Source organism: Nyctereutes procyonoides, unplaced genomic scaffold (genome assembly GCF_905146905.1).
Source record: "Nyctereutes procyonoides isolate TBG_1078 unplaced genomic scaffold, NYPRO_anot_genome, whole genome shotgun sequence".
NCBI classification, from domain to species: Eukaryota; Metazoa; Chordata; class Mammalia; order Carnivora; family Canidae; genus Nyctereutes; species Nyctereutes procyonoides.
Genome location: NW_026575042.1, coordinates 12,201,883 through 12,490,240, shown reverse-complemented (window position 1 = coordinate 12,490,240; position 288,358 = coordinate 12,201,883). Strand labels below are relative to the sequence as shown.

General features: G+C 43.8%; 7 protein-coding genes and 3 pseudogenes across 28 annotated transcripts; 4 read left to right on the top strand and 6 right to left on the bottom strand.

Moving 5' to 3' along the window:
• Positions 1-3,665: 3,665 nt before the first annotated feature.
• On the bottom strand, positions 3,666-3,820 carry LOC129506899 (60S ribosomal protein L39-like; annotated as a pseudogene).
• Positions 3,821-42,264: 38,444 nt separating this feature from the next.
• On the top strand, positions 42,265-66,986 carry POMGNT2 (protein O-linked mannose N-acetylglucosaminyltransferase 2 (beta 1,4-)). Of its 4 annotated transcripts, none has more exons than XM_055321509.1 (4): positions 42,265-42,518; positions 45,729-45,830; positions 46,412-46,560; positions 64,671-66,986. In XM_055321509.1, exon 4 carries the CDS (start codon positions 64,772-64,774, stop codon positions 66,512-66,514), a length of 1,743 nt encoding a protein of 580 aa, XP_055177484.1. In that variant the 5' UTR covers positions 42,265-42,518; positions 45,729-45,830; positions 46,412-46,560; positions 64,671-64,771; the 3' UTR covers positions 66,515-66,986. The 4 variants fall into 4 exon arrangements, with proteins under 4 accessions (XP_055177484.1, XP_055177483.1, XP_055177485.1 ...); XM_055321508.1 differs by having other exon boundaries at positions 45,729-45,855; XM_055321510.1 differs by lacking the exon at positions 45,729-45,830.
• Positions 66,987-75,995: 9,009 nt separating this feature from the next.
• Positions 75,996-157,361, bottom strand: GASK1A (golgi associated kinase 1A). 4 transcript variants are annotated; one of them, XM_055321444.1, is made up of 7 exons: positions 157,242-157,361; positions 154,593-154,673; positions 153,525-153,641; positions 94,971-96,266; positions 78,999-79,121; positions 77,115-77,218; positions 75,996-76,503 (listed from the first exon to the last, which is right to left on the bottom strand). In XM_055321444.1, exons 4-7 carry the CDS (start codon positions 96,219-96,221, stop codon positions 76,293-76,295), a joined length of 1,689 nt encoding a protein of 562 aa, XP_055177419.1. In that variant the 5' UTR covers positions 96,222-96,266; positions 153,525-153,641; positions 154,593-154,673; positions 157,242-157,361; the 3' UTR covers positions 75,996-76,292. The 4 variants fall into 4 exon arrangements, with proteins under 4 accessions (XP_055177419.1, XP_055177420.1, XP_055177418.1 ...); XM_055321445.1 differs by lacking the exon at positions 157,242-157,361 and adding an exon at positions 156,914-157,181; XM_055321443.1 differs by lacking the exons at positions 153,525-153,641; positions 154,593-154,673; positions 157,242-157,361 and adding an exon at positions 128,621-128,937.
• A 3,425-nt stretch (positions 157,362-160,786) lies between these two features.
• ZNF662 (zinc finger protein 662) lies at positions 160,787-183,101 on the bottom strand. Of its 11 annotated transcripts, XM_055321108.1 has the most exons (6): positions 182,766-183,038; positions 182,486-182,589; positions 181,424-181,550; positions 180,657-180,773; positions 178,521-178,622; positions 160,787-177,509 (listed from the first exon to the last, which is right to left on the bottom strand). In XM_055321108.1, exons 3-6 carry the CDS (start codon positions 181,455-181,457, stop codon positions 176,479-176,481), a joined length of 1,284 nt encoding a protein of 427 aa, XP_055177083.1. In that variant the 5' UTR covers positions 181,458-181,550; positions 182,486-182,589; positions 182,766-183,038; the 3' UTR covers positions 160,787-176,478. The 11 variants fall into 11 exon arrangements, with proteins under 11 accessions (XP_055177083.1, XP_055177084.1, XP_055177078.1 ...); XM_055321109.1 differs by lacking the exons at positions 182,486-182,589; positions 182,766-183,038 and adding an exon at positions 183,076-183,101; XM_055321103.1 differs by having other exon boundaries at positions 181,424-182,589; positions 182,766-183,040.
• Positions 183,102-193,461: 10,360 nt separating this feature from the next.
• Positions 193,462-196,759, top strand: LOC129507154 (5-beta-cholestane-3-alpha,7-alpha-diol 12-alpha-hydroxylase). The gene has a single exon (XM_055321406.1). The coding sequence runs from the start codon at positions 193,598-193,600 to the stop codon at positions 195,101-195,103; it is 1,506 nt and encodes a 501-aa protein (XP_055177381.1). The 5' UTR covers positions 193,462-193,597; the 3' UTR covers positions 195,104-196,759.
• Positions 195,617-237,232, bottom strand: ACKR2 (atypical chemokine receptor 2). Of its 6 annotated transcripts, XM_055321407.1 has the most exons (5): positions 237,055-237,232; positions 215,496-215,553; positions 211,173-211,315; positions 205,883-205,966; positions 195,617-201,474 (listed from the first exon to the last, which is right to left on the bottom strand). In XM_055321407.1, the coding sequence occupies exon 5, from the start codon at positions 201,443-201,445 to the stop codon at positions 200,291-200,293; it is 1,155 nt and encodes a 384-aa protein (XP_055177382.1). In that variant the 5' UTR covers positions 201,446-201,474; positions 205,883-205,966; positions 211,173-211,315; positions 215,496-215,553; positions 237,055-237,232; the 3' UTR covers positions 195,617-200,290. The 6 variants fall into 6 exon arrangements, with proteins under 6 accessions (XP_055177382.1, XP_055177384.1, XP_055177386.1 ...); XM_055321409.1 differs by lacking the exon at positions 205,883-205,966; XM_055321411.1 differs by lacking the exons at positions 211,173-211,315; positions 237,055-237,232 and having other exon boundaries at positions 215,496-215,521.
• On the bottom strand, positions 213,423-213,863 carry LOC129507314 (putative uncharacterized protein C6orf52; annotated as a pseudogene).
• Positions 237,233-241,662: 4,430 nt separating the features above from the next.
• LOC129507313 (60S ribosomal protein L31-like) lies at positions 241,663-242,277 on the top strand. Its single transcript, XM_055321653.1, has 2 exons — positions 241,663-241,995; positions 242,254-242,277. The coding sequence occupies exons 1-2, from the start codon at positions 241,663-241,665 to the stop codon at positions 242,275-242,277; spliced, it is 357 nt and encodes a 118-aa protein (XP_055177628.1).
• Positions 242,278-259,480: 17,203 nt separating this feature from the next.
• Positions 259,481-268,278, top strand: HIGD1A (HIG1 hypoxia inducible domain family member 1A). Its single transcript, XM_055321642.1, has 4 exons — positions 259,481-259,606; positions 265,515-265,629; positions 266,246-266,380; positions 267,268-268,278. The coding sequence occupies exons 2-4, from the start codon at positions 265,533-265,535 to the stop codon at positions 267,315-267,317; spliced, it is 282 nt and encodes a 93-aa protein (XP_055177617.1). The 5' UTR covers positions 259,481-259,606; positions 265,515-265,532; the 3' UTR covers positions 267,318-268,278.
• A 13,727-nt stretch (positions 268,279-282,005) lies between these two features.
• Positions 282,006-282,797, bottom strand: LOC129507176 (proteasome subunit alpha type-1-like; annotated as a pseudogene).
• Positions 282,798-288,358: the final 5,561 nt, after the last annotated feature.

Genomic DNA, 288,358 nt, shown 5'->3' with positions numbered 1-288,358 from the left:
TGCAGCAGGTGGTATTTACTACTGCACAAAGGCCTCCTTGTTCAGCCAGTTAGATCATCAGGGGCTGTGCAATTACTCAAAATTACTGTAGCCAGTAGCCAAGTGGCCATTGTTGGGCTGCTGGTGCTTTGGCTGTGGAGTCAGCTAGCTCTGCTAATGTTGGGGAGAGATTTTGGATCTTGCATTTGTTGGCATTGACTCCAATCTATGGGAGAAAGTCTCTTCCTAGGGAGGAAAACTCAGAGTCCTATGTGTCTCCTGGAAGCTCCATTTAAGACAGCCATTGAGGCTCAGTGGAGTGGACCAGTGGGGGGCTTCTGATTTGTTATGCCCATTAAGACGGACAGTGAAATATTTCAGTAAACATTGACCTCCGTTTGGCCAGCTGTGGGCATTTATGTGCCCCTAGGAAATGCTGTCCACCACAAACATAAATGAAACTGGGTGGACCCTAGAGGACTCCAGCTAAGATCTGGTTATTGACAGATTCATTAGCTGAATGTCTTGATCAACCCTTTCAAATTATGGATCAGAGGAGTTGAGGCGACATTCTATGTGAGATTATCCCCTCCTAAAGGGGCCTTTTCTGAAAACTTCACAAAGAAGTACAGACCTGTTTGTCTTTCCCGTGGGTCCAGGGATCCAGATTGTATTCAGGTAAGGAAAAGGAGATGTGGGAGTGAGGGAAGTAGGGTTGACAGAAGTGGAGGCGTTCAGCTGAGCTGGTACGGTTATGACTGGGGAAAGATTGAAACAAGCATGGGAACATCTGGTCATAACAACCTAACTCTATAGGTAACCTCCAAATGCTTGCAGGTAAATCAGCACAGGGGCACGGGCAACTAAAGAGAAAACAGTTATAGGTAAGGCCAGGGGCCTTCCAACATCATAAACAGATTAGAGTTTCAACAGATCCAACATTCAGAGAGGTTTCTGCCTTTTGCACCAGACAGAGAGATGTAGAGAAGAGAAGTGCACTGTGTTTTCAAGAGTGGGTGGTGGGGTAACAAAGTCAGAAGCAGCAGAACCTGGCCGGGCCATGTTGGGAACGCTGTCTCCTTCAATTGTCATTGGTTTCAATTCCTGGACGTCTTTCCTTTCAGGTCACTAGTTTGTGTGAGTCCAGTTGGGGTTTGGTACTTCCTTTACACAGGACAAGTTGAATCCAAGTGTCTAGTCCTTGAAGTGTGGTGGCACCAGTGTTGGTTAACAGTAGCTGATATGGGTCTTTCCAATGGAGTGGAAGAGAGTCTTTCTGGAGATGTCTTTGCCGGTAAATGAAGTCCCCAGATTGCAAGATGGGATGTTTAAAAGGGCTTCATCTCCTGGGAGCAGCTGTGAACTGTGTGACCAAAGCACAATTATTTTAACAGAAGCACTTAGGCCTTTACAATATTGAGGTGTATCTCCTTTTATCAACTGTGGGTCAAAGAAGCAGGGATGAGGTGCAATGGGAGTTCTGTTACAAGAACAGATTCTCATTGAACTGATCCAGATACCTACATTGTCATGAAAAATGAGAATAGTAGAGAAGAGTATCAGAGTTCCAGAGGGATCAGGTGGGGAGAAAAGGATAAATGTTTCAATCTTTGTTGTAAAAGTCCACTTTACCAGATTACCTGAAGAAGTTGCAGATAGCTTCAAGAAGAGGAGAATAGAGGTCCTTTAACTCTGGGAAACAGAATATGAAGGCAGTCAGTTTTCCATTATAGTTTCAGAAATTCTAATGAGTACAGTGTTGTGATCTTCAGTTGATCAAAACCTGTGTTCTAGAGTACTTGTCAAAGTCTTCCTCGTGAATCTCTTTGATGATAGCACTTCAAACAACTCTCTGTGGCTGACAAAATACTTGCAAATAGCGATGTTTAGAGATCTGAGGGGAGTTCATTGTGTCATTGATAAATAAATTCGGTTATTTCTGTGACAAACATCTCAAGATAACTAGAATTATGACTGATAACAATATACGAGGACATTAGAGATTTTGGAATTTGATATAATTTCTAAAACACTTTTAAAAAAAGATTTTATTTATTCATAAGAGACACACAGAGAGAGGCGGAGACATAGGCAGAGGGAGAAGCAGGCTCCGTGCGGGGACCCCAATGTGGGACTTGATCCCAGGACTCTGGGATCAGGACCTGAGCCCAAGGCAGATGCTCAACCACTGAGCCACCCAGGCATCCCTCTAGAACACTTATAATATATGCATATATAAAACCATATAAAGAAGGCTTAGTATTCTTTAAAGATTGATTTACTTATTTTAGAGAGAGAGACAGAGACAGAGTGCTCACACTAGTGGAGGGAGAGACAGAAGGAGAGAATATTCAAGCAGACTGCCTGCTAAACACAGAGCCCAACAGACACGGCCCAGATCCCATGACCCATGAGATCATGACTGGAGCCAAAACCAAGAGTTAGACACTCAACAGACTGAGCCGCCCAGGTGCTCCTTTTCTTTTAATTTTATTTTTTTAAAAAAGATTTATGTATTATTTGAGAGAGAGAGAGAGAGAAGAAGGCTTAGTATTCTTATTTAACAATGCTGCCCATGTAATATAACATATCAAATAATGCTAATTAGTGTAACATCTCCCCTTTTATATTTTCCAAGTTACTTTCAGGTCAAAAAGACTTCATTTTAGAATTTGATTTTGGGAATTTTATCAAAAATATCAAAAGGTTTTGACCAAAAGCTTGACCAAATAGGATCACAGGCCATTTTGAAACAATATTTACTTGTCTATTTGATCAATGTGACAATAAAAGATTTAAGGCAAATATAGTAGGTTGTTACATCATTGTGGGTAAACTTTGCTTTTTTAATATCCAGAAGACTTAGTTTACTTGAGTAATCAAAGACCTGATGATAAAGGTTAACATGAAGAAATTATTTTGATAAAACACAAAATCTTTGCTTTTTAATTAGATTACCTTTCACAATATTTTATCAAAAGCAGACCAATAGTCCTAGAAAACTTTGTCCTTTTAATAGATAAAGGAGAATTTTTAGCTTTCCAAAAGTACCTTATTGGTAGTAAGGCTTAATTTTAAAACCCTTATAATAACAATTTAATTTTTAGCCAACTTGGCCATATAGAAAATTCCTTTCTCAAGATTCTTTTTCCATAGAACTTCTACAGTCTTCTGTGTCTATTTAGGTTTGTCCTATTTTTCTAACAATGAATAGATTTTTTTTTTAAAGATTTTATTTGAGAGAAAGCACATGAGCAGGGGAGGAGCAGAGAGAGGGAGACATGCTGACTCCCCGTCAAGACCTGAGCCAAAGGCAGACGCTTAGCAGACAGAGCCACACAGGCATCCCCTAGCCACACTTTAAATAGTTCGTTGTTAAGGGCCTTTTCTATCACTGCAGAAAGTTCTACCAGATAGTGTTATGTGAGATCTGACAGGAGGGGGAATTCAGTACTTCACAGATCAGGACACAACAGCAGCTCAGCTGAAAGGTCTCACATTTTTTACTGAACCAACCTACTGGTATAGAGGCATAGTAACAGAGAAAATCATTCCCTTGATAAGACATGTCTATTGGCCAGGTAGGAAGGATGTTTCCATATTGATAGGATAGGAACATGTGATCTCCATGCGGCTTTAATATGTGTGCCAATTATGTTTGCTATTTCATGATGTGCGATGCTTTCTCATAGACCCAGCTTGGTTCTTCTCCAGTGTCTCCTCTTGGGGTTGTACCTGATTTTATTACAGTTTTCATCCGAATCCACTGGGGAATAAGACGATTCTGCTTTTGTTTCTTGGCCAGGAATCGCTTGATTCTGAAAGTCTTGTGAGAAGACATGGTGATCACAGTCAACCACACGCAACCAGGATGGCAGTGGAAATGAGAGAGCCAATGAATAATAGATTTTATGACAAAATTACTTTTTTTTTCTTCTTCTCCCTCCCAAACACACACACACACACACACACACACACACACACACACAGAGTGATGTCCTTCATACCATGCCTCATCCTATTTTCTTTACTTTTCATATATGGTCATTTTTTTATCCTTATTATTTCTAGTAGTTCTTTTTAATATTTTATTTATTTATTTGATAGGAAGATAGTTCATGCACACCAGCAGGGGGAGGGGCAGAGAGGGAGGGAGACACAGACTTCCCGCTGAGCAGGAACCCAACAAGGGAGGGCTCTATCCCAGGACTAGGAGATCTTGAGCTGTGCTGAAGGCAGACATGTAACCAACTAAGCTACCCAGGTGCCTCCCTGGTTGCTTGTTAAAACTTTTTTTTGCTGATTATTTCAACTTTATTAGTTTAAATGTTATTTTCTAAATTGCAAAAACTTAGCTTATCTAGAAATGATGTACAGTAGTTGTTACAGGATAATTACACATTTACTTTTAGAGAATAGCTTAATTGTTTATACAATACCTTAGGTTAATAGAAACTTTTATATAGTTAAAAAACAACAGCGCCGGTTTTTTAAAAAAATGACAGTTATAAGATTCACTGGTGTCTGTGGTTTCATCTGACAGTGGCAGTGCTCTGATAGAGAGGGAATGATAGAACAGGCAAGGGCAACAGGATCCTCATATTACTGCTGAAAGGGCTTCTCTAAGTTACGTAGGCAGAGTAAAGATTTAAAAAATGGGACAACTTCTAAACTGGTGGCAGAGCTATAAATAGTGAGGAAGCTGCCAACAGAGCTTCCAACTTTCTAAGTTGTTATCAGAAATGGGGGAAGTTCCTTTAAACAAAGATTGCTGACTGGCTGCAAATCTGAAAAGACAAGGCAACAAAGAAAAAAAAAACAGGCCTCTCACAGAGTAATTACAGCTTGGCCTTGAGGAGTTGCTGCTGTGTGTGTATAGGACAGAACGGGTGGTGGTTTCTGTACTGGCCTTTTGAGCTCGCCACACAGACCCTTTTGTTGTTCAACTTACTGGGATATAAGAGCAGGGGCTTTCAAATATGTTGGGTTATTCCATAATAAGAAATCAGTCTATTTTATGGTTTTAGCACATACCTCTCTATAGAAAACCATCTAAATAACTGAAATAGGGGTGCCTAGGTGGTTCAGTTAATTGGGCATCTGACTCTTGGTTTTGGCTCAGGTCATGATCTCAGGGTCATGGGGCTCTGCACTCAGCATGGAGTCCACTTGAGAGTCTCTCTGTCCCTTTCCCCCTGCTGACCCCCCTGCACTCACTCACTCTCTCTCTAAAATAAATAAATGTTTAAATACCTGAACTAAAAGTTTAATAAACTGAAATGTATTCCCTATATTCAGTATATGCCAGTGAATATATGCCCATATTCTGTATATACTCTGTGCTGTACTATATAGAATTACATATAATCAATAATATTTATAAACTATAGATAAAGCTGAAAATATTTTATCCATTTATCTATATAGATATACATAATAATATGTATATTTTCTATGTTTTGGGGTTTTTTTTTTAAAGATTTTATTTGTTTATTCATGAGAGACAGAGAGAGAGAGGCAGAGACACAGGCAGAGGGAGAAACAGGCTCCCTGCAGGGAGCCCAACTTGGGACTCAATCCTAGGACTCCAGGATCACACCCTGAGCCGAAGGCAGATGCTCAACTGCTGAGCCACCCAGGTGTCCCTAAAGTTTTCTTGTTGTTGTTGTTTTTTTAAACATTTTATTTATTTTTTTGGGGTGGGAGAGGGGCAAAGGGGGATAGAGAAAGAATCTGAAGCAGACTCTACACTAAGCCCCATGAGGGCTCAATCCCACAACCCAGAGATCATGACTTGAGGAGAAACCAAGAGTCAGAAGCTTAACCATCTGAGCCACCCAGGCATCCCTCCAGACTCCATTTAAAATGAGATTTCCTTACTCATTTTCACAGGACGAAATTTTTGCATACTCAAAAGCACTAACCTACCCAGCAAACAAATTCCCTCTAAACAAAGAGCTTGAAGTTACAGGGCTTCATCTAATAAGAAACCCCTGGTAACTCAGTTGGCTAGAGAAGCCCTAGAACTCCTCAGGCAGCAAGTCCAGATGGGGAATGGCTGTCCCCAGCTTGCAGGTGCCACCTCAGGGTGATGTTCAGGGGTTGGCCCCTCTACACTATACCTATACAGTTATTTAGGGCCAGCCCCCAGCTAAGCAGCCTAGTGGTCCTAGGTTCCCTCAGGCTGACTGAAGTGTTCTGAGCTGGGCATGTGCTGGCAGCACAGTTTAGGGTAGCCAGGAAATGGAATGAACACAAGTTTGGAGAGGCCATGGCTCAGGAACAGCGTGATGGGAGTCCATAGCATTTGCCTAAGTCCAAGACTTAACCTACACACATGGGTTTATTCCTTCTGAAGGCAAAGCTGGAGGAATTTGCACTTTGTTGCCTGGGACTGGACTGGGCCAGGCAGATGAACCAGGGAATGTTACAATCAGAGACACCTGAGAGGTTTAATTACTGGTAAGTCTGGGATTCTATTAGCTTGTCTAAATGGGGACTGATTGTGGCCAGTCTAAAGCTGACACCCCAGTAAGCATTTCAGGGTAGGCTTTCTACCTCCCTGAAGGTATTAAGGGTAGTTTGGAATGGCCTGAGTTCCACAGGCCTGCAGGGTGCCGGCAGCCAAGGGCGGCTGACCAAGTAGTCTGCATGTGTGTGAATCTGCAGACTAGGGTAGCTGGAGACCTGGAATAGGCAAATGTCAGGACAGGCTGGGTTATGGGTAGGACTACTGTAGGCCCTAAGGTATCTGCCTAAGTCCAAGCCCTACACTATACAAATGAACATAGGGGCCAATGGCAGGGGATTGCAAATGGGCCACACTGGCAAATTGTTTTGAATTAAAGTTACTTCAACAACAGCCTGTGTAAGACAACTCTCTCACCTCCCTTTGTCTCCAGAAGGCAGGAATAAATCTCCCATGTGGAAGGCACCCTACTTGTACCAGAAGGAGTCATCCTTATCACCAGAGACAGGGAATTCAGAGCTAAGAAAGCTATATAGACCAGTCTTGTTACTTTTACTAGTTTACTTCCCTAGTCCAAATTCTGTTAGATTTCCTGGCTAATTGAAGCTCCCAAACATAAGTTTTGTCCTGTCAATTCCTCACAGATTGTTTCTTTGTCTAAAAGGTTAAAAAGCAGGGCTCCTGGGTGGCTCAGTGGTTGAGTGTCTGCCTTTGGCTCAGGTCGTGATCCCGGGGTCCTGGGATCAAGTCCCACATCAGGCTGCCCATGAGGAGCCTGCTTCCCCCTCAACCTATGTCTCTGCCTCTTTCTCTGTGTCTTTCATGAATACAAAAGTAAAATCTTAAAATAAATAAAATAAAAAGGGGAAAAGCTGCTTGCCTTTTGTTCGCAAATTTAACATTGGGCCTCTATTTGCACATAACTAAATTTTGTGTTTTGTCTTTTGTTAATCTGTTTCATATCACTTTAATTCTCAGGTCAGCTAGAGGAATCTTGACAGAGTCAAAATTTTCCTCCCCAGCAGTTTGAATAGGCAGCAGGATAAACTTTACTGGCTGGACACTGCTGCATTTGAGAAATCCTGTGATATCTGACAAAAGCTGACAGAAAGTAAGAATCTTCACCCCGTTTATACCCCTTTTACCCCCAGCTCACTGCCTGCAGGTATAATAGAAGCAAGAATGGTGAGAGGTGTTTTGGCTCTAAATTTATACCAGTAAGAGGGACACCTGGGTGGCTCAGCAGTTGGATGTCTACCTTTGGCCCAGGGCCTGATCCTAGAGACCTAGGATCGAGTCCCACATTCGGCTCTCTGCATGGAGCCTGCTTCTCCCTCTGTCTGTGTCTCTGCCTCTCTCTCGTATGTCTCTCATAAATAAATTAAAAATCATAAATAAATTAATTAATTCAAAATAAACAAATAAATTTATACCAGTAAGAGAAAATGATTTGTGGATCTGGTTCCTTCAGCTTAGTGACTCTGGTAAAGTACTATTGGCTTGACCAAGCCTGTTCTACCCAGATACATTTTCTTTGTCATTGTCTTCTGTGTCATTCGTTGTAAAAAGGAATTACCATATGGGAAGAACACAGGCATAGGCTGTATTGGCCTGTTGCTGGAGCTAGTGTCACAGACTGGTAAATTAACAGTTCTCATCAGACTGGACACTGTATAGCATTTGCCATGTGTCCCTTATGTGAAAACCAAGTGAGGTTTTTCCTTTTATCTTCTATGTCCTGTGAGCTTGGCTTTGTGAATAATAAAATATTCTCTCTGGTCTCCACCATCTGCAGGATGCACTTGCTGGGTGCACCTTGGTGGCCTATAAAGTAGACTAAAAGGATGAGAGTTCAAATACATGCAGCTGCAGGCAAAATGCTCTGTGTCAAAAAAAAAAAAAATGCTCTGTGTTCAGCCAGGCCAGGTCTCAGGAGTTTGTTATAAGAGGTCCCAGGCCAAAAGGAAAATAATCTCTTAACTTTGATTGCTTATTAGCCCTGGAAAAGTCTTATTTCATTAGCCCGTGTTGTGGGAGTCACAAATTAAAACTGGAGACATCTCATACTTTCTTGGGAGAACACAGAAACTATTTTCTCTAAACCAACCTTACCACATGTCCAATGGAGGCTGTTGCTTTTCCGTCTATTTTCGGGAATAATTTTGGAAAATGAGGGCTACAAAAAAATTCCTCCCAGATGGCATCTTCTGATCATTTCCTAGGCCAAAAAATTGCTAGGGTGGCAGCTTGAAGTCGGCCATGGGCACGCCCCACTTGCCTAGGCTGTCTGACCTGGTCTCACACTGACCAGTTGACCAGGGTCTCAGCTGTTGTCTCTTACTGTTTATGCAGCCACCCAGGCTGGTCTTGGCAAGGCAGTCCACACCCCTCCACCTCTATTAACCTGTTGGGGGAGAGGGGTATGTGTTCCTCAGCTCTTGGAGTGGGCAGGTGTCTTTTACCACCCACAGGCAGATCCCACCACAGGGCTTCTCCACACACCTGCCACATTCAGGTCCTGGGCCCCGTGAATCTGCCTGGCTGGCGAATGTCTCCAGGCACCATGGCAGCCCCCCTTCTGACACCAGGCCCTCCATGACCTGGGACCCCGGGCAGCTCCCAAAGCACCTGCATAGTCTCTTGCCAGACAAAAGCCACCGCCAAAGTTCCTTCTGCAGCCACAGCTATAAGCCAGTCCCAGTCAGCTAGTTCCATGAGAACTGGCTCCCCAATAGGGTCCCTGGCAAGGCAGTCCTCCTAGAGCAGCCAAGGTCCCCAGGTGTCTCCTGTGGCAGGAAGCCCAGGCCACTTGCCCAGGCCCCGCCCTGGCAAGGCAGTCCTCTTTCCTCCAGCCTGGCCTTCAAGGGGCAATATACATGCACCGGTGTCAAACAGGGTTTGAAACTGGGCAGCTGCCAGCTCCCTGAGGAGGCCTGGCTCCTGGCATCCTGCCTCCCCCTTACAGCTGCCCTGTTCCAGGTCCCAGGCTCCCTGCTGGGCAGTGCCAGGGCCCTGTCCACACCTGGTTCCTCAGGCCTTGTCGGCAGGGGGCGCGAGAGTCCTGGCCAGGAGCAACGGCCAGGTGGTGGGGAGGCAGGGCCCCCACCAGCTTGCTTGGACTCAGGGCACAGGGAGCCCGGCTTTGTGAGGCTCAGGCGGCACAGTGAAATGACAACAGGAAGCTTCCCCTTGGCTTGGTGACTCCTGGGGGTCCCAGCTTCTCTCTCCAGCCATCGGGGCCCCCAGGCGTGTGCTATTCCAGGGGCCTTTCTGCCCCAGCCCCAGCCCCCAGCCACAAGCCCACTGGCCTCACCCTGTCAAGGGTGTCCAGACTCTCCCAGCTGGGGCCTCAGGGAGGACATGTGCCCTGCTCAACTGTAGCACTGGGACTGGGGCACGTGACTTGTACACCAACAGCCCTCCCCTTGACCAGACCTTACAGCATACTTGCCCCATGCCAGGGACATGACAGCCCAACTTCCCCCCAAATCCTGCTGGGATGGCAGCCTGAAGTCGGCCATGGGCACACCCCACCTGTTTAGACTGTCAGACTCTCTGACTGGGTCCCACACTGACCAGTCGCCCAGAGTCCCACGTGGTGTCTCGTGCTGGGGGTGAGCCCCAGCAGCCACCCAGGCTGGTCTTGGCAAGGCAGTCCACCCTCCTCCATCTCTTTGTAGCTGTGGGGGAAAGGGTGTGTGTGTGGTTATAATTTAGTCAGTTGTTTATTTTCCCCAGTTGTCTTCTTCTGGTGGACTGTCCTTTGCAGACTTTGTTAGTTTTTCTCATGGCTTCATGTCCACATATTTTCTGCTTATTCCTGGCAGTATTGGTTGTCATTTAGGGTCTCTGGTTCTCGGTTAACTTGTGATGTTAGTGGAAAAGGCATATATGAGTAACATGTGAAGTTCTTAATTGGCAATATACCTCTTGCTTGACATTTTTTTAGTTGTTTTCTTTTATATACAGCCATCATAGTGTGAGGAAGCCCAAGGCCAAGTACCAGTCCTTTCTGACAGCCCTGGCTCAGTGCCCATTTACTGTCTGGCATCAATCATCAGATATAAAGTACTTAGTCTTCAATTGTTTTTAAAAACCCAGCTATCTTGTTATCCTCAGTTTTCAGGTCATCCCAGCTCAGGTACTAGATATTTTGGAGAGGAGAGAAGCTGTTTTTGGTGTGTTTCTGCTTTTCTGATGCATTGAATCCATTGTTATAGGAAAATAAGTATTGTTTTATGTCACTATGTTTGATGTGGTTTGCAATGAAACAGTAGCAATTGGAAAGATTACTGACTGGTTGATTTGCTTATTTGATGCTATTTGACCCTATCTTGCACAGACTGTTTTTGTGGCCTGCTCCCTCTTCAGATAGTTATTCTGACAGCTGTATGAGTAGGACTTTCCCCCAGGGGAGACATATCTGTTTATTTTCCCTTACACTCCCATTCCCCCTGCTTCTAGCTGTTGACAAAGTGTATTCTATTTTGGATTTTTGAGTCTATGATTCTTCTACTTTAGATTAATAATCCATTCCTCTGGTTGAAGAATGACCAAAGTACACAGAAAACAGGAGTGGCAATGAAAGAAAAGGTAGCAACATGGTATTTACATTAAGTCTTACAAACAAACTGCCTCCTGGAAATCTTCCCTGACATTTGTATATATCTCAGGGCTGATACCCAGAGTGGTTATGCCCCCACTTCACTCAGTCTCAACATGTCAGAGGATCTGTGTCACGTTGGGCTCTCCTGAAAGCAGACCCTGAAACTACGATTTGGGTGCAAATAGTTTATTTGGAAAGTGATTCCAAAAAAGCATCATGAGGGAATTCAAGAAAGGAGGAAACCCTATAGAGAATATGATGATGATCAGATTTGCCATGGGTCCTGGTGCTGTGTGTAAGTGGGGTCAATCCTGCTAGGGACCCTCTAAGTAACTATGCAGAGCCCACCTCAGAAGTGTCCCACCAAGAGGCTGGGAAGTGGAGATATTTATGCAGCCCCTTTTTTCCTTACTAGTTGGCGTTTGCCTGTGGTCAGTGACTCCCTGGAACTTCCTGCCCCTACCCCCTCCACAGACCATACAGTCTTGCAACAAGAGAATGCCAGGCAACATGGTGGGACTCACAGCATGCCCGTGAACTGCCCACTGTCCTCTCCGATTAGGTAAGGAGACACAGGCAGGGCACAATCCCACACACCCTTGCCTCTACTTAAGTAGATTCTCCTGTCTTTTTTATAAAGGGTCCATTGACATATCCTTTTTTCATCTTTGGTAGCAGCCAGCATTCTACACTATTCTCCAGTATCCCTCAGAGATTTACGAAGTATTCTTCTGAATTGATGATCATCACAGCCTCCTGCCATCATGACCATACCCAATTTGGCAGGGGAAATAGAACAACAAACACTGGGGTCCTACCAGGCTTAGACAGGCATGGTCACTGGATCATCCATCCTTTATTCCTGCTTTCTAAATCTGCCATAACAAAGTACCACAAACAGGGTGGCTTAAAACAACAGAAATTTATTTCAAGTTATGGATGATAGAATTCCAAAATCAAGGTATTAGTAGGACTTAAATTCTTCTAAAGACACTCTATGCCTCTCTCCTAGTTTCTGGAATAGCTGGTAATCCTTGATGTTCCCCAGGCTTATAGATGTAGCACTCTAAACTCTGTGACTTTCTTCATCTGGCCTTCTTCTCTGTGTGTCTGTGTCTCTGTATCCAAATCTCTTTCTTCATTCCCTTATAAAGATACTAGTCATTGGATTTAGGGCTTACCCTAATCCTTTATGATTTCATCTTAACTGCATTGGCATGATTTCCAAATAATGTTGCATTCACTAGCACTGGTGTTAAGACTTCAATATATGTTTTGGGGAGACACAATTAAACCCACTATAGTCTCTTAGAGGAGTACATGTCGGCTGTGTTGAGTTCCTGAGGGTCAAATCTGCCCACTCCCTTCTTTTTCTAACTTGGCTTTAGGAAGACCTTGTGGACCAACCTGTCCATACTAGTCAGAGCCCAGTTAGGGAAGCAGCAACTACTCAAGCATTAAAGATATGAGATTCATTGTAGGGAATTTGTTGATCAGAAAAAGGAAGAAGCGAGAAACCAAATGGATTGGTTATGTAATCCAGAGTTTATCAATAGTAGGAAGCTATCCACCCCAGAGTGGAAGCATATTAGAGCCCAAAGGCTGGGTGGATCAAGGGAAGCTCATCTGGCAGAAGCTAGAGCCATGAAGAATGTCAGTCACTGCTGGAAAGGCCACTTGAGACAGAGAGGGTGAAGGAAGTATTTTCTCTTCCTGCCTCCTTGTCTTCTACCCACTGAGACTGGTTTGAAGCCTGAGAGTAAGAGTGTCTGGAAAATGCAGCCTGAAGGGTGGATCCACCACTCTGGTGATATGTAGAGAGAGTAAAGGAAGGGGAAAGAGGAAGGGCAAACAGACCAAGGATTGGCACAACCACTAGCCAGCATAGCAATCTCCTCCTGCCTTTCTTTTTTTTTTAAGATTTTTATTTATTTATTCATAGACAGAGAGAGAGAGAGAGAGAGAGAGAGAGAGAGGCAGAGACACAGGCAGAGGGAGAAGCAGGCACCATGCAGAGAGCTTAACATGTGACTGGATCCAAGGTCTCCAGGATCACATCGTGGGCTGCAGGCGGCGCTAAACCGCTGCGCCACTGGGGCTGTCCTCCTGCCTTTCTTTTAATCAAACTTTTTATTTTGAGATAATAGATTTGTTTGCAGTTGTAAGAAGTAGTACAGAGGGATCCCATGTACCCTTCACCCAGTTTCTCCCAATGAAACTATCGTACAAGATCATGATCAGGGTATTGACATTGTTACAATCCGGCAATCTTATTCAGATTTCCCCAGTTTTACTTGTACCTGTGTGTGTGTGTGTGTGTGTGTGTGTGTGTGTATGTGTTTATTTGGTTCTTTTTTTTTTTAAATTTATTTTTTATTGGTGTTCAATTTGCCAACATACAGAATAACACCCAGTGCTCATCCCGTCAAGTGTGTTTATTTGGTTCTATGCAATTTTAGGCCATATGTAGATTTATGTATCCACCACCTGTCAAGAAGTTCTAACATCACAAGGATCCCTGGTGTTGGCTTCTATAACCACACCACCACTGTCTTGCCAACGTCCAACACTCTAACTCTATCCTGAACCCCTAGCAATCATCAGTGTTTCTACTTCACTAATCTGTCATTGAGAAATATTCTCCCTTTATATAAGGGAATCACACAGCCTGCCACCTATTGGGATTGGCTTTTTGTCCTCAACATTATGTTGCTGAGATTCTTCCAGCTTGTCACATGTATCAGTAGATTGTTCCTTTGGGCTGTGGACCAGTAAGGCTGCAACACAGTTTGACCACTCACCTGCTGAAGGACAGCTCTTTTCATTTATTTTTCAGTCTATTTTCTTTCTGTTCCTCAGATTGGGGAAATTCTATTGATCTGTTCTGAAGTTCATCTGTCATCTCTTTATTTCTGTATTTTTCAGTTCTATCATTTCTATTTTATTTTTTTTAATTTTTATTTATTTATGATAGTCACACACAGAGAGAGAGAGAGAGAGGCAGAGACATAGGCAGAGGGAGAAGCAGGCTCCATGCACCGGGAGCCCGACATGGGATTCGATCCCGGGTCTCCAGGATCGCGCCCTGGGCCAAAGGCAGGCGCTAAACCGCTGCGCCACCCAGGGATCCCTCTATTTGATTTTTTTATAACTTCTATTTCTTTGTGGAGATGTATTATTTTTTTGTTTCAGAAAAATTTTTAATTATTATTAAAACATTTTTATGGCTGATTTTACATCCTTGCCAGATAATCTCAACATCTGATTCATTTTGTTGTTGGTGTCAATTAATTATCTTTTCTCATTAAAGTTGGGTCTCTCTGATTTTTGATATGATGGGTGATCTTCTATTGCATCTTTGATACTTTAGTTAACTCAGAAGACTCTGGTTCCTATGTAGTTCTTTTGTGATCGCAGGCAGTCATTCTATTTAGTTTTAGCACATAAGTTGTGGCCTACTTTTGTGGGCTGTGGTTCCAATGACTGTTTAATATTTAGAGCCTCTTTGATGCAACTTGGTATGCTTGATGTTTCTGGTCCTGCTGGGGCTCCCACTGAGGACTGCTGACACTGCCTAAAGGGTGGAAAGAGCTTCTATTATCTCAACCTTTAGTAAGTGAAAGGGTGTCCTGCCCATGGGGACAAAGATTGCTTTCTGGCCCATATTGTCTGATTGTTTCACTTTCAGTAATGCTATGATCAGTCAGTGGATTCAAGTGTTATCAACCTGATTTATCCCTTATAAAGTATCTCATCAACATTTCACCCAATGGTTCCAGCATCCACAGCTGATTGTTACCTAGTTACTCTAAAAGACTTACTAATTGTATCCTTCCATCTGCATTCATTAGCTGGAATTCTTTACAATGAACTTTTTTTCTTCTGCTGTTGGTTTTTTGTTTGTTTTGCTGGGTTTTTTTCATTTATTTTATTTTATTTTTACTTTAATTCCAGTATAGTTAACATAGTGTTATATTAGTTTCAGGTGTACAATATAGTGACTCAGTATTTCCATACATACAAGTGTGCTCCTTAATCCCCATCACCTATTTCACCCATTCCCCATTCATCTTCCCTCTGGTAACCATCAGTTTGTTCCCTATATTTAAGAGTCTGTTACTTGGTTTGTCTCTCTGCCTCTCTTTTTGCTTTGCTCATTTGTTTTGTTTCTTGAATACTACATATGAGTGAAATCACATGGTATTTGTCCTTCTCCGACTGATTTCACTTAACATTATACTCTCTAGCTCCATCCATGTCATTGAAAATGGCCAAAATTTCATTCCTTTTTATGGCTGAAAAGTATTCCATTGTGTATATATACCACTTCTTTTTTATCTATTCATCTGTCAATGGATACTCAGGTTGCTTCCATAATTTGGCTATTGTAAATAATGCTGTTATTAACATTGGTGTACTTATATCCCTTTGAATTCATGTTTTTGTATTTTTGGGGTAAATAACCAGTAATGGAATAACTGAATCATAAGGTATTTCCGTTTTTAACTTTTTCAGGAACCTCCACACTGTTTTCCACAGTGGTTGCACCAGTTTTTATATTCTGACCAACAGTGCAAGAGAGTTTTCTTTTTCTCCACATCCTCACCAACAGTTGTTTCCTGTGTATTTGATTTTGGCTATTTTGACAGGTATGAGGTGATATCCTATTGTAGTTTAATATGCATTTCCCTGGTGATGAGTGATAGTAATACTGAGGATCTTTTCACGTGGATCTGTTGGTCATCTGTATGTCTTCTTTGGAGAAGTGTCTGTTTCTTCTGCCCATTTTTTAACTGGATTATTTATTTCTCACATGCTGAGTTGTCTAAGTTCTTTTTTTTTTAAGATTTTATTTATTTATTCATGAGAGACACACAGAGAGAGGCAGAGACACAGGCAGAGGGAGATGCAGGCTCCTTGCAGGGAGCCTGACTTGGGACTCCATCCTGGGACTCCAGGATCACACCCTCTGCCAAAGGCAGGCGCTAAACCACTGAGCCACCCAGGGATCCCTCCGTCTAAGTTCTTTATATATTTTGGATACTAATCCTTTATCAGCTAAGTCATTTGTAAATATCTTCTCTCAGTCAGTAGGTTGCCTTTTAGTTTTGTTCATTGTTTCCCTCACTGTGCAGATGCTTTTTCTTTTGATGAAGTCCCAAAAGTTTAAGTTTATTTTTGCTTTTATCTCCCTTGCCTCAGAAAATATTTCTAGAAAAATGTTATTATGGCCAATATCAGAGACATTTCTGCCTTCTACAATGAACTTTCATCAACTATTTAATTCCCCTGGAATTCAGATCATGCAAGAGAGACAGGACAAATGCTTGATTCTTTTCCTTTCTTTGTTGGGATCCCTAGCAATATCCAAAGACTGGATAAAAACTTAAGACTAAAATTTTCTTAAGTGTCATTATAAACCTAGATCTTTACTTTCAATTCTCTCAATTTCAGTTATAGTCTATTGCATTACTACCTTACGTCCAGTTCCAGTTTTAGCCAGTGGGAGGCCCTCAAATGGACTCTCGGGTGCCTTTGAAAAGATTCCATTAATATTTGACAGCTTCCTCCTTTTCTAGCACAGCCATGTATCTCAGGGACAGCTGGTACCTTTTCTGCCTCAGGTGTGGAATCAGCCATTTCTCAAGGAGCCCTGATTCCTTTGAGTGGGAAATGGTACTTAGACACTAAAATCCATTGCTACTTGACCTTTGCTGCAAACAACTGAGAAAAACTTCTTCAAAAGAAATAATGAGTTATTAATATTTCCTATTTAAATGTAAGATTACAGGGTTTTCCCATTATTTCTGTGATTGTATCTCTTTCTTCTCAGCCCTCCTAAGCTTTTTTCTACCCCCCTCCCCTCAATTTTGGTTATATACACTCAAGACCTAAACCCTTAGTAGGTTCAGATCTATGCCTTAACCTCCTTCACCTTTCCCATTTGAGCACCTTCCAGCTCTGAAATGAGGAGTCTAATTTCCCTCATCAGAACTAACATAGTGGAAATAAGATGGACTTGTGGGGACATGGTGAAAATCTTCCCACCTAGGCCCAGGTCAAGGTCATGTGAACCACTGGATTCCTTAACACCAACCATTTGCAAGCAAACACTCCCCAGCCTTCCCAGGAGGTTACTCCTGACAGAAACACCTCCCCAGGGAAATCACAAGCAAAGTAATTAAATGAGTATGGTAGTTAAGAGCATATCACCAGAGATTCCATCTCTGATAGTCTCTTAAGACAAAGCTGAGTGTTTTTCCATTCCTTCTTTAAAAAAAAAAAAATCTGATCCAGATTAAATTATGTTGCTTGGCAACTTGTGTCAATGGAGTTGCCATAGTTACAGGTGAACCTGAAAGTGAGCTGTGACAGCCTGGGCTCTGAGTTCCCTGAGCTGCATGTCTTAAAGATGCATCCATTTGTCTTCTTGTTCTGGCTACAAATATAATGAGAATTAATGGAATTTCCCAGCAAGGTCTATGGACAAATGCAGGTCAAGGAAAAGTGGAGCTACCGATCTCTTCAAATAAATGTTTCCCTCCATCAGCCAGACTAGTGTCTCAGGACACATCACACTATCTCGGCATGCCTTCATCTGCCTATGCATGAGGAACCAGGGAGAATCACCATGTGCTTACAACTCTCCAAATGAAGAAACCATGAGCCACCCCCAGGAATTCTCCTTAGATGAAAGGTAGGAATAATATCTTCCTTGATTGTAAGGAGAAATTGTCCCCTTTAAAATGCCCTGTGCTACTCTGTGGAGAGGAGACTGGAGGAAAGAAGTCAGGGAAAGGCCAAAAACGTCAGGTAAGAGCTTCTGGACCAGCAATTGCTCTCTGCATCATCCGTCTGTCCCTTGTGGTACCAGCTGAAAGTTACCCCAGAGAAACCAGAGTGGAAACCCAGCAGAGGCCATCCAACCCCCTTTCAACTACCTACACTACTGGTCTCCCCCAGCAGCACATTAGAAGTACCTGGGAACTTTGGCAGGGAAAACAGCTGAATCGATGTTTGGGGGTAGGGCCCAGACATGTGTATTTTAAAATGTCCAACTCCAGAAATTGAGAACCACTGTGCTGGACCACTGGGCTGCTTAAAAAAACCCAGATTGTTGTTTACCACAGCTATAGTAACTCTGGGGTGGCCCCCAAGTTCTCAAGTGGTGCTGATGCTGTTGGTCAGGGACAATTCACTGAGAACTACTGCTTCAGAAAGATACTTCCAACATCTGGCACTTGTTCTCCTGGCTTTGCCTTGTTCCTCATGTTCTACTGTTTCTTGTGGTATAAGCTCCTGATCACTGGCTTATCCCTGGATCCGACAGTCACCTGACCTCTCCAGTTTCCCCCTTACTGCACCCTCCTGGATGTAGTTTTATAGTCCCCCTCCTTCACCCCCTTCCTGGAGTCTTAACCTCACCTCACCCCCACCCACCCACTCTACCCCCAGCCTCTAGGATTCTAATCTGTCATCAGCCCCCATGACCAGAGTTTCCACTGGAGTTGTATGGCTTTCTGCAAAGGGAAGAAGGTTACATCTGGGGTGGCCTTTATTTATTTATTTATTTTTTTTTTAAAGGAATCCAACTTGGTTTCCTTTTTTGGGGTGGCCTTTAATTGGATGTTCACATCAGGGGTCCTTATCTTGTCACAGTGTTACCTCAGATCTTTCTGATTATACTATTCCCACAAGATGAAAGCATTTGAAAAATGTGCAAACCATTTCTGGAGTCTTAAAATGTGTCATTTTCCAGCTTTATGAACCAAATCCAGTTCCATCTATCTTGAACCTCAATTTTCTGACCCATAAAATAAGAGGATTAGACTAAATCAATTGCTAAAGTTTCTTGAGCCTCTATAAAATAAATAATTTCTCTATGATCTGAGAGAGTGAACAGTTAGCTCCCATTACTGGCATAATGAGATTCACCCCAAAGGATTCCAATACCTTAAGTAAAACATGTACCCATGGAAACAAAGAAAATCATAGGCTTGTTAAAAATAGAACATTTTAATTTAAAAATGTTTGTATTCATCTTTAAGACACTTAAAAGAAAATGATTTGGCTAAGGCAAATGAGTCAGCAACTACCATGATTGCTGTGAGAACTGGTGTCATTTCCCAAAGACTCTTCTTACCAAGACACACTCATGACCTACTGGCAAGTGAAAAAGGCAGGTTACAAAACAGTGTGTACAGTATGACTTCATTTTGCATATTGATGTACTCACACAGAGAAAACAGTTTGGAAAGTGATACAACAAAAGGCTAACTCTGGTGCTCTCTGGCTAGTGAAATTAAGCGTAATTAAAATTGCATCGTCTCAGCTTAGAGTGGTTTTTAGTTTTGCTTGCAATGAACACATTATTGCTTCAATAAAGGAAATACAAACACTTTTCAAAAAAACCTATTTCCACACTTGCACATCTAGAGTAGTATAAGCCTTGTGGAAAGGAGACTGTGTCACAGATGCCAGTTTACAGCAGAGACCTGTGTCCAAACTATTCTTGCCTGTCCAACCCTCCACCAACTGCATCTAAAGTCATCAATTTGAAATTTCTTTTTAAAAATCTAGGCCTTTCATGCTATAAATTTCCTCCTAAGAATTAGGTTGTTAGTGGCATCTCACAAATTTAGTATGTTGGGTTTTTGTTTTCATTCCGTTAATATTTTCTGACTTCCTTTTTGATTCATGAGTTATTTAGAAGTATCTTATTTAGTTTCAAAAATTTGGGGGACTTTCTAGGTATGTTTCCATCATTGACTTCTGATTTAATTACACTGTAGTCAAAGAACTTACTTTTAACTTCAATCTTTTTAAATTTATTGAATCTTATTTTATATACCAGAATATTATTTGTTTTGGTAAATGTTCCATGCTCACTTGAAAGAAATTAATCTACTATCGTTGGGCCGGGTATTTGATAAATATGTTAGGTCAGGTTGGTAGGTTATTCAAGTCATCTGTATCTTTACTGATTTTCTGTCCATTTGTCTTATTAATCAGAGTTTGTGATCTCCCAGCCCTCTGTAAGCCTGGGCACTCTCCCCTCTAATCCTTTCACATGGTTCTTTCTTTGGCCTCTGAGTTTCCTCATACACTGATTAATACTCAACTGAGGGCAGCCTGGATGGTTCAGTGGTTTAGCACCACCTTCGGCCCAGGGTGTGATCCTGGAGACCTGGGATCAAGTACCACATCGGGTTCCCTGCATGGAGCCTACTTCTCCCTCTGCCTGTGTCTCTGCCTCTTTCTCTGTGTGTGACTCTCATGAGTAAATAAAATAAAATCTTCAAAAAAAAAAAAAAACTCAACTGGAAATTCCAGGGGGACACTATGCAGTGCTCTAGAACTCTCCCCAACCCTCTGTTTGAGATCCCTCTTTTCTAGTATTCTGTCCTTTGAACTCTAGCTGCTCTGGCTTCCCAAGACTTCCAGCCTTGTCTTCTCAACTCAACTATCTGCCTGGTTTCCTTCTCCTTGCACTGCAGCCTATAAACTATCTATGCAGTAAGCTAGGGTAACTGTAAACTCTGTAGCATTTGTTTACTCTCTCTCAGGGATCACTGTGCTTTACTGACTGATGGCCAATGTCTTAAAAACCTTGATTTCATGTGCTTTGTCATATCACAGGCTGGAGAATAATTCAGGTTCCTGTTCCTCTATTTTGGCTGAAGCAGAAATGCCATCATCAACTCTTCCTCCACTCTTTCCTGTCTGAACCATTCTCTGCCCAACAGCGATATTTTCTTCTTAAAAAATCTATCTTTAAAAAATTTTAATTATATCACTTCCTAGCTTAACAATGGCTTCTATTGCTATTAGAAACCAAGACCCGAGCACAGCTTACATAGCACTGCACACTCTACTTCATGCTTATCTCTTTATCCTCATTTAGCCCCAAATCTCCCTTTTGCTCTCTGATCTCCAATTCCATGACTGTGGTCCCTGGTACCCCAGGGCCTTTGCACATACTATTTGGTCTTCCTGAAATGCTCTTCCCATACCCCTACTACCCCTAACATCCACATCTTCCTCAGAGAAGCCCTCCATAATTCCTTAGAGTATGTTTTCCTATCATCATCTCTCGGAGCTCTTAGTTATTTTCACCTCACCTATTCACTGATTTTATTATATACTGGCATACTTATTTAATTAACATTGGATTTCTCTGTTAGATTTTAGGCTCCAGAGGATCACAGATCGTAAATCTGTGTTGCTCTCCATTGCAGCTACAGTATCTGGCACAGGGCTTCATACAGTGTGATGACTGTGGATAAAGTAGGGAAAGTAGAGCATGTGCTGACCCACATCCCCCCTAGCCTTTCCTAATTCCTTTGTACAATGAAGGCTTCCTAAGGAACATACCTGGGATTCTCCATCTGAGGGCTTTCTCCACAGGTGAAGAAGGTGAAGATGAGACTCTTAGAAATAGCTCCTGCTGGAGTACCTGGGTGGATCAGTCAGTTAATCATCCAACTCCTGATTTTGGCTCAGGTTGTGTCTGCAGGGTTGTGGGATCAAACCCAGCATCAGCCTCTGTGCTCAGCACCGAGTCTGCTTATCCCTCTCTTTCTGCTCCTCCTCTGGCTCTCTCTCTAATAAACAAATAAAAATCATAAAAAAAATAGCTCCTGCCAAAATGGATGAGTTGGAGGATAAAATCCTCCATTCCTCTCCAATTTGGGGAAGATAACTTAGAGGAGTGTTCTATGCAGTCCCCAGAGTTCCCCACAGGGACTGAACCACCATTTCCGAATTTATCCTATATTGGCTTCTGCCCCTTCCATGTCTTACTTCTCCATTTCCTGGCAGTAGCTTCCTAGGACCACCTCTGAAATAAACTGCTTGCCTTCAAATTCTTGTTTTGGGGAAACCCAATTTAAGAGAGTGGTACAGTAAGTGGAAGTCATACACAGGTGACAGATCCTTGTAGGTGTGGATTAACTGAACAGTGTTTATGCAGCATCTAGAGTGTTAATTAATCAGGCTTTGAAGACCTGGAATTGGGGGAGGAATATGGAGGAAGCTCTATGTACAAAGCTTCAAAGGGCAGGTGCGGAAAATCAATAGCCTGTACTGGACTCCCTTCCCTGCCCTGGGGAAGGAATAACTTTTCTGTTCTAACAAGCTATTTTTGGTTTAAGAATTTCCTCCCTTGGGATCCCTGGGTGGCACAGCGGTTTAGCGCCTGCCTTTGGCCCAGGGCGTGATCCTGGAGACCCAGGATTGAATCCCACATCAGGCTCCCGGTGCATGGAGCCAGCTTCTCCCTCTGCCTATGTCTCTGCCTCTCTCTCTCTCTCTCTCTCTCTCTCTCTCTGTGACTATCATAAATAAATAAAAATTAAAAAAATTAAAAAAAAAAGAATTTCCTCCCTAGAAAGGAGAGAAAATGAGAAATATCAGTGAGGGTGACAGAACATGAGAGACACTTAACTCTGGGAAATGAACAAGGGGTAGTAGAAGGGGAGGTGGACAGGGAGTTGGGGTGACTGGGTGATGGGCACTGAGGGCAGCATTTGACAGGATGAGCTCTGGGTGATATGCTATATGTTGGCAAATTGAACTCCAATTAAAAAAATAACTAAAAAAAAAAAAAAGAATTTCCTCCCTCATCTTCAGGAATAATCTTCCTCTTCTGAACTGGTGAATCTTAACGTACCAGTGAGATTATTTGCTCTTTAGGTTACATCACCCAAGTCAGCCTTATTACTATTTTTGCTCTTACAAAATGTCTCTTTCACAAGCCAGGATCAAAGAACAAAATATGGGATACAGCACGTTCAAGAACATGGCCTCCTCCTACACTCCTCAAAGTCAGGCCAAGGACTGGCAATTTTTCCTATAAATCAGGGAAGGAATGATGACAGTCTGATGAGAGTAGGACAAACAAGGGATGTCTTTTTCCTCTAGAATCATCTAAAATGTCTGTCAGATGATTGCCTCCATCCAGCTTGGCTGTGAATCAGCTAGATTCAATCAGACGAGAAGAGTTTTCCCAAAATAAAGGAAGCAAAGCCAGTAAGCCTTTAGTCTGGTCTTTGATGATGTAATTTGGCCCAAATGCCTTCTCTGAGGTTATGTAGCCTGAAAATATACATTGAAGATCCCCCAAAATACTGATAAATATCCAAAATAATATACTGCACAGTGTTTGCTGAATGAAGGAAGCCGTTGAAGAACAGTGTTTCTTTCCCATGTGAAGCAGAAGCTCAGGGCTTCCTCTCGACTTCAGTGGGAGATTTCTAACAGTGGGCACTGCTGTTCCATATAGCATCTGGGGGAAAGTCAACTGGCCTGCAACTAGGCCTCCACAAACTAATGCGCTGATCAGCCTATGTTCTGTTGCTAGACTTTGTATGTGGCACAAGCAGATTGTTTAGGCTGTTTGTAAAAAGTCTCATTGGGCGACTAGATAACTAAGCCTCCATTATTATCTTCCAAGCTCATCCAGGGCATCGTGCAAAGCAGAGACATCATTCATCCTGCTCTCAGAGGTTTCACCTGGATGTAATGCCTTCTCCAGTCATGTCGCCTCTGAATAAGAGACTAAAAACTGGTGAAGGCTGATGGAAATACAGAGCAAAAACCAAGTCAGGGACGACAGACAACTCTGGAGTCTTGTGAAGGGCTGGTTTGTTCAGAGGTTTCAACAGAGTTGATGCTAAGTGAAGTTTGTTGTTATAACAGAATGAAAAGACACTCTGGGAGAAGTGGAATGGACCACAGGGAGAAAAAATTTTAAAGATGGCCACTTTCATTCATGGATCTTCCCCCCATCCCAACCTTTTTGCCTGCTCTCCTTAAGCACCTTGAGTTGCAACTCCTCCCCAACCTTGAGGGGCCAACTGGAAAGGTGCCTCCATACTGGTTAATAGTTGACATGTATTGAACACTTACTACATACAGATATTGTGCGAATTGCTTCACAGCTTTATTCTATTCATTTTCACATTGCCATGTAATAAAACAGAGAAAAGGCTCTTAAAAATCTGGCAGTAGAATTCCTTTTATGAAAGGGATTATCTTTTGAAAAGCAACTACATGAGGCACCTGGTGAGGGTAGCAGACCACAAACCAAAGACCACACTTACCAACATCTCATTCAGCATCATCTCAACCTCCTTCTCCTATGCTGTCCACACTGGCAATGGAGAATTACACACTCCATCTCCCACATTCTTTGGAGCTAGGGATCCATGTGGGACACAGGCTCCATCAAGCAAATACACACTATAAAACTTGGAATAAGAAAGGGAAGTCCTTGGGGTAGTACTCTTGCATGGGGGAATGGTGGCAGAGGAGCCTGGTTCTCTATGGTAAGCAGGGGAAGTGGTAGTTTCTGCCTCAAGGCAGGGCAGCATGATCCCGGAGGTGGAGAGGCAGCAATTCCCTTGGCAGCTCAGTTCTCAGACACTGTTGCTGTGGGCATTGCTCCTAGAAGCCCAGTTCAGAATCTGCCCCTCCATCATCCCAGTGAAATCTGTGAGTCACCTAATATCCTTTAACAAATCCCATTCTGCCTAAGCCAACCAGAGTGGATTTCATAGTCTGCAACTATAAACCTTTTTTCTTTAAAGTTTTTATTCTAATCTCAGTTAATACACAGTGTGGTTCAGGTTACAATCAAGTGATTCAACACTTCAATACATCGCCCAGTGCTCATCACAGGTGCACTTCTTCATCCCCCTCACCTGTTTCACCTTCCCACTCTGCCCCCCCCCCCCAATTATCAGTTTGTTCTCTATAATTAAGAGTCTGTTACTAAAAACCCTTCTGATACAGGACAGAAGTTGAGGCCTCCAGGCCCTGGGTGCTAACTAGTGCTGAGATTTCAGAGAGGAACAGTGGCTCCCCTGAATAAAACAAAGAGAAGATATTACTGCATAGGAGAAGTCTAAGGCAATGGGAGAGGAAGAGAGGAAAAGGGGGAGGGGAGGGTGAGAAGGGGAAGAGAAGTGGGCTGGCTGACTGCACACTGGGCAAGGGAAGAAAAGCCAAGAGAGGCTTCCTGGTGGTTACAGATGAAGAGCGTCTACTTTGGATATTGTTTGCCATGCGGTGTATGGCACATCCTCCTTTTTTTTTAAGATTTATTTATTCAAGGGAGAAAGAGAGAGCATGAGCAAATGTGGGGAGGGGCAGAGAGAGAAGGAGAGAGCATGGGGCTCTATCTCAGGACCCTAAGATCATGACCTGAGCCAAACTCTAGAGTCAGACATTCAACTATACCACCCAGGTACCCTGGCATGTCCTAACTGAGGTTTCTTCTTTAATAAAGTCTATTCCTCTGTTATGCTTACAAATGCTTTATGTGAGGTTTTATGAGGAAAACTAGTGAAGGGGCAAATTTCCTAGTTTGGACTGATTCATGAGGATGCAAGTCCCTCGGTCACATAACAAGTCAGCGTTCATGGTCCAATCTGACCTCAAAGCCTAAACTCCAAATATTGCCTTCCAACAACTCTACTCATAATGAGCTGTCCACCAAGCCAAGTTAAAGTACCAGGAAAGAGCACATGGTAAACACAAACCAGCAAGTAATGCATGAAAAGAGGGAAAGCCCCTGTGCTGTGCAGTCCCAAGAGAAGGCTCCCTTAACCTCCCCGTGGGCATTGCAGAGTTGAAGATTTTCTCTGAGCTAGTTTCCCCTGGCCTTTGTGCACACTCTGATGTGACTCTCTGCTCTCCCATCTCCTTTCTTCTTGTTCTTCAGGTGTGGGGTCCGTCTTTTACAATCTACCAGCAACATTGTAGGAGAACAACGACTATGTTGCCCCAGTCACATCCTTAGCTGGTGTTCTTTACTCCCTAGAGCCCTCTGAAGGCAGCTTCTTAATCTCTTGTGAATTTAAAGGATGGGAAAAGGGAGACAGTACTTTTCTGTCCCTTTCCAATACCTTACCTTTATAGATTGACTCATTTCTAACCATGATGGAAGTTTTACCCTAACTGGATCAAGAAAAAAGAAAAAAAAAAAAAGGAGAGGAGGAATTGATTAGTTGTTTCTGAAAAGCTCAGGACTTTTAGCTTCAAGTCTGGCTGGATCCAGGGGCTTGGGTGGTCCTTCACTCTCTTTCTTTCTACTCTTTTTTTCTCCAGTAGGGTCTCACCAAGGTACCTCTTGGCATTTCCAAGCTTACACCTTAATGACCCCAGAGGAAAGAGGCCATTTCTCTTTCCCAGGAGATACAATACCAGTCCTAGAAATGAGGCTTAATGCCCACTTCTGAACTGAATACCATGGTCAAAGAGTAGATTGCTATGATTGGTTCATATCCCACCCTTGGCACTGAGGACAAGGCCAGACTGGAACCACTGAACTGAGGTACCAGAAGGGTATTTTTCCATAAGAACTCTAAGGAGAAGATTCACAGAAAGAGTAGATGCTAGGTGGGCAAAAACAAGAAATGCTCACGGTTCTCCCTTTACAGCCTTCTCCACATCCAGTCTTCTCTTCTTCATCACATTTTCTCTTCAAAGCCTTGCTTCTGTGTTCTGTTGCAGTCTTTCTAAATGCTCACAGCCTTTCTCAGCAGAATTTTCCAGGCCATGGCTCCTCTGGGGACAAGCCAGGGTTTGCTGGCTAGACCTACCCAGTCCTGCCTCATTTTTTTATTCCCGGTGTTCAGCACAGTTGCCTGGCACAGATACAGCATTTGGACAGTGCCTGTGGTAGGCAAGTGGAGAGGGCAGCAAGCTCTTTTGCATAGACGGAGTGGACCCAGAACAACCTCACAGTGTTATCCCGAGACTGCCAGGGGAAAGCCCCCAGATTCATCTGACAGAACCATCTGTGTTGGAATTTCACTTGGCTCTGCTTCTTTCAAGTTGCTGAAATTCCTCACCATAACACATGCCAAAAGATTTCCAAACCATCCCTGCTTCCTCATAAAATGTATCCCTCAGCTGAAAAAGACTCCAGAGTGGAGTGTTTGAGTCAGGTAGAAAGGAAAGGTGAAAAGAAGTCCCAGGTGATTATGCTCTGCCCCTACCTGCTGAGGCCTTTGAGGTTTCCATGGGGAAAGAGGAGGGTGAGGGAGGCACCAGTTATTTTCAGCATATGTGTTCCCTATCATTATGCATAACATAGTATCAATTAATAATACTTCCCAGGAAGACTCTCAATGAAAATGCCCATCTCACAGTGGCTATTTGAACAGTCAGGGCTATAAAAATGACAATTCCTGTCCTCCTGTCCTTCTTCCCACTGTATCTATAATATAACACTTTGATCCCCTCTCCCAAATGCCTCATTAATTTGGAGAAAATACAAAACTGTAGTTAGATGATAACTCAAGCCTTATTCCTCCTTATAGATGGAGCTATTCCCATACACATTTCCAACAATTCTTTCCAAGGGTCTTTTCAGGTTTTCACTTAGAAGGAACCTTTGGTGAATGGAGCCAACAGGGAAGCCCTTTGCTCTGAGCTATTAGTGCTGTGTCTTTACAATCAGGCAGGGGCCCTTCAAGACTCAGCCCAAGTTTCTGGAGGACTCAGCAGCCCCCTTCATGAAATGCCAATTTAGTGCCACTGGCTGCACCTCTGAGTATGGAGCATGACACTAAGGGATGACTGTTCTCAGTAGAGTAACCATGATGAGCTCAAAATGTCTGAGAATCTATCATAAAGCAAGCAGTCTCCAACAAGCAGACCCAGAAGACTTCCATCACCACTGCTTCTACACCTCTCAATCTCCGCTTCCTCCACTGAAGATGAAGAGTTGACTCGATCGTCTTCAAGAGTCTTAAGTGTTAAAAAAAAAAAAAGAGTCTTAAGTGTTAACAGCTTCCCCTGCTTCTTCTACCCAGAAGAGTACAAAAGTAAGACAGCTATTTACAGACCTAAGTAACCCTCTTTAATCTCAGAGATGATTTGCCTATCCTCTCACTCCCTGTTAAGTGGCTATTTTGGGGTGCAGCAGGGAAACATCTGTGCTCCTCTCCCTACTTTTGTTCTTTGGCTTTAGAGACCCCACCCTCACTTCTGCTTCCTGTTGCTACCCACCTCCTCCTTGGGAATGTGATGGGTCAGAGCTTGACATTTACTGAGACACTGCACCTAGTGAAATGCATTTCCATGAGTCCTTTCCTGCTGCAAGTAACACCTTGTTAAGGGGTAAGCACATGCACACATATGAGAACACATCTCCAGGATAAATTCCTAGCTGGGGCAATTTCTGAGTCAAGAGGTAAACAGCATATAAATTTTAAAATTTTTTAAAAAAGATTTTATTTATTTATTCATGAGAGACACACACACACACAGAGAGAGAGGCAGAGGGAGAAGCAAGCTCCATGCAGGGAGCCCGACGTGGGACTCGATCCTAGGTCTCCAGGATCACGCCCTGGACTGAAGGCGGTGCTAAACCACTGAGCCACCAGGGCTGCCCTAAATTTTTAAATTTTGATAGCTGTTTCGGCGTTGTCCTCCAAAAAAGCTGAACTTCATAGCAGAAGGTGCTAGTAATTTATCCAATATTCATTATTCCCTTACTCTCTTAATAATAAAAAAAGGCTTCACTTCTACAACTCTCTTGAAGATAGAGGCGGCCAATAAGATGTAAGCAGAAGTTTTGAGTGAGACTTCTAGGAAATTTCCTTTTGCTTCCAAGTTCTTCCTCCACTTCCTACATGGGTCTCTATTGTATGGCAAGAGCTATAGCAGCCTTCTTGTGACCTGGATGATGAAAGCCATGCACTAAGGATAGAGGAGCAGAAAGACCAGGTAAGTCTGGGTCCTTGATAGCCAGCCCACTTAGAGATTTCAAACAGCTCTGGGCTATTTCTCAGATGTGAACAAAGTCTTAATTGATTTAAGCTACCTTAAGTAGTCAGTCCTCTGGTGCAAACAGCCCAAAACAGTCCTTGATTCACATCGATTCACATTCTCACTTACAGTGTATGATAGCACCTTTCCCTTCATATTCTCACTGGCATTAGGTATTACGATGTATCTGATGTTTTTCAGCATTTATTTTTTTATTGAGGTATAATTGATATAAAGCATTCATGTGTACATGATTCAACATTTATATATATTGTGAAATGATCACCACAATAAGTCTAGTTATTATCCATCACTATGCAAAGCTACAGAATGTTTTTCTTGTGATGAGAACTTTTAAAGTCTGTTCTCTCAACAACTTTCAGTATGTAATATGGTATTATTAACTACAGTCACCATGCTGTACATTACATCCCTGTATTTTATAACTGGAAGTTTGTGCCTTTTGACTCCCTTCACCCATTTTGCCCATTCCCCACTTCCAGTCTCTGGCAACCACCAATCTGTCCGCTGTATCTGTGATTCTTTTCTTTTTTTAGATTCTACATATATGTGAGATCACACAGTATTTGTCTTTTTCTGTTTGATTATTTCACTTGGCCGATGTACTCTATTTTTGACCATTTAAGTGTCCAGTGAAATTATTCTCCAAGAAATTCAAGATGTGAGGCTGGAGAAAGTGAAGTAAATTACTGAGTTGGAGATTTCAGAAGCGGCTGTATTCAGGGGGTGGCTGCAACTGTTTGAGCAAGAGAACCACCAGAGACAAGCAAGTGACCCAGGACAATCCTGTAGAGTGAGGGGAGGCCAGTTCATGGCGTTCTCAGTCATGTAATTTCCCAGGTATGTGTACTAAATGTACCATTTTTTCAATGTATTTGAGCATTTGCCACTCAAGGATGTATCTTACTTTTCTGTCAAATTTAGAATAAAGTCTTCCACAAACCTGCATAGGCTGGACAAGTCAAGTAACAGTCACTGGCAGGAGCAAAAGGTAAAGGGCAGTGTTGGTGATGAGAAAATAAGGAATGAGGTGATTCTGAATTATGCAAATTTTACATTCTTCCCCCAAAACTTAAAGTTTCTTTCTTTCTTTTTTTTTTTTTTAAACTTAAAGTTTCTAAAGGCAATGCAATCACTTAAGCTTCAATTTCAGGAAATAAATGTGTCTTAATTATCCTTTTCCCTAGGTAGCATTTAATTATCAATAGGAGCCAATGCACAGTGGGGGAGCCTTAAGAAAGCCCTGATTACACCTCCTGCTCAAGCTAGCTGTAAATGCTCATTGTGGGAGGCAAAACGGAGTATCTCCATGACAAATACACTCAGTAAACTCAAATGCTAGCAAAACTGCCTATGGTGCCAACACTGAGATGGGCAAATAAAATAAAAAAGTCTTACAGAAATGAAATTTTCTTAAAAATAATTATTAAATTTTAGGAAGCATTTTTAAAGCCCTTCGAAACCTCATTCTGTGGCCATATCTGGAGAAAGCAGCCCTGGATTAATGGCTGGCTAAAAGGGCTCTCCTTGTCTGCCTCGTCTCTCAATTCAGCTCTTCTGGGCCTTCCCTCATGTTTTGGTCTGGGCACAGATGCCACTGAGATGCTCTGGCTTCTGGTTTCTTCATTTGCTTTGAGTCTGAGGATTCCTTTTAAAGGTGCTAATAAATGCATAGGCTTCAAGTTACAACAGGTTTCTGGAGGGCCACGCTGAATGAGGACAGTAAAAGCAAGGTTACAAGATGGGGGTAAGGCGGGATAAACACTGCAGGAATTTACACAACTTCTGGAGGAAAGACAGGGAGTAGAAGGGATGAAAGTGGAGTGGGAGAGAAAAGAGAGGCTGGTAGGGAGCCACCTCAGGTTACGTTCCATCTCCCTTCCTCCATTTGCTAGTTACATGGCATTGGGCAAGATATTTAGTGACTATTAGCCCTCAATTTTCTCATCTATAAACTAGGGACAAATATAATCTGCTATATAAAGGTGGTAGTGAGGATTAAATGGAATCATTTCCATCTAAAGTCAAGTACATAATAGGTACTGAATAGATGGTATATCTAATTATTGTGGTAGCCAGCCTCCAAGAAGGTCTTTAAAGAGCCATGTCTCTTGGTATTCACACCCTTTCATGGTCCTCTCCCACACTAATTGCTAATTGTGACTTTGTGTGATTTCTGAAGCTAGGTCACAAAAGGTGTTCTTCTGCCTTGGTCTTTCAGATCACTAGTTCAGGGGGGCGAGGGAGTAAACCACTTTGCCATGAAGACACTCAAGAGCTGCACAGAGAAGCCCACATGGAGAAAGACTAACCTTCCAGCCCAGTTAGCTAACCCCCTTGGAAGCAGATCCTCCTGTCTCAGTCAGCTTTCAGCAACTTTATGAGACCCTGAGGCAGAACCAATCAGCTAAGTCACTTCCAATTCTAGACCTCAAGAAACTGTGAGATCCAATAAATGATTACAGTTGTTTTAAACCACTCAGTTTGGGGGTGACTTGTTATGCAGCAGTAGATAACTATTACAAGAAGTTATTAATTATGTAATGCTACGATATAACCACATTCTAAACTTAGTGGTTTGAAAATAACAAAAATCACTTATTACTTATTGTGGTTTCTGTAGGTCAAAAATTTAAACAAGACACATCAGGAACAACTTATTTCTGCTCTATGATGTCTAGGGCATCAATTGAGGTGTGGCTTAAAGGCTGGAGGCTGGAATCACCTTGAGATCATTCATTTACATCTGGCAACTGCTACTGGTTGTCAGCTGAAGGCCTAGATGGGGCTGTTGGCTGGTACACCCACTGTTATGGAATGAACTATGTTCTCCCCAAATTCATATTTTGAAGTCTTAACCTCCAGTACCTCAGAATGTGACTATATTAGAAGACAGGGCCTTTAAGAGGTAATTAACTTAAAGTGAGGTCATTAGGGTGGGTCCTAATGCAATCTAACCTGTCTTATAGCAGAAATACCAGTAATACACGTGCACAGAGAAAAGGCCATGTGAGGACACAGTGAGAAGGCAGTCATGTGCAAGCAAAGAAGAGAGGCCTCAGAGAGATCCTGGACTTCCAGGCTCTATAACTGTAAGAAAATTAATTTCTGTTGTTTAAGCCACTCAGTCTGTGGTATTTTATTTGGAGGCTCTAATAAACTAATATGCCCATGTATGTCCTTTCCTTGTGGCCTGGGCTTCCTCATAACACAGTGGCTATGTTCCAAAGTAGACTATACACACACACACCCACTCACACCCACATACACACACACACACACACACATAAAGAGAGGGAGAGAAGTGTACAAGCTGTATCTTTATGACCTAGTTTCAGAAGTCATATAACATTACTTCTGACATAGTCTATTTATTAGAAGTGAGTCATTAAGTTATGCCACTAAGTAAGTCACTAAGTTTTCAAGGGAAGGGAAATCCGACTCCAGCTTTTGAAAGGACAATAAAATAATTTTCAGATATATTTATAACCATTACCATCATTATGATATTCATCACAGAGATTTTAAAATGCTGTCAGACCAGCCAGGTGGAGCTATGCCCCAAGCAACTTGATCACGAATGTGAATCTGGAACTCAGGACTAGAGATATGGATCTGGGAGTCATCCACATAGAACCAATGAAAGGGACTACGACCCCGGAAAAAGGGAGAGGTTTCAGCCTTGAGGCCCAACCCAGCTTGGTGCTGCATAAATGCTTGATTTATTTTTTATTTATTTTTTTAAAGGACTTTTTAACTTTTTTTAAAAAGATTTTTATTTAGGGATCCCTGGGTAGCGCAGCGGTTTGGCGCCTGCCTTTGGCCCAGGGCGCGATCCTGGAGACCCGGGATCGAATCCCACGTCGGGCTCCCGGTGCATGGAGCCTGCTTCTCCCTCTGCCTGTGTCTCTGCCTCTCTCTCTCTCTCTATCATAAATAAATAAAAATTTAAAAAAATTTAAAAAAGGATTTTTATTTATTTATTCATGAAAGATACAGAGAGAGAGAGAGAGAGAGAGAGAGAGAGAGAGAGAAGCAGAGACATAGGCAGAGGCAGAAGCAGGCTCTATGAAGGGAGCCCGATGTGGGACTTGATCCCGGGACTCCAGGATCACACCCTGAGCCGAAGGCAGGCGCTAAACCGCTGAGCCACCCAGAGATCCCAATGCTTGATTTATTTAAAGTATTGGGCAAGACCTTAAAAAACCAGCTACCCAGCTCACCTTGAGTGTCTATTACAAAGGAAAGTACTTCTTTCTCAGCCTGTTAAAGCTTCCTAGCAACAAATAAAACACTACCTAATGCCCTGCAGCCAGAATAGTTTTTAAAACCATGATGGGCTCATAAAAATGAGACATCACTGTTTGAAAACTGGGTCCTAAGGGACCCATAAACCGTGTCCTTTGGGATCCTAACCAGAAGACTCCACTTTGACCAGAACCCAAACCCTCTCCCCCTCTCTAGTAACGGGCTGCGCTCCAGGGCTGCTTGGTGCCTCCTTCCATTAGCTGACCATCACTGGCTCTTGGAGAGAACCATAAACTCCACAAAGGAACTTTTAAAAACTAAAAACAACTTAAAGTTAAACTTATAAAAGAATCCATGTTGGGGCAGCCCGCGTGGCTCAGCGGTTTAGCGCCGCCTTCAGCCCAGGGCATGATCCTGGGGTCCCGGGATCGAGTCCCACGTCGGGCTCCCTGCATGGAGCCTGCTTCTCCCTCTGCCTGTGTCTCTGCCTCTCTCTCTCTCTCTCTCTCTGTGTGTGTGTGTGTGTCTGTCATGAATAAACAAATAAAATCTTAAGAAAAACAGAATCCATGTTCGCTGCAGGAAATAAGTATATACAGGAGACTGGAGGCGGCAGAGAGGCCTGGCGCCCACATGCCCTCGGGGGCAGGCCGGCGGGCCGTGGCCGCAGGGAACCAGGTGAGGTGGACGGGTACCTTTGGCCTTGGGGGATGACACTCCTGCTGTGCACACCGGCAGGGCCCCAGTGCACCGCAGGTCCGGCAGTCGGGAAGTGGGCAGCGCGCCGTCCTCAGTGGGGCAGAGCCTGCTTCAGACCGGATGAGGAGCGCTTCTGAGACCCAGCGTTGGTTCGGGGCACGCGGCGAGGTACATTCTCTCAGTTGGGGCCTTCCCTGTTTAAGGAGTTGGCCCTGAGGAAACAGGCCATCTACCTCCTCAGGGACAGGCCCGGAAGCCAGTCGCTGGCGGACAAGCAGCGCACCGAGCGCGCATGCGCCCTCCTCCGGAGTCGGCCTGAGCGGAAGGTCGGGGAATGTGACTTCCGTGACTTCCTCGGAGCCGGGGGCAGCCCCGGGCTGGGTTCCCTCTCCGTGTTCTCCCGCCGCTTCTGGTGCAGCCCATCGTAGACGTGCTGCAACGCGGCCAGAAGGATCTGGATGCAGCTGCGGAAGCCACGCAAAGGGAGAACCTGTTGCTGAGAAGCAGGTGTGAGGCGTTCCACAAAAAAACCTGGAGATGGAGAAGATCATGGCCAGGTTTGAGGGGCTCTCTTATCAGGGGATGGAAGAGGCTCAGAAACGGAAGGAACTTGCCAAAGCCGAGGTCCAGAAGGTTCTGAAAGAAAAGGGCCAACAGACTGCAAACCTGAACACCACATCTCAAGCTGTTTGAGAAATAGAAGGAAGTGATCAAAGATTATCGCCCAAATGAAGAATTGCTAAAGGAGTGTGTTGAGAATTACATGGTAAGAATTGAAAAAGAAGGCCTCAGGTACCAAACATTGAAGGCTCATGCAGAAGAGAATCTCACAATTGAACTCCAATAAGAAATAATTAATTAATTAATTAACTAATTAATAATAAAAAAAGGAAAATGGACACACACACACACAAAAAAAGAAACTCAAGCTGACAAATGAAATTGCTCAGCGCTGGAGCAGAGCCCCAGCAGAGGCCTTGGCCTTCCAGAGGAGCCTCTGAAAGGAACAGTGTGCATCTACTCGCTGGAGAAACTGTTGAGCAAAGGACTAAGAGAAATGATGAAGTGACCTGAATCTGTGACAACCTCGTTTTCAAGATAGAGAAGATGTGACTCTGAGGGCCCTGCCAAAGCCCATTCTGTCTCCTGTCTGTGTCTGTGGAAGCTCTCTCTTAACCTCAACTTGTTTTTAAACTAGATTGATTTAAAAAGAAGACTAAATAAAGTTTGCCTTAAGTTAAAAAAAAAAAAGATAAAAGAGGAAAATAGCAGAATAGCTGGATCCTGAGCTCACCTTGTCCCATAAACACACTCATGTAGTAGCCACATCAGTGCAACTAACCCAGAAAACAACCAGAGGAATAGACTTCCCACATTTAATCATAGAGAGGAGGTCACATCAAAAAGAGAAGGAGGGGCAAAGGTGCAATTGAAAACCAAACCCCCAGAAGACTAACCACAATGTGGAGGGAGGGACACCACAAGCACAGAGAAACAAGAGGATTAGACCCCATACTGGGCATTCCAGGCACGGAGTAGGGAGTTGGAGATGCATTGAGAAATGAGTACCCATAACCTTGGGCTTTGAAAAGCAGTGGAGCGTAACTTCAGGAGTTTTTAAAATCAAAAGGACTTAATTATGGGTACTTTAAACATCAGTGGGTTTTTAACTCTCGGAAAGCTCAGGACCATAGGAAACAGTCTCTGCCTTTAAGGAGTCACCATAATAAAAGACCTAAATGTGAGCTCTGTAACCATAAAATTCCTAAAAGAAAACAGAGGCAGTATTCTTTCAGACAACTCCTTTTGCAAGGTATTTAGGGATAGGTCTCCTCAGACAAGGGAAACAAAAGCAAAAATAAACTATTGGGACTACAACAAAATGAAAAGCTTTTTTACAGCAAAGGAGACAAAAAGTCAAACCTTTGACTAGAAGAAGATATTTGCAAATGATATATTTGCTAAGGGATTAATATCCAAAGTATATAAAGAATTTATACAACTCAATAACAAAAAAATCAATAAAAAAGGGGAGAGGACAAAAAAAATGAAATCTTGTCATTTGCAACATAGCTGGATCCAGAGATCATAATGTTAATCGAAGTAAGTCAGAGAATGACAAATACTATATGATTTCGCTCATGTGGAATTTAACATAGCAAAGAATAAAGGAAAAAAAGCAGATAAGAGAGACAAACCAGGAGACAGACTCTTTAGAGAACAAACTAATGGTTACCAGAAGGCAGGTGGATGGCGGGATGGGTGAAATATGTGATGGGGATTAAAGAGTACATTTACCATGGTGAGCTCTGAGTACCTATAGAATTGACATTGTTATATTGTACACCTGAAACTAATATAATGCTGTATGTTAACTATACTGGAATTAAAATTTCTTAAAATGGCAGAGGACCTCAATAGACATTTTTCTGAAGAAGACATGCAGGTGGCCAACAGACACATGAAAAAATCTCAAAATCACTAATCATCAGAGAAATGCAAATCAAAATCACAATGAGATATCACCTAACACCAGTCTGAATGGCTAGTATTGATAAGACAAGAAACAAAGAGTTGGTGAGGATATGGAGAAAAGGGAACACTGTGCACTCTTGACAGAAATGTAAATTGATGTAACCACTGTGGAAAACGGTATGAAGTTTCCTCGAAAAAATTAAAAATAGAAATATTATATGATTCAGTAACTCTACTACTACATAGTTACCCAAGAAAATGAAAACACGAATTCAAAAAGATATGTGTACCCCTATGTTTACTGCAGCATTACAATAGCCAAGATATGGAAGCAACTCAAGCATGCATCCGTGGATGAATGGATAAAGATGTGTCTGGTTTGTATGTATATATACATATATGTTTATCTATTTGCATATATGTATATATGTACATATATCTACATACATTTATACATATATATGTAGTATGCAACCTATATATCTACTTTATGTATATATATAGATATAACCATATATAATATATACATATATGTATATATGTACATATATCTACATACATTTATACATATTTAGTATTATGCAACCTATATATATATATATAGGTTTTATATATATATAAAGAGAGAGAGAGAAAGAGAAAGAATTATATATATTTCCTCTATCTATATATATAGATAGAGAGAGAATATTACTCAGCCATAAAAAAGAATGAGAGCTTGCCATTTGTGACAACATGGATGGATCTAGAGGGTACTATGCTGGGTGAAATAAGACAGAGAAAGACAAATACCATAAGATTTCACTTACATGTGGAATCTAAAAAACAAAACAAATGAACAAACAACAGACTCTTAAATACAGAGATCAAACTGGTGGTTGCCAGAAGGGAGGTGAGGGAGGGTGTGATGGGCAAAATAGATAAAGGGGATTAAGAGGTACAAACTCTAGTTATAAAGTAAGTCATGGAGATGAAAAGTACAGCATAGGGAATATAGTCAAAAATATTGTAATAACATTGTACGGTGACAGATGGTGATTATACTTATTGTGAAAATAAATGTCAACCATAATCTTACCACACAGGGTCTGTGCTGATATCTTTTCTATGCACAACACATTCTCTTTAAAAAGGGATTATATTGAATGTTTTGTTTTTTTTTTCATTAAATGATATAGTGTGAAATATCTTTCACAGCAAGAATTAAGTATTATTTTGCAACATCCTTTTAGTGATTTTTAAAAGATGGTCCATGGCTTTATTTAATCAATCCTGTATGGCTAACGAAGTAAGCAATTTCCCTGTTTTTGTTTGTTTCTTCTTTTGAACATTTTAATTTCGAAATAATTATAGATTCACAAGAAGTTGCAAATGTAGTACATAGAGGTTCCACGGAACCTCTTCATTCGGTTCCCCTGATGGTATACATCTTACATAATTATAATACAATATCAAAACCAGGTATTTTACATTGGTATGAAGTTTTACATAGTTCTATGCCATCTTAACACATGTAGGTTCATGTAACCACCACCACAAAAAAAAAAAAAAGAAAATACAAAACTATTGCATACCCTCAAAGATCTTCAGCTTGCTACCCCTGTATAGTCACATGCCGCTGTCCCCTCTACCCAATCCTGAACTCCTGATAATCACTAATCTAATCTCCATCTCCATAGTTTTGTCATTTAAAGAATGTTATGTGAATGGAATTATAACATGTAATTGTGACTGGCTTTTTTTTTCACTTCTCATAATGCCTTTGATACCCATCAAAGTTGTTGAATGTATCATTCCTTTCACTGATGAATAATATTCTATGGTATGGATATGCTATTCATCCATTCATCTTGTTAACTATCTATTGAGGGATATTTTTTCTTTCAAGTTTTGGGGTATTACAAATAAAACATCTATGAACAATTGATACAAGTTTTTGTGTGGACAGGAGATTTCATTTCTTGGGATAATGCCCAGGAGTGCAATTGTTGAGTCATATGGCAAGTGCATGTTTAGTTTTTAAGAAATTATCAAACTATTTCCACCAGGAATGTATGAGATCCAGTTCTTTGTATGCTAACTATGGTATTGTTGTTATTTTTAAAAAGATTTTATTTATTGATTTATGAGACACACACACACACAGAGAGAGAGAGAGAGAGAGAGAGAGAGAGAGAGGCAGAGACACAGGCAGAGACACAGGCAGAGGGAGAAGCAGGCTCCATGCAGGGAGCCCAATGTGGGACTTGATCCCGGGTCTCCAGGATCAGGCCCTGGGCCAAAGGCAGGTGCTCAACCGCTGAGCCACCCAGGGATCCCTTGTTGTTATTTTTTTAATTAATCTATTCTCATAGGGGTGTAGTGATATCTCATTTAGTTTGCATTTCCCTAATGGCTAGTGGTGTCAAACATCTTTTCAGGTGTTTATTTGTTATAAGTATATGCTTTTCAGTAAAATATCTGTTCACATGTTTTGCCAAATTTGAAAATTTATGGCCCAGGATACAGTTAATTTGTATATATATATGTGTGTGTGTGTATATATATATATACCCACTGTGGCTGCTTAAAAAGATTGTGTGTTCTGTTGTTGTTTAGTGGAGTGTTCTGTAAATGTCAATTAGTTCATGTTGGTTTTGGTGTTGTTGAGCCTTTTTGTTTCAAGATTTAATATTTGTTTTAAGGGGTGGATGGGGTAGAAGAAGAGGGAAAGAGAAACTTTAGCAGACTCCACACTGAACATGGAGCTCTATGTGGGGCTCAATCTCAAGACTCTGAGCTGAACCTAAGAGCCAGGCATTTAACCAACTGTGCCACCCAGGCACCACTTGTTGAGTTTTTCTATATTCTTGCTGAATTTCTGTCTAGTTTTTCTGTCAGTTGTTGAGAGAGGGACGTTGAAGTCCCCTCCTATCATTCAGATTTGTCTATTTCTACTTTTAGTTCTATCAGTATTTGATTCATTTACTTTAAGGCTCTGGTATTAGGTACATTCACAATTATGATTATTGTGTCTTGTTGGTTAATTGATCCTTTTGTCATTACATAATATCCCCCCTTTTTTATCCCTAGTAATTTTACTTGTTCTTGATTATAATTTATTTGAAATTAATATGGCTACTCTAGTCTTTTATTATGATTACAAACAACACTGTTTAGCCTTTGCACTCATCCACAAATATAAGAATTTCTTGGTTAAAAGTCTGCATGTTTTTTAAAAATTATTTTTTTATTTGAAAGAAAGAGCACGCATGACAGCAAGTGGCAGGGAAAGGGGGAGAACCAGAAGGAAAGATAGAGAGAGGAGGAAAGGACCTCAAGCTAAGTGTGGAGCCTCACACAGTGCTTGTCTTAAGACCCTGAGATATGACCTGAGCCAAAACTAAGAGTCTTACACTTAACTGAGTCACCCAGTCCCCCCACCCAGTCTGCATGTTTTAAAGGCTTTTGACTGTATTGTCAAATGGCCCTGCATAAATTTACTAAGTTTTAGTGCCTCAACACTGGGGCCTTATCATTTAAAATAATTAAAAATAAAAAGCAAAGTTTAACCAGTTTGATAGAAATATCTCATAAACTATAAAACACTGATGAAAGAAATTGAAGATGACACAAAGAAATGGAAAAACATTCCATGTTTGTAGATTAGAAGAACGAACATTGTTAAAATGTCTGTGCTATGCAAGCAGTCTACTCATTTAATGTAATTCCTATCAAAATACCACCAGCATTTTTCACGGAGCTAGAACAAGCAACCCTAAAATTTATATGGAACCAAAAAGGACCTCGAATAACCAAAGTAATGTTGAAAAAGAAAACCAAAGCTGAAGGGATCACAATTCTGGACTTGAAACTCTATTACAAAGCTGTAATCCTTAAGACAGTATAGTACTGGCACAAAAACAGACACATAGATCAATGGAGCAGAATAGAAGACCCAGAAATTAGTCCACAACTATATGACCAACTAATATTCAACAAAGCAGGGAAGAATAACCAGTGGGAAAAAGGCAGCTTCTTTAACAAATGGTGTTGGGAAGACTGGATAGCCAACATGCAAAAGAATGAAACTGGACCGCTTTCTTACACCACACATAAAAATAAATTCAAAATGGATGAAAGACCTAAATGTGAGGCAGGAAACCATCAAAATCCTGAGTAGAACACAAGCAGTAAACTCTTTGACATTGACTGTAGCAAATTCTTACTAGGCAGGGGAAACCAAGCAAAAATAAACTGTTGGAACTTCATCAAAATGGAAAGCTTCTCCACAGCAAAGGAAAACAACCAAGAAAACTAAGAGGAAACTCATGGAATGGGAGAGGGAGAAGTTATTTGTAAATGACATATCTGATAAAGGGTCAGTATCCAAAATATGTAAAGAAATTATTGAACTCAACATCAAAAACAAATAATCCAGTTAAAAAATGGACAGAAGACATGAATAGAGAGTGTTTGAAAGAAGACATACAGATGGCTAAAAAAACACATGAAAAGATGTTCAACATCAGTCATCACCAGGGAACACAAATCAAAACTACAATGAGATATCACCTAAAACCAATCAGAATGGCTAAAACAGCACAGGAAACAACAGGTGTTGGTAAGGATGTAGAGAAAGGGGAACCCTCTAACACTGTTGGTGGGAATGCAAACTGGTACAGCTACTTTGGAAAATAGTGTGGATGTTTCCCAAAAAGTTAAAAATAAAACTACCCTAGGATCCAGCAATTGCACTACTAGGTATTTACCTACAGGATAAAAAATACTGATCCAAAGGGATACATACACTCTGATGTTTATTTATAGCAATATTATCAATAATAGCTAAATTATGGAAAGAGCCCAAATGCCCATCGACTGATGAATGGATAAAGAAGATGTGGTATATGTATACAATGAAATGTTTCTCAGCCATAACAAAGAATGATATCTTGCCATTTATGATGACATGGATGGAACTAGAAAGTATTATACTAAGCAAAATTGGTCAGTGAGAGAAAGACAAATAGCATATGGTTTTACTCATATGTGGAGTTTAAGAAACAAAACAGGTGAACATGGAGGGAAAGAAGAGAGGCAAACCAAGAAACAGACTCTTAACTATAAAGAATAAACTGAGGGGGTACTGGAGGGGAGGTCGGTGGGGAGGTGGCTTAAATAGGTGATGGGTATCAAGGAGTACACTTGTGATAAGCACTGGGTGCTGTAGGTAAGTGATGAATCACTAAATTCAACACGTGAAACTAATATTTTTTATTTTTAATTTAATTTAATTTATTTTTTAAATAGTAAATTTATTTTTTATTGGTGTTCAATTTGCCAACATACAGAATAACACCCAGTGCTCATCCCGTCAAGTGCACCCCTAAAACTAATATTATTCTATATGTTAACTAAATGGATTTTAAATAAGAATTTGGAGAAAGAAAAAAAAAGAAATGTCTCATAACTCAATGAGGGTGCAGGTAATCATGGCGCACATATTTAAATGAGTTGAATTTTCATCTATCCTAGTAAAAAGCCAAGGGGTTTAGAATTCATAAATCAAGAAATAGGAGCATATGTATATTTTGAGAGTGGACAGTAAATGCCAGATGCAGCAACCATAAGAGTTGGGAATGTTTTCCCTTTAGGAGGGTCCAGATGGGATGGGAAGGGATGGGGTGGGGGTGGGTGAGGGGAACTGGATAGTGCTTTTGAATTTACTTGTATTTGTGGCAATAGATATTTTTAGAACGAGATATATTAATCACTTTTATTTTATAAATGACATCTGATTGTCGGCTTAACTTGTATTTACATTTATCATCAGGAATCCCATAATCGTATAAATCTAACAGCAAGTAAAGCTGCGCCTGTCGCGGGAAGAAACTACAACTTCCAGGATTCCGTGGGCTGAAGGGATGGGCTGTTCTCCAGGAAAACTGCAATTCCCAGAATCCCGCTAGCCGAGGGGTGGTTCTGGCCGGGGTTGGGGCCGCGGAGCCCCCGAGCGTGCGCACGCACGTGCCAGGGCGGCCGCGCCGGGCTCGCCAGCCAGGCAGGCGCACGGCGGGCACCCGCGAGCCCCGCGGCGGCGAGCGGGACGGCGCCCCGGGACCTGCCCTCCATGCCCGGGCCTCCCGGTCTCGTAGCGGGCGCAGGAGGCGGCAGCGGCGGCTGTTGGGGCCAAGGCCGGCCTCGCGGAGGGCCCGCCGGGACGTTCAGCCCCGCGGAGCCCGGCCTGCGGGGCTGCAGGTGAGACGCGCGCGCTCGGGGCTGGGCTTGGAGTGAGGGACCGGCCCCGGACCCCCCCGGGAGGAACCAGCGGCAGCGCTGGCCCTCGGGTGAAGGAGAGCCCGGGAAGTTTGCAGAACCAAGAAGTGACGCGTGATGCAGATCGGAGGAGGCGCGGGATGGGGGCGGGGTGAGGGGAGATGGACCCTCGGGGTCCCGCTGCCCCCTGGCGCGCCCTTGGTTCCCTTAGCCCCCGGCTGGCACTGGCAGCGAGCCTCACTCCCTTTTGCTCGGGAGACGATTAGTGCGGTTGGCAGGGAGCCAGCGAGGTGGTGGAGGGGGCCTGGGCCTCCCGAACTCCTGTGGAAGGCAGTACCTGGGCAGGCCTGCAGCTGATCCCTGGGCTCTTTGGGGCTCCATAGGATATTTACTGTGTGCCCCGTGATAAGAGCCTGCCACGGCCTGCTTGACAGTGTCAGGGTAGAGGGACCCACCGGACACCTGATCCCTTCCATGTGTAGACTCTGTCTCCTGGTCACTGATGAGGATCCTCTGCTAAGATCTAGGGTGCTCGGGCCAGGGCCCTGCACCTGTTGGTGGCCCGGCTAGGGTCTGCTTACTTTATAACAGCCAACTGTCAGAGCATACTCTTGGGGAGAGCAAGGTCCAGCACCAGAAAGGTTATGGGGTGAGCTTGGTTATGGGCTTAGTGGCTAGGAGCACAGACAAAACAGGGTTCATTCACCAAATGTTTACTGTTACATGTGCTGGGCTTTCAAATCCTGACGCTCATTTACTAGGTGTATGCCCTGGAGCAAGTCCCTTACCCTCCCTGAGTCTCTGTTTCTTCTCCTGGAAAATGGGAATAAAAGTACCTTCATCACAGTCTTGCTGTGAAGATCGAATGAGATAATGCTGTGCAAGTTCTCAGTCCAGTATTGGTACACAGTGGATGCGCAGCAGATATTAGCACTTGTGGTTGCTAAGATAGTGTTACAAGTGAGATTGGAATCCAGGACCCTCTTTGTACTGCACCTAGCTGCTCTCTCTGGCTCTTATGGATCTTGGAGATCTTCCATTTCATTCTTTCACACATTACAGATGAGGCATCTGAGTCCCAGTTAGTGACAGAGCCAGAAAAGAGCACGGGTCCTGTTCTCCCCAGTGATGGCCAGCGCATCAGTGCCTGAGCCTTGGGCCCCAGGAGTGCGAAGAGAAGCAGAGAGTGGAGATCCTCAGCAAAGAGGAGGATGGGGTGCTGGTGACTGAGTTCCCCCACACCACATTGTGGCCACATGAGCATCCTGGGGGCCTTAATATGTCAGTGACAGAGAAGCTAGAGCAGTTTTCAAACTGTCCTTCAGGTTGGCAAGTTCGTGCTCTGAGCCAGGGTTTAGAAAATATTGAGCAGTAAACAAGGCTTCTAGTGAATATGGAGCTAACTGGAAAATTAAATTACCAAATGCTCCATTCCCAAAGGGTCTGTGGCACTCTCAGTTTGGTTGTCAGTGGATACGCTCCCCCTAGGACCTGCCTAACACTGGTAGGTTTTTTTAAATTGGATAAAATAAAGAACATGAAAGGCATAGCCCACAGATGTTAGCAGAGGCTTAGGAGTAGACCTGGTTCAAATCCCAGCCCCACCACTTCGTAGCTGTGTGACATTGGGCAATTCACTGAACAACTCTGAGCACGGTTCCTCAAATGTGGGATGAAATTGATAGCACCTATTTTAGATTTGTAGGTGAGAATAAATGAGATTGTTCATCTAAAGCACTTAGCACTGTTTCTGGCATAGAAGAAGAGCCACTGAATGGGTGGTAGAGCATCATTATGATAATAACAATACTGTAAAAATAATCGTCAGGCATTGTGTTTTGCCTGTGAAGTAGGTATAATCATGTTGGTTTTTCAGATCAGGAAATGGAGGTTTGTAGGGGTTAAGAATTAGCTCATGCAGCCACAGAAGGACAAATACTACATGATACCACTTATCAGTTTGATCTAGTTAGACTCCTAGAAGCAGAGAGTGGAATGGAGGTTGCCAGGGTTTGGGATGAGGAGGAATGGGGAGGCATTAGTCAAAGGATATAAGGTTGCAGGTATACAAGGTGACTAAGTCCTAGACATCTACTGTAAGCTTCGTGCCTACAATTAACATTAGTGTACTATATACTTTAAAATGTGCTAAGAAAGTAGGTTTTATGTTAAGTGTTTTTAACACAAAAAATAATAAAGAAGAGGGCAGGAGGAAACTTACAGAGGTGATGGATTGGTTTATGGCATATATTATTGGTGATGGTTTCAGAGGTGTATACCTATCTCTAAACATCAAGTTATACACACTAATTATTTACAATTTTTTGCCTGTCAAAAAAAAGAAGAAGAAGAAATCGAATTGGCTTAGGGTTATGCAGTTGCGGCTTAGGGTTATGCAGCTGCTAAGTGACAGAATAGGAGCTCACTTCTGGTATCTCAGCTCCAGAACCAGTGCCATTGACTTCTCCTTTGCCACCTGTGGTCCTCATGGTTCTCGAGACTCAGCTGTGACCAAGGGGCAGCCTCCAGTGTTTTGGCAGGGGGTCTTCTCCCACCACTTGGAGAGGAGGCGGGACTCTATGGCCTAGTTGCTTGTGCTTCCTCTCCATGCCTGAGATTGGATGAGGCCGAGTGAGACTTGGGGAGGAGGTGTTAGGAAGAGGCACCCCTGTGGCCCCTGTGGCTCTCATCACTGGGCCATAGGGCTGGGGAAGTGAGAAGTGGTATTTAGGGGGCTGGGTGGCATTCTAGAGCTGTACTTCTCTGGGCCTGATTTCTGCCTTTGGGAAGAGGGCCACCCCTGGGCCATGGGTGTGAGGAGGAGCTCTGGACTGAGAGCTCCCTCTGTTTTAATCTTGGCTACCCATGAGAGCTCACACCATGCCTCTCGACCTCTTTTATAAAGAGTTGGAACAAATCATTTCTAAGGGTACTTTTAGCTCTAAAAATAGGTGGTTTTATAATTTTAAATTGGCGGATTAGCCCTCTCAGCACAGCACCAGGGAGAGTTGGAATAATGATCACCCCCATGTACTACCAGACTTTCCTTGGGGCAGGAGAGTGGCTACAGCTCCCTTGAGCTGCCTGCCACCACTGGGCATCTCTGCCTGGCTGGGTGGGCAGTAATTACACAAGGGAAGCCTTGGGTTACTAAGTTACAGTCAAGAGCCTATGGGTCTCTTATTTCCACAGCCATCCACACCTGCTCTGCCCTTGAATGATAAAAACTCATTGCTCTGACGTCTGCCCTGCTTCTCTGTCACTGACTACTGAGTCTGAAGCACTTGTGGATAAGTAAGACCCCTGGAGTCAGACATGGGTTTGTATCCTGGGGCCCCCACTTGAGCTGTAAGACCCCAAGTAAGCTTCTTAACTTCACTAAACTTTGGGGTTTTTCATTTTAAAAGATATTGGAGATGACCCTAGTATCTGCATTGGAGGGCTTTTGTGAGGCTTATGGGAAAAGGGAAAGGGGCTTAGGATGGTGCCTGGCATATGGTAGGTGCTCAATAAGCTGGTGGTAGCATTAACCTCCATCCCCTGCCCAGAAGCCAGCATCCTCTTTTCCTGAGCCAGTCAGGATAGTGATTGATTGATCACTTCCATTTTTGTCTGGTGTCCCATGTCCTCTCTGCTGCATATGTAGGGCCTGGCATCTGTCAGAGCTTTCACTCTGCCATTGGTAGACTACTGTCAGTACATTCTTAATGCTAAGAGTTGTTTCATTTCTCCATTTTGAAAGCGTAACAGAGGGCCCTTCCCTGGCTGGGCACTGGGTACTCAGCCACGAGCCAAGTATCAGGGAGAGGCTGAAGACTCTGGTCTGGTCTGCTGAATTGCCACTATTAAAACTTTTCTTTTTTTTTTTTTTAAAGATTGTATTCACTTATTCACGAGATACAGGCAGAGACTTAGACAGAGGGAGAAGCAGGCTCCATGCAGGGAGCCCGATGCGGGGCTCAATCTCTGGACCTGGGATAACACCCTGACCTGAAGGCAGACGCTCAACTGCTGAGCCACTCAGGTATCCTATTACCACTATTATTACTATTAACAGGAAGGCCTTGTGTCAGGTTGTTTTCAAAAGAAAGGGAAATAAGAGATTAAAAAAAAAAAAAGCCTAAAAAAAGCCCTTTAGAAATGAGGCAGATAGAAGAGTGCTGCCAGCTTGCTCCCCAAAACTGCTTCACTCAGCTCCTAGAGCAACTAAATATTATTAGAATCCTGTGGACTCCATGCATCCACCTTTCTAGGATCCCCTCTGTTTGAAGAAGTGCTGGAGGAAGGTGTCGATGGTGCTGCCACACCTGCAGACACAGAGCTAGGCAGCTGGACAAGAGGCTGCCTGCCATGGAGGTTCACCTTCTGTGGCTGGTCACCCAGGGCTGGGTGCAGGTTCCACTTCTGGGGGCCCTGGCCAGCTCCAGACATAGGCACAGAAAAGCCATGCATAAGGGCCTCATGGTCTAATAAGAAGTAAAAGCTCCAGGAATTCTAGGCCTAGGGTGGGAGGCCCAAACTCACATGCTCACTGAAGCCAAGAGCCAGTGGGGAGAGTGAAGCCAGGGGTGGGCCCTGTAACCTGGCGGCCAGATGCCCAGGTTACCTCTTTTTTTTTTTTTAATTTTTATTTATTTATGATAGTCACAGAGAGAGAGAGAGAGAGAGAGAGGCAGAGACACAGGCAGAGGGAGAAGCAGGCTCCATGCACCGGGAGCCCGACGTGGGATTCGATCCCAGGTCTCCAGGATCGCGCCACCCAGGGCCAAAGGCAGGCGCCAAACCACTGCGCCACCCAGGGATCCCTAGATGCCCAGGTTAAAGCTCACGCTGATGGAGTCCTGGCAGGAAAGCAGTCTGGTGGTACCTGGCTGGTACCTGGTATCAGCTTGGGCTGCCATAACAAAGTGCCACTGCTTGGATGACAAACATCAGAAATTTATTTCTCACAGTTCTGGAGGATAGAAACCCAAGATCGAGGTGTTGGCAGGTTTGGATTCTCTTGAGGCCCCTCTCCTTGGCTGGCAGATGGTTGCTTTCTCACTATGTTCTATCACGCTTTTCCTGGCTGAGTCACTGTGGAGCTTTGTGCCTCACACCAGTTGGATCCTAAAATCTGGTGCCCAGAGGAAAAAAATGTGATAATCGCAACCCTTGAATTTCTGTGCCCTGGAAGTCCGAGAAGATGAAGGCCAAATGGTGCCTGAGTTGTTAGCATGGGTAGTGTTGACATGCTCCGTGTTCAAATCCTGACTTCATTCCATGCAAGCTGAGGCCCTTGGGAATCATTTACTTCCCTCCTTCTAGCCTCTGCATCTGTGGATGGGGATAGTACTACGGTACTATGCTAGCCTCTTCATGTGGGTTTGAGGATTAAACGAGGAAATGTAGAATAGTTTCTAGTACTCCATCAACATTTAAGATTGGAGGTGGTGGTTGTTGAAGTTATTAATTTCATGCTGGGCACTGCCTGCTTGGGGGCCTTCTTCCCAGGGGAAGGGAAATAAGTCTTTAGGAAGATTGAGCGAACCTGGAAGGGACAGGGAATGTGCCACCAAAGCCATTGGGGGTTCAGTCCGTTTAGGGTTGGCTTGGAGCTGTATGGCTGACTTGGTACCTGTGTTTAATTCATCGTTAATCTGAGGAACCCTAGTGAAATGTGATTCTGACAGCTGATGTGTTTTGAGGCCTATTTAGGTACTTTATGTGCATTAGCTCATTTAGTTCTCACAGCGCCCTAAGGAGGTTATCATTCCCATTTTACAGATGAGGAAATTGAGTCTTGAGGAATTAAAACCATCTCACACCTAGGGGCTAAAGGAAGGTGAGTGTGAGCTGTGTGGCCTGGGAAGAATTCTTGATCACCACCAAGGGAAGAGTGGAAGACCACGGTAGTCTTTTGGGTGTCCCGACGCCTGCACTTAGCTCAGATTGAGTGCACTCAGGTGATGTGGGAGATCAGCCAGGTGCTTCTGGCTTCCGGGGCAGAGTCTTCTGTTATCCACCTGAGGTTGCTCTTCCTCTCTGGAGCCCTTTGGGCAAAACCAGTGGAAGCAGGGATTTTTAAGCAAGGCTAGATGACCGTCTGTTGGGATTCTCTTCATGTCCTGTTAAGACTTTGGACTCAAGTTCGTAGGTAGATATATATATGGAGTGACATAGACAAATATAGATTATCTCTCACCCACCTTACCTTCACTCAGGTGAAGTCAGCCAGAAGCTAAGGAGGCCCTTCTATGGCACCTGTGTCAGGGAGGTGTTATGGTGGGCATCTGTTCTGCTTGGTCAGTGGATGTGCCATATTGATCATTAAATAAATTCCAAGTCATGCCTGTCCACAACTAACAAACGCCTATTTTTTTAAGAGAATAAAGGAAAGAATCTAAGCACCTTTGCATGAATGACTCAAGGGCACAGCTGTCTACCATGGGCCAGGGATCCAGGCCTCAGCAGATGTTTTCAGGAGGGGTTTGCTTTGGGGATCTATTCAGAGCTTGCCTCTTTACTGGAATAGGAGCTCTGGGCAGGTGCCCTTTCCATGTGTTGCAAGTCCCAAAGCCTTGTTCTGTGTGAGCATGTGTGTCCTCCCCTGCCTTCTCCTGCTCCTTACTTTTCCTGCTCCATTGCACCCAACCAACCTTCCTCTGGGGCAAAGTGATTGACAGGTAACTTGAGACAAGGGTGGTCTGGTCCATACTACTTGACAGACCCCTCCCCTCTCTGGGGTCTTCATGCCAGGGAGTAGGCATGCTGAAAACAGCGTGACCCAAGTTGTTGATGCAGAACCTTAAAAGTCCAATAGGGATTGCCTTTTCTATGTAACAAGTTTCTTTCCAATGATCACAGGTTTATAATCAGCCTTCAGCCCCACAAGCTTAGAGGGTGCCACCAGGGTCATTTCTGTTGAGGAGTGGAATCAAGGTTTGGGTCAGCCCTTTGGTTTGTCTCCTGTCCCCAGGATGGCTCTTCATCTGCCTCCGTGAGAGGCTTTGCTGGAAGAGGCAGCAGGGACTCTGTTCTCTGTTTTCCAACAGCCTTGTGCCTAGTGTTGGAAAAGTTGTATCCCCTCAGTAAGCAGACAGGACTTAGAGGAGAATCTGGGGCAGAAGAGTGACAAATCTCTTCTTGTAGGAAGATAGGTTTAAAGAGAAATTTGCTAATGTTGGGTTAGTTTTTACATTCTTCAAAGTTAGAAAAGACAAGATGTGCCCATTTTGCATGGGCAGTGGGTTTTTGTTTTGCGTGGCCTTGATTATATTTTTGGAGGTCAGAATGGGTTTGTATGTGAAAGTTGGCAGTGATCTGGGAATGAGTTTCGAGTGCAGGTTACACCTTGAATAGTGTGTTCAGACAGGAGGTACACCACGGGGCATCTGGCTGGTGATCCTGAGATGATGGAGAAGCCTCATTATGTCCACTTAGGGCAGGAGTGAGATGAGAAGTGGGCAGAGGTGGTTTTTCCAAGTTTCATTTCCTCTGCTTCCTAAAGGAAAAACAAGCAAAACGAGGGCTGAGCTTGTTGGGTCCCGTGTGAAGCCTGTCTCCTTCAAAAGTTGCAACATCAAACATCATGGTCATTCCCCTTGCCTCCTGTATGGCCCTCCTCCCTGCCACAAAAACTGATGGCTCTCAGCTCATCAGCAGTGCTAGTTCTGCTCATCGTCATTGGTCTGGGAGGGGACTGGATGGGAGATGACCCTATCAGATGGCTGAGTGGACAAGTTCTTCCACAGAGAGGGTGAACTTTCTGCCCATGGCTGGATATGAAACAGGGAAGCGAGTTGCTCCATTTGATGCTGGTGGCCCTGTCCTGACCATGAGGGGAAGCTGCCCAAGGGGAGAAACAGCATCCCAGGGAGGCAGAACAGAGAGGGCGAGTACTCTCCGATGGAGTCCTGTAGCTACTGGCTCAACTGGCTCCGGTGGGATGCGTGGACCCGTAATTGGGCTTGCTCCTCCCTGATTTGATTCCTTTAAATGCCTGAGGTGTTTCTTTTTCTTCTTCACCCCTTGTTCCACTTTACTTAAAACCAGGTCTTCTGTGTCTTGATGATTTTGAGCAGTCTTTAGAGTCAGAGAACAGTAGGTTGATCTCTAGACCTGACACTTGCATGGCCTTGGGCAAGTCAGTGGTCCTCATTGACCTCAGGTTCCTCACCAGAGAATTGGGAATAATGGTACTTCTTAGGGTTGAGGTGAGCACCAAATGGGATGCCCTCTGTAGAGGCTATGGGACCCCCCCCCCCCCCGAAGGTAAGGCAGGCTTGGAGCAGGGGCTGGGCTGGAGGCCTCTGTTGAGACATCTGTCATATCCTTGTCCAAGCAGGAAAAGGGTTTATCCAACTTTTCTTGTTCTCTGTGTGGAACAGCCCATGTCAGAGACTCTCTGTCCTCTCCAAATCCCCTCCCATTGGAGGCTCTTCCCAGAGAGGGTGGTGGTTTCCTTGGCTCCTCACAAACCACTGAACCTTCATGCCTACCCACAGATCCTAGAGAGACAGGAAGGTTTCAGGGGGCCACTCAGAGGAGACAAAAGATAATTATCCTGGGTGGTCCATGCCTCTGAGGACCACCCCCTCCTCCTTGTCCAAGGAGCCTCATCACAAGACTCCTGTGGGGCAGCCCTCATCTCAGAGGCAGCCTAGGTAGAAATGGGTGGGGTCAAATCCTGGCCGGTGAATGTTGGCCCAGCCTCTGAGACTCTTTCCGAAGAGGAAAAGTGAGGACAAAATTAACCCTCTGAGTTGAGTAGTGGTGAGGAAAGAATAAGTGGGGTTGTGCACACATGGAAGGGACCCAGCATGGCACCGGACAGAGCAGGAACTCAGCAGGTATGTGGTGCTTTCTGCATCTGACTGCAGATAAGGGTGGAGACTGCCCCACCTCTCAGAAATGGGTTCACCATGAGAGAGAGGATTAGAGATAGCAAATAGAGGAGGGGTGAACTCCAGCTCTGTTTTTGAGCTCTTGAGGTCTCAGGAGAGTAAATACAAAGAAGGATGGACTGCTTATGAGTGGGAGTGAGCTCCCCATCACTGAGAGTAAGGTGCCTTGTGATGCTAGGATTCTGGCCCCTCCACCCATTTCAACAGAGGTGACAAAGTGGAGTATGGAGGCCTTCAGCTTGAAGGAGCCCTCATCCAGGGATCGCCCTCATTCTGAAGAGGCTCTTGGTGCACAGAATGGCACTAAACTCTGGGTCACACCTCAGGACCAGACGTGGCACACCCAGTGAGGCAGGTGTCCACAGCCCTGCAGAGGGCAGCACTTCGCTGAGTGTCTTTTTTTTTTTTTTTTTTTTTCCGTCTCCCAGGCCAAGGATGGCGAGCAGAATTCTCTGTCATCCTGGTCTCCCTACTGTTGCTCTGTTCTCACTGAGACCGGTGGTCTCTCCAGGAGCAGTGAAAATTGGCTTGGAGAAAGGAGACATCATGAGGTCCACTGTCCAGTAAGCCTCTTGGCCCAATTATTCACCATTTTGAGTTTCCTCCTGGAGTTTGTTATCCAGAAACATTTTGAAACAGTGATGGTGAGAGATCTCTTCTACCTTGTTTAGTGCCAGGGGCCTGATTATGTGCTCTTTGCCTCCATCTCTTATCTTTTGAAAACTCTTCTGAGCATTTAGCTGGATCCCTGAGTGCCCCTGGCATGTGCAGGCTGCTGCAGAGCACTTAGTGGGCCTGGGGAGGGGAGAGCATGGGAAACATGCTGAAAGGACTTTATAATAACCGCTGCTTGTCCAAGGACTTGTTGGCTTTTTCCTACTGCACTCTGGCTACTTCACAGCAGGTGAAAATGCAGGGTGGCTTTGCATCTGGCTTTACAGGGGCAAAATACAGTCCTAACTGTGTTGATGAGTGTCCCCCCAGGAATAGATCCTGAGCCGAAGATTCATGTGTAAGTAGGTTACTTGAACTCTGTCCCAGTAAGCATGAATCAGGGAGTGAAGAACTGAGACCAGAGAGGGAAAGGGGGCATGCATCAGGCCTGTGAGCACTGTGGGCAACCACCTAATCTGTTAGGGAGCTGTGGGGCTAGTGTAGAACATGCCTCAGGACTCTCCGGCCTGGGCAGGATGGATGTGGACCATTCATTTATTCATTCACGGACTTATATTTTAATTCCCATATAGTTACATGCAGTTATATTGGTGATCTGACCATTCCACGGGAGTGGGGTATTTATGCAACTGTTCCCATCAGATGTTGGTGCAGGCTGCCTGCCTTGTACATCGTTAAGTTAGAAACCCAGGCCATCCCTCCTGGGCCGCATGCTTTAACCATCACACGATTTCTAGCGAAATGCTCTGTCCATCCCCAGCAAACCTTCCTTTCCATTTCCTCCCTCAGAAGGCAGGTCGGCTGAAGGGCCCTGGAATCCTCTGTATTTGTCCTGCCTTCTGTCAGCATCCTTCTGGCTGGCCTGGGAAGGGGTATTGACTTAGCATTTAACTAGAAACAGTGCTCCCCCCCTCCCCAGGCTCAAAGGCTGGCCTCTGCCTGTTTGCCTAGTTGCTCTATAAAGCCCCCAGCCCCATGTGTTCTGGTTCCCATAAGCTTGACCCCAAGCACTCTGTCCCCCCAGCTTAAGGTTGCCTTAGGTCCAGAGGAGAGGCCCAGGCTCCTTCCTCCTGTGTCCGCACCCCACACCACACCTCCCTGCTGCCAGGCTTGCATTCCACCACAGGGAGGCCTAAGAAGACAGGTGGCTGAATGCTCACTAGACAGGTGCCCACGCAAGGTAGAGGTGGGTCTTTCCTTTCTTTTTTCCTCATTTCCCCTCAGGTCTTGCTTCTCTGGCATCCCCTGGGTGTGTCTGTTGTAGCTTTAGCTGTTGTTGGAAGCATTCTTGGCTGTGATCGGAGCAAAACATGCATCAGCTCAAGCCCCCCTCTCCTGCCTCTCCTCTCTCCAGGGAGGGCTCTGTTTATCTTCTATTTTCTAAATATTCATTTATTACTCATCCACTCTCTAGAATCCTGTCATTTGTAGTAGGGATTTATTTGATTCTTTACTGTTAACTTTTTGACTTTTTATTACCGAAAATGTCAAACAGACACAAAAGAGGATCATAGAAAGGCCCCCCCATCACTATCTTTCATAGTGATCTATTTGCTACTGTCTTACTCCATCCCTCTCCATACTTTTTTTGCTGGAGTATCTTATTTTATTTATTATTATTTTTTAAGTAGGCTCCATGCCTAACATAATGTGAGGCTTGAACTCATGATGCTAAGATCAGGAGTCACATGCTCTACTGACTGCACCAGCCAGGAGCTCCTTTGCTGGAGTATTTTAGAACAAACCACGTACGTGTCATTTTACCTATAAACACTTAATATTCTCTTGTTTCTTAAGTTATCTAATTTTTAATGACTTTATATTTAGAAATAATTTTACACTTACAGAAAAGTTACCAAAAATGCTTCACTCAGCTTCCCCTGATGATAAATCTTACATAACCACAGTGCAACGATCAAAACTAGGAAATTAACATGGTACTATTAGCTCCACCACGGACCCAATTTAATATCTGCCAATTGTGCACTAATATCCTTTTCCCTGATTTCCCTTTTCCTGGTCTAAGATCCCATGTTGTGTTTCATTGTCATGTCTCCTTAATTTCCGTGAATCTGAGACAGCTTCTCAGTCATTCATGGTCTTTTCTGACCTTAATTCTTAAAGAGTCCTGGTCAGGGATTTTATAGAATGCCCTTCAATTTGGGTTTAATGTTCTCTTTACTAGCTTATCTATAGTCCATATTCAGAGCTGGCAGTGGAGCTAGACACGTTTCCCCATCTAGAAATAAAGATTGATGTATTTTGGGTAAGGAGATGACGGAAGTGAGGTACCCTTCCCAGTACACTGTATCAAGGGGTATGTGATGTCAGTAAGTTACTACTGCTGATGCTAATGCTGATTACTTGGTTCAGGGGCTGTCTGCCAGGCTTCTGTATTGTAAGGTAAGTTAGTTTCTTACTGTAAAGTTTCTATTTTTGCCTTCGTATCTCACGGGGAGATAGTCAAGACGATTTAAACACCCTATTTCTTTTTCTTTTTATTAAGATTTTATTTATTCATGAGAGACAGAGACACAGACAGAGGGAGAAGCAGGCTCCATGCAGGGAGCCCGACGTGGGACTCGATCCCGGGTCTCTAGGATTATACCCTGGACTGAAGGCAGTGCTAAACCGCTAAGTTACCCGGGCTGCCCTTCAAATGTCCTATTTCTCATCACACTCCACCCACTAATTTTAGTATCCAGCAGTGGATCTTGCCTGAGACCGTTATTACTGTAATGTTTGCCAAATGGTGATCTTCTATTTCCATCATTGCTTCTACATTTATTAATTGGAATTCTGCTGTAAGAAAGATCTGCTCCATCTTCCTTATTTATCTAGTCAATTATTTATTCATACCAATATTGACTCATGCATGCTTATTTTATTCTATGGGTTATAATCCATTACTATTGCTTTTAATTTTGCTCATGGCACCAGATTTAGCCACTAGGAGCTCCTTCAGGTGAGCTCCTGTGCCTCATCATTTTTTGAGAACTTCCTTACATTCTGGCACTACAAGATGTTCTCAACCTGTACTTTCCCTGCTCCAGCCCTGGAAACAGCGATGTTTCCGTAGAGCCCTGGTTCCTTAGTAGAGGATGTTAGGAACCAAGACCTGAGCACACTTGTCACTGCTGCCAGGCCCTCCCGCTGGTCAGAACTAGGAGCTGTATGTGTGTGGGTGTACCCCCACCCCCACCCCAAGCTGTTTCTACTGCTCACAGTCCTCCTGTCATGCCAGTGTGAATCCCTCTTCAGTTCCATGGCCCAGGTCTGAGCTGAGGCCCCCAGGGTAGCCTCTCCAGTGAGACACCCTGTCCTTCTGGTGTCTCCTGACCTTCAGGATGAATTAGCTCTTCCTTCCCCTGGTTTCTTTGTCTTTTTTTTTTTTTTCCCTCCACTTACCTCCTAGAGAGATGTCAGAGCTCAGGCCGTGGTCATGTCATTGCTAAGGTTTTCTCTTCTGAGCAGCCTTGGTACTGTCTGCACCACGCTGAGGGTAGGGATAGTTGGTGGCCACGGCAGAACCATGGGACACTGGTCAAAACTGGTCAGTTATCAGCAATTTACCATGGTTCTACCTAATAACAAAGCAGTTCTTAGCTGGTGGGGCTGGGTGGAGAATTTCGTAGGGGTGGAGCACATGTTTTTAAAAAGTATATGCGGGGGATCCCAGGGTGGCTCAGTGGTTTAGCGCCTGCCTTCGGCCCAGGGCATGATCCTGAAGTCCCACGTCAGGCTCCCTGCATGGAGCCTGCTCCTCCCTCTGCCTGTGTCTCTACCTCTCTGTGTGTGTGTGTCTCTCATGAATAAATAAATAAAATCTTTAATAAAAAAAATAAAATAAAAAGTATATGCAGCAATATGATTTTACATATGCAGATATAGATATAAAATACCAACTTCAGGGGATCCCTGGGTGGCGCAGCGGTTTGGCGCCTGCCTTTGGCCCAGGGCGCGATCCTGGAGACCCGGGATCGAATCCCACGTCGGGCTCCCCGTGCATGGAGCCTGCTTCTCCCTCTGTCTGTGTCTCTGCCTCTCTCTCTCTCATTCTATGTGACTATCATAAATAAATAAAAACTTAAAAAAAAAATAAAATACCAACTTCAGAAGGTAAAGGTTGATGAAATCTTTCAATCCTGAGGGTAGATATTGTAGAAGAGAATCTCTTATGAATAAGGGATTCTTGGGGAATCCCAAGACTTTATAGTTTGGAGCATGAAAGAGTTTATCAGTGGATGCATGGGTTTGAAAAGACAGGGAAACACTGATGTTGAAGCACATTTCCTGGCTGTAGGGTTCTGGGCTTGCCAGGATCCTCCCCTGGAGATTAATAGGGCTGACTAGGGCACAGGCAAAACCCAGCCAAGAAGGCAGCCGCCTGTGCCCTCCTCTCACTCCAGGGCCAGACCAGAAGTTCTCCACTCTTGTTCTGCAAAAGCTTCAAAGACTTGCATGAAGGACATGAGGTTCATGGGCTCTCCAGATAGCTGTGACTTTATTCCTCTTCCCTACAGACCTAGAAGGCCCATGGGATTGAGTGAGTGGGAGTTTTGTTAAAGGACTAGCTTTGAGTCCACAGGAATTTATCTCAAATAAGTCATCTGCAGACTTTGGGACTTGAGTTGCCATAAGGAGCATGTTCCTTGTACCCCTTTGCACAGAGCTCCCTCTCTTCTGAGCACCCCATTCTAACTCCTAGGCTTGCCTCTCCTGCATGAATGGAGAGACACTGAGGCTGGGAGCTTGTCGTTGGATTTTCTACCTCTGTTCTCCCCTATCTCCAGTCTACTCTGCTCAGACAGACCTTCAGGAGCTCCCCATTGCCCAGAGGGTAGAGTTCAGATTTCTTGACCTAGCATCAAGGCCATTGACATTTTGGCTTTAGCTGATTTTTCGAAGTCTCTCTTCTGCTTTTCCTCTGTATGAATCATCTGCCTAACTAGACTGGACTATATGGTCTCTTCTGTCTTTGGACGACCCCCCACCTCCTTTCTACCCTGGAGATGATATTTCTGGTCCCTCTGAAAGCTCCAGGGAATGGCCAAACCAGAAGGACTCATTTCTTCCTCACAGGGGTCTGGCCCTTACAGCTTACAGGGCTCACTGGAGCTTTGTTTACCCAAGTTAGAAGTGTCATGGAGAAACTGCTGCCAAATAGCTCCACTAGGTTAGAGGACAGCTCAGAAACAAAAGGCACAGGCTAGACCTCCGTGTGCTTGTTTCACACACAATTACCTATAAAGAGGTTCTCCTCTGTTAAATTATTCTTGGCTTGGAGACACCAAAACCCCAACTAAAACTAGCTTCCAAAGGAAGGAAAGCTCACAGCAGAAAGTCCAGGTATAAGGCTTCAAGATGTCACTAGGGTCCTTTGTATCTCTCCTCCTTCATGCCATCCTTGGCATCCTGGCTTTGTTCTCAGGCTGGTCCACCACAGATAGTAGGCAGTAGCCATGGGCCAGCTTCTTCTTTCATGTCTAGTGGGTGGAAACAGGGAATGTGACTCCTTGACTTTGTTCTGTGTGGTTCTATGCAAGTAGCATGCTCCACTGAGCCAGTAACTGACTTTAGAAGCATACTCTTTGCTGATTTACCCTCTGGAGGTGGGAGGCAGATCTTGGCTTTCTCTGCCCCTCATGGGTCTCTGGGAGAGGTGGCTATCTGGACAAATGCGGGGTTTTATTAGGAAGAGGAAAGGGACATGGACATTGGGTGGGAACAGTGTCCTGTCACTTACTAGTACACTGGACTTGGAAGCAGAGTTGGTGACTGACTCTGGACGAAGGTGCCAATAGATGATAGCATGTCCTGTCTCACTTTCCATCTTTGGGAGGAATCCTCTTAGATTTAAAATCCTTTGTTTCAGGGATGCCTGGGTGGCTCAGTGGTTGAGCATCTGCCTTCAGCCCAGGGTGTAATCCTGGGTCCTGGGATCAAGTCCCACATCAGGCTCCCTGCATGGAGCCTGCTTCTCTCTCTCTTTCTGTGTCTCTCATGAATAAATAAATAAAATCTTAAAAAAAAATCCTTCGTTTCAAATAACTAATAAAAAGTGACAGTTCCTGACTCTGCGCCGGTCAGCTTTTGCTTTGAGTCAGATGAAAGCAGCCAGGGGTGGCCAGAATGTCTGAAAATGCCAGACTTCACTGTGCATTCCTGCAGCCCTTTATTAACCATCCGATGCCTGGATTTTTTTCCCTTCCCCCTCTGCTAGACACTTGCTAGTTTGAACCTCAATGTTTGGAATTGCTGTTTTTATACATCGGCAGCAGTCAGCTCTCAGTCCTCACGAGGTACAACTAACCTGTGATTTCTGACCTTCTCCACAACCCTGGGATGTGGGGGCTGCACCCTCACCTGTGCTGATGGGGAATCTGACTTCAGAAAGGCCATACAGTAGAGTCACAGAGCTGCAGTTCAAACCCAAGTCTTCTGGCTTCTTATCCTTAAACTTTCCTGGACAGTACACATCCCCTTCTGGGAGCTGTCAACCACCACTAATGTAACGGGAACTCAGAGTCAGGTTGATTTAGGGTATGAGGTGATAACTACTGGCGATTAGGTGTCTTCAAAAGAGCAAACCAGGTGGTAAGGTGGATTTGGTGCCCTGAGACCGAGGCACACTGACCACTGGTCCCTTCCATGGGGAGAGTTAGCAGAAGGTGTGGCAGAATTGGCAAGGGGAAACTCTAAAGGAGATTCCTTGGGCAGAGGAGGCTGCAGGGGGTGGAATGGGGCTGCCCTCCCTAGCAGAGTTGCCCAAGGGGGTTCAGAGTGGCTTATCCATATCAGACCCAGCTGGACCCTAGAGGGAGGCTGTAGGACAGAGAAGCTGAGAGGCTGGGGGCTGGCTCCCTTATCCAGAATCTGAGCTCAGATGCTGCCCAGCCAGGCCTGCACCTGCCCTGCTGCTCCCCCCAGCCTGCAGAAGGTAGTACTCACCAGCACATTCGGGCACCTTCATTTTTTTAATTTTTTTTAAGATTTTATTTATTTATTCATTCATGAGAGACACACACAGAGAGGCAGAGAGATAGAGGGAGAAGAGACTCCTTGCAGGGAGCCTGATGTGGGACTCGATCCCTGGACTGGGATTATGCCTTGAGCCAAAGGCAGACACACTCAACTGCTGAGCCACCAGGGTACCTCCATTTTTAATCCTGACCATGTCACAGACTTGCTGGGTGATATGAGGCAAATTCCTCACCTCCCTAAAATGAGGATGACTTGCTTAGTGGTTATTAACCTAATAGTGGAATTCCCTCCTAAGAGCAAAGAACCCCATTTTAAAATAAATTTTTGTGGTACTTGTATGAGTTTCCAAGGGCTGCTGCAACTAATTTAACCAAAAATGTGGTGGCTTAACCTGACAGAAATTTATTCTTGCACAGTTCTTGGAGGACAGAAATCTAAAATAAAGGTATTGACAGGACCATGTTCCCTTTGAAAGCTGTAGGAGAGAATCCTTTCTTGCGTCTTTTTAGCTTTTGATGGTTCCTGGTAATTGTGAGTGGTCTTTGGTTTATAGCTACATCATTTGAGTCTTCTTTGTCTTCATGTGGCCACCTTCTCTGTTCCTCTGTGTCCTTTCCTGTTTCTTATAGGGACACTTTCATTACATTTAGGGCCCACACTAATCCATTATGATCTCATCTCAAGATCCTTAACTAGGGATCCCTGGGTGGCACAGCGGTTTGGCGCCTGCCTTTGGCCCAGGGCGCGATCCTGGAGACCCGGGATCGAATCCCACGTCAGGCTCCCGGTGCATGGAGCCTGCTTCTCCCTCTGCCTGTGTCTCTGCCTCTCTCTCTCTCTCTCTCTGTATGACTATCATAAATAAATAAAAAAGAAAAAAAAGAAGATCCTTAACTAATTATGTATAAAGACCCTATTTTCAAATAATGTCACATTCTGAGGTTCTGGGTAGACATGAATTTTGGGGGGGGGGCATTATTCAACCCACTATAATACCCTTGAATATAAGAAATTAAAGGTGCTTGGTTTTGTTTTGAGATAAATGGAGGTCCAAGACTCTGGCCTCATGTCCTTGTTGCTGACCACTAGCCGTGACAGCCCCCAGGATCAGGGTCTGCAAACCACTAGGTACCCAAGGTTTCAGGAAGCCCTAGTTCACCATATCCCATGGTGATGAGACTTTAGACTTATAATTTTGAATTGATGCAGGAATGAGTTAAGACTTTGGGGGCTCCTGGCACTCACGGCTTGGTTCTTATTTTTTTTTTTTAAGATTTATTTATTTATTCATGAGAGACAGAGAGAGAGAGGAGACACAGGCAGAGGGAGAAGCAGGCTCCATGCAGGGAGCCCGACGTGGGACTTGATCCAGGGTCTCCAGGATCACACCCTGGGCTGAAGGTGGCACTAAACTGTTGATCCACCGGGCTGCCCCATGGTTTGGTTCTTTGGTTCAGAGCCTCTTCTTGCTTTTTCTCAAATGTGGCTGTACCCCAGAAGCACCTGGGAGCTTGGTAAAAAAGCAGATACCAAGGAGACTTTGGGTTCTGGTCAAAATGGAGCAGACACATTTATCCCTATCCATGCACCATGCACAAATACAGCTAAAAACACAGGATGTTACATATAAAACATGCAAAGACTGAAAGGTAGACGAATGTGGAACAACACAGTGGTGAGTTCTTGGGTTTTTCTTTTGTCTCCTATATACCCTAGACTGGGTGCTAAAGAAGCCCACAACCCAGAATTGTCAGCGAGCAGAGACCAGAAAAAGCCCCAAAGAAAGCTCACTCTTTCTCATTCATCAAAGGACTGGAAAAGGAGCAGCCTCACAAAACCTTTTTGACAGTAGCACCCTATTCCTGTAAAACACCAGGAAAACTGCTTCTCCCCTCCCTCTCAGCTTTAATAAAGGCCAAATCGACAGCTTAGATGTCCATCCTTGCTTTGTGGTAACCAACCAGGTGCCCCCCACTTTCAGCACCCAACCTCCCCCCACCACCACCCAGAGGTAACAAGATGTCCCCTCACCCCACAGTCTCCTTGAGATGTCAGTGGAGCCTAGACTTTCACCCCCACCCAGTGGTGATGAGGCACCCCTCCTGACCTACTAAGGAACCTAGATTTCCACCCCTAATCAGTGGGTATGCAGAGTCTCTCACCCTCCCTGCCAGGATGCTGTTGGTGGAGGCTGAGCAGGAAGTGTGAATTTCCTCCCACCCAAAGATAATGAGTCAGTCCCCCGCCTTCTCCCACCAGCATGATTCTTGCAAAACCCTGCTAAAATGGAAGACTTAATATAAGCTCAAGGCTAAGGCTCAGCAAAGAAAGAAAGGTATAAAGAACTAAATGGAGATTTGAGAACTGAAAAATGTAGTAACCAAAATTAAAACATCCCTGGATGGACCAGTAGAAGAATGGAGATCACAAAAGAAAGAATCAGTAAACATGAAACAAATTGGATTGTTTATCCAATCTAAACAACAGGGAGAAAATTAGGGGAAAAAGTTGAGCAGAGCCTATTGACCTATAGGACAATATAGATTTTTTTAAATTTAGCATTCATATACCTGGAGGCTGAAAAAGTATTTAGAGAAACAATGGCTGAAAGTTTCCCAAATTTGGTGAGAGGTATAAATCTATAGATTCAAAGGTGAGTGAAACCTTCCCTCACAGGGTAAACTCAGAGAAACCCACACCAGGACACCTGATAACCAGGCTTCTAAAAAGTAGACAAACACTCTTCAGAGCCACATGAGAGGAAGGACCCATTATGTCCAGGGGAACGGTGTTCAGATACAGCAGATTCCTCATCAGAAACATGGTGGCCAGAGGGAGGCCTCAGCTTCCATGTACTGAGAGGAAGCACTGTCACCCCAAAGTTCTGTCCCAGTGAAAATATCCTGTAGGAATGAAGGTGAAATCAAGGCATTTTCTTCACCCGAAGGAAAACTAAGAGAACTTGTTCTCAGCAAACTTCCCTAAAATGATGACGAAAGGAAGTTCTCCAGAGAAATGATAACGGAGGAAAACCTGGAACCTCAGGGATGAAGGAAAAACAGGAATAGTAAAAATATGGGTAAATATAACAGACTCTCCTTTCCCTCTTGAGAAGATTACACTGGGTAATTGAAACAAAAATTATGGGATCCCTGGGTGGCGCAGCGGTTTGGCGCCTGCCTTTGGCCCAGGGCGCGATCCTGGAGACCCGGGATTGAATCCCACATCGGGCTCCCGGTGCATGGAGCCTGCTTCTCCCTCTGCCTATGTCTCTGCCCCCCCCCCCCCCGTGACTATCATAAAAAAAAAAATTATAAGGTGTTCTGATGCGGATTTTAACGCATGTAGAGGAAATGTTGAAGATAATTATATTATAAAGGAGGAGGATAAAAGAGCCCAGATGGAGATAAGGTCTCTGTACTTGCTCGAGAGGTGGAATGTCACTACCAGTAGACTGTGCTAGTTTGCATATACACAGTATGATGCCTAGAGCAACCGCTAGAAAATCTGCACCAAGAAATATACTCAGAAACACTATCGATAGTTAGAAATGGAATTCAAATAATCTGCAAGAAGATGGTGAAAATGAAACAAAAGATGGCAGATGCCTGAGCCATACTCCAGACCTACTATTGAATCAGAACCTCTTAGATTAGGGCCTACGAATACATGATGTTTTAGCAAGTGCCTCTGGGGATTTCAAGAACCAGCCAGGTTAGAGAATCTGTGATCTAGACCAGTTTTGTTTTTTTTAGATGGAGGGAGTAAGAGAGCGTAAGCACCCATGTGTGAGTGGGGGCAGGAGAAGCAGGGGGAGAGAGAATCTTAAGCAGGCTCCATGCTCAGCACAGAGCCCAATTCGGGGCTCAATCACAACCACTCATGACCTGAGCTGAAATCAAGAGTCGGATGCCTAACTGACTGAGCCACCCAGGTGCCCCAAGACCAGGATTTTTTTTTTTTTTAAGATTTTTTTTATTTATTTCTGAGAATACACAGAGAGGAGAGAGAGAAGCAGAGACACAGGCAGAGGAAGAAGCAGGCACCATGCAAGGAGCCTGACGTGGGACTCGATCCTAGCCAAGACCAGGATTTTTAAAGAGTAAATTGCCAACCCTGTTAGGTTGCGAAATCAATTAAGATGAACATGCCCTGCCCTCCTTTTAAAAGCAAATTTAGAATATTGGACTAGAAAAGGAAACACTGGAGTACATGATAGCTAGAGTAATTCCTTTGAAATGTTTTAGAGGGTAGTATAATATGCATACTTAAGAATGTGCATGCTCAACCCTTAGATGAGGGTAGGCCGGAGGAGACGGTGCCCCAGGAATGGCCTTCAGCTGGGTGCTGGAGGGGAGTCGGGAGGCAAATAGCCCGGCTTCTTCAGAGTAGTGACCTGCTCATTAATGTGCCTTGATTGGCTTCACTCCTTCTCCCTTTTAATTCCCCCCAATTCTTTGGATGATTTACCAAGCTCTTGACTCAAACTCTTGTCTCTGATTCTGCATCTGAGGGAACCTAGCCTAAGCCACTGTCTCTTTCTGGGCAGGATTGCACTTTGAGTTTTGTGATTGCAGGGAGAGACAAGCTGCAAGACACCAAGAAGCAGAAGCTAGCCCCTTCCCCAGTGCAGTGCTGGCTGGGCCCCAGGTGGTACCCATGCTGCTCCTATGAGGGCCGAGGGGAGAGCCTTCAAATCTGAGCAGTCCTGGGCTTCAGAGCAAGTGTATTACTCTTCTGGGTAGTGCAGAAAAATGAAGCAAATGCCCACAGCTCAGCCAGGCCCCCCTGTAGGTGTATCAGATACAGTTCTTTTACTGGGCCGTGGAGGGGGCAAAAAACCACCTATCCTTCCATGGGAATTGAAAAGCCAGCAGGAGTGATTTCTGAACAGGAGCTTTAAGCAAGAGCAGACATTCCCCCATATCCCCCACATGTGCGTGCTGTGTGTCGTCAGAAGGGGACACTGGGGTCCTGGTGTACAGCCTGGAGACAGCGCTCACAGGCCTTCGGTCCCGTCTGTGCCCCTGTACGGAGAGGCCCTTACCTTGCAGTAGCAGGATTTGCCCTGTGCCTGTCATCATGGGTCCTCCGTTGGTTAGCTTTTGCTGTAGCAGTGCTTCATAACAAACAGCCACGGGATTTGAGTGACATAAGCACTTACACAGCCCAGATGTCTGGGTGTTGGGTTCACTCACACACTGGGGGTGGGGGTGGGGGTGGGGGCGGGGGCGGGGCGGGGGCGCGGGCGCTCCGAGCTAGACTGGGCTTGGCTGGAGCATCCCTCCTCCCCGCCTGCCTTGCTCCTCCCGGGACCAGGAATTGGGGCTGAGCACATTCTTCTCCTGGCAGGTAGGTGTACAGAGGGTGAGGCCGGTCACTGAGCTCTTGTCGAGCCTCTGATTGGGTTTTCTCTGCTGACGTCTCCCTGCCCGAAGTGCCCGGGGAGGCAGCGGGGCCGGGAGGAGCGAACACGCGCGGGGGCGCAGGGGGCGCAGGGGCGCAGGGACTGGGCGCTGCCGGGGGCTGCGGGGGCTCCGGGGGCTGCGGACCGCCTGTGCCGACCTCTTCCTTTCCTTCTCCCCCGCAGGCTCTTGCGGTTCCGCGGGGCGCCCGCAGGGATGGGTGAAGGCGGCCGGGCCAGCGGCGCTGTCCGGGGGCGGTCCTGTCGCTAGGGCCCAGGGCGGCAGGATGCACCTGTCGGCGGTGCTCAACGCCCTCCTGGTGTCGGTGCTGGCCGCCGTCCTGTGGAAGCACGTGCGGCTGCGGGAGCATGCGGCCGCGCTGGAGGAGGCGGTGGCCGCCGGCCGCCAGGCCCCCGCGCCCGGCCCCGCGCCCAGGGCCGACTACGCCCGGGCGCTGCAGCTCCTGAGCGAGGGCGGCACGCACATGGTGTGCACCGGCCGCACGCACACCGACCGCGTCTGCCGCTTTAAGTGGCTCTGCTACTCCAACGAGGCCGAGGAGTTCATCTTCTTCCACGGCAACGCCTCGGCCATGCTGCCCAACCTGGGCTCCCGGCGCTTCCAGCCGGCCCTGCTCGACCTGTCCACCGTGGAGGACCACAACACCCAGTACTTCAACTTCGTGGAGCTGCCGGCCGCCGCCCTGCGCTTCATGCCCAAGCCCGTGTTCGTGCCCGACGTGGCCCTGGTCGCCAACCGCTTCAACCCCGACAACCTGATGCACGTCTTCCACGACGACCTGCTGCCGCTCTTCTACACGCTGAGGCAGTTCCCCGGCCTGGCCCACGAGGCCCGGCTCTTCTTCATGGAGGGCTGGAGCGAGGGCGCCCACTTTGACCTGTACAAGCTCCTCAGCCCTAAGCAGCCGCTCCTGCGCGCGCAGCTGAAGACGCTGGGCCGGCTGCTGTGCTTCGCCCACGCCTTCGTGGGCCTCTCCAAGGTCACCACCTGGTACCAGTACGGCTTCGTGCAGCCGCAGGGCCCCAAGGCTAACATCCTCGTCTCGGGCATCGAGATCCGGCAGTTCGCCCGGTTCATGAGGGAAAAGCTGAACGTGAGCCAGGTGGGCGCTCCCCTCGGGGAGGAGTACATCTTGGTCTTCAGCCGAACCCACAACAGGCTCATCCTGAATGAGGCGGAGCTGCTGTTGGCCCTGGCCCAGGAGTTCCAGATGAAGACGGTGACGGTGTCCCTGGAGGACCAGGCCTTTGCCGATGTCGTGCGGCTGGTCAGCAACGCCTCCATGCTGGTCAGCGTGCATGGGGCCCAGCTGGTCACTGCCCTCTTCCTGCCCCGTGGGGCCACCGTGGTCGAGCTCTTCCCCTATGCCGTCAACCCTGACCACTACACCCCCTATAAGACGCTGGCCACGCTGCCTGGCATGGACCTCCAGTATGTGGCCTGGCGCAACATGATGCCGGAGAACACCGTCACGCATCCCGAGCGGCCCTGGGACCAGGGGGGCATCACTCACCTGGACCGGGCCGAGCAGGCCCGCATCCTACAGAGCCGTGAGGTTCCTCGTCACCTCTGCTGCCGGAACCCTGAGTGGCTCTTCCGCATCTACCAGGACACCAAGGTGGACATCCCATCCCTCATCCAGACTGTACGGCGTGTGGTGAAGGGCCGGCCAGGGCCACGGAAGCAGAAGTGGACCGTGGGCCTGTACCCAGGCAAGGTTCGGGAGGCACGGTGCCAGGCGTCCGTGCAGGGTGCCTCTGAGGCCCGCCTCACCGTCTCCTGGCAGATCCCATGGAACCTCAAGTACCTGAAAGTGAGGGAGGTGAAGTACGAGGTGTGGCTCCAGGAGCAGGGGGAGAACACCTATGTGCCTTACATCCTGGCTCTGCAGAACCACACCTTCACTGAGAACATCAAGCCTTTCACTACCTACTTGGTGTGGGTTCGCTGCATCTTCAACAAGACCCTCCTGGGACCCTTTGCAGATGTGCTGGTGTGCAATACGTAGCGAGTGTGCCATGGCCGGGCCGGGGGTGGGGGGTGGCTCCTCCAGTTCAGTGTCCCTGGGCCCTCTAGCCCCCTGTGGTGGCTTCTGGGAATTAATTATTTATTGAGCAGGCTGCCCTAGGCTTGTGCCTCTGTGTCTTCTTACTGTATCTGGAGTGTGGAGTTCCCAGCACTCTGCACTGGTACACTGGGATCCTCCCAACCCCCTTCTCCCGGCCTGAGCATCCATACTCCACAGAAGGTCCTTAGGGGGAGAAGGAAGAGGAGAAGGAAGAAGGAAACTAAGGAGCCTCTGGCCGAGTGATCATGCTGTTCGCTACTGAATCTTTCTGGTTGCTGTCCAGATGTCTGGAAACTGTGAGTAAGTCATGTGGTCGCTTGGGTGGGTGGTTCATCAGCTTCCATCATCATGAAATTCACGTGTAGCACAGTGGAGTTGTGTTTGCAACATTCATTAAATGATTATAAACGTCTTGGTCTTTTTTTTTTTTTTTTAAGATTTTATTTGAGAGAGAAAGAGATAGCAAGAGACAGCATGAGCAGGGGGGAGAGGGAGAAGCAGGTTCCCTACTGAGCAGGGAGCCTGACATGGAGCTCAGCCCTAGGACACTGGGATCATGACCTGAGCTGAAGCCAGATGCTTAACCAACTGAGCCACCCAGGAGCCTCTTGGTCAAGTCTTTTTATTGGTTAGTTGCAAGTGGGACTGGTAGTCAGTACCCACGTGCTCTTTCATCTCAGCTGTCAACCGAGGAGATGTGGCCATGGGAAAGCATCAAGGACAATGAAGTGATGTGAGCTGGTTGGATTTCATCTTGACTGCCTGATGAATATCACATTCCCATCTAATTGGGGTTCAAGTCTGGAAGCAGGGGGGACAGGGCCATGGTGAGGAAATGCAGTGTCCACCAGGTGGTGTTCTTAGGCTAAAGAGGACATTCAGGCTCCCAAGACCACAACAGGCTACACACATCAGGTTCCCTTAGAAGGACACAGGGCAGGACATTCAGCAGGACATCACTGAGCACTTCTTTTCTTCAGGGGGAGTCCTCACACCAGCCCGGGAGCCATTCTTGCCCTGTTCTGCAAGTTGCTGCTCAAGGGTGATGAGACAAGACCCCTGTTGGTAGTTGGGGCCACTGGCTTAGAAGCCCCAAGGGAGCCATTGTCTTTCAAACAACATGGTTCCCAGGGCTGCTCCCGGGATGGTGCATTCAAGGGGATCTGCAGCTCTGGTGCCCCTACCAGATGTTTGGGTTCACTCATGACCCTGCCGGTGCAGATGTAGCTAATCTGTCAGAGGTCAGTTTTACTGTTGGCAGTTTTGCTGAATGGCACACCTGACAGTCCGCTGTCGCCTGGTTTCTGTGGAGCAGAGCTAGAAAGGTAACCCAAGATCAGATATGCCCCTAGAGGAGAGACACTGATGCAAGTCTGACTCCTGGGAAGGAAGACTGGAAAGGGGGTCTAGGAGGTAGAGCCTCAGGCTCAAGCTCAGTTTTTTTTTTTTTTTTTTTAAGATTTTATTTATTCATGAGAAACACAAAGAAGCAGAGACATAGGCAGAGGGAGAAGCAGGCTCCCTATGGGGAGCCCAATGCGGGACTCAGTCCCAGGATTCTGGGATCACAACCTGAGCCAAAGGCAGATGCTCAACTGCTAAGCCACCCAGGAGTCTCTGTAGCTCAGTTTTTTTTTTTTTTTTAAGATTTTATTATTTATTCATGAGAGACGCAGAGTGAGAGAGAGGCAGAGACAGGCAAAGGGAGAAGCAGGCCCCATGCAGGGAGCCCGACATGGGACTCAATCCTGGGTCTCCAGGATCACACCCTGGGCTGCAGGCGGCACTAAACCACTGAGCCACCAGGGCTGCCCTCTGTAGCTCAGTTCTAAGATTGTCTCACGAAGCAGAACAATTCTTCAGCCAAAGTTGTCTATTAGATGAGTAGCCTGGTCACTGGCTGAGGGCGACTGTGGGAGGAATGGCCTCGGTGCCAGTTGGTGGTGGATTCAGAGCAGGAGATCTTAGTGGCACATTTTCATGGTCACCAGGTGCTTCCATGACCTTCCTTCTACCCAGGATATCTTTGTCCCTAACTGCTCTATCTGCCATCTTCTCAGACTGCCACGTTGATCCACACATTAAGATTCAGTTGTTGGAAGTCTCACCCACTGCTGGTGTGAGGGTAACACTACTTGGAAACCACTTGGTGGTTTCTTCTATGGCTGAACACATGGCTACCCTGTATCTCAGCAAGTCCACTGCTAAATATAAATCCAGAAGAAATGAGTGCCAATGTCATCACATGTATAAAATATTCACAGTTCTAGATAACCAAAAACTAAACTCACATTTCCATCAACAGATACATTCTATGCAAAGGACACAACAGGTTTTTTTTTTTTTAAGGTTTTATTTGTTTATTTAGAGAGCATGAGGGAGGCGGGGAGAGAATCCCAAGCCGACTCTGCACTGAGCACAGAGCCCAACGTGGGGCTCCATCTCAAGCCCTGAGATCATGACCTGAGCTGAAATCAAGAGTGGGATCCTTAACCTACTGAGCCACCCAGGTGCCCCCAGGACACACTTTTTTTTTTTAAAGAATGAACTATGGGCACAGGCAACAATGTAAATCTCGCAGCCTGTTGAGTGATAGAACATATACACTGTACAATTGCATTTCCGTGAAGTGCCAGGACAAGAGAACCAGTCTCTGGCGGTAGAAGTCAGAATTCCCCCAGGGGAGGGTCAGGGTGGGCCGGCTGGGAGGGAGCCGGGAGGTCGGGAGTGTCTCAATCTGGCTGGTGGCTGCACGGTGACCGTCCGTGTGGGCGATCATGAGCTTACACCCGAGGCTAGCGCATTTCACATACTTTTACTATGTGTACCTCATACATTAGACCTCAATCAAAAAGGAAAACTCGGCTCCAGGGGCGCTCTTCTGGAAAACTGAGTCTCCTCCAGCTCTGGTCATTAGGCTGCCATGTCCCCCAGACACTAGCTCTGCGCCCTGCCCTGTCCCCGACGGTACTCTGCTCCTGCCACGGGCGGCCCACCGGCTAGAGGCTGGGGGGGGGGTGTGTGTGTGGATCACGATGTAGAGGAACCCGCGGACGGTTCATTGGTTCAGTGAAGCCTGGATTTCTGCCTGTGGCCAAATCGCCTTTTACAAATTTATAATCTTGTGAAACTAGTCCCGGTTGGTTGTTTTTTTTTTCCTCTTAACAGTGTAACATGAACACTTTACCACGCCATTGAAGGTTACTCTTTGAAAACAAGATTCTTGTTGGCTGTAGAACATTCCACTGTCTAAACTCACAAACTGATACTCTGTCCTCGGGCCACACACAGCATTTGCTAAGTGGCAGGAGCCTGGATCCATGCCCGGCAGCCCAGCCCTGAGGGAGCTCTGCCAGCGCTCGGAGTAGTTCTTCTCTTGCTGCTGCTTTTTGTTGCTATCATGTTTCTTTTATTGATGTTTAGTTAATTTATGGTGAAGCGCATAGGTCTTCAGTGTAGAGTTCCTTGAGTGTCACTCATACCTACTTCTTTGTACCCCACACCCTTGCAAGATGTAGATTATTTCCATCACCCCCATATTTGCAGTTTTTTAAACTTTGGAAATTTAGCAGGCAGGAATTGTTTCTTTGTTATTATGTAGGAGTTCTAAGAGCTCATTTAACATTAAGAGTGTTAACATTTTGTTGATACTGTTTGTTTTCAATCTGTGTCCTAACAGCCCACCGAAGAATCAGGGGGAAGATAAGGGCAGGGGAGCCTGGGAACTGGGAGCTGGGGTACCCAGGCAGCTCTCCGACAGAAGCCCATCACAATAACCAGTGGCTCCCTCTGCACCCCATGAGTCAGCTCCGAGGGCACCTCACTGGCCGAAGGAGGGTGGCAGCAGGCTGGTGTGAGGCCTGGAAAGGGACCACATGTGGACACCCCAGCCCAAAGCAAACACCTCAGTGGTGATCCTCAGCCATCCCTGTGTGGTCAGCCTTTTTCTAGAGTCTGCTAAAGTCTAGCAAACAAAATACAAAACAATCTTGAATTTGATATAACAAATATTTGGCAATATCATGGAATATTTGGCAACACCACCTTTTGCCAACTAATAGAAAATGTGAGGTGAGGAAGGTTTGTTGTATAACCACGAGGTTAATAATCCCCCTCCCCCCATTCTCCCATTTTCCAAGTGGCAATGCAGAGGCGCAGTTGGAGGAATGCCTCACGCGGGCCTCAGCTACAATAAGAAGTAGGAACGATACCAAATGCCGGAAAAGATGCAGGGAAACTGGATCTGTCATATGCATTGCTGGTCAGAGTGTAAAATGGTAGCCTGGGAATAGTTTGGCAAGTTTCTTAAGAAATTAAACATATTACCATGAAATTGTCTTTTCACACAAAAATGTACGTGAATGTTCAGAGCAGCTTTCATCGTATTAGTCAAAAACTGGAAATGACCCAGATGTCCTTCAGGGGGTGACTTGTAAACAAACTGTGGTCCCTGTGTACCATGCGATACTAAAGAATAAAAAGGGACAGTAATCAAAAAGGCACAGACTGTTGATTAAAGCAACACTTTGGCTGGATCTCAGGGGTGTTGCGATGAGTGAAGAAAGCCAATCTCGAAAGTTTACATGCTGTGTGATTCCCTTTAGATACCGTTCTCCGAATGACAAAAATTATAGAGGGAGACCAGATATGTGGCTGCCAGGGATGAGGGTGGGAGCAAGGGAAGAGGTGGGCGAGGCTGCATAGGGGTAGCAGAGGGAGGTCTTCGAGGCGCTGGGACAGTTCTGTATCTTGGTCATCGTGGTGGTTATTGAATCTACGTGTGCTAAAATGATGCAGAACCACGCACGCACAGTATACCGAGGTCAAGGTCATGGTTTTGGTACTGTAATCACGGGTGATGTCACCACTGGGGGAAACTGGATGAAGGCTACACAGGACCTCCGAGTACTGTCTTTGCAACTACTGTGAATTCATAATTATTCCAAAACGGAAAGGCAAAGAAACCCCTTGGGAGGATGAGAGGTGTGGGCTCCGGGCTGGGCCTTGAGGAGCAGTTCTGAGAACTGCCCAGCCTTGGAGGCTTCAGGAGCCAGAAGCTGAGCTGGTGTCCAAGGCTCAGGATGCCACGGTCTCTGACACGGCTGCTGCCACCATCACAGCCACCTCAGCCATCCCAGAGCTGGTGCAAGAAGACGTCCTCCGCCTCACCCCTTCCAGCCGTCCCATGACTGCTCCCCGGTGGTGGGATCTCCCTGGGGGGGCTGTATAAGGGCACTTGAGGCTTGCCGCCTGGGCAGTGCAAGGGAGCCTCCCTAGGGAGGGTGGGCAGAGGTCGGAAGATCCCGTCCCCATCCCACATCCGTCGTGTCACCCACCAGGACTAGATGTGACTTCGTGTGGCGACAGAGCTGCCAAGGGTGCAGGGCAGAGAAGCAATGCATCCAGTCCTTCTGGGCAGGGACGTCAGCGGGGTGCCTGGGGGTCCTCCCACCCCGTGTGTGAGTGCGTGTGTTTTAAATGAAGGCTGCAGTCACTAGAACAAGGCACAAGGCACTCAGATGTGCAAGGAGCAGTTGCCGCTGGACCTGCCTTCATGCAGTAGCCTCCCTGGTCATGCTCAGTGTCCCTCACCCAGACACATGGAGGGACGGCCCTTCATTCCTTGATGTTTTGTGGGGTCTGGGTGCAAATGATCCTCTGGTAAATGATGCTGGGGAGACACACACACAAGAAACTTCATAAAAATTCATATTCTTAGGGCTCCTGGGTGGCTTAGTGGTTGAGTGTCTGCCTTTGGCTTAGGTCGTGATCCCTGGATCCTGGGATCGAGTCTCATGGGGAGCCTGCTTCTCCCTCTGCCTATGTCTCTGCCTCTCTCTGTCTCTCATCAATTAAAAAAGAAAAAATCCACAGTCTCACCCCCATCAGCTTTAAGTGACTTACTTCACTTATCTTGTCTCCTGTGGCTCTACTGTGCGTGAGGTGCCCTGGACCTGTACTTCCCTCTACCACCTGCACTAAGAACCCTCCAGAAGGCACACCCTGCCTCTGCTGCCCTCCAGGGTAGGGTGGATGCTCCCCAGAAATCACGTATGAGCTAAGTCCTGCAGTGGAGCTGTAGACACCAATGCAGGGAGCGTTCCTCAGGGCGCCCCTCTCATGTGCCGCCTTCCCCACTGGTTCATCTTGGAGGCAGCCCCCTCTCCCCGCACCCCTGCAATCAAAGCCCTGCACCTCCGTGTGTGTCTCCTTGCTGGGTGCTGCCTCCGCCCCCCTGAGGCCTCCCGGGGTGGACCTGCCATCCAGCATGCCCTAGCCCATTGCCAGCACCGACTTGAGACCCCCCTCTTCGCCCCCCCCCCCATGCTATTTTCCTGCAGAACGTGAACTCAGCCCTGCTGTTGGGTGAGCTGTGTGGAACCCGGCCTTCTATTTAGAGATGCCTCCCACTCTGGTCCACTTCCTTGGAGGCTTAGTGACTCTTCTCTCTTCGGTTGGACAACACCAGGGGTTGAGGATGTCATCCCACCTCTTGAGCCAAGGCCCCTATACCCAAATGGCCTTCCAGACCCCACTCCCCAAATAGGCATCCCCTAAGCAGTGCTAAGCAGAACCTGAGGTGAGCCAGGAGAGGCCTGGGGAGGCAAGGAGGGCCAGGGAAGCCAAGAGGAGGGCATGAGGGGCGGAAGAGGGGCATGAGGGCATGAGGGGAGGAGCCATCTAAAAAACCCGTCCTCCTCCTGCCCCCTGAGCCTCCTCCCCACTGAAGGGGCCTGGGGCAGTGGAGGGGCAGGTGTGAAGGGAAGAAAGGCCAGTGTCCGTGGAGAGGCAGCTCTTGACTTCAGGGGGCCACGAATGGGGAGTGCAGGAGGTGTCTCGCTAGAGATGGTGGGTGCGTCTCAGGGATTCACTTATCTGAAGGCCCTGGCCAAGGGGAAACCGTCTCCCACATCTCCTTGTGCCGACCCCCACACACTGAGGTAGAGTTCTCTGACTCCCTCCTGCCCCCGTGCTGCCCTCTCATTTCCCATATCCCTGGTTACAGGGACCTTGCTCACCAACAGGATGCCCGGACACACGCTCTGGTGGCCAGACGGTATAGGTAAAACGACCTATCTCCAAATGCCTGATACATGTGGCCACACAGTGCGCCACACACAGTGATTCCTTCCAGATTCTCTATTCTGTGTGGAAAATCTGCTCAGTAAAATTTCCCGAACGAGCGAATGAATGAAGGGAAGGAAGGAAGGATGTTACAGTGGTGGGGGCAGGGGCTCTGGAATTAAATGGGCCTGGGTTCAAATCCCAGCCTCATCGGTTGTGACCAGTGACCTTGGGTCAACCTCCCTGAGCCTCAGTTTCCTGTTCTATCAAATGGGAGCAGTAATGCCACCTCCTGGAGTTATTTCGAAGGTCTGCAATGAGGAACATGGTAAAGCTCTTGGCACAGTTTGGGCCTTCGTCTGTATTCACTTCATGCCAGGTGGTGCTCCCCAGGTTCAGGGGCAGACTCTGGCGCCTCCACCTGTGTGGGCTCAGGCAACACACCCCTTCACCAGCTGAGCTGCTTTATCTGCAGAGGATCACGTAGCTGGGACTGTCTTATGGCATTCATGAAATCACTTGTATAAAGCCCTTAGCGCCATGCCTGGTTTGTAATAAATTAGTTCTCACAGGCCTAGACTCCCATAACCAAACCCTGGAGGCCAGAGGTCATTCTGAATTCTGAATTTTTCAGATATAGAAATGTAATATGGTAGTTATACCATGAATTGTGCAACACTCAGCAGGATCTGAGGTTACACCCAATAACTGAACACACTGATATTCAGTACCAAATCCCATGTCCCACTCAGTGTGAATATTCATACATCTCACTGCAGGAATATCAGTGTGTTCAGTTATTGGGTGTAACCTCAGATCCTGCTGAGGCTTTTGATTTTCAGAGCTTGGAGCTTGCTGGGATTGCATCTAGAGAGCTGTGAACCTCCGTTCCCCTTTGGAAACACCATCATTTTCCTTGGAACAGCTCTTTTGGGATGAAGTACAAAGAAACAGGGTCGGGCCTGGGGTGAGGTCAGTCAGGCACCTTGGTGGCTGGTGATTTTGATGGCCTTACCAGACCCTGTGGCACGCAGGTGAGCAGACCCCTGCACTGCAGACCCCTCATGGCTCTTGTGTTCGAAGCTTCTTAAGGTTGATGGGAGGGTCCTAATCCATCTCCCCCAGCTGTCAGCTTCACTCGGCACATCCTTCTCATTCCAGGGGCAATGGCTGGGGGAGGAGAGGGCAAGCAGCACAGAATGTGGCTGAGGGTGTTCTTTGAAAAGGATAGAAAGTGGAGAAAGTTTCGAGTTCACAGGAAAAACACAGTTGAAAGACTGAGCAGACTTAACAGGCCAAGAGCAATGGGCAGAGAGCCAGGTGCCTGTGACTGCTTGCCAGGGTCCAAGTGTGCTGCTCTGTTCCAGGGAATTGGCCCTGCCTGGTCATCAGCTCTGAATCCATAGGGTCTAGAGGAGGAAAAGTTATTGGAGTGATGACTGGGGAGGGCAGTGGGCGCACCTTTTCGTCATGGGCCTGGGCTCAAAACATGCTAGCACAGCTGTTGCCTGGGTTTGAATTTGGGCCCTTCCACCTACGAGCTGGGTACCTTTGAACAACTTAACCCCTCTGTGCCTCATCTCTACAGTGGAGATGCTAATAATCCCACCTACCCAAAAGGTTGTGGTGTGGGGAAATGCTGTGATCCATGTAAACCACTGTCACAGTGCCTGGCACATAGTCGTCACTCAGTAAATGTTACTTGTTATTATGGTGGGTGCTCAATAAACATTTGTCATTTGCTAACCATAAAGTGGCCAAGGTCAGATCTGAACCCAGAGCTCCTTCGTTCAAGTCCAGTCCTCTGAAAATCAAAAAGAAAAAAATCTTCAGGGTACATATATTTAGAAAGACCTTCTGAGGCAGAAGGTAGGGAGCGCAGGGATACCTGCTGAGGAGTAGTGCAGTAAGAGGCCTGTGCCCCCGAGCTGGAGCCGCTCTGGGCTGAGAGGCAGCCCAGGAGAGTGGGCTCAATCCTGGAGTCCTGAGGACTTGGGAAGAGCTGGGTTTGGAGCCTCCCTCCACCCCCTACAGCCCCAGAGGGAGGAAGAGGCCAGTGCCGAGGGCAGTGCTGGAGACGGTGCTGAGAGGGCTGAGCAGAGTGCATGGCCTGTCCTCCTGTGCCATGGCTGGTTGACACGCACTGGACAGGCTGGGCGGGGCCACACACTGTTTATGCATCCACCGTTCTGTGTGGAGCAGACCTGTTCACGTCAAGACACAAAAGTGCTTGCTGGAAGCTTGGGGCCTTGCCTCCTGACAAGATTCTGGCTTGGTATCTTCAGAGGGAAACTTCACACATCTACTCTACATATGCATGTGGGATGCACAAGTTCACAGTATCTGGAGCAGTTCATAGAACATTCTTGAATATATTTATTGGTGCAAGGGAGTGAATAGCCAGAGCTGAAAAGGCAGAAAAGATGGTGGTAAGGTTGAAAACCCAATACCCACAACCACCTTCACCATCCCACGCAGGCGGGACACCTGGGACATCCATGGTATCCTCTGGTTTCTTCTGGCTTTCCCCGCTTGTCTTCAGGTTGGAGGAACCCAGAGAATGTGGCCACCAGGATGAATGCTCATCCAGTCAGGTTGTGTTGGGAGGCACCCCACCAGCAGGGCGAGAGCCTTGCCTGGGCAGTGGAGGAGTTCACGAGGCCTCATCCTTGAACAGTGTCAGGTTGTGCTTCCGAATGTGCTCCAGCAGCACCTGTCCTCGCCGCTCCAGGGTCTGCAGAGCCTGCTTCAGTCCCTGCCTCCCGCCTTGACTTTCCCAGAACACGGGGTCCATCCGCAGGGACTTGAGCAGCATGTTGTGTAGACACCCTGATGCAAGAACCTGCACGACAGACTCAGGAAACCTGGAGGAAGGGCCCCCGAGCCCCATAACAGAAAGGAAAAGCAAAAGCGATCTCAGAAAATTTCCAGGACAGGTGAAGCCAGATGGCCAGCAATTGCACAGCTGGCAAACCCTGGCAAAGTCGTCCTGCAGAGTGCTTGGGGCGCGCCTGCTGACTCGTTGTCAGAGAGCCCTTCCACCTACTCTGCTGGGAAAGCAGGCAGGGACTAGAGCTTTTGGCTGGTCCCGGCCCACAGAGAAGCTGGAGGACTCAACTCTGCTTAGGAGGAGCCCTAAGAAGGCTGAGCTGCCTGCCATGAGTGAGCAGGGAAGGTAGGCTCCCCAGGCCGGCTCCTCCTCAGGGCAGGGGAAGGGCTAGCTTTCCCAGACCCTAGCAGGCTGCCAGCGCTCTGCAGTGCCAGGAGGCCCTCTGGATACTGCGGGTGCCTGCTGGCTGTGTCCCCTCAGCGAAATTTCCCAGGGCTCCCCCCCCCCCTTCTGAGGCTCAGATCCAGCAGCTTTTGTCTAATAGACTGTGGACTGCTCAGAAGCCATGATTAAAGGCCCCATGGTCTATGGCAGAGCCATCAGGCCTCAGTCTCCAAACCCTCATCCAACCCCACTGACCCTCACCCATTGAGGCCCTCCAGCAGCCGGAAGTTCAGCTTGTCCTCAGGATGCTGAAGGTTGCCGGCATTATCGATGTAGACCAGATGGGATGGATCGCTGCTCCGGACCTCAGGGAAGAAGATGGACAGGGACAGAGGTGGGTTAGTGGCTTGGGAGGCCCAGAGCCGACAGTCCCACAATCCACCCCGCTACCTGCCCAGATGTTCCCCATGTGAGCTGTAATCTTTATGGCAGTGCTGTGCTCAGTGCTTCCAGGCACCATCTCAGTGAATCCTTCCAGCAACCTCGGAAGGGAGCCATTAGGATCAGCTTCCTTTTACAGAATCAGGGGCATAAAGAACTCAAGTAATTTGCACACAGTCACACAGCTATTAAGTAGCTGGCTAGTTCCGACCTGGACCAGTACTGCCAAGCCATGTCCTATGAAACTGCAGAGCAGAGGGCTCATTCCTGTTCTGGGGGCTGACGGGGTGATGAGCACAGGGGAGAACCGGCAGGCGCAGAGGGAACCTACCCATCAGGTCACGGCCTCAGGCTTACGCAGGCACGCATGCTCACATGCACGCTCACCCATTGTGTGCCGCTGGCGCCTGTGCACCCACACATTGCCCAGTGTCACCAAGAATGCACGATGCCTTCTAGCCTCAGGCAGCACACTCTGTCCCCACGGGAGAGTTTTGTGACTCCTAAACCCTTTCAACACTAGAACCAGCGAAAGAGAATACCTTAGCCTTTTTAAAAATACGGTGTGGCTGGGAATGAGAGGCCGTGTCTTCTGCTCCCCACGCCCACCCCGTGCACCCCATTCCTGTACATTCTCCGGGATTCCATGATATCTTCCCATAATTCTCTCCATCACTTGGGAGGCTTAACTTGGGAACTTCTGCCTCCAGGACCCTAGCTTTCCCTCTCTCTGTCTCTTCTCCCCCTCGCCCCTTGCCCCTCTGTACACTTCGGGGATCATCTATCTCTTGAAACCTAATGACTCCTTCCTCAGAGAACTGCTGTCCGAAGGGATCTGTGACGTGGCTGCCCCCGGGGTGAATGACAGCTGCGAGCGCTTTCTCTCCCCGCAGGGGAACTGCCTTTTACCAGGGAAGAGGAGAGCGGGCTCTGAGGACAGGAGCTGCTTCACGAGGCAGCCCCGGCCTCTGGGCTGGTGTCGCCTGCCTGAAGCTCAGCCCGGGGCACCATGATGACAGCTACCCGCTCCACAAGCGATGGGCCAGGGCAAGGCATCGAGGACATTGGACTCACCAGGAGGAGAGGACAGAGTAGCCCTCCTTGGGCAGGAGACACGGCTGCTCTGCCTGCCAGTCCCTGTCTCTGATGGCCTAGGCACATCGCTTCCCACCCCGCTTGTCTTCAGGTTGTGGGATGCACAAGTCTACAGTACCTGCAGCAGTTCATAGAACATTCCTGAATATATTTATTCAGAGCCCACTCGGGCTCTACTTTTAACGGGAGGCAGCAGAGCGTTCCTCGGATCTGCACTAGCCTGTAAGCCATCAGGTCCCAGGATAGGGCCCTGTCACTGCCACTGACCAGCCCTGTGGCCTTGGAAACTCCCTTCCCTGTCCCAGGCCCCAGTTCCCACACTTGCTGGCAGGGTGGGGGCGGATGCCAAGACCCACAGCTCACACACCTGCTTCCAGGAGCCCTAGGGGTTCCCTGTAGTCTCTCAAGGGGACAGTGGAGTTGTCCCGCCTCAATCACATTCGCAAAGCCCCACTTGGGGCTTCCTAGAAACATTATTCAGACAGAGGCTCCCACTGCTAATAAGAACAGAGTTGGGAACCCCCAGTGTCATGTGATCTCTGCCACCCAGAAGCAGCGTCTTCCAAAGGAGACAGGAAGACCCAAGTCTGGGTGACAGGGGGAACCTACCAGGATGTGGACCAGCCGCAGCTCACCCGGGTTCCGGCATTTCTCTCGGAGCCTCTCTTCCACGCAGGGGTCTGACGGCTCAGGCTCGAAACCACAGCAGTAGCGATCTAGGCGGTCGTGCACCTAGGAGGACACCCAGCCTGTGACGGGTGCGGCACGGGCCTGCCTCCCCCAGGCCCAGCTCTAGGCGGCCTGGCCCCTGGGGCCCCACACTGGGGGCAATCCTCAGTGGCTGTGCGGGCTGGTTGGCCGGCTGCTGGCATCTGGCCAGTGAGGGAGCTTCTGCCCTGCTCCTCAGCCAGCTTGCTCTGCACCCCAGAGCTGTTGGCTCACATGCCTCAGGCCAGCATGGATTTCCACCAGTACCCACTACTTCCTCTATGGAGCTGCCCCAAACTCTGGCCTGAGGCCACTGGGCCTCCCCGTGCTGACCATCTGTCAACCAGGGGAAATCCACGTAGGACTCCACTTTTTCTTTAAGCAGCAAATGCTACAGCAGAGACTCCTCCCTTCTTTGGAAGTAAAAATGCTTTAATGACCATCTAGACAGCTCCTGAGTGGACAGCTCTTCCGCCCTGCAGCTCAGCCTGAATCAAAGTCAGGGAGGGAGGAGGGCCTTCCCCTTACAGGCTCATTTTACACTGGATGCCTCAAGGGGGAATTCTCAAACATGATGTGGGGTCAATTCTGAGGAGCTCCGCCTCCCACCCCCTACAAACACACATATGGATGACATACGTGACATACTAGAGTGTCACAGAATCATCATAATATATCCCACTCACCTGCTTCCAGGAGCTTTCTTCAGAAGGAAGGAGTTGTAGCCTGCAAGTCAGGAATTAAGATAGAAACACGGACCCACCCCAGGCCTGACCTACACGAGGAGGTCATCTGCCATGTGCATCAAAAGCAAAGACGTCCAGCACGGAGAGGCCTACAAACAGAAGTGGGAGAGTCCTCTTGGGGAGAGGGAGGGTTTCGCTGTAGGGAAAAGACAGAAAGGGATAGGTCCAAGGGGGATGTGGTGGGGAAAGGTTGGGATGTGCTAGGAGGTGGATGAGAGAGGGGGTGAGGTTGGGGGCAGCTGGGAGTGCCCATCACTTACAGGGTGGGTGCACTTACAGGGAGGAGGTGTGCCCTTCTCACAGGAAGGAAATTTGGTTTGATACAGTACCTTGATGAGTGCTAATGACAGAAGGTGAGATCTCCAGAGGTCTGGGTGTGGGAGGACTCGCTTTGCTTGGGACAAGAGGAAAAATCCATTTCTTGCTGTGGGAGGGGGAGGAGAGAGGGGAGAGGAGGAGAGAGTGAAGCAGGGAGCAGCAGGAGGCTGAGGGTGTGGGTGTGGCCTCCATGACCCCCTCTATGCTCCAGTGAAGTTGCCACCCCTGTGAAATACTTGCTGGCTTCGGGGGAATAGGCTGAGCTTTGAGTTCAGGTTTGGTGAGGGACAAATCAAGGCATGTGAAATAGGAGTCTGCTGCCTGGGATTTGCCCAAATCCTAGGAAGGTTTCCAGATCCACCTGGGTGGTGGGGCCCAGGGTTTGAGTCATCTTAAATCCCCAGGTGGTGTCAGGGTCACAGGGGAGGGAGGGCTCAGGGACCCCTGCACTCTACCAATGGGGATGATGAGTCACACAGGTACTAACTCTCAGTGCAAAGGTCAGTGTCTGAAAGAGCCTTGTGTGTGGAAGACCCAGAATGGAGACCCAGGTCCCACCTTTGCAGAATGGCCTGCAAATAGTTTGATGTAGGAAGCCTGGGAACACCACTGGAGAGGTAGGTGCCAGCCTGTGAATCTAGGAATCAGCTCCAGGTAACATACTCTGGTTGGGCCAACTGTCCAGACCATGGGGACAGAGTGGATAGAGGCAGGGTGGAGGAGAGTGAGAGTCAGGGAGGGGGAAGCAGGAAGCCAAATGGCACCAAGCTGGTGATGAACCCCACAGAAAGAAAAGGTCTGTTTCCTAAGTCCTCAGGAACCTTCTGTGATTCTGCTCCACCACACGGTTCAGCTCTGGCCGGAGCTGGGGCACTTCCCTCCCCCACGGTGGTGATGATGCAGAGCAGCCACAGGCTTGCTGCAAATGCAGCAGTCTTATTAATCTGTTAAAGCAATGACAGTGTCTCTCCCTCAGAGATGATGATGATGTGGTATAATCAGAGATATATTTGGTCTCTGTCCCCGATCTTGGTGCAGAGCTCCTAAAACCTTTGCATTTTCCAGTGATTCATAATGAGCCTCTTTGACCACATCTGTGTTTATGCTGATGAGATGACTCAGGGGAGCCCCAGATAACTTCAGAATGGGGGCTGGTCACCAGAAAGGCAAGTGGAGAGAGGATAGGAACTTCCCTCCAGGAAGGGTAGGAGAGCTGGAGATTGGATTATAAAAACAAGAACAATGAGATTTGGAGCACTTCTGGGCTGGTCAACACATCCATGTGTCAGGAGGGTGGCGCATCCCAGCTCCAGAGGCAGATAACCTTCTGTGCTTGGGACCCTTCTGGACCTTACCTGATATACCTGTTCACCAGGACGTTCCTTTGTATCCTTCATAACAAACCTATGCATACAACTATTTTCCTAAGCTCTGTGAGCCATTCTAGCAAACGATCCAACCTGAGGAGAAGTCATGAGAACCTTTCACTTATAGCCAGTTGGTCAGAAGTGTAAGTAGCACAGGACTTTTGACTGGTATCTGAAGTAGGACAGTCTTGTAGGACTGAGCCCCTTAACTTGTGGGATCTGACACTGACTCTAGGTAGACAGTGTCAGAATTAAATTGAATTGTGGGACACTCAGTTGGTGGTGGAGAATTGGTGTCAAAACCAAACATCACTCACATGACCACATCATGATCACTGCTGTCCACCTCTAGCTCATTCACTCCTCACTGAACCTTTGCAAGGGAGACACTATTATCACATTTTACGCATGGGGACACTGGCCCCAGACATACCTAATGTCATAAATGCAAAATTAATATAGCTGGGATTTGAACCAATGCCTGCCTGGCTTGAGGCCCAGCTCTCTGTGTTATCTTGCTGTGCCTCCCTGAAGATCAGGAAGGGTGAGCTAGTTACAGAAGTCAAATGAGGTCTCCATCATTACTCTTCTTGAGCTTAATTACTTTGGTCTCACTCTTGCTAATTAAGGCTAGAGAATCGCTTTCAAAATTATGGAGGAGGAAGGGGACGAACAAGAAGACGACCTTACATGGCCTCAACAGAGTTGAGCTCTGTCATCCTCCATGACATCTGAGGCAGCAACAGGCATGGTGGTGTTTGGATGGTCCATGTCTCTCTTCTGTGGTCACTGCTCAGCCAACCAGAGCCAACACCACCATCCTGCCTCCCTCTGCCCACTGGCAGCCACCCCTCTCTACAAATGGGGGTGTGGGGGAAAATCTGTCACCTCCAGGATGTAGCACTCATCAAAGCCACCCCCAGTCTACTCAGCCCAGCTCAGTGCTGACCAGTAAGAGGTCAAGCTCCATTTCCATATTCCTTTGTAGGAAAATTCACATATGTTCTGAAGAAATACAAAACTGATCTCCTCCAACACAAACAAGAAAATAACTATGGTTCAGTCAACCTCACAAAACTAGACATCCAGGAATGGGAGTGTTCAACAGTCCCAACTGCTGTCTCAAAACGTGTTCTGTTCTGCAACATTTCAACACAGAGAAGTCGCATGTCGGGTCTAGACCATCACCCCAAACAGGCTGAGGGCAACTCTGTTGAGGCCACATAAGGTCGTATTTCCAGGGGTGGTGGCCCAGACACCCACAGGTACTACTAAAAAAGGGCAGGTTTAGCCCAGAGACAATGCACTGGCCCAGCTTGGCCAGGGTGGCAAACAGCTACCTCCCTGTTCATGAAGTAAGCCCATGAACAAGACCCTGGACATGGACCATCACTGCTTAGGCTGCTTAGGCTTTGGGTAACAACAGCCACAAGTAACAGAAAAACCTGATTCAAAGTGGCTTCAACCATAAGGAAAATCAAAATCATTTGTGGCAGCAAGTCCCAAGATGGGGCAGGGTGGAGATTTAGCAGCTCCTTGTCATGGTAAGGACTCCATGTTAACATCCCAGTCTTACTTCTGGAAGCCTGCAGGTGGCAACTGTGGGTACCTGTTTCCCTTGCTCATGGCAGGGGGCAGGGGGAGGGAGAGGACACGGAGGAGAGAAACAGAGACAGAGACAGAGGGGAAAGGAACCTCTCCTCCAACAACCTTCCCTTTCGCCTGACTCAACCAAATCAGGTCACAGGCTTATCCCTGGACCAGGGGTGACCAGTGGAAGATGGCAATGCACTGATCCCTGAACTCAGGAATGGGTAGAAGGTGAATCACATCAGGACTCTCTCTGTGTGAGAATCTACTTTGGCTGCAAGGTTCTCACTCAGGCTATTAATACAAGTGTTGACCAGGGCAGGGCTGAGGATAGAGCCCTGCAGCTAGCCACCAGACACCTCCCAGTCTTCCAACTGGTTTCAAACCCACTTGAAGCCTGTATCATGTGCCCCCCTCCACTATGTCCTAGCTATATGACCTGAGGAAGTTATTTAACCTCAACACCCCTCAGTTTTCACATCAACAAAATGGAACAGTGGTACTCCTATGGGCTTGCCCTGAGGCCTACGTAGGGTAATGACACATGTAACACAGGGGGTGGTTGTGTCGGAAGAGCCTTCTGTTGTGCCTGCCCTGGGAGCAACAGGCCCAAAGACCTCCAGGAATCTTGGAGGTTCCCTCACCCACCCCCACACACACACCAGGAAGCCCCAGCCTCACCCAGTGCTACAGGCCAGAGAAGCAGAGTCTGAAATAAAGTCTTACAACACAGTCACCTCTCTCTCTCTCTCTCTCTCTCTCTCTCTCTCTCTTTTCCACTCTCTTCTTGTGGGTATGCCTAGTTTCTGGAGTTCGGACATCTCTGTGTGACAGGCACCCACCTGCTGGGTTCTACTTGGCCGGGTAAATGCCAGGGCAGTTCTGGCAAGCAGAAACATGGTAACTGCTCTGGATTTCACATTATGCCTGACACACAGCCAGCTAAGCCCTCCTTCCTCCTGCCAAACTCTTCCCGACCCCATCTCTGGGCCACTCTGCACAGATTTCAATTTGCAGCAGCCTCCTTATTTCCAGAGAAAGCCACAAGGAATATTGGCCCATACAATATTCCTGGCTTCTCAAACTCTATACCCATTTGAATGTTTAACAGGAAGGGTCTGGCCAGGCCCAGTTGCCAGTTTGATTATTTTGCCACTCATACCGTCTGGTTATTTTTTTTCCACTAAAGAGAAATTCAGTTTCAACAGCAGCAGGCGAGCAGCCAAACAAGACCAAGATTAGGTTTCATTCCCAGATGCCTTCAGGATTTGATTCTTTTTCCCCTTCTCGGAAAAATGAGGAGTTACCAAGAAAAAAAATGACAGACCTTTGCAGTTTTGGTTTTCTGACCAACCCAGCAATGTTGCACGATCCTTATGCAGAAGGAGCTTTTTGCTCACATTTACTTAAGTGGTTGTAAAGCCCTTACTTTGTGCTGGGTGCCACTCAGTGCTTTCACATGACAACTCGTTTACTCCCTCCCAGGAGCCAAGATGTAAATACCATTACTACCACCCCCACTTCAAAGATGTGGAAACTGAGTCACAGAGGCTGGGGTAATGTGCCGAAGATCCCAGAGCAAGGAAGTAGTGTCTAGACTCAGAGCTGAGCGGTCTGGCTCTGACCAGTAAGTGGGGCTATGTGGCCAGCACATGTTTTGTGGCACCAAAGCTTCCACGTTCCTTGATGGCAAAGATGAAGCCACGGTTTAGTCTGATCCCCAGCACCCAGCACTTGTTTAGCACAACCAGAGACTTAGTTGAGGGTTTTTTTGTTTTGTTTTGTTTTGTTTTGTTTTTGTGAGTGAACAAATTAGTGACTGCAGTGCGTGGCTGGCTGACCACACAGGGACTATGATCACTTAACGCCTGCCCACCACACCCTATCTCCCTGCCCAAGATGCCAACCCCAGAAGTTTTCAGGGGGAGGCCTGGCTCTGTGGCCCCCCAAAGAGGACAGCTGGATGGGGCAAGACACAGTAGTCTGCCAAGAAGGGACAGCAGGTCCAGCTGTGGGAGAGGGGAGGTGTGGGAGGAGCCAGCACAGGGCAGGACGGGTGGCCAGAGTCCTCTAACTGATCACATCAGGCCGCTGGGCCAAGACAGGTTCCACAGCCAGTGCCTTATCTGGGTCTGCTGGGTTCCAGAGGGCCACTTGCTTTCCCTGGTGGCCCATCCCGCCCATTCAGGGACCTTCCTTCTCCCAAGCTAGGAGCAGTCACAGGCCTGGGTCCTTCTCGGTGGAAAGGGTAGCTCTCACCTGGGCAGACTCGCTGCCTGGGGATCAGATTGCCACAGGGTGGCAGCATCTCCCTGCACAGAGGGCAATGTCTGGTCCCACCCTAACCAGCTAGTGATGAGAGAATTCTTGAGGCTTCTTTGGGGAGGTCAGAGTGGGAGAGGAGTGGGTTAAGAAAATGGGCACTGCTCCCACTTTCCTCTGAAGACTCATTTCAGAGTGCTCCCCATGTGTCCTGAAAAAGGGCAATCTTCCAGGAGGAACATCTGGACGCTGCATCTGCCCCAAGCCTGCAGCCAGAAGTTGTGACACCAGATTAGGAAGTGAGAATAGAGTGGCTAACGGGCTTTGAGGAGATGCACTGAAAAGAACTAGATCTTATCTAAAAAGACAGCCCTAATTGTAACATTAACACAGAAACCACAGTCGTCAAAAGATAAATCCACCACAGCAGAAAAGTTTCCAACTGAGAAAGCTAGGGTGAGTCACCGTTAGAACACCTTCCACAAAAGTCCCCAACACAATACATTAGAGGGGAAATCCTGTGACCTCTTCCACAGATACTTGAAAGGCATTTGATAAAATTTTGCATCCAATCCTGACCAAAGAAATTCTTAATAAAGCAGGAATAATGAATAGTTCCTCAACATATCTTCAATCAAAAACCAGTATGCTGTTTCATGGTGAAACAGCAGGAACTGTCCCAAATCTGGAGCAACAACTCATGTCCATCAGTCCATTAACATTTACCATTGCCTTGGAGCCACCAGCAAATGTAATGAATTAAGAGGCAACGAGAAGACCAAGGGCATTCATTACAGATGATACGCTGGTATACCTGGAAAACCCAGAGGATAAACTGAGCAAGTGTTAGAAGCAATGCAGAGTTAGTGTGTGGCCAGCAACCACATTAATACACAGAAATAATACCTTCCACATAGACTGGGGGCAACAGGCCAGAGCATATAATGGAAGAAAAGATCCCATTTTCAATGGCCACAGGAAGATGAACTGCCCAGGACTAACCCCACATGACAGTGAAGAAGACATCAAGATGTTTCTGAGAAGATGAATAAATGGAGAGACATATGTGCTGGGAAAGGTCATTGTAAGGACATGACTGACGATTGACTTGAGAGCAGGACCCAGGACACTTGGGGTGGGGGGGCTCTCACCCCCCCACCCCCGTCCTTGGAATATGGGTTTGGCTTGTCTTTCCTGCTCCCAGAGGCTGCTCCAGGGACATGGCTCTGAGATGGTGATGTGATGGGGAGAACACCTGCATGGTATACATGACTGAACCCTAAGGCCACTTTATAAACTTCTAAGATTTGTTGGGTGGCTACCAAGATGTATTGTCTTGCTGCCACCCAAGGCAAGTCTTGAATGTAAGTTCTGTTTGTTTATTAAGCCTACCACCTACCACGCAGGAGTGACTGCTTCTTTCTTTGGTCTCTCACTGCCCTCTGCATAGAGCAGCCTGTGTCAGATTATACCTGGGAAGGTTCAGAGTGGGTGATGAACTGACAATATCCAATTCTTGTCTAGAATGACTTTATATTTTAGGATGTAAATTTTCTCTATGGTCCACACAAATTTAATTGGGTCCCAATAAACCAAGAGGACTTGAGAAGTAGAAGTGACAAGCTGACTCTAAATTTTTTATGGGAATAGTATGCAAGAATATCAGGAAAATTCTAAGAAGGAGCAACGAGAAAGACCAAGCCCTACTGGTTATCAACATAAAATAGAAAGCACAGCAATTAAAACTGATTCTGGCATATAAATAGACAGAACCTTTACTGGAACAGAAAAGAGCCCAGGAATACACCTACATACATATGGAAATTGGCTATATAGTAAAGGCAACATTTCAGATGGAGGAAAAGGTTGATTATTCAACAAATGTGCTGAGACATTTTGGTTGCCATCTGAAAAAAAAATCGTTGTTTTTTTGCATCTTATCCCTTACTCCAAAATAACTTCCAGATGGATCAAAGACAGATGAAAACACATGGGAAACTTTCAAAAACAGTCCTAAAGTAAGGATGACCTTTTAAAATGTATACTAACCTAGAAATCATGAAAGAAAAGCTTGATAATTTTAACAACATAACATTTTAAAAATTTCTGCATAGCAAAAGGACCATAAACAAAGTTTAATGACAACTGAACCTGAAATACTATAATACAGTAAAACAAAAGACTAATTGCTGTCATCTATAAAAAGCTCTTAAGATCATTATGAAAAAAACCAACAATCGAGAAGGAAATGGGGCAAAGGCAATGAATAGACAATTTAAAAAAAAAACAAGTTAAAAATATCTGAACAGAGCTAGGCTGGGGCTGAAGAAACCAAGGGAGGGACTCACTGTCCAAGTCGTGTAGTACAAGGCAGTACACCTCCTTAAAATGTTTGCACATTAGGCTCATAAATTCATTTTCTATTGCAGCACTGCAAATGACCAGGGCCTTAGTGGCTTCAAAGAACCTATTTATTATGTCATAGTTTCTGTGGAGATCAGGAGTCCATCACATTTTTGCTGGGTTCTCTGCTCAGGGTCTCACCAGGCTGAATTCCAGATTTTAGCCAGGGGCCGTGTCTCATTGTAGCTCAGGGTCATCCCCTAAGCTCCTTAAGGTTGTTGGCAGAAAGTATTCCTGTGGTTGTAGGACTAGATCCCAGGGATCTCAGAGTCTTCCTAGAGCCCCCCCCCCCCCCCCCCCCCCCGCTTCATCAGGCAATTCAGACCATGGCTGTTTGCTTTCTGAAGCCAGCGGGAAATTCTTCAGATGCTTCCTCTCCTTTGAAAGACTTCCCTGATTAGGTCAGACCCGTCCAGGATAATCTTTCATTTGATCAACTCAAAGTTAAATGATTGGTAACTTAATTAATTACTGGAATGCTAGTCGATCATATTTGCAGGTCTCACCCATTCTCAAGAGCAGGGGTTAATGCCAGTGGGATGGGAACTGTGGGGGTCATCTTAGAATTCTGCCCCTCATACCTCACCCTGATGGAGGCCCTGCTTTTAAATATATGTAAAGGTACTCACTATCACCCTTTAAACACCCTTGCCCAGGCAGGTATTTCAAATCTCCAGAGTTGGCTGCACTATCTGTGAACTGGGGATGGGGGACATACAGCTCCCATCACTTAGGCCTGTCATAGGACTTACATGAGTCCATATGTGTGGTCTCAGTCAGACATTGCCAGATAGGTGTAGGCACTTCATAAATGGTGGCTATTATGACATGTCATGTCTGTAATAGGAAGCCTGAAAGGTCAGCATTGATGGCAGATCTGAGATCCTTTCTTTTTTTTTTAAGATTTATTTATTTATTCATGATAGAGACAGAGAGAGAGAGAGAGAGGCAGAGACACTGGAGGAGGGAGAAGCAGGCTCCATGCCAGGAGCCTGATGCGGGACTCGATCTCAGGACTCCAGGATTGTGCCCTGGACCAAAGGCAGGCACCAAACCACTGAGCCACCCAAGGATCCCCTCTGAGATCCTTTCTAATTGATTGAACACCTGATATCCCAAGGAGGCTAAACTAGAGGCGATATACATGAATTGAAACCATAGATTTGAACTCAAAATAAGGGATGCACACAGGATCACAAATAACTGAAACATTTCCTTGGAAAGGAAATGGGTCAGTCCCACCCAGAAGAGACTTAATAAATTTTTTTTTCTGGAGCCAGTTAGGTACAGCAAAGAGGGCAAGAGCATGCACTCTGTGGCCAGACTGCACTGGATGAAACAAGGCTGTGACTGTGGGCAAGTTCCTTAGCTCTTCTAAAATTCAGTTTTCCCATATGTAGAATGAAGCTAAGAATATGTTGAGGACATCAGGAAGCACTAGACCTTGTCATCCGTCCTGGAAGCTTAAGTTAATTAACAGCCAGAAGGCAAGAGCATACAAATGTTGTTTTCTACCTCTATGATTCTTTTTCTTTAGGATTTTATTTATTTATTCATGAGACACACACACACACACACACACAGAGAGAGAGAGAGAGAGAGAGAGAGAGAGGCAGAGACACAAACAGGCTCCATGCAGGGAGCCTGATGTGGAACTCCATCCTGGGTCTCCAGGATCAGGCCCTGGGCTGAAGGTGGCGCTAAACAGTTGAGCCACCAGGGCTGCCCTACCTCTATGATTCTATTCTGGATCCTATAAGAAATATAGAAGGCCTTGGGATTCTTTTCAGTCTATAGGAAGAAGTGGTGTTTGAGGAAGCAAAACACAGCAACACCTAGATAGGAAATCATACAGAGACACTAGAAGTTCATTCATCACTCATTCATTCATTCATTCAACAAGTACTTCTCTAGGATCAGACTAAGAGCTTGGCTCTGTCTAGGTGCTGAGGATGTGGTGATGAACAAGACCGAGGCATATGATAAATACATGAATAAATAAAATATTTATGTACTGTGCTGGGAATCAGGAAGGGACTGACAGGATGCCATGAAAGAGAAAGAGAAAAATAATGAGGGGTGGTCAGGAGGGCTGAAGCCTGGGGAGAAGGAGTCAGAAGTAAGTCCAAGCAAGAGACCCTGTACCAGAAGAAGCTGGGTGTGTTTAGAAACTGGCCAAGGCTAAGAGATGCCAAGAGATGGAGCTAGGAACAGATCCTTGAAGGTCCCTGAAGAACTTGATATTGAGGGCATTGAGAAGGCTTTATCTTATTTTACCTTATTTTAATGGGGGGAAGCGTGACATGATCTGATTCATGATAGGAGAAGTGTGCTATCTGTGTCTGAACAGTTCTGAACTTCATAGCTCACCTTCCAACTTCCAGCTGCTATATTGCTTTGTCTGGGGGCTTTCTCCTCCAGGGAATCCATAACTCCAGCCCTCAACCAAAGATTGGTGGGATATTTGGCTATAAATACCTTGAGTCCCTCACCTCTTGGTGCACTAAGAGCATGTATTTTATACTGTTTCTCAGAAATTTTCTTGTGGAACTAAGCCTGAGTCACCTGCATGGTGACCTGCTTGATAGCATGCCCTTTACTGGCTGCCTGTCCTTCCATTTCACTTCCCATGTTCCTTCAGGTATTTCCTGAGATCATCTCCCAGATAAAAGACCTCACCAGAATCCTGGACTGAGGGTCTGCCTGGGGGATGTCTTCTGTAAGGAGACTGGATTGGAGGGGACATAAGTGGAGGCAGGGAGACAAATCAAGGGGCTGTCAGGATAGTCCGGGTAAGAAAAGATGATGACCTGGGCCAGGATGGTGGCAGGTAAAGCTTCCTGGATCTCAACTCTTGGGGATGTGAAGGCCCTTCATAAGCAGAAGTTACAGAAAGACTTTTATGAGCCAACATCACGAACTCCCAGTCTGTCTGAATTCTCCACATCTCACCCACCACATAGCCAATCACACGCCCTCTAAGAGGAAGCACCATGTGAAGAAAGAGGCCCCTTTAAAAGAGAAAAAACAGAAATGTGCCTAACCCCCCCCCCCAGCACTTCCTGCTCTCACTCTGACCTCTGGGTCAAAGACCCAACTCCTCTCAGGTTGGATTTGACTTACAGTGAATGTGATGGTCATTAGCTCTTCTTGCCCATGCCTTGGCTGTGTCATCATCACTGTCAAGAGGAGAGGGACTTTCTACCTTTTACCAGAGTGAATGCAACTCTGGTTATAGGTGGCTTGTGACATTAAGCTGTTTCATGAGCCCTATCCAACAAACACACATACACACTCTCCCACCCATTTTGTCCCTCTGAGTAGTACCAGCTTCTCACTGATCTATCAAGAAGTAGTGGACTCTCTCTTGGTCCTACTTCTTCCTATGATACAGCCTGGATTGGGGGGGTGTGGAGATACCTACTCACAATTAGTACTTTATCTTTCGTAGAGAAACCAGTTTATTAACTGAGAGCACCATCCTGGTCATATTGTCCTGCCAAAAATTGTTCTTGACTTATTCATTATGAGTTGCAGATGCTGTTAGTACCCCACCCCTATTCCCCTGGCACTCACTGTTCCTGTACATACCAATGGCTTTCTACAAGTGCTGCAGCTCTCTGCCTTAGCCCCTTTCTGGCTGAAGGATCTGGTTTGGCTGGCAAGCACATGGGCCAGGCTACCAGTGCCAGGAGGCCAACGCCCTCATGAGCAGTCTCAACCACTGACAGTTGGGAGCTAGCGGGTAAATAACCCAGCTTTCGCCCTCAGGTGAGATAACTCTGGTGTATGTCCTACACACTCCCTCAAAGGTCTCAGGAGGACTGAGCTCCCCTTGCCCACAACAGTGTTTGGGCATCATACGGAGTATATGTGGGTGTATGGTTCAGGTTAATGATATGCATGTGTGGGTGGCTGTGACATACGTGGGCACATAAGGCTCATGTATAAGTGTGCAATGTGTGTGTTTGGGTGTATGTAACTGATTTCGTTATTGCCCCACAAATATTTGCTCCTCTCCCCCTTCCAATCTGAGCAAACTGTACTTCCCCTTCCTGGCACTTGCTTTGGCCAATGAATACTAGCAGTGACATTGGTAGAGGCCTTAAATGTGCTTTAGCAGTTTGGTTGAGCTCTTGGGCTTCTTCCATTTCCTGTGAGAAGAGTTTGTCCTGGATACTCCTGCCCCTTCACCCTGGGCTCCAGAATGAAAAACCAAAGGCAGACCTGAACCCAAATCACAGCGTGGAGCTAAGCTCGGTTGAGTCCAACTGATCCACAGACCCTGGAGCGAGAAATAAAGAACTGGTATTTTAAGCTACTGAGCTTCAGAGAGGTTTGTTAGCATTTCAGCTCACTAACAAGGTGTTAGATGGGATTTGCAAAGCATAGGATAAGATTTGCGGGGAGTACAAAGAAGGTGTATGTGTGTAGTGCTTGTGTATTTTGTGTTGGGGAAATGGTATTTGTGATACACAAACACAATAGAGCAAAGGTTCATATTGGATAACACAAAGCAAATGAGCAAGCATAGCACAGAGTGAGCTGTATACAAACTGAGTTTGTACTCAGTCCTAGTCAGAAGACACCTTGGGTTCCTGGCTGGGAAACCCACATCCTGAAACCTCGCCTCACTGTGACTTACTAGTGGCTTCTAGGAAGGCAGCATCAGCCAGACAGGGGTGTTTGACTTCACTGGTGTTCAGCAAACAAGAAAGAGGTGGCACAAGGCCAGCCAAGTAGTGTCTGACCACACACCCAACCTGCGTGTGCCTTGGCTGCTGAGGCTTCTGTCCCCACAAGAGCTTGGTAACTGAGGAAGAGTCCCACACAGCAACTCTGGGGGATGGACAGAGGGGCCCTGTGTGAAGCAGAAAACTGCAGTGTGCACATCAGCTAGACTGGGACTTTGCAAGGAAATGCATCCATTCCTAAGGCTTCAAGGCATCCCTACAAGAGTCCCCATTTCCTGACTCATTCATGACCAACTGAATAGTAACTCTGTGATTAAGAGGTGAGCTCTGAAGTCAGACCAAGGCTTTATCTCAGTTCCAGCAGCCACGACCTTGGGCAAGTAATTTAACCCCTCTGGATCTTAATTTCTCAACTTTAAAATGGGGATAAATACCGTATCTCACTTGTAAGTTTGTCATGAGGATTGGATGAGTTAATTCCTATAAAGTTTTGGGGACTGTGCCTGCATATTATTGTGCATGTGCTACCCTCCGAGTAATCAGGGCTCACTCTTAGTAAGGGACTCTGAAAGACACATACGACATGCACTAATCTAGCCAGAAACCAGGGCTTTTATATACTGGCTCCCATCAGTCACCGGAGGCTGCTCCTGCAAGTAGATAACCAGCCTTCTCTGTTTGCCCAGGAGTGTAAGTCTGAGAAACTTTTTCCCAAGCTGGGTGGTTGGTCACACTACCTGGAGAGCATTAGTTCCCCAGCACCCAGCCTGTCACAGGTCACTCAGAGAAAGCCCACAGATGCATGCACTGGCCATTAGAAGCTACCACACATTATAATGGTCAGACCCAAGGGGGTGAGGGCAGGACATCCAGTCCCATTTTAGATGTAAGAAAAGTGAATCTCCAAGAGGCAAAGGAATCTTCTCAGAGTCATACAGCAGGAAGAGGTCTGGGAGATACCAAAGCCCATGCTGACCACTAGGCTCTACACTCCTCTTTCCAGAAAACTGCCTTTGTGGACACAGACTGGAGGAGCTGGAAGTACCTCAGGGGACCGGCTAGCCCGCTAACTGGAAACAAACATCCACCTGCTGACAGGTAGCATTCATGGTTCTGGGGATGGGGCAGCAGGTGGATGTTAGAAAATAAGGAGATAGAGGATATTCCCCAAAAGAGAGCATGGCAGCCTCTGAATCAGACATGACTACTCAGCCTAGGCTGATGACTGCCATATGGGAATGGATGCCCAATGTTATTCAACCATCCAATGTTTCAAAGGAAGCTAGATTTTTATGGGAAATATCCAAACTATTACATGTTGTCTAAGAATCGTCTAAAAACACATTGTGAACCAACCCTGTATGGACCGAATACAGTATATCAGTCTGTGGCTGCCTGAATCCTGTCTTGTGGCTCATCCACTCACCCTAGTTGGTGAATCTAAGGGCTCCTCTTGGTGTCTTTCCTCAATAAGCATCCCCCCAGGAATGGGGGCTGGCTCAGTCTGCACTTAGTACACACACCCACCCATTTTGAGCTTGTTTCCCCCTTTTTTTGGTCTTTATGCCTTTCTGGACACCTTTGCACACATGCCTCCATGGCTGACATCCAGTGCACAGGTCCCAGAACAAACACACTGTTTAGTTAGTCAACAGCCAATGCTTGCAGCCCCCAGTTAACCCTGTGCCCTGCCTGCCCAGTCCTTTTCTGGGATCCCCAGAAACTTCAGGGTTAACTTCTTGCACATCAGGGACCTCAGCTGGCTTTGTGGCTGAATTCTTCTCATTTTCCAGTGTCCAAAAATCATCTCTTTATCTTCCTGAGTCTTTCCTTCTTACCACACTTGCTTTCTTTTTAAAATTAGGTACCCATCCTGAATCCTTGTTGATTCAAGGATAAAATGTTATCCACAGTGATGTGCTGATAAATGTTTAATAACTACCTCTTGGAAATAGTGGGGAGTCCTGATTTGCAGCATTTGCTGACTCCCATGGTGTAAATACTGCCACCCTGGGCCAATTTCAAGTTACCAATATGACTGAATAAGGAGTTGACAGGAGATGTGCAATAGCTCATCATTATATAATATTTATTATGTAAATGCAAGTAACCTAAAAAGCACAGATAATAGTGAAATCATTAGGAATTAATGAATTCTGAGTATTTATTACTTTTTTTCTAATATAACATATTATAATATTAGCTGATTTTATTCCACTTTTAATAATATCTGTGTTTTTCAACTGGGTCACAATATTCCTGAAAATTTTGGCAATCAGCTCTTGTAAGTCCATCTGAGGTGGTTCTAGCACACCACTGGATGGATAAACACGAGGCAGAAAAATAACAAAAACAGGTATTTGGTGGTCAAAAGACAAGGATTGGAGGGGGAGTCACCAACTATCCTCAGGAGGGCAATTCCCCAGTCCCAGGTTCATCCCCAACCCCATACTTCCACTGCTCTCCACCTTCCCCTTGTCCAGCTCCGCCTACCTGCAGCAGGAAGTCGAAGAGCGCCAGGCGTGCCCACTCAGTGTAGTGGATGCCCAGGCAGGAGGCCTGGCTTGGCCAGCTGCAGCCACGTGCCAACAAGGCCTGGTACTGCAGCCAGCCCAAGGACAGAGAGTTCTGGTCCTCTTCTGGGTCCCCCAGGTGCTGCACATCAGGCGCCCACCAGATGACAGGCCTTGTGCTACCATCTGTGTATCGGTAGGGCAGCAGGGAACTGTGGAACTTTCGGGCCACAGCAGGCAGGCTCCGGCGCAGCCCCAGCACACGGTCTACATGGAAGGACAGGACCTCATGCAGGTCCCCAGGCCTCTTGATCAGGCCACAGAGCCCCTGGGAGCAGAGATGGCTGAGCCCAGAAGACATGTTCTGAAGAGCACCCTCACTGGAGAAGGCAACCTGCAGCACCTGCCCATGGCCAGGAATCCTGGTTTTGCCCACCACCTCTCCCTTGGCCAATAGCTGGAACATTTGCACATCGTGCTCTGTGAACCATGGGGGAAACTGCCCACTGGTCCTCAAGCTGGTCAACATTCCAGGGCTCTCCGCATCACACCAGACAGATCCTTGCAGCTCCCCAACAGAGCCAGGCCACCGATGAGCCTCTGCAGTTGGGGTGGGATGCCCTGCTTGTGGCCTACCAGTCACAGCTCTGTTCCTAGCTCCTGGCAGATTCCTGCCTTCCACTGGGCGGGGCCGGAGAGTTAGTCCAGCAGCAGCTCTCCAAGCCTGTAAAGCTGTCATGTCAGGTCCTGTGAGGGGGCCAACCAGGGTGCCAGTGTCATTCTGTGCCTCTCCGATAGGATCATCATGCCAGGGAGGACCCAAGTCTTTGGTTCCTGGACTCCTGACCTCATCCTCCCTCAGGAGCACAAGACGTGAAGTACTGAGTCTCAAATCTCCTAGAGAGGCCAAAGTAATGTCCCTCCTGACCCTCCCTGGATGCCTACTGTCCCCTCCTAGGGACTTCCTGCTTCTGTCCACTGTCCCTCTGTGGCCTTGCTCCTCAGCACACATTGGGATGGAATTCCTGGGCAAGGCCCAGCCTTTCCAGAACCCTAGGTCTCTTGCTTGCTGCCTCCAGCTGGAGCTCAGAGCCTGCCGATTGTGGGGGCCAGGGGCTTCCATGATCTCCTGGAGCTTCATGGGACCAGAGTCTGGGCCAGTAGCTGGATGCTGCGGGGGGAAGCGGGTGACAGTCACCATAGACAGAGTCATCAAGAGGCAGAATGCCATCACCAACCGCTTCTTGCCACGTAGTTTTCTCCAGAGCCAAGACGCCTGGGGGACAAGATAGAAAAAGAAAGTTTGAGACCTGGGAAAAATGTCAGACCCAATCCACAAAACAACTGGGACAGTGAATGAACATCTGGGGTGTATACAGAGAGAAGAGATGGTGGAATGCACCTAGCTGCCTTCAAGTCTGGGCAACCACAGCTAACTATGCTCCTGCTTCAAAGCTGAGCTTTGCCTTCCAGGGGAGCCTTTGCTGATACTTGCAGTTCAGCCTGGGTTTCTTCCCCTTGAATAAACCGCCATTATGACACTTGTCACCAGACACCATAGGCATCCCTTTAACATCTGTCCCTCATCACTGAATGCTGGCCATTCTCTTTTCATCCCCATGTGAGTTCTAGGGCCCTCTCTGTGGATCTCTAATTGTCTCCCACAAGCACGCTTTTCCATTTTCCAGGGCACAAGGCTCTCAGCTACAGATGACCTTGCCCAGTTCCTCTTGCAGCCAGGTGTGGCCATGTGACTAAGTCTGTGCCTGGGCACTTTTGTCTGCCCCACTTGCTCAAGTGGAAGCTGGATGCCCTGGCCTTTCTTAGCACACAGATGTGGTAGCACCAGCTCCACATGTGTTGGCAAGGGCACGCTCTGGGGCAGTGACTTTTAAACATGTTGTGCCTAGATCAGTAGCATCAGTATCACCTGAGAGTCTGTCAGAAAAGCAGATTTTTAGGCCTCACCTCTTTACACCTGACTATAAGGTGCTTATGCAGCTGTGAGACCCAATCTTGAACACCCTGCTTGAAGTAGGGCAGAGGGATAGGCAGACAGAAACAGTATGCTGAATAGCATACTTCGTGGAGCCCCAGCATCCCCACCCCTCCACTCCTGTCAAGGCCCCCAGGGCCACAGGGCAGGGAGACAAAGCCTAGAGAAGATCTTCCTCGTAAATGTGGGCTCTGAAAACTTGGGTTTCATCTGGAAAAGATATTCTTTGTTTCTCAACTATTACTAATGAGTAGCAAGTTTCTTCCTTCTCCCACCTTTTCCCTGATTCCCCTTCCAAATTTGTATATTTTTATCATTTTTATATTGTTAGGATATAAAGTTTTATACATTCTAGCCCATTAGTCCAATGCTCACATTTGTTTAGGTCTTGGTTCTTCAGTGAAGTACATTCTTTGCATATTCCTGTCCCTTTTGCCCTAGTTTTTCATTATTTCTTGGTTGACTGAAGCCAAAAATGCATAATTTTCTCAAGAAGTACGCATGGGAACAGAATTCTCTGAGTTCCTGCATGTTCAAAACTATTTTTCCGTAGCATTCATACCTGAAGGGAAGTTTGGCTGAAAGAAAATATTTTGGCACGGCTTCTTTCTCTGACTCACTTGTGGATCCTGCTCCACTGAATAGATGGGACTTTTTACCCTGCCTAGTTGCCGTAAGAATTCTTTCTTTTTCTTTACATTCTTTATCCAGCTTTATTGAAGTATAATTGACAGATTAAATTGTATACATTTGAAGTATACAATGTGATGATTTGATATGTGTATACCTTATGAAATGATCACCACAATCAAGTTATTTAGCACACCTATCACCTCACGTAGTTACCTTTATGTATGTGTTGAGAATGCTTAAGATCTACTCTGCAAATTTCAAGTATACAATATGGTATTATTAACTACAGTCACCTGCTGTACATTAGATCCTCAGAACTTATTCACCTAATAACTGAAAGTCTATATATTCTTTGACCAACATCTCCCCATTCCCCCTGCCCCCTCCTAGGCCCTGGCAACCACCATTCTACTCTCTGTTTCTATGAGCTAGACATTCTTTTTTTTAGATTCCACATACAAATGCTACCATATAATACCAGATAGTATTTCTCTGTTTGCTTTATTTCACTTAGCATAATGTCCTCATGGTTCATCCATGTTGTCACAGATGGCAGGATTTCCTTCTCTTTTTTTATGGCTGAATCTATCATGCTATTGATATATGTATATATATATATATATACACACACATGTGTATACAAATTTTATATATATGTATACAAATACATATATAAATACACTGATACATATACACAAATATATATATTTATCCATTCATCTATCAGTGGACACTTACATTGTTTTAATATCCTGGTTATTTTGAATAATGCTGCAATGAGCATAGAAGTGCAGACATTTCTTCGAGACACTGATTTTTCATTTCTTTCAAATAAATACCCACAAGTGAGATTGCTGGATCACTTGATAGTTCTATCTTCTAGTTTTTTAAGGGACCTCTATTCTGTTTTCTGTAGTGGCTCCACCAATTTACATCCCCACAAACAGTGCATAAGGGTTCCCTCTTCTCCACATCCTTGCCAACACTTGTTATCTCTAGTCTCTTTGATATGAGCCATTTTGACAGGTTTGAGGTAATCTTGTTTTCTCTGAAGTCCAATGATGTTATAGAATATATCTCAGTGTTGACTTTCCTGGGTCAATTTTTCTGGGCATACCTTGTTAGAATACCTTATTTAAATATTTTATTTCACCAAAGTTTTCTTAGACTAAATATTAAATATTTTCCATTCCACTGTTTTATTTGTTCTTTAGGCTCTTGAATTACATGTGTTGGGTGTCTTATCTGCCCTGTGTATATCTTTCATCTTCTCTCTAATCCTTTCTAACCATTTTTATTTGCTCATTTTGCTTATTTTTATATTCTACTTGGCAGATTGTTTTCCCCAATATTCATTCACCTTTGTGTACTTTCTCATTTCTACCAAATTCCTCTTAATTTCTACTTTTCCCTATTTCTTTCCAGCTCGTATTTCACCTCTTCTGGCTATGTTACCATTTTTTTTCTTGAGTTCTTGCATTTCTCTTTGTTGGTGCTCCTTCATAGAGGGTCTTTTTTCATTAAACTTTAAAAATTCATAGTAATGTGTGGGAAATATCAGAAAGGGAGACAGAACATAAAGACTCCTAACTCTGGGAAACGAACTAGGGGTGGTGGAGGGGGAGGAGGGCGGGGGGTGGGGGTGAATGGGTGACAGGCACTGAGGGGGGCACTTGATGGGATGAGCACTGGGTGTTATTCTGTATGTTGGTAAATTGAACACCAATAAAAAATAAATTTATTATAAAAAATTCATAATTCATAGTGAAGCGACTGCTCAAAATTTTCACCTACTTCAAAGGGTGACTGACCTTCATCTGTTCATAAACTCTGCTGTTCATTGTTCCTTTTTTTCTTAGAGTGTCTCTTTGTGGATACTCAACTCCTTTTATGAGTTAGATGAGTCAATTGAACGAGGTTCCTATAGAAGGGCCTGAGTTGCATTTGAAATAGTGGCCAGGCTGCTTCCTGCAAATCTGGCTTGTGAGCAGGTTCTCCATGTATCCTCTCTTCTGCCTCAAAAAGAGGAAAAGGAATTTGCATTTTGTCTTCCATTCTCTTTGTTGCTTTCAGATGGTTTCCAGGAGACAGTGGCAAGAATGCAGAGTTCTTTCTATGTAGCCATGTTCATAGAAATAGGCCTTAGTGGCACATTTTTAAGAAGAAAGGAACATGCCCTTACAGAATGCAGTGACTAGGCCAGGCCACAAAACAACCAACTTTTTCCAACTTCTGTGGTCTGGAGCCACAACCCCCAAACAGTTCTGGGAAGTCCAAGAGTGCTCCCTCTGTACATTTTCAGAAGATCTATTCACTAGCTTTGTGGGAATTGAGTGCAGCCTCCAGGTATGCTGGCCACTTAACACTCCCAAGAGACAGACCACCCTTAAAGAGTGTCATGGAGCAGGAAGAGTGGTGGCCCACCAATCAGAGTGAGATTTCTAGGAATCAGAGAGAGGGCAACGGATAACTAGATCCACCCGACACTCTCTACTTTATCTAATTTCTCACCATTTCCCTCACCTCTACACATGCTCCTCTTTCTATTTCCAATCCACTGAAAGGTAGCACCATCTACCCACATATCCAAGCCAGAAATCTGGACCTGATCTTCATTTCACCCTTCCCTCTGCCCCATACACCCAAGTCTTACAAATTTTTCCTCCCAAACATCTCTGGAATCCATTTATTTCTCATTAGTCACTCTGTGTCTACTTAGGCTGAAGTGCCTCCTTCTCTACTAGACACCTAACTGGTCTCTTCCTCTAGTCCCTGCTCCTCTACAATCCACTCAACACACACAGGATCATATCCCTCAAAGCCTCTTTGGAGAAAGTCTAAATGCCTGAAGTGCTTGAGCCATACTGATCTTTTAATTCCTGGACAGAACCAGACCCTCTCCACTTCCCATATGCTGTTCCCTCTGCCTGGAACATTCCTTTCCCCCTATTCTTATTCTTTAGGTCTTCCCCAGGAAGCCTTCCACAGAGGCCCCTCAATGGGCTGGATGCTCTAGCTATGTGCTCCTACAACACGCTGCTTCTCCCTGAGCATGATCTTTCACGCTTTACTATATGATCATTTAAAGTCTGTTGATTCACACAGGTGGGATACTGGCTCACTTGCTGCTGTGTCTTGGAACTATCTCAGTGCCTGCCACACAGAAAGCTCTGTATGAAACAAGCTGTTAGATAAGAGGGATTTTCAGAAAGGGACCAACACTGTTCCCTGGCCTAAGGCACTGCAAGTCTGCTTGTGAGAAGGCTCCTCCAGTTCTGGGATTCTTGCCTGTTGAGGTTGCAGGAGCTTTCTCTGATGCTTTTTGTGCTCCATGTTTGGTCCTTTTGGCCCCCAACTGATTCTAGCTGCCCCCACAGTGGACAGTCCCCTGCACACTGCCAGCTTCACACCTAAAGTGCTTGATTCACTCTTTACTTTCTTGCCTGCTCTGCAGGGAGGCACAGGGGAAGTCAATACCTTTGGTGACTACCCTCAGCCCAAAGGGGACAAAAGTCAGTGGTAAATGCTAAATGCTCAGTCACCATCCTGCAGAGGGACAATTCTGAGAAGTGTAGAAATGAGCCTCCCTTCTATAAAACAGATGATTCTTACCACCCCCTACGATGTCTTTACCTGATAATCCTTTTGAAGTGAGATTCTAAATTTTGTCCTTAGATATATTTTTAATTTGGCCTTTATTACTATTTAAAAGACATACACACGCAGAATACATGCATAAATAAGCACAGTGGAAAACCCAAATAATATTAAGAAAATCAAACAAAATATGAACATCTTTTCTCCTCCTCAGAGGGAGCCACCATCAATAATTTGGATGTACATCTTCCCAGGCCTGTTTCTTTTCTTTGCATTAAGACATGCACATTTGTCACGATGTATTAATTGCCCGTGACTGCCATAATAAATATCCACAGACCCAATGACTTAAAACAACAGAAACGTGTTCAGTATCAGTTTCACTAAGCCAAAATCGAGGTACCAACAGAGCCATGCACCCTGTGGAGGCTCTAGGGAAGAATCTTCCAGCTCTGGTGGCTGCACACATTCCTTGGCTTCAGTCTCCATCACTCCAATCTGTGGTCACTGTGCCTCTTTATTTTTTTTTTTAATTGTTTAGGGTAGGGAATTTTATTATTATTTTTTAAGATTTTATTTATTTATTTATTTGAGAGAGAGAGAGCATGAGTGGTGGGAGGGGCAGAGGCAGAAGCAGACTCCCTGCTGAGCAGAGAGCTCCATATCAGGACTCTGAGTCATGACCTGAGACAAAGGCAAACACTTAACCTACTGAGCTACCCAGGTGCTCCAATGCCTCTTCCTTTTCTGTGTGCATCAGAATTCTCTTTGTTCCCCCTCTTATAAGGACAGGAATGATGGCATTTAGGGCTCACTTGGATAATCCAGGATAAGCTCCCCATCTTAAGATCCTTAATTTAGATATGTAAAGACTGATTTTTCCAAATAAAGTAACATTCACAGGTTCCAGGGATTAAGATATGGATGTCTTTTGGGAGATTATTTGTTCACTTATACTACACAGTAATTACTTTTAGCATAAAAGAGAGAACCAAGATGTCCTGAAGCTTTTTCTGTATCTGTCTATATGGAGTTACTTAATTGCTGCTTAATAGCTCACAGTAGGAATATGCCATAATATTTATAACCATTCCTCTACAGGAAGAATATTTCAATCATTCCCAATTTTTATTACAACAAATAATGTTGCACTGAACATGTAACACATGAAGCTCTGGGGATAACTGTGAGGATTTCTATACAGGAGACACCGAGAAATGAAGTCGTTGGGTCCCATTCCTTACTGATATTAACTTTTCATAGAATATGAGGTATTATCTCATTTAATTTTCATGCATACGAGGGAAATGGAAATGATTTCATTCCTATTTTATAGCTGAGAAAACTTAAAAGTCCAGAGTGCTAACATTTGCCCAAGGTTCCACAGCTGGCAAGAATTCCAATATTTTGAATTAAAACTAAAAGGATAAGTGGCCATAGAGAAAGAAATCTGTTTGGTTTTTTTTTTCTTCTAAAGAGAAAAATATGCTTTCATTTTGGATTCATAATCTGTATTCTCAAACTTTTGGATACCACTAGGGAAAAATTAATCATCTTTTTAAAAATGCTTGAAGAAGACAGACTGTTTTGATCCTCTTCTTGGCCTTACTTGGCTTCAGACAACCTGGTGAAAGTTGGCAATTGTGCAGTTCTGCAGAGAGAAAGGTTCAGACCTGCCACGAGCAGCTGTCCCCACAGGGCCACCCAAGTAAAGCTTTAGGAAAAGAAAAGCAGCTTTGATCAAACTGAAAGAAAAAAAACATCCTCTGAAGAGAAATATTCAGCTGAATAACAAAGAGGACATTAGAGAAGGGGGAAGGGGAGTGATGCATGATATACTAGATAGTTTGCTTATGAGACCCAACAGACTCCATCACCACACCCTTGCCAGCTGAACCCCCCCCCCCATTCTCCCCATACAAAACATTCACACTATCTTTTCTGCCCTGCAGTGACACTGGCAGGCAGGGAAGAGGAGTGGTGTGACCTTCACTGTCTATTTCTACAGCTTCTCTATTTCTCCTCCCCTCCTCTAACCCCCAGCACCCACCCTTCCCCCAAGACTCCTCCCATAATTCCTCAGAGAAGATGCCCACTGGCCTGGCAGTCACATCCACCTACACCTGCAGAGGAAGAGGTCTGAAGAAGAGGGTAGCTAGGAAAAAAAATGGGATTTAGGGAAAACATAGCTGAGTTCTCGATCAGCTTCTGCCCTGCTGAGCTGTGTGACAAAGGGCAAGTTACACAACCTCTCTGGCCCATTCCCTCAGTCATAAAATGGGCAGGGAGAGAATGAGATAATTCCTCCCTCCAAGGATTGTCATGAGAAGTAAGTGAAGTTAAAATATGTAAAGGGTCCATCCACCACATGGTTTGGTACATTTAAATAAGTAGTGGATCAGTGTTTCTGCCTTCTCTTTCTGAACTCCCTTTACCTTTCTGGGATCTGAAAAATGCCCCCTCCCTTCCCTCCTTTCCGGGGTTTGGCATGTTGTAATGTCAAAGTAAAAAATGGTGTATTTGGGAACACAGCTCAAGGTAGAGGTGGAACGAGAAACTCTTTTATAATAAAACTTCAAGTGTAAGCCAAGTGGAGACCCCTTGGCAGTGGAAGGGGTTTCATCCTACAGAGGTTCCATCCAAGATATCAAGATATCAAGGAAGCATTTGCTTGGCTTAAAAGCATGTTGGAAGGTGAGGAGAGAAAAAGTAGGAGCCAGAAAGGGAATATGTGGAGGGACAAAAGAAAAAGACTGAGTTTTTTTGTTTTTTTTTTTTTAAGACTGAGATTTTGACAAAAGTTGGATTTGGGTTCCTTAGCAACTGTGAGAAGGAGAGCCAGGAGAGTTGAAAAGAGCCCAGCCCACTGAGAACCCGGGGACCTGTGCTGGGCTGGAGATAGCAACCACCAAACTCTCTATCATTGCCTCCACAGAGGGTGGAGGACCACTCTTCAACATGAAGTAAAGGTCAGTGTCATTGGTGGTATTATTTGTTCACTATTCTTCCTTCTTCATTTTGCCGTGGTTTCACTGAAGATAGAATAGACCTCTCCACCGGCGTTGACCTTGGCCATATGACTTGCTTTTGCCAATGGAATGTTAGTAGACATCACATATGCTACATCCTACTAGAGGCTTTGAATATGCTTGTATGGTTTGACTTGCCTCCCTGCAAACCTGTCCTCCACTATGGAGGCATATGCCCCAGGCTGGGCACCTGGAGGGAACCAGAATCCAATCCCCAGCCTGCAGTCAAACCAGCCACATCCACTGGGCTCATCCTACACATAGACATAGATGTATATTGTAAGATGTTGAGATTGGGAGGTTGCTTGTTATGCAGCATTATCATAGCAGAACTTAATACAGATCCTTTGATGGTTTCTGTTGGGCTCAATGTGTGCCCTTGGTCAGGTAACAGTAAGGCAGTTTAGCAATGAAATATAGTGCCCTTCCCTTGACTAATAAGGGCATAGTGCTGTCACTACAGATAGGCTCAGGTTATGATGAAGATACTAATACTGTTCCCTGTTCACAAGTATATCCCATGAACAAGTTACTTTCATAAGATGGACAGATGGCATCAAAGAGACTTCTGTTAAATGGAAACCAGAGAGGTCTTTTGAGAAGGACTTTTTTGAAGAATTCCATCAGAAACCCGGTGACCTTTGCACCAGGACAATTTCAGAAACAAAAAAGTTGGAGGAAAGAACTTGATTACAGTTTGTATTGTACCAGCCAGCAGGAGACTTTTTTTTTTTTTTTCATTTCTAAAGGATCACAGGGAAAGGAATGTTCATCCACTTTGGGAAAATCCAGTCAGGATTCACTTTTGGGCCCTAGATCTCCCTTCCCGAGACCACCTTCCAGAATGCCCTGCTCTGAACCCTGACATCCCCGTGCTTAACAGCTGTGATTCTCACTGACTGCTGCGTAGGAATGTAGTGGTGGAGACAGAGGCAAAGCAAAGCCATCTTTTCTCAACTCTGAGGTGTCAGAAGGATGACAAAACCCTGGTCCTCCAATAAACTGCCATGGATAATGGGATAACATGCTGGGCAGGGCAGTTGGAGAGAAGACACAGGTCATAGGTTCCTCTTCCAACAAAACAGATAACATTACAAAGCATTTGCAAAGCGTTTCTTGGTGGGAGTTTTCTGGGTGGGAGAATGGGCAGAGGGAAGCCATGTGGTGTGTGTGTGTATAATAAAACTCATATTTGGCCTTGGTTCTGGAGTAATCACTAAAGGTGTCAAAGGCCCTTCCACTTTGTCCCCCAACCTCTGCTCTCTTTCAAACTAAACAATCCCCACTGGCTGATCACAGGTTCATCACTACTCGGGCTCTGAGTGAGACTGGCAGAGATTTTGAATTTGGAGTTTCTGTTCCATTTTTTAAAGATCAGTTAAATAATTTTCATAACAAAAGCATGACTAGAGTAAAAGGGAATACATAAGCATATTTTCAGAGGGCTGGATTAAAACCACATGTCAGTCCTGTGAGTAACACTGCATGCTAGACCTGGTCAAACTCTGCTTTCCTTGGCTGAATCCAGAGTCAGGCTCCAGGCAGTGGAATTTGGTCTGACATAAGCCTGAGGGCAAAGGTGACAGGCACAGACCATTAGACCTTCCAGGCACACAGTGTCCCTCTCCAAGTAAGATCTGCTGGGTCCTGGGAGACTGGAGCTGTTTGTCCCACTGTGGGCAGAATCCCAGGCTGCCTGTCTTCTAAGCCACCACCTAGCAAGGTTCCCTTGCTCGGCTTGATTAGAGAGTTGTGATTTTCCTTCCACATCAGCAACTTCAAGACAAGAAAGGACTTTTGCCCCCGTAACTTCTAAAGCTAGATAATTTCCAGGAAAAAGAAACACACATACATACACACATAATGATAACTTATTTGGTGTTCACTATGTACCTGGGACTGTTTGAAGAACTTATTTCTCTTGACTCATTTAATCTATATGCCAGTCTTATGAGATAGATAGGTATTCATATTATCATCACATTTTACAGGTAATGGAAACAAGTATACTAACAAGGGTAGCACCAAGACATGGACCCAGGCAGTCTGGTTCCAGAGCCAGTGACCTAATCTGGGAAGGGGCTGCCACCCAAAGCCCCTGCTCCAGCCCTGATTGTAAAAGACTACACTTTGTCTCAGGGGTAGGCCCTGCCTTCATAGGAGGCTTACTTCTTTGGGACTGGTCAGTTCATCTGAAAATTAAGCTTGCATGAGATCAAGGATAGGTGGCAGTTTTTTGCAAAGGGGAAAATTGAGGGAAAATAAAAAACATTTTTGGGCTACATTTATTTTATAAAAATAACTGTTTTGTCTCATGTTTTACTTAATTAAATAAAAGAATATTAATGAGAGAACACTGCCATTAGGCCCACTCAAATCTGGGCATACGTGAGGGGTAACTTCAGAAGCAGTTTCTTATGATCTGTTATCCTCAAATGAGGTCTAGGGCTTGATCTCAAAACCAGACAGGTTCTATGCCTCCTACTCCTTCCAGAACCAGATGCTGCCTAAGTTCCTTTCAGCTCAAGCACTCTTAGGAGGGAACCCAGGAATATACTTGTGGTGAGGAAACCATACAGCATAGACTTGTTGAATCACAATGTTGTACACCTGAAACTAATGTAGCATTGTGTGTCAACTGAACTTCAAGCAAAAAAAATAAAAGACTCTAGCCTGGAAATCGAACATACCTGACCTGAGAGATGAATACAGCAGATGCTATTAATAATAGCCACTTACCAAGCACATACCATGTGCCAGGCAGGCACCCTCAAAATCCCACAATGTATGTGCTACTATGACAATTTCTACAATTAAATTGTACAGTATTGTCCAGAAGGATTTAGAGAAGTATCTGACTCAAGCTCACAGAGGTGGTCAGTGGCAGGCAGGGTTTAAATTTTTCCCAGAGTCCACGTATTTTTTCACACCATCACAGAATGATGAACAAAGCCTGGGGAGACAGGGGTGAGTTTAAGGAGGGGCTAAGCATAAAGGGACCTGGGATTTTGCTGCTCCTTTCAACAACTTCCTATGGCTTCACAGGGTTTTTACTTGCAATTTGGTGGGTGCTATGTCCAAGAAGCCAGCTTAGTCTTGTAAATGGTGGTCGACACAGTGGGTTCTTTTTTTTTTTTTTTTTTTTTTTAAATTTTTTTTTTTTTATTTATTTATGATAGTCACAGAGAGAGAGAGAGAGAGAGGCCGAGACACAGGCAGAGGGAGAAGCAGGCTCCATGCACCGGGAGCCCGACGTGGGATTCGATCCCAGGTCTCCAGGATCGCGCCCTGGGCCAAAGGCAGGCGCCAAACCGCTGCGCCACCCAGGGATCCCTGACACAGTGGGTTCTTAAGGATGAGGAAAAGTCCTTATTGAAAATGAAAATCTCTTTTCATTTCCCCCACTACTCCTTAACCTGCCCAAGTAAATGCTCTCCTTGGCACATTTTAAGGAAAGTATCTTTGTTTTGTTTTGTTTTATTAATAAATTTGTTTTTTATTGGTGTTCAATTTGTCAACATACAGAATAACACCCAGTGCTCATCCCATCAAGTGCCCACCTCAGTGCCTGCCACCCAGTCACCCCCACCCCCCTGCCCACCTCCCCTTCCACTACCCCTAGTTCGTTTCCCAGAGTTAGGAGTCAGGAAAGTATCTTTGAACAGCTAAAAGCACTACAGATATTGACCTTGGGGGATTTATGGCAGAGATGCAGACTGAAGGTTCATGGCAGGGGATAATCTGAAGTTCTCCTGAGGCTCAGGTTTGAATCTCATTTACCCCAAGCGAATGATTCCATGAATGTCTGGCCATGTTCTCCTGCTTAGCTTCCAGAACATCACTACAGGGATACAGTCACTTTGTGATGTGACAGAAAATTCCTGGTTGAACAAATGGCAATAGCTGGTGCTCGGAATGGGAATGGAGACCAAAGAAGTCTTAAAAAGAGATGGTTCTCAGTCTAGAAAAGAATTGAAACAGAGAGAAGAGCCCTAGGAAGTACAAGTTTTAAACACAATAAAGAGAAAAATGTTAAATCTAGAGACAGCAGACATTTCTCCTCAGTGAAGACATGCTAAGTATTAAAAGACTATGTTGGCAAGCCCAAGAAAAAAGGCCTCCATCACTCATTCTTCTACCCCCATACACCTCAAGCCTGCCAAAACTTCTTCCAGCCATGAGGCAGGGAGGAAAACAACAGATTCAGAATCCAGGTTCTGAGGTCAGGTAAATGCCACCAACGCAACAGCCACCTAGTAGTCCTCAATAGTATATGAAGGCATGAAGGAAAGAATGAATTGCATGTATTCAAAAGAGTAACACAGTGGTGGGATTCAATTTACAACTGGGAGAGGGGATTATCTTTTTTGGACTAGGAGTCTCAAAATCTCTGATGACATATCCTTACTAATAAAATTTGTGAGCACATCCCTCTAATACACATTATTTTCTCCAATATTTACAGATTATTGTATATGAATATGTTCATCATAAAGCATGAACAATAGATGAAAAGTCAGAAAAGGATTGTGTAAAGCAAATGTAAACAGAACTTCTAGTATTTTTATACTGTAACCTAGTGGATTGTCTAGGGTACTGCTGAGGTAAGTGAGCCTCACTTTGAAGACCTTTAACCTAGAAACAGTCTGCTTCTTCATACACAAAATGACTGGTAAAGAGTAATCTGAGTTTGTGCTCATCTGTTATTTTTTTAAATGTATTGTGGGTAACCACAATGATGATTTGAAGGGGATACAGGACCAAGTAGAATAAATATTTTCTTGTGTAAGTTAGGAAAAATGTCAAGATTGAGATCAACAGTCTAGAGACTATTCTCAGAAATAAATGAACCAAATAGAGTCCAGGTACACTTGAATGAGAAAAATCAGAGTCCAGTGAATTCTTATAGTCCCTAAATATTCAGAAGTAAAAACCAGAAAAAAGGTCAGGAAACAAGAAATTGGAAACTGTTGAGCTTGACTATCAAGAATAAAAGAACTGAAGAATGAGGTTCTGCTCTGAGCCAGTGATTATTTAACTCAGCACTGACTAATAAGAATATAATGCTAACCACATACTAAATTTTAAACTTTCTAGTAGCCACATTTTAAAAAGGGGAAAAAGCTAGGTGAAATTGACTTTAATAATTTTATTTAGCCAACTATATCCACAATATTATCATTTCAACATGTCATTATAAAAATTGAGATATTTTACATTTTTTGTAATAAGTTTTTGAAATTCAATGTGTATTTCACAGTTTAGCACATCACAGTTCAGACCAGCCATATTTCAGTAGGTGGCTGGTGGTTACCATCCTGAATGGCACAGATCTAAAACTGAGGCATAGATCCTTGGAACCCCAGGAGTCCACAGTGTTTGAGACATGCTATGCTAAAGGATAAATGACACCAGATCACTTAGATCAATATAACTGTAAATACAAACACAAAGGCAAGCATAAAAATTATAGTATAGTGGAGTTCTAAATTACAGGAAGGTTAGATTCTAATAAAGTAGGCACAAATTAAGTCTTGATCAAAATTACCCCTGAAAATCCCTCAAAAAGGAAGCTGATACATGTCAGTTTTTCCTCCAACCTTAGAACAGATGTTGAGTCTTTTGTCTCAAGTTGGGAAATTCTTGTAGCACACTCAGCCTCTGACACTGTCAATCTCGAGAAACACATCAGACCATCTAACAGGGGATTCGGGGAGAAGGTTTGAAACACAGGCCTATCTAGTTCCATGAACATTTGGAAGGAGATTAGCAATAACTGGCACCAGATTTCTAAACAGCAAAGTTTCTAGTAGTAAAAAGAATCCAAAATGGAAAGGAGGGTGTGTGTAACGAGAGAAAAGGGGCTCCAGGAGCTGCATCAAATGCAGCAGGAAACACAATTCAGGTGGGAGAGAGGGCGGTTGAAGAGAGCAACAGGCCTGGTCCCTGGAACCTACAAGTCAAGAGGAAGAAGTGAGTCGAGAACCCAATGAGTAGAAAGCCTCCCTAGCTCTCAGAAATTCTTTCTCCAAAGTGAGATTGATTGCCCTCTATCACACAAATTTTTTAAAGCACATGAATTGTTGCCCTAGAGGTGTCCAATGCCAGTGCTCTAATTATATCCCCAGAAGCTCACCTGCCCCCACCTTTACCCCTGCCTTCCTCACTTCCTCCAATTCCTCACCAAGGATCTTGGCAAAATTAGGTGTTCCTGGAAGGCAGTAGCTATAGCCTCCCACCTTGAATCTCAGTTCTTCCCTTTTGAAAGGGATCAAGTCAATCAACATTTCCCCATCTGCAGCTTTCTGTTCAGGAACAAATAAGCAAGCACTGCATCCCTGTCCACATACTTGCTAAGGGCTATGTGAGCCCTCTGAGCACAGAGCAATATTTCATAACATCTGGCTCCTTTTCCTCTGTTCTGGCCTCCTGCCCTGGTCTGGCTGGGCCAAACTCATTTCAGGCTGGATGTGACCACATGCTGTTTGGATTAAATTGCATCGAGTGTTAGAAGGAATGATCCCTTATCCTGGACTATGTATCACCAAGTTTCACCAAGAGAAGAGGCTGGAAAGGTTCTGCTCCTCTTCTGGGTCATGAAGTGCAACTTCTTTCTGCAGATGACCCAGGATAGGCTTTCTGAATTGGTTCCACAATGTCAGAGCTCTGGTTAGACAGAGTTCTGCTAAAGTGAAGATCTGGTGCTGGGTGTTTCCAATACTGGGGCATGTGGAATGGTGCATCTGGTGCACAGGGGAGGGGCAGAGTTGGAAACGGGAGGAAGAGCCAATGAGAAAGTTTACGCAGGCAGGAAAATGTGGGCTAAACTCCATTTGCCTCCCATGATAGGCATCTACTGAGTACCTCCAGGGATACACTGTAGTGCTATGGGGGTCCAAAGGAACGAAAATCTCCCTGTCTTCAAGAAAAATGTAAAATTCAGTTCAGGAAATGGGTCCAGAGCAAGATTTTATTAGATTTTTTTTAAATAATAAATTTGTTTTTTATTGGTGTTCAATTTGCCAACATACAGAATAACACCCAGTGCTCATCCCGTCAAGTGCCCCCCTCAGTGCCCGTCACCCAGTCACCCCCACCCCCGCCCTCCTCCCCTTCCACCACCCTTAGTTCGTTTCCCAGAGTTAGGAGTCTTCATGTTCTGTCTCCCTTTCTGATATTTCCTACCCATTTCTTCTCCCTTCCCTTCTATTCCCTTTCACTATTGTTTATATTCCCCAAATGAATGAGACCATATGTTTGTCCTTTTGATTTTTTAAAGATTTATTTATTTACTTGCTGCTAGAGGAGCTGCAGGCAGAGAGAGAAGCAGAAGCAGCCTCTCTGCTGAGCAGAGAGCCAGACAAAGGGGTCCATCCCAGGATCCTGGGATCATGATCTGAGCAGAAGGCAGGCATGCTTAACTGACTGAGTCACCCAGGAGCCCCCTGAGCAAGACTTTAAAAGACAAATCTAAGAAGTAGAAGAAAGTAGTCTTCAGTGTCCTCTATGCCCCATCTTGCTCCCCAATATAACTAAAACTAAATTTGCTCATAACCCCAGCCACTTGCTGGATGATTATATAGTTAACCTCATGGGAGGAGCAATGTAAAATTTGTTAATGTAAGAAGAGTAGAATTTACAAAGTATTAATGTGGTCTTCCTACTTGCACTCCTGAGAACTTGTGCTGAAGCATATCCATCTACCTGGGATAAATGTTACAAAATGAATGTTACAAAAGACACGCAAAGGGTTAGACCAATGTTCACCTTCTGATATACAAAACAGAATTATGGAAATTCATGGACTTGTATGCCTAGCTATGCATAGCTGCTGTCTTGAGAGATTTCCCAGTCTCCTTCATCTCTCTCTTTATCATCAAAGGCCAAGCCTGGAGAATCTAGCTGACTTGGCCCGTTTGATGCCCTGGGTTTATGTGAGCTCTAAGTTCCTCCCACTTCTGAAAGTCTGCAGCTCCTTGTATTTCCACAGACCAAAAAAGGAACTTCATTGAAGAGCTATAAACCTACTCTGGATATGGTAGGACACAGCAGCTATTTGTTAAGTAACTACTGATTTGCTTTGTTTTACTAGATGGGAGTGGGAAAGCATTTGAAGGTCACATTGGTCTCACTCAACACTTAGGAGTGCAGAGTCCTAGCCTGACCTCATAGGACTCTGCCAACTGATGAACAGGAGTAACACTATGGCCTCAAAGCAGAGGCTGGATGACTCTCATAGTAAACTGAATAACAACCTCCGAAGATACCCAGGACCTAATGCCTTGAAGCTGCGAAATTTATGTGGAAAGGGGAGACTTTGCAGGTATGACTAAGTTAAGGATCCTGAGATGGAGAGATTATCCTGGATCACTTGATGGGCCTTAACTATAATGGAAAGTGTCATTTTATAAGAGGGAAGCAGAGGGAGAACTCACTACAGAAGAGGACAAGGCAATGTGATGAGGGAAGAAGATTAGAGCAAAGCTATTTGAAGGTAGACGAAGGGGTCACAAGCCAAAAAAATTCTCTGCTAGTGCCTCCAGAAAGAACCAGCCCGGCTGACACCTTGACTTTAGCCCAGTGAAACTGCTTTCAGACTTCTGACCAGAACTGTAAGAGAACAAACTAATGTTGTTTGAAGCCACCAAGTTTGTGGTAATTTGTGACAGCAGCGAGAGGAAACTAATATAACCCCTACCCTGCCAGCTGCAGAGATTGGCCATATGGCCTCCTTTTAGATGTCTTCCCACTGCAGGAATCCCTGGGCAGAAAGGGTTTGTTTTGTTTTAAGATTTTATTTATTTATTTATTCATGAGAGACACAGAGAGAGAGAGGCAGAAACAAGCAGAGGGAGAAGCAGGCTCCCCGTGTGGACCCTGATGCAGGATTCAATCCAAGAACCAGGATCATACTCTGAGCCAAAGGCAGACACTCAACCATTGAGCCACCCAGGCACCCCAGCAGCAAGGATTCTAAGAAAGCCATGTCCAGCAAGCCCATCTTGGGAATATGGGTGTCTATGTCAGAGTGGGCAGTCAGTGGAGGCAGCCTGGAAGATTCAAAGAATCAGCTCCTCCCTTGAGCCCTACCCCAGCTGGTCCAGTCAGGGGCTTCTGAGCACATTCACCCTGGAGTTGGCTGGTTGTGGTTGTGGAGGGCACTGGCCGATGGAGAAGCACGTGTGCACCAGCTCCGTCCAGAATGCAGAGTATATGTTGGCAGGGTAACACAGGGATTTGAAAATGTAACAGGCACATTGCCTCCATAACAGACCCCATTCCTAGGAAAATGAACCAAGCTCAAGAAGGTGGATCAGCTTTATTAAAATGAGAGGGGAGTTCAGTCAGTTGTCACCTTGTGGTTTGAAACCCATTAGCAGTATTTGGGTCACTACCATACTTTTATTTTAAAGGAAAGGAAAGGAAAAGAAGAGAAAAGAAAAGTGAGAAAGGAAACAGAGTTACTATACCTCACAGGGTATAAGGGATGTGGGCCTCACAGGGATAAGTATCATTTCATGAAAACTTTATTTGAGTTACATGCACACCTATTGAGTCCCAATACAGAATGTATTGCTAAGCACATCAGTAAAAGAACATCTGAAAGCCAGTGGGTTAAATTACATAGTTGTGGCAGTCAGAACCTGATAAGAAACCAGAGGTTTTTCCCTGATTATGCATCCTAAGAAAGCTAACACTGATGGAAGAGTCTTCTCCCTGCAAATCTGGGCATCATCAGTGGCCACAGAGATCAAATCAGTGCCAGTCATGACCAAAGAGCTGGTATCAGGTAAACTCACACCAGCAAACCCCAGATTAAGACAAAGGTCATGGGGAGGGTATAGTGAAGCAGTAGAGAGGAAGAACCATAAGTAGGAGGGCTGCCCTAGGGCCATGCCCATCACACCAACCTTCAGGCCCAGCTGGAGGAGACATCCAGAGCAGGTGTCCTAGCTCTTTGCTTATTTCTACAACATAGAAACAATGGCACCTACCTCCCAGGATTGATGGGAGTGTTTAATGAGTTAATGTGCATAAAACTCATAAAGAAGTTGCAGGGACATAGCAAGTCTTCAAAAGATGGTAGCTGCCAGGGCACCTGGGTGGCTCAGTCAGTTAAGCATCTGCCTTTGGCTCAGGTCATGATCCTAGGTTCCTGGGGTTGAGCCCCATGTTGGGTTCCCTGCTCAGTGGAGAGTCTGAATCTTCCTCCCCTCCCTACACTTGTACTCTCTTCCCTACACTTGTACTCTCTCTCGCTCACTTACTCTCTAATAAATAAACAAAATCTTTTTTTTTTAAAGATGGTAGCTGCCATCATTGTTATCCCATGAAGAATAAACTACAGCAAAGGACAAACTGGACTGAGAAGCCATCTGTAGGGCCAACCCCTAGACATCATGTACCAGCCACTACCTCTTCCAGGAGGACTGGTTGTGAGCAAGCCTGTTCTGCTGTCCCTATTTCTCCCCATCCCCACTCCCACCTCTTCTCCTTCAGCTTCCTCTTGCTCTAAGGTTGAGGTCCCCAGGAGAGACCATAGCTGGTTCTTCAACCAAACAACTTGTGGGCAAAGACCCCTTCAATTTTGAATTCTTCCAGGTATTCCTTCTATAGAATTTTGTTCACAGCTGATATCCTCCCATACAGATGAATAACCAGGACATGACCAGGACCACTTAAAGGACTTCAGAAGTGGTCAATAACAGTGTAGCAGTTTGGCACAGAGGCTCTGGAATCAGACCACCTGGGTTCAAATCCCAGCAATACCATGTACTTGCTATGTGACGGTTGACAAGTTACTTACCTTCTTTGCTTCTTGCCAGGTCCTGACTGCCACAGCTATGTTTAACCACTGGCTTTCAAACCTTCTTTTTACCAATATGCACAGGAATACATTTGACCTACCAGATGCTCTCTCTCTCTCTCTGTGTGTGTGTGTGTGTGTGTGTGTAACTGAAGTTAAAGTTTCATGAAATGACATCCTCAACAGACAGAATGACTCATGTTTTCTTTCTCTCTTCTTCCTTCTCTTCCTTTCCCTTCTCTTAAAATAATAATCTGCTAGTGACCCACTAATATAGACTGTGCCTCAATTTCCTCACCTGTAAATTGGGGAAAATAGACACACCTACCTGCAGTAGGTGCTATCTGTGCCCTGCCCATATCCTCCCACAAGCAGCTTTGGCTCTCTACCTTCAGGCTTGCTTTAGATGCTGGACATATCTGCTAATACCCCCAGGATCAGCCCCCGACCCCTGTCAAACAGCAACCATTGGGTACAGGTTCCATCTGCTTTACGCCTCAGGTAGGCCAACTCTGCGGCATGTTCTACACAGTCTCCCTAAAGTCCCCAGCAGGAATGAGCTCTAGCCTGCAGTGGAAAGCTGATCCTTCATGCACCCTGTATCAGCTGCCTTCCTGGTCTCCCTTTCTAGCCCACACACCCCATCCCAGACCCACTTACTGCTGTCTTATAGTGACATCCTCCAAAAATATTACTCACACTGGAATCCTTGTCTCAAGGTCTACTTTTGGGAAAAGCCAACCTAAGACACAGCTTTATAAGACAGGTCAATTAAATGAAGCAAATGTCAAATGCTTACAAGGACTCCAGTCTCCTAGTATATGCTCAGTACACGTCAGCTGGGAGGAGGAGTTTTCCCTGGGCAGTGTCATGTGAGGTTTGGCTGGAGAGGGAAGAGTCTGCACAGTGAGGATCAGAGCAGCCCATAGACAAAAAGCCCAAGGGAGGTGTATTTTTGGAAAAGAAAGTATTGTTTTTCAACCTGAAGAATCTCCCATCTCTGTAGATCACAGACAAAATGATTCTTTCTGTGATTCTCCCAAGGGGAGTTGCAGGTATCACCCAAGGTATATGTCTCAAAGGGTGGAGGGTGGGCAGGAAGGACAAGCAGTTGCTGAGTCTCTGTTCCAGGGACAGAGTGACCTGTCATCAGAAAGACAAACAATCTCTCAAGGGTCTGTGTACCCTCTCCAGGGAGGCCACAAGTCTTCAAGCTTAGTGTGGATGGCCACAGCCCACAGGCATAGGTTAAGCAAGGGACTGAGCACCCCACATCCAAATGGCCCCTGAAAGCCCCACTCAGCCCTTGACCATAGGACCAGCCCCCAAAGACATATCTGCTTACTATAACCTTTCTCTAGTCCCCAGACTGTTTGACAAGCTTCATCTCTAGGCCCAGAAGGAAGCAGAAGCTTGCCAGGCTTACCTACCCTCACTAGCCCATTAGTAACACATGGGCTCAGAGCTAGGCTGCTTGGATGTTAGGTCCAGCTCCACTGTGTCTTTGCTGTGTAAACTTGGGCCTCAGTTTCCTCATCTGTACGATGGCAATAAGAATAGTGCCTCCTTCATAAGATAAAGTATTCCCTAGGGCATTTGGCAGATATTCCTGAGCCAAGCACTCCTCCAGAGAGAAGAGGTACATTGTGAACAAAACAGACAAAAGTCACTACCCTTGTGATGGTGACATTCTGGTGGAAAAATAATGTGACTCATCATTCATAAAAATAAAAACACTCCACTAAGTACTGCAAGAGTTATATGAGCTGTTGTAGGTAAAGCATTCGAAACAGAGCCTGACATAGTTATGTTCAGTCAACATCAGTATTCTTATTATTACTTTGGTCATAATTTTTTAGCAACACCCATGGGATTGCCTCCATGGTAGGGCTCCTGGAATCTGCATTGAGAATGCATCTCCTATGGGTGGGCATGTGAACCCTCTGCCTGCTCCTGAGATGAGAGAGAGTTAAACATCTGACCTTTATCTCTCCCTCCCTGTTTGGTGGTTGTTCTGCTGCCATCTCTACATTGATTATACATTGTGGCTTTTGCAGTCCTGCTGGCCCCAGGAGTCCTCTCTATATCCATAACTGAATTACCATTTTGTTCCAGCTCACAAGAGCACCAGTGTGGGAACACCACAGGCCAGATGGAATTTTGGAGACCCTGTCATTTTTTGGAAATTTTCTCTGGCTGCCCTTGTATTTACAGCCATATATTTTGCTCTCAGGCCCAGGAGTGGGGCTGGGGTGGGAAAGGAATAGGGATTGCTGCTTAAAAAATCCAGCAAGTTTCTCTCTGGGCCATTCCATTCCCACCTTCAAGAGTACTCTACTTCCTGGCTGCTCAGAGGACAGGACACAACCCCAGAGAAGAGGTGGAGGGGCAAAGTCTGTCTTTCAGACACACTTCTCCCCTCTACTGACCAAACCCAAGACAACAGGGGAAACTGAACCAATCAAGACTAAGGGAAGATTCCCCCTCGCTCTTGCCTTAAATCCACCCCAGTTATAGCAGGTCATATGGACTTCTTTAGGATAAAGCCTAGAGGAGATTTTGTAAACTGGGATCATGGGCCAAATCCGGCCTACAAATGTGTTTTGCTTCAGGCAAAATACTTTTGCCCGAAGTATTTTTAATAATTTCAAGCCAATGTTTAAAAATCAAGATATTTCACATAAAAAATCCAGTTTTCTTGCTTCCCTTAAAAAAAGGACATTCTGGCCACAGCTTGGGCCCATGTTCTCACATGGCTGGAGAAGAATTTGGCTCTCTCTCAACAACATGCTCTCTAAGTTCATCATAGGCCCCACCACTCCCTATTGTCTCCCAACACCAAGGAGGAAAGCGATTTGCCTTTGGGATCTCATTAACTTTATTGTTTTTCATAGAAGATAAACACTTCTTTGACCAAGGCCCAATAAAACTTGAGAAAACAAAACACAGCTTGTTTTTTTCCCCCTGCTATACCCAGCTTACTCCACTCACTAAGCCAGCAGTCCAGGTTCTATCAACACTTCAGTTTGAGTCACTATAAGAGTCACTATCCACATGTGACTATTTACATTTAAATTAGTTAAAATTTGAAATTTCCACTCCTGGTCCACTAGTCATATTTCAAATACTCAGTAGCCACCTGCAAGTAGTGGCTACCATGATGTACAGCACGAAATAGAGTATTTTAATCACCTGGTAAAGTTATATTGGAGATCTCTGGGAAGATTTAAATATAAGACATGGGAGGCTACCAACCAATTAAAACACCTGTTGAGTGCATCCTCTGCATCTACACTGGGCTCTGTGGGGAAGCTGCTATCTTCCAGGGGTCCACAAACAAGGTGGAAAGCCACAGGCAAAGACAAGAGACGATGGAAGTGCCAGTATTGCCACAAGGACCCTCTCAGAGTCCAAGAAAGGGAGCAGGTCTCTGTTCTCATGATACAAAGAAAATGCTCTGCTTGTCCATCACACTGTGCTCTCGGCCCAGTTCCAGGCAGTCCTGTCAGAAGCTTCCAGAAACAGGGACTCCCCGTTTCCTCAAGGGACGTTGCTTTAGATGCCTGGTATTCAGCCCCACGTTGTGGATGCTCTTCGAGCAAAACACACAGAGAGATTCAAGTTGGGCTTAAGACTTCTCCCTCCCCATCAGGGCTTCTCCCCTCAGCCCTGGCCTCCCCTATCCCTACATCCTGCTTCAACACACCCCATCATCTATCTCTCCTGCCTCCATGCATCACTCCCCAAGGCTGTCATCTTCCCAGGGCTTCCCAAACCCACATCCAGCCCACTTCTAGGGCTCTCCAACTCCTTGCCCTTCCTTCTTCTATATCTGAACAAAATACACCTGGCACCCAGATCCTCAGAACAACACTCTAACAATGAACTAATATCCAAGGATATTTACTTTTTTTTTTTTTTAAGATTTTACTTATTTATTTTGGGAGAGGGGCAAGTAGACTGCGCTGAGCACAGAGCCCAACGCAGGGCTCCATCTCACCTAAGATTATGACCTGAGCTGAAATTAAGAGTTGGACACTTAACCAATTGAGCCACCCAGGCACTCCCAAGGATATTTACTTTTAATAGAAAGTTTCCAAAGAGTAGATATCAAGATGAAAGGGCTACATCTAAGTTGTGGAAATTTTCAGGCCAATTGATTGCAAAGAGTATCACATACATGGTTGGAGGGCCCACCTTGAAGTCTTGCATATTTAAACTGTGTGACCTGGCCATTACTCAGCATCAGTAATCTCTAAATTACTCTATTACTGATCTCAGCCTTAACAGTTGATGGATTTAAAAAAATTTTGATGGATAAAGGATTCAAGGAGATAACAGGTAAGAAAGCCACAAGGCCCAATGCAAATACATGCTGTTATTAGTATTGAGGAGAAATTATATTCTAGCAGCCAGCACAGTACCTCATACCCACTAAAAGTTTGTTAAAAACTATTTTTTAAATGATCCTGGACTACAGGCTGAGGAAAGACACTTTAGGCAAAGGGGGCTTTTGGCATGCTCTCAAGATCAGATCACACAGATGAATACCTACACAGAAGTAGGGGTTCTGAATCTTTTTAGTACCAAAGACTATTCTAGCCACCCAGAGAATCCATGTTTCCTTGTCAGGATGCTTTTCTTAAATGTGTCAAATAAAACACACAGGATTCCAAAGACGATTAATTAAATTGAATACATTCTATTCAATTTATTATATACTGAATTACAGTTATGAAAATATCCTAAAAAATAAATTTATGGTATAATAATATATGTGCTCCTTATTAATACATTATATAATAAGATCTAATAGCACCTCTAATAACAAATGCACTTTCAAAGTAGTAAGGAGTAAAGACTATTATTTCAAAGTCTGTTCTTCCACTGTTATGATATAAAACACCTGTGATTCCTAGGGCACCTGCATGGTGCAGTCAGTTAAGCATCCAACTCTTGGTTTTGGCTCAGGTTGTGGTCTCAGGGTCCTGAGATTGAGCCCCGTGTCAGGTCCCTTGCTCAGCACAGAGTCTGCTTAATACTCTCTCTCCTTCTCCCTCTGCCTCTCCCCATATCCCTCACCCCAGCATTCTCTCTTTCTAAAATAAATAGATAAATCTTCTTTAAAAAATAAAATATCTATGATTCCTGCTGATGACAAAGTAACATGTCCTACTAACACTACTGTGGTGAGTGCCTACATTCATTATTAAAGAAACACTACATTTCAGTGAGAGATTAGGGAAAATAAAGATGGAACTTTTCTTCAACCAAGTTGAGGGCTCCACTCAATTTTTACATATGGACTCCAGATCAAGAACCCTTGAACTAGGCTCCTCCCTTCTATCTCTGCCATTTGATTCTGTTTTTCTCTAGTTTACCAGTGTAGAGATGGATCTCCATAGCTGATACAATGGAAACCCCTTTTAGAGCATATATTTCCTGATTCTAAAACCCCTTATGCATAGGAACTAGGGTCCAAGGCTACCCCCAACTACTGTTCCCCTTGATGCACTGAAGGATTCTACTAATAAACTTAGAGGCTTAGGCCTTGCTGCAACTGCAGCCCTGTTGTCTGGGGACAGCTCCCATTAATTGAACACTTGGTATATCATGATGACCATTGTATGAGGTGCTTTATGCTCATTATATAGTATGGAACATACAACCTCACAAGGGGACAGTGTTATGTTTGTGAGGAAACAGGCTGAGGGGTTAAGGGTTCAGTGACTTGTTCAAGGTAGTAAGCAGGGTTTGACTTTAGTTCTGATTACAAATCACCCTTTGAATGCTTCATGCTTTAAAACTGCACCAGAAAAAAAAAAATAAAACTGCACCAGGTAAGCTACTGTAACAATTACAATTTAAACCCATTCACCCTGAGAGTGAGTACCACTGCCAGGTAGATGAGTGCAGGTGAAGAAGGAGCCAGGAGCCTTTCCTAACTCTCAGTGAGGTGACTAAACAGAGCAGTATTGCCCAGTCAGCCATCCACACCCCCTCCCCAATGGGAAATGAAGGGATTTTAACTAGACTTTGAAGAGAAAATGTTCTGAGAAAAAAAAAAAAGGAATACAATAGCATCTTTGTAGCTGCAACCGGAGCTCTAGAGTGCCAGAGAAGTGAGGGTAGTTGGGGGGAGGATGGGGAGACAGAATTTGGTGGCTGACTATATGAGCTGACTGGGACCGGGCCTGCAGACAGTGGCTGGGTGTATGGGGAGGTTGGGAGGGGAGTATTCATGCAGGAGGCCACCCTTGCTGCCAGCCAGTCCCTGAGCTGGGGTCCAGTTCCCCCAGGAGGTAGACACTGAGCCTCTGTGTGGACAGACAACAGAGCCACTCTGTCCTAGAGAAAGAAGCCTGTGTGTCCTGCCCACCTTCCTCAGAGCACAGGGATGGACATCCAAATGGCCCATTCACTAGCCAGCCTGCTTCTAGTCCTCACATTGCCTGCAGCCTCCACCTCTTATGGATTCAGGCATCCCAGGAAGCACAACCCAGAGCCCCATCCCAGCCTGGGCACAGCTTGAGCCTTGACTCCTCCCTGCCACCCAACCCACTTCCTTCCATCTGGGTGGTCATGGGTTATCACGTGATCCTTGGGGCTGGAGCTCAGGCATCTCCTTTGGGGAAAAGAGTGAAGGAGGTTATGGATCCCATACTTTTTGAAATTATGACCCTCTGATATTACAGGTTTGACTCTATTTGGGTCTTCCATTCCTACCTCAAGCATGCACCAAGCATTTATAAGTACTAAAGTATTTTTTTTTAATTGTTGCCAGAACAAAGAAGAGAGGCATGGCCTCTGCCCTCAAGTTTACAGTCCAAATGGAAAGCTGATCATAGACAACACTGCCCACCGAAGTACTTAGCTGGATTACAGGAATTATTGAAGGGGGTATATGCTGCTTGTTTATGTATATGAAGGAGTAGATTCACATGGATAATCTCCTTCCAGGAAATGTGGAAAATGAGATGTAAGAGACAGAATTTCTTGACAATTTGCCAGTGCCTGGTGCATTAGAAGTGACTTCACAGCACTGGTGCAAAATCAGTCTGAACACAGACAAGGCTAATACTCCTCTGGCAGGAGCACCGGGAGACACAGGGCATGTGAAGCACAGAGAAGCTGTGGCAGTGAGCCCTTGCTTGTCAGGACAGTGGAAAACATCACTGCTCTGCCAGAGGGCAACACACTGCTAAAACCAGCCCAGGACACTGTGCCCAGTACTGCCCTAGAGCCCTGCATCCCCTGAGTGAGTGCCATGTTCACAGGCTGTGAGGAACTCTTCCTCCTTCTGCGAAGGGGCTTGTGGGGGGAAGGGCCACCTTTTTTGTCTCTGAGCCTCAGTCTCCTCATCTCACATCCATACATCTCCGGCTCTGACTCTTCTCTTTCTCTCCCTTTCTCTCTTCTAGCTCTCTCCCCTCTGATGTCTTCCACCAGGTCTTTGGCTGATAGCATTTCTGAAAAAAAATCCCTACCTGACTTGGCTCCCATACATGGAACCATGAACCTGCTGCCTGAGCCAAGATGAAAGAAAGGATTTGAATTCTCCAGGTGGTTCTGGAAGAGGCTGTTTGCTCATTGCAAGCAAACACCCTCGAAAGCCAAACAAAAACTGCCCACAAGTAAACAGTATGTGACACAGCCCCTTCCTGCGGCCACTTAGCAGAAACCCAAACTGAAGCCCATGGCAGGCGGGGAAGATGGGGGTGGAGAGATGAGGAGCCACACGCTGGCTGGCAGAGGGCACTAGGGCCCACAGGCAAGGTGGCTAGGGTAACATAACCAACGCTGTACTCATTTATTATTGCAATTATCCCTAACCCATTTTTGTGATAGTGAGGGCAAAACCAATTTAGAAGATTAAGGGAGAAATGTCAAACACTTCACTGTGGCTTTTTAGAATATAACATGAAAATCTATTTTATAGAGTTAAAATGATTAGTATCATTTTTAAATAAGTTACTTCTATATCATGATTACTTCTAAGTAATTCCCCCATCACGTCTGCCAGATCACCGTCATTTCCCACACACTCCCCTCCACCCCTTGCAGCCTCCCCTCCCTCTGAAACTGTTCTCTAAAATGTAAACACATCCCACCTCACCGTGCTCAAAACCCTTCCAGTGCCCCCACTACCCTCAGTATAGTAACTCAAATCCACAGCTGGGAAACCACCCATGCCCCTGAGCCAAGCTCTGCTTCCAACCCCACTTCTAGGAAGTTCCCCCTAACTCCCTTCCCAGCCAACTTTTGACAGTTCATTTTTGCCTCCAGGGCTTTGCACCTGCTGTTCCTTCTGCTAGACTACCTTTCCCCCTTCTTCTTGTATTATTTTAACTTACATACAGTACAATTAAAATTTTTGTGAATAGTTCTAGGAGTTTTCACACACATGTATAGAACCACCACCATAACTGGGATACAACAGTTCCATCACTCCAAAAGCCTCCCTCATGTCCTCCCTGTGGACATGTATAGAACCACCACCATAACTGGGATACAACAGTTCCATCACTCCAAAAGCCTCCCTCATGTCCCTCCCTCCATAGCCTCTATATGCCTCCTCTGACAGCCATCACTCATTCTTCAATGCCTATAGCTTCACCCTGCCCAGAATGTCATATAAATGGAATCACACAGTAGGCAGCCTTTTGAGATTGATTTCTTCCACGCAGCAAAATGTCTCTGAGATTCCTCCATGCTGTTGGGTGTATCAGTAGATTGCACAGTATGGCTGGATCCCACCTTGTTAGTCCCATCTACAGTTGAGGACATTTGGTTTGTTTCCACATACTTATACATAGATTGTGAATTCCCCTTTTGTGGTCTTCTAGATGTGCTACTCGAGAATTCCAAAGCCACTGAGAGTAGACTTAAGCCCTGCCTAAAAGAGACACGTGTTCATTCAGAATCAGTCAAAGGCTGGGGAGCAGTGTGATGCTCCTACTGTTTCCTCATCTTCCACTTCCTCTTCTCCCTCCCTTTCACCCTTAACACCCCCTCACCATGGAATTCACCAACTGCTATCATATCCATTCAGTGAGCAGGTCCAGGGGCACCAGGCTGGGCCCTTGGGGGATACTGCCAGATCCCAGGCCACTTCTAAGTATATGTGTCTGTATCTATATGTGTGTGCTGGAGATGAGGGTCCACGCAGAGAGGGGCAGCCCAGGGATTACCCACAAGTCACTGTTCCATCCTCACTCTTGGGCCAGATGATCCTTCAGATGCTGACCTATGTAGACATATCCAGACAATACAGGGATAGCACTCCAAACTCCCCAGATGGAAATACTTCTTCCACAGTCATATCAAAAAAGGATCCAAGCAAAGATAGCCCAGGTTGCTCACAGCACCTGAGTCTCAAGGAGACCTAATGTACTCTGTTTCTAAATTGGTAACTTGGGTGGGGAGGGGGGGAGGGCTGGGTCTTCCTTCCGTTCTGAGAGGGCTGTCAGCATCTTTGAGGCCCACGTGAAATACATTTCTTTCACTAGCCCCTGAAATAGCTAAGGAACTCATTTCCTTGTGAGGCCTATTCCCTGCCCCCACAACCTACCCATTGCTTTTTGAACCAACTCCTGCTTGGGCTGGTTAGGGCAGTAGATTATTTAAAACCCTCTGCTCCCTGGCTAGTCCCGTGCAGAGCCTGGTTCTCATATGCAGTAGGTCAAGGCGGGTGCCCACAAGAGAAAGGGTATCAAATTCCCTATGGGCTCCAAGGGCTGGATGTCATGGTTCCCAGTTGATTCCAAAACCAGTTTAACCTCTTTCCTTCAGCTGAGCCTGACACACTTGGGCAAGGTGATTGGCTGGAGGACCCCAGCATTAGATCTCAGGGGCCTCTGTGGCTGAGTGGGGGCTGCATTCTCATCCAGTGTTCAGCAAGGATGCCCAAAGCACACAAACTGGACAAACATCTGGAGGCAGGGCATTTCCTGCCTGCTGAGAAGAAATATTTAAAGGAGCAAGAAAATTGTTTTAGACTAGAATCTATCTGCATGTGATCCATACTGAGAGTCCCAGAAGCCCCCCTTGACTGGTAGTGAATGAAAACGCATTAGTGACTTCCTTACCATTTGTTTTAGGTTCTGACAAAAAGAAAACCTATTTTGTGGGTCTTCTGTAAAGAAGGTGCTATTCTTATAGCACCTTTGGGGCACCAAGTGTTTTCATCTCCATGATTGCATTTGCTCCTTATAACAGTCCATTATCATAATCCCACGTTACAGAGGGGTGTAAAGCTCAAAGTACTGGAGTGCTTACCCAGAGCCATGTGGGAGCCTAGTCTGGCACAAACTTCATTCTGATCTCAAATCCTGTGCCTTTTTGCCACTCTAACCTGCACCAAATGCCTCAAGTCTATAAAGAGGCAATAGTGTCTGTGATGGGATCTACATGAAGCGAGGAAAAGACCTCAGAGACCTGAATTCTAACCCAGCTCTGAGTGACCTTGGGAAGGTCACATCCCTTCTATGATTTCATCTCCTTCTCCTGAAGATTCCCCTCTGTCTTAACCATCATGGATTTTATTAGCTCTTGGTTCTTTAGAGAATAACTGCCCTGTGTGTGGGTTCTCTTGGGATCCCCTTCCCTCCTGTGTGATGACATGCCCACAGCATAGAGTGAAGACAGACAAGAGGAAACCCCTCCCACACCCACACTTTGGGCCTTCGAAGGTAACTGCAGTAAAATCTTTTATAAAGAGGCTGAAGCAATTTGTTCTTGTGAGCTTGTCTGATTTCCACTTAGCCAGGCACTCAGATCCCCATTTCCATGGATAATCAGAAGCTGGCCGCATGCCACTGAAAACAGCTCCAAAGTGGGAAATGACCTAAAGTCCACAAGCAGAGAGATGATTATCAAAATCATGGTACTGAGCATTAAAAGTATGGCTATGGATATTTTTTGGAGATGCAGACATGGAACATGCTTTCACAAAAAGTGAAGCAAAACAAATCAGACTACAATACTGCATGTTCAGCATAATCTCAACTCTTTAAAATAATACTAAAGGAGAATAGGAAATATGCCAAAATGTGGTTACCTATAGAAGGTGGCAGTGTGGCCAAATAGGTGATTAGGAAGAAAACATTGTGTCTTTTTAAGAATCAGGAAGAAGACTTTTTTTAAAGTTGGCAATAATAGTCTTAACTTCTTCTGTCCATATTCTTCATCTGAGTTCTAAGTCTTGGCACACATCAAGTCTCCTGCCATGATTGGCAAATGTCCCAATCTTAGCTTCAGAAATACACACAGCAAGCCCGATCAGAGACCCACACCCCCTCCAGGATGATCAGAAATACCCTCACAGGTCCCACAGCTCTGCCTTCAGTTTGCAGAAAGACACCTAAGGATTTCAGACTTTTAGCTTTATATTTCTAACCCCTGGTTTCTCATTTTATGTCCTCAGATCAGTAATATGACAGTCTTGAGGGATTACTGGATAAAGGCCACCATATTCAGACAAGTTGGGGAAGTTCACATCTCAGTTTTAATGAATTAAGAGAGGTTTCTCTGTGAAATGATCCTGCAAGAGGGCTATATAAGATGTATCATTTGCAGATGGAAATCACCAACACTTTCTATTTTAGGACTATCTCAAGGGGTGGGACCTCTACAGATTCAGGGGGATCTGGGGAAGTGCAGTTCCTATTCCCTCAGCCTTCTAGCCTTGTGGTTCTCAGTCTGGCTGCACACTAGGGTCACCTGGGAGGCCTGAAAAATAAATCCCTTCATCTAGGTCTGGTCTGGGGGGAAGTGAGAGCCAGGGCTGAGAACCACTTCTTCCTCACACCATCATAATTGTCTATGCTAAGAAGTCAACACCAGATTGGGGTCCACCCTCAGAATCATTCATGTATCATCCATTTTTGAAGCTAAATGTAACTTGAAAGGACATCTAGTTCAATCTCTCATTTTATAGAGGAAGAAACTAAAGCTCCACCCCCGCCCCCCACAGCCCTGCCAAGATTCCTGGCCCCTCACCTCTTCCTATGCTAGTTCCAGTCAGTATCTGGCTGTACCTTGGGCCCCCAGGCCTCTGGCCCACAGGACTCTTCATTCAGAGGGAGAAGCAAAGGAAACCTTCAGACCTCCAGGGCCATTCTGCCGTCAGAGTTCGCTTATCAGGCTGCCCCTCTCTCTGGCAAGGGTACCCTGACACAAGTGAAATTCTGACTCAAGTCTTCTTCCTAACACACCAGAACTAAGGATGAGGAGCCAGGAAACTGCAGGCTTATGAGGACAGGAAGCCCATGCTGGCAGTAGAGCAAACACATCCAAACACTTTAGGCTGCTAAAGCAGAAAGCAGGTACTTTCTCCCTTGTGCATTCTATCTCCATTGCAGGAGGCCTGAGACACCAAGACACCTTTAAAATCAAGAGACTCCTTCATACTGGTAACAACGTTCGGGGTTGATGGCCCCTACCCTCTTCTGGCAATACTCTTGCTCCTGAACATGAAATTTTGTAGTAAAAAATCTCCATAGTTCTCAGTTTCACATCTTATACCTCTGATCACCCCTCTTTTTCAACCCTAAAATTCCATTATTTCCTTCTCTTTAGCAGCACTGAGTAAGACACCTATGAGGACTGGAGAGACATTATTAGGAGGGGAAGGTGAAACATATAGCCTCATAGGTACCCTTCCCTGAGCCCCTAGCTCCTATTGACCAAGCTCATGGCCTCTAGCTCCCACAAGGCCAGAACACCTTTGGACCCAAGGAACTGTTCTCCCAGAGACCCTCCATCCTACAGGAGAATCCCAAGGCACCCTTCTGAACTCCAGGCCAGCAGCTAAGCTCCCCGGATAAGTATCTCCAGTGAACTCCAATCTGGCCTCTGTGAGCTTAAGAGTAGGGGGAGAAAGAGTAGGTCATAGAAGCAGAAGAAAGAACCCTGTGGGTTCCTTCAGAGTTCAGACTCATTCTGGTGTCTGACACCTTCCCCTCACCCCACTCACTCAGGGTAGGACAGTGTACTATATATAGGAGGAGTGGGTGGAGGCTGCAGGTAGCTTCTACCTAGAAGCAGAGTTAATCAGCAGCCAGGCCTGAGGGAAGCCCCTTTCCTGAGGCTACACATGTAGCCTGGATCATGCTTAAAGGGTCTATCTTTTCTGCTTGCTGGTGTCTGTGATTTTTAACAATGGAAAGGCAACGGTTCACAAGTTCTCCAACATCCTGAATAACATCCTAGACCAACCAGCACTCCCACATCTGCCCTATGGTCCAGAAGATGGAGCCAGGCACTGGACCTTTACCAGAACCAATTTATTTCTAGTGGTTTAAGCTTCAGCCAGGGTGTACGGGTCCATAATGAAAGCGCCCCTGGTCATCCCCGTCAAGGAATGTGGCAACTCTGGCTGCTCACCCCTTGCCCCCCATACTTCCTCCTAGATGCAGAAATAAAAGCCGCACCAAGTTCTAGAACTATTCTGGCTCGCGGCAGCTGCGCGGGCTCGGCGCACCCAGAGCCTCGCGCAGGGTCTGCGGCCACCTGTCTGGATGCCCACCCGATCCGCCCACACGAGCGTCCCCTCTCGAGATTCCTACCATGTCCCCTGCGGTGGCTGGACCCGTTTCTCGGCGATCTCAGCCGGCTCGCCAGCTCATCCCACCGCCCCCGGGGCCGCCCCTTGCTCCGTGACTCTCCGAGGCTTCCCAGGACGCGGGTTTCCCGACCGAGTGTCCACAGCTTCCCGGCGGCCAAGGGGCCCCACAACTGCTGGGTGTGCGGTGCGCTCAGGGATGCTCTGCAGGTGGGGTTGTTAGAGGAGGTCTGGGATCTCCCGAGCACGGGGGATCTGCGTGTCTGAGGATCTGCGGTTCTGCAGGAGCCTCCACGATCAGTTAGGGACGTTCGCAGCGTTTTCGAGGTCCCTGCAGCGCGTCCCAGCCCAGCCTCCCCACTTCCCCGAAAGCGAAGGAGGAGGGAGCTCCTTTCACAATAAAAGCCCTGCCCCGGGCTCAGGCTGCCACAGGACCCGGAGCAGGGGCCCAGGTGCTAGGAAGGAACGGGTCCGCCCGCCGGGTGAAGATCTGAGGCCGGGCGGCCAGGGCCGGGCAGCAGGGCCTTCGCCCGGGTCCCGCTGTGTGGGAAGGTGTGAAGGTGAACCCCCGGCAATCTGGAGAGAGGAGGAACGGCGAAGGGGAAGGAGGGGCTGGCTGGCCCGCTGAGGGTCGCCGAAACGATTGCTCTTCCACGCAAAGCACAGAAAGATAAGTCTTTCACTAGCATCTCAGGAACCTTATTTGGGTTCGGTCTCCACAGGCTATTTGGAAGGAAATACAGTAGGAAAATCCTTTTACCACTTAAGGTCAGTCACAATGGATCTTTTCCCCCCTTGAGAATTAATCAGTTTAAGTCGCTGGACTAAGTGGCTGATACCAACCCCTCTGCTAGGGATGCATGGAATGTTTGTGTCCCCTGGGTTACCTATAGTAGGCTATGGCACAGCTGAGGCAGGACCTAAGGATCTGCGTGCTCCTTGCTGGAGAGAAGGCTGGGCTTGGAGTCCATAGTCCTGGAATTGGGGGCTGAACTGTTAACAGCTGAGTCACCTTCAACCAGTGATTGGACCTTTCTGAGACCTATGTTCCTAACTAGTCCAATGTTTGGATTTCAGGATTCTTAAGAGTCTATAGACATAAAGGTAGAGATGAGGGCAGAGTCAGCAGTAGGGTGCCCTGAGAGAATCTGGGAATCAGGCTGAAAAATTACCCTCTGAAGTTGAAATTAACAAGAATCATCACTAGATGGACAGAAATCATCTTTCTGGGAGTCACCTGCTACAGAAGGATTTGAGGTTGAGATGATAGTACTTCTCAAGGAGAACAAATATACCGAGGTTTCCTTAAATTGTGTATGGGGGTGGGGAGACAGATGGAAGGGAAAACATTTCTTCAGTTCTTATTATGTTCTGGATGCTTTCCATAGGTTATTTCATTTCAACATTACAAACAATCCTAAGAGGGAAATTTTATTATCATGATTTTGCAAATGAAGAAACAGGAATAGGGAGTTGATTGACTCTCCACAAGTCAGATAGTAAGTAAGTAGTTTTAGCAAATCAAAAGGCCTATTTGTTAAAACAGGAGAGAAAGAGGAAGAAATTGATAAACCAGGAAGGGGAAGCAGAATGCAGTGCTAAAAACTGTAGCTTGCCTGGGATTAGGGTGTAGGGAGAGCACAGAAGAATCTAAGCGAATACTGGATGAGGACACTTATGGAGGAGGAAGTGGACCCTGCAGACTCATTCAGACATCTGAGGAAACAGTGTGGTCTTCTGAGTCTCCTTTTCTGCCTGTGACCCACATAAGATGTACATTCTATGCCATGACCCTTTACACAAACATCTATGTCTAAAAGTCCCTAAAACCAAGTTTTATAAAACATTATTACATGTGACAAACTCTGATATTTACCATTATATTTCATTTTAATTATTAGTAGTGATGGTCTCAAATCATTAAATTTATTTCAATAATACCCACTAATAATAGCAGTTTGAAAAACACTACACTGGAGAGTGGAGCAGACATATATTTTTTAAAATTAATGTTTTCAAAGGGTTTTGTGGCATTCTGCAGAATTTATCTGTATGTATAAAAAGAGTTTAAGAGGCTTGTTACTCAGGATGCCTGAGAGGCTCAGTGGTTGAGCATCTGCCTTCGGCTCAGGGCAAGATCCTGGAGTCCTGGGATCAAGTCCCATATCAGGCTCCCCATGGGGAGCCTGCTTCCCCCTGTGCCTATATCTCTGCCTCTTTCTCTGTGTCTTTCATGAATAAATAAATAAAATCTTAAAAAGAGGTAGCGATTCTGTTGGCCAAGTTTGAGAACACTGAGCACAGGTAAACAGACTCTCTTTCTCTTTAGCGGTAGGACTTGTCAGAGTCATCAATGCTAATGTGCATTGAGATTTCCTGAGAAAGTTGTAAAGTGCCCAGTGTTTCCCAGATTTACTGGACGCTAGCCTCTTATTCTGAGGTCTCATGGGACCTGCTTGGAAAAAGCTGCTCTAGGACCTGGCCCAGCCAGGTGAATTGTCAACATCAGAACAGAGTCAAAATCCTGCATTCTGAAGCCAGATTCCCAAGTTCAGCATCATTTTGTTCACCTGATTCCCAGCTCAGCAAAGGAGGTGCCCAGATGGTGAATGTAGGGACTCCATTTGTAAGTGAACAACTGCCACTTTTGTAACCCAGGTTGAATGTGAGCAGTCAGTATCCCAGGAATGACGACAGCTGGGTAGGCAGATAAAACTGAGTTCTGGAATGGCCGAACTGAGGAGACACCTGGATCTGCCTGCAATGACTCCACCTGCCCTTTGCAGAATCCTGCCTAGAAAAAGCAACTCCCTTTTCTTTATTGCCTCCTACTTCCTTCCAGCCCTGCAGTGCTATGATTCAGACCACTTGTCCATAATATCTCAGATGTAATCATTTGCTTCCCTGACAACATCCTCCTGCATAGGGCCATGCCCGTGGCTGTGACTCAACAGGTCTACATGGTGACAATCTTTGACATGCACTTTTTTGTTCCCTGTCCCCATTTGCTGACTTTCCATGTATTTTTTGCATCACACTCTTTGATTGGTGTTAATGTCAAGAACAAGTAAGAAGTAGCATTGCACTGCAAAACTGTCAGGTTATGGACGCCTAGGTGGCTCAGCCGCTGAGCACCTGCCTTTGGCCCAGGGTGTGATCCTGGAGTCCTGGGATCGAGTCTGGCATCAGGCTCCCTGCATGGAGCCTGCTTCTCCCTCTGCCTGTGTCTCTGCCTTTCTCTCTGTGTGTCTCTCATGAATAAATAAAATCTTTAAAAAAAAAAAAAGAAAACAGGCTATCTATTAAAGCTAAATATACATGTGCCCCATGACCCAGCAAATCCCAGACCTTTACCCAACAGAAATGTCTACATATGGGTGTCAAAAGCCATGTACATACAAGAAAACTCTTTGCAGCAAATTATTTGCAATTGTCACAAACAAGGAACAACCCAACCCAAACATCATCAGCAGTAGAAACAATAAGTAGATTGTGGTGTATTCACACAATGGAGTGTTTTACACCCATGTCAATTCATGAACTACAGCCATACACAAACATTCTGTGGAGGAAAGAAGCCAGCCACAGAAATGGGCCTACATGTGCTTTCATTTATATGCAGCATACAAATAGGCAATGCTGACTTCTGTTGTTACAAGTCAGGTGAGTGGCTACCCATGGGAAAGTCATGACTGAAAAGAAGATATGAAGAGGGCTTTTGTGGTGCTGCTAGTGTTTTGTTTGTCAATCTGGCTACTAATTTGAGTACTAATTACTGATGACAAGAAATTAAACTGTAATACTTAGGATATGTGCCTCTTTCTGTTCAATAGTCTATGACTATGATGAGAAACTTCAATAAAAAGATACATGAAACAAAAATTAGCATATCCTATCTCTAGCCTCAAAGGACTCATAATCTATTCTAGCAGGCCCCAAACTTTTTAAAGTATTCACCTCAGTAGCAGTAAGTTTTTGAGGATATTCCCCAATATATGAATTACATATTTACAAGTTACCTAAGCATACCATCTTATTTTCTACCTATTATAAAATATACAATAACAACAACAAAACTTTGAAAGGGTGAGATTAAGAGAGCAGAAATAGAAATTGAAATGTTTCTTTCCATATCTTAAGGGGTCTTCCTGTACCATGTTTGGGCTGTTCATGTCTCATTCTGAAAACCAGTGGCCAGAGTGATAGGAGAGAATGACAGGCGAACATATTAGTGCAATAAAAAGTAAGTAGGAGAAAATATGGAAGCTGTAAAGTAGATGACCCTGTGCCTTCTCCCACACCCAGGGAAACTGCCCACACCTCAGGGCTGTGCTTGGGGATGGGACTTTCCTCAATTGCTGCTAGGAATGCAGGCAGCATCTCCTACCCTGAAGTTGAGACTTGAATCGACTCAGCCCTGTGGGCTTTGAAGATTTGATGAGGGCAAAAAAAAAAAAATTGTAAGAGGTGGTGGAGATTTATAACTTTGGGTCTAACTATTATTTTTTTCCAGGAAAACAGGACCTACTTTACACTCCACCCCCCTCAATCACACACACACACACACACACACACACACTGTCCCACATGTATGTACCCATAGAACTCTTAGTCATGCAGAACTCTGTAATGAAAGGGGGATTTTGTAAGGCTGTGTTTCCAGGAAGCTGGATTATGGTAGCTGCTAAAGCTATTCACAAACATCTAGTACCCAATCTTTCAGACAATGAGTAGGATGTATGTCTTCCTGCCATTTGCGGTTTGCTGTGTTCATGTTACCAGCTTTAGCCAATGAAATGTTAAATATAAGTGCCATCACTTCTGGGTGGAAGCTATAAAAGCCAATGCAAGATTGGCCATGCTCCTTGTCTTATGCAGTGACTGAAAAGCTTATGTAAAGATGGAGCCTCCATCAGCCTGGAGCTCTGGGTGACTATGATGAGCAGAGCATCTAACAAGACCTCACTAGATATGAGAGTGAATGAGAAATAGATTTATGTATTTAACCATCAAGATTCAAACATTGTTGCTATAGCATAACTTAATCCATTTGAATCACATGAATAAAATTACTTTGAGAAGAGTTGCTTAAGAATAACCATAAATCAGATTTTTGTCACTCCTCTGCTCAGAACCTCCCAGAGGCTTCACATCCCCTCTCAGAGTAAGAAATCCCAAGTCTTACAGGAGTTCCACAAGTCCTACACTCTGCTTATCTATCATCACTACCTGCACTCTCTCACTGCCTATGCTACTTATTGTTTCTTGCAAACTCCAGGCACTATGCCACCTCAGGATCTTTGCACTTACTATTCCCTCTGACTGAAGAAATGTCCTGTTTGTTCCTTCATCTCCTTCAGGTCTTTGCTTAAGTGTCACCCCCTCAGTGAAGCATTCCCTGACTTCTGTATTTAAGACTACATACTTCATCCCCATTTAGTTTTATCTTGTGATTTTTTTCTGAGCAACTTGTTGGATGTTATGTTCAGAGTTCTTAAATTTAGATAACCAATAAACCTCTCCTCTCTAGAAAATGGCACTCCTGCATTACCCTCTTTCAGAATTTAAGTTGCTTGGCAGTTGGCTACTCCCACGGTGCTGGTAGGGCCTCTGATTACACAGTGGACTTTGCAAGTAGGAAACATTCAGCTGAGATAGGTTGGTGCTAGCAGGGACTATTTTACTATTTCTATGAGAGGGCCCTTCCTACTTTATCAGGAGTGAGTCTATCTTTACCTTTTCCAGTTCTAAGAAGTCAGATTTCTAATTTGTTCTAATGATGTTTTAGGTTCCTTGTAAATTTGTAACCTAGGCAGCTGCCCAACTGGTTCACTCTTTACTCTGGGTCCTTGTCTGGCTCCATCCCAGACTTACAATCATAATTTCCAAGGCTTGAGAACCTGTATTTTTTTTTTAACACCATACTTAATTCTAAAGCACCGTCAGGACTGACAAATGTTAAGCTAAGCAATTCCTCTTCCTTGGTTCTCATGTCCAAATGGCCATTCTAAATGACCCTGGAATTTCTCTCCTTCTATCCATTCTCATTGTCACTTCTTCGGCCCAAACTTATGTCTTATTCACAAAACTCTAGGAGGGAACCCCAAACGAGAGTCCCAGGCTCTGCTTTTACTCCCTCCAATCTATCCTGCACATCATGGCTGAAATGTGGACTTGCTACTGGCCGGTTCCCTGTAACTCTCAGGATTAAATGCAAGTTCTTCAGCATGGCTTTCAAGGTCCTTCAAAGTTTGACTCCTAATTACCTTTATAGGCCTCTTACACACTTCTATAACTTTTTAAGTGGTTTCCTCCATCGCAAAACCTTTTCTCAACACACTCGTTTCTAACCTGACATATCTCCACCTCCCACCCTTTCACTCCCGCGCCTGAATCTTCTCTATCCTGAAGACCCAGAACAGCATGTTCCCTGAAGTTACTCTAGTGCCAATATGGTCTTGTTAATCTCTCTCATGGACCTTGAATTCCCTAGAGGAAGGGACCATTCTGGGGCCTTCTGTTTCCATTTGCCTAGGAGCAAGTAGCTACTCAGTAATGGTTCTAAATGAAAGAATAGGACAAATGACCGGGGTTCAGTGCTGAATCTACTGCTCAGAAAGCATAGGTACTCAGGAAAGCAACTTCTCTCTCCCCTGGCTTCTTTCCTTCATCTAACAAAGAACCCTCATTCCTGTCTAGCCCACCTCTCTGGGCTTCTGCAATCATGTAACATGCTCGTGTAAGTTACATTATCCAAATATTACTTCTCTCATGGTAAGATCTGAAAAATACTTAATCATGAATGAATATATGAGAAAGAAAATTCCTTTGCAGTGAAGAATGCTAGCATCCAATTTACCTTCTCTCTTTTCTCTTCATTCAAGGAACCCCTATATTTAAAGGGGCAGCAGTGTACTCAGCCAAAAAAAATTTTATGTTAACAACCTCCCCTGCAAAAAGGGATAACCAATGAAAAATAAATGGAAGTCTTTGAGTGGGACCCACCAAAAGATCTTAAAGGGAGTGTACTTTAGGTTATTATTCAGCAAATGTTCATTCCCCTTTCTTCTACTGTGAGCACAGCAAGTATTTTTGCTCCACTGTTGCTGGGCTTGGCTATGGACTCACTTTGACCACTATAATGTAAGTAACAGAGGCCCTGTATGTATTTTGCAGTATAACATGGCTTTCGTTCTGGTGATTCACCACGTAAAGAACAAGCCCTGGGTAACCACTACCCTCCAGTCTGAGCCCCAAAACAAGACACATGGGACAGACTTAAGTTCAACTCACTGTCTAGAGCCAAGTCCAGTCAATCCACAGACATGAGAAGAAATGCTTATGGCTGGAAGCCACTGAGTTTTGGAGAGGTTTGTTACAGAGCATTATTGTGATAAAATTTGAGTGATACAGCTAGGATGCTTAGGCTTTTAGAGAGCCAATCCAGGACACGAAAGGGCTGCCAAGCAAAAAACAAAAACAAAAACAAAAACATAAAAAAAAAAAAAAGCCATGTTATATTCCCCAAATCCCATAATAATATAATATATAACAAATTATTATACATGTAGGTGTTATCACTTCAAAATAAAAATATAGAAATAAATGTTCTTTAGAATTACTTATTATTGTTATTTACTTTTATTTCATAAATGCTATTTTTCTGACATTTATTTAATATCTCTCTTTTGCATATAACAATACAAAGAGATACACTGTTTTATAGCCAAAGCCAACTCCTGTCTGCAAGCTCTTATAATCAAGAGAGAATTGCTGCTTTGTGAACTTCTTTTAGAATCTGCAGTCAATGTCTTTAACATGGTAAAGAATTTCTTTGCCAAACTCAGGCAGAATAAAAATCTTAGTACTCTGGGCTCAGACACAGCATCTGTGATGCTTGGCAACACATCTGGTTGTGCTGCTTTTGTGAAGAAATATGCTTCTCATCTCAACATTCAGTGGTGTCTACTGGTATCAATGACTCTACCAGCCATCCTGAAAAAAATTGTATCTATTTCTACAAATGTTGTCAATCTCCTGAGAGCCAGGGATGATACACTATTTAAAGAGGTTTTTGTCAAGAAATGGAAGAATAAGATTGAGTTCATTGCTGCAACAGACATTAACTAGATTTCCAGAGGACCTGTCTGAAACATTTGGTTGACTTTTGAAAGAAAGTTCTTCCCAAAGAAAACAAAAATACCAATTGAAAAAGATAATCTACATTCTTATGTTTATTGCAGCATTGTTTATAATACCCATGATACGGAAACAACCTAAGTGTCTATCTACAGACGAACAGATAAATAAGATATGGTGTATACACAATGGAATATTACTCAGCCATACAAAGAATGTAAACTTGCCATTTGCAACAATATGGATGGACCTAGAGGGTATTATGCTAAGTAAAATAAGTCAGAGAAAGACAAATATGATATGATTTCACTCATACGTAGAATTTAAAAAACAAAACAAAGAAAAAAAGAGACAAATAAAAAACCAGACTCTTAAATAATAATAATAGATTGGTGGTTGCTAAAAGGGAGTTCAGTGGGGCAATATGTTTCTATCCCATGATACAGTAGGATATTTTTTACTTTTCCTGTTCTTTTCCCAATGGCATTTCTCTGAACTGCCTGCAACCTTTAGGACATCCTTCTTTGTCTTATATGTAATAGTAAAACCAAATACAGTCACATGTAAACCTCACTTTGACTTATAACTCTGCTCTTATCAAGTATATGTTTTATTGATTTGTAGTGTCAGTCCAATGTGATGATATGAAGCTAAATATCCTCTTAACGAAAGCATTTGAAAATGGGATACTGAGGATTTTATTTGGTTTATCTTATACCTGTAAGAACAGGCTTATAGATTTGTAGGAATTAGTTTTCAGCTCTCCAAAAATGTCTATCAACTTTGTATTTACAAGTTTGTTTTGGTAAATGAGCTGTTTGTCAATCAGGTACTTTGCATCTATAAATTCATCAGATGAACTATGTCTGAAATATCTATCATTTTAAAGTAATCTGAAGCAAGTTAGCTGTCATCATACGTGAAACCTCTCTTTCTCAGGAAAAGTAGATTTAAAGCGCACAGGTAATTTGAAATTGTGAAATTAATTCTAATTTGTTACATTCTTTAATAAAGAAATTGAGAAAGCCCTGTTTAACCTTGCTGCCCTTTTGTGGTGATACTTTTTAGAGTTCTAATGCAATCTTACTTCCAAAAATCAAGTCTTTTTTTTTTCTGCAGAAGGTTTTTGCTGGTTTGTTGAGAGAGTGAGCAGGGTTGGGGGAGAGTGATAGAATCTTAAGCAGGCTCCATGCCCAGTGTGGAGCCCAATCTCACAACCTTGAGATCATGGCCTGAGATGAAATCAAGGGTTGGGCGCTTAACCTACTCAGCCACTCAGGTACCCTGCTGTAGAAGTTTTTGATGCAACCCACCCACAACATCAAATGACTCAGGTGTAATCAGTTCATGTGACCTCTTCAAAGATAACCAAACTGCTTCAGAGAAACAGCATATAAATTGATTCACTGTAATCCTTTTCTCCATTCTTATCAATATATTTCCAAATTAAGGAGGACACTGTTATCAACTGAATATTTGTGTCCTCCCAAAATTCATATGGTGAAGATTTAACTCCTAATGTGGCTGTATGTGCAGACAGAGCCTCTAAGAAGCAACTAAGGTTAAATGAGGTCATAGGTGGTGCCCTGACCCAAGAGGATTAGTGCCTTATAAGAAGAGACACCAGGGAGCTTGCTTTCTCTCTGTCCACATGCATACAAAGATGTCATGTGTGTACAAAGAGGTGACTATCGGCAACCTCCTGGCATCTTAATCTTGATCTTCTAGTCTCCAGAATTGTAAGAAAATTAATTTTAGTTGTTTAAGCCACCCAGTCTATGGTATTATGACAACCCATATGGACCAAAACAGACATCCTTCTTGTTTCATACCTTGAAAATATGATTTTAGGCAGGCTTTTTTGTGACCTGGCAAGAAGCTTCCTGGAAAGCTGGATTTTCAGTGCTAAAACCAAGACAACACTGAGCAAACCAGGGATACAGTAACCCTTACCCAAAGGAAGCTCAGATCTATATCAGTTATATCCACTTCCAGAATGGAGGAATTCAATTAGCAACTAACTATACTTACTGAGGATCCAAAATCACCAGGTATAGTGCAAGTTCTTTACATGGATATTTAATTTAATATATATGTTTATTTTTAATATATTTAATAAATATATTTAATATTTATATTAAATCTATTCAGATATTATTTTATATATTATGTTTATATATAATATATAATATATAAATGTATAAAATAATATATGAATATATTAGTTTATATATTTACATATTAAATATTATAAATATTTAAGTTTTACAAATATTTAATAAATATATTTATATGATTTAGTATATAAATACATAATTATATTTACAACAACCCCATGAAGTAGCCCTTATAGTCTTCATTTTATAGATGGAGAAACTGAGGTTCAAAACCCAGACCCCACCACTTATGGACTTAGAAAAAGTAGAAATGGATTTTTGTCCTTGCCTTGGCTAGAGAGAAGCCATATCTGAGTAAACTAAGGGTCAGACATGCTGGCAAAGAGGAGAGAATTAGGTAGCTAGTAGAAAGAACAAATTATAGTGGGGATAAGTTAGGACCTGTCAGTCCTACGATCTATTCTTCCCTATCATCAGGTGACTGCTTTTTATTCCTGGAATATTAGGACCTTGTTTTATTAAGAGTTGTATACCTTATGCAGTAGTCCTTGAACTTTTTCCCTAATGGCAAACCAGAGAGGATTTAGGCCCACATGACTAAGGATGAGGCCTTAAGCTGCCTCACAGGTAGAATGTGTTTGTTTTAATGTCAAAGTAACTAAATCATTGTTAAAATGTTTGAAATACCTTTCTGACATTGTGTTTCAAAATCTTTATCTAAATTGACTGCTCCAGAAAGCAGTAACTGGGCAAGCCATTTCACATTTATAAGCCTGCATTTCTTATAAAAGCAAATATGAAAGGATGCTTTCCCTCTCTATTCCACAGTCTTTGTGAAAACTGAGAGGAAATAATTTACATAAGACATAGTCTTTAAGTTTATAACTATTGGGGGATCCCTGCGTGGCTCAGTGGTTTAGCGCCTACCTTCAGCCCAGGGAGTGATCCTGGAGACCCAGGATCGGGTCCCACGTCAGGCTCCCTGCATGGAGCCAGCTTCTCCCTCTGCCTGTGTCTCTGGCCTCTCTCTTTCTGTGTCTCTCATGAATAAATAAATAGAATCTTTTTTTAAAAAAAGTTTATAACTGTTGAGATAGCCAAGAATCCATACTTAGTTTACCACTATGGATAAATTGTCAATAATTATATTTATTTTTTATTTTTTAAATTCCAGCATAATTAACATACGTGTCATATCAGTTTCAGGTCTACAGTATAGTGATTCAACAAATTTTATTTATTTATTTATTTATTTATTTATTTATTTATTTATTTGAGACACACACACACACACACACAGAGAGCATGAGTTGGGGGGTGGGTAGAGGAAGAGGAAGAAGCAGACTCCCCACTGAGCAGGGAGTCTGATGCAGAGCTTGATTCCAGTACCCTGAGGTCATGACCTGAGCTGAAGGCAGACACTTAACTGAGCGCCCCAGGCATCCTCAACAAGTTTAGACATACACAGTGCTCATCATGAGTATACTCTTTAGTCCCCATCACCTGTTTCACCCACCACCACCCCCGAGTTACCCTCTGGTAACCACCAGTTTATGCTCTACATTTAACTGTGTTTTTTTATCTCTATTTTTCTTCAGAAGATATTCACAAGGGAGATATATGGTAAGGGGTTAATATCCAAAATATATGGAGAACTTCTACAACTCAACACAAACACAAAAATAATCCAATTTAAAAATGGGCAGAAGATATGAATAGACATTTCTCCAAAGAAGCTGCCAACAGACACATAAAAAAGATGCTCAATATCACTGATCAGCAGGGAAATGAAAATCAAAACCACAGTGTGATATCACTTTACATTTATAGGAATGGCTAAAATAAAAAACATAAGAAACAAGTGTTGGTGAGTATATGGAGAAAAAGGAACCCTATTGCACTGTTGTTGGGAATACAAACTGATGCAGCCACTATGGAAAACTGGAGGCTCCTCAAAAAGTTAAAGAAAATAGAGTTATGACATGACTCAGTAATTCCACTACTATTTACCCAAAGAATATGAAAACACCGATTTGAAAAGATATATGCACCTCCATGTTTATTGCAGCATTATTTACAATTGTCAAGATATGAAAGCAACCCAGGTGTTCATCCACAAACGAATGGATAAAGAAGATGTGGTACACATACATACAATGAAATATTACTTAGCCATAAAAAGAATGTAACATTGCCATTTGCAACAGCATGGATGGATGTTGATAGTATAATGCTAAGTGAAATAAGTTAGAGAAAGACAAATACCACATGATTTCATTCACATGTGGAATTTAAGAAACAAAATAGAGAAACAAATTGTATTTTTTTCGGAATTCTAACTCTAGTTCTCACTCATAAAACAGTCACAGTACAACCAAGCAAAATATAATCACACTTAAAGGCTAATTCCCTGGCCTAACCCAAAGAGTTAAAATCATCTTAAGTATCATGTTTTCATACTTATTTATCTAGTGTTCCAAGTGCATGCAACAAGGTAAATATTATTTCAGTAAATATGTAGGTTTATTATCTTCTCACCATTACAGATTTTAGAGATATTTTTAAGATAAAATAAAAGTAATAAGAAGCATCACTCCATTATCGATGTTTCATTGCTGACAGCTTTCAGGCCCCATCCCTTCCTCTTCTCCTATTGCCCTGCATCTGGTCAGGCGTCTTCTCAGTGCCAATGAGAAGTTCAAACTCTGCAAGCCCCTGAGGCAGACTAGGAACTCTCACCCCAACTATATCCACATAACCAAAAGGATATGAAAACGGTACTCAACCTCATCAGTCATTAGGGAAATATGAATTAAAATCACTAAGCTACCTCTACACTGCCACCACATGGCTAGGAGGAGGAGAATGCAGAGCAACAAAGACTCTCATACATTGATGGAAACAGTATAAATCATTATGACTATTTTGTAAACTTTGGCAGCACCTATTAAAGCTAAACATATGTCCAATCTATGAGGCAACAATTCCACCTCTACAGTAATTAATACACATTTATAAAGTATCAATTGATCAATAGATATTCAAGAGACATGAGCAAATAGGGAAGCCAAAGACATGTAAAACAATGTTCATAGAGCTTTAGTCACAATAGCATGAAATCTGAAACCACAAAAATATCCATCAATCAGTGGTATAGTTCATTAACTGAATAGTACTCAGCAACTTTAAGAGCCTTTTGCTACACACAACATGGATAAACCTCACAGACAAAATGTGATGAAAGCATCTAAACATTAAAAAGTTTATACTAAATGATTTTATTTGTATGTAGAAGAGATAACACTAACTTACAGTAATAGAAATCATTAGAATAGTTAACCCTTGGGAGGAAGTTGACCAGTAAGAACCACAAGGAAGTCTCTGCACCATCTTGATCTGGGTGATGGACAATCCATCTTACTCTTTGCTTCCAGTAAGACTACCTTGCTATTCTCAAGCCTGCTTTTCCTCACTTAGCAATATATTATGAACATTTCCATGTCAATGAAAGTATCTCTGTTTTATCTATTTAAAAGGCCTCTGTTTTATCTATTTTAAGTTGCTGTCACTTTTTATTAAACGTACTTTTAGGAATCTTATCTCCCTAAGTAAATTATAAATGCTACAGGTGTGGGAATTTCATTTTGCAAACCACATGAAGAGAATGTGGAGCTGTGGAGATAGTCAAATCTAGGTTTAAAACTGAATTTTGTGGGGTGCCTGGGTGGCTCAGTTCATTAACCATCTGCCTTTCGCTCAGGTCATGATCCTGGAGTCCTGGGATTGAGCCCCACATCAGGATCTTCTCTTACACACTTCCCCAGGCCTTGCTTATAGAGCCCTCAGTAAAACAATGATGATTCTCCTACCTTGTTCTTGTACCCAAGCAGCAATGTAGAGAATAAATGAAGGGCAGCTTCAGCTCAACATGCTTCCTAATGCCGATCACTTCTTTTCAAGTTCAAGAGATACTGTTGAGCTGACCACACATTTAAGATCTGAAGATAAATTCTGAGAATTCATAGTAATCGGTATCCTGAATTGCTCTCACCAATCATGGATAGCAATTCCCCCACAACCAATAAAAAGGGAGCAGTGCACTGAGCTTCAAGGCTGGCAGGATTTGACACAGCCAGGCTAGTCCCTGAATCAAGAATAAGAGAGAAATGTTTTAAATAATGATTTGAAGAAGTAAAATAGTTCTACTCTATGATCAATTTTCCATGGGAAGCTGTTATATGCCTTCAGTCTTGGGTTTTTCCTAGCTCCTATATAATATCCTGGTCTCACAAGGGTGGAGACAGAACTAAGACAAATTAGGGCAATGAGTACAATTGACCCCACAGTCTGTACCTCACTGAGAAGATCTGTGGCTGTGTGCTCATGGGGTCTTTAGGGCCTTCTACCTTTTAATAGGCTCTATCTTAACCAACCCTTTGCCATAGGCATCTCACAAACCTTATCCTGAGCAAGCCCCACCCCACTGTTTTTTACTACTAGCTGATCTTTCAGTGTGGGATTCACAAAAATGTATTACTTACCATAGTGCTTGCTGTCCCCCAGAGATGGCTGCCTATCTTCTGTGGTTTTCCTGAGCAATATGAGGACAAGATGCCTGACTAACTTATTCACAGATGTAATCTTGGTAGAGAATGAGTGAGCTTAATAAATGTTTACTGGGTGAACTAATCTTAAAGTGATTGAATTGTCTAATATGTACCTCATCTACTGATTGCAGAAATCACTTTACTCACTCATTTCTTGATTCTATATGTATTAAGTATCTCCTATATGCCAAGAACTGTGTAAGTGGCCAACGTGACAAAGATGACTAGAACACAGTCCTCTGGCCAGAAGGATCTCCAGATGAGAGAGAGAGTGTGGAAGTGAGTAATATGACTAGAGCTATCAGAAAGAAATGAGCAAGCTGCTCTTGACACCTGGAAGAGGAAGAATTAAACCTGCCTAAATAGATGAGCTAATGCTTCCAGGACTTTGGCCAGCTGAGTGTTTAGGATGAATAGCACTTTTCCAAGTGAGCAACAGGGGAAAGAGGGGCATTCTAGTCAAAGGGAACTGAAATGATGTGTATGGGGTTGGATCTGGACTTTGCAGAGAAGAAAATTGGTTTTATGTTGGATTTGAAGGACACAAAAGGCCCATGTGCATATGGGTAGCATTTGAAAGCATGGCAGGAAGTGATAGGGAAAGGCCTTCAAAACTTTTCCCCAAAAAGTAATAATTTCTTTCTTGGCAACTGGGAATATTCAAAAACATTGTCAAAATAACAGCCTCTTTTCTTCCTCCCTGGCAACCTTTTGGCAGCTATGCTTTCCTGACCCCTCTTCTGTTTTTCTGTCTCTATTCTCTAACCAACTTGTAACTTAACTTTCCTCAGTCTCAGAATCCCTGCAAGAGTCAATGGGAAAGTACTGCTGCCCCAGGTTAAGAGGCAAAAAAGGAGCTGGAGCGCACTATTTTAGGACCACAGTGGAGTGGGGTCTGCCCACCCATCCACACATTACTGCCTATCCAGACCCATAAGGCCCTATACACACCTGGAAATAGTGCCTCAATGAGGAAAAATGGACAAATCCAGAAGCACAGTATGACATTTTAAAATATGCCTCTCAGTAACTGGCAAAATATGCAAGTCAAGGTATAAAATATTTAAAGAATACAAAAACAAAGTTGCCCTAATGGATCTATGTATAATATTGTACCCTGCAATTACAAAATAGACGTTCTTACAAAAAGTCTGGAACATTTCCCAAAATTGAGTATTCACTGTGCAGTATCAAGATATTCCAAAGGACTGAAATGCAGAGTATGTTCTTTGACAACTATTCAACCAAGCTAGCATTCAGCGACAAAAGACCACTAAAAAATTCTCATGTGTTCGGAATTAAAGAATATACTTTTAAATAATTAGCAAGTTAAAGAATATATCACAATATAAGTTAGAAAAATATTTTGAACTTACTAAAGTAGAAATGAGTAAATATCACTTCTCTGAAGGTTGAAAAACAAGGTTTTTATATACTGCATTCAAGATCTTAAATTCTTAAGCAAAACATTAAGAAGTCAGTGGATTGAAAGGCACATGATATAAAAACAAAATTTTCGGGATCCCTGGGTGGCGCAGCGGTTTGGCGCCTGCCTTTGGCCCAGGGCGCGATCCTGGAGACCCGTGATCGAATCCCACATCGGGCTCCCGGTGCATGGAGCCTGCTTCTCCCTCTGCCTGTGTCTCTGCCTCTCTCTCTCTCTCTCTCTATCATAAATAAATAAATAAATTAAAAAAAAATAAATAAAAACAAAATTTTCACAACAGGAATTAAAATTACCAAACTAATATAGAAATATATTCAGCAAACATAATATAACAAATATAAATATATAAACAAATTAACAAATATAAAACAAATATAACAAATATAAAACAAATATAACAAATATAACAAATATAAATAAAAAAGTAACAAATATAAAAACAAATATAAAAAATATAAAACAAATTTTATACAAATATAAAAACAAATATAAAAAATATAAACAATTATATAACAAATATAAAAATATAAATAAATATAAAAAATATAAAATAACAAATATAAAAAATAACAAATATAAACAATATTTGTAACAAATATAAAAAATATAAATAAAAAAGAAGTCACAGTTTATGCCAATTAAAGTATTTTTAAAATTGTAATACCTACTGCTGATAAGACTGAAATCAAGTATTTATACATTTCTATTATTAGAGTAAATTAGTACAATCTTTTAAGGCAATATAAAGGCATGTTTTTAAAACATAAAAAGATTATATCCTTGGATCTGGTGAATCTGAGAATTTATTCAGAGGAAATCATTCAAAAGAAGGGGGAAACAACTGTGTTTGTGGTACTGTTGACAATAACATCATTTACAAAGTTCACAAATAGAAATTTCCTAATTTCATTAATGAACTTCCATAAAAATGAACTACCACCTACTGGATGGTGGAAGGGAAAATATGATTAAGACATAGTCTCTACCCTAGAAACATTCACAACTCAGAGGGGATAAGAAGAGTACACTCGCTCAATGACAAACAGTAATAATGAAGAGTATACAAAGCTGGGGAAGAGAGAAAATGCTTAAGACAATAATAATGGAATAAAAGCAAAGCATAGCCTTTTATCTGTTATGATCAATTATATGTGCATATGGACAAGGGCTAATGAAGAACATGATAAATTAAAATGGGATTGGGAGGTACATTTTTCTTAAAATAGTTATAATTTATTTGGACAACAGTGTAATAACTTTTTAACATATCTTATGGCAATATTCATAATGCATGAGCAACCTTTGAATTACGTAAGCTCAGCCTACATAATACCAGTCTTATCATCAAAATGAAAGTGAGACCCAAGTGTATTGCTTCTAGGTGGCTATCATCTCCTTGGCATATTTGTCTATTTCAACAGTTGGCTATGCTACATACACAGTCAGGTCCTCATAAATATTTTCATTTATGTACCATTGGTTTCCAACCAACACAATTCTCTATAACCTTCTTCCCCATGCCCAGGCTGTGATCAAGGCTGCAGCTGCTCTCCCCAACCCTTATTTCTCTTACTCCCATTTTCTTCAAGTTTCTTCTGCAGCAGGAAGGCACTTGAGCAAGATCTTCAGCTGCTCCTAGTCCTGAAGAAGATAGACAGAGGCTGTGGTTAGCCCTTCCATAGGTTTCATATGTGAGAGCTGGACCAAGGGAGGTCTTTCAGTGGCATGGGTCAGGAGTAGGGAAAAGAGAGAAGTTTAGGATTCCTGACCTCAAAGATCTTAGCTTGAAGCACAAAGCACCAATAGGGGTAGATGAATATAAAGGAGGTGGTACAACCACCTCCTTGCAAGGGTTCTGGAGTCATGCTCTCTGGGTTTCAATTCCAACTTACCAGTAAACCCCAATGTATTCATCTATGAAATGGTGGCAATAACAACTCTTCACCTCACAAAACAATGACAAGATTGAGATAAAGCATATGAAGTCTATAACATAGTACCTAGTCCATGGTAAATGGTCAATAAATGGTACTTATGACTATTGTTATTTCAATTGTTGCTAAGAAGAGGACTTCCTACATAGTCCTACTTTCCAGAAAAGGCTCTCTACTCACATAAGGGAGGCATCAAAATATCATGTGGGCCTCAGAAGGAAAGAGTAGGCCATGCTAGTAATTTGTGCTGAGCATTCTCCAAACATGCCCTCCCACTTCCCCTTCATCTGCTATGCACTATACCCCACAAGGATACTTAAGGCCACCAATTGCAGGCAGAGTTGCTGATTCCATCACAAATGGACATCTGACATTGCAGCCACATAACCAAAGAAGCCACTCCAGGCCATTCCAAGGGCTGTAAGGTAGGAAGTGAGAGTGTGTATGGTGTAGAGTGGGCAGAAAGAACTGTCTGGAACAGAGGGAGCCCTTTGGGGAGAGGCAAGAGGTAGGGCTGGATTGGTATGACCAGGCCAAAGAGGGGAGGGCCTAATAACCTGCAGTTGGGGGAGAAGGGAATAGAAAAAAGATCAGTAGAGTTTATATCTTACTGGAATTAAGCTAGTGTAAACCTGAAGTAGAGTCTGTTAAGATGTACATTGTAAGCCTTAGAGAAATCCACTAGAAAAAGAACTCAAAACATAGTTTTAACAAATCATAAGAGGGGGCATCCCCGGTGGCCCAGCGGTTCGGTGCCATCTTTGGCCCAGGGTATGATCCTGGAGACCCGGGATCGAGTCCCGCGTCGGGCTCCCTGCATGGAACATGCTTCTCTCCCTCTCCCTCTGCCTGTGTTTCTGCCTCTCTCTCTGTGTCTGTCATGAATAAATAAATTAATTAAAAATCTTTAAAAAAATCATAAGAGAAATTAAAATGTCCTACTATAAAATATTTGCTTAATGCAAAAGAAGTAAGTAAATTAAGTACAGAGGAACATAAAAGACACAAGGCATATTGAAAACAAAAAACAAAATGGAAGACATAAATCCAACCATATCAGCAATAGTATGTGACTGGGTTAAATAACTTAATAATAAAGCAAAGACTGTGGGACTAGCTATAAAAATAAGATCCAACTACATGCTAACATCAGATTCAAAGGTACAAGCAAGGTGAAAGTAAAAGGAAGAAAAAGATATACCATGAAAGCAGCAACTATAAGTGAGCTGGAATGGCTATACTAATATCAGAGAAAATAGACTTTAAAATATGTTATTAGAGGTAAAAGGGATACACTAAAATGATAGAAAGGTAAATCTATTAGGAAAAGATGACAACCATAAACATACATATACCTTAAAAAAGAGCCCCCAAATACATGAAACAAATACCATTAGAATTGAAGGAAGAAGACAATTACTGATAAAGACTTCAATATCCCACTTTCAATGATAGACAGAACTTGGCAGAAGATTCAGAAGGAAATAGAAAACTCGAACATTATAAACCTAACAGATATCTATAGCCAACAACAGAATACACATTCATCAAACACATATGAAACATTCTCCAGTACAAACTCTAATAGTAGGCTATGAAGCAAATGTCAGTAAACAACCAATGGATCAAAGAAGAATTCAAAAGTGACATTAGAAATACAAGATGAATGAAAATGAAAACATGACACACTAAAATTCATGGGATATATCTAAACAGTGTTTAGAAGAAAGTTTGTAAATGATAATGCCTATATTAAAAAAGAAGAGAAATCTCAAATCAATAACCTAAACTTCCACCTTAAGAAAGTAGAAAACTACTTGTTTTGCACAGGAGCAAACTACAAGAGCAAACCACAACCAAAGCAAGAAAAGAGAAGGAAATAATAAAGACTAAAGAGGAAAGAAATAAAATCTTAAAAATAGAAAAGCAGTGGAGATTAAAATAAATAAACAAACAAATAAAAATAAAAGTTGGTTCTTTGAAATGATTGACAATACTGAGAAAGATATACTAACCTGACCAAAAAAAAGGAGAAAAGACTCAAATGATCAAAATCAGAACTGAAAGAAGTAACATCACTACAGAAAATAAAAAGATTGTAAGAAAATAGTATGAATAACTGTCAACAAATTTGGTAACTGACATAAAATGGACTGATTCTTAGAAAGACACAAACCACCACAACTGACAAGAAATCAGAACAGACCTATAATAGGAGATTGAATTAATACTTTAAAAACTTCCCACAAACAAATCCCAGACCCAGATGGCAGTGAATTTTACCTAACATTTAAACATTATCACTGTGAAGTCTATCAAACATTTAAAGATTTACTACTAACCATTCACAATTTTTTCAAAAATACAAGAAGGAACTTCCAAATTCATTCTATGAAGCCAACTATTACCTTAATATCAAAACCAGACAAAAATATTGTAAGAAAACTACAGGCCAATATTCCTTATTAATATAAATGCAAAAACTCTCCAAAAAACCACTAGCACACTGAAACTAGCAACATATAAGGATTGTATAATATTAGCAATTGCAAAATCCAAGGAATGCAAGGTTAATTCATCATACAAAAATCAATCAATGTAATATATCACATTAATAGAATAACGGGACAAAAAAAACACATTATCACCTTCATAGGCACAGAAAAATCAGTTCACAAACTCTAAAAAACACTAAAAACTTAGGAATAGAGGAAATTTCCACAACCAGATAAAGAACATTTAAGAGAAAAACCACAGCTAACATGATACTTAATCGTGAAAGACTGAAAGTTTTCCCACAAGATCAAAAATAAGATAAGGATGTCCATACTTGCAATTTACATTATTCCATTGTGCTAGAAGTTCTAGCTGGAGTAATTAGGCAAGAAAAAGAAGTAAAAGACATTCAAATTGTAATGGAAGAAGTAAAACTCTACTTGCAGATGGCATAATTTTATATATAGACAATCCCAAGGAACCTCATCAAAATTAAAAACTTTTGCACTTCAAAAAAATTGCTAGGAAAGGGGACACCTGGGTGGCTCAATGGTTGAGTGTCTGCCTTTGGCTCAGGTCATGATCCCAGAGTTCTGGGATCAAATCCCACATTGGGCTCCCGGGGGGGAGCCTGCTTCTCCCTCTGCCTCTCTCTCTGTCTCTCTCATGAATAAATAAATAAAATCTTTTTAAAAAATTGCTAGGAAAGTGAAAAGACAATCCACAGAATGGGAAGAAATTTTTACAAATCGTGTCTGATAAGGATTTAGTATCTAAAATATGAGTACTTACAACTCAAAAATTTTAAAAATGAACAACCCAATTTAAAAATGTGCAAAATATTTGAATAGACATTTCTATCAAAAAGATACACAAATGGCCAAAAAGCACATGAAAATATGCTCAACATAATTAGTAATTAAGGAAATACAAATCAAAACCACAATGAGATATCACTTGACACTCACTAGGATGGCTATAATAAAAAAGACAGACAATAAGAATTGGTGAGATATGCAGCATTTGGAACCCTCATACACTGCTGTGTGGGAAATTTAAATGGCTTAACCACTTTGGAAAAAAATTGTCACTCCTCAAAATATTATACAGAGAATTAACATATGATCCAGCAAGTATATAACTAGAGTAAGTACCCATGAGAAACAAAAACATATGTCTGCATTAACACTTGTACACTAATATTCATAGCAGCATTATTTATAATGGCCAAACAACAGAACCAACCCAAATGCTCATCAACTGATGAATGATAAATAAAAATGTGGTATTACTCATTCGATGGATATTATTCACACATAAGAAGGAATGAAGTTCTGATACATGTTACAAAATGGACTAACCTTGAAACATGTTAGGTAAAAGCAAAAGACCATATATTTTATGAGCCTATTAATATAAATAACCACAACAGACTAGCTGGCTCAGTCAGTGGAGCAAGCAACTCTTGATCTCAGGATCCTGTTGGGTATAGAGATTACTTAAAAATAAAATCTGTAAGTAAATAAGTAAATAAATAAATGTACCTGGATGGCTCAGTCGGTTAAGCATCCGATTCAGCTTCAGCTCACGTCATGATCTCAGGGTCATGAGATCAAGCCCCACACTGTCTCCATTGACTCCAGATCAGCGTAAAGTCTGCTTGAGATTCTTTCCCCTCCTCCTTCTCCCTGTTCCTCTCCTCCTCCTTGCATTTGTGCTCTCTCTCAAATAATAATATAAAAATAAATAAGTAAAGTCTTTTAAAAATAAATACATGCCTATCCACAACAGGCAAATCTATAGAAACAGAAAGTAGATAAGTGGTTTTCTGAAACTGTGGGTGAGAGAGGGATAAAGACTGACTGCAAATGGATATAGGGTTTCCTTTTCGGGTGACAAAAATGTTCCAAAAGTAAGTTGTGGTAATCTGTGAGTATATTAAATACCACTGAACTGTACACTTTGTTATTTTAGTTTAAATCGAATTTGAATTTTTTATTGCAGTATAATTAATATAGTGTTATATTAGTTTCAGGTGTACAATACAATGGTTCAACAATTCTATATACATTACTAAGTGCTCATCATAATAAGAGTACTCTTAATCCCCTTTATTTTAGCTCTTTCTCCCTCCCACCTCCCCTTTGGCAACCACCAATTTGTTCTCTGTGCTTAAGGGTCTATTTGTCTCTTTTTCATTTAATTTTTTCCGAAACTCCACCTCTGAATGAAATCATATTGTATTTGTCTTTGTCTTATTTCACTTAACGTTATGCCCTCTAGATACATCTATGTTGCTGCAAATGGCAAGATCTCATTTTTTATGGCTGAGTAATATTCCGTTGTATATGTATATCACATCTTCTTAATCCATTCATCTGTGGATAGGCACTTGGGTTGCTTGCATATCTTGGCTATTGTAAATAATGCTGCAATAAACATAGGGGTACATATATCTTTTTAAATTAGTATGTTTTGAGGAGGGGAGTAAATATACAGTAGTGGAATAACTGAATTACATGGTAATTTAATTTTTAACATTTTGAAGAACTTCCATACTGTTTTCTACATTGATTGCACTAGTTTGCATTCCCACCAATAGTGCAAGAGAGCTTCACTTTTTTCTCCACATACTCAGCAATACTTGTTTCTTGTGTTTTTGATTTTAGCCATTCTGACAGGTGTGAGGTGATATCTCATTGTGGTTTTGATTTGCATTTTCCTAGTTAATGATGTTGAGCATCTTTTCATGCATCTTTTGAGCATCTGTAGATCTTCTTTGAAGAAATGTTTGTTCAGGTCTTCTGCTCATTTTCTAATTGGATTATTTGTGTGTATTAAGCTGCATAAGTTCTTTTTATATTTTGGAATATTAACCCCTCATTAAATATATCATCTGCAAATATCTTCTCCCATTCTGAATTGTATGCTTTATTTTTTATTTTTCAAAAATTGTATTTATTTATTTGAGAGTGAGAGAGCACACACATGTGAGAGAGAACGAGTAGGGGGAAGGGCAGAGGGAGAAGGAGAAGCAGACTCCCAGCTGAGCAAGGAGCCTGATACAGGGCTCGGTCCCAGGACCTCAGGATCACAACCTGAGCTGAAGGCAGATATTCAACCACTGAGCCACCCAGGCACCCCTGTACTATATACTTTAAATGGGTGAAATGTGAGTTGTACCGGTACATAATTTGTGAGTTGTACCTCAATAAAGCTACTTTTTTTAAAAAAAAAAGACATGAGAGCCAGTTTTGTATATCAAAATGAGTAATTTTAATGAATCAAAAAACATTAAATCTACAGAAATTCGTGAGTCTACAGAAAATGAAAGCGTGCATTAAACAGCATTTAAGATGGATTTTCAATACTTATTTTGAAAACTGGTGTTTAAAAGTAAAGAAGCCTTTGTCCTGTTTCCCCAGAACTGATTCTGAGGAATTTTTAATTTTATTGCTTACAATATTATTTTACCCAAGTAGGTAAATATTCTTATTTTTGAGATGTATCCTAAAGGGAAGGAAAATCGTATCTGTAAGCTAACCTGAAGTATCTCAATATAAAAAATTATTTTAAATTAGTAATATATTAATTATCTTGAAAAGCCAAAATAAAATCTGTATGTTCTGTTGGTTAATGCATAAGATAATACTGCACTGAGCTTATCAATTTTGTAAAATTGAGGAAAACTGGATAAAGGCGATCACATATAACCAGTATTTAGAAAAATTGTTCCATATATCCAGTGTGTGCAACACTGAAGCAGGTTTTCATGTACTAATCAGGGATCCCTGGGTGGCGCAGCGGTTTGGCGCCTGCCTTTGGCCCAGGGCGCGATCCTGGAGACCCAGGATCGAATCCCATGTCAAGCTCCCGGTGCATGGAGCCTGCTTCTCCCTCTGCCTGTGTCTCTGCCTCTCTCTCTCTCTCTCTCTCTCTGTATGACTATCGAAAAAAAATAAAAAAAATAAAAAAAAGATTTTCATGTACTAATCATTTAAAGGGATTGGAAGCAATGAGTAACAGACCAGTCAGAGTGTGATCAAGGGTACCAGTATACTCCCTGATACCGGACACAGAGAACACGTATTCATTCATTCATTCATTCATTTCATCAAAATGAAGAGGAAGAGAAAAAGTTATAAAGGGCATCCTTTGTTTGACTTACCTTTTGAGCCAGCTCTCCTGCTCCTCCTGCTTAGTGCTCCCTGTGGCTGGTGAAACACAGCTCTCTTCCTTGCTCCAGCTGATAGATGTGGGCTGGTTTGGAAGTTGGTGATACTACCTGAAGGAAAGAAGATGGTGAGAGGTAAATATTCTTATTTTTGAAATATATCCTATGATAACCAGAGTCGTAGCAGTCAATCACAGCCTGTGGCTGCAAAATGAGCCAAGGTGGGGAGAGTAATTCCAGGGTGGACTGAGCAAGAGGTACCCTAAAGAGGTACAGGGAAGTATCCTGGAAAGAAGTCTCTGCATAGTGCTCCCAAGGAAGCCTGAACACCCTGAGAGACAAATTTCTACTTAAAGAGAAACAAAATTTCTTACTTTCTTTGTTAAAGGATAGAAAATTCCCACTGTGGGGAAACAGACACATGGTAGAGCATCTCCCACAGGTAAACAAATAGGCTGAGTTCTCTCAAGATCACCTGGAGATTCAATACTAGGGAGAAGATACCAAGATTTGGCTCCAACCTTACTGTACCCAGAGTATCACCTCTAAAAGGTAGGGAGAGAGGGTAACTTTTATGAGGTAAAAAGAAGGAAAATTTTATTGGAGGTTAAATAGTTATGGAGGGCTCTCCTTGCCTGGCGAGCCTTGACATTGCCTTTTGGGGTCAGCTAATAGTGATAAGAGAATTCTTTAACCTCTGATGGCCCAGGCAGACAAAGTAGCAGAGACGCCTTACCAAAGAAAGCCACAGTCTCATAGCTTTCCAGTATCATACCCTTTGTACAAGGCCCTATAAACAGGCAAGGTTGGCCCATTCCTTCTCAGTGAAGTACACAGCCACATCTTCAAAAGTTACTGGTTCCCGAAAGGATAAGTTCCTGCTCTCTTGGGCCTCAAGACTTTGGTGATGGTCAAAACCATCACTGAGAGGCATAGAAAGGGCACCTACAGTGGTAAGTATTTAGCATTGGGTCCCTCGTGTACCAGAGGGGTTTTTGTGTGAAATATCCATATGTATATACACACATGCATATGTGCAGAGGCAGAGGAAACCCAGCTTACCTGGGGCTTGGCTATTGAGGACACTGCTGTCATCATCTGATCTCTTTTATTCCCATCTTGGGGAAAAGTAAGTCTCAGGAGCTAAAGGTAAAGAAAGAAACATTAGTAACAATAACTCTACTGACCATAACTCCTGCACACAACATCTGACCCCTCTGAGGCTATGTGAATTACTACTACTTCTCAGTTACTGCCTTGTATCAGTGGCAATTCTCATCTCACGATGATGAAATAGCAGGCATAGACGTGAACATAGAAAGGTAACAGAAATCATCCCAAGAATGTAGGATGAGAAGGTGGACTGAGAAAACTATAATTTTCAGTAATCCAGAGAAGACATCATAGAGGACAGAAGGGGATCCCTGGGTGGCGCAGTGGTTTGGCGCCTGCCTTTGGCCCGGGGCGCAATTCTGGAGACCGGGATCGAATCCCACGTCGGGCTCCTGGTGCATGGAGCCTGCTTCTCTCTCTGCCTGTGTCTCTGCCTCTCTCTCTCTCTCTCTGTGTGTGTGACTATCATAAATAAATAAAAATTAAAAAAAAAAGAAAGAGGACAGAAAAGGAAACCAGGGTAGTCAGTGGTTAGAATGTCATGTGCTGAAAAGAAAGCTGGTGCTCCAGTTAAGATCCCTAGAATCCACACAGTACAATTAGGAATGAGTTATGTACAAAGAATCCATCAAACACAAGATCTCAGGATCTGCTTTTCCTTTTATGTTTTAAAATATTAGAATAGGGCAGTTTTATTACATAAGCAGTAAGTAAAAACAGAATTTGAAAAAAAAAGTTTTTTTAGGAATATCTTTATGTCTCCCACTACTAGTTTCTCCTCTAAATACATAGACTTATTATAAGATCTTCATTCAATTTTATAAATGTTGGGAATAGGTCGTGAGAAGAAACATGTGAGAAGAAACATATTAAATGATCCACTAACTTCATGACATATCTCAAATACTCCCAAGTTCTAAATATTATAAGAGAAGCAAAACCAAATTCATAAAGTAGTTACAACTACCTTTCTGGGTCAGTTAATAGTGCATCATTATGAAGTAAGCCTTCTGCCATTCAGTACAGTGAATCAGCAAGGTTTACACGTTAAAGGTAACCCCCTAAATGCAAATAGCTGCTATCAGGTCAGAAGTATTTAATAAGTATAAAAGTGCATGGACTTGTAAATGTTAAAAACAACTTCCACTTCAATTCCCTAGCTGCAGTTTGCTAAGTCTCAGGATCCTACAATAGCATCAGACAAAAGACCTTAGATACCCAGAACACTGCCCATTCCTCCACTGACCCGTCTTAGTGAGTCCAAAAAGTCATGCAAGAAGGTAGAAGAAGCTGAGGCTCTCAGAGAAAAAGAGCTGTCAGGACAGGATAAAAACCCACATTCTGGCAATTACAGGGAATTCCAAAACGGAGAAAGAGTAGTTACTAAATGCAGGATGTGCAAAAAAACACAATGCAAACCCACACAAGTAATACTTCTAAATTCATGGATGGTCTTTGTCCCAGTTAACAAAAATCAGTGATTCATACTGAGTAAATAGGTACCCTTGTGGTTGTACTCTAGTTCCCTTAAATCATGCTGTCATCATATCTTTGTAATAAATGTCCCTTACAGTGGATACTTAATACTGACATATGAAGCAAATGGGCTTAAGCAGAAAGGTCTGATCTGCACAGTTGACAATCTGTAAAAAGTAAATCCTCTGGAAGTAGAACAGTAGCAGAGGCCGCCCTACAAAACACTCCTTCCTACTTGCCTACGAAGAAAACCAAAACTATGGAGTTGAAACATAGGTAACAAGCTCAGGCTGAGAACTAATCACAACCCAACACACTTCACTAACAGCCGGGTCCAACTTTTTAATCTGATTGATAGAAACCCTAACAATGAGGTTATGACAATAAGGGAAAGTCAAGAGAACGTAATGAGAAGAGTGACAAACGACGTGAAGAGGGTAAGAAATCTCTCCATTTTCTTTAATAGTGTACACGTGAAATTGTACGCTAAACAGTGGACACCTACCAGGTGCTTGGTGGATGTGACTCGTCATGAGATTTCTAGATTAGACATTCACGTGGGACCATCCAAACTCAGGGCTCCCCCGTTCCCCGCTGTGTGCATTAAGTAAATAGTCTCCATTCGAGGGTAAAAAGGCCCTACCATTTCAATATTCTCAAAAACTCTGCTCTACGGACAGTAATAAGCTTCCAGATTAGGTTTACACCAGGCCGGGCAAATAAAGTAAGTGACGTGATCACAGACCTATTTCCTGGAACCACCTGAAAAGGGGGGAAAGAGCATGAAGACGTACAGGCCGAGGGGTAGGGCTGAGGTCTCCACGGCTCGGGCAAGAGGGGCCTGCAGCGACCGCGAAGTCGTGTTCTCTATTGATAACGTGTCCCGGGGCAAAGACGTGTGAAACGTTTCGAGGACCTCGGTGTCAACACTCGAATTTGTGTCAGTACCAGAATCTAAACAGGCCACACAGTCGTCGTGGGGACGAGAGACCAGCGGGCGAGCCCCGAGGCCAGAACCCCGGAATCCAGCGGAGCCCACGGGGTTGGTGAGGATCCCAGTAACCGCGCCCGTTTCCCGCGGAGTCCCTCCCGTCCTCCTCAGGCCAAGCCAGACCCACTCACCGTGGGCTCCGGGCGGCCTCTACCGCTTTCTAGCTAACAGGTTTGGGGAACCACTACGGGTCCTCACAAACCAAACGCTCGCGCATTAAAGAAAATATGGCTGCGCCGGAAGTACGTCATCACACTGTCCCACCAACTTATGCCCTCTCTGAAATTCTCTCTAGTAAACTTGGAGGACCCCACATCTCGGTGGTCACGTCTTCTAGTTCCCGCGAGACACGCCTGAGGAGAAGGGAGGGCCAGCGAGGAGATAGCCTCAGGTTCATAGCCCAGGCACCGTACGGAGCGGGTCTAACCGACCTCCAGCAGGAGGCGGAGCCTAAGGCTAAAGCAAGAAGCGGGCAACTCATTCCATTGGCTATCAGGCGAGGGGGCGGGGCCCAGCCAGGCCAATGAGCAGTGGATCCCGCTGGGGTCGCCCTGGCGCTCGGCGGCCGCAGCCTGTTCCCTAGCCTGACCGGTGGAGCCCCCTGGCTGGCAGGTTTCCCGCCTGGAGGTGAGTCTCTTCAGAGGCTGGAAGAGCAGTCGGCCTGGTGGGAGATCAGACCAAAGCTACGAGCTGGCCTGGACGGGAGAGGGATTCTGCGCAGAGGAGCCTCCGAAACGTTTGCTGGTTTGAATGGAAGTCGAGAATTCGAGTAGTGAGAAGGCGGTGCTTGTCCTTGTCGGTCCTGCATAGTAGAGAGAGCCGCCTTGAAGGAGGGTCAGAAGCAGGACGAAGTGAGTCTAGAAGCTACACAGTCCTGCATACCTTTCTTAGACCATCTTGATTGGCTCAGCGAGCTTCATTTGTCCACCACTGCTCGGTGTCCTCATATGTCTAGTTCCCACCCAGGCTACCCAAAGGCCCTACCTCCTAATACCATCACCTCGGGATTAGGATTTCAGCATCCCACACACCACCGCCAGCGGAGGGATAAGCAGTGGGCTTATAAGCAGAGTAAAAAGAGCAGTTCAAGTTACCTAAGACATGCCCATCTCCGTCCAGCACAGTTTAAGCAGACCCAGGACAACATGGCATCAGTACATTAAAGATGAGAGGACAGGGATCCCTGGGTGGCGCAGCGGTTTGGCGCCTGCCTTTGGCCCAGGGCGGGATCCTGGAGACCCGGGATCGAATCCCACGTCGGGCTCCCGGTGCATGGAGCCTGCTTCTCCCTCTGCCTGTGTCTCTGCCTCTCTCTCTCTCTCTCTGTGACTATCATAAATAAATTAAAAAAAAAAAAAAAAGATGAGAGGACATCTTTCAGAAAGCCTGTTGAAAGCCCCAGAGGAGGGCAGCCCGGGTGGCCCAGCGGTTTAGCGCCACCTTCAGCCCAAGGCCTAATCCTCAAGTGCTGGGATCGAGTCCCACGTCGGTCTCCCTGCATGGAGCCTGCTTTTCCCTCTCCCTGTGTCTCTTATGAATAAGTAAATAAAATCTTAAAAGAAAAGAAAGAAAGAAAGAAAGAAAGAAAGAAAGAAAGAAAGAAAGAAAGAAAGAAAGAAAGAAAGAAGAAAGAAGAAAGAAAGAAAGAAAGAAAGAAGAAAGAAAGAAAGAAAGAAAGAAAGAAAAGAAAGCCCCAGAGGAGACAGGAGTGGGCTACCCCCAGAGCACTGTGGTTCCAGAGCCTGTGGAGGAGGAAAAGTGACCACCCTGGATGCTAACAATGGAGGGACACAAGCTGAAGGACATTTGCTACTGTCTCCATTGCCCTTGGGTGTTGTAGACATATGCAGCATTGCTGTAGGAACACCGTGGAATAAGAGCTAATACAAACGCCCACATGCAGCTCACACCCAAGCGCTAGCAGTGGACCTACAGTAGCCCTGAATTCAACCTGGGGGTGACATGAACAAGCACCCAAAATCACTGTCACCATCATTCTGATGGCTCAGTCTTATGTAATCTTGTGAAGGAAAAACCATGCCAACCACCCTCCTAAAACTGAAGGTGAGCCACGGGACCCTGGGACAACCCCAAAGGTGTGTACCTGGCCAACTCCACACGATGAGTAAAAGGCCAGAGAGTGCCCCAAAGGGGAGAAACAGAGCCCAGGACCTATTCATGTCAATCTATTCTTGGAGTCTCCTATTTAATAGCACTATTAGACCTAACCACCCCCAGGCAGAGCAGTAGATGACAAAAAATGTAGAGGAAGGAACTAGAAAATGTAAGAACCCCTGTATGCCTTGGGGTAGGACTCTGTTTTCCTTTGTCTAATGCTGGTACTGGGCATGGATTTAAGTCCATGGTCAGAGAGTTGCACATACCATTTTATCACAATGGTTCGAAGTTGGTCACATGGCCAAACATACCTATAGGAGAAACTGGGAAATTTAACAATGTCTATAAAAGCAAAGGAGAATGGAGACTAGGAGACAAGTAACAGTCCGTACCATGATCACTGTAAGATAGGATGAAAGATTAGAAAACTGAATTTTTAGCTTTCTGTACTGTATAGTGAAAGACAGCAAGAGAGGAAGGTGCTGGGCATAGCCAGAATAGCCCATCTGGCACCTGAGGGTCCATTAGGAAAGAGTGTCCCCTAAACAGATACAATCTTGTGGATGTGTGACACGCCAAGTGGAACAAGAGCAAGATTTCAACTCCCCAGTTTCCCCTTAGGCCAGTTACTCTTGTTATGACACAATTATCACAACCATATAGGACAGACCCTAAATGGTTCTGAGGTCAACCAACCAGTAATGTCACACATTCCAATCCCTTGTCAACTGCTTGGTGCTCTTCCTACACATTTCCCCATATTAATACAATATGTACAAAACATATAGAGGGTCTGATCTCTACCTCCTCTACACACTGAGAAAAGCTCTAACTCTCTGTGCCACTAGGCAAATATTCTCAGGGAAAAAGTCTGGGTGAATGTGAAATTCATGTTAACTGCCTCCTCTTTCTCAAAAATCATCACATTGCACTAGTTGCGAGGGATTATCTGCAAACAGTTGGTAGTTTGTTTTAAGTGTGGTTCACTTTGAAAAATAAAAAATCAAGAAATCCACCTCAAGAGGTTGAAAACTAAAGAGGATGGTCCTACCCTTATAACAAAAAATAGCCAGATAATCTGAAAAATTCCCCTGAATACATCAAAGTTGAAACTTTAGGGCAATTTACCTGAAATCTAAGGAAAAACAGTCACATTGATACCAACATTTTTCTCCAATTTCTTATGTGGATGTCAACTGTCTTTTGAAAGAGCTCAGGTTCTTTTTAAAAATATTTAAAATCCAACATATAAAAAGGTACATGATATGGACTGTTGACACTATAAGAAATAGAATTGATACTCCAACATGAAAAAACATTCAATCTTAGAATTTATATCAAAAAAAGTGTAAAAAAAAACTCTCTCAAACCCTGAGATTCCATTTTATACTTATTAAACTAATAATCTCTAAAAAGAACTGTAATATCCACTGCTGGTTGCAAGCAAATGCAAACTTGCTACATTGCTGGGAAACAAAATAAATTGGTATGAATTTTTAAATTTTTTTTTTAAGATTTTATTTATTCATAGAGACACACACACAGAGAGAGGCAGAGACACAGGCAGAGGGAGAAGCAGGCTCCATGCAGAGAGCCCGTATGAATTTTTATAATGATTATTTGATGACGTTTCAAAACCAAAAATCTTCATACTTTTGGATTTGTATTCTCATTCCTGACAATTTATCCCGAGGAAATAATAAAAAAGAAGAAAATCACCAAGTTGATTATAGCAACATTATTATTAAGAGCTAACAACAAGAATTATCCTAAATGTCCATCAAACTATTTCGAAAAACAAGAAGTTACTGCCTATAGGGTACAGGACACTATGATGGCTGTCGAATTAAAAAAACAAAGACTAAGACAAAGCCACTGCTCAAAATTTTAATTTAACATTTGATGAGGGGAATAGATAATAAAGATACAGCTACTCACTGACAATTAGTAATCATGAAAATCATACGCAAATGGGAAGAGGGAAGTTGCTTAAGATAATAGTTATTAAAAATTAATTTGTTATGATTAAGATCATAAAAATTATGTATATACATGGGACAAGGACTAAACATAGACTTTTAAAAAATGAAAGTATGATATCTTGAGATAGTGAGATGGCAGAAACATTTTGCTTTCATAACTTGTGCAAGCCTGTGATAATTTTTCTCATGGTATTCAAGAAAATTCATACTAGATGAACAATCTCAGAGGGCTAAACCACATGTCATAGATAAATAAATCTGAAAGTCAAACACTCATTTACTGACACATATCAATGGCAAATATTAGTGTAATCTTTATGAGTCCAGGTAGCCACTTTCTTCTTTGCATATATGCCTGGTGATCATAACTATTTCAATGTGTATTCAATCCTAATCCTAATCATCAATATACATGTCAATCTTCAGTAAACATCTCCACCCCAGATTTGTCCCTAGTGATTCTCCCAATGTGAACACAATGTACTCTGGCCCACAATGGTGCCATCTGTGTACCTATGCAATGACTATAGATTACTCATGCCCTAGAGGGTTCTTTCTTGCTTGCCCACCAACTATAAACCAGTGCTAGCCTGAGCAAACCAGATAATACTCTGCCACCTAGTGGAGTACAGCTATACCTTCTCCAACAAGGTTTGCACCTCAGCCTTGGGGAGAAAACTCCCTTCTAAATTTGTCCTTCCTTTGGTAACTCCATCAGCCCTAAGGTACCATATAGCATTCTCTTACATCTTAATAGGCTGCTCTTTCATCATAACTTAATAATTCTTTTTATTAGGGCACCTGGGTGGCTCAGTCAAACAGCTGACACTTGGTTTGGGCTTAGGTCGTGATCTTATGTCATGAGATTGAGCCCCACATCCAGCTCCATGCTGAGTGTGGAGCCTGCTTAAGATTCTCTCTTTCTTCTCCCTCTGCTCCTCCCCACTCATTGTCTGTCTCTCTTTCTCTAAAAATAATAATAATAATTCTTTTTATTAAATCTTGCTTGTTTAAAATCACTGAGTTTCTGTCTCCTTATTGGACACAGATTGATACAATCTTCAACCGTAGCAACTGTACAACTCCATTCATTTATCTCCTTTGGGGACATCACAACTTCCTGACCTATCCTGCTCTGAAGAAGCTTACCACTGCAGAGTTGGAAATGACATTGAGTCAACTGGAGGGAAAATAAAAACAAAAATACAAAACAACAATAAAAAAATCTAGCATGTAAATTTTAAATAGAATAAATGTTTCTTTAAGAAAACAGAGATGAAAGAGGTTGTGGTAAGAGAGGCAGCAACAGAGTGATAAGTTCCAAAAGGTCTCAAGGCTAGGTAGGATCAAAGAAAGGGGCAGAAGTGGATAGAGGGTACCTGGCGGAGCAGAAAAGGCAAAGGCTCAGAGGTGGAAAATGAAACAGTATGTGTTGCAGACAGTGAACAGAAAGGAATGGCTGGAGCAGAAAGAGTACTCTGGGGAGGGGCAGAAAGTACAGCTGGACTGGGATTGTCAAGGCAAGAAGGGGAGGGCCTGCTAACTTGCACTTGGGGGGATACATAAAAAAAAAAATGATTACATTTAGAAATTTCTCTCCAGGATGAATTCTCCAATGATGAATAAAATTTGAGTTCCAAACAAAGACTTCCCACATTTCTTACATTCATAGTGTTTTTCTCCAATGTGGAGCCTCTGGTCTTGCTTCATTGTGAACTCTTACTGAAGCTCTTCTCATAACTCATGGGGTTTTGCCTAAGGGTGGATACACTGATGTGGATTCAAGCTGACTTTCTGCTTGAAGGCTTTGCTGCAGTCCTTACACTGATAAGCTTTCTCTAGTGCTGTTGAAGATGTGAGTTCTGAGGGAAGCCTTTCCCACACTTCTTGCAAAGGTAGGATCTTTCCCCAGCATGCAGTACTTGGTGGTGAATGAGCTGTGAGTTCAAACTAAAATCTTTACTACATGCATTACCTGCAAAGGATTTTCCTCCAGTAGATGTCCTCTGAATTAGAAGACAGGTAATTTTCTGACAGCCTTGCTACAGTCCCTGCATCTGAGAGTTTTCTCTCCAGTGTGGACTTGCTGGTCCTGGGCTGAAGCTGAAGACTTTGCCACATCTACACTCAGAAGGCTTCTCCTGTTGTGGATTCTCTGGTGTGCAGTGCAATGGGAGCTGCAGCTAAAGGCCCTGCCACATTCTTTGCACATATAGGACTGCTCCCCTGTGGTGGGTCCTCTCAGGGGTCACCTTGCTGGTGAAAACAGGTGAATGCATCTCTGCCTTCAGTTTCAGTGAAGTGTCTGAATAGAAGTAGAGTTGAAGGCAAAGTCTTTGCCATGATCCTTACTCATAGGACTTTTCTCCAGTGAGTTCTCTCTAGGACATAGCAAAATGCCACAGACTGGGTGACTTAAAAATTTATTTTCCTCCAGTTCTGGAGGCCAAAAATCCAAGATCAAGGTACCGGTAGGTTGGATTCCTCTGAGACCTCTTGGCTTGTAGATGGCCATCCTCCCATGCCTCTTCACATGGATGTCCCTCTGTGCATGTGCACTCCTGGTATCTGTGTCTAATCTCTTCTTATAAGGACCCCCATCAGATTAGATTAGGGCCTACTCTAACAACCTCATTTTAACTTAGTTATATCTTTAAAGACCCCATCTCCAGTCACATTCTGAAGTACTGGGGGTTAGAGCTTCAACAGAGAAATTTGGGGAGATCAGTCCACCTCCTATGCTCTGAAGCCACCCGACTCTTAAGCAATGCTGCCTCACTGCCTTCCTATTTACACACTCCAAACATGTTCTCTCCTGCCTCAGGTCCTTAGTGTTTTGCTATTCCCTCTGCCTACAATGCTATGCTCCTAAATATCAGGACATCTTGATCCCTATTTTAGTCTGATCTCTTGTTCAAATGTCCCTTCACTGGAATCTGTCCCCAGTCACTCTATCTACCCTTTGCTATACCTTTTCCCTGTTTTATTCTCCTTCATGGCATTTGCCATGACTTGGCATAAAAATTTATATATTGCGGGGCTCATCCTGTGTTTAAAATGTACTCAGGATTTTTAAAAATCAGGTATAGGAAGGTGAAAGGAAAGGATATAACTGCATTTGAAAGAATAATTTATTATTTATAACTCCTGAAAAGATAGGTGGCATGCCACACCACACAGAGCCACATGGGGAAGTACCAGGGTCGGTCAGGAAAAGGAGTGAGCAGCAAACATAGGCAAAAGCCTTTATTACTATGGTGGTGGGAAGCTGTCAGGTGGGTATGGTCTACTGGGCAGGAAGCAAAACACAGATGTTTGAGTCTGTAGTTGGAGCATTTGTAACATGATTCCTGCACACCCATGAAAGTTAGACAACAGGGGAGATGTAAACAACTCTGGCTTATTAGTTTGGCGTTGTGATCAATGGATGCCAAACATCAATTACACAATCTATACATGTTGGTTAAAACACTCCCACATTTTTGGTGTTACGCCAGTATAGTCAAATGTCAGCTAGTAGAATAACAAAATAGAATAAGGGAATGAGTCTCCATAACTAGTTTGTGCCTGCCCTTCAAGTCCAGTCGACCCTTGAACAACAGGGGTTTGAACTGCATGGGACCACTTATAAATGGATTTTTAAAATAAATATAGTACAGTACTATAAATGTATTTTCTCTTCCATATGATTTCCTTAATAACATTTTCCTTTCTCTAGCTTACTTTATTGTAAGAATACTGCATATAATATGTATAACATACAAAATATGTGTTAATATACTATGTTATTGACAAGGCTTCTGCAGTCAAATGCTCTACCCCTGAGCTATACCCCCTATTTGACAAGGCTTCTGGTAAACAGTAGGCTATTATTAGTTAAGTTTTAGGGGAGTCATGAATTTTTGACTGCAGGGACCAGTGCCCCTAACTCCTGCATTGTTCAAGGGCTAAACCGTATTTCCATGTCCTGAGGGTAATTCTTGCTGCCACTGCCCCACTCCCAGGATTCATCCTGTCCTCTCAGGCCAGGTGTACACCTTCTCCTATCTTTCTTATTTTATCTGAAATCTCTCAGAGGTTACTCTGCTGGTGAATACAGATAGATGCATCTTCACCTTCAGACACAGTTTCACTGAAGTGCCTGCATTGGTTTATCCCAAAACTCAAGTGGACAAAAGATCAAAGAAACCAAAGCTCACCTGAGGCTAAGCTATAAGGGGTGTATTCCCTAGCTTATTTAATTCCTCTTATGCAGAAAAGCTCTCAGGAACTTAAGGCACAGAAAGATACATTAGCAAGATGGGACTGACCACAATTTCTTGTGTAGAACTGCTACCCCAGGTCCTGCTTTTAATATTAACATTGTTTATATTGGGCAGCATAATTCTCTGCTCGCAAGAGGAAGATTACAGGCACAGATCAAAATGCTGAGACCAAGCAGATATTCTAGGAAGGAGCCTGAGAAAACTGTAGATTCCATGAATCCAGATCCATAATCACAGGAGAATAGCCAGGAAAGGAGACAGGGGCCGGGGTGAGGGATGGATAGAGGATTTATATACCAAAAAGAAAAATGGAGCCCCAAGCTATGAATAAAGTTCCCTAGAATCCCCATGCCGGAGATTGGAAAATGTTTACTATATATGCACACAAACACTGGAAGACCTTGAAAAAGTCCCGCTCAACCTCTGCTTTTCTGCTGTATAGAAATAAGACAGTTGGATTAGGCAACTTCAAAATTCCTTTTCAGCAATAAAAGCCAATAATTCGAATGAAGTAAACCAAAACAAGACTTGGAGATAATTTACCAATAAGATTTTAAGACTCCCTAATACTGTTTTATCTAAGATATATAGATTATTTTTAAGACGCTTCATTAATTGTATAGCTCTGGCAAGGGTGGGAAGAAGGTAAGTTGAAAAAAAATTGAATAGCAGCCATGTTTCAATTACATACCAAGTTACAAGGCATATCCCAAGTATTACAGTATTATATTCATAACTGATTTCCAAACCCCACTCTGTCAGCTACTTAGTTCATCATTGGAAAACAGTGGGTTGGTTCTGCAAGGTATGCCCATTAAAGACAATACTTGCAATACAGCAGGTACCACTGGTTAGATCAGAGATTCCATACATACCAAAACTACATGTACTGGTAAATCTTTACACTTTAACTGGTTTGGTTTGAGGCAAGATGGTTGCTATCACCATACCCAGTTGTCCTGCTCACACATCACACATGAACAGACAAGACAAATCCCACAACCAATCTCAGTTCTGTTTTCCCAAGTCCATGGCATTCTGATGCTAAAGCCCTTCAGGAAGGTCAAGGAAGCCAGGCATGTAGGTCATGGGAAAGGCTGTCAGATGATGCTAAACACTACACCTCTGTGAGTATAAAGACTATAATAAGAACAGAGTAGTTAAAATTATGAATTGAAGGACATAAGAGAAAAGGCAATGTTACATCCTCACATGCAGAGCTAATATGAAAGGTATTCTATCCAATATTAACACAAGTAGTAATTCCCTGCAAATTGAGTAATTAGGGTATTCCTTGGACATGGGTGTTCTGTTTCTCTTAAATCAAGGTGTTACTGGATTTTTGTACCGTCTTGTCCAATATAGGAGGTATTTCATGGAGATTGGGACTTCCACAATCTCACAAGAAACCTTCAAAAAGGTCAGATCAAGTAAATGGTTGTTGAAAAACATAGGCTTCAAAAATATTAAAGCCCTATGTGACTTATCTGAAATATAGTAGACTTAAAGTTTTCCTAAATAACCCAGAACATTTTCTAGAATCTGATGTCAGCCATAAAATAATTTCAAGCATTGGGATACTTGGGTGGCTCAGCGGTTGAGTGGCTGCCTTTGGCTCAGGGCATGATCCTGGGTCCAGGGCTCGAGTCCCACATCAGGCTCCCTGTGAAGAGCCTGCTTCTCTCTCCCTCTGCCTACATCTCTGCCTCTCTCTATCTCTCTCATGAATAAGTAAATAAGATCTTTTTAAAAATCTCAAGCGTTGATATTATCAGATAAATCTGTTGCAACCCAAGTTACTTCATGAACAGAGGCTGATTGTAAACCCCAGTTAGGTCTGAATCCTCAGAACTTTAATGTTACGACACAAGGTAAAAGAGGATGCAATGAACAGGGTTAACAGACAGATGTTAAAAATAAGAATTCCTTACTGTCATCCCAATATTTCAGAAGCAAGTTCCATCTTAGAGTAAAACTCCCAAACTGCAATGTACTAGACCCTTTGGCTGCTCCATGGACAGTTACAAGCTTTTGGTGTGGGCTAAAAGCCATACCAATGGAGTTAAGTGTTTACAATTTTCTAGGTCCACCTGAAAATGAACGGGGTCCTGGGGTTGGGCATTCTAAGAGAGATGGGTGTTTCTAGAGCCCAGATGCAAGCACGGAGGGAGAGGACAAGCATATCCACCGCGGCTGGATTAGCCTAGAAGGGGGATGGTGATATCCTTATGGGGCTGTCCGAACCGCCCCCTGTCCTAACGCCTTACAGGAAAATAGACAAATGTGGTGGAAAAGCTGGAAGTGGGGGGTGCAAGTCTGGCCAGCACTCCAGGTCTCACAATACCTTCTCTAGTCACGACCAAAGCGACTATCAAAGTCGGGCTCTGTACAGAGTCCTTCCCATCCTTCCAGGACCAACCGGACTGCTCACCTTGGGCTCCGCTCCAGGCCTACAGATTTTCTCTCGACATAAGTTGTGGTCAGCAAGAGTCAATATTCAAATGGTACCCTCACACTTAAAAAACAAAACAAGGGTACCTGGGTGGCTCAGTGGTTGAGCATCTGCCTTTGGCTCGGGTCCTGGGATGGAGTCCAGGCAGGGAGCCTGCTTCTCCTTCTGTGTATGTCTCTGTCTCACTGTGTGTGTCTCTCATGAATAAATGAATGCAATCTTAAAAAAACAAAACAAACAAAACCCCTCCGCCTAAAAGAAAAACATGCTGTGCCAGAAATGCATTGTCACCATGACCAGCCCGACCCTAACCTCCCTCCGGTTCTCTCTTAGGAACCTTGGAGACCCACACCTAGGTGGTTCCTCCTTCAGACCCTGGGAGACTAACCGGAGGAAAAGAGCAGGCACTGTCTGCTCCTCCCATCTTCTCTCCCAGTTCTGATTCTAGGTTCCCAGACACCCAGACAGGGGTGCTTCTCTAACTGGCTTCCCCAGAGAGGCGGCAGATGTCTAAAACAAGAATTAGAGGTAGAGCTATTCATTCCGTTGAATACCGGGTGGAGGCGTGGGGCCCACCTAGACCAATGAGCAGTGGGGCCCACAATGCTGCGCGCATCCCCAGCCGGAATCAGGTCCAGTTCCTTCCCAACCAATTTCCTTCTGCGCCTAGAAAATTCATGGTCATGATGGGAATTTTAATGGGGCTGATGGGTTTGCCTCGGCAGTTAGCCCAATATTTCAGGGTTCTGATCAATATTTAAAACTCTATTTTATTTCTATATTCTGCAAAGAGGAGATTGAAAGTTAAATATTACTTACAATGGCTTCTAAATATATATTTAGAGATAAATTTGGCAAAAGATGTACCACACCTGTACAGAAAAACTACAAAATTAAAATACATAGATATACCGTGTTCATGGATCAAAATCCAAAATACTGCCTATTTGATTTACAGATTCAACCAAAATCCCTGCAGATGTTTTTGTTGAAATTGTCAAATTTCTTCTAACAGGTATATGGAAATGCAAAGGAATGATAAAAAACCAAAATAACCTTAGGGGGAAAATTGGAAGACTTACACTGCCGGATTTCAACAGTTATAAAGATAATAGTAATGAAGATGATATTGTATTGGCATCAAGACAGACAAATCAGTGAGTCTGGTGATAGATTCATATATAGGATTGTGACCGTGCAGTTCAATGGGAAAAATAATCTGTCCAACAAATGGTTCTAGAAAAATTGAAGTTAATCCAAAAAATAATCTTAGCCCATTCCCATACAAAAAATTGCCTTGAAATGTATTATAGACTTAAATGTAAGAGTTAAAACCATAAAACATGTGGAAGAAAACAGGAGAAAATGTTAATTACCTTGGGTATGGCAAAGATTTCTTAAATGATACACACAAAAACACAAACTATAAATGAAAAAAATACTTCAACTGTCCACAGGAATACTTTCTTTGCAGTTTGCACAGACACTATATAGGGTGGTCGTGGCCATGGCTATATGCTTCTCAATTTAAATCCAAGAGAGGGCATCTCCCCCTGAAGCTATTTTCAAAAGTCCTGAGCTCCACTCTGTTTGGATCAACCTAAGTCACAACCATTAAATGTAGCAAAGGAAATGGCATTATTCCAAATGATTTAAGCCAGTCAGGTCCCATCCTGTTAGCCAGTAGTATAGTTAAACTATCCTATATGGCTGTGAAATGTGAGTGCCTTTATTAAAAAGAAGAAAGGGGAGGATGGAGGCCAGAGCAGCAACCAATCAAGTCCACTACATTATCAGTTGCAGGGAAGGAAAGGGCATCTATCAGTTATTCAGTTCTACCAGAGATATTCTTAAGATCCTGAATTGGGCCTCCTAACCTTGTAGTTTTAGTCTTTAAGCCACAGAACTAGGATTTTGTTCCATCCTCCTAGATCTCCACTAAAGCAATTATATTTTAAACATTGACTCCAGAGAAACATGAAGAACTTGAGGAGAGGCAGAGTCTATGCCTTTCCATCCTATTTCAGTTGCCTGTGCTTAGAACAAGAGCAGTCTTACCTCTGTCCAGCAGAGGGTGTTCCTGGCACCTTTTTTTTTTTTTTCCTGGCACCTTTTGAATATACTCATTTCTAGCTCCAGCACTCTTTGACCTAGAGGAGAAAATTGGCTTTGCAGGCTGGCAGAGCACAGCTAATTTTGCAACTGACTTGATCACCCACTGTAGGCAAAAAGTCTTCCTCTTAATAAATCTGTGTTTCTATTCTGGTATGTTCTTTATGTTGAACAGGTTTTTAAAGGATCAAAGAAATGATTAACAAACCTCCAGATGAGGTTGGCCTGTACAAGATTTTCCTAAAGGCAGCACTATTGGCATTTGGTGTCAGATAATCTTTGTTGTGGCGGAATGCCTTGTGCATTGCAGCATATTTAGTAGCATGCCTGCTTCTACCGGCAGATGCCAGGAGCAGCCCAATCCTCAACTGTGACAACAAAAAATTTCTCTAATTGCCAAATTGTCTAGGGAAGGGGAGCACAATCACCTCCAGCTGACCTACACAGATATATTCCTCATTCCTTGAAAAAGCAAAACATGGTTAAAAATTATGGCTGTAGCTGAGATCTAAGTTGGAGATTGATGGGGGATACAGTAAAACCATCAATTAAAACAAACCAGTAATACAATTTTGATTATTCACCAAAGGAACTTGGGCTTTGCTTTTTAAGCAACAGAAAAATAATTAAAGGACTTATAGAAAGAGAGTGATATAATAGGTTTTCATTTTAAGAACATTTTCTTGATCTTAGAGGATTGAAAAGACAATAGCTATCACAAAACTCTGAGATGGTAATTATATGAAATAAAGCCATGGAAGCTGAAAAGAATGAATAGATTGTCCCTATGTCTTATGTACGCTGTCAGCTGATTTTCAGTTTCTTTATTAATGCCATCATGAGTGGCTTCCCTCAGGTGTATCTGTTACCTTTTCAGAATATTTACACTGTATACATCCTGGGGTTTTTATCTTTTATGTTTTTTGCTACCAGTTTCCAGCATATTCTACTCTCCCTCCCTTCTCTAGTTTCCTCTTCATAAAGGTTTGCATTTTTCAAAGGAACATCAGGGAATCTGATTTGCCACCTCCAGGACTGATACATCAGAGGAACTTAGCCCCTTTGGCATGAGTATCCTTTGAGTCTCCCAGGAAAATAAAATAACCTTGGGGCCTGGTGGTTAGATTCCATGCATTCAGAATTACTATGTTCTCAAAGAGAATGGGGCAGAGTCAAAAGCCTATGTCTGTCTCTCCATAGGGTGCTTTTGGTGGGCAGGAAACACATCTGAAGGGAAGAATAATCTATAGTATAGGACACCACCTGGGACAACAGTTGATTGCCAGACAAATTTACATTTTGGCTTCTTTTCTCACACCAATTCTTTCTCATTTCTCTTTATATTATCAACAAATAAGATTTTGTTATATACTTGAAAATAAGTAAATAACTTTTTATCAGCTTTAGTGGGTCCAATATACTAGAGATCAGAATGGGTCTCATGCTTCTTTCATACTAAGCATACTAGTCCAGCCTGTAATCGGGGGTGGAGACTGAAAAATACAGTGGCTTATCTCCAACACCTGTATCACTTACACCAGAAATATAGTTCTATTCTTGGGGAGCGGGGTTCAAAGCCAGTTCTTTTTGTTTTCTCTTTTTGCTCATTTCTCAATTACTCAGCAGAGAAATGACTTTCACCTTCAGAGAACATGCTCTAGGGGACTCTGTACCTCTTAATAGTACTGGAACACTGTTCACTAAAACAAAGCCTTAGTGAATATGAAAAATACCTTGTTATTTCACAAGAATCCACCTTAAAATAGAGGTGACATGGCAAACCTCAAGTTCACATAGGTCGGGGGGCGGGGGGGGGCGGGTCTAGAAAATACATCAGAGATAGGAAGTTATCTACTAGAGAATCTGGAACCGAGAGTATTATATCCACATTTGGAAGGTATGCTAAGACATGACAAATAAGTCTGGTGGTATTCATGAAATTAAGTTTAAGGCATGAGAGTTGGCTATTTAGCCACTCAAGCTCCAAGCAACTGAGATGAGATACAAATAAGCAGCTCATGTGACTACTAAACAGGAGAAAATGTAACATTAAGGTGCTGTATAAGAGGCCAGGCTTTCAAATACAAGCCTGTATCAATATGACTAAGTTACAGATGACAGAAAACCCAAATCTAACTAGTTTAATAAAGGATATGTATTGGCTCACATAACTGAAAAGTCCAGAGGTAAGTCTATTTCAGGTAAGGCTTGGGCTAATGGCTCAATGTCACCAGGGACCCAGTTTTTGTCTGCATTGCCACTATCTTCTTCAGTATTGGCTTCATCCTCAGGCCCCACAGGCTAACACCAGGAAGCTCTAGACTCCCCCTCACCTTCCCTTTTAACAGAAAAGAAGTGTTACCCTAGTTCCAGGTCTCGTATCTTCCTAGATATCATATGGAGGACAGAGAATGCCTCCTTTGGTTGTTGTCAAAGAAAAGCCTCTCTCTTTCAGAAGACCCAGTAAATATCTCCTCATAGCTCATTGGCTCTGTGACCAAATAGGACAAGGTGATGGACATGGGCTTATAGAGTTGGGACTGAAGCCAAGTCAGGTGGCTAAGAAACGATACTTTCCCTAAGAATATATGGGTTTTGTCTGCAGAGGGAAGAATGGATGCTGGGAACCAAATAAGAGATGAGTAATACAGAACCCTGACTTGGCCATGACAAAGACAAGCTTAGAATTGCAGACACTGTTTTGCAACTGAATTGCTTCTAAGACAACTCTGTAGGTACCTCTGAGGGATTTCATTATTCATTCCCCCAAGAGATTCTGGGCAGGCCAGCTGATTTCCACAATATGAATAACTCTATACACTATTTTTATATTTCCTCACTTTCCAATCCTACTTCTGAAAATTTTGAAGACAAAATTTTACCATAATCAACTTTGATTTTAATATATTGCCAATTGCAATTTATTTATATTGCTAATTGTAAATTAGAAATTAAGTTTCTAATTTTTCTTTTATATTTCTCCAAAATTTAGGAAGTATTAATTTCATTCCTCTTCTGACTTTGAGATGTGTGGAAAGTGTCATTACAAACTGGAAGGTCTTCCATTTTACAATTCCTTCATCACAGACTATGGTCTTTGATATGGGCTTTCAAGTACCTGTCTCTAGGCCTCTGGTAAGGAAGACAGTTAGGAATTCTCTTGGTAGGGGACATCCATTTCTACATGCTATTTCTTAATCTCTCTGAAATATGTATATTTTGCTATGTTTTGATAATTCTTTGTGATACTCCTAAAATTTGTCTTGTCATTTTTCACCTACAAACATTTTCATCTTTGAGGGAGAGTTCCTAGGGTTGGTCAACTTCCATGATGCTCCTCTGTAAGTCCAAACTGTTTCATAGTTCCATTCCTATATTCTTCTTCCTGTTCATTCTCTCTCTCCCATTTTAAGATAGTGATATCACCTAACATACATATTATCTACATCCTGGGGACTTATTAATATTTAGGATTTTAATGATCACCTCCTGTAGCTTAGTTCATTCAACCCTATTTCAACTGTGCCTGTGTCATGTGTCCACTCATAATATTGACTGCACTTCGTATCTCTTCCTGGCCTTCCTCCTGTCCAACTCTCTAAATACTAAATTGGTGTTTCATAGGACTCTATCTTGGGTCCTCATGTTTTGCTATACTCTCTGGAGCCAGTACTGTCTGAAAGAACTTCCTGAAATGATGAAAATGTTCTATGTCTACACTATCCAATACGGTAGCCAACTGCCACATATAGTTATTGTGCACTTAAAATCTGGTCAGTAGAAGAACCTAAATTTTAAATTTAATTTAAATACCTACAAATGACCAGTGGCTACTATATTGGATAGTGCAGCTCCAGGTGATTTCATTCATTTCTTCCATGGCTTTAAATACCTTCTGTTCATCTGATGACTCCCAGGTGCAAAGCTCTAGCTATAACTAACCCAGAGCGCTAGTCCATATATACAACCACCACTTGAAATGTCTACTTGTATATCTCACACATACCTCAAATGTTAATTCAAAACAGAGTTCTAGATTTCTCCTTCCCCAAACCTATTTCCATTCCAGTGTTATCCATTCCAGTAACTGGTCTGCTCTCTAATTCAGCTCCTCAGACCACAAACCAAAAGCTGTCCCTAATTCCTATTACTCCTATATCCACTGTTAGCAGGTCAATGATTTGATTTCTAAACTATATCTTAAATACATTTCCTCTCCATCTCTACTACTACCACCCACTCCAAGCCATTATCATCTCCAACCTGGACTGCTAGCAGTCTCGAATGTGATCTCTCCTTTCACTTTCCTCCCTTTACAAACCATTGTCTACTTAGCAGGCAGCAATCATTGTGAAATGTGAATCAATCATGTCATTCCTCCACTGAATACCCTTTAATACCTTTCATTTAGGATGGAATTAAATGATCTGGTCCACCTATGTCTACAAACCTAACTTGTGCCTTTCAATACCCTTGATCATTGTTATACCCAAAACCTTTTGGTTTCTTGAACATGCCAAACCCTTCACACATCAGTCTGCAGAGCTGTTCCCTCTTCCTTCCCCTATTATTGATACATGTGCCTTCTTCTCATTCTGAGATTTAGCTTTAATGTTACCTCTTAGGATAGACCTTCCCTATTTATATAAAGATGCTCCCTCTCCATCATTCCCTCTCTGTACCATTCATTCCTTCATAATCTCTCTCACTAGATTAATATTCTAGAAAGGCAGGAAGCAGTTCTGACTATTGTTTATTCAGCACCTCGCATAGTGCTTTGCATACAAGCAGGTGCTCAGTGATATTTGCTTAATAAACTTCCCCCAAATACCCTTCATATCACTCATTTCCATTTCTTGGTTCTATTTAGTACAAAATAGAGAGGTTTTACGAGAGGTTACCCTAACTGGAGTATGCTAAGCCAAGTTCTCCTTATTACATAGATTTAGGCTTCAGCAATCAGGGGCCCTAGAGATATGTATGTGGTTTAATCCAAGCCAGCCTCTGGCTTCTCTTCCTTGCTCCTTAGTCAGCAATTATATTATCTGGCTGGGAGCTTCTAAAGTAGAATGTCTAATTAGCAGAGAGGCAAACTGGAAGCTGAAAAATAGCTCTCAAGGTGAAGTCTGGAATGTATGTTTCATCTGTTTTGGCCAGCATTCTTCTCTGAATAGGGCCTCTGTTTCTCTAACCCTTGAAGATGGTCAGTACCATTCTCTAATAATACAGCTTACTCTGGAATGTGGGCTATCATGATGAGAAGAGACTGGAAAGGGATTTGGGATAGTGGAATGAGAGGTATTGTAGCTATACAAAATTTTATGGGAAAACAAACCCAAGAAAACAAAAAAATCTCCCACTCGGTTTACATTTTCCCAGTCCCAGAGTACTATCTTATAACACAAGGGGAAATCAGGTCTCCCAAGACTGCACCTCCAGACTACCCTCTGCTACTTTCTTAAGTTACCTTGGTGACCTCAAGGTGGACCATGACTTCTGAGGAAGAGAAATTCTGGGGTTGGCAATGTAACCGCATTGTCATCTACATCAAATATGGCTTTCAATAAGGTAGACTTATGAAAGCAGTATTAATAAGTACTTACACATAGAAAGAATATATCCAGGAAGACACAACCAGTAATAGTGGCTGTCTCTGAAGAGGTAGATTGGGAGACAAGAGTGACAAGGAGATACACTTTTCACTGAACACCTTTTTAAACTATTGCAACTTTTTTTTTTTTTTTTACCATAAGCACATTATACCTACTCAGAAATAAATAAGTTTCCAAATTTGAAAAACTTAAAATACAGTATTGATCCTCAAAGAGCCATTTAGCTGGACTAACACACATAGACATTAGAAAAATATTAAGACAGCACATAGTTAAATACCAATTTGGACACACAAGTCAGTACTGATTACAAGTAGAAGAGGAAGGTCTGTTCATTTGAAGGAGCTGGGTCTTAGATGAGGAAGGAAATTTTTAGCCTAGGGAAAGTTGAGCAAATAAATTTGAGAAGTAGAAATGTGCACAAATAGAGAACAGCAGACTCCGGAGTCAGATAGACCTACTTGAATCTCAATTCTATAACATGTTAGCTGAGTGACCTTGAATTAGTTTTATAACTTCTTTCAACCTCAGATCTCTCATTTGTAAAATGAGTATGAGTACCTACCTTAATAGGATTAAGAAAAACTAAAGACTGTATGTAAAGTGGTTAGCATAGTACCTGACAGAGTAGATACTCAACTAAAAGTTGCCTAGCATGAACATGGTTGAACAGGGAGACCAGTCTTACTAGAGTACAGGGTACCTGTTCAGAGGGGACAAGATAATACTGGCTATTAAAGTTATAACAAAGTGGACGATCACCTTGTTTTGTCTCTGGGGTTCCTGTAGCATAAGAATTATAAACAAATATCACCATTATGCATTCTCTAACGTTCAAGAAGGTGAGATATCTGACAATTACAAGGTTTCTCTCTAGCATGGCGCCGCTGGTGCTTAATCAAAACAGAATTCTGACTGAAGGCCTTCCCACAGTCATTACATTTATACGGCCTTTCCCCAGTATGGATTCTCTGATGTCGGATAAGGTGTGCCTTACAGATGAAGCTTTTCCCACAGTCAGTACATTCATGAGGCTTCTCCCCCGTGTGGACCCTCTGGTGCTGAGCAAGATCGGAGTTCCACATAAAGCCTTTCCCACAGTCCTTGCATTCATAAGGCTTCTCCCCAGTGTGGATTCTCTGATGTCGAAGTAGGGCTGGGTTCCGAGTAAAGCTTTTCCCACATTCCTTACATGTATATGGTTTTTCTCCAGTGTGGATTCGCTGGTGCTGTGTAAGGCTTGTGTTCTGACTAAAGCCCTTCCCACATTCCTTACATTCAAAGGGTTTCTCTCCAGTATGTATTCTCTGGTGCCGAATCAGGTTTGACTTCCAAACGAAGGCTTTAGCACATTCTTGACACACGTATGGTTTCACCCCCGTGTGAATTCTCTGATGTGCAATGCAATGTGATCTAAAACTGAAAGTCTTCCCACATTCCTTACATCCATAGACCTTCTCTCCATTATGAATTCTCTGATGTTGGTCAAAGTCTTCATTTTTATCAAAACACTTGCCGCATTCTTCACATATATAGAATACCTGCTCACTGAAAATTTTCTGATGTATACCAAGGGGGATATTAACACCAGCATTCTCTGAACTATCTTCGCCAGAGACCATCTCATCTTTGACAATCACTTCTATAATATCATTTGCGGTGTTCTCCAAACTTCTCCCATTGGAGTAGTCAGACCACCTCCCTAACCTGCTTTTTTCCTCCTCACAGGTTTTTCCAAACCAGAATTCCTGGGAGCCACACCACCGGGGTCCACTTGATAGCACCATGTGGTCCTTTGCCTCCTCAAAACTTCCCTCCTTCAGAATAAAATCTTCTTTCTCACTCTTCAACACACCCTCTGAAAGAACAAATCAGAGCTGCAAATGTCATCATCAGCCATGATAGAGCGAGTAAGGTCACCAAGTGGTACTAGTGTGTCCATTTCACTCCAAGTGTCACCCCTCGTGTCTCAGCGGCCCTGTCCTAGAGGGAAATGGCACAACAGGGCTAGCACACAGAAAGCAACCAAAAGGTATACCACAGAAAGGCAAAAACTAGACAGAGTCCCTGAGGGCTATGATTCCCAAGCACCAGGCCAAGCACAAGGGGAGCTCTCCCAAAACAGTTGAATTGAACCTCAGGGACACAAGTCAGAACTTCTTCTAGGTAGTCCTGGTTATAACATGAGAAGAACAGGCCAGGATTCAGGGCAAAGGACCTGTTCAGAAATAACGAATCCTTTGAGGCAAACCTGGGGGAACCTAAACTTGTCACACGCAGTGGAAAGCAACAAGGAGAATCTTCCTCATACTTGTCAATGCTAAAAGGAAACGTCTTCTCATTCAATCCAGTCACCAGGTCTGCCATGAAAAGTGCTTCCCCAAACTACTTCAGATACAGTTGGGCAAAGACTGCCTGCTCTTTGCTCCCACAGTGCTTTATTCACATCTCTGTCATAGCATCACACTTTGCTGTAATTATACATTTATGTATAATGTCCCATTAGACTGTGAGTCCTTGCAAGATAGGGGCCATATAGTCCTTGCTTTCTGATTCCTAAAAACTAACAGAATGAATAAAATGCAGCACTTACTTTTAAAATATTGGTTGGCCATAGCAGCCTGTAGGTCATCTGTTCAGTTACAGCCTAAGACCCAAGACCCATTTGAATTTAATTAATCAATGATGTTCAAATGAAAGCTGGAAGCTTGGGGTTTAACTTTCCTCTTCATTAAATGGTTGACTTGGGGATTTTTAGGAGAGTCGTTTATTTAGAACATAAATGCTAAAATGGAATCTTAATAGTTTACAACAGAAAGACAGAGGAAAACATGTGCCTGGGAAGAAAGTGTTCATTTCCCTCACTTACCAGTACAGATTAGGCTTGGACCCTCTCCTTGAAGTTTCAGGTTCAATGGCTCTTCCACCTGCTCAAAATGGGAGATCCCAGCAGGCTTTAGAAATGGATATCCTGCCAGGGTCAAGATATAAATAAAGCTGGCTCAGTCGGAGGAGTGGGGCCCGTTAGGAAAGGAGCAGAGATGGAAGCAGTAAGGGAGAATGAAGGTGGGTGGACAGATTGGTACATAGGCGACCTACATTTGAGGAGGATAACAATATAGAGGACAGAAAACAGATGTACAGGGAAGTTGCAATTCCATCAGTTCCCCAAAATGTGAAAATGTTTCATTCATTTTAAATATCAAGAAGAAACAGGGGAGACTAAGGTCTGTTCTTCACTTCATCTAGGAGGCAAAAGCCAGTTCATATGGAAAAGAGTCAGGACGGGATGGAATTGCACAGAGTTGTTCCTGAGGCTATGTTGGGGAACCACAGTCTCTCAGCTTCCTTCCTGTCTATCCACCTTAACTATTGCCTTCTCTTTCTACAGAGGGTCAATGGTGGGTCTATGGCATCCATTAGAAATGGACTCACAGCCTCACTCAGCCACTTCCAGAAGTCACTTCTTATTCTAATGACAGCTCACAGTCTCACTCAGACATTTCCAGAAGTCACTTCTTATTCTAATGAGAGACCTCTAATTGCAAAATCCACTCTGATAAACTCTTCTTCAGGCTTAGTTAAGTCTGGCCTCCTTGTAACTCCCATCCGAAGCCTCCTGAGAAATGTACCAATTCCCCACCCTCCAAAAGACAACCTTTTATACTGCTGAAGCCAAGGACTGTGTCCCCTGATATTCTCTTAAGACAAAATGGACTTTGAAAAGAAAGTTTGCTGCAGGTCAGGCCATCAGGATTTTACTTAAGGAATAATTTAGCTGTTGGCTTTCTGCCTAGAGCAAAGATGGGAAGTTCCCTTGGTTGGTGGGAGAATAAGCACTGAGATCCTGAGAGAATGCAGAGGACGCTGCAGTTGTCTCCCTATATCCATCTACCATGACCACCAACCCCACCCCCCACCACCCGACCATTATGGAGTAGCCATGCCCTTTGGAGGGGAGTGATTTCAACTCCAGTTCCTAATGCAGCCCTCACTAGTCTAAGCCAAGCAGGTTAAACTATCCCACTTGCTCCATGAGAGACAGTGTCAGAAGTTGGCAGTCCAAGCCAAGACAATCAGTGCACACAATTTCCCTGGCCATACTCATTGGTTTAGAGTTGGCATCAGACTTAAGACAGTACATTACAAAGGCCTGAGGAAGGCATCCCTTATTTTTCTCCCGAGGTATGAAGAAGCAGAGCCTTGGTTACAACTACTAATCATCTTACCACCATAGGAGGAGCCAGACTGTAGACAAAGCCAACATACAAGGAAATAGAAAAAAGCAAAGACTGAAACTTTGATCAAACTGTACCTGCAACTCTACCTCTGAACTTTCAACTTCCAGGAAACAGTAAATTCTTTTTTTGTTTCAGCTAGTTTGAACTGGGTTGTTACTTGTAATCGAGAATATCCTAATATGGAAAGACTGCCAGACACAGCAAGGAACTGTGAGAATGGGGAAGTTGGAGGCACAGCTCAAGTTCCACTGTGCCTACAGGAGAGTTCCTGTAGGAAGAAGATAGAATGGGGTCAGGGGGGCCACAGGGGACATAGTTGCCCCTAGGAAATTAGGAACAGGAAAGCCTTGTGTTGGGCAAAGGAATGCCAGAAATCCCTGAACTGGAACTATATGATTCAGGGTTATTGAGACTTGATTACTAATGATAAAGATGGCTGTGATACCCCAAAGGGCAGTCAGAATCTGGAGGACTATAAGCAGGCTGGGAATGCAGAAAGGCCACCTCAGTGTGTAAACAGAAAAGTCAGGGAGTACAGATAAGAACAGTAGAAATGGGGAAGAGACAAAAATAGGTGAATGAAGAAGAGCCAGAGTGAATAAACAGACTCAAGAAGATGGAAAATCATGGGAACACAGGAAAAAAAAAAAAAAAAGGAATCCCACTGATGTCTACAGCACTAGGTTAAGAGAACATATACCTATTACATTTTAAAGATTAAGACAAGGGAACTGGCCAGATGACCGGCATGTGTCCTCACTCACCTGAGGAGATGCCCCTCGGGCCCTCTCCATCCAGAGCTCCCTGAGGAGCCTTGCACCAGGGTGCTTCCCCTCGCTCCAGCTGGGAAATCAGAGCCGGTTTGGGAAATGGAAATGCTGCTTAAGGGAAAGGAAATGGGACAGGCAAGTGAGTGGGGTGACATAGAGCGATCCCAGAGCTCTTCCCAGGCTTTGTCTTTAGGGGTGGGGTGGAAAGAAGGGAATTAACTAGGGAGAGCAAGAAAAGGAAGTCCAGGTGAAGGAACAGGAGACCCAGGGGAGTGGGGCCAGGAGACTTACAAAGGTCAGGAATAGGAGTAAGAGGTGCTCAATGACAATTTCAGTGAGCGAATAGATGATTCCACTCATTGAGATTGAGCTTTCTTATTCTCTTCCTCCGTTGGAGCTCTCAAGTTTAGACAGCTGCATGAGGAGGCTCGGTATTGGGCTGGGTCTCCCATAGGGAGAAAGTGGGAAACTGAGAGCTTGGTGAGGCACCAAGAATCTGCTCTCTTCCTTCTCTACCCATGGCACAGGGGTCAGGAGTTAGGCAGCTCTCACCCTGAGGCAATAAAGTCTGTTTCAAGGCCTGGATTTATTTATACCTGGACTTCCCACTTCCCAGCAACCACTGAGGCTGGGTCATTTGAATCCAAGGGCCTGAGGTTCCCACTCAGATGAGGGTTATCAAAGACTCCTGAGCTTCTGAGGAAGAAGGAACCAGGAAACTCTGAAGGGCAGAAGCAGAGTCCAAAAGGAAAGACCCTTACCCAGGGCAGCCACAGCCCCATAATTCTCCAGCATCACGTCCCTGTACAGGACCCTCTGAGCAGGGGCCAGGCCGGTCCATTCGTTCTCAGAGAAGTAGATGGCCACATCCTCGAAGGTCACTGACTCCTGAAACAACATGTGTTTAAATGCCCTAGGACAATCCCAGACCCAGGCCTGGAGTAAGGGGCAGACCAGGCACTAAGAGGCACTGGAGGGCGTGCCAGTTGAGTTTCTGGATTCTGAATGTCTAAGAGAACCCTCAGCAGATTTGTACCCTGCACTTCCAGAGATATAGAGGATCAGCCATCAATTTCTCATGGCTCTTCATCTTAACTTCCCAACATCCTCTCACCTTTTTCATGAGTCTCTACAAATTTTCCCTCTTTATCCTTATGCCCAAAACAACTATCTGTGCTCCAGGAGCCATCCTTTCCCTGCAGTGGGCCCTCTGTCTGAGGTCACCAACCCTTGATAACAAGTTCAACTACCATCTATCGAGTCCAGGACAAGCACTTGACATATATTACTTGGTGTATGCCTCACAGCCTCTGAGGAGGGCATTAGATTCATTTTATAGAAGAAGAAATTGAGGTTCAGAGATTTACTGCTCCCAAAGTTACAGAACGGAGATAGAATCCAGGGCTGTCTGCCTCCTCTGGCTCTTCTTTACTGTGCCACGCCGCCTTCGGTCCTCACTCTTGCCACCCCTGCTGTCCCTGTGTGAGATTCTTTCCCTTCTCTCCCTCCTCCTCACTGTCACCAGCCACAGGGGAAGCTAAGGGCACCTCAGTACACTGGGGCTGCCCTGGAGGCCGGACTCCAAAGGGCAGATCCAAACTCTGACTTTACTCCCTGCACTCTGCCACTCCCCACCCTACTCTTTCTTCCCAGCTTCCCAGTCTTAATGTCTGCTTTTCCTGTACCTCTGGGAGCCCAAGCTTCTGCCCTTTCTCTTCCCTTTTTCCTTAAGAACACAAACAGTGCTAATGTAGAGCCATCAAGACTTCTACTTCCCAGCCACTAATCAGTCCTTGCCCTACAATGTCCCCACAGCGACTTACCCAGCACCCCAGGGCTCAAAGACTTTGGCTTGACTTGCACCTCAAAACGTCCAAATCCTCTGCACCGCAGACGATTCCATTCACTATGCAGAGACCCAGCTTACCTGCCAAGAATCATCTCTTGTACCACCACCCTCATCCCCTATCCTGTCACCATCCTGTCAGAAACCCAAACCCTTGCCTTGCCCCAGTCGGTGCCCTTGCACCTGCAGCTCCCCCTGCCTGGAGATCCAGTGCCTCCCTCCTGCGCCGGCAAACTCTGATTCATCTCAAGACCCACCTCAGACATAACCAGCTCTGTAAAAACCAGTGACCTGGAAATGCTGGACGTTCGTCGCGGCGCACAGCGCTCTGCGACCACCTCTGCGCCCGCGCTGGGCTCCTGCCTGTGCAGCCGCACGTGAGCTTCCCCTGCCGGCGCAGGTCTGGGGGGTGTCGAACTCCTTCCGCTCCCTGCCCGCTCCTCCGGCCCCTGCACTCGGGGCTGCACCCCGGCTCCCCGGCCGCCGCACGGCCCCCGCCGCCCCTCCTGCGGGCCTAGAGCCCGGGGCAGAGCCGAGCCAGCTCGGCGGCGCCGGCCCCGCACTCACCGGGCGCGCCCGGGCCGGCGCGGGCTGTCCCGGCTGCAGCTCGAGCGCAGGCCCGAAGGGGGCCCCGCTCGCCGGGGCCGCGGCCGCCATGGCCCGGGCCGCCCTCCCGGGAGGCGAGCGCGCGCCAGGCCCGCCGGGGGCCGCCCGGGGCCGCCCGGGTCGGGCAGGGGCGCTCCGGGCCGGGCCGGGCCGGGCCGGGTCTGACACAGGGGCCCCGCCGGCCCCACGCCGGCTCCCCTCGGCTCCCGCGGGAGAGGCGGAGGCGGCTGCACTCCCGCCCCTGCGGCTTCTCTAGGACGGCGGAGGGCGCCACGTCTCTGTGGTCCTCGTTTCTTGGCGGGAAAAGAAACCGGGAGCGAAGAGCGCGTCCCGCTCCCGCAGAGACACCCTCTGCCTCGGAGCGCCGCTGCGGGGATGCAGGCGAGCGGGCCGCTGGGGAGAGACTTCCCGGGGATCCTTCCCAGCCCTCCTCTTCCCACTGGCCACCCTTCTCTGCCGCACTGCACTTGTGGGACGGACGCCCGTCGTCCGGTCGGCCTAGCACAGACTTCTGACGTGCCTGTGCCGGGATCTCCACCCCCTCACTGGGGTCTACCTTCCCAGAGAGCAGCTAACGCCTTCATCATTGTGGTGCTGCTAATATCCACCCAACATCTAGCACCTCTTATTGGCCGTTTCTTCCAAGTGCCAAGGAATACTTGTTGAATAAAGGAATGAATAAAGGTTGAACCTTTTTTTTTTCCCCTTTTATTTATTTGACAGAGAGAAAACAAGCTCCCGCACAAGCAGGGAGAGCAAGAGGCAAAGGGAGAAGGAGAAGTAGGCTCCTCGCTGAGTGGAGAGCCCGAGGTGGGGCTCGATCCCAGGGCCCCAGGATCATGACCTGAACCCAAGGCAGACGCTTAACCGACTGAGCCAACCAGGCTCCCTGTGAACCAGTTTTTCAGTGGAAGAAAGTAAGGCCCAGAGAGAGGAAATGGCTTACCTAACATCACACAGCATGTTGAGAAGTTAAACCTTTAAGCAAAATTGTAGAGATAGAAGAAGACCACCAAAATAAGAACAAGCAAAGGCTATTCATTCAGAGCTTACTATAAGCAAAGGCGTTCAACCACCATCACTTGCATTTGGTATAGACTCTAAATCAGGTACAGAAGTATAAAGCTTTATAGTTAAAAAAGGAGGGGCAGGGAAAGAGACTTCAGGTATGCTCTGATTGGAGATTGTTGGCATGGGGGAGCTAACTAGAAGCAAAGCATCTTATGTGAGTGTTTGGGGGAGTATATTAATCAAATTCTGGCTATTTGGGGCTGATTGCTACAGGGTTTATTTTGGCTTCCTGGACTGGTTGCTACGGATAGTAGTTTGACTTCCTAGACTGGTTACTGCAGATAATGGGTTGGCTTTCTGGACCTTAGATTGGTTGCTGCAGACTGTGGATCAGAGTTCTATTTCTCTATATGGTCTGGCCATTTTCCATTTGTATATATAGTCTGTTGGGGTGAACAAAGTAGGAAGATGTCTGCTTCAATGAAATTCCAGCCCAGATTCCTTTTAGAAACCCAGGGACTGAGAGCTTACAGATATCATACCTGTGAAAAATCACAGAACAAAGGAGACCTCAGATGAGCTCCCTGATTTGTTTGCTTGTTTGTTTTTAAGAGGATACTGGAGAAGTTCATAAATGGACACTAGTGAATAGTCTGTGAGCATTGAGTAGGCAGCAGTGAGTCTCACCCTGGGAAAGATCATTAAGAAGGATGAGCACACAACAAATGCTCCCATGATTTTCTTAGTGACAAGATAGAGAAAACTGGACTCAGTGCAAAATAAATATGGGAGTTTGAGCTCATAACAAGGACCTCTCAGAAGCCTGATTATTAAGTCATGCTCCACCAGAAGGAAGGTCTCTTATGGTTCGGATCAGTGTTTTGGTTCAAAACTAAAGAGGAGAGAGATAGTCTATTTTCATCCATATATTTTTACTCTTTCCATTGTTCTTCCTGTTAAACACATAGCAGCAGACAAGGTCAAGGCCATATCCTAACTGACTTGACCAGTAAAGTACAATAAGCCACTTTTAGATTTATACAATGTATTACTTAAGTAAACAGCAAAAGGAAGAGTATCCAAATATGTCAGTCCCCAGATCCTTGTTCCAGGCACCAAAAACAAGGACATCAAAACAAAAGGGGGTTCAGTCGCTGTAACATCCTTGCTGAGGAGCTGATTTTAGACTATAGTTAAACAGTGTTACACTCTGCAGTTACACCCAGAAACCCTCCTACCTCTTCAGAATCTGAGAGGCAATGAGAAATGGTCTAATGACTGCCTCCCACAAGAGAGAGGGAAGGGAGTGGGAGATAAGCTTGAAGGTCTCTAAAGCTCCTCTCATTCTCTCATGTTATAGAAGGATCACAGGTTGATCTGCCATGAGTCAGAGTAGCTGTAGTTCAAGATTTTGACTGCATGGCTTATATATGTGTAAACCTATGAGGGCACCATAGTGGAGCCATTCCCCTATAACTAGACCTCCCAACTTTTTACACATAAAGATTCTCAGGAATATGAGCCACCACATAGGTCATCAAATACTCTAATTGGTTGTATTGACAGTCAAATACTGTCAATACAATGGGTCAAATACATTCCTTGTATCTTAGGCAACATCAGACAAAAGTGCCCATGATAGTGACATACAATAGTATAACCAGACCATAGTCAGGCTCCTCATCCAGAGCCAATCTAGCTAATTATGTCAGTAGTCCAAGTGAGGCAAGAGGTACTGGCAATGGCACATAACCCACATAAACTGGACAGCAAAAAATCCAGGGCAGTACAATTGTCCATTATCAATCATGCTAGAGAATTTAGAACAATCAGTGGGCTATGAAAAATGTACAAGAAGTCCAACAATAACAAGATGAGGCTAAAGGGAATAATTTCAATGTCCGGGAAGTTAATCTTATTCTGTTGTTTCTTGCTGAGACTGTTTCTTTCTGGAGTCAGTGACTGTTGGGAGGATTCCAAGAGTTTTAAAATTGAGATTATTTATTGGCCAGTTGTAAAATTGAGGGTGGTAATGGAAGCCTGGATTGTTGCTCAGATATCCTATAGACAAAAGCTAAGAGGCTAATGGTCCCTCCCTCTGCCCCTGATTTCCCAGGGTCTAATCCTTACCAAGGACTATCCGGATTGTTCCTCTCCTTCCACAGCTAGTGTCTCACCTTATATCCAGTCCTCTCCATGTCTAAACCACACCATATGCTTAGACTCATCCCTGGTTAGTTCAGGAGCTCCTCTTCTATAATTTAAAACATCTTAGAATATCTCCTACCCTCTGACATGTGAGCCATGCCAAGACCGCCTTAGTTTTCAACCTCATAATTCATGATCATTATACTCATTATTTATAGTTTCCCAAATCCAGCAAGCATAGCTGGGATGAGTTTCAGTCTCCTAGCCCTCAGCTCTTTTTTCCTACTTGCAAATTCTAGTAGTCCAGTTTTCCAGAGATAGGTATAGAAGGGAAAAAATAGAGTGATAAGGGTTAATTATATGGTTTGGGTTTCCTGCAGCCATTTAGGGCCTTCTCCCACTCCTGAACCTCATAATTAGACATTATAACTTAAATGAGAGGTACACTTTAAGGTAATTATCACATTTGGAGCCCAAGTGAATTATCTTAATTTGTACACCACTAAGAGCTTAGGCTTGGTTGTCCAATTATCTTTTCCAGTTTTTAAGAGTTCACTCTCTCTCTTAATAGCACTTCTTTCTTGGGGAATGATACAGGTCACAAAAGGTCCAGCTAATGTCCCAGCTAACTGTCCACTGTTGGTACTTTCAGCTATAAAAATAGCACTATTATCTTATTGTGCGTGTTAGGGAAAGCTAAATATGTAACATAGGTCATCTAAGAATTCTTAAGTAGTATTGTTGACATATGCTGTGTGGAAGATGGTAGTGCCATATCCTGAAAAGGTGTCTATTGTAGTCCATGCCTAGCAGCATTCTCCATATAAAGGTAGGGAATCAATGCAGTCTATTTGCTAGGATTCACCAGGCCTAGTTCCCCTACTTATGCACTCCAGTTTCCTTTGCTACTTAACTGCGTCACATTTGTCATATACACTTCTTTCTGTATTGATGTTCCAAGAATCCTACTTTTACTATTTCTTTTTTGTTCGTAGAACTTCCTTCAGCCATCATTTTAGGGTAGGTGTGCTAATGACAATTGCCCTTAATTTTCCTTCATTTAATAACATATTGATTTTACTTTCATTTCTAAAGGATATTTTTATTGGCATAGGATTCTTGAATTGGTAGTTCCTTTTTTTCCCATCACTTGATAAACTTTGTGCCACTTGCAAATGACTTTCACGGTTTTTTTTTTTTTGTATATTTTTTTATTGGAGTTCGATTTGCCAACATATAGTATAACACCCAATACTCAAACCATCAAGTGCCCCCCTCAGTGCCCGTCACCCAGTCACCCCGCCCACATCCCCTTCCACTACCCCTTGTTTCCCAGAGTTAGGAGTCTCTCATGTTTTGTCACCCTCACTGATATTTTCACTCCTTTCCCCTTTATTCCCTTTCACTATTTTTTATATTCCCCAAATGAATGAGACCATATGTTTGTCCTTCTCCGATTGACTTATTTCACTCAGCATACCTTGGTTTCTGATAAGAAATCCATGATCATTTCAGTTGTTTCTCTACAGGTGATACGCTGTTTCTCTCTAGTTGCTTTCAAAACATTTTCCTTGTCTTTAGATATTTGAAGTTTGTTTACACTGTGTCTGGACTTGAATTTCTTTGGGTTTATCCTGTTAGGGGTTTGTACAGCTAATTTTAAGAAAATCCAATTTACCTATTTTTCTTTTGTTGCTTGTGATTTTGATGTCATATTCACAAAATTGTTGCCAAATCCAGTGTCATAAAGATTTTCTTGAATGTTTTCTTCAGAGTTTCATAGTTTTAGATCTTAAGTCTTTGATACACTCTAATTTTTATATGTGGTATAGGATAATTCTTTTGAATGTGATACTCAGTTTTCCCACCGCCACTTTTTGCAATGGCTTCCTTTCCCTCTTGGTCTTGACATCCTTATTGAAAATCAATTGACCATATAAGTGAGCGTTATTTCTGGACTCTATTCTATTCCTTTGGTCTATGTCTGTCCTTATGCTACTACCATGATTTATTTACTGTAGGTTTGAGTGGCCCCCCTCCCCAATTTATTCTCTTTCAAGATTGTTTTGCCTCTTTGGGGCTCCATGCAATTCCATATGAATTTGAGGATCAGCTTTTCCAATACTGTGAAAAAAGCTGTTAGCCTTTTAATAAGGATTTTGTTGAATCTATAGATCACTTTGGGTAGCTGAGGATAACTTTGGTTATCCTCTTAACAATCCTTCCTACCCATGAACATGGAATCTCTTTCCATTTGTATAAGCCTGATTTCTTTCAGCAGTGTATTGTATTTTCAACCTACAAGTCTTTCACCAACTTGTCTAGATTTTTTCCCCCTCAGTATTTAATTCTTTTAGATGCTATTGTAAATGGGATTGTGTTCTTAATTTCCTTTTTTGAATTGTTCACTGCTAGTGTATAGAAACACAGCTAATTTTTATGTTGATCTTGTACCCTGCAATTCTGCAGAATTTATTAACGCTAGTAGTTCTCTTGTGGAACCTTTTGGATTTTATCTATATAGGATCATGTCATTTGCAAATAGAGATAGTTATCTCTCCCTTTCCAATTTGGATCTTTTCATTTTTTTCTTATCTAATAGCTCTGGCTAGAACTTCCAGTACACTGTTGAATAGCAGCAGTGAAAGTGGGCATCCTTGTCCCAGACCTTCTGATTTTAAAGGGAAACTCTCCAGTCTTTCACCATTGAGTATATTAGCTATAGGCTTTTCATAAATACCTTTTGTCATATTAAGGTACTCTCCCTCTATTTCAGTTTTCTAAAGGTCTTTATTATGAAAGGATGTTCAATTTTGTCAAATGCATTTTCTGCATCGACTGAGATGATCATGTAGGTTTTTTCTTTCATTCTATTATTATGTGTCCAGTTACCCTTATATTTCTGATATACACCCCACTTGGATATGGTGTATTATCCTTTTAATATGTTATTGGATTTGACTTGCTAATATTTTGTTGAGTATTTTTGCATCTATATTCATAAGGGATACTGGCCTGAAATCTTCTTTCAGGTGATGTTCTTATCTAACTTTGGTATTATGGTACTACTGATAGTAGATTGACTCTTGATCTTGGGGTTATGGGTTTGAGCCCCACATTGGGTATAGAGATTACTAAAAAAAATAAATAAACCAAATAATAAATATTTGGTAGAATTCACCAGTGAAGCCATCTGGTTTAGGACTTCTCTTTGCTGGGAGGTTCTTAATTAGTGATTTAATCTCTTATTATATGTCTGTTGAGATTTTCTATTTCTTCTTGAATCAGTTTAGGTAATTTATATTTCATGACATTTGTCCATTTCTAGGTTATCTAATTTGTTGATGTACAATTATTGACAGTGTTGACATACAATTATTCAAAGTGTTCTTTTATAATCCTTTGTATCTCTATAAGGTCAATAGTTATGTTTCCACTTCCACTTCTGACTTTATTTGCATCTTCTTTCCTTTTTTCCTAGTCAATCTAGCTAAAGTTTTGTCAATTTTGTTGAATTTTTCAAAAAACCAATTTTGCTTTCACTGATTTTTTCTATTCTCTATTTCATTTATCTCTGCTCTAATCTTTACACTTTCCTTCCTTCTGCTAGTGTTGGGTTTGGCTTGTTCTTGTTTTCTAATTCCTTAAGGTGTAAACCTAAGCTTTTGAGATTCTTTTTTAATGTAAGCATTTACAGCTATAATTTTCGTCTGAACACTGCTTTCACTATATACTGTAAGTTTTGATATGGTGACTTTAATTTTCATCCATTGCAGAGTGTTTTCTAATTTCTCTTGTGATTTCTTCTTTGAAGAGGAAGTGTTAGGAAACTTGCATGCGGAGTTTTTCATACTCCATGTGTGTCTTTTTCCCTTATGATCTGGCTATATATCCTTAGTATACCATTGTAATAAATCTTAGCCATGAGTACAACCATAAACTGCATCTCATTGGTTCTTCTAGGGAATCTTTGAATGTGAGAGTGGTCTTGGGGATCCCCCACAGATTGATATGAGGATTAGATTGCTTAATAATACATACAAAGCATTTAGCATAATACTTGGCTTATGGTAAATTCTCATAATAAGAATAGTGATGATTATAGTGACAATGAGGATGACCAGCACAGAGCCATGAACAGGATAGGTGCTCAAGGTCAATCAATCCAATTCCATCCTATCCCTCCATCCTCTCCCACTGTATGTCCTCAAATGCACAGCCCAGTACCTTTATAATGGCATCTCATTGCTGGCAAGTACAAGTTTAGCTTCCTGAATAGCAGGAATAATACAGCAGATTATTAAGGCCCAGAGGGGTAATGTCCTGGGTCATGTCACCAATTGGTGACAAAGTTGAAACAAGAATTCAGGTTTGCCCTTTAACTTCAATACTGACTTCAGTGTCACCTGGTATACGTGATGTAGACTAGGAGTAAAAGAATTAACCTGGGGCTAGGCTGTCAAGAACCCGGTTGCCATGGAGATAGAACCTTGAAAAACTAGGAAGGAAAAGAAGCCATAGATAAGTCCAGCCCTAAATTAGATGAGAAAATTATTTGCTCTAAAGGCAGAAAGAAACAATTTCTCCCCTGCATCTCCATTTGGACAATCCTCTTGTTGACTTGTGGGGGGTGAGGCAGTGGACAGGAGGTGGCAGGCACCTAAGGGAGCCGTCAATGGCATCCAGCATTAGGACAATGCGCAAACAAGATGCAGGGGATGGCCAGTACACCTAGACTACAGAACCCCAAAGGAGAGCCTCGACATAGAAACCACAGCAGCTAAATGGAACCCTCCAAACGATGGGCAGTTGCTCAAAATTCTGAGCCATATATATAATGAGAAGACACCAGACGGGACCAGACACCTGCCTGGGCCGTCTAGGGGACTCAAAGCAAGGCCCACCACCGTTGCCCACTATGGACTGTGCAAATGAAGCCTGCAAGGAAGGAGCACAAAAACTGTTTAAGGACAGCCGAAACAATGCTCCTGCTAGGCCTAGGAGATGCGAACTTTCAGGAATACGGGGCGTGGTGGCTACTATAGTGGCTCAGCGCGCTCACTGGAAGCAGCGGAGTGGCAGTGAAGGAGGCAGCCCGCCCCAGCCCCAGCCCCAGCCCCAGCCCCAGCCCCAGCCCTACGCCCTCACAGGCCCACTGACACACTGCACCTCGGCGCGAAGCCCAGCCGACCGACGGACAGAGGGCGCCTCGGCACGGAGGACTGCCCGCAGCACCTGCCCCGAGACGCCGCCGCGGAGGCCGCGGGGGCGGAAGTGCGTCACCGCCCTTCCAACCCTGGAGCCCGCGCACGCTCTAGCACGCCGGAGGCCGTCCGAGCGTCTCGTTGGTCCTTTCAAACCTCAGCCCCGCTGCGTGGCTCTGCGCCCCCGTACTGCGGAGCTGCGGCGTGCTCCGGGTCTCCCGGGGCTCGCTCTGGGTCGCTGGCCCCCGGCCCCTCGGGAGGGTTGGCTGGGCAGCCGCAGAGGCCGACTTCCCTGGAGCAAGCTAGCCCCGCCCCAAGAGCCAGTAAGGACTGCCCCTGCATCGGGCCGCCCCTCTGTGGCTCCAGGTGGACTGGCCCAGCTGGCGTGGCCGGAGTTCTCTGCAGCGGATGGGTCAAAGCTCGAGTTCGCGCTGAGCCTGCAAGAGGCTGAGCTGTGCTGAAAACTTCCTCTCCTCCTCTGAGCCCTCCAGGCACACAGGCCTCAGAGTGCATGTGCACCCCATTCCTTGGAACCGCCGCCACATGCCTTGAGTAGCACATCCCACACGCTCCCCGACCTCCACGTCAAGCGCCCCCAGTATACACAGCGCGCGTTGACCTGGCTCTGTCTTCTTCCAGGCCTCCGCCTACTGACCACCTATTCAGTGTGGCCTTCCTGACTCCCCACCCCACTTCCCGCTCCCGCTTAACACGGTTGTGATTATATACTTCTTTGGGCAGGGATTTAATATATTTTCCTCTTCCTTAGACCATAAAATCCAAGAGGACAGGGACCACCGTGTCTATCTCATTCAAGGTTGGTGATAGCAGAAATTCTGGCAGTAAGTGCCCAGTAAATCTCTGTTGAATGGATAGTTGGGGCTGTTCCAAGGAAGGAGAGAATGAATAGATATAAGTGAGAATGAATGTAAGATGGTGCTGCAATCCATGAACAGTTGAGGAACAAAATTCAGCTCATGGAAATTGCCCACAATTTCTGACTGCAGATTCTAAGGCTGGGGAGAGTTGATGCTGAGTACTTGCTGTGGTTGCTCTAAGCAACCAGAGAGGACTTCCTGGAGGCAGAGTGTGCACACTTCCAGCTACCTGCAGAAGGGAGCTGCACTCAAGGCAGAGGGAATTCACTCAAGAGAGCATGTGGAAATCTGAGGAAACAAAGTCCCTGTTTGTGGGCCACTTAGGAAGTTAAAGAGTAACCTTGGGGTTATCAGACCTGGTTGAATTGAGTCTGAACCTCACCACATTGCAACAATGGTCTTAGAGTAAATAGCACAGCCTTCTGTTTCTTGGGCCTGCTGGAAAGGAGCTGGCCTGACACCTCACAGAAGGTCCCCAGTAAATGGTCAGCTCACCTCATTGAAGCCAGGACAGCTGTAAGAGAAAGTCTCCCACTGCATTCTGAACCTACATCCTTATTACAAAATAGAGCAATTGGTTTGAAGTCCTTATCATCTCTGGCATTTCATATTTGCAAGATTCCGAATAGATCCTTCTTGCAGGAGAACTTGTGCAAGCCCACTAGGCCATTGGGAGGGCCCCAAGCCCCAGGCTCAGGGACTGAAGTCTGAAAATCTGCTCAAATAGTCATCAGTCTGGGAGGGTCTATGAGTCGTTTAAAGATGAGGAAGGGAGAGAGATGAAACTTAATACGTGACTGGTGCATTTCTGCTGAATAAGCTAGTAAATTAATAAATAAATGAATGCATGAGAAAATAAGGGTGTGAATGGTCAATAAATCATGGGGGTAGAGTGGGATCAAAGAAAGCTTTGTAGACTTCATGCTGGAGCTGAGTCTGAAAAGATCAGAGCAAAGCATAAAGCTGGTGAGGGGACTGTGCCCATAGCTAGAGGCTTCTTTCTGGGCTTCCTTCTGGTACCACCCACTCCTCCCACATGACCAGGTTGCAGCAAGTGCTATATCTAAGAGAACATTTTGCTCCCAGGTACTGTCTCAACAGGGTTACTTAATACAACTTCCAGCCACAGGGCAAGGTTCAGGTGGACAGACCTTTTCATCCCCAACTTGTCCAAAGCCTCTCAGAAACTCTCTGACACACAGAGAGCAGTGTGTCCAGAGCTCAACCTGGAAGAGCACAGCCATGGTGTTCTGGGGTCTGGTGCTGGGAGTCCTGCTGGTGGTCACTATGGGGTGCCTGTATTTGCTTGGGGTGCTCCGGCAACGCAGGCCCCAGGAGCCCCCTCTGGATAAGGGCTCCATCCCCTGGCTGGGCCATGCCATGGCTTTCCGGAAGAATATGTTTGAATTCCTGAAGCACATGTGGGCCAAGCATGGAGATGTGTTCACAGTGCAGCTCGGAGGCCAGTACTTCACCTTTGTCATGGACCCCCTGTCCTTTGGCCCCATCCTCAAGGATGCACAGAGAAAACTAGACTTTGTGGAGTATGCAGAAAAACTGGTGCTAAAGGTATTTGGATACCACTCGGGGCAGGGAGACTACCGGATGATACACTCTGCCAGCACCAAATACCTCATGGGGGATGGCTTGGAGGATCTCAACAAAACCATGCTAGACAGCCTGTCCTTGGTTATGCTAGGACCCACAGGCCAGAGTCTGGATTCTAGCTGCTGGCACGAAGATGGCCTCTTCCACTTCTGCTACAATGTCTTGTTCAAGGCTGGCTACCTGAGCTTATTCGGCTATACCAAGGACCAGGAGCAGGACCTGAGACAGGCAGAGGAATTATTTGTTCAGTTCCGTAAGTTTGACCGCTTGTTCCCCAGATTTGTGTATTCCTTGCTGGGGCCCCAGGAGTGGCGAGAAGTGGGCCGGCTCCAGCGTCTCTTCCACAAGGCACTCTCTGTGAAGCACAACTTGGAAAAGAATGGCATAAGCCGCTGGATATCCTACATGCTTCAGTATCTGAGGGAGCGGGGAGTAGCCCCGGCCATGCAAGACAAGTTCAACTTCATGATGCTCTGGGCCTCCCAGGGGAACACGGGCCCGACCTCATTCTGGGCCCTCTTGTTCCTCCTAAAGCACCCGGAAGCCTTGCGGGCTGTGAGAGAGGAGGCCACCCAAGTCCTAGGGGAGGCCAGGCTGAAGGCCAGGCAGTCCTTTGACTTCAAGGTCAGCACCCTGCACCACACGCCAGTGCTGGACAGTGTGATGGAGGAGACTCTGCGGCTGGGGGCTGCACCCACCCTCCTCAGGGTGGTGCACAATGACCATATCCTGAAGATGGCCAGTGGACAGGAGTACCTGCTTCGAAGTGGAGATATTGTGGCCCTCTTCCCCTATCTTTCAGTGCACATGGATCCTGACATCCACCCGGAACCCACCACCTTCAAGTATGATCGTTTCCTCAACCCCAATGGTAGCCGAAAAGTGGACTTCTACAAGGCAGGCAAGAAGATCCACCACTATACCATGCCGTGGGGCTCAGGTGTCTCCATCTGCCCTGGGAGGTTCTTGGCCACCAATGAGATGAAGCTCTTTGTCCTGCTCATGGTCACATACTTTGACCTGGAGCTGGTGGACCCCAACACACCTGTGCCACCTGTGGATCCCCATCGATGGGGCTTTGGCACCACACAGCCCAGCCACGAGGTGCGCTTCCGCTACCGCCTGCGACCAACCAGCTGAGCTCTGCCACGGTGGCTGCAAGCCTGGCCTCAAGACCTCCCCTGGGGGTCTCTACCTCCTCTCGCCCCTCTGAAGCCCCACCCTTCCCTCAGGTTCTCTGGTATCTCCTACCTCTGTCCTGGTTGCCTTCCTTGCTCTCTGGCTTTCCTCTTGCTACGTGGTAGGCTTATCCGTCTCTCCTGAAAACACCATCTCTCAGAGTGGGTTCTGCAGAACCCTCCTCTCATGCAAAGTGCAGACAGAGGAAGGGAAAGTATCTGTGGGAAACTTAGTTTGGGAAATAATGTGTACCTTGACAAGTCCTGCAGTACGGAAACTGGTTATTGTAACACAGTGTCTTGCAAATGTTACCCTCCACTCTCCTACCTCACTTTATTGTTTTCCTCTATGCTTATTCCACATCCTGTGGAATTCAAGTTCATCCAAAGGAATACAAGGCAAGCCACGTGTGTAATTTTTAATTTCCTAGCTGACCCATTTTTTTAAAAAAAAAATAAAAGGAAACAGGCGAAGTTCATGTTTATAATATATTTAACTTAGACCAATATATCTAAAAGATTAGCATTTCAATATGTCATCAATATAAGAATAGTTGTGAAATATTTTTACAGTTCTCTTTTCTGTGTTGCCTGGAAATTCTGGTGTGTACTTTTTCCCCTAGCATCCTTTCTCACTTCAGACCAGGTGCATTCTAAGTGCTCAACAGCCATCTGGGGCTAGTGGCTCCCGAACTGGATAGAGCAGGTCTAGAGACATGTTGCCTTTCACATAGGAGTTATTCAAGGCCCCTCCTCAATGCCCTTGTCTCCCCTCCAAGCGCCCACCCCACGTCAACCGCTCCTCTGGTTTCTGCAACCACTGCTGAGCTTGGAACACGTTCCTACAATGCAGACCCTCAGCCTCCTTACCGGGGTCCCACAGCCCCTCTGACTCAGTTTGGCTCATGCAGAACTCAGCATCTGTTCCTCACCTCTGCCCTAAACCACCCCCTTCTCTGGATTTCTCTGCCTGTCTCTGCTCAGGACACCACCAGCTGCACTATCCCCCAAGACAGATATGGAGAAGACACCCTCACTTCCTCCCCTGCTCTCACCCGTTTGTAGTCAGGCCCCAGTCTGTTCCTTTAAGCCCGGGTGGTGCCTTTGAAACTGTCACGTTTTTCCCACCCCCACTGCCTTTCTTATAGCTCAGCACCCCGCATCTCCCCACACCAGGCATGCCGGGTCCTCTCTTTACCCTGACCTTTCTCCAAACCTTTCAACTCTGATTGTCACTCTTTCACTTTTCGGGCCCCCCATCCTTCCACACCTAACATTTAAATTTTGCCACCATCGATCCCTAAATTTTCAATCCAGTGCAATTTACGATCTATAAAGTACAGTTGCCTGCTTCTACAGCCAACCCCGGGGCTGGCTTCTCCTGGAAGTTTTCCTGGATCTCACCCCTTCCATCCTCTGGCCAGAAATGGACTCCATCCCCTGAGGCTACCCTAGCATAGTTTGTGTCATAGCACATCTGTTATGTGTCATTGCTTTCTATGTCCTGCTCTCTTTCTCTTTCCCCCTCCCCCAGACTGGAGCTCATAGGACTTGGTATCTTATTACTTCATCTCTGACCCCCAATTCCCTAAACAGAGATTAAATGACAGAAAATTGACTCAGTCTCAGCCACTTTACTTCTTGTCCTCAAATCATTTCCTTCCCCTCCCTGGCCTCACTCAGCTTTCTGGCATATGAAATGGAGACAATCTCATTACCAGGCATACTTTCCAGGGCTGGGGGTGAGTGAGAGGGTGTTGTTGCCAGAGCCCAGTTGGCTGATGGCATGGCCCAGACAGGAGGGGCAATGGCTGTGGAAGTGGGCATAGGGAGGCCAAATGGCATAGAACCCCTGCGAGGATGCCCAGTGGGGCTTCTCTCTTACTCACCTATCCCTCACCTATTACTATCCTCTTCTATTATATTGAGGCTGGTTGTCCTGCTCAGAGTTTTGCCAGGATAACAGGTTGTTAGAGCAGCTCAAACACGGGACTAGAGATAGGTGTCTGTCTCCACTTGCTATGTGACTCTGAGCCAGAGCCTGCCTTTCTGTGAATCTATTTACTCCAAAATGATGCTGTCTGACTGCAGCCAGGATATCCCACCCTATTCTACAAGGGGCCAGGAGCAAAAGAAAACTCACATGGGGAGTACAGAAGAGGAATAAGCAGACTGAGAGGCTAGGAGCCACCATGGGGAGCTTACCAATGACCTCTCCACATAGCCAGGCCCTGTACCAGAGCAGGTATTGGGTTCAGGGCAAAGATACAGGGCCTTGACATACTCCTGGGTCCTGCGCAGACCTAAGTGCTGCATCCTCTCATTTTACCCACGCTCAAAGAAATCTGGGCCAGGGGCCTAACCTGAGGGCCCAAATCCATTGAGTCAAGACCAAGAAGTCTCAACTGAGAGTGACTTCATGTAGATCTCCCAAGAACCTCATGTTTGAGGGTATGCCTGGGACCAAGGGAACCTTCAGTGGGTCAGGTTGAGGTGAATACAAGTATACCATCCCACAGTCATGGATATCCACCATAACAATGGGCCTCCCAGGAAGACATGACTACTCAGGGTTAGACTGTGCACACAGAAGCCAATGCCCACCTATGGGCAAGGGTGGGGCCCATGTCACCTGTAGTCCTATGCCCTCTGCATGGGGACAGGACACACTCTCTACAAGGGCTACCCTTTCTTACCTTCCAGGGGCCTTGAGGCAGTAGAAAGTGTGAAACCCCCAAGGATACAACTAGTCACTACATGTTCTGACACAGCAGTTCTGATCCCCAAATCCTCATTTCTGTACTAATTTTTTTCTCTCTCAAAGTCCACTATGTGTATTCTCTGAGGATAGCTAATAACAAAGCAAGATCAGGGATGACATGCCAATGGTGGAATTGCAGGAACCTGGGAAAGAAAAGAGGTTTTTGTTTTGGTTTGGTTTGGCTTTTCTTTTTTCATAGGTAGTAACAGCTGTAAACCTGAAACCATACTTCACAGGGTAGAGAGTGGGCAGCCCTGCTCCCAGGCAGAGCCATGCCTGTCCTTCTCCCAGGGTCAGCCAGGAGAAAAGTCCATCTTGCCTCAGGATATGAGGAACAAGAGAATCCTGGGAGCTTTCTTGGAAAGGTCTGAGCAGTGAAGCCAGGGAGCCAGGCATTTGGGCAGATGGAGAACAGCAGGAGAAACCAACGTCCAGGCTGAGGAAGTAAGGTCAGGATGAAGGCAGCCCTGGCCTGGCCTGGGCTGTGAGAGCCCACCTCTGAATTCACTTCCTGATCAGTGAGAAGTGATAGAAGTGAGAGCCCTCAATATGGCATCTGCAGTAAACGGCAACTAGGACACTGAGAGAGATCAATGGGTCATCTGTGGCAGCCCTTCTCTCCCTTGGGCATATGCTTTGGGGCCCTTCTTATATACCTGCTGTTTGCAGACAGCACATGCCCACACTTACACAGCTACAGAAAGACACATAGGAACACACAGAAAACCCATGGGCACATGCCCAGACCCATGTGGACACAGTGACATGTTCATGTCAGACCTACATACATAACCATATGTCCTATGCACAGCCCACAGAGCAAAACAGACACGTGTACACAGACTACACACACACACATGCACCAGTGCTGGGGACGAGCCTTACCAGGTGTGTCCCTTGGCTGGCATACCTCATGCCATTCCATCTGTGCATCATGGATACAAAGTCAGAGACCCTGGGTACCTAAGACCCTGTTGGTTCAGTCAGGCTGCTCTATGGGCAGAACTTAAGTCCCTTATGAGGCACATTTCAGAAGCCCTAAAATAGAACCCTATCCACCACATCCTCAAACAAATCACCACCTTCAGTGAGCAGGGCAGATGTTAACCACAGGGGACATGAAGAGGAAAGCACCCAGGCAGGACATATCAGCCAGGAATCCTTAGATTACAAGTTACAAAACATTACCACCTAAACTTTAAAGGAATATATTGGTTTATGTAACCGTCAAGTCCAGGACTGGGATGATCTTCAGCCATGCCTAGATTCTGGCCCTCAGGGTCTGCTCACTTACTGTGCTATTACCTCACCCTCTGAAGTTCAAGTTGATGAAGGAGGACCCCAGACTACACATCTTCTTGGCTTTAGTCTCATGCCTCTGCTCTAGCATATTTTAATTGCCACATTTCACAAGCTCTTCCTGGGTCCTGTGCCCATTCTAAATGAATCACTGTGCCAGGGAAAGGTAAGGCTGTAATTGGCTCAAGTCCTGTGCTCTACTCAACTTCTATCCAATGCAGAGGGCAGAGTGACCAAGGAGTGGCTTCCCAGAGCAAGTAGAATTCTGTTATAAAAAAAAGGATGAAGGGACAGGTGGCTGAAAAATGATCCCTGTTACACAAGAGAGTGGCAAGTGCAAAACATAAAGGTGCGAAGGTGCAAGAAACAAGGGGTTCCTGGTGTCCAGGAAATGAAAAGTAATGAAGGAGTATAAGAGTAAGCTGGTGTATGGTACTTGTGAAAGACCTTGGAGTCTGGACAAAGACCTTGGGCTTTGCATAGACCCCAGGGACCCCTGAAGGCTCCAGAGAGAGCATGGGAAGCAGAGAGAAGATGATCCTCTTGAACTGCTAGGAACATGTGTTCACTCTGCCACCCACCTGCTATCTCTCATGTTCCTGGAAAGTTCCCCATGTGGGGCACTTCCAGCCCCTCCCACTGGCCAGACCCTTGGAGCCACCATCAATGCTGTGACATTAAACAATATTGCAACAATATTTCCCCAGCTGAGCTCCAGGGAAGGGAGCAGACTGGTGGGTGGCAAGCCTTGGGCTACTCTGAGGATGATGGAAGTGACAGCTGAGGGGGATGTGATCATTCTGACTGGTGGATGTAGATTAGATGACAGGAGTGCATGACAGCAAGCATAGAGGTCAGTTGGGAAACTACTCTAGCAATTCACTCAAGAGAGTATGGTTTCCTAGAAGGCAATAAAGAAAGAGGAAGAAGGAGGCAGGAGTAAGCAAATGTCGCTTATGGTGGAGAACTGAGAGCTGACCATGGGGTGTGGCAACATGGTCTCTGAGGAGAGAGGAGTTTGGGTGGATGCCCAACTGAGTGAACTAGGTCCCAGACATTCCCACCAGACCATGGTATGGACACTCAGACTTAATTTTTTCCCATATCATTCTTGTTGGGGGAGTGTTCAGCCTGCCTCTCCCCAAGGTTATTCATGTTGGTCATTTCTTCTTGAGCAGTAATACTGCTACTCTCAGAACAGCTGGACAGCGGGGCCTGTGCAGGGCAAGGTGTCTGGTGCCGCCTGAGCACAGTGACGAGGAAAGCCTTCAGGTACTGGCGGAAGTGGCGGCTGGAGAAAGCATAAAGAATGGGGGTGAAGCAGCAGTGAAGGAAGGCAATGCTCTCTGTCACCTGCATTGCATAGTCCAGGTGTCGGGCAACCTTGCATTCCCCAAAGACTTGGAGGTCCAGCAGTGAGTGCAGAAACAAGGTGAGGTTGTATGGGAACCAGAGCACAAAGAACGCCACCACGAGGGCTACGACTATCCTTAGAGCCCGGCCCTGACCTGGGGGCCTCAGCCTGACCAGCACAGAGCCAATGCGGGAGTAGAAGAAGATCATGACAAGGAGTGGAAGAATAAACCCCAGGAAGTTCTGCTGGAAACGGAGGAAGAGCTTCCAGATGGTCGCATGACCCCCAAAATCTGCATAGCAGTTCCACACACCTATGGGGTTTTCATGTGTCCGCACAAAAACCATGTCGGGGATGGAGACAGCCAGGGCCATAGCCCATACCATGGCAGCCAGGAGCAGGCTTTTGGCCCGGGTTCTCAGCCTGTGGTGAGGCTGAGCATGGACGATCTCCAGGTATTTGTCCAGGCTCATGCAGCTAATGAAGAAGATGCCACTGTAGAAGTTGATGGTATAGAGGGTGCTCACCATCTTGCACAAGAAATTCCCAAAGACCCAATGCCAGGCCACGGAGATGCCCCAGAAAGGCAGTGTCACCACAAACAGGAGGTTGGAGATGGCCAGGTTCAGCAGATAGACTTCAGTCATCCGCCTGCGAGGTATATACCGAAGCAAGACCACTAGAAGAAGGAGGTTCCCGCCCAAACCCAGCACAAAGATCAGGCTGTAGAAGATTGGCAGGAAGATCCTGCCAAAGGCCAGCACTTCGTCCTTCCTGCAGAGCATGAAGGCTACCTGGTCCAGGTAATACTCATAGTCGTAGAAGGAGCTGCTGTTCTCAGAACTGGTGACCTCAGTGGTCGGCGGCAGAGGGGAGGCAGTGGGGGCCATGCTGGGAGGACACACTCAGTTCCGGAGCTCTGTGGACCACAGTACAGTGGAAAAGAAAAAAGATGAAACCAGACATTCTGTACCATTCTCCAAACCCACTTTTGCTACTGCTCTGGAGGGCCCAACAGACTCTTCACATCGACATCAGTACCTGTAGGCTATCAAGGAAGAGCACATGTGTGGGGACCCTAAGCCTACCACTTATAGCTGTCACCTGGATGGGTGGCTAACCTCAGGTGTTTTCATAGTATCACTTCTTTCATTATGGCTTCTCTTTATTTTCTCCTTCATCGTTTGAAAGAACTTATTATGTCTTTCAGAATTTTTCTTTATAATTTGGGGAATTCCAATTCAGCTGTGTATTGTGTCTCCACACTCTTCCTCATGTGTGCCTCCTAATTATTCTTCTTTGTGTGGCTTATGTTTTGTTTTTAACAAGCACTTCTCTTCAGTGGGACTTGTTTTATCCATAAATATCAAGTGTGTTCACTCTGACTTTCAATTTTCTTGACTTCTATCATCTAAGGATTTCCCTTGTTTTTGTTATTTTAAAAATGTTTTACTTATATTTAGCCTTACACCAATATTTTTGTTTATAAATATTTAATATTTTAAAAATATTTTTATCCAGGATATCTAGGTTTGGAGCAGAAAAGTGATCCATCATGCTGAGAGACTCAGCCGACTAAAACTCTCCATTCCTCAGTTACTCCATCTTTAAAATGATACTACTGCTAATAGTATCTACTTCATGGGGTTCTTCTGAAGCTTAAATGTGATCATTTGTTTAGAGGACTTCACACTCTATGAAGAGTGCCCAAAACATAGTAGGCACTCATAGAATGCTAGCTTAAATTATTGCTTTGTTGAAAACTGAGTCCATCATCTTCCCACCAGCAACTTCTCTCTTGCATCTACCTAACTGAATGGTACCACCAACTACCTAGTCACCTAGAACTGAAACGTGAGAGACATCCTCAGGTTCCTTTCTTACTCCCCCACCCCCACCTGGGAATCTCTACCTCCTTACTGCCATTTGAATATGTCCAACATTTCTAAGTCCTATAAAAATATATACATGATACTTGCTTAACAGAATTAAGACAAATGAAACAAAAATGCTTTGAAGGAGTTCAAAGCGATGAGAGGGAAAGCAGGGGAATGACAGGCATTTAAGATGCATTTAAGATGGTGGCTGCCTTGGCAGAAGCCAGAGGCATGGGATGAGGGCAGGTCACTGTCTGTGGTCAAGTTAGTTCCCTCTGGGGCAGTGGTTTTCCAGGTTTTAATTGTATTATTAAAAATGTTTTTTAAGAGAGAGCCTCACATGAAGCAGTGATAAGAATCTGCCATGAACCAAGGATTATGCTAATCCTGTTCTATGTTCCAGGAGAGAGACTTCATGTTCAACACATTAGAGTGTTCACCAGTGAAGAAGAGGGTTTTGGAGAAGAGAGTAGGGGGATCCCTGGGTGGCGCAGCGGTTTGGCGCCTGCCTTTGGCCAAGGGCGCGATCCTGGAGACCCAGGATCGAATCCCACATCGGGCTCCCGATGCATGGAGCCTGCTTCTGTCTCTGCGCCTCTCTCTCTCTCTCTCTCTCTCTCTCTCTATATATATATATATATATATATATATATATATATATATATATCATAAATAAATAAAAAAATTAAAAAAAAAAGAAGAGAGTAGGAGATAAAGAATATGTCACTCAAGGAGGCAATCATGCAACTACTCCAGAGTGGGGCCTATAGGCTGATGACAATGGTTCATAAACCAAGAAATATAAATCAAGCCCATTTTCCACCTCTGGGTTTTATTTTTTATTCTTTGATTCAAGTGAGATTGAACTTTTAATATGTTCAATGCTAGTTGTATTCTTCGGTGAATAATATGTTGTTTTAATGGATGGGATTCTCATTTTAAAAGAGATTATACATGGTAAGGATTTCACTTTTTTTAAAAAAAGATTTTATTTATTTATTCATGAGAGACACACAGAGAGAGAGAGGCAGAGACACAGGCAGAGGGAGAAGCAGGCTCCATGCAGGGAGCCCAATGTGGGATTCAATCTCCGGACTCCAGGATCATGCCCTGAGCCAAAGGCAGACAGACGCTCAACTGCTGAGCCACCCAGGCATCCCTAGGATTTCACTTTTTTACTTACATATATTGCAAAATTTTCCCCAGTCCTTCCTGGTAGAAGTTTTGTAATTTTTTTCCCTCAGGTAGAATTCTGAAAGAAATGTTGACTCAGCCCCTCAGGTGACCCTTCTAGTATCCATGACCCTGGGACCTCACAATGCCTCTGAGGCAGAATGTCACCCAGGGAAACCCCAGCGTCTTCCTAGTCATTGAGACTCTGCACCACCCTTGGGCTCCTATTAAATGGCATCTGCCAAATATTGGGGAAAATCACACACATGCCCTAACCCCACCTAGGAGCTCAGCATGGGCAGCTTTATTTAGGGCTGGGCTCCTGACTGACCTCAGGAACTTTGACCTGTGCTTTCCCTTCCTGGTCCTTCATTCCCCTCTTATGCATCTGGGGTCTCCTGTCCCTGAGCACCTCCTTTTCCTGGGTAGCAGTAAGGATGCTCCCAGCACATGGCTAATGTTGGGAGTCCATGAGCTACTGGGGTTGGGAGGAGGGAGTGCACTTCTGCACTTGGGCCTGATTAGGGATTATTAATCAGAACCTGTCACTAATTAAACACCGGCTCTTCTGGTCCAGCATTACTGACGTTGATCCTGACCTGGTTTCTCAAAGTCCCTGCTTTAACAAACAACCAAGTTTGATAATTGCTTTGATCAAAGCCAGAGGTCAGGGTCAGCAGGCTCCAGCCTGGCCCAGGTCACCTTTACAAGGCTCCTTCCACCCAGAACACTGTTCCCTTCCCTCTCAGGGCCTCTGGCCTCCTGACGTTTTACTCTGGGAATCTTTCCAGGTCATCCTGACCTCTGAAAGCACCAGCCCCTCCCATCACTCTCATCAGTAAGGCCAACAACAATGACAGCAGCAAGCAGCACCTCTATGTGCATGTGACAACTGGCCAGGCACCTTCACAGCCACTGTGGCCGTCCTGTAAGGCAACCAGGAAGAGACTATCAGCCCCATTTATTCCATGAAGAGAGCACTTTTCCACAATCACATGGCTGAGCTGTATCTGACTCCCAGGTTTTAGACTATAGGAACAGTGCCTTGCCCCTGGTCCCATCTCATCCCTGTCCTCTGTTTTGCCCTATCCAGCAATCACTAAAAGGATCCCACTGACAAAGGTGTGATTTGGATTCAGGAGGTCTTGAATGCCCAGGATATTGCCTACAGTGGCTGGTCTGGCCTCTGTAGATTCCACCACTAATGCCACCTCCCCCACCCCAAAGGCTTTATTGAGCCTACCTATGATCAGAATAATGGCCTCCCAACAATATCTACTGTAACCTATAAATATGTTACCTTCTGGGCCACCTGGGTGGCTTAGCGGTTGAGCGTCTGCCTTTGGCTCAGGGTGTGATCCTGGAGTCCTGGGATCAAGTCCCACATCGAGCTCCCTGCAGGAAGCCTACTTCTCCCTCTGCCTGTGTCTTTCATGAATAAATAAATACAATCTGCCTCTGTCTCTGCCTCTCTCTCTCTCTCTCTCTCTCTCTCTCTCATAAATACATTTTAAAAATCTTTAAATATGTTACTGGGCAGCCCTGGTGGCTCAGCAGGTTTAGCGCCACCTCCAGCCCAGGGCGTGATCCCGGAGACCCGGGATCGAGTCCCACCCACATCAGGCTCCCTGAATGGAGCCTGCTTCTCCCTCTGCCTGTGTCTCTGCCTCTCTCTCTCTCTCTGTGTCTCTATGAATAAATAAATAAAATGTTTTAAAAAAAAGATTAAAAAATATGTTACCTTCTATATCAAAAGAGATTTACAGATGTGACTAAGGCAGGCCCAGTGTAATCAGAAGGGTCTTTATATGAGAGAGGCAAGACTGTCCAAATCAGAGAAGGAGAATCAGGGTAGAAACAGAGGTCAGAGCAATTCAGTTACAAGACAAAGGATTCAAGCAGCCTCTAGAAGCTAGAAGAGGCAAGGAACAGAGTCTGTGCTGAGCCTCTAGAAGGAACCAAGCCCTGCTGACCCATCTCAGACTTCTGGCCCCTAGAACTTGAAGGTCATAAATTTGTGTTGTTTTAAGCCACTGAATTTGTTACAGTGGCAATAGGTTACCGTACACTACCTGTGACCCTCTGTGCCTCCAGAATTTCAGACTGAAGGAGTGAGAGAACATCACATCCACCTCCTTCAGCTGAAAGGCAGGGGAAACTAAGACTCAAGAAGGGGAACAACTTGTGCCAAGCACACAGTGAGTGGTCAGTGGCCACACTGAGCCATGAACCCCATGTTCCTGACTGCCTGCTCTTCAGGTCTTAGTAAACACCTACCTGTCCCTCTGGACTCACTCAGGTTTTTCTTTTTTATGTTCACTTTTCCTTATGCCCAAGTTCATTTGGCTTATCCAGCCATACCTTGAAAGGAATAAATGAGAGTATCAGTTATTTGCATGCTAGTATGAATTAGCAGTACAAAGTTATGCAGTGGAAACTTTGGGGGAATCTAGGGAACTGTATAGAGAGGGAGGATTTAAAGAAGAGGGAAAACAAGGGTGAGGTGAGCAGAGCTTCCTCTACAATGAAGCCAAGGGCACAAAGGCAAACTACAGCTTGTTTCTGGAGCAGTAACATCATCCTCTGTGACTTCCTGAGGCTGCTGGCCTGGCTTGGCTCTAGCTTTGACTCAGCAAGAATCTCTAGCTGGAGAGTAATGACCCCTCCTAAGGATCTAGAGTTCACCTTCCTAGGCCTCTCAGAGAAGTCACAGTTGAGGCAACAAGAGAGAGGATACTGCTGTATCCCTCTAGACAGAAAGGCAGCCACGTTAGTTGAGCTCCTGCCTTGAGCTGAACACCCAGGTGTGACTTTTCTCATTTAATCCTCACCATAGTCCTGGGAAGCAGTACTATCATGATTCCCATTTTCTAGATCAGGAAACTGAGGCTTGGAATGGGTGGAATCCAAATGTCCCCGTTTCAGATCAGCAAATGATGGACCCAGGATTGGAAATGGTCCCAACGATACAAGGTAGAATTGGTGACCCTCCCCTTTTCAGTATGGCCAAACCTGAGTTTGAAGGATGAGCCTCTGGTAGCAGGACGTCTGACCTTAATAACCAGTGTTAAGGTTTGATGTGCTGGAGCAGCTCCCACAGGCTTATGAGAGCCAGTTATGCAATATCTGGGAGGCATCCAACAAACAACCATGGAATTAACTAATTCCACATTGGGGGATGTTAAGCTGGTAGCTTGAAATTGGTCATGGTGGGGATATTTATACCATGGCAAATGCCACAAATTGGAGCTTCCTCTCCTTCTTGCATGTGCCCCCACCATCATCACTGAGAGCTGGTTATTAAACCTTTACTGGCATACCCCTGATCAAGACTCCACGAAACCTGACCAAACCTTCCCCTTTTCACTAGGTCCCTGTCTGTGTCTCTCATCACCTTTCCTCCTCTACCTGTCTTATCAGTCCTGTAGCTGCCTCCTCCCCAGCCAAGAGCTCTTGAGGATAGGGTCACGTGAGGTCCCCTCTCAGATGCCCATGGCACAGCCATACCGAGTGTGCTGCCCATGCTATAGCTCTGACTAGTGAACAAATAAACAAGATCAAATGTTACCTCAAAAAGCCATACTAGCTTTCAAAATGTAAAACCAAGAATAACATCTGAGATCACTTCTAATGAACGAAAATTAGGCTGGCTTCCTCACAATTTGGAAATCATATCTTGTAAAATGAAATATAAATTCTCCCTTCCCAGAAGCCGGCCTGGACACTAGCTTGGCATAACCCCTGCCCCAAACCCCAGCACTAACAGAGGGTCACTCCTCGGCCTTGGTACCTGCCTCCTTGAACAGAGTCACCTTTTGAGAATTGCTTGCCTCCTCGGCTAGAGAGGGGCTGGAATGCACTAGCACAGGGCTGGCATCTGAGGGGCATTCAACAAGTGACCATGGACTTAATCAGTACTGTAGCCACTCTTCATGTCTTTTCTTGCCTCACTTTTCCCTTGCCTGGTTTTCTGCCTCCTCCCATTGGTGCTCTGGACACAGCAGAGCCAAGACCCTCCTTCCGTGGGTCATTTCCCCAGCCTGGGCTAGCCCTGCAATGGTGGCCTTGGGAGCCTGTAGCCATGGAGCATGTCCAGCCCACTGCTTCCACTGAGCCATGTTCAAGTGCTGTCTCCAGCTGGCACAGCCTCCATGGACCAATGTTACAGGATGTGCCCTCTGACCACCCCCAGATTCCTCCCTCAGGAGTCTCCCCTAACTGCTCTGGGAGGATTAGGGTGGAGATGGAGTCTCAAGGCCTGGACTCCACCCTGGTTCAGCTTGGGATGGGCTCTCTCTGACTATAAATCTAGTTTTACCATTCTGGATTCCTGGCCTAGCTGTGGCTGGAAAAGTTGAAGCAAGGAGTTATGAAGTGACGCACTCTCTGACCACAGTGTCTGGCTGTGGAAAGTGCTCTGGCCTTGGGACACAGGTAGGAGAATACTTGCTTTTGGGTGACCCAGTAACAGTGTTGAGATCACTTTATTTTCTTCTCCCTGGGTTTGAGGAAACACCAGATGTTAAACTCTACTGTGTATATGACAGTTACAACAACAACAGTAACAAACGCCCACTACTTACATAGCACTTTCTGCTGAGTGAGGCTCTGTTCTGAGAACTTGGCAAGCATCCATTCATTTCATCCTTGCAATACCACCCTGATATGGGTGCTACTATATTTGATTTTACAGATGAGGAAAGTTAGTCACAGAGAGGCTAAGGAACTTGCCCAAGGCCACACAGCTAGCAAGTCGCAGAGCTGGGTTTGAATGCAGGCTGAGTCTGGGCTAGCTCATTAAAAGACAAGGGTGAAGAATGGAGGCTAGAAATTAAGAAGTGAAAGACCAGGCTGCCGTTGCTCAGGGTGCCTGAATGGAGACTAGCTGTGGGGCTGATGGTACATGAATGAAAGACAGGGAAAGGAACTGGGAGCCACACAAGGAGGACTGGAGGGAAGAAGTCTAGTGCCTTATAATGGTATACTCGGAGAGAACTCATCAACAGCCTACCTGGGGCAGAGCAGTGTCTGCTTCACTGGTTGGTTTGAGATGCCCTTGAGCTTGAACATTGGGCCCTGCCAGACCTAACACAAAGTCAAGGCTTCCATCCTAGAGCCCTTCACTTATACAAGCCTGTCTTCTTACCCATAAAGGAAATAGTACTTCCAGCAAAGAATTTTGTGAGGAGTAAATCTTGTACAATTATTTTAATAGCTACTGCCATAGAGCCCTGACAGTCCTGCCGGATGATAGGGCAAGAACCTTTACCTGTATTGATTTATTTAATCCTCACACTTACCTTATAGAAGTTATAGAAGTTAAATGCTATTATCAGCCCCACTTTATAGCTGAAAACACTAAAGCACAGAGAGATTAGGGAACTGGCCCAAGGTCACACAACAAATGAGTAGCAGTAGATCCAGGAATTGAAACCCAGAGTCCATGCTTATTTTATTTTATTTTATTTTATTTTATTTTATTTTATTTTATTTTAAGAGAGAAAGAGCAAGCGAGCACAGGGAAAGGGTCAGAAGGCAGAAGGAGAGGGAGAGGGAGAGAATCTCAAGCAGACTCCATGTTGAGTGTGGAGCCCAAAGTCAGGCTTGGTTCGATCTCAGGACCCTGAGATCATGACCTGAGCTGAAACCAAATGTCGGATGCTTAACCGACTGAGCCACCCAGGCACCCCTCCTAGAGTCCATGCTCTTAAACACTAAATTATACTGTCTCTCAAAGAAAATAAGCCAATTATATTCTCCCTCTGCCAAACTTTCTGTGTATTAATGTACTCAATGTTCACAACAACCTTGTGAGACAAGCACTATTATTATTCTCATTTTACAAATGAGGAACTGAAGCTCAGAGAGGGGGAGTAACTTGCCCAAGGACACTCAGCAAGTGTGCTGCTGGGCACCAGAGCCAGAGTGCTGAATCGTATGCTGGGAGCTCCACTGCTGGGAGCCCTAACCTCAGACTCCCGGAATGGACAGCTGCCCTCTTCATGGTCCACTACGGCAAGCCTTGCATTTGGATTCATTGTGATGTATAGAGTACAATGAAAACAATAGTAACTTACTTCCCCAGACCCTTATTGCCTGGACCGTGCAAATCCTCTTGGCTCCCTTCTTAGAGGCACTAGGTGCTACCTCTCTGTTTTCACAGGAAGCCCAGAGCCATGCTACAAGTCAGGCAGGGCTGACCTTAGAGCCCTGAATCTCTGAGCCCTGGACCATTGCACCCTCTCCTTCTCTCTTTACTTTTTTAACATGTATTTTTCCTGATTACAAAAATAATATATGCTCAATTTAAAATGCAGAAATACAAGAAAAAAATAGAAAAAGGGCTAATTGCCTCCAGGAATAATCTTTGGGAATGTTTTGGTATATCTTGCCTGGTCTCATGCCCAGAGCTCGTTCATTGCACTAAACCTCCCTCTGTGGAATCACAGAGCCTGGCTGGAAGTGACCTTGTCAGGTCCCTTGCAGAGCATGACTGCCTTTGAAGTTTCCTCCTGTTCCCTAGGAGATGTGAGGCCCGCCGGCTCCCCATGCTCCCTGGGACCCCACATTACTCAATGTTTCCTGGCTCTTATCAGGGAATGGGGATGTTTGTGACATTGATAAACTCACCAGGCAACCCCCTCCCAAAGCTTATTTCAGTTAATAAAAATGAAGTTGTTTTAGAGCCCAGCTCTTGAAGGAGCTGCTGCTACAGAAGGTATGATTTTCACGTCTTTCCTGAATCAATTTTGCTTTTTTTCTCCTTTGTCTCTCTCATTATTGTCTGAAATCTTACTACTAGGGCTCCTTGCATTTATATTTCAGCATTATGCTTGATTCAAAATGAAACACAGTCACCACGTCTGCTGCCCATGGGGAGGGTGGCATACTCACTAAGCACGGTGCAGCAGGGAAGAATAGACAGGATGCATTAGTCCACTTCTTAACGGCTGGGTCACCCTGGGCAAATTACTTAATCTCCCTGAGCCTTACCTATATGATGTCTCCTTCCTGGAGATTTTACAATAATTAAATGAATGCCTGGCACATAACTATCAATCCCCTTTCGGGCTCCAAAATAACACCTGGCTTAGCTGCAGATGGACAGGAGGAAATCCTGAGACTGTCTGGGGCAGGAGGAGAGGGCTGAGAACTTGGGCAGGAGTTAACAAGGGGGCATAAGGAGAGAGTGTGGACATGTGCAACCTCAGCCCTGGGAGGGGGGCTATAAAGACCATCTCATCTGTCTGAGCTGGGGAACCTGAGGCCCAGGGTTGGAAAGGGAATGCATGGGATCACACAGCCAACTCAGTTGTCTGATACCAACTATCAGGGACCTTCAGAATCCACAAAGCAGATTCCCAGAGCTGGAGTCAAGGGGGAAGGGCCAGCAAAGTGCCTACTCCCTGGCTGCTAAGGCAATTACTCCAAGAGAGAATGTTCCACCCTGACCGTTCCATACCTCCCTCTCCACATGCTGTGGCCACTCTCCAAACCACCGGATCCAGTCTCTCCCTGCAGCCCTTTGGGTAGGGCCCACCCCACTCCAACTGTGGCCATAACCTACCAGAGCCAGACCCACTTGCCTGGGGATGTCCAGCCTCACTGAGGAGAGAAGCAGCGCCTGGGTCCTTCTTCCTCAGAGAAGTGCAGAGAGAGTATGAATCTTCTCCCTCTCTGGATAGGGCTCTGCACACACCCTGTTTAAGGCTGGAACAAAAAGCATCCCTTTGCGCCTGACCCAGCCTATTTCCCTCCCTGGAACAGAGTCAAGCTCAACGACTGCCCTTCATTAAGGAGCACTCCCCCCACCCAAAGACAACCTACTGAGACTCCCGGAAACACGTGTCTCCAGCTGGCCAGTTCCCAGGCAGCTGGGCTAAGGGGTTGAACAGCTCCAGTCCAGACCTTCAGGCCTTTGCTAGGCAGCTTTCCCCAACCTCCATTCAGCTGCATTGATCTCAGACACCTCTCCAGCACAATCCTACCACCATCCTCGGCCATATCTCCCTTGGCCATGACTTCCACAAAGCACAGCTGTGTCTGCCTGCCCCAGAGTATCAGCAATATTCTTATCTCCTAGACTTTCCAAACCATCTTCCCTGTCCCCCATCCTTCTCCCTCTGCCATCCCCATCACAGCATGTATCTTTGCCTGTTTATTGGTCTGCTCTCCTACTGGGTTAGAACTCCCAGGGCAAGGACCATACTTGACCCACCAACCTGAGCCTAGGGCCAAGCAAGAGCAGAAACTGACTGAATGTGTGTGTGTGTGTGTGTGTGTGTGTGTGACATTCTTCCTGCCATATGCTTGCCAGTATGAGGGTGCCTCTCTGCCAGGAAAGTACCTGTGGTTCTGTGGTAATTTTTCAGCCACTGCTACCTCCAACCCCATTGCCAGCCTGATACCAGGCAGGTGTTGGTAAATGCCTGTTGTCTCTACCTGGATTAAGCAGTAACAGAATAATGCCAGATGGTCAGAGTCACTGGTATTGGAGTCAGACTCCAGTGCCAGACTTGAATCTGGCTCTGTGAGTACCTATGTCTGATCTAGAGTTGGTGGCTTCACTTCTCTGTGCCTTGGTGTTCAGATCTGTATTGGGGGTGGTGATGCTGCCTTTCTCAGACAGTCATGATGAGAACTAAATGTCCCCAGGGAGGTGGACACAGACTTAAACATTTGCCTTTCCCTGAGGTCCATAGGCTACGTAGGTCAAGCTGTGATGGGTTCTCACTCCAAAACATGGGAGCAGAGGACCTTCCATGTGAGTGGGTCTTTAAATCCAGGCCCAATGTTGGTTACCAATAGGGAGTATAAGGAATGGGTAGATGCCCAACAGAAGCTACAGAGCCCTGATTCCTTCCTGGGAATGGATAACCTTTTAAGATTGACTTGTTTTCAACCTGTTAGAATTATAACAGCTAAGTTCTGGAACCCAGGCTCCTTCCTCATCCCCACCCCCCTTGTTCAAACTCTACTTTAAAATAATTTTTAGACTTGCAAATATCGCACACAGAACTTCTATACACCTGTCAGCCAGCTTCCCCTAATGTTAATCACAGAACCACAGTATAATTATCTAAACCAAGAAATTAACATTGACACCATACCATTCTACAGACAGTATTCAAATGTCACCAAGTGTCTGACTAATGTCCTTTTTCTGGTCCAAGATCTGAAGCAGACTTCCACATTGTATTTGGTTGGTGTGGCTTCATTTCTGAGGCAATTCCTCAGTCTTGCTTTGTCTTTCATGACCTTGATAGTTTTGAAGAGGACTGTGGAAGCTCTCTAAATTTTGATTTGATGCTTCTTCAAGGTAAAATTACGGCTACGTATTTTAGGCAGGAACACCATAGAAGCGATGTGTCCTTTTCAGTGCATTTTACCAGAGGTACATGATTTCAATATGTCTAAATAATGGCAATGTTAACTTTAATCACCTAGTAAGATGGTATCTGCTGGGTTTTTCCACTGTGAAATTACTATTTATTCCTTTGTAATTAATAAGCATCTTGTAGGGAGGTACTTTGAGACTATGCAAATACTCATCAATTTTTGCCCTACTAAATCAAAATTCATTGATGATGCTTTCTGACAATTATTACTGTGTTATTTGCCAAATGGTGATTTTCTATTTCCATCATTCTTTTCTGTGTGTGTGTGTGCTCGTAAACTTTATTTACACCTCATTTTATTGCATCAGTCACATTTAAGTCCTGGAGATTTGTGTTTATATACAGAATCCAGTACATTCCTGATTGTTTTTCAAAAACTAAAACAAAACAGGATGCAATTAATATGGCAGTTGGGAAGCTTAATGAGCATCATGCTTCTGTGGGGGCTTGTCTGGGATTTTAGAGTGAACTGTATCCAAAGGCTGCCAGCGGCAACTCATGAGAGACTCATAGAGTTCCTCATTTTTCACAATAAATTCTTCGTTTCATTCCTCAAATCTCAGATGAAGATCTGGATCTTCCAGTGGGTCTTCATCTTGCTTTTCTGCCAGAGATGTACTTTCCTTAGGCATGACCAGAGTTGCAACTGGGTGCCTAGAGATCCCGTGCACAGAAAGGTTGCGTCCATTTTCATCTGCCACACAGTCATAGCCAGAAAGGGAGTAACCACTGTGCTTTTGCTCAAACCAGTTGCCTGAGTGCTAACCCTGGTAGGGCTGCATCTCAAGCTTTGCCCTTTTGCAGTGCCAGTAATAATTATTTTGTGGAGCTATGCCAAAACCTGCAAAACTCTCCTGCCTAGTAATTTATCCAGAAGCTTTACCAAATGAGACCAGTTTTTATGCCCATGTCAAAAATTCCAGCTCAGGTGGCCAAAAATCTCTTACCCCAGCAAATACCTCTCAGAACTTCCATCATTCTTTTTACATTTATTAATTGGACTTTACTATAAAAAAGAGTTGGTTCTTCTCTCAATTTATTTGCATATATTGGTAAGGACCTATGAGTATTAATTTTATTCCATTATTATCATCATTGATTTTGCTGTTCAAATGGTCTCATCCTCTTTCAAAATATCTCAGCCCATCTGTTTCCTGTTGAGCTGAATTTCCAGCCACAGCCCCCTCAAACACCTACTCCCTGGTGTGCAGGGCAGGTTGTGGAGGCTTAGAGGCCAGGTTTCTGGGGAATTCGCTGAGGCATTTTCCCAGCAAAGGCTGGATCCTCCTGGAATGGGCAGGTTCCAGCCAGAGGAAGTCAGTCATGGTTCCAGGGGTAGTTTCAGGAAGAGTTGAGTCTGGCCAGGTAGGCTCTGCTGTGATTCATCCTGCCCTCCATAGACCTACCCAAATCCTGACCCAGTAGCAGCACCAGCTGACCACTTCATTCATGCCCTGCGTTTTTTCTTCTTGACCCCCTCTTCTCTGCCCACCTGCAGGGAGAGTGGCTGAGAAGTGCAGATGGCAGACAGGGAGGCAGCACTTGCCCAAATCCTTTGATACAGAGGAAGCACTCTCCTCCTGGGGTTTAGTTACCAGCTGTTCTCCACCAGCCCCAAAAGCAGCCAAAGCAGAGACAGTAGTGCATTGCAGCAAGAGAAACTACTTGAGGACAAGATGGACATCCCATCTTGAAGTGGGCTTGGGGGAGAAGGCTCTGAACTCATCTTGCTTTTTAAGATGTGCAAGGATTATTCACCCTGGGAAGGGTCTGGACCCAGCCCATGAAGCCAGATAGCCAGGATGCAGGGGTCCTCTCCTATAGGATACAATGCTGCTTCAGAATAGAGACCTTAAAATACATACTGTTCTCAGACACTGCTAACACACTTACATTATTAACACACTGGACACACCTACTATTACAGCAAAAAGTGACACCACATTTTCAAGACAACCACTTCTATTGTCTGTCAGTCAAGGACTAACTGTGAATCTGTGAAACTTTTGCTGGCAGCCTGACCCTTCCTGTCTTCCACCAGCCAAATCCAGGCCCATCTCCTCCCAGAAGTTTCCCCACATCTTTGTGGGCCTCCTTGATGCTCTGCTTTGGGCTTCCTGAGTCTGTAGGGGAAATATGGTTCAGGGGCAAGTCTGTCTCCCTATTAGACTGCAATTTTGTTCATCTGCACACAGAGTACCTGGTGCTACTCACACGGAGCCCAAGCTAGAGATCTGGGCAGGTGATGTGCTGACAGCCCAGCCAGCACTTGAGAAACTAGCATTCTGACAGAAAAGCCCCAGTTTGGCCCTGCCTCCAAATCTGTCTCACTCTCTTTCTATTTCTGTCTTCCTTGAACAGACTTCATCCCCTTCTGGGTCAAACCATGACAGGGTCAGTCTGGACTATCTCTAGGGCCTCAAAGTTGGAATTTCTAAACTGCAAACTTGCCCTCCAATTTAGAAGTTCTGGTAAAGCCCATGTTTACTCACATCGATTAGATGTCGCATCAGAATCTCAGACCAACTTCTTCCGATCATGCTCCATTGACTGCAACACAGGAAGGCAATTTTGCTCATCTCACCTCTTCCATTTCCTCTTTCTGTGCTGCCCCCACCAGCTGATCTCTTCCAGCCACCCAGACATGTCTCCCCTTTTGTACCTCTGTCCAATGTGTTGTGTTCAGGACTTTGGGGGGAGGCTGCCTTTAGCTGAGGGAGGGAGGGTGTGTGTAACCTTTCCACCACATACAAATCCCTTGCCCTCCTACAAACATGTGTTTTTTTTTGTTTTTTTTTTTTTTTAATTTTTATTTATTTATGATAGTCACAGAGAGAGAGAGAGGCAGAGACACAGGCAGAGGGAGAAGCAGGCTCCATGCACCGGAAGCCCGATGTGGGATTCGATCCCGGGTCTCCAGGATCGCGCCCTGGGCCAAAGGCAGGCGCCAAACCACTGCGCCACCCAGGGATCCCCCAAACATGTGTTTGAAATCAATGTATTTATTCATTTATCAAGATATCTTTTTTTAAAAAAAGCATTTTTTTAATTTATTTATGATAGTCAGAGAGAGAGAGGCAGAGACATAGGCAGAGGGAGAAACAGGCTCCATGCACCGGGAGCCCGACGTGGGATTCAATCCCGGGTCTCCAGGATCGCGCCCCGGGCCAAAGGCAGGCGCTAAACCGCTGCGCCACCCAGGGATCCCCTATCAAGATATCTTTAACCACATATTACACGTTAGAGTTCTCCAGATGTCTTCCCTGTGAATTGGGCGAAGCTGAGGTTATCACACCCATTTTGTAGACACAGTTGTCAAGGCTCAGAGAGGGTAAGTCACTTGCCTGGAAGTTGATAGGAGTCACCAGGGTCTTTTGGCTCCCATATCAGTGCTCTCTTGTCCACAATGTATGTGAATATTCTGTTTAATTCTTTTCTCCTTCCTACTCCCCAACCCCTCCAACTCAGATCTAGTTAGCTATTCCAGGACAGAATTTATTTCTAACTCAGCTAAGGATCTCTCACACCAGGTAGTGATTGACACACAGCAGACACTCAATAAAAGTTTATTGAGGGAACACATGTTTCTATGTAGAAAGCCTTCCCAAGAAGTACCTACTCTTATCTAAGACTGGTCCTAATGCTTTTTATACACAGTCTCCAGTCCCTGGGGTTTCTCTGGGGCACAGTTTCCCTGTCTGTAGAGCAGTTGTACAGAATTGGACTTGATGATGCCCATATTCCTGAAGTTATGATACCCTGCTATTGGCTCTGGGACTTGCACATGAAGACTGCTATCTATGCTTCTGGGAGCAATGATGCCACTAGCCCAAGGTCAGGGACAGCAAACAGAAGCAGCTGCGCATACTGTCAGGTAGAGAAGACAATATAGGGCTTGGAAATTGGTGTTTACAGCTAAGACTGGAAGTAAGTGATTGGCATGAACAGGCTGAGCTGTTGGCTCTCTGCCATCAATTCTATTCCTCTGATATTACTTTCTTTATTTACATGTTTTACTTAAATTCAATTTAATTAACATATACTGTATTATTAGTTTCAGAGATAGAATTCAGTGATTCATCAGTTGCATGCAACACCCAATGCTCATTGCTTCAAGTGCCCTCTTAATGACCATCACCCAGTTACCCCCTCCTCTGACGCCTCCCCCCAGGAACCCTCAGTTTGTTTCCTATGATTAAGAGTCCCTTATGGTTTGTCTCCCTCTCTGATTTTGTCTTATTTTTCCCTCCCTTGCCCTATGTTCATCTGTTTTGTTTCTTGAATTCCACATATGAATGAAATCATATGGTATTTGTATTTCTCTACTGACTTATTTAGTTTAGCATAATACCATCTAGTTTCAACCATATCGTTGCAAATGCCAAGATTTCATCCTTTTTGATGGCTGAGTAATATTCCATTGTACATATGTACCATGTTGTCTTTATCCACTCACCTGTCAGTAGACATCTGGACTCCTCCCATATTTGACTATTGTGGACATTGCTGCTATAAACATTGGGGTGCAGGTGTCCTTTTGAATCACTATTTTTGTATCCTTTGGATAAATACCTAGTAGTGCAAGTGCTGGGTCATAAGGTAGCTCTATTTTCAACTTTTTGAGGAACATCCATACTGTTTTCCAGAGTGGTTGCACTAGTTTGCATTCCCAACAGTGTAAGAGAGTTCCTCTTTCTCCGCATCCTTACCCAGCATCTGCTGTTTCCTAAGTTGTTCACTTTAGCCATTCTGACTGGTGTGAGATGGTATCCCTTTGTGGTTTTGATTTGTATTTCCCTGATGCCGAATGATGTTGAGTATTTTCTCATGTGTGTGTCGGCCATTTGTATGTCTTCTATGGTGAAATGTCTATTCATGTTTTCTGCCCATTTCTTGATTGGATTTTTTGTTTTTTGGGTGTTGAGTTTGGTAAATTCTTTATAGATTTTGGATACTAGCCCTTTATTTGATATGTCATTTGTGAATATCTTCACCCATTCTGTAGGTTGCCTTTTAGTTTTGTTGACTGTTTCTTTTGCTGTGCAAAAGCTCTTTATCCTGATGAAGTCCCAATAGTTCATTTTTCCTTTAGTTTCTCTTGCCTTTGGAGACATGTCTAGAAAGAAGTTGCTGTGCCCAAGGGTCAAAGAGGTTGTTGCCTGCATTGTTACTCTTAGATTTTGACAAATTCCTGTCTCACACTTAGGTCTTTCATCCATTTTGAGTTTATTTTTGTTTATGATATAAGAATGTGATCCAGAGATGCCTGGGTGGCTCAGCGGTTGAGCGTCTGCTTCAGCTCAGGGCGTGATCCCGGGGTCCAGGATCGAGTCCCACATCAGGCTCCTTGCAGGGATCCTGCTTCTCCCTCTGCCTATATCTCTGCCTTTCCCTCTCTGTGTCTCTCATGAATCAATCAATCATTTTTAAAAACCAAAACAACAGTGCTCGCTTCGGCAGCACATACACTAAAAACCAAACAACAACAACAACAAAGAAAGAAGTGCAGTTTCATTCTTCTGCATGTGGCTGTCCAATTTTCCCAACACCATTTGTTGAAGAAACTGTCTTTTTTCCATTGGATATTCTTTCCTCCTTTGTCAAAGATTAGTTGACTATAAATGTCAATCCATTTCTGGGTTCTCTATTCTATTCTATTCTATTCTATTTTATTCTATTCTATTCATCTATGTGTCTGTTTTTATTTTCATTTTTATTTTTATGCCAGTACCATACTGTCTTGGTGATTACAGCTTTATAATACAGCTTGAAGTCCAGAATTGTGATGCCTCCACTCTGGTTTTATATTTCAATATTCCTTTGGCTATTCGGGGTCTTCTGTGGTTCCATTCAAATTTTAGGATTGTTTGTTCCAGCTCTGTGAAAAATATTGATGGTATTTTGATAGAGATTGCATTGAATGTGTAGGCTGCTTTCGGTAGCACAGACATTTTAACATTTGTTCTTCCAAACAATGAGCATGGAATGATTTTCCATTTCTTTGTGTCTTCCTCAATTTCTATCATAAGGGTTCTATGTTTTCAGAGTACAAATCCTTTCCCTCTTATTTGGTTAAGTTTATTCCTAGGTATCTCATGGCTTTTGGTGCAATTGTAAATTGGATCGATTCTTTAATTTCTCTTTCTTCTGCTGCATTGTTAGTGTATAGAAATGCAACTGACCTCTATGCATTGATTTTATATACCACCACTTTGCTGAATTCCTCTAACGGCTCTAGAAATTTTTTTTGGTGGAGTCTTTTGAGTTTTCTACATAGAGTATCATGTTGCCTGCGAAGAGTGAAAGTTTGAGTTCTTTGCCAGTTTGGATGCCTTTTATTTCTTTGTGTTGTCTGATAGCTGAAGCTAGAACCTCCAGTATTATGTTGAACAACAGTGGTGAGAGTGGACAAATCTGTTGTGTTCCTAACCTTAGGAGAAAAGCACTCGGTTTTTCCCTGTTGAGGAGGACATTTACTGTGGGTTTTTCATATATGGCTTTTATGATACTGCGGTATGTTCCCTCTGTCTCTACTCAGTGGAGAGTTTTTATCAATAAAGTATACTGTATTTTATCAAATGCTGTTTTATATTTATTGAGAGGAACATATAGTTCTTGTCCTTTCTTTAATTAATGTGGTATATCACACACTGATTGATTTACACATGTTAAATCATCTTAGAGTGAGGAATAAATCCCACTGCATTGTGGTGAATAATCCTTTTAATGTACTGTTGAATCCTATTAGCTAGTATCTTGGTGAGAATTTTTGCATCCATGTTCATCAGTGATATTGATCTGTAATTCTCTTTTTTTAGTGTGGTTTTTTTAAAAAAATTATTTATTTATTCAGAGAGAGAGAGAGAGAGAGGCAAAGACACAGCCAGAGGGAGAAGGAGGCACCATGCAGAAAGCCCAACGTGGGACTCAATCCAGGGTCTCCAGGATCACGCCCTGGGCTGCAGGCGGTGCTAAACTGCTGCGCCACCAGGGCTGCCTATTTTTTAGTGGGGTCTTTTTCTGGTTTGGTAATACTGGCCTCATAGAATGAGTTTGGAAGTTTTCCTCCCATTTCTATTTTTTGACGCAGTTTCAGAATGATAGGTATTAATTCTTTAAATGTTTGGTAGAATTCCACCATTCCAGCCATCTGGCCCTGGACTGTTGTTTGTTGAGAGATTTTTGATTACTGATTCAATTTTTTGGTGGGTTATGGATCTGTTCAGGTTTTCTATTTCTTCCTATTTCAGTTTTGGTAGTTTATATGTTCTAGGAATGCATCCATTTCTTCCAGATTGCCTAATTTGTTGGCATATGATTGCAATATTCTCTTATAATTGTATTTCTTCAGTGTTGGTTGTGATCTCTCCTCTCTCATTCGTGACTATTTATTTGAGTCCTTTCTCTTTCCCTTTTGGTAAGTCTGGTTAGAGGTTTATCAATCTTATTCTTTCAAAGAGCCAGCTCCTAGTTTCATTTATATGCTCTACTATTTTTTTATTTCTATATCATTGATTTTTGTTCTAATATTTCTTATTTCACTTCTCCTACTGGATTTAGGCTTTATTTGCTGTTCTTTTTCCAGCTCTTTTAGGTGTAAGATTAGGTTGTATATTTGAGACTTTTCTTGTTTCTTGAGAAAGTCCTGCTACATACTTCCCTCTTAGGACTGTATTTGCTGCATCCCAGAGGTTCTAAACTGTCATGTTTTCATTTTCATTTGCTTCCATGTATTTCTTAAATTATTTTTTTATTTCCTGGTTGTCCCATTCATTCTTCAGTAGGATGCTCTTTAACCTCCATGTGTTTGTGGTCCTTCCAAATGTTTTTCTTTTTCTTTTTTTTTTAAGATTTTATTTATTTATTCATGAGAGACACACAGAGAGAGAAGCAGAGACACAAGCAGAGGGAGAAGCAGGCTCCATGGAGGGAGCCCCACGTGGGACTCGATCCTGGGTCTCCAGGATCACGCCCTGGGCCGAAAACAACCGCTTAAACGTTGAGCCACCCAGGGATCCCCTTCCAAATGTTTTTCTTGTAGTTGACTTCAAGTTCTAAAGCACCATGGCCTGAAAATATGCATGGACTAATCTCAATCTTTTTATACTGCTTGACCTGATTTTTGACCTAGTATGTGGTCTCTTCTGGAGAATTTTCCATGTGCATTCAAGAAGAATGTGTATTCTGCAGCTTTAAGATGAAATGCTCTGAATGTATCTGTTAAGTCCATCCAATCTAGTGTGTCATTCAAAGTCCTCGTTTTTTATTGATTTTGGCTTACATGATCTGTCCATTGGTGTGAGTGGAGTGTTAAAGTCCCCTGCTATTATTGTATTATTATCAATGTGTGTTTTTTATTTTTAAAAAAGATTTATTTATTTGAGAGAGAAAGAGCAAGAGAGAGTACATGAGCAGGGGTTGGGAGGAGGAAGATAAAAGGGAGAGGAAGAAGTAGACTCTGCTGAGCAGGGAAACTCATGCAGGAACCCCCAAGGACCCCAGGATCATGATCTAAGCTGAACACACCCCTCGATATGTTTCTTTAATTTTGTTATAAATTGGATTATATAATTGGCTGTTCCCAAGTTAGGGGAATAAATATTTACAATTATTAGAGCTTCTTGTTGGATAGAATTGTTTATTATAATATAGTGTCCTTCTTCATTTCTTCTTATAGTCTTTGGTTTATTTATTATTATTATTTTTTTTAGTCTTTGGTTTAAAATCTAGTTTGTCTAATATAAGGATGGCTACTCTAGCTTTCTTTTGATGCCCATTGGCATGATAAATTGTTGTCCACCCCTCACGTTCAATCTGGAGGTGTTTTTTAGTATAAAATGAGTCTCTTGTAAGCAGCATATCAATAGATCTTGGGTCATTTTTTTTAATCCATTCTGACACCCTGTGTCTTTTGACTGGAGCATTTAGTCTGTTTACATTCAGAATAATTATTGAAAGATATGAAATTAGTGCCTTTGTATTATTTGTAAAGTCGCTGTTCCTGTAGATTGTCTGTTATTTTCTTGTCTTTGTTACTTTTGTGCTCTCTCTTTGCCCAAAGGATCCCCTTCAATATTTCTTGTAGGACTGATTTAGAGTTCACAAATTCCTTTACTTTTTGTTTGTCCTGGAAATTATTTATCTTTCATTCTATTCTGAATGACAGCCTTGCTGGATAAAGTATCCTTGGCTGCATATTTTTCCCATTTAGCACATTGAGTATGTCATGTCAGTCCTATCTGGCCTGTCAGGTCTCTGTGGATAGGTCTGCAGTCAGCCTTATGTTTCTACTCTTGTAGGTTAAGGACCTCTTGTCTTGATCTGCTTTCAGGATTTTCTCTTTATCTTTGGAATTTGCAAGTCTCACTATTATATGTCAAAGCCTTGACCTATTTTTTATTGATGGGGTAGGGGTTTCAACCTCCTGGACTTGAATGCCTGTTTCCTTCCCCAGATTAGGGAAGTTTTTAGTTATAATCTGTTCAAATAGACCTTCTGTCCCTCTCTCTGCTCTTCATCTCTTGGGACCCCTATTGTCTGGATATTATTTCATTTTACAGAATCGCTGAGTTCTCAAAGTCTCCCTTCATGAACAGTAGCTGTCTTTCTTTTTCTTAGCTTCCTTATTCTCCATCATTTTATCTTCTATATCACTGACTCTCTCTTCTACCTCATGTGTCCTTGCTGTTAAAGCCTCTATTTGTGACTGCATCTCAGAAATAGCATTTTTAATTTTGTCCTGATTAGATTTTAGTTCTTTTATTTCTGCAGTAAGGGATTCTGTGGTGTCTTCTATGCTTTTTTCAAGCCCTACAAGTATCTTAATAATCATTGCTTTAAATTCTTGTTCAGACATTTTACTTATATCCATATTGATTATATCCCTGGAGGTGGGTATTACCTCCTGTTCTTTCTTTTGGGGTGAATTTCTCTGTCTAGTCATTATGTCCAGAAAAGAAAGGAGGAAAGACAAAGCAAAGCAAAGCAAAGCAAAAGCCGTAGTAATAACAACAAAAAAAAAAAACTTCAAAAAGTGTTTCTGGTGTATGCTGTATACACTCTGCTCTTGCGTTTTGGCTGCTCTTTCCCACTGGACCTTCCTCTACAGAGTTCCCCCTTGCTTGTAGTGGGGAGTGTTTGGACCTTTAAGTAGGTGTGTTTTGATTTGTTTGTCAAGAAAAGCCTCGCTTCTGCCATGTTCTCTCCCTCCAACTATGCAGATTGTTTCCTTAATCCTCGATCATCCTCCTAGTTGTTCAAAAATAGTTGAATGTTGATCCAGCTATATTTGAAGGACAAGGCAAGTTCAGAGTCTCCTTGCTACTCTGCCATCTTCCCAAGTTCTGGTACTACTTTCTTCTAAACTGCTAGGCACACATCCATTTCATTCCTTTTCAAAGGTCTTGGAAAGCTGATTGCTAATCAACAGTTGAGAACTGAAAGAAAGGATTGCCTGACTATTCCTTCACCTTTTCATCCCATCTGTCCATCCAGGAGGCCCTCCTCAAGTGACTGTCCCAGGTCCAGGCAGCCTAACTCCTCTACTCTCAGCCTGACCCTCAGGGAGTTGGTTGACCACATCTTCCTTCTCAAACTAGGTGTTCTCCCTTCCTCACTAGGTAAGTTTTGTAGTTTTGCTAAGTTGTTTATTGTGGTATTTTTCAAATAGTCCCCCTAAAACAGTATAATGAGCTCCCATGCAACCATCATCCAGCTTCAACTATCAACCAGTAGCCAATTTTTTTCACATACAATCCCAGCCACTTATCCCTTCCTGTACTATTTTGAAGCAAACATCAGCCATCATGCCTTGCAATCTGTAAACATTTGATATGTGACTTTAAAAGATAAGGAATTCCGATTACTGTCAAAAGTTAACACTAATTCTTTAATATCATCGAGTATCTTTTCACTAATCTCATAATTTTTTCCCTTTTCAGTTTGGTCCAGTATCCAAGTAAGGTCCATACACTGTAAATGGCTGATGTATATGTTGTCTTTTTAAACTTATAGGTTCCTTCTCCACTTCTATCTTTTTGCTTTTCCTTGAAACTTATTTACTGAAGAAACTGGTTGTTTGTCCTGTATGTCAGGTTCCCCATGGTCTGGATTGTGCTGATTGCATCATTGTGGTGGTGTTGAACACGTTTCTCTGCCCTCGTGTTTTTCTGTAAATTGGAAGTTGGAGGTCTGGTCAGATTGGGCTTTGATACTTCATCCTTTTGGTGTTCATCCATTAAGGGGTACATACTGTCTGGTTGTTGCCCTTCTTGTGAGGTGAGCAGCCACTGATGCTCAATGCCAAGGCCCATTCATTCTTTAGTGGTTGCACAATGGTGGCTGGTTTACCTTTGACCCACTTATGGTCTCCTCCTGCAGACTCTGGAGACTCTGGTGCACCCCTGATCTTTCTGTAGCATCTTCTTCCTGAATGGCTTCTTAGCTACTGGCATTCCTTGGCACTTGGCTACCAGGCTCCTGTTCAGGTCACACAGGGCTGGCAAAAAAAAGCAGGGAATAGCACAAATTCTACCCCAAATGCCCCAGTTAGGGGGCTATTCTTTGGGGGATAGGAGGCTCAGTGGTCATCACAGTGTGTGCCCTGACTCCTCCAACCAAAGTAACATTCTCACAGATGAAGTCAAGTGTAGCTTATTGCCAGCTGAGGTCACATGGTTCTTTGAAAAGGAATGAAATGGGCTTGTACCTAGCAGGAGGCTGCACCTGTTAAAATGCCCAGCAGCTTGTGCTGTCACAGTCACTTCTAGCTCTGAGTCTTTGCATCCTTGACCTCTCCAGCCCACTCATAGCTCACTTCCCCCAGCTGCTCCCTTCCCCTGCAGATCCGGTATGAGCCTCAGTCCTATGACTCTCTCCCTCTGTCTCCTCAGAATCATTCATGACTCTTTTCTGAGTGTGACAGATATTCCTTTGGTTTGGGGCCTTGGTTGGGTTTCAAGTTGTCCTGTGCCTAAGCCCCTCTCTTTCTTGTGGCCCCTTCTCATTCACTGACTCTCCTTCCCACAGATGTACTCCCCTCATTTCAGTGAAGATCAGCTCAGTGACTCACTGCCATGACAGAGACCATCTGTCTCAGGTTTCACCCAGTGGCATAGATCATTGAAATACCTCCCCCTCTTCGTCCCCATTCCCACCCAGTCCCTATGGAGAGAAGGATAATGTGGAGATACATAGTCCTCTTCTCCTTTAGAACTACATTTTTGTGCCAATGGACCCTTTGGGTAGCGTAGCAAAGCCTTGGACTTTCTCTCAGAATAACATGTTTTAAAACATAAAACTAAGTATGTTAAAAACCAATTATACCTCAGAATTGGAAACAATCCAAATGTCCTCAGTGGGAAAATGATTAAATAAATTAGGTACATGCCTACCACGGAACACTACTCAGGTACAAAAAGGAACAAATTCTTATCTACATGACAATTTGAATCGATCTCAAGAGAATTATACAGAATGGGAACAAGCCAATTTCAAAAGGTTATATACTTTATATACCTCAAAAGGTATATAAGGTTATATACTTTATATATCACAAAAGGTACAAATTCCATTATATAACATTTTTGAAATGACAAAGTTATAGAGATGGAGACAGATTAGTGAATGCCAGACACTAGGGAAGGGAGAGGATGGCAAGTGTCTGACTATGAAAGAATAGCACAAGGGATCTTTATGGTGATAGAACTGTTCTCATGGTCACACAAATCTACACACACACACACACACACACACACAACTGGTGAGATCCGAATAAAGTAGGGACTGTATCAATTTCAATTTCCTGGTTGTGATATTGTAGTATAGCTTGCAAGATGTTACATGGGGAGAAACTGGGTAAATTCAGACAGGATCTGTCTGAATTTTTTCTTAAAATTCATGTCTATAGGGATGCCTGGGTGGCTCAGTGTTTGAGTGTATGCCTTTGGCTCAGGGTGTGATCCCGGGTGCAGGGATCGAGTCCCACATTGGGCTCCCTGTGGGGAGCCTGCTTCTCCCTCTGTCTATATTTGTTTCTCATGAATAAATAAAATCTTTTTTTAATAAATAAAGTCATTAAAAAATTCATGTCTATAATTAAGATAAATTTACCTTAAAAAGTTAAAAATTGTTCTGAAACACAATTATTGAAATACTTTAAAAACACATTTATGATATAGGAACATATGCATTTCAATATTAACACATTTCAAAAGAAGTAGGGGCAGATCTTAGAACTCTGACAGTGATGAGTATAAACAGTGTTTCAAGATACCTGTGATGAAGTCCTGCTAATACTACTATGCCTACATTTATAATTGAAGGAGATGTCAATTTTGTTAGAGGTTAATGAAAATAAAATGTAAATTTTCTTCCTAACCAAATTTAGGATTTCTTGAATTAGACCATGGACCCTCAGGTGAGGAACCCCTGCCTTGTTTAAAATGGCAACTTTGCAGGGCACCTGGGCTCAGTCAGCTAAGCATCTGCCCTCACCTCAGGTTGTGATCTTGGAGTCCTGGGTTCAAGACCCACGTTGGGTTCCTTGCTCAGCAGGGAATCTGCTTCTCCCTCACTCTCTGCCTCTCCCCCCATTTGTGCTCTCTCATAAACAAACAAATAAATAAATAAATAAATAAATAAAATCTTTTAGAAATAATAACATAAAACAATGTTCTCTACTTGGTTATACAGCTATAATGAACATAAAAGGAAATAAGTAGTACAGAGAGCAGGTATGGAAGAGGCAGTGATCACACTGCATTGGTCATGAGGGTGGGAAATTTCTGAAGTGTTAATTGATATATCCCCATATCGAATTTTCCTGCACTCAAAGAGCCAGACCTCAGAAAAGGTCTTCCAATTTTTCCTAGTCCTTTAAGTATAGGAGTTTGAGGACATTAAGCCTCCCTTTCTATCCTATATCAATCTAAAACATTATTTCCCAGGCTGGAGAGAAAAGATGAAAGGTCTGAGAGAAGCAAGTCAGTCTAGACATTAGAGAGATCCTATACTCTGTCTCCCAGCCAGAGTCCTGGGTTTAACGTGATCCAGAGGCAGAGGAACATGGTAATGGTGAGTCCAAGATGAATATAGCCACAGGCCCATGCCCTGGACTGATACAGAAGCAATCATATGACATATTCAGTGCCTTGCTGGGGTTGATGGTGCCAGTAGATCATACTGAGAGTGAACTGGTAAGCAACAGGAAGGTAGGAAATGACATCTAAGTGAAAGTTCACATGGACAGATGCCACCAAAGACCAGGTGGCACAAAGGCTTGCTTGAACCTTGGCACTGACCGAATTTCATAGAACTGATACAATTCTGGAAAATAGGTGACCTTCACAGTGACTTCTTTTTCAATATCTTGTGGACTAGGGTCTCAAAACAGAAAATAAGTTGTTATAGAAAAAGATAACTGTGTTTTCTTGTGTACTTAAGTATGTGGCCAAGAGCTAGTGGCACTTTGAGAGTCCACGGGCATGGTTTCTGGTGGCAGTCCTCCTATACTCTGGCCTCACCTGCTCAGTATATGCTGCTGAGTTCCCACTGGCAATACCCATCCTTTTTTACCTGAGGATTTCCTCTGGCTAGCAAAGCCTGTTTTGCTCCTGCCCAGCAGTGTGGCTCCCTATTCCCTCAAGCCTCCTCAACAAATGACTGGGCTGAGTTGGTACAGAATTATCCCACTTCCCTTGCCCCTGAGGTGGAATAACTCTGAGGTGTATGCTATATACTACCCCGAGTTTCTCCAATGGGATTAAGCTCCAGCTACCCGAAGGGTAACAGGCAAAACACCCTCTTTATTAGCAACCTTCCCTCCCCCACCTCACTTCCCCAGTCTCCTAAATAAACCACTACTTGCACCACATGGCATTGTTAATGGCAATATAAAAATGGCAATTTCATGGAGATCAAACTAAAATTCACATTCAAATCTTTGTCTCGGAGGCTGCTAACATGGTTATCCACATACTCTATCTAAGGATTGTCCCCTCGAATCACCACCTGGCTACCCTTAGGGAGCGTCAATGGGAGAAAACTGCTAAACCAAATACAGGGGGTTGAACCTCTGGAGATCTATAGGGGACCCTCTGCCTCTTCTGGTTCCATAGGACAGCAGATTCTAGAAGAAGTGGGGCAGAACAACAGCAAAGGCTGTTTCAGGATGGACACACACCCCACCCAGATATTGCACATCAGAGTGGGAAGTGTGACCACAAAATGAGGAAATCATGGGAGATAAGGAAATGCTGTAACTGGAAATGTGATGGGATGTTTGGAAGCAGAAGACCTGGGTGTGAGCTGAAATCTAGAAAGAGGAACATCTGGCTGAGATCAGGAAGGTGACATTAAAAACCCTAGGGGCCTATTTGGCTTGATTCCAGTCCTCCCTCCTGGAGAACTCAATCCCTCCAAAGTAGAGGGCCCGGGACATACAGATAGGCTCAAGAACTTTGGCTAAAATAGAACCCCAAACATAAATAGCCCTTTCACATCTCAGGTAGCCACCTAGCAAAATTAATTTGCCTCCAAGTCTCTGAAAGGGTGAGAGGGTCGGGTATCACCCTGCTAGACAGCAGGGCAGGAGCAGAACTTGGTCTACAATCTAAGCCTATTCTATTGAGTAGATGCTTTTGCATGTAACCCACTGGAGGAAATGCACTTTACCTGGCAGTCTGCTGCATAAACTTCACAAAATAATAATTACCTTAACTATCCAACAATGTGCTTTGACATTTTCTATTCTGTTGTTTCTTATTTTCTAAATGCTGGACATGACCCAATAGCTGATTTCACAACCTGTTTCTGGGTGGTAACCTACAATATGAAATATTGCCCTCAAGTGTATCCAGAAATAAAAGGGTGTGGGCAGTATTACTGAGCTTTTCCTAAATACTGTGTATTTACCGTCAGCCCCAAGTCCCATTCAGTGCTACAGGGATTGCTGTGTTGAGTCAGGAGAGCCTCTCAAATTGAGAGTGGTTTCTATTTCCTAATCCAATGATTCAAACTAAGCACTTCCATATTTTTTGCTACCACTTTCACATTTTTTGTTATATCCCTGTACCACCCGTACTATGTATTATTGTATGAATATTCTCTCTAAACCAACCCATCATTTTTTTTGACACTTAAATACTCACACTAGTGCTATCTTATGGAGCACTATTGGTAAAATCAAAGCTTTGACGCCATTCCCCAGTGCAAAATAAAACAAAAAACACAGTTATGAAAATAAAACACGTCTTTTATGTCCTACCTTAAATCATTCAGCCAGTGGCCCTCCTCGACCTACTCTTTTCACAAGAAAACAATCTAGTTTCTATATAGCTCAAGCTGTCCTTAACCCCAGAAAGCTTTCATCCTTCTGTCTGTCCATCTATCTAATGATAATCAGTACTATTATCGTGGCTAATAGCACTTAAACTCCTTAATCTTCACACCACCCTATGAAATATTAGGCTTACCCCATTTCACAGATGAGAACATTGAGGTATGGAGAGATCACATAGACTTGCCTATAGCTAGGAAGTAACAGAATCAAATTTCGAGCCTAGGCCATCTGACAACAGAGCCTGTGCGCCTGACTACTGCATTGTACTACCCTCTGCCAGCCTTACTGTTGCCTCTTATAGAACTTCCTGGACTGCCCAGCCCATAGGATTGCTCTTCCTTTGTCCCCAAAGCATTCAATTCTCGCCTGTTTATTTCATTTGGAAGTCAATCATAAACTTCTTGGGGATGCTGCCTCTACCAGGCTGGGGCTCCTTAAAAAGAAGACTGCATCTTATTCCTGTGTGTCTCTGCATCCAGAGACCTGTTTGAAGCACTGCAGGCCATCAGTAAGTGTCTGTTGGGCCCTGTGATCTTTGCTTCTGGTTGAGCGTCTGCCTTTGGCTCAGGACGTGATCTTGGGAGTTGGGGGATCGAGTCCTATGTCGGGCTCCCTGTGTGGAGCCTGCTTCTCTCTCTGCCTGTGTCTCTGCCTCTCTGTGTGTGTGTGTGTCTCTCATGAATAAATAAATAAAATCTTTAAAAAAAAAACCCAGATACCACGATACTCTTTATTTTATTATTTTTAAATTTTATTTTATTTTATTAAAGATTTTTTACTGGGATCCCTGGGTGGCGCAGTGGTTTGGCGCCTGCCTTTGGCCCAGGGCGCGATCCTGGAGACCCGGGATCGAATCCCACGTCGGGCTCCCGGTGCATGGAGCCTGCTTCTCCCTCTGCCTGTGTCTCTGCCTCTCTCTCTCTCACTGTGTGCCTATCATAAATAAATAAAAATTTAAAAAAAAGATTTTTTATTTATTCATGGGAGACACACACACACACAGAGAGAGAGAGAGACAGACAGACAGACAGAGACAGAGACAGAGGCAGAGAGGTAAGCAGGCTCCATGCAGGAAGCCCGATGTGGGACTGGATCCTGGGTCTCCAGGATCACTCCCTGGGCTGAAGTCGGCACTAAACCACTGAGCCACCTGGGCTGCCTGTGGTATCTGTATTTTGATAGGATCAGCAGCTACTGGAAATTTCCTTTTTTAAAGATTTTATTTATTTATTCATGAGAGACAGTAAAAGGCAGAGACACAGGCAGAGGGAGAAGCAGGCTCCCTGTGGGGAGCCGGTTGTGGTACTCCATCCCAGGACTCTGGGATCATGACCCCAGTCAAAGGCAGATGCTCGACCACTGCACCACCCAGGCATCCCAGCTCCTGGCAATTTCAATAGGATTGCTAATTTTACGTATTTTTTTCTTTTTTTTCCCCCTTTTCCACCATCCACTTACATATTTCATTTTATGATTTTTATTTTTATTTTTTTTTCTTTTTTCATTTTATGATTTTTAAAACATTATTCTGAGATGGGCCCATAGGCTTCACCAGACTGCCAGAGGGAGCCATGGCGCAAAAGAGGTTAAGTCACTACATAGAGAATCATGACTTAGGGCTGGGTTTGGAGCCAAAGAGACCTGAGTTCAAACCTTAATTCTGCCATTTACAAGCCAAATTACCTGGGCCTCAGCTCCCTCATTTCTAGGATGGGGATCACTACCTGCTTTGCTGGATTAGCATCTTGACCCTGAGTAAAGCTGATGTCCAAACCCAGCCCAGACTGCCTAGTGGGGCAAAGCCTGAAGACAGAAGAGCCCTCAGCTGGGATAATGTTTACCTTTCCCTGGGCTTCCTACCTCTCCTGTCAGAGAAGTCACTTGTCCCCCAGATTTCTGTAACAGAACAGAAAGGCTGACTTCAGATTCTTTTGACATACTCTAACCCATTTCTGAGCCCAGATTCTTTACCCTACTCCGGAAATTGGCTGACCCAATGAGGCGCCCAGGAGAGGCCTGTCATCCGCCTCTTTTAAGCACTGACATGCATATCCACATTTGTCCACTGGGTGGGGCTAGCTCACACTCTTAACTCTTCAGCCTAAAGGGCAGAGTGAGAACTCCACTCAGAGCTGTGAACGTTCCCTCACCCAGCCCTGCCTTTTTTTTTCTCCAAGTTGAGTCTGACATTTAGAAAAGCACTCACTTTACACTTCTCTCCAATAGCCTACTACGCTAAGAACGGCGGTGGCTATCCTGACTTTTGACATAGGTTAACTTTGCCTGCTCTTACACTTTATTTAAATGTAGTCACAAAGAATATATTCTTAGAGATTGAAGATGACACAAATAGAAAGATATTCCATGCTCATAATTAGAAGAATTAATATTTGTTAAAAAGTCCATACTGTACAAAACAATCTACAGATTCAATGTGATCCCTATCAAAATACCAATAGCATCTTTCATAGAACTAGAACAAATAACCTAAAATTTGTACAGAACCACAAAGACCCCAAATAGTCTAAGAAATGTTGAGAAAGTAGAACAAAGCTGGAGGTATCACAATTCCAGCTTTCAAGACATACTGCAAAGCTGTAGTCATCAAAACAGTATGGTACTGACACAAAAAAGACACATAGCTCAACAGAACAGAATAGAGAGTCCAGAAATAAACCCACAATTACATGATCAACTGAAGTATGACAAAGGGGGCAAGAATATACAATGGGGGGAAAGACAGTCTCTTAAATAAATGGTTCTGGGAAAAGTGGATAGCTCCTTGCAAAAGAATGAAGCCAGACCACTTTCTAACACTATTCACAAAATAAACTCAAAATGAATTAAAGACCTAAAAGTGAGATCTGAAACCATAAAAATCCTAGAAGAGAAAACAGGCAGTAATTTCTCTAACATTGGCTGTAGCAACATTTTTCTACATATGTCTTCTGAGGCAAGGGAAACAAAAGCAAAAATAAACTGTTGGAACTACAGCAAAACAAAAGCTTTTGCACAGCAAAGGAAACTATCAACAAAGCAAAAAGGCAACCTACTGAATAGATATTTTTCCAAAAAAGACATACAAATGGCTAATAGACACATGAAAAGATGCTCAACATCACTCATCATCAGGGAAATGCAAGTCAAAACCACATGAGATATCATCTCACACCAGACAGAATGGCTAAAATAAAAAAGACAAGAAATAACAAGTGTTACAAGGATATGGAGAAAAAGGAACCCTCATGCACTGTTGGTGAGAATGTTAAATTTATGCAGTCACTATGGAAAACTCAAAAAATTAAAATAGAGGGGCACTTGGGTGGCTTAGTCAGTTAAGTGTCTACCTTTGGCTTAGATCATGTTCTCAGGGTCCTGGGATTGAGCTCCGCAGTGGCTCCCTGCTCAGCAAGGCATCTGCTTCTTCTTTCTTTCCCTCTACCCCTCCCACCTCATGTTCTCTCTCTCAAATAAATAAATATTTTAAAAATATTTTTTAAAAATTAAAATGGAAATACCACATGATCCAGTTATTCCACTACTAGGTATTTACTCAAAGAAAATGAAAACACTAACCTGAAAAACTATACACACACAAACACACAATCGAATATTATGTAGCCATAAAGAAGGATGAGATCTTATCATTTGTGACAACATGGATGGACCTAGAGGATATTATGTTAAGTGAAATAAGTCAGACTGAGAAAGACAAATATCATGTGATTTCACCCATATGTAGAATCTAGAAAATGAAAAAAATGAATAAATAAACAAAGAGCAGAATCAGACAGACCTATAAATACAGAGAACTGACGGTTGCCCAAGAGTAGGGGAGTGGAGGATGGGCAAAATGGGTGAAGAGGGGGAGTACATACAGCCTTCCATTTATGGAATAAGTCACAGAAGCAAGAGGTACAGCATAGGGAATATAGTCAATGATACTATGATAGCATTGTATGGTGACAGAAAGTAGCTATATTCATGGTGAGCATAGCATAATGTATAGAGAAGCTGAACTCTCGATACATGTTATACACCTGACAATAATGTAACATTGTGTCAACTGCATTCAAATTTAAAAATTATAATTACAGTAATACAATCATATATTCTTTTTTTTCATATATTCTTTTGTATTGATTTCTTTTGTTAAACATTATAAGATTACAAGAAGTAGTTAATTTATTCTCATTGTCCTATAAGTTCCATTGGGTAATTATGCAATAATTTCTTTGTATGTGTATCTGGTGACTGGGCATTTGAATAGTTTCTACTTTGGGTTTTGCTTTGTGGTTGCACTGTGGAGGGTGGTATTCACCCACCCAAAATTGGTTCAGAGTTGGAGACTGGTAACACAATACCCTCACCCAGAGGCTCTGAGAAATTTATAACTCACATAGGGAGGCTTTCAGGGGACAGCACAGCCAACACTCAAGCCAGTCTGTTTGGCTTGAGTAGAAGGGGCAAGTGGCTCTGATTTTTATAGTGGTTTGAGCGGAGGCAGGTCAAGGATGAAGACTCTCTTCTACAGGCTGGAGTTTGTGTGGATTACCACCCATGCCAAGGAAACCTGGGTTTTCTTAGCAGCATGTCCCTTGGAGCAGGAAGGAAAAAGGGAGTTATGGGACTTGAAGGCTGTCAGTGGTCAAACAAAAAATGGAGTCAGAGTCTTTATCACTGGGTTATTACAAGTACTACTGCTATGAACATCCTGTAATAAGCCTTTTGGCAAACATATTATGTATTTCTATTGGATTTCCAGCAGTGCAATTGCTGGGGTATATATTTGACCTTGGGAAACACTGCCAAACAGTTTTTCAAAGTGATTGTACTAAATTACATTCTCTCTAACAACACATATGGATGCACTTATGGATGTTTATCCACTCCACAGCTGAGGGACATTAGGTTTGTTTCAGTTTTTCTTATGATTACAAATAAAGCTTCTATGAACAATATTGTGCAGGTTTTTGTATGAATATAGATTTCATTTCACTTGGTAAATACTAGGTATGGAATGGCTGGGTTGTATGGTTAAGTATATGTTTAACTGTGTAAGAAACCAGGAAATCTGTTTTCCAAAAGTGGCTGTACCATTTTGAATTTCCACCAGCAATACATGAGAGTTCCAATTGCTCTATACCCTTCTAAGTACTTGGTACCGTCAGTCTTTACTTTTAGTCATTCCAATAAATGTGAAGTAGTATTTAATTGTGGTTTTAATTTGCATTTTCTTAAAAACTAATGATATTAAACATATTTGCATATGTTTACTTGCCATCCATATATCTTTGGTAAAGTGTCTTTTCAAACCTTTTTCATTTAAAAAAAATTGAGCTGTTTGTCTTCTTATTCTTGGGTACACAGGGCTCTTTGAAAAAAAAAAATGAAGTAGGCTCCACACTTGGTGGAGCCCAACACAGCGCTTGAACTCATGACCTTGAGATCTAGATGTGAGCTGAGATAAAGAGTCAGATGCTTAACCAACTGAGCCACTCAGGTGCCCCTTCAGGGCTCTTTATAGATCATGGATATAAGTCCTTTATCAGGTATATGATTTGTAAATATTTTCTCCTAGTTTTCATTATCTTAACAGTATCTTTTGAGACCAGAGTTCTTAATTTTTGTGAAGTCTGATGAATTTTTTTCTTTTATAGATTGTGCTTTTTGTGTCTTATCTAAGAAATCTTTGCTTACCTTAAAGTCGCAAAGATTTTCTCTTATGTTTTCTTCTAGAAATCTTATAATTTCTGATTTTACATTTAGGCCTATGCTTGATAGACCTATATTAGCAAACTTCAGAAGGCTATTTCAAAGGGGGTTCTGATAATGCACATTTTGAAAGAGGTCATAGTTTACATCCAGTAAAACATTTAAGGTATATAGGGGGGTCATACTTCCTGGGCATGGAGTCAGTGTTAAAGATTTATGCTAATTCATAATTTATCTTTCAGAATAAATGACATAAGATTCTGGAGATGATGGGAGCTGCTTTCCTTTTTTTTAAATTTTTATTTATTTATGATAGTCACAGAGAGAGAAAGAGAGAGAGGCAGAGACATAGGCAGATGGAGAAGCAGGCTCCATGCACCGGGAGCCCGATGTGGGATTCGATCCCGGGTCTCCAGGATCGCGCCCTGGGCCAAAGGCAGGCGCCAAACCGCTGCGCCACCCAGGGATCCCAGGGAGCTGCTTTCCTTTTTGCATACTCCCTTTGATAGATGTACATCCACAGTATATATTTAATAGATTATAAATATGTCCTTTTAGGCTATAAATAATTTCACATAGTCTTGGTTTTGTTCCTCTGCTCCTCAGGTGTTCATGTGTTTGGCCTTTCAAAAATTAAGAGTTGGGAGTGAGGCTTGTTTAGTGTAACGTATCAAGCAAACCCTAAGTAACATAGCAAATACATAAGAGTTCATCTTGCAATCAGGATAATTAATTTAGAATTGATAACTTTTAATAATTGTCCTCCAATGTCCAGGATCTACCTGAACCAACTGATGCACTATTCCTCTCTTATAAAGTGAAGAAACTGGAATACTTTGTTAATTTTGTGTATCTTTTTCTTTTTTTTTTAAAGATTTTATTTATTTATTCATGATAGTCACAGAGAGAGAGAGAGAGGCAGAGACACAGGCAGAGGGAGAAGCAGGCTCCATGCACCGGGAGCCCGACGTGGGATTCGATCCTGGGTCTCCAGGATCGCACCCTGGGCCAAAGGCAGGCGCCAAACCGCTGCGCCACCCAGGGATCCCTGTGTATCTTTTTCTATCTGCTTTGAATCACAGTTAAAATTCCTGAGCTATTTTATTCTTCCTTTACAGAGGCAAGAGACAACTCCTTAGTTTGTAGAGCCCCAATGGCATCCCTACTTGCATTAAGCCTTGTTCTAGAATCCCCATAGGTTTTATATTGGGCTTCTCATCTTCAAAAAATCCCAGTTCCAAGGATTACAGCTAGAAAAGAATATATATAAAACCAAATGTTCCTAAAGATGAGGCATTTTTCATATACCAAAGCAGCTCACCAACACACACACACACACACACACACACACACATTATGTCAGAGAGGATCCATGTCTTAGGTAGTTTTTAGGTGGGGGAATTTTTAGTATCTAGCACATTGCGTCCGAAAGATGCAGCCAAGAACTTTACAAACAATCCCAAAGTCTCTTGTGTACCAACTACTGGGAGACCATTAGTCACCACTGCAAAAGACATTTGATGGAGAGAGCTATGGTGGAAAGGGGCAGGAAAGAAGGACCTTCCTGATATGCAGCAGTACACTATAGTGGTAGGCAAGGTGAGGACTTAGGAATTCTTTTTTTAATTTTTTTAGATTGATTGATTGATTTATGAGAGACACAGAGAGAGAGTCAGAGACACAGACAGAGGGAGAAGCAGGGAGCCAGATGCAAGACTCGATCCCTGGACCCAGGATCACGCCTTGAGCCAAAGGCAGATGCTCAACTGCTGAGCCACCCAGGCATCCCAGGACTTAAGAATTCTAATATTAGCCCAGCAGTCTTCCATTTCATACACTACACTTGAGGTTATTTATTTGGAATCTTCATATGTCCTACAAAACTTCTTTGTGGTCTTTACTTAGTCCATCAATGCTACACACTAACCCTCTTTCCTTTCTAGGATAAAGCTGCCATTTGGGCTTTGGTAGTCTCTATCAATTATAACCAGATTTACCTTGTTTGCTCTTGATTTTGATATAGCTGTGGCTTGTCAATCTCGTATCCTCAAGGATTGTCTAGAGCACCACAGAGTCATGGGGATGGTCAAGAGAATGTCATAGGACTCCTTCCATCTGGGTTCTTTCTTGAAAATCCTTTTCATATCCTGTCAGAACACATGTACTATATGGAGTCCAGGGTGGCTTGAGCTGCAAAGGAATCCAGGATGTGAGTACTTGACAATAAAGAAGCAATACACAAGTAAGAAAGTCCTCAGGGTTGGAGTGACACTATTGGAATACTGACATGGGCTGAGTCCCAAAATCTGGTGGATTGTAGAATTGCAGTATTTGAGCTCAGCTTGATCCTTGATAGAGCCTCAGGCCACATAAAGCCCACTTGTTGAAAAGTTTTATATAGTTTTGCTTAGTGCCATAGTTTTGCTTCTATCTCACCAGAGCTTTGTAAGTGTAAAGGATGTGTGGTTTGTAACTTATACATATGTTGGAAAAGTTGTCCCATAAAGGAAGAATGTTAGTCTGAGTTTAATTTTGAGTCCATCTTTTTCCCAGGAAAGAATGCATTTTTGGAGTTTTTCTGACTGTAGTAGAATCTACCTTCCGGTAGGGGTCGCCTCAAGGCTATCAAAAGAATAAGCAAAGGCCCTCAGACCCACTGGATGCGCCTAACGCTTGGATCATGGCTTCTAGGGTGCTTCCCCGCATTACCAGTGGCAGAAGAAAAGAAGTGCAAACAATGAAAAACCAATACATTGCAAAACTCAGGTGAACGCCTAGCAGTTTTTTTCAGTCATGCTCCTTCATCCAATTGTGTGCTAAGATGCTAGCTCTGATGAGCAGGGAAGGGAGGAGGGATTTGGGGACCATATGTTGCCAATCTTGTTGGAAGTATAGATAGATAAGACAGGATAGCAACCTGTTAGTGTCCATGCAGCTTTCCTTTATTGGGGTCCCATTTTGTAGACTGCGTGGTTGTTCTTACATCAGAAAGTGACAAAGGGCTAGGCATTGGAAGAGAGTGCTTATAAATGTAATTACATAGTGAACTGCTTCATCTCAAGCTTTAACTGCTTTAACTTTAAATAAACAAGACCTTCTGGATAACTGCTTTAACTTTAAATAAACAAAACCTTCTGAATTCATACCTGTAAATCCAATACTCTAGATGTATAAATATTAGGAAACCAAAAGTATCTTAGATTTTTTAATTTTAAGAATAATTGGGATCCCTGGGTGGCGCAGCGGTTTGGCGCCTGCCTTTGGCTCAGGGCGCGATCCTGGAGACCCGGGATCGAATCCCATATCGGGCTCCCGGTGCATGGAGCCTGCTTCTCCCTCTGCCTATGTCTCTGCCTCTCTCTCTCTCTCTCTCTCTCTGTGACTATCATAAATAAAAAAATAAAAAAAAATTTTAAGAATAATTTAGCCGAGATTTCATCCTAAAATAAAAATCTGTATTGCTCAAACATTTCAGATCAGTTACAACACTGTCATTCTACCAGACCAAACCCATCCTCCTCTGACAATATATAAAACATCAAATATCAAAGCCAGTTTCTTAACACACAAAAATACTAGTACTAATGGATGTCTTCTTTATAATATTTCTATGATTTTTTTTCTAAGGCTAGAAGATGTTTACCCACTTAAAGAAAGCAATTGGGAAGAAAGCAAATACCAGTGAACTGAAGCTATTTATTGGCAGGTACTTGAGCTGGGAGGCCTGAGAATTTTGAGACCCCATTGGCAACACTCTATATATGATTATGTTAATGACTCCATACTGCCAAGGGGATAATAATTGGATGAAAACATATGATATCTGAGATTTGCTATAAAATACTCCAGGAAAACAAAAGAAAATATATAGCTAAATATATAAATAGAGAAGTGATCACCTAATCCAGTTCCCTGGGTTCAAGTTTTTCTTCCTAAAAGTCTGCAGCTCCTAGTCAAGTTGGTTACTTGATTGAGCTTTGATATCTTAAGATAAATAAATGTACATATATTAAGATATGTAAATATTTTATACAAAAAAGCTAAGATATATCTAGAGATGTTTGAACTTGAAGTTCCATAGTAATGTCTTTTGCATTTAATTTTAAGACATGAAGACCTCATGGAATTGTGTTCTGTCATAGTCAAAAAACTATGTAACTCCTAAAGATCTTTAAAATTAGATCCAATTGGATTTTGGATATTTCACGTGGCTTCCCCTGACTCAAGGTCAGAACTTAGAGCTTCATTCTACTAATATTCACGTTGAGTCAAAAATGTGTCCTCGGGGTGCCTGGGTGCCTCAGTGGTTGAGCATCTGCCTTTGGCTCAGGTCGTGATCCCAGGGTCCTGGGATTGAGTCCTACATCTGGCTCCCTGCAAGGAGCCTGCTTCTCCCTCTGCCTCTCTCTGTGTGTCTCTCATGAACAAATAAATAAAATATTTTTTTAAAAAAGAGTCTTCTCGCTGCTATTTTTAATGGTTTCTATAATCTTCATGATACCAGTAAATGGGTTCATAGCAACATGCTTGAATAACAAGCTCCATAGTAGTGCTCAACAGTGTTTCCAACTTAAATTCTTAATTCTGTAATTGCACTTCCTTTTCTTTCACATTGAAAATCTTGATTCCTAGAATAAGTCACATAATCACTATGTTTATGTGTATCTAATGCAAGAGAATGGTTTAAAATACAATATTAATATAATCAATAAACCTACAGAATAAAGTCCAATATTTTTAATGCAATTCCATTTTTTTTAATTTTTAATTTTTTTTTGAGAGAGAGTGTGCATGGTGGGTGCAGCACAGATGGGTTGGGAGAGAGAGAATCTTAAGCAGCCTCAGCGATCAGCGAGGAGCCCCACATGGGGCTTAATCTCAAGACCTTGAGATCACAACCTGAGCCAAAATCAGGAGTCCCACACTTAACCAACTGAGCCACTCAGGTGCTCCTCTTTTTTTTTTTTTTTTAAACTTTGTTTCAAACAGTTGCTCCCATGACATCCCATGATGGTCAAACCGTGTTCCAGAGCTACACTGTCAATAGAGTGGCCATTAGCCATATGCGGTTATTGAGTCCTAGAAATGTGACTAGTCTATACTGACGAGTGCTGCCAATAAAAAAACACGTATCAGATTTCAAAGGCTTGGTACAAATAAAAGAATGTCAGTATCTTATTAACAATTTAATAGTGATTAATAATTTAATAATGCTTATTACCTTGGCAATATATTCAACATTTGGGGTTATATTAAATAAATTATTAAAGCTAATTTCACCTGTTTCTCTCATTTTTTTTAATGTGACCATTAGAAAAATTTACATTAGTAGCCCACCGTCTATTTCCATTTGACAGTACTGGTCTAGCATCACTCATACACATTTTGTGTGTGGCAATGGAATTCCTTCATCTGATAGATGATTGGTCCGAGGTTTTTTTCCAATATGATGGCACCAGATATCTAACAGTTAATTGTCCTAAAATCTTAAAAAATGGAGGCTTTCTGCTCTTTGAATGGTCTAGGTGCTGATGCTATTCAGGGGAAAGGAGAATCTGTTCTTATTCCAGAAATCTTAGTCTCCAAAATTTTATAAGAGCTTTATTTCACTACCATTAAACCACAAAATGATTTAATGCTAATTCTAAGTATAATACTCATGATTTCTGGTTGAATAAAACTCATTCTGACCCATTTTGGGTAGTTTCTAGAATTATTAGGACCCATGTATTTTTACATGTTCAGTTAATTTTGAATTTATCAACAACTTGACCTAAGAGGGTACTGTTGTTTACTCATAATTACATTTTCAAAATCAAGGCCCATGAACAGACATTCAGGATTCAGTAACCACAGTAATCTGAGCAGGAACAGCTTAATATAAATAAATTATTAACTATTAACAGGGGAACTAGAGATGCCTGGGTGGCTCAGTGGTTGAGCGTCTGCCTTCAGCTCAGGACGTGATCCCGGAGTTCTGGCATTGAATCCCTCATCAGGCACCTTCATTGAGCCTGCTTCTTCTCCCTTTGCCTCTGTGTCTCTCTCCGTGTGTCTCTCATGAATAAATAAATATTTAAATAATAAATAAATAAATAAATAAATAGGGAACTAACTACTTAGGAGGGAATAAAAGAGAACTCCCAAAAATACCCTATGGTAGAGGGAGGGTAACCAAAGGAACCAACTTGGAAGGCGAGGGAGCCCCTCCCTAAGGCTGAGACACAGACTTCATTGGAGAGGGTATGACTGGATCCACCAGCCACTGGATGGCAGAGAAGTTCACTGGATGGCCTGAGATAGAGCTGATACGCAGTCAGCAGCTGAAGCCAATGGGCAGGAAACTGTGGGCCTTGGCTGGCAAGCAGGACATCCCACAGTTGGCATACTAGTAGATAGAAGCCACTAGTACTAATGTTAGGGTTCCTAGAGGGCAAGAAACCACCTGTTTATGTAGATGAAATTTATCCTCCAGTACCCCCTACTGATAAAGCTCAACATTCAGCCTGCTGGCAAAGAAATGTCCCAGTATCTCAAGCAAAGCAATGAAGGATGGATCTGGAATAAGTAGATATTGAGTGCTTTTCCAACTAGGGCCCGGCAGAATGGCTCCCGCAAAGAAGGGTGGCGGGGAGAAGAAGGGCCCTCCTGCCATCAACGAGGTAGTGACCATCAACATTCACAAACGTATCCATGGAGTGGGTTTCAAGAAGTGTGCCCCTCGGGCACTCAAAGAGATCCGGAAATTTGCCATGAAGGAGATGGGAACTCCAGATGCGCACATTGACACCAGGCTCAACAAAGTTGTCTGGGCCAAAGTTCCATACCATATCCGTGTGCAGTTGTCCAGAAAATGTAACGAGGATGAAGATTCACCAAACAAGCTCTACATGCTGGTTATTTACGTACCTGTCACCACTTTAAAAAATCTACAGACTGTTAATGTGGATGAGAACTAATTGCTGATTGTCAAATAAAGGTATAAAACTGCAAAAAAACAAAAAAGTAGGTATTGAGTGATAACTGGCACACCTCCTCTAAAGGTAGTAGGTCTTAATCTTTTGCTGTCACTTTGTACAGGTACACAAAAGACTTTCCAGAAAAGAATTTTACCAATATCTTTAATAAGGTGTTGCAACTTCTGGGTGGCAAATAAGGGTTTAGGCTTTTACTTTTTAAGCCTCTTTTTCTCACAGATCTCTGACTCAATCTGGCCATGATGAGAGTTTCTCTTTTCCCCCCTTAACCATTTCAGGAAATTGTGCTCCCAGGATCAGTCTTGGAAGTTTTGGGTCATCTCTGGTACACCAATCCCTAATTATACATAAGAGGAACTAGAGTGTTTAAAATTAACTGATATGGGGGGGGAAGTTGGACTTCCCTTCCTGACCCAGAGAGGAGCATGCATAGAACAATTATCTACCCTAAGGAGAAATAGGTACACCTGATACACCTGATTTTGAGGAGTCTGTGAGCTGAGGGTACAACAAAGCCAGATGGATAGTCAAAACAGATACACAGCCAGGTTTAGTTTATGACGCTTGTCTGAAACAACAAAGCCCTTTATGAAAACAAAAACAAAACCCAGCCCAGAGATGGAACTTGGATGCAACATTCTCAGGAGTGGAAGGCTCTGAGAGGCCCAGAGGAGGACATGAAAGGAAGACATTAAAGGGTCTCACGAGCAGGCACTCGTTTCATCCCACATTACACTGCTACTCCTCTTGGAGTCTGTGTTGTTCCATGCCTCTGACTTATGCCAAATTGTTGTGGGAAGGGGGTACAGAAGATTTAAAAGCAAGATTTTATCTCTTGTGGGGACCACACTGCAAAAGGGAGGAGGAGATTGTTCATCAGCCAGAGTGAGACCAGCACCTCCAATTCTTTTTTTTTTTTTAAGATTTTATTTATTTATTCATGAGAGATACAGAGAGAGAGAGAGAGGCAGACATAGGCAGAGAGGGAAGCAGGGTCCATGTAGGGAGCCGGAGCCTGGGACTCTAGGACCATGCCCTGGGCTGAAGGCAGCGCTAGCCACTGAGCCTCCCAGGCGTCCCACCTCCAAATCTTTAATATGGAAATTATATGCTTCCTCTGATCTGAATTCAACCTAAGGCCCCTCTTCAGGGTTGCTTTGTGGTCACTGAAGGAAGAGAGGCCTTGGGATATCCAGGCAGGAAAGATGACATTTATCAGGGGAGAGAAATATGGACCTTGTTGTAACACACTAAACTTTTCAAAAAGTTTAATACAGAGAATGGGTGGTCACCAGAGGGTAGGGGGTTTGGGGGATGGGTGAAACAGGTGAAGGGGATTAAGAGCACACAGATCATGATGAGCAGTGAGAAATGTACAGCATTGTTGAATCACTATATTGTACATCTGTACCTAATATAACACTGTATCTTAATTATACCTGAATAAAAAATTACTATTTTTTAAAAAGTTAAAAAGGGAGGGTACTGAAAACAAAAATTTGAATAGACTCCAATATTTGTTCAGAAAAATTTATTAGAGATTGATGAAAGCATTACAGAGTTTGTTAGTTCAGAGTTTACATTTTTATTTTATGTATTTTGTGTATTTTTTTTTTCAGTTTATATTTTAGAAAATGCCACCTGAAACCAGATTTGCTTTTGAGAATATGGTCATGGAAGATGAGCTTCTGCTACCAAACTCCTCCTGCATCTCCTCCTGTTCCATGAGGCACTTTACAGTTGAGGGATAACCCCTTCAGGTTTCTGCCATGTCCTGTCTGTGTCCTTTTTGCCTCTCAGTTGGCACGGGGGGAGGGGGGGGGCCTCAAAGAGGAAAGACACATGGTGGCGAACAGAATGTAAGGGGTTGTTAGTCAAGAGGCCCTCTACTCTGAATCCTGAAATCCATGTGCTATAGGAATTAGGGCAAATCCCTTCTCCTCTCTGGGTCTCAGGATCCCTACCTATAAAGTTAGAGCTGTTTCAGCTCCAGGGCTTTATCAGAAAAGTCAAAGAGCTGACAGGGTCAGGATTTGGGGAAAAGGTGAAGAGAATGAGCAGCAAAGGCAAAAGGCCTTGGCCTTGTCTCTGGCATTAGCTCTGGGGAAGGTGACTCACTCTGGCCCACCCAGAATGGCCAATCTTTCTTGGCCCACCACACCCATTTTCTCCCCTGACCTCCTTGGGAAGAGAATTTCTGATAAGTCATAGATGGATTGCCTTAGTCATCAATTCAATAGGGGCTATTGACTGGAGCACAAGGAGTCATGTGGATGATTTATTTGCACCAAGTGAGCTAATCTTGTTTGAAAGCTGTAAGAGTCCTGACACACCTAGGTGGACACAGGGACAGCAGTCTTCCTGTGCCTTGCCTCTACCAAAGCCCAGGTTTGCAGCTTTCTGGGTACTTTGCATTGATCAAATACTATATCTTATACATTCTAGCCTCTATGGCCCTCTCACTGACCTCATCTCTTCTCTTCCACCCTGTCCATATGTTACCCACCAGAAGACCTGGTCTGTGCCTTCTCTAATCCTCCAACACCAAGTGGTTTAGTGCTTCCTTCTACATATTCTGATTGGCTGTCAATCAATGGGACCTTGATAACTGTGATAAGGATGCCATACATTTTGCCCACTATCATATACAACTGTGGGCCAGCCCTGGTTTATTTAACTTGCACCACTAAAATTGTGGGTATTGTACTTCATAATATAAGTTTTATTTATCCTGTTTTATTTAACTTGCACCACTAAAATTGTGGGTATTGTACTTCATAATATACTTTTATCTCCTAATATAATCCTATTTTCAAAGGTTACTAGGGGAGAGTTTTACATTCTGGCTTGAAAACCTTTATCATACTGCATTCTTGACAAGAAACCTCCAGGAATATCTGATTAGCCCCAGAAATTATCAGTCTTTATCCTGAATTAGATAGAATAAAATGTGTAACTGGTATGTGGAATGAATTCACCTCTCCAAATCTCATATCTTCAGAACTTCCCAGAACATTCACATACACATGGGCTCTAAGGACGATAACAGGCTTCAAAAAATAATTCATTTTGGCCCGCCAGAAGTGATCCTCTCAGGATGAACTTGATCTGTTAGGTAAGGAATTACCTAACATCAGCATGTCAGTATCCTTTGACCTATCCCATTGAGATTCAAGCTTTTGACTAGAGCTCTTTCCTTTCCAGTTGACTTTACATGCATTCTTTCAGGCTTGTAGTTTCTTTCATGGCAAAGATTGAAAGATGCACACATCTAGCTAAAAAAGCAATCTGATTTTCTCTCACTGCCCAAAGTTAGCAAACAACCACATCAAGTCCTGAGGGGGGGAGTGTTGGGGCTTCTCCCTGTGGGTGAGAGTGTGTAAGTGGAGGAATGTTTAAACTGGATAACCAGCTGCCAGAGGATCCTACACTGGTGGCTGGACATCAATAGTCCTGATGGTTGTTTCAACCTCAAAACTCTATGAGACTCTTTCCCATGCATGGAAGAGACAAAGAGGACGAGCCCAAACTTCTAGAGCCCTTATGTTGGCACTTGATCAGATCCTGTGTTAAAGATTTCTTGTAGGGATCCCTGGGTGGCACAGTGGTTTGGCGCCTGCCTTTGGCCCAGGGCGCGATCCTGGAGACCCGGGATCGAATCCCGTTGGGCTCCCAGTGCATGGAGCCTGCTTCTCCCTCTGCCTGTGTCTCTGCCTCTCTCTCTCTCACTGTGTGCCTATCATAAATAAATTTAAAAAAAAAATTTAAAAAAAGATTTCTTGTATAGATATGTTGTTTTCTATTTTTTTTTTATATGTTGTCTTCTTAACTAAGATTCAGGTTCTCCAGAGGCAGAGCACACTGCATTTCCTCTCCTGCTGTAGCCTCTACAGTATATAGCCTAGAGTTCAGCATTTAAGAGGAGTTCAGAGCCACCAAATTCTTTCATCCTTTCAATGGCATGCTTTCAAGTTACTATTAGAAGTAAGGTTTCAGGGATACAGAGATACAATTAATACATGGTCCCTACACAAAAGAAACCCAAACAGCAGAGTTTAGAAAAACTGACTTGTAATAACAGAATTTATTATATTGTTATGAGTGTTTGCCTACCAATATACCACAGTTATGGGTGATGGAAGTTCAAATAAGCAAACTTGGGCAGCCCGGGTGGCTCGGCGGTTTGGTGCCACCTTCGGCCCAGGGACTGATCCTAGAAACCCGGTATCAAGTCCCATATCGGGTTCCCTGCATGGAGCCTGCTTCTCCCTCTGCCTCTCTTTCTCTTATGAGTGAATAAATAAAATATTAAAAAAAATAAGTGAACTGTACATTTGTAACTGGTGAGGTGTATTAAGGAAGATTTGACAAGACCCTTTGGACCCGGGACTCAAAGGATGATTAGCATTTTAACAGGTGGAGAGTGAATACCTAAAAACACAGATAAGTAGAACACTTCACTCAATGACCATGGAATACACATTCTTCCAAAGTGCACATTAAGCATTCTCGAGGACAGACCACGTTAGACCATAAAACAAGTCTCAAGAAATTTAAAAGAAACCAGATATTGTCCCATCATGAAACAAGTATTAGCTGTCTTATCTTGCACTTCAACACAGGGAAGGACTGACTGCTGACCTGCTTGTGATACAAACGTCTCTGCCAATAGGAGGATAGATTAAGGACATGTTCAGAAAACATTAGAGTGCCTGTGCCCAGGTAAGCACTTTACAGAAAGGGCACACTTACCTATAACACAGGGGCACTTACAATATCATCTTATTAACTGTACTCATTATTAGTGCCAGTCACTTATGTCAACTTAGCCCAACTTCCAGAAGTTACTGACATTATGCCTCCCCTCCCCCAAGTAAAGGAAGAGGTAGGTTTACCTCCAAAGGACACACGGTGTACTGATGGTAGTTACTAGGGAAACCTGCCTACTTGGCACTCCTCTGCCATCCAATTAGATTCTAATGTACTTTGGTTTGAAGAAAGAACTAAACAAAGTAGTCAGTGGGCAGAATTGTGTGTTATGGATTGTGTTGACACATGAACCCCTGCCCACTGATCTGGCTACTGACAGCTGGGCAGTGTGGAAAGGGTTGACAATATGGATGCTGTAATGGCACAAAGGAAGCTGCACTACATTAAATAGAGCCCTGTGGGGAGCAGACCTATGGAAAGATATTTGGGGTGTATGTGCTAAACCCGATGCAGCTAAGTATGGTATGTGTCCACTCACTCCCTACCCACAGTGCCAGGCAATCATGAAGCAGATGTGTTAGCCTGGGCGAGAGCCCTTCTGCTAGAGGAAAAGTTGTCTCTTTCTGATGCAGTAGGATGGGTCCACTGTAAATCAGGGAACTGAGGTCCTCAAACTACTTGGGAAATAGTAAAAAGATTACATTTGCCTTTAAAATATTCTGACTTATGAGCTGTTAACAAACTGCCCCCAATACTACCTCAGGCAAGGGCTGTTGTGCCAATACCCTTGGGCATACTGGGCAGATTACATGTCCTGTTTTTCACTGGCAAATAGATTACATAGGTTGCTTGCTGGTATGGGAAAGGCACAAATTATCAGTATCAATCTGGAGGATATTTTACTCTTTCTCCCCCACCCTCTAACACATGATAAAACATGCAATAAACTAGATAGACATTTTCCCCCCAAAATACCAAATGACCAATGAACACACAAGAAACTCAACATTATTAGCTATCAGGGAAATGCAAATCAAAACCACAATGAGATACCACTTCACAACCACTGGGATAGTTATAACCAAAAGATGGACAATAACATGTGGGTATAGATGGGGAGAAACTGAACCCTCATGCATTGCTTCTGGGAATGTAAAATGATGCAACTACTTTAGAAAACAATTTGGCATTTCCTTAAAAAGTTAAACATACCATATGATTCACCTGGGCATACGCCCCCCCAAATTGAAATCATATGTCCTCAGGCAGCCCGGGTGGCTCAGCAGGTTAGCACTGCCTTCGGCCCAGGGCCTGGTCCTGGAGAGCTGGGATCGAGTCCCACATTGGGCTCCCTGCATGGAGCCTGCTTTTCCCTCTGCCTGTGTCTCTGCCTCTCTCTCTCTGTGTGTGTGTGTCTCTCATGAATAAATAAAGAAAACCTCTAAAAAAAAAAAAAAAAAGGAATCATATGTCCTGAGGAAAAACATGTACATAAGTGTTCTCAACAACTTTATTCATAATAGCCAAAAAGAAGAAACAATCCAAATGTTCACCAACTGATGAATGGATAAACAAAAATGTGGAATATCCATGCAGTAAAGTATTTAGCCATTAAAAAGTAACGAGACACCTATTCATGCTACAGCACGTATGAACCTTGAAATCATTGTGCTAAGTTAAAGAAAGCAGATACAAAATTCCACATGTCATGATTCCATTTTTATGAAATGTCCAGAACAGGCAAATCTATAGAGAAAGAAAACAGACTAGTGGTTACTGGAGGGGTCTGGGGTAGAGAGGGTAACAGAGAGTGACAGAGAAGGTCACCTGTATTTGCCATGATGAAATGTTCTGGAATCAGGTATCAGTGATGTGGTGATAGTTGTACAACTTTCTGAATATATGAAAAACCACAAAACTGTAAACTTAAAGGGGTAAATTTTACAGTATATGAATTACATCTCAAAGTTCTAAAACTCAAATAACAACATCAGAATTAGTGTGATATACTTAGTATAGAACAAAGGGGCCTAATCACTTTTGATTGTTTGCTGTGATAATAAGGGAGAAAAGCAAAACACAAAATTCAACAGATTTCAGTAATTCATTCCACAAAAGCTAATGGAGCTCTTGCCATCCTATGCAAACTAAGGGTCTTAGAAGCTAATGGAGAGGCTTAGAAAAGGACACAGTGGGGATGCCTGGGTGGCAGAGCGGCTGAGCATCTGCCTTTGGCTCAGGGCCTGATCCCAGATTCCGGGGACCAAGTCCTGCATGGGGCTCCTTGCATGGAGCCTGCTTCTCCTCCCTCTGCCTGTGTCTCTGCTTCTCTCTCTCATGTGTGTTTCTCAGGAATAAATAAATAAAATCTTAAAAAAAAAAAAGAGAAGAAGAAGGAAGAAGAAGACGACGACGACGACGACGACACAGTGTACTGGGAGCCCAAGCATGGCTGGTTGTGCTTGTCTACCCAAGCATAGCTAATCAGAGCAGGCCACGAGCTTCTGGTCCTGGGAGCTGCAGACAGGCCTCCCTGGAAAGGGAATGACTGGTGAGATAAAGGCTAACAAGTTACCCAGGAGAGAGACACTTGAATAATTTATAGAATGAAATCACACTTTGATCTCCCAGACAAGTGAGAGCAGTTGTGCATCTTTTTGCCTGGGGCCCCAGACTGAGAGGGAAGGACTGGGTGAGATTACTCGGTCTCATGCCTAATTTTATTGCAAGTTCTTCCACGCAACGGGACAGGAGAGGGTAGTACGTTAAGAAGTAGGAAGACATGAGTCATGAGTCATGCAATAGATTTTATCAGAGATTAAGAAACATGAGGGGAAGAGGGATAACTATTAGAAAGTACAATCTGAGTGAGAAGAGGTGGCCCCATTTTAGTAAAGTGATGAAGATTAGAGTCACGACCTGGCCCGTATGAGGCCTGATGGAATAATGGGGCCTAGTTTGGTACCAAGTGATAGGAGAGGGGACAGCTTCAAACACAACAGCAGAGTGAGCACGATGGCTGACTCATGTCATACGAATAGCAATACAGAGGATAGAGGGTCAAGACCACAGGGATGGGAAGAGACCAAAGTCTGGGACATGGTGGATACAGCAAGATTTTAGCCTTCATGATGGGTGCAGACTGGAACAACTATTGTTAATTTATCATTTTTATCATTAGCTGTGCCTCCCTGACTCTTTTCCTCTATGAGTCTGTGGGCCTTGGGGAACTGAGGTTACACAGAACACAAAAATGCTAGAAATGTCCCCAAGACAATACAAAGTGCTGGGGAAAGGTAGTGTGTTTCAAAGAGGAAGAGGTAGCATCAGTGTGGAGATCGGGAAAGATTTTACTCACAAAGGCAGTGGCATAAGAACTTGAAAGGATGTGAAAGATTTAAAAAACTGTTTCCTGATCACAATATTAATTTATTTTGAGAAACACAGAAAAACACAAAGAAAAAATGAAAATCACAAATTATTCTACTACTCAGATAAAATGACCATTAATATTTGAGGTGTATATCTTTCTTCATTTATTTACATCTATATATCTACTTACATTTGCATCTATATATCTATAAATATCTATATCTATATAGGCATGTAGATATTAAAACATGTTTGTGTACATATGTGTGTGTGTATATACACAAATGCATATTTTATATGTCAAAAGACACTTGTAATCAATAAGGATTCTGACTAGGAAACAGAAGGTGAAACAGAATAAGCATAGGCAGGGGAAAAGAGCATTGGAAAGCAATGCAACATTCCAGAAAGAGCAAGAGATAAATAAGACTGGGTTTAAATCCTGCCTCTGCCTCTGTGGAAACTCAAGCAAGTTACTTAATTATGCTGATCCTCAGGTTCCTCATGTGTAAAATGGGTATAACAATATTTATGTGATAGGGCCGCTTTAATGATCAGAACCATGAAATGTGTCTGGTGCATAGCAGTGTGCCTAGAGAACAGTAGGCACTGAGCATGTGTCGGGGTAGAGCAGGCTATTTGGGCAGCTGCGTGTGGCTCTGATTCCTTTTGGTGGGAGATAATTGCAGGTAATGGAGAGGTCAGAGACAACTCACTCACTATAACCCATGGATCACAAGGATTCCAGATCTCAGTTAACTTTAAGAACAAATTAGCCAGAAGTGGTAATAAATCTTTTTAAACTACTTAACAGCATACTCAATTTCTAGACAAATCACTGCATAGTACACAGGCCACAATCAGCTGTCTCACTGCAAGGGATTTCCCTCTGATCAACTGTATTACAGTAGGCATAGGCCAAGGTGACTGGCTCACATTTTTAATGGTTATTCTAATATTCTTTATGCTTGAAAAATTCTTCTGACCCTCATAAACCAAAGTAGCAGAAGGACTATGATGGCCAACACTTTACTGATGATTCAGAGTGAACTTGGGCCAGTCAGATAATGTTTCTTTTCCTGTTTCTCCTGAATCAGGGTGGCAGGTTCCTGTCCCTGAGCAAAAGCATCAGCACAGGGAGAGTAATTCAGGCCATCAATTTGGGTGAAGTGTCTATTTGCATATCCGTTTTTCTGCAAAGCTATAAAAGTAATTGTCCATCCATCTCTGGTGAAGAAGACCATTATTCTGTCCTCACTGTGATTTGAATCTATTTTAGATATCAGCTACGTTTATGAGCCCTCAATTCACTAAGCCATCAAGGCAAACAGATGGTGCCTTGTACTCAGTGTGAGGGCAAAATGACTTGGAGAGCCTGGAGATCAGTCAACAAAAACCTATTTGCAGTGCCATTGAGGATGGCAGTGCTTCCCAGAAGAGGCATCTCATTCTCAGAGAATTAGCAGACTATAAAAATAGCCCTAAATCATTGTTGAGAGAGACAGCATGAGAGGCAGAGAGGCAATCAGTATCCAAGTCAATGGGGGAAAAGGGAAGGTGGTTTTAATAGGATGAGTGTAAAGGGTGGGTGACCAAGAGAATTAAGAAGGCACAGGAGCCCACAGACTCCATCTGGCTACTGCAGCCCCAGTAGCTGAATCATAGTCTGTGCCACTGAACTCAGGTACTCACCTCTGGAGAGACAACCTTGAATCATTCAGTCAATATTTCCCAGAGGCCTCCTATGTGCAGGATACCACTAAGCTAGCACTGCAGGTGAGGTAAAGATCCCATGTAACAGAAGGTCTGCTGCCAGGGTGCTGGCAATCCAATGTTCACATATAACCACAGTACTCAACATTGTATTAAGTGCCAGGAAGCAGCTAGGGAGGGAGATCATGCTTATCCTTTCTGGTGGAAAGAGCTGTTTGCCTATGATAAACAGAAAGCTTTTGCTTCCAGCAATCAATTGTGTTTTCGTATAACCTAGTTCTATACCTGTGCAAAAATAATATAATCTTTTTAGTTATATAGGTTATATAAAATTTTAAGATTTCTAGTTAATCAGGATATAGAACACATAAAGCTGAATATTCTCTACTAAAGGGTATATTTAATAACAAAATATATGGAATATAAAATTACATAAATTTTTAAGAAGGAACAATTGTGTTGTTAATCCCAAATCTAAGTGTCTTCAAAACAAAGCCAACAGGCAGGAGAGCTTCGGCTAAGTTAGGAGAGTTCTGTGCCTACCCACCCCACCTGCCATCTTCCCTGCTTCCTCCCATAAAGAACAAAAAGGGAATTTGAGGAGCTGTAATGAATCTAAGATCCATTTTTTAGGGACAACCTCACAACTTTTTATTTGAAAATATTGTCAGTGAAAACAGCCTAAGATGATGCATATGTATTTCCTTATTTGATCTGTTTAAGAGGTTTCCTATATAAATAATCTTCTTAACATCAGTGCATACAGGAGTCAGGCAAATCTGGGCCAGTATGTTCAGAGCACATTAGTATGACAGTAAAGGTAGTCTCACCTCTGCTTCAGATCTTCCCACAGAATTCATAAGGCTGGCCTGTCATTCATTTCTCTGCTCAGATGTGTCTAACTGGATGTGGAGAAAGGAAGAAGTTGTGTCAAGGGTTTATCCAGGTTTCATATTTGGTTAATGGGATGGATAGCTGTTTCACCAACCAAGTCAGGGAATTTAGGAGAAAGTGTAAGCTTATCGGGAAGGGAATGTCCAGAGCAGGGGGAAGAAGAGGAGAGAGATATTTTATTTTAAGAGATTTAAAGTCTCTTAAAGATTGATTGATTGATTTTAAGATTTATTTATTTATATGAGAGACACAAACTGAGAGAGAGAGGCAGAGGCACAGGCAGGGAAAAGCAGGTTCCTCACAGGGAGCCCGACGTAGGACTCAATTCCGGATCCCGAGATCATGACCTAAGCCGAAGGCAGGCGCCCTGAGACAGATGATTAATTCAATTCATTATGGACACGTTATGGAATCTATGGACTACAGAGGTAGAGAAGTCCAACACACAGTTCTAGAGCTTAGGCAAGAAGTATGGCAGAGAGAGGACAAGAGAGCATTAGTATACAGATGAGAATAAAAAAAAAACTATGAGGGCACATGAGATCATCCCAAAAGGAGAAAAGAGAGTCAGAAGGAAAGCACGAGAACAGAATCCTGGAAAACACCCACATTTAAGGGACAGAGGGAGTGAATTCAGTGATAGGAACTAAGAAAGAAAGCCAGATTGGAAGAACCAAAAGAAAGATGTCAAGAAGATTCATGGTGTCAAGTATGAGGAGTCAAGTCATATATGCGCTGATAAACTGAATTATGTCCACTGAATGATGTCCAACACTATTCTAAGTCTCAGTGGTGTGACAGGAAGAGAAACCAGCAAACTGAGCGAACAGTGATGTAGAAATAATATACGTGTGTGTGTGTGTGTGTGTGTGTGTGTGTGTGTGTGTGTATATATATATATATATATATATATATATATATATAATTTTTTTTCTCCTAAGCCAGGGCAAGAGAAAATACAGCAATAACTACAGGAAGGATGAAGAAGCTAGGAAGGGACTTTTTATAAATAGAAGAGTACTGGATATGAGAAGGCTGTAACAAGAGAAAATACGCAAAATTACAGATGAGAGAGCAAACAGTAGACAGCTGAGGTGGCAAGAAATGATGGAACCCAGCATAGGAGTGATTAGTGTTTAGTGGGAAGAAGGTACCCAAGACCAGAAGAAATGACTGAGGTGAATGCAGATAAGCCCAAGGTGGGGGCAAAGGGAGGGGTGAGAGAAGTTCTCAGTGCTCTTAGTGGAAAGGGTTAATGGGGATATCAGGGAAATGGAAGATGAGCAAAGATAAATAAAAGGATGACTTAGCACCATTCAGGAAACTCAGAGGTCTAGAGAAGAAAAGAAATTTAAGGTTACACTGCTGGTTACTGCTTAGGAATATGACAGCAAGGGGAAGGGGGCTAGTTTAGAGAGAACTAACATGTACTGAGTGTCTGTTATGTCCCAAACACTGTTCTTGGTATCTTATTAGGGTTATTTAGATCACATGATGCCACCCCACAAGGTACTTATTAATATTCCCATTTTATTGATAAAAAGTTGAGATTCCAACAGGCTAAAAAACTTTTTTAAAGTCATAATACTAATAAGCATTCAAGTCAGCATTCAAATTCATGTCTTTTGACCACATGCATGTAGCAATTCTGGAAAGACAAGCCAGTCCCCCTTCCACTCCATCACACTTTTTCCCTTGGTAGTGGGTAAGAATGTTGCTGCCTAGAACATCAATAACAAATACTAAGCGCATTAGTGGAAAAACCAATTCAAGACTAAAATGTTTAAAACATAGTATGTTTGGTCACTACAGAAAATATTACTATGTAAACACACAAATCCTACTGCCTTATTGATTACTAACAGGAAAAATATTTTACATAGTTGAACGAAACCAATCATATAAAAGAGAAAGTGTCAACTGAAGAGATGAAAAGTGCCTAATAGTTCCTTGCTTCTTCTCTGCTAAAGTCCGGCTTGAGCATCTTTATTATTTATATGCAGGTCCTCTGTAACTAAAAGACTTTAAAAAATGCAAACTGGGGACCCCTGGGTGGCTCAGCGGTTTAGCACCTGCCTTCCACCCAGGGCGTGATCCTGGAGTCCCGGGATCGAGTTCTGCATCAGGCTCCCTGCATGGAGCCTGCTTCTCCCTCTGGCTCTCCCTCTGTGTCTCTCATGAATAAATAAATAAATAATCTTTTTTAAAAAAAATAATAAAAATTAAAAATGCAAACCATGCAAACACATACACACAAGTGAAACTATCAGTTGTGTGTATAGCTTAGCTAAGCAGAACAGACAGAAATTCACACACACATAAACAAAGCCAGAAATGTCATAATATATATAGCACTTACTATATAGGCAATGTTGGGGCTTTACATATCATTTAAAGCTTCCCAAGAGCCCTATTATGTAGGTCCTATTATTGTACAAACGAAGAAACTGAGGCACAGAATGATTAAGTAACTGGTTAAGTAATATCACATGATTAAGTAATATCACAGAGCGGTAAGCAGTAAAGCAAACTCCAGAGTCTGCAGTCTTAAATACTATCATACTGCCTCTCATAAGATTTAAAAGGTGGCTGTGACTTTCCTCCTACTGGAGAGTTTTGAGACTGCATTTTAGAACTACTGATGGATGAGATACCTCAAATTTAATGTTCTGAAATATAAGTTGTGAAAAAGAGAAACTGTCACACCCAAGAAGAACATGGTAGTCTGATAGGATCAACAGCTGCTTCTTCTGGGGAAGAAAATAGCATTACTTATAAAACACCTTGACAGACTTACATAAGCAGTCCAGGGAGGGACCCAATTTTTTTTTTTTTTTTTTTTTTTTTGCCACAGGAGAATCTTTTGCTTGCTTAAAAGCTTCTATCTTGCAGGCTAGTTTTAAATAAAACTTTAAAACATGCTATTCATGTGCCTGGGAAGTTTGTTTTTGCTTAAAACAAATAGTTTAAGTACTATTCCATGACTCTGCAAAATGTAAAAGGTACAAAACTACAGCATATTATGAGTAGCCCTGCATGGCAGTCCTCTAACATGGAATTGTATGATGGTCTGGGCCTCAACAGTTCTTCTTGGCAACTGCTTTTTTTTTTTATTTAAATTTTTATTTATTTATGATAGTCACACAGAGAGAGAGAGAAAGAGAGAGAGAGAGAGAGGCAGAGACACAGGCAGAGGGAGAAGCAGGCTCCTTGCACCGGGAGCGCAACGTGGGATTCGATCCCGGGTCTCCAGGATCGGGCCCTGGGCCAAAGGCAGGCACCAAACCACTGTGCCACCCAGGGATCCCTTGGCAACTGCTTTGTAAGGACTATTGCTTCAAAGCAGCGGTCCTTGTCAAGGAGGTAGAGAGATGACGTAGCAGCCTTCTGTACCCAAGGATATGGACTCAATAGAAATAATACGAGCTACATACTGAGTAGTTTTTAATTTTCTGGCTGAGTAATACTGCTATTCACTTTCTAATCCATTCTACTTCACTACAAACTACCTCAAATATATTGTTCTTGCCAGTCAACATCCTGCTCCAAAACCTTCAAGGGCCACCTGATAGAACATTGCACAAATTCAATTAGTATTAAAATTCCTCCCCCAAGTAGCTTCAACCTATTTCCCATTATTCTGACTCTGCTTTTGTCACGGTTCTGTTTTGGCCTTTCCCCCACTCACTGTCCATACTAGAGCTACAATCCCATAGTCTACTGCTATTCCTCTGCCCACTGTTTCTTCTTTCTGGAATAGTCTCTCAATTTATTTACATGCTAGTCATTCTTCAAAGGCCACTCAGTCAAGCCCCAGTCCCAAGAAGTCTTCTCTGAAACTGCTCACTCACTATGGGATCTAGCCGAAGCTATATTCAAAGCACTTATCATAAACCGTCTTCCACGTTTTTCTATACTTGTTCTTTCTACCTAAAAATCGACTCAGAGAAGCAACTAAGTCTTTAGCTTCCGAATCCAGTGCAGTATCCACCACAACATACATGTCCAGTAATTGCTGGAGGGGACTTCAAACTCTAGTTTTAAAAATATCTGCAGATATTACCAATTTGCTCCAAAGGTTTAACATTTGGTTTAGACAAAATTTCACAAAGATCACAAAGTAGTTTTAAGAAAGATATTAAAAAAAAACACACGCAACAGAAAACGAGGTAACGTAGCTTTAAGCTGGGCCTCAGTCTAAGGAGACATCCGAGTTTAGAAGCCCATTTCTTTTATAGAAGATAAGGTCACGTGAAGACTGCTAGTGCAACCTGAGAAGTTACAAAGGCTCTCTAAGAGAGGGGAAATTAGCAAAACAGGCAGATGCTTCTTGTGCTCTTTCCTTTTATAAACTACAAGTGGGTTCATTTAATACATGAGAACCCAAATAATGTTTTAACATCTTCTGCATTATACTTCTAAATGACAAAATAAGAATGAAATGTACATGATGTACATTTGTCACCGATTATGTCTGCGCTATGAAAGATGTAATGGTTTGTCTGTAGTCTCTGTTGTTTTCTTATAACACAATATGGAATCAAGTATAGCAGAATAATTTCTATAAAAAAATCTACATTATCTGATTGAGATATTTATCACTTACCAAGATCTTGGTTTCTATATACCGATTAGACAGAGATAATTTCTCACACAAATAAGGAAGTGTCTGCTTCCTCCCATACAATTCACAGCCCAGGAATTTTTTTTTACTGCAGTTTGATTTGCCAACATATAGCATAACACCCAGTGCTCATCCCGTCAAGTGCCCCCCTCAGGGCCTGTCACCCAGTCACCCCGTCAGCCCGCCTACCTCCCCTTCCACTACCCCTTGTTCTTTCCCAGAGTTAGGTGTCTCTCATGTTCTGTCACCCTCTCTGATATTTTCACTCATTTTCTCTCCTTTCCCCTTTATTCCCTTTCGATGTCAGAAAGCCAATTCAGAAGCACAATTATAAAGCACAGGAGTTTTTAAAGCAAAAGTTCACACTCTTCACCGCAGGCATCACGCTAAACACTATGTGCATTCCTCATTAACCAGCACCACTGTTACCCCCATCTTAGTGGGTTTTGAGAAAGAAGCCCTCGTCATGACAACTAGGTGGCCAGCCTGGGGCTTACAACACTCAAGTTTCCCTGATCTCGAATCTCATTCTCTGGAAATCAAATTATCTAACATTATTTTGATGTGTACAAACCCCCTTCAGGAACGAATACGCCCACTGCTCACTGCGGCTGTTAGCCTTTGTATTTCCAGAATCACAGGAGTTAATGACTTGCCTTCCTATTCAGGTCTCTTAGGCTCTTTTGTCGTCTTATAAGTCCCTGATTATCCCTCCTTATTTTTGCAGCCCTCCGATTACTGCATCCGTTATGCTTTTCTTCATTTAACATCACTGGCAATGAACCGAAAAAATAGGTGCCTTCTTCAAGCAGCTGAAAAGCACAAATATAATAAAGGTATGGGGTTTTTTATAATAAATTAATTTTAATTGGTGTTCAATTTACCAACATACAGAATAACACCCAGTGCTCATCCCGTCAAGCGCCCCCCTCAGTGCCCGTCACCCAGTCACCCCCACCCCCCGCCCTCCTCCCCCTCCACCACCCCTAGTTCGTTTCCCAGAGTTAGGAGTCTTTATGTTCTGTCTCCCTTTCTGATATTTAAGGTATGGGGTTTTTAATTCATCAGCCACAGCATGAATGTTTCCTACATGTGTCTTAAGTCAATTATGTGACAGATTATTTTGAAAATCCGGGGCCCAGGGCACTTAGTTCCTACCTGTGTGACACAGCACTGGCAATCAGCCGCATTTCGCGGTTCTATTAAGGGATTCTAACTCAGACCTATTCCCTATGGCACAGTCGTTGATGCTTTGCATCAGACGAACAAGCTAAAGGCTCTGTCCCCGGAAGTTCCCCGTCACCAGGGGCCGCTGACACTTGTTCCCTCAGAGAAACCTCCCCCATTCTGGGTGAGGTCACCGCTCCAGCGACCCCATGCTTGCAACCAGTGGCTGCCCCCACCACAGGTTAAGCGCCAAGAAAGTTTCCACGAGAGGCCCGACCGCACACCTTCGTGGCAGCACAGAGCCACCAGGGTCGCGGAACGCAACCAGCGCTCCGTCGCCCCGCCGCCGCCGGCGCCCCAGAATGCAGAAACGCCCTCCCGCGAGCCTCCCTAGGACTGGCGGCGGCCGAAACCCCTCAGGGCCGGCCCCGCCCCACCCGCGCTCGGAACGCAGCGTTCACGGTGCTCGCCGTCGCTGCACGAGGGAGAAAGGGCGAGAGAAATCTGAGGTTCCGCCGGGCTCGGAGCCAGGGGCGCCGCAGAACCGCGGACAGTGAACCCTCACCGTGACGCCATCACCACGCGAGGGCCGGGAAGCCGGAGCCACCACCACGCACACGCACGCACGCACCCACCCACCAGGGCCCTCGCCAGCCACTCGCCGGCCCGCGACTGGCTGGTGCCGGGTGTGGGCGGGACGAGGAGAAGCCGGCAGCGGGCGTCGCTCCAGTCAATCCCGCCCCGCCCCACCCACCGCGCACACGCACGCGCCCCCCGGGACCCTCGCCAGCCAACTGCTGGCCTGTGATTGGCTGGTGCCGGGTGTGGGCGGGACGAGGAGAAGCCGGCAGCGGGCGTCGCTCCAGTCAATCCCGCCCCGCCCCACCCACCGCGCACACGCACGCACCCCCCGGGACCCTCGCCAGCCAACTGCTGGCCTGTGATTGGCTGGTGCCGGGTGTGGGCGGGACGAGGAGAAGCCGGCTGCACTGCGGGCGTGGGTGAGAGCCAGAAGCCGGTTGGAGTTTGGGCAGAGCGTTGTCTTTGGTGAGAGAAGCGTGAGGGAGTCTTGGGAGCCGAGGACGCCCGACGGTGAGGCGGGAAGAAGAGGGGTCGCGCTTGGTTGGGCCGAGAGGGCCTTGGGAGCGGTGGGGGCCGCGGGACTGGGAGGAGGGGAGCGATGCCCGAGTTGAAGCGGGGCGAGGTGGGCTTGGCGGGTCTCGGCCCGACCTCGAGGTTGAGGGAAAGTTGCCGGATGGAGGTGGGGGAGTGGGGGCGGTCCAGAGACCAGGCCTAATGGCCTGTCGGCTGAGGGGATGAAGCAAAGGCTCGTGGATGAGTCGTGGCCGAGGAGAGGGAAGACCCGCGGAGGGGGTTGGGGCCGACCTCAGGCAGCAGGTCGCGCGGAAAGTACCCGGAGCCCCGGAGCAGGGAGCCTCCCGGAGAGCGGGCCCGCGCGGTGGGTGAGGAAGGATGGGGGGGGGGGCGCGAGCGCTCCGGCGGTGGAGTCCCGACAAGGTCACAGGAGCAGAGAGGGCAAGAGGTTCGAAAGGCTGAGGGCGTGAAACCGCACGGCCTTGTAACTTCTCCACGGCCCCGTGGTTCCTCCCACCCTGGTCGACCCCCTCCTACCCTGGGAAGGTAAGAAGGCCTCGGGCCCTGTATAGGGCAACCGTGACGGGATTTACATTTCTTCCTGAAAGCTAGACCCGCCGGTGAGGGTTAGAAAGCAAAGCGCGGGTCTAGAATTTGGGAGCAGCTGAAATAATTTCGACAGTGCTGCTCGCTTTTCACTCTTATCACGAGTGTGGGCAGCAGCTAGTTCCGGCTCGGGGGTAATCCCCCACCTCACGACTCAGGCTTCCAGAAGTACCCAGGCGCTTTCGAGTTTAACCGGTTTGGATTGAAAAGTCCAGACAATTGAAGTGGCACCAGGCCCCAGCATGACACATGTATTTGAATACTCTGTATCGGGGAATCTCTTAACTTCCTTGTGTCCCAGAGTCAGTTGAAGGGGGCTTCTTAAAATACAGATTCCTCGGGCCCTGCCCGAAACCCTCTGAATCGGAATCTCCAGACTGAGGCCTTTTAGTCCTTTTAAACCAGCTGACAGGTAACTGATGGAAAATCAAAACTTGAAGCCCTTGTTGTTCCTGTGACCAAAATGACAGGGTGTGAAGATCCTTCAGTCAGTCCGTTACAGCCCCTCAAGCTGGGCAGCTCATCTTCGCTGATGTCATTTCTAGGTTCCCACGCATTTGGAAAGGTCTGCAGTGGTATCTTACTAAGTTTAGAGAATAATTAGTATTTTCAAACTGGCTTTGAATATCATCCGGTCGTTGGTGCCCCTTTTTGTACCTGTTCAACTATTTGACAGAGATCTAGGTCAATTGCTATGGGTGGATGAGAAAATTAAAGGAAAATCTGGAAGTGGTGCTAGTGAAAAAAGATCTATTTCAAAGCACAGTTGAAATTGGTGGATGAGTTAAGTCACTGGAGAAGAAAGTTTCATTTAATTTTAGGAATGATTTGCATCTTTTTTTTTACAATTCGAAGAAAAAAATGCAGAAAAAAATTTCTGTTAAGGAATAGATTTTAATATTTCTCAGATCAAATATTTTTACCAGCATTCTAAGATTGATGCTTGGCAATATATTGTCAATCAAAAGAACTCTGGACTGTTTGGGGAGATCTGAGTTCTAATCCTCCCCTCTCTGGTTGAGCAGTTCATATAACCCTTCATAACCCTTTTTCCATCTGTAAAATTAGGCTGTTGGCATGGATTAATCATCTGGGTTGTTATTCTCAAATTATATGATTCATAGTTATTGATCCTGATACTTTAAAAGTTAGCCGTTTTCAACTGGTGTGGCTGTAAATCATAAATACTTGGGAAACTTTCAGCTGGTAATTAGAGAATTACCAAATCTTATGTGCAAGGAGTGTTAGGAATATATGGTATATTAGAATTCATGAGATGGTATAAAAATATAATTTGAAGTCTAGTATAATCTATGGTGTGTGTTGGACTTTTTATATTCCTCTTTATTAATTTTATCTTCAAATGTGCCATAAGATGGTCTCAATCAGAGACAGGTTATCATTAATCACTGAAAGCAAATAATGACCACATGGTTTCCCCACACCCTTATTCTTACTCTGATCAGAAAACCAGATCAAATATCCTACCCGTACAAACTTCTGTCTGTATCATAGGTGAGGAATGGAGATGAGTGGATTTTCTTTTATATATAGGAGAGAGACTGCCATCCCCACCTTCCTGCAGGAGGGAGGAAAAAAAATTCTGTTGACCTGTTGAACAGTTATACTGATCCAGATAATTCCCAAATAACTTCTTAGTTTAGGAATGATTAAGCAAAGAAAGAAAGAATGCATATATCTACAAAAGGTGCTAGTTTTGAAAAGTGGATTATGTTATATAATAGTTTTGTCTCTTGTGGCTGCAAGGAACCACGACCTGCTCAAGTTATCATTTCTTCTTTTATGAATAGAATTAAATAAGCACTTAGGGACATCTAGTTTGGCATTTTTCTTACTGAACACTTAAACTCTACAAATGTGTATACTTGTTACTGTTTTCACTAAATCTTACTAAATGAATTAACTGAGAATAATTTTAATTGTTGAAATATATTATTTTTAAATTTATTCAAATATTCTGTGGTATGCTTACTACATGCAAAGCATCATGGCAGGTAGTGGAGATAGATACAAGCAGGGCAGGTATGGCCTGCTTGCTTCAAGGATTCTATCAAGACAAACAGTTTAGCAGGTTTTATAAGAGTTTTTTTAGGGAAAGCATGGGATCCTATAGGACTGCATAGTCACAGCAATGATCATAAACTTAGAAAGTCCAGGGAGACTTCAAGTGGAAGTCAGTTAAGGTAAGAACCTGAAAAATGGGAGGAGTTAGCTAGGAAAAAGAATATCTGAAGGAGATGAAGAAAAGGGAGCAACAGTGTTAGGCAGAGAAATCAGATTGTGCAGAGGCACTGGAGTATAGAGAACCTTTTTTAGAACTTTATTATTATTTTTTAATATTTTATTTATTTATTCATGACAGACACAGAGAGAGGCAGAGACACAGGCAGAGAGAGAAGCAGGCTCCATGCAGGAGCTTGATGTGGGACTCTATCCCAGGTCTCCAGGACCACACCCTGGGCCGAAGGCTGAGCCACCCGGGGATCCCCCATTTTTAAGAAATTTAATATGATTTGATTGTGGGGTTCATTGGCAAGAAAGGTGGAAGGAGGAGTTGTTATAAACTGTTATGACCTTCGGAAACTAATGGTTAGTTTTGAAAGCAACAAATAAGCATACACTAGCCTAAAATATAATGTTTAATCTCTCCATCTAGTCCAATCTCTTCTTTCTTGAGGGCCAGTCTTAAATATTTCTTTGTGAAAGTTCCCAAACCTACTTTAGCTAAAAGAACCACACCCTGAATTCAGTTCTTCATTCTCTGTTATGCTCTTGCAAGTAATCATACTCTATCCTGTCCCTTTAAAAAAATATATCTAATGTTTAACATCACATTATTTCAGTGTTTTTTTTTTTTTTTGTTCTAACTCCTCACATACATAGTGTTTTAAACCTAGAACTTGCTAACCCTTATATATGATAAAAGCTCAGCAAGTAGGGCTTTAGTCAGTTAGCAGGTATCAGTACAAAAAAAGAGAAAGGGGGGGATCCCTGGGTGGCTCAGTGGTTTGGCGTGAGGCCCAGGGCGTGATCCTGGAGTCCCAGGATCTAGTCCCGCGTCGGGCTCCCAGCATGGAGCCTGCTTCTCCCTCCTCCTGTGTCTCTGCCTCTCTCTGTATGTCTATCATAAATAATAAATAAATAAATATTTTTTTAAAAAAGAGAAAGACTAGTTCTAGTTAGAGTTTCCTCTTACTTTAGATGTGTGATGCTGTACAACTCCCCTGGTTTAAGGTTTCCTTTTCAGATCAGTGGTATTCTTCCCAATAGGGATGGGGGCTTGGAAGGATGATTTCACTTTTCAGACTCAGCACTATGCCTCCCTTAGAGTTGGATTTTCTTTGAGGGTCCTACCTCTACTTAAAACCCTGGAATAGCAAAGTGTTGAATGAGAGTTTTTATTGAAGGCAGTATGATGCATGATGTACATGAAAAACCCAGAAGTGAAGGTAAGATGTTATGTGGGTAGTGGGATGGGCAGTTGACTTTTGAGTTTATTGTAACTAACACTAATCAGACTTGTACCCTTAACATACTATGCTTGACTCCCTTTTATCTGTGGGTAACGTTTACAGGCAGTTTAAATCAGCTCAGTGAAGAAGGAAGTATATACATATTTATTGCGACCAAGGTGAAACTGAATTTGTTTTCTTGTTATTATGAAACACCTATTAAATAGCTTCCTATGTAAAAGGAGAATGGAGCCTTTTTTGGTCTCTATGGTCATGGAAATGAATCTTTTTTTTTTTTTCCTGCCCCCTTATCCATATAATGATCAGGCTAATATATTGCCTTTTTTTGGTACTGCTTAAAGGAGTAATATAAAAGAAGGTAGATAATTTTAAGAGGGAGGCCCAGGGAATACAGTGTATGTAAAGGAAAGGAGAGCTGAAATTTAGGAGGTATTCATTCATTAAGAAGATCCTCAGGGTCGTTCTCTTTTCCTTTCTTTTCTTTTCTTTTCTTTTCTTTTCTTTTCTTCTTTTCCTTTCTTTTGCTGCAGTGATGTTAAAAATAGTAACCCTAAGTAAAAAAAAAATTAAAAGGCTATATTATGTTCAATTGAATATTATACTTAAAAAGAGGCGTTTCTAGCAATAGTATTTAATATAAAAGCTTTGTCCTTAAAAGAAGTAAATAATGAGGGCAGCCCCGGTGGCGCAGCAGTTTGGCACCACCTGCAGCCTGGGGTGTGATCCTGGAGACCCAGGATCGAGTCCCACATCAGGCTCCCTGCATGGAGCCTGCTTCTCTCTCTGTGTCTCTGCCTCTCTCTCTGTGTCTATGAATAAATAAATAAAATCTTTAAAAAAGAGAGAGAGAAGAAGTAAATAATGAGCTAAGTAGAAGTTTTGGTTGTTTAGAAAGGCTATAATCTTTTCCCCAAAACAACCACCATCAATAATAGAGATTAGTGTAATAGGTTAGGAACCATATCAGAGGTCAGAATGGAAGCCAGATGCCATGTTGGAGTCAGTCTCGTTTGTAACCAATAAAAACTACACTTAGAAGCATTTAGGATATTCAGCATGGTTTGAAGAGACAGTAAGGAGTATTTAGTTTGGTTTGAGTGAAGATGTTAAGTTGAATTTAGGGTGAAAATAGCCAGAATATCAATGGTTACTATTTTAATTGACAAAAGTTATTTCAATTAAAAAAAAAACAAACTTTCCCTGTTATCAGTGATGTGGTGTTAAAAAGGAATTGATTGGGGTTCCCCCAGTAGCTCACTCTATTAAGCATATGACTCTTGATGTCAGCTCAGATCTTGATCTCAGGATTGTGAGTTCAAGCCCCACACTGGGGTCCATGCTGGGTGTGAAGCCTACTTAAACATAAACAAATAGGAATTGGTTGTATGGGATAAACATCAAAACAATAGGGATAAATACAACTCTTCCTAAAGGTAGTTGCACGTTAAAAATACATTTAGTTTCTAAAAAATTCTTTTTAAACTTCAAGGATAACCTACCAGATTTTTATGTGGAAACCAGAATGTTTTAATTACATCCAGCTGGGCAGCCCAGGTGGCTCAGCGGTTTAGTGCTGCCTTCAGCCCAGGGTGTGATCCTGGAGACCGGGGATCAAGTCCCACATCAGGCTCCCTGCATGGAGTCTGCTTCTCCCTCTGCCTGTGTCTCTGCCTCTCTCTCTCTCTCTCCTCTCTGTGTATTTAAATAAATAATAAAAAAATCTTTAAAAAAAATAATAATTACATCCAGCTATTTAGTGTTCTAGATGTTTCTAATAGCAGAACCTCCTGGAAATTCTCTTTCAGGAGGATTCTTCAGTCACAATGTCAACTGGCACAGATGTTTCTCTTTCTTCATATGATGAAGATCAGGGATCTAAACTTATCCGAAAAGCTAGAGAGGCACCATTTGTTCCCATTGGTAAGTTTGACTTTAATATTCTAATGAGTCTGTTGTAAGTTTTAATACAGGAGAAGTGGTGTCAACTCGTTCATCAGCCGCATCCTGAAAGCATTTGTTTTAGTGTCTTCATATATTCTTGAAATATCTGAGATTGGCTAGATATACCTCTTTTTACAAATTTCTGTGTGTGTTCACCCTTCTTTTATTGACTCTTATTTCATTAAATGTGTGTGATCTCAACCACCCTCAGTCTCAATGATTTGCTAGAAGGACTCAAAAGACTCAAAAAAAGCTTACACTCACAGGGTTTATTACAGTCTGTGCTATATTAACTGATTCCCTTCAGGGAAGGAAGTAGGACTTAGAGGAACCATTCCTTTGGCACTCTTAAAGCACCTACAGGCCCCACAGCCCACATTTTGAAGATGATCTTAACGTTCCGAATCTGCTACTGTTTGCTGCTGATTATGGTTTTTTGGTTTTGAGGGAGAAAACTAAAGACTCAATTTGTATGTTAGTTGATTAATAGTCTTATAAAACATCCTTATAAAAATAGTAGAAAGTACATTGATAGTAAAGTCATTTTGGTTCTCCGACCCCATGCATATGACATACGTGACGATTTGTTTTACAGGAATGGCGGGGTTTGCAGCAATCGTCGCATATGGATTATATAAATTAAAGAGCAGGGGAAATACTAAAATGTCTGTTCACCTGATCCACATGCGTGTGGCAGCCCAAGGCTTTGTTGTGGGAGCAATGACTCTTGGTAGGTTTTTGCAGGAAACTTTCAAGTTTGTAATTCCCATTAATAGATTTCTTTGTAAATAAACAAGTAGATTCTTTTAGCTGACTTTGAAGTAGTTTGTAATGTCACATTTATTCTCACATAAAAATTGCATTAATAAAAATAGTTCAAATAGTAACATAGTTTTAGTCTGTGATATATCCTAGTAGTTTTAAAGAAAGAAAAGGCAATTCTGTTCATCACAGAGTTTATAATTTCACTGGAGTCCAGTTATGTAAATAGGGTTGGTAGTAAGATTCATTATCTGGGAGACATATGGTTGGTTGCTGTTTTACTGAATTTTTGAAAGTGGAAAAGTTTGGGTTTTAAAGAGCCCAAAGGGGTGGGACAGGGAGAGAGGGAGAGAGAATCTTAAGCAGACTCCATGCTCAGTGTGGAGCCCAACATGGGGCTTGATCTCACAGCCCTGAGATAATGACAGCCAAAATCAAGAGTCAGATGCTTAACCAACTGAGCCACGCAGGCACCCCTGAAAAGATTTTTTTAATGTAGGTATTACATTCTTTTATTGGCTTTATATTTTGTTGCTATGTAATATCAAATAATACCAAATAAAGTCAAGAGTGACTCCTTTTAAAGTTGTAAGATAAGTACTTATTGTTCTTTAAAACAAATATTTCAGTAGTCTGAACTAGTCATACTAGCCTTGAGCTAGTTAGGAACCCATGTAAAAAGAATTTCAGAAATTTGAATAAGAAGGCAAGAATAAGCAGCCTTGGGTCATCTTCACCTTGTAAATATTTCATGTTAGTAAGGTGCTGCTTTTAACTGTCTTATGAACTGTTTTTAATCTCCTTAATATTGTGGGAAATATTTAAATGCTTAACTAATATTTCTTTTTTCTTTAGGTATGGGCTATTCCATGTATAAAGAATTCTGGGCAAAGCCTAAACCTTAGAAGAAGAGAAGCTGTCTTGGTTTTGTTGGTGGTGCTTGCTTTTTAGTTAGGCATCTCATAGTGAGTTTTTATGTTTATGTTGAAAATAAATCATTTGAATGGGTCAGACAATAATATGGTAATTTAAATATTGGATTTTTTTCTTGCAGGTTTGATTTGCCTGGTAACCAAATTACTTGTGACCATTTAACTAGCTAGGTCATTCATGGGAGTCAAATTAGCACAAAAGAAACATGTCACTTTTAAATGTAGTGATAAAATATGCTCCTTCTTAAACTCTTCTGTTAAAATTAGTTGTAAAGAGGACAGTTTGCCAATTCTGAAGTACTCCCAATTGCTGCAGAATATCACATGCTTTTGATGTTATATAGGAATCCTATTTAACTTTTTTCTGCCTGTTTTGCAGACTGAGTACTTCAGTTTTTAGGGCTCTAATCCTTTCAGAACAGTGCAAAGAATATAAGCTTCCCCACAACTGAAAATATGTGTATTTAAACCAAACCCAAAAAGCCGATAACAGCTGCTTAGAAGTAGTATTTATTTCAGAATAATACTTGTAAACATGAGAATAACTTAACTGTGGATCCCAGTTTAGCTTTTTTTGTAATTGCAGAGTTATATTTATGCTGCTGTTGTATTAGAATTTTTAAATGTCATCTTGAAATTGAAATGTGTATTTTAAGAACTAATGCAAAGGTAAATGAAAAATACTTTTTAAATGTTTGAAGTTTGTTTATTTTTGTTTATTTTCTCTGTAAGAATCATAAATGTTAACAAATTACCTATATGTGAAGTGATTAATGATTTATCAGCAAGGTGGTTTGGTCAGACATTTATACACAAACTTTGGCATACTCCAGAATGCTTTATTATACATGAAATTTTCTCGTCTAACCTGAATTTACATTCCATGGAGATAACATGGTAAATGTAGTGTTAGTAAAGTAAGTGAACACATCAATTGCCTTGTATTTATTTCAGTTTGGAAAAAATAAATCATTCCTCAAAGTGTAACACAAGGATTAAGTTCCAAGAAAAGAGAGAATGTTTTGTATTTTTAGTAGGAACGACGGTGAAAGAATATTTATCAAGTAGGAACAATGGTTAATGTTTATTGAGTATTTACTGTATGCCACACACTGTTCTAAGTGCTTTTCATTTATAATATCAGATTTCCTAACAATCCTAAGAGGTAAGAATTATGATCCTTATTTAACAGAGGAGGAGACTGAGGCATAAACAGTGTAAATATCTAACCCAGGGTCTCAGAGCTAGAAAGGGTGGCAGGTTTGGTACTGGAATCTGGGCAGTCAAGTGGTAGATGCCTACAGGTACTAGAAATGTTGGCCTTTGTGAAGTTAATGCTAGAGTGGCAGCAGTTTTCATACATTAATACAATTAGGCAAGAGGTTACGGCATGGTCTTGACTCTCCGACTAAACCTTGGATCAAATCAGAGTTCTCTCAGTCTTAGCTATAAAATGAGAAGTTTGAGCTAGGTAATTTCTACAGTCCTATAAAGTTTATAGGTCATTATATGAGTCTGAAAAGTGCTTTAAAAGTAAAAGCTGTTACTAGGAACTATTTTTTCAGGTTCTAATAGCCCTCATAGGAGGTTTTGGTAGGCAATTCTAACCCTTGTTTCATGAAGGATAAACCTTCTGTAGAAGAACAAATTTGAGAACGAATTTCAGAAAATTGTTCTAATAGATGAGTACCTTATTGATTTTATTAAACTAATCATTTGAAAGAAATTGATCTAGGCCAATGCCAGAGGACAGGGCAAACAGGAGTGAAGTGTTGAAAGGGTAGTGAGCATTATGTAATTAAGGGTGGGGTTGCTTATCCAAGGAAAAGAGTGGTAAGTTAGCTGGATAAACAGGTTGGCATCAAATAATGGAAGTTCTGGGATCCCTGGGTGGCGCAGCGGTTTGGCGCCTGCCTTTGGCCCAGGGCGCGATCCTGGAGACCCGGGATCGAATCCCACATCAGGCTCCCGGTGCATGGGGCCTGCTTCTCCCTCTGCCTGTGTCTCTGCCTCTCTCTCTCTTTCTCTCTGTGACTATCATAAATAAATATTAAAAAAACAAACAAAAAAAAATAATGGAAGTTCTTAAAAGTGGCTCAGGTTGATGTGATAGTACATGTTACTGAATCAGTTCTGGGTTCATGGTTCTGCCACCTCCTAGCCAGGTAGCCATGGGTCCCTCATCTGTAAGATGGGGACAGTATCAGTGGCCTAGGGTCATTGGGAAGATTAAATGCAGTGGTGACTATAAGCAGTCTAGCATAGCACCTGATGCATAAGTAAATTCAGCAAATGACTGCTACTACCCTTAGTACTGTGGTAAGCTTGGGAAAACAACAGGGTGGATGCATGGGCCCTGCCCTCACAAATGACAGTCTAGCAAGGTAGGCGCCATTAAATGATTACAAAGAGCATGATGAATACTAGGCATAGGTTGCACCAGTAACTTCCAGCTGGGGGACCTAACCCCAGGGTTGGAGTCAGAGAAAGTATTCCTGGAAGTGATGCTGTACCTTAAAGAGATGGTATGTTGATTTTTCACTGAGCATTTGATTTCTTGGCTTTATGTTGTATGTTTTAAGGGCATTGATGTGTGATTGCTTCCATGTCTCCTCTAGTCTCTTTGAGGGCATGATGGTCTTTTTCATCCAAAGCACCTGGGCTTGGCAATCCAAAGCAATTGGTCTGGGCAATTTAAGTGTTCAATAAATATTTATTTAATTAATTGGAATAAGTAGAGGTTTTTTGTTTATTCATTTTTTTTTTAATTTTTATTTTATTTAATTTATTTATGATAGGCACACAGTGAGAGAGAGAGGCAGAGACATAGGCAGAGGGAGAAGCAGGCTCCATGCACCGGGAGCCCGACGTGGGATTCGATCCCGGGTCTCCAGGATCGCGCCCTGGGCCAAAGGCAGGCGCTAAACCGCTGCGCCACCCAGGGATCCCCTATTCATGATTCTCTCTCTCAAGTTACCTATTTCTAAGTAGCATGGTGACATCTGGTGGTAAGAGTTGGAACTGAAATCTTCAAAGTACAGTTTCTCTGTCAGGATTTTGGAGGAGAGGATGGGTCAGGTAGGGCAAGCTTCTTCCCTCACAGATAAGGAAATGCTACTCAGAGAGTTTCAGGAACTTGAAATTTAGGCTCTGTCTCTATGTAAATCGACAGCCCATTGTAACATAGTTACTAGGCTAGAACAAAGCTTAATGAATATAAGGATTTTATAGCTCTCCTGTGTCAAATAAAATGGCCAGTTATTATATACTTGATCCTGTTTGAAATAAAGAATTTGCTTTAAGCAAGGGAAAAGTTAGAAAATTATTCCTGAATTCACCAGTGATAAATGGTTCTAGGTTGGAGATCAGTGCCCACTTGGTCCCTCAGAGGAACCCAGCAACAGGTCCTCTCTAGTATTATGAGCTGCTGCTGCCTTTTTTTTTTTTTTTAATTTATGTCCCACCTGGCTAGACATACAACATATCAGAGATTACCTGTTTTTTTAACACCAACAATCTTTTTTTAAAGATTTATTTTTATTTATTTATGATAGACATAGAGAGAGGCAGAGACACAGGCAGAAGGAGAAGCAGGCTCCATGCCAGAAACCCGACGCAGGACTGGATCCCTGGACTCCAGGATCGCACCCTGGGCCAAAGGCAGGCGCGAAACCGCTGAGCCACCCAGGGATCCCTGTATTCTGAGCTTCTTTTAATGGCATTTGGTTTTTTTCTTGTCCCCAGTGTAAACTGAAGTGGCACAGACTAAAATTTTATAATGTGAGGAGGAAATGCCCTCTGCCTTTCAGCTAGAGTGACAGCTAGAGGCCTTTCATACCTGTTAACTAAACTCAGCCCACATATGACTGTACTTATTGTCTTCCCCACTGTTGCCCCTTCCAGGTTCACCCATCTCTGTCAGTGACACCCTCCATTTCCTTCTGTCATGCTCTGGGCTCAGACTTTTAGAAATGTCTTCCCTTCCTCCTCTATTATTATCACTGTTGAACCACTTAACCCAGTCTGGCCAGTTTTTCATAAACAGAGTCTTTCAGATTTGTCTTTTTCCATCTGTTGCTACACTTCTACCACTTTAAACATAGGCCTTTCATCTATTCTGTGACCTAGTATAGCGATGCCGAAAACCTGTACTCACCACTGCCTCCAACACCTTTGCTTATGCTGCACTGGTTTCCTGAATATTCCCACTCCCAGACAAGTCAAGTGCACGCTGTAAAGACCTACCCCAAATTCTACTTCTGGTAAAGCTTCTCTGAACTCTTATAGGCCACAGTGAACTTTCCCTTTTCTCACATCTTCCTATAATGAGTTGGAAATGTATGATCCATTATGATAATACTTTGGTACACTGCTTGGCTGTACAGTAAATGCTTAAATACTCTCTTCACGGTATTTAAGAGTATGTAGTTCTTCACAAAAATGCTGAGGTATGTATTACCCTGACTTGATCAACAAGGATATCTATAATTTACTCAAGGCCGTACAATTGAAAAAGTGGCAGAGCACAAACCTAGAGCCTTGATCACACGGGGAGACTTCGTGATGGAAGGGAAGGCAGGTACATAATGTAATAACTGTTCAAGAAATACTTGTTCTTACCTTCACTTCCACCTTCCACCACACACATACATATATTCATTTCCCATTCAGGTCCCAAGTCCCATGTTTTTTTCCAATATACCATAGCTGCTTTGTCCTCAGATTTCTTCATTTATGCAAATTCTCAGTATTTGCTTTGGCCTTTATGAGAAGAAAGATGAAGAAATTCTCTCACAGTCATAGCCTTTACTGTGAGGGTGGTAAATCAAAAACTAGTAGTACACGAGGCATTAGGGACCTAGTCAACAGGGAGAAACCAATAATTACTGAGACCAGGTGATTCATCCAAGTGTTTTTGAAAGAACATAATAGAAGCCAAGAGTGAGAAATTTGGGGTAAAATATATTATTACAGTCAATTGTGCTGAAGGCTCGGAGGAGAGCCAGGGTAGATCTCATTCTCCAGAGAGGTCTTTGGCACTGAGGACTAGTGAATCTTAGCAGAATATTGAGTTTTCTAATAAAAATCAACGTATGATGAGTGATATCACCATATGTACAAACACATCTTAGATGAAATAAGCCCACGGATAAAATAAGGATTGTAGCCAAAATGGTGTTATGCTAAACACAATGTACTGGGAGGAGTGTATGAGAGGCTGATAGACAACAAACAAAGCCCAAGTCCATGGTGAGCTGAAGAGGCAGAACTGACGGTATATTCAGCACCTTTCAGCAAGAAGGATCTTGCACCTAGAGAAAATGAGTGATTTTTACTGGGGGTGGGGGGAGGAGAGGGGCTCCTGATTGTGATGAGAAATATTTTTATAAGACTTAATATTAGGTCAAAAATATCTCAAGGCAGTTTCCCTCTGTTTACTATAAATCCATGCTCAATATTTTTCTGGTGACTCTTTTGGCTTGGTGGGTGTCTGATTCTAGGAAGGGAGGCACTCTGGGTATTCCCTAATGTAAACTAGTGGCTTAGTGTTCTGGTTTACATGTCAATCACTTAATAGCATGACTGCTGTCAAGACTAGCCCCGAGAGACATTTATAGTATAATGACCAAATCAGATTTTGGACCTAAAAAAACAAAATCCATTAAGTGGAGAGGTCTGAAATGTGTAGAGCCAAATGAAGCCTTAGTTTTAAGCTGCAGCAAAGCTTAGCTTATTTAGCTGTGAGGCAAAACAGCTAAATATGTGATAGTACACCTAAAGAGTATTTCACAGTTTACAAAGCACTTTCATGATTTGATTATTCATGGTAATAAGAGTACTATTATTTTAGGAAGAAAGTTGAGGTTTGTGGCTTATGTCAGAGTTAAAACCCAGATACTCTTCTGATCATTTATTCTATTCAACTTTCTCATAGTAGTAAGAGTAGGATCACTGCTTGTGTTATATTTATTTATTTGTGGGAGAGCATATAATTTCAGTGTGGGAAAACCTATTTGGTGACCTTATGATCATTTAAAAAGTAAATAGGCATACGTAAAAGTCCTAATTTAAAGTTGGAACCATGGGAAGAACCTAATTTAGGGATTAGAAGAAAGAGCAGTTAGGTCCACACAAATCTGCAACGGATTTTTAAAATTTTATTATAAGATATACATAACAATTCAGTGGTACTAAGTACACTTAACAGTTACCACCATCTGCCTCCAGAACTTTGTCATCATCCCAAAGAGAAACTTAATACTCTCTAATCCATTTCCCTCTTCCCCTGACCACCTCTCTTCTACTTTCTACAAATTCGCCTCTTCTAGGTACCTGATGTAAGTGAAATTAGACAATATTTGTCCTTTTATGTGTGGCCATTTTCACTTTAGCATAATGTTTTCAAGGTACATCCATATTGCATGTAGCATGTGTCAGAATCTCCTTCCTTTTTATGGCCGAATAATAATTCCACTGTGTGGATAAAGCACATTTTGTTTATCCGTTCTTCTCTTGATAGACACTTGAGTTGTTTCCACCTCTGAGCTATGTGAATAGTGCTGCTATGAACATTGGTTTACAAGTTCATATTTTGCTTTCATATTTGGGGTCTATACCCAGAAGTAAAATTCCTGGATCATATGGTAATCCTACGTTTAACTTCTTGAGGAACTGCTGCTTTTCTATAGTGCCTGTACCATTTTATATTCCTACCAGCAATACGTAGGTTAGTTTTTCCACATCCTGATCAACACTTGTTATTTTCCATTTTTTTGATAATCATCTTAATGAGTATGGAGTGGTATCTTATTGTGATTTTGATTTGCATTACCTTAATGGGATGCAAAATAAGTGATGTTGGGCACCTTCCCATATGCTTACTGGTCATCTGTATATCTTTTTACAGAGGAGGAATCCATTCCAGTCCTTAACCTATTTTCAAATTAGGTTGCTTCATTTGTTGTTGAGTTTGCTCAACTGATTTTTCAAAGGTTCAAAAGCAATTCAGTGGAGGAAGGATACCTTTCAACAATGGTGCTAGAGCAACTGGACATCCATAAGCTAAGGAGGAGGTTGGGGGAAAACCTCAATGATACAAAGATAATGTCCAATCATGACATAAAACTCTTAACACTTTTAGAAAATCAGAGGGAAGATCTTTGGGATCCAGGGGTAGGCAAAGAGTTCTTATAAAAGCATGATCCAGAAAAGATTGATAAACTGAACTTCATCAAAACCAAAAACTTTTGTTCTGTGAAAGCCCACATGAAGAAAATTAAAAGACAAGCTACAGATTGGAAGGCGATATTTACAGGCCGCATATCCAACAAAGGACTGGTATCTAGAATATACAAAGAATTCTCAAAACTCAACAGATACGGGGCAAAAGACATAAATACCAAAAGATAGACAGCAAATAAGCACATGAAAAAAAAATGTACTATATCCTTACCCATCATGCATATTAGAATCACAATAAGTTATCACCACAGACCTACTAGAATGACTAACACAAAATAGCATCAAATACTGGCAAGGATGTGGAGAAACTGGATCACTCAAGGTACAGTTGCTAATGGGAATGTAAAATGGTACAGCCACTCTAGAAAACAGGTTGGCTATTTCTTACAGAACTAAACATGCAGTTGCCATACAACTGCACTCTTGGGCATTTATCCCAGAGAAATGAGAACTTACGTTCACACACGCAAAAAAACTGCATAAATGTTTGTATCAGCTTTATTCATAACATCCCCAAACTGGAAACAGCCCAGAAGTCTTTCAATGGGTAAATTGTTAAACTGGCATATCCATACCATGGAAAACTACCCAGCATAAAAGAACAAATTATTGATACAACTTGGATGCCTTTCCAGAGTTCCTCCGAGGAAGAAAAAAAATCAATCCCCAAAAGTTAGGTATTGTATATTTATATAATGTTTTTGAAATGACAACATTTGAGAAAAGGAAGACAGATGAATGGTTACTAGGATTTAGGGGCTGGGAGGTTGGAGAGGGATATGGGTGCGGTTATAAAAGCCCAAGAGAGGTATCTTTGTGAATGAAGTATTCAGCATCCTGCCTGTGGCGGTGGGTATGCAGACCTACACATGTGAAATTGAATAGGGCATAATACATCACCAACAGGAATACAAATAAAACGAATAAGATAGGTGGATTTTATCCGTGTTAATATTCTGCTTGATATGGTCTGGTGCCACATCTTCGTGCATGTCTACGGAGTGCATATCTTCTGAGCAAAACGAAAGAAAAGCAGCTGAGATGTCTGGACATTTTCAAATTATAAAGAAAGGCCTGGATAAATATTTGGAAAGCTTCCTTGGATCTTCTTTCATAGAAATTTGCCTCCCACTTCCGTATAGCCCTGAATAGAGTAATAACTTATGCTAGGCAGTGTCTTTATTTTTTTTTTAATTTTTATTTATTTATGATAGTCACACACAGAGAGAGAGAGAGAGAGGCAGAGACACAGGCAGAGGGAGAAGCAGGCTCCATGCACCGGGAGCCCAACGTGGGATTCGATCCCGGGTCTCCAGGATCGCGCCCTGGGCCAAAGACCGGCGCTAAACCACTGCGCCACCCAGGGATCCCTAGGCAGTGTCTTTAAAAACAAACATGCAAGTGTGTACTACGATGAAGATAAAACTATATTCATTATTTTTAAAAGTCCCCCAAAATGCAAAAATAACAGCACTGTAATTCCACCACCCAAATATAACCATTTTCTTTTAATATTTCTATGTATTCCTCCCAGTATTGTTCTGTTTTTAAAAATACAGATTTAGGGGGTCTCTGGGTGGCGCAGCGGTTTAGCGCCTGCCTTTGGCCCAGGGCGTGATCCTGGAGTCCTGGGATCGGGTCCCGCGTCGGGCTCCTGGCATGGAGCCTGCTTCTCCCTCTGCCTGTGTCTCTGCCTCTGTCTCTCTCTCTCTCTTTTTCTCTCTCTCATAAATAAAAAATAAAAATCTGAAAAAAATAATTTAGCAATTACTGTTTTGCGTCCTGCTTTTTTTCACTCACCTTCGCAGCACTATTTCCCCCCACATTTTTCAAAGGCATTCTGAATGCGCTAAATTTCGCAGTGGGATCATTCACTCGTCAGCTCCCTTGCAGGACAACTGAAAGAGCATCTCGGCGTAGAAAGTCTGGCCGACGTAACTTTTAAAACGTGTTCCAGAAGCGGATGACTGAGCCAACTTTTAAGTCTCAGGTACAAGATGCCTTTTCCCACCCAGCCACCGCTCCTATTCCCACACCTCCACAACCTGAGCCGCGGACGCCGCTGCCACTTTTCCGGCTTCCGAGGCCCCCTCGGCCTCCGTAGACGCGTGGCGGCGTCACGCACACAGCGTTGCTGGTTTCCCTGGTGACGGTTGCCGGGGCAGCGCGTGCCGGCGTCCGGAAGAGGAGACCGCGCCTCTCTGGCCTTAGACGTGAGGAGCGGAGTGACCGCTGTAAGTGCGGGGAAGGGCAGAAGGTCCGAGGCTGAAGCCGGGAGAGCCCGCAGCTGCTGGGAGGGCCTGGAGCTGAGTCGGAGCGCGCAGGCTGGCCGGGCGCGCTGCCTTGCCCTGGCCCGACTCGCTGCCTGCCTGGCGAGCTAGGTCTCTCCCCGCTTCATTCTGCGAATCTCCGCGAACATCCCCCTCGCCTCTCCAGACAGACGCTTAGTTTCCGTGTGGTAGAAGGGCTAGTGAGGTGCAGACGGTGGGTCACCTGCCCAAGTCACAGAGGAGGAGGCGTGGCCAGAACTCCGACCCAGGTCGGCCTGACCAGCACCCTCTTCTGGTGTCTCTGCTACCGAGCCCCGCCGCACAGTACTGAGAGGACAAGCGGGGACTAAGCGACTTGTTGGTATCCGCTTCGCGCCCATTCCCGATTCAGGGCCAGCCCCCGCGGGACCGACACCCGGACGAGCGAGTCCCCTCAGCCGGATCCCCGCCCCCCCACCCCCACCCCATCCCTGCGTTGACGCTGGCCTGACCTGCAGTCGGTGTACAGGGCTCCCAACGAGGAATTTCTTGGGCTTCTCCTCTCCACCGCGGGCCCCAGGCTGTTGCTGGGAATACTATAGGAGAACATAATAAAAAAGAGGCAGAGGGAAGACGGAGGCTGGTGGGGGCAGAGGAGGCTCAAGCCTGGAGGGGCCTCAGCCCTTCCTCACTGGTCTCTGTCCAGTGCTCAACTGCCTCTGGGACCTTTGCTTTGCTACATACAGGAAGTAGCCTAGTGGGTGGGTGCCACCTTCCCCATCCCTTGGCTCCAAGGCGTTCCCCGAACCGAGTTCCTTCCATGCATACTTAGCCTTAACTTAAAGAAAAAATAATAATAATTGGCTTTATTTCTTAGAGCAGTTTACGATTTACAGAAATATTGAATAGAAAGTTCCTATATGCTCCTCCCTTTTCCCCATGATTAACATCTTGCATTGGTGTGGTACACTGATAGTACTGATAAAGGTGATTTCGTTATTAACTTAAAAAGTCCGGAGTTTACATTAGGGTGCACGCGTGTGTGTGTTGTACAGTGCTGTGGGTTTTGCCAAAAGCATAATGTCAAGTATCCACCACTAAAGTATCTTACTGAAGAGTTTCATTGCCCTAAAAACCCCTTGTACTCCACTGCTCATGCCTCCTCCCCTCCCACCAAGCCCTGGCAACCCTTAGTCTTTTTACTTCTCCATAGTTTTGCCTTATCCAGAAAGTCATGTAGTGGGAATCATACAAAATGCAGCCTTTTTATTTTATTTAAGATTTTATTTATTCATGAGAGACACAGAGAGAGAGGCAGAGACACAGGCAGAGGGAGAAGCAGGCTCCATGCAGGGAGCCCGCGGGACTTGATCCTGGGTCTCCAGGATCAGGCCCTGGGCTGAAGGCCGGCGCTAAACCACTGAGTCACCCAGGCTGCCCAGAATGCAGCCTTTTTAGACTGGCTTCTACACTTAGCAATATGCATTTAACTTTCCTTCATGCTTTTTCATGGCTTGATAGCTCATTTCTTTTCATCACTAAACAGTATTCCCTTGTGTAGTTGTATCCATTTGTTTATCTTTTCACACATTGAAGGATATCTTGGTTACTACTCATTTTAAGTAATTATGCATAAAGCTGCTATAAATATTCACTTATAGGCTTTTGTGTAGACAGAAGATTTCAATTCATTTGGGTAAATATGGTTGTTGGATCATTTGGTAAGACTATGGTTAGCTTTGCAAGAAACTCCCAAGCTGTCTTCCAAAGTGGCCTGTACCACATTTTGCATTCCCACCAGCAATGAATCAAATTTTCTGTTACTTCAAATACTTGCCAAGACTTGATGTTGCCACTGTTTTGGATTTTAGCCATTCTAGCAGGTGTGTAGTGTTATCTCATTGTTGTTTTAATTTGCAATTCCTAATGACATATGTTGAACATCTTTTCATATGCTTGTTTGCCATCTATATATTTTCTTTGGTAAGATACATATTCAGATCTTTTGCTCACCTTTTAATTGGGTTGTTTTCATATTGTCAAGTTTTAAGAGTTCTTTTGTATATTTTCCATACTGTCCTTTATCAGATATGTGTTCTGCAATCAAAGTTTTTCTTGCAGACTGTGGCTGGTCTTTTCATTCTCATTACAGTATCTTTGGAAGAGTAGATGTTTTTAATTTTAATGAAGTCCAACTTACCAATTTTTTCTTTCATGGATCATGCTTTTGGTATTGTATCTTAAAACTCATCTCCAAACCCAAAACCATCTAGGTTTTTTCCTATATTATCTGAGTAGTTTTATTGTTTTTCATTTTACATTAGGTCTATTACCCATTTTGAGTTAATTTTGTGAAAAGTGTAAGGTCTGCATAGATTCATTCTGTTGAATGTGATGTCTAGTTGTTCCAGCACCATTTGTCAAAAAGACTATTGAATTGCCTTTGCTTCTTTTCAGTTGACTCTATTTGTCTGGGTCTATTTCTGGGCTCTCTCAGTTCCATTCCATTGATCTATTTGTCTGTTCTTTCCCCAATACCACACTGTTTGAATCTCTGTAGCTTTATAAGAAGTCTTAAAGTTGGGTAGCATCAGTCCTCCAATTTTGTTTTTCTCCTTCAAAATTATGTTAGCTATTCTAGGTCTTGTGCCTTTTCATATAAACTTTAGAATCAGTCTGTAGTATCCACAAAGTAACTTGCTGGGATTTTGATTGGGATTGTGTTGAAGCTATAGGTCAAGTTGGGAAGAACTGACATCGTTTTTGTTGTCTATCTTGTTTTGTTTGGGAGGAAGAACTGACATCTTAACAGTAGTGAAGTCTTCCAATCCATGAACATGGAATATTTATCTAGTTCTTCTTTGATTTCTTTCATCAGAGTTTTATAGTTTTCCTCATACAGATAAATCTTTTACATATCTTGTTAGATGTATACTAAAGTATTTCCATTTTTTTATGTGAATGTAAATGGTGTTACATTTCAATTTCAATTTCTGGTTGTTCTTTACTGGTATGTAGAAAAACAATTAAACTGTTGTTTATTGACCTTGTGTCCTGCAACCTTGCTATAGTTGCTTATTTGTTCCAGGATTTTGGAGGGGTTCTTTTTTCTTTTTGTTGATTCTTTGGGATATTCTACATAACAATCATGTCATCTGAAAAAACAAGACAGTTTTATTTTTTTCCTTCTAGTCTATAATAGTTAACTTTTCCTCTCCCACTGCCAAAAGCAGGAGCAGATTTTCCTCTGATTTTCACAGTGAGATCTGGTAGGGTTCCTGGGGGTAAAATTCATAAAAGTATGAGGTCTCCCAAAGGACTAGACCCCTTGGAGTTTTAAGACTGCAAGCTAGTCCACTCTGAGCCCCCAACAACTCATCAGTTACAGGTTAGTGTTTCTACTGATCTTGATTCTAGCTGCAGGCTTCTGCTCCCAGTAAACTGTGATTCTCTGTATTCACCTGACTCTCCAGTTTTCAGGGAATACTTTATCCTATGACCTCAATTGTCTAATGATTGGGAGTTCCACTGATTTCCAATTGTTGATATTTAGTTTACATTTTTTCTTATTGTGAGGATAGGAATGACAACTTCTAAACTCTTTACATGTCAGAGGTTCCGGTCCGTTTTAACTTTTGAAACTCTCTGCACCTCCACTTCTACTACTTAAGTCCAGAGTAAGTAAAAAGACCCTGGTTATGCCCCAGAGCACCATGTGTAGAAATCACAAATGTTATTAAGGTGGATTTTTAAAGATAATGCTTGTCTAAACATTTTTTACAATTACTTATGAATAGCATGTTCACAGATACAGCTGGTTACCAAAGAGGGTTGGACTAAGAAAGACCAGATTCATTCATTTGTTCCAGAAATATTTACTGAGCACCTACTGTGTGCTAAATATTGTTGCAGGTCAGCAATACAGCAGTGAACAAAATAGATTAAAATATGCACTCCTAGGCAGCTTATATGCTAGTTGGAAAACAGAAGTGGTAAACAAGTAAAATGTCCTGTATATCAGATGGTTAAAAGTGTGATGGAGAAAAATAAAGCTGGGCCTGGGAGAGGGAGTTTATTGGGTAGAAGCAGGAGAAAGGAATGCAGTATTATTAGGTAGGGTGAGCAGGGAAGGTCTCCCTGAGGAGATGCTCTTTGAGTAGACATCTGTCTACCTGTCTGGCAGTGGACGAGAAAAGTAACCATTACAGGTTGGAAAGGAAGAAATAAAACTGTCTTGTTCTCAGATGACCTGATTGTCTATGTAGAAAATCCCAAAGAATCAACAACAATAATGAAAATCCTTGGGAAGAACATTCTAGCAGAGGAACAGCCAGCACAAAAGTCTGTGAGTTTGATGCATCCTTGATAATAAAAGAGGGATTGGCAAGGAACTGGATTACATGAGGCCCCATTTTTATGCTGAGGTGGACATGGTCTGATCTACTTATTAACAGGGTTACTCTGGCCAATGTGTTGAAAAGGGATTGGGGACAAGGGTAGATGTAGAGACAGGAGTTAGGAGGCTACAATAAGGATCAGGAGGTGGGAAGTGTTCAGGTTCTGGGTATATTTTGAATGTAGACCAAGAGAATTTGCTGATGGATTAGATCTGCACAGGGAGTAGAGAGCACTGATCATTAGAGGCATTTTTCATCTTGCCACAGAGCCTTGACACATGCTGTCCCTCTGCTGCCCTAAATGATTTTCCTCTACTTAACTCTTACTCATACTTCAGGTCTCAGCTCATTTCCTTGGAATTGCTCTCCTGGATTTCCCAGACCATGCCAAACTCTCTGATGGAGACTCTCAACACATGTATCTCCTTCAGAGCATCACAATGATCATTTTATGCTTTTTTTTTTTTGGCAGGTGAAACAATTTTATTTCACAGTTGTCTTTAAAACCACAAAGACACTATGTTCTTCATATAAAAACATTAGTACAGATAACTGTACTTTCTAGAAAATGATTATATAGACCTTCTCAAAGAAAAATGCACACCATTATATGGTTCAGACAAGTTACTTGGGAAAAACACATCTGGACCGATTCCTAAAACATACCAGAAGACCACGCTGCATCTTTTGGTTCAAAGTATAGACTACTGTCATCCGTAAGGGCTCCTGCATTCTTACATATTTGATAATACACATATAGACTGGTTTGTGGCTTAATGCTCCATTGGTTCATCAGCCTTTTCTGCAGGTTCATCAGCAGGTTGAGCAGGCTGTGCCTTTCTCTGTGGTCTTTCTTCAAGACCTTCCAGGAACGGAGATACATCATCATCATCATAAATCGTAAACTCAAAGTCTTTACCAACAATTCCAATGGAAACATTCTTTGTAGTTAGGTCCTGTTCCGCAGGAAGTGTCTCTCGTAAGGCACGCAGACCATGTTTAACCAGTTCATTCAAATTGCACTCCATAAACCCAGACATATGTCTCTCCAAGTAAGTACGAGCTGATTGAGAACGGGCTCCAATGGACATGGCTCTACAGTCAAAATAGTTGGCAGATGGACAGGTTTGGAAAATGTGAGGGCCCATATCATCATAACCAGCAATAAGCAGTCCAACACCATATGGTCTCCGGCCATACCGTTGTGTTGGTATCTGGGTCTTGCTTCCAATTAGAGATACAAGACGAGACACAGGAAAAGGTCTGTCAAATACAAATCTGGAATCCAAACACTCCTGGTGCATAAAATTACATAACAGTCTACCATCAGCAGTAAGTCACGCAATTGAGATACCAATATGGTTATCGACATGAAGAATTTTCTTCTGATGAGCTGCAAGCTCTGACTGTGCTCTCTTCAATGCAACCAACACTGCATGGGTTTTTTATTTCAGACCAACTGTGGCTGAACCTTGTTTGACAGCTTCCACTGCATATTCAATTTGATGAATCCTGCCCTGAGGGCTCCAAACAGTGATGTCATTGTCATACTGGTTGCGAAACATGATTCCAGCGTAGTCCGCTGCGGCCTCCGGCAGAGGTGGCGGCTTCAGGAGCGCGGCCCATTTTATGCTCTTTTATGTGATCATTTGATCAATGTCTGTCTCCTCACCAGACTGTGAGCTCCACAAAGAGAGATATATTCATAGCTCTTTGTGCAATACCAATAAATATTTGCTGAGTGATCTATAACCCACATCCAACAGGAGCAAATGAAATCAAGTTGAATGTCTTAAGTGCTGTTTGCTCTAAGGCCAAAATTGCTGCTGTAGTTCCTTTATTCATTCATGGCACAAGTGTTAATTTAGCACCCACTGCATACCCATGCTGGCTTGTACTGCAGAGACCAGATTCAGAGATGAACATAACAGTTCCTACCTTGAGAATAGGTAGAAGGTGACAGAAAATCTTCCATTCTTTCATTGGACTCCTCAAAATATAAACAACAGGCATACCTTTGGTCCTGTTTTTAATATACACCAGCCACATTGTCATGAAGTAGTCAGGAATCAAGCAGGGCCAACGAGTGTTTTGAAAACTTGAGTTTAGCACTATTGTTATCTGCTTTTAAAAAATACACGTTTTCCTTTCTGCTTCCTGGAAATCAGCATCCCCCATGGAGATCTATGTTGTCTTTGGTCATAGGTCTACCTTGACTTGTAATTAAGTTGTTTAGGAAGAAGAGGAAGAATGTGGTCTGGGGCACATGCGGTCCGCATGCCAGGAGGTCCCTGGCATCCACCCTTCGACTGCCCCTAACTACAGCTTCCTGCTCCCATCACCTCTGCCCTTCTCAGCCCACTGTGCCTCTTCTTTGCTCAGACTTACCCATCTGTCCCCATCTCTACCTGGTAATGTCTGCTCACCTCTCTGCTCCTGGCCATCTCTTCTTCCTCCATTGTTCCCTTCTCTCTCTCCCACCTCCTCTCCAACCTCCTGCTCACCTTCTGCCCACAGTATTTTGTCCCCCCCAAGTCTGGGACAGCTGAAGCTCCACGTCAGGCTGCCCTTCTGAGCCACCCAGCATCTCCATGTGGAAAACCTAGGGAATCTCAGACTCAGCAGTGCCTGGCACCAGGCTTGCCTGCAGTTTGGAAAGGAGAAGGACTCACCTTCTCCCCAGCCACTCAAACTCAAACCCACTTGACTCTCCCTCTCCTTCTAGGTGACACACTTGCCACCCATATCTTCCATTTGTCACCATTCCTGTTCCCCATTCTCCTCCCCACTGCCACAGCTTTGACCAGGTTCGGAACCATGTTCCTTCCCAGAAACATCCTCCCATCTAGGCTTCTTTGCCTCCAGCATTGTAAAATGTAAATGTGATCCTGTCTGCACCCTCCAAACATCCCCAACATCCTCAAGATGAAGTTCAGGCTCCTTAGTTGGGCCAGATAAGGCCTTTTTTCCAGTCCCTCCCCAAACCTCTGCCCTGCCCTCTGGCCATCCTGAGCCTTGTCAGTTCCCCACACTCATCACATTCTCTCTGCAAATGTTCTTTTTCTGGCAGGACAGCCCTCTGCCCCCCTAACTCCTGGCACCCCCATTTCCCCCCACCCCAAGCCCGTTTCTTTAGCACTCAGCTTCAGGCTGACTGGGATGCTACCTTTCCTGCAGGTCTCCTGAGCCTCTCAGACCACTTATCTCCCCTTATTCTCAGGCCTAACTCATCAATAGACTTACCCGGGAAACCTTAAAAATAGATGCCCAGGCCACAGCCCGGACCAACAACATCCAAATCCCCACTGGTGGCTGGCATAGCACAGAGCAATGGCCTTGGGGACTGATGGAGACGAAAGGTGCCCTGTCAGTGAAGACATGCTGTCTCCCACAGGCTTGATTGGTTTGAGGACACCCCATTTCATATGAGGAGAGTGATAATAAGAGCTAAACTGTCAGGAGTGCTTCTGTGCCAGGTGCTGTAGCACACAGTTTTCATGCATTCTTTCATTTACTCCTCATGTCCACTCTGTGAAGTATATAATGATTATCAACCCATTTTACAGATGAGGAAACTGAAGCATAAATTAATTTGCCCAGGAAACAGTGTGTATCTGAGAAGTACCTGTTCCCCTGGAGACTTCAGGTACACATCAGGAATAAAAAAAAGGAAAAAAAGGCTTTTACTCATTCATTTTTTTAAGTTTTTTTTTTAATTTAAGTATAGTTGGTACAATGTAACATTCATTTCAGGTGTACAATATAGTGATTTGACAACTCTATATGTTATGCTGTGCTTACCACCGAGGGCATAGCCACCATCTGTTACCATACAGCACTATCACAATATCACTGTCTATATTCCCTGAGTTGTACCTTTCATTCCCTGACTTTTTCATTCCATAACTGGAAGTCTTTACCTCCTACTTCCCTTCACCCAATTTGGCCGCCATCTACCCCCTCCTCTCACAACCGCCAGTTTGTTCTCTGTATCATTCATTCCTTTTTTCTGCTTCATCATTGAGCACCTGCTACATTCATTCAATGACAATTCTACAAATAATTGAAGGCCCATTCTTAGCAAGATACTGAGAAAAAATAAGACATGAGACCTCTACCCTCAAGAGTCCTCTTAGTAAAAGGAAGGAATAGAAACAAAGTCATAGATAATTATACATTGGGGTAAGCTTAGTGATTAAGGGACACCCAGAGGAGTCTAGGGAGTCCACAGAATGCCCCCAGGGGAATCCTAAAGGCTAACCAGGAGTTTAGGGGAACTGGAAGGGGTCAGGGGGATAAAGCCTGGGGAGGAAGGCATCCCAGGATGGTAGAGTAGCTGAAGCATGTCTCTGAGATGCCTCAGGCTTGAACATTAGGAGGAGTCACAAACCTAAACATGTGCCAAGACTGATGGGAAATGAAAGGAGGTGAATCCAGCAGTTCTAAGAGAAAGAACGGCATTTACAAGCAATGATACCAGGCAGCTGATGTGCTGGCTGCAGCATCTGGGAGTGAGTAGGTAGGGATGGTGTTGAGTTGAAAGAGCTTGGCCTGCCCAGGGGGAACTCTCTCTGTCCAGCAGCTGCTATTCACGCAAGGCTATGAACCCAGTATGGCCAGACTTGTAAACTTTAAAAAAAAAAAAAAAAGAAACTGGAAATCTGGATTTAATTGAAATCTACAGATCTTTGAATGTTGGCAACAAATTCAAATTCTTATAGTGCATTCTGTGAAAGTTAAATAAATAAAAATGTGGGATGAATGCCACCCTTGGGCGAGCCAGATTGCCCTCTGTGAGTCCTGGCAGGGTCTTGGAGAGATAGGACCCACTTATATCTGGTTTTAGAAAGGTCCCAAATGGTCATGTGCAGTATAGATCAGAGGTAACAAGATAAGAACCAGGCAGCCAGAGACATGAGGGGCACCAGGAGGGTACTGGGATGAGCAGGCAGGAGATAAGGTGCATAGGAGTTGACCTTGTCATATGAAAGAGTGGCTGGGGGGGCTAGAGGCAGCCATGTCATGGGGCTGGGTCACTGTGGGCCCAGAACCCAGGGAAGGCTTTCTGCTGATGGGTCACAAGAATGACTGTGAGGGACAGGGAGCATCTGAGTGTGGGACAAGTGAAGGAGAAAGGGAGTACCCAAGAGAGACCATCAGGAAGTGAGAAAAAAATATTTCTTTCCTTACAATGCATAGCTGACAAAATATCTACACACACACACACACACACACACACACACACACACCACCCTCACTTTGCATTTGGCCCTCACAGCACACCTATGGCCTCCCTGTCATCATTTCTTGCTTACTGAAGAGAGATTGAGGCCCAAAGAGGTCTAGAAACACTCTAGACTCACACAGAGCCAAGTTCACCCTGAACCCCAGGGCAAGGCTACTTGTACAGTAACCCAGACCAGCAGTGTCCAACACCCAGGCTGCAGCCTGACCAGTGACATCAGAAGCTCTGGGTGTGGGACCCAGGCACCAGTATCTTTAAAGCTCCTCAGGTGGTTCCAGTGTGTCGCAGGAGTGGAAATTGCTGCTTTATATGCTAGTCACAGCCTCCAAGTTGACCCAGAATGATTATTAATAGCTCTTCCTTTCATTCTCCAAGGTGACCCAATTTGGAAAATGAAGTATATGACTGTCCCTTCTTATAACCTACAAAAATAGGGAATCACGGGATAAATTTATTTTTAAACTCTTTAGTTACATTTTCAAATAATTGGCTCAGTAGGGTTTTCTTCAATCTCAAGACTCCCTTTTTAGGTGAAATTCCCCTAAATTGGGTTGGCAAGCTAAGGCCCATAGTCCAAATCTAGCCCACTGCCTGTTTTTGTAATAAAGTTTTATTGGAACACAGCCACACCCACTCATTTCCGGCTTATCTAGTGCTACTTTCTGCTGCAACAGCAGAGTACAATACTTGCAACAGAAACCATATGGCCCACCAAGCCTAAAATATTTACTATCTGACTGTACAGAAAAAGTCTGATTTGCCTGTTTATAACATTGAGTCCAATTGTTAAGTTATATTATATACCTGGGTGTCCCAAAAGATGGATTAGGAAATTGAATGACTAAGGTCAACCCCACAGGCATTCAGCCATGCCTATGTGACCCCCAATTAAAGTCCTTTTGTTTGTCTGTCTGCTTGTTTAATACAGTCTGAGTAGAGACTTATCTATGGCTATCACACATATGCAGCAAAGGTGTCCAGGGGTTCCTGTAATTTGAGGGTTCCCAAGACTATCCTCAGTTTCCACAATTTGATAGAATTAAATTAATTACTATTAATTAAATTAATTACAAAATTCAGAAAAGCTCTTATACAGTTAATTATGACAAAAGGTACAGATTAAAATCAACAAAGGAAAAAGGCACATTGATCAGAGTCCAGGAGACCAAGGCACAAGGTTCCAGTTGCCCTCTCCTAGTGGAGTCTCAGGAACAGTGCTTGCTTCTCCCAGAATAGTGCATGACAACACGTGTGGAGCACTGCCTGCCAGGGAAGCTCACTCAAGCCTTGGGGTCCAGGGTTTTTACTGTAGGTCAGTCACATAGGTGTGGCTGACTGCCTGCGTGGCTGACCTTAGTCACTCAATTACCCACCCCTCTAGAAGTCAAGCTGATACACAGCGTGGCCCAAGGCCCCCATCATAAAATCACATTGTTAGCATAGACCATCCAGTGTCTGTTAGTGGCCCAAGTCCCCCAGGTAAAGAAGGGCATTGTTGCCAGGAAGGATATACCAAAGACTTAGAGGTTACCTTCTAGGACCAGGTCAAGGGTCAAATCTTTCTTTGGAATGTGCAGGGTGTGGACAACCCAGACTTGATGACTTAATTCTTTATTTATTTATTTATTTATTTATTTTTATTTATTTTTTTGATGACTTAATTCTTTACTGCACACAGTTCCTCTTACTGGTCCAGCTACCTGGTAAGGAATTCCAAGGTAACACTAGCGCCTCTTTTAATGCAACAGGCTCAAGGGTCAGACAGCAGGCTCAGTCCTCAGTACATCCCAGCCAGTTGGGCAGCACTAACACAGCCCCATGCCTGGTCTCCACTCCAAACCAATTAGATTGAATCCTCCAGGGCTGGGGCCTGGACATCAG

Coding starts and splice junctions, on each gene's coding strand:
- POMGNT2 (XM_055321507.1), top strand. CDS start 64,772: ATGCACCTGTCGGCGGTGCTCAACGCCCTCCTGGTGTCGGTGCTGGCC.
- LOC129507313 (XM_055321653.1), top strand. CDS start 241,663: ATGGCTCCCGCAAAGAAGGGTGGCGGGGAGAAGAAGGGCCCTCCTGCC. Junction 241,996..242,253: donor CTTTAAAAAATCTACAGACT/GTTAATGTGGAT, acceptor TTTTTCTCACAG/ATCTCTGACTCAATCTGGCC.
- HIGD1A (XM_055321642.1), top strand. CDS start 265,533: ATGTCAACTGGCACAGATGTTTCTCTTTCTTCATATGATGAAGATCAG. Junction 265,630..266,245: donor GGCACCATTTGTTCCCATTG/GTAAGTTTGACT, acceptor TTTGTTTTACAG/GAATGGCGGGGTTTGCAGCA. Junction 266,381..267,267: donor TGTGGGAGCAATGACTCTTG/GTAGGTTTTTGC, acceptor TTTTTTCTTTAG/GTATGGGCTATTCCATGTAT.
- ZNF662 (XM_055321102.1), bottom strand. CDS start 181,562: ATGTTGTTTCAGGAGTCAGTGACCTTCGAGGATGTGGCCATCTACTTC. Junction 178,623..180,656: donor CCCGAGGGGCATCTCCTCAG/GTGAGTGAGGAC, acceptor TGACCCTGGCAG/GATATCCATTTCTAAAGCCT. Junction 177,510..178,520: donor TCCAAGCCTAATCTGTACTG/GTAAGTGAGGGA, acceptor TTGTTCTTTCAG/AGGGTGTGTTGAAGAGTGAG.
- ACKR2 (XM_055321407.1), bottom strand. CDS start 201,445: ATGGCCCCCACTGCCTCCCCTCTGCCGCCGACCACTGAGGTCACCAGT.
- GASK1A (XM_055321443.1), bottom strand. Junction 77,219..78,998: donor TGCGGCTGGTCCACATCCTG/GTAGGTTCCCCC, acceptor TTCTTCCCTGAG/GTCCGGAGCAGCGATCCATC. Junction 76,504..77,114: donor CTGCTGGAGGGCCTCAATGG/GTGAGGGTCAGT, acceptor CCCTTCCTCCAG/GTTTCCTGAGTCTGTCGTGC.
- LOC129507154 (XM_055321406.1), top strand. CDS start 193,598: ATGGTGTTCTGGGGTCTGGTGCTGGGAGTCCTGCTGGTGGTCACTATG.